This window comes from Chaetodon auriga, chromosome 7 (genome assembly GCF_051107435.1).
Source record: "Chaetodon auriga isolate fChaAug3 chromosome 7, fChaAug3.hap1, whole genome shotgun sequence".
Classification (NCBI taxonomy): domain Eukaryota; kingdom Metazoa; phylum Chordata; class Actinopteri; order Chaetodontiformes; family Chaetodontidae; genus Chaetodon; species Chaetodon auriga.
In genome coordinates this window covers 25,300,103-25,560,397 of record NC_135080.1, presented here as the reverse complement: position 1 = coordinate 25,560,397, position 260,295 = coordinate 25,300,103, and the positions used below count along the sequence as shown (strand labels likewise).

At 41.9% G+C, this 260,295-nt stretch overlaps 11 protein-coding genes across 14 annotated transcripts; 8 read left to right on the top strand and 3 right to left on the bottom strand.

Moving 5' to 3' along the window:
• Positions 1-31,384: 31,384 nt before the first annotated feature.
• Positions 31,385-77,233, bottom strand: brip1 (BRCA1 interacting helicase 1). The gene is made up of 20 exons (XM_076734364.1): positions 77,059-77,233; positions 76,698-76,817; positions 75,572-75,683; positions 74,912-75,133; positions 73,904-74,049; positions 72,615-72,752; positions 62,530-62,808; positions 60,569-60,790; positions 60,223-60,422; positions 60,005-60,137; positions 58,254-58,408; positions 57,969-58,146; positions 57,485-57,625; positions 56,408-56,569; positions 45,060-45,219; positions 44,602-44,723; positions 35,812-35,924; positions 35,643-35,725; positions 35,189-35,506; positions 31,385-32,886 (listed from the first exon to the last, which is right to left on the bottom strand). The coding sequence occupies exons 2-20, from the start codon at positions 76,788-76,790 to the stop codon at positions 32,153-32,155; spliced, it is 3,711 nt and encodes a 1,236-aa protein (XP_076590479.1). The 5' UTR covers positions 76,791-76,817; positions 77,059-77,233; the 3' UTR covers positions 31,385-32,152.
• Positions 77,234-77,947: 714 nt separating this feature from the next.
• LOC143323872 (protein phosphatase 1D-like) lies at positions 77,948-85,120 on the bottom strand. Its single transcript, XM_076736023.1, has 6 exons — positions 84,471-85,120; positions 83,378-83,606; positions 81,779-81,903; positions 81,199-81,380; positions 80,746-80,970; positions 77,948-80,386 (listed from the first exon to the last, which is right to left on the bottom strand). Exons 1-6 carry the CDS (start codon positions 84,994-84,996, stop codon positions 79,997-79,999), a joined length of 1,677 nt encoding a protein of 558 aa, XP_076592138.1. The 5' UTR covers positions 84,997-85,120; the 3' UTR covers positions 77,948-79,996.
• Positions 85,121-91,322: 6,202 nt separating this feature from the next.
• appbp2 (amyloid beta precursor protein (cytoplasmic tail) binding protein 2) lies at positions 91,323-109,455 on the top strand. Its single transcript, XM_076734810.1, has 13 exons — positions 91,323-91,729; positions 96,583-96,671; positions 98,040-98,191; positions 99,141-99,264; positions 100,313-100,481; positions 100,667-100,756; positions 100,913-100,980; positions 101,069-101,174; positions 101,291-101,415; positions 101,804-101,889; positions 103,247-103,437; positions 104,267-104,432; positions 105,456-109,455. Exons 1-13 carry the CDS (start codon positions 91,592-91,594, stop codon positions 105,716-105,718), a joined length of 1,767 nt encoding a protein of 588 aa, XP_076590925.1. The 5' UTR covers positions 91,323-91,591; the 3' UTR covers positions 105,719-109,455.
• A 1,325-nt stretch (positions 109,456-110,780) lies between these two features.
• LOC143323147 (uncharacterized) lies at positions 110,781-113,750 on the bottom strand. Its single transcript, XM_076734811.1, has 6 exons — positions 113,487-113,750; positions 113,009-113,104; positions 112,494-112,606; positions 111,931-112,054; positions 111,666-111,838; positions 110,781-111,550 (listed from the first exon to the last, which is right to left on the bottom strand). Exons 1-6 carry the CDS (start codon positions 113,524-113,526, stop codon positions 111,482-111,484), a joined length of 615 nt encoding a protein of 204 aa, XP_076590926.1. The 5' UTR covers positions 113,527-113,750; the 3' UTR covers positions 110,781-111,481.
• Positions 113,751-114,517: 767 nt separating this feature from the next.
• Positions 114,518-172,949, top strand: usp32 (ubiquitin specific peptidase 32). 3 transcript variants are annotated; one of them, XM_076734854.1, is made up of 34 exons: positions 114,518-114,720; positions 131,225-131,352; positions 139,989-140,094; positions 141,373-141,491; positions 142,433-142,592; positions 149,567-149,698; positions 149,887-149,994; positions 150,302-150,417; positions 150,959-151,021; positions 151,371-151,454; positions 151,569-151,630; positions 151,823-151,925; positions 152,259-152,445; positions 153,025-153,200; positions 154,682-154,822; positions 156,825-156,990; positions 159,716-159,873; positions 160,802-160,883; positions 161,067-161,141; positions 161,844-161,982; positions 162,074-162,179; positions 162,334-162,507; positions 163,335-163,509; positions 163,598-163,749; positions 164,479-164,590; positions 164,696-164,895; positions 165,113-165,297; positions 165,782-165,868; positions 166,076-166,196; positions 167,367-167,558; positions 167,729-167,954; positions 168,154-168,596; positions 168,708-168,800; positions 169,125-172,949. In XM_076734854.1, the coding sequence occupies exons 1-34, from the start codon at positions 114,663-114,665 to the stop codon at positions 169,296-169,298; spliced, it is 4,803 nt and encodes a 1,600-aa protein (XP_076590969.1). In that variant the 5' UTR covers positions 114,518-114,662; the 3' UTR covers positions 169,299-172,949. The 3 variants fall into 3 exon arrangements, with proteins under 3 accessions (XP_076590969.1, XP_076590970.1, XP_076590968.1); XM_076734855.1 differs by having other exon boundaries at positions 152,229-152,445; positions 156,825-156,942; XM_076734853.1 differs by having other exon boundaries at positions 152,229-152,445.
• Positions 172,950-174,659: 1,710 nt separating this feature from the next.
• On the top strand, positions 174,660-182,610 carry LOC143323833 (tyrosine kinase receptor Cad96Ca). The gene is made up of 12 exons (XM_076735945.1): positions 174,660-174,740; positions 174,990-175,102; positions 175,206-175,299; positions 176,295-176,493; positions 176,828-176,966; positions 179,076-179,174; positions 179,346-179,506; positions 179,591-179,728; positions 180,271-180,382; positions 180,791-180,890; positions 181,960-182,059; positions 182,377-182,610. Exons 2-12 carry the CDS (start codon positions 175,066-175,068, stop codon positions 182,482-182,484), a joined length of 1,287 nt encoding a protein of 428 aa, XP_076592060.1. The 5' UTR covers positions 174,660-174,740; positions 174,990-175,065; the 3' UTR covers positions 182,485-182,610.
• Positions 182,611-183,401: 791 nt separating this feature from the next.
• tmem97 (transmembrane protein 97) lies at positions 183,402-185,280 on the top strand. The gene is made up of 3 exons (XM_076735720.1): positions 183,402-183,539; positions 183,699-183,843; positions 184,693-185,280. Exons 1-3 carry the CDS (start codon positions 183,426-183,428, stop codon positions 184,968-184,970), a joined length of 537 nt encoding a protein of 178 aa, XP_076591835.1. The 5' UTR covers positions 183,402-183,425; the 3' UTR covers positions 184,971-185,280.
• Positions 185,281-188,180: 2,900 nt separating this feature from the next.
• Positions 188,181-227,074, top strand: ulk2 (unc-51 like autophagy activating kinase 2). Its single transcript, XM_076734766.1, has 27 exons — positions 188,181-189,355; positions 192,991-193,083; positions 193,297-193,338; positions 204,210-204,242; positions 206,305-206,341; positions 209,085-209,258; positions 210,027-210,100; positions 210,235-210,336; positions 210,423-210,481; positions 211,236-211,318; positions 211,460-211,510; positions 211,610-211,698; positions 212,188-212,356; positions 213,913-213,970; positions 217,296-217,445; positions 219,090-219,235; positions 219,330-219,410; positions 220,180-220,445; positions 220,539-220,717; positions 221,561-221,670; positions 221,950-222,087; positions 222,201-222,442; positions 222,573-222,751; positions 222,912-223,030; positions 223,260-223,417; positions 223,585-223,720; positions 224,313-227,074. The coding sequence occupies exons 1-27, from the start codon at positions 189,266-189,268 to the stop codon at positions 224,375-224,377; spliced, it is 3,123 nt and encodes a 1,040-aa protein (XP_076590881.1). The 5' UTR covers positions 188,181-189,265; the 3' UTR covers positions 224,378-227,074.
• Positions 227,075-227,947: 873 nt separating this feature from the next.
• LOC143323711 (aldehyde dehydrogenase family 3 member A2-like) lies at positions 227,948-235,923 on the top strand. 2 transcript variants are annotated; one of them, XM_076735722.1, is made up of 11 exons: positions 227,948-228,193; positions 228,861-229,022; positions 230,297-230,528; positions 231,853-231,938; positions 232,044-232,252; positions 232,475-232,592; positions 233,244-233,385; positions 233,594-233,760; positions 233,909-234,008; positions 234,102-234,340; positions 235,482-235,923. In XM_076735722.1, the coding sequence occupies exons 2-11, from the start codon at positions 228,861-228,863 to the stop codon at positions 235,494-235,496; spliced, it is 1,470 nt and encodes a 489-aa protein (XP_076591837.1). In that variant the 5' UTR covers positions 227,948-228,193; the 3' UTR covers positions 235,497-235,923. The 2 variants fall into 2 exon arrangements, with proteins under 2 accessions (XP_076591837.1, XP_076591836.1); XM_076735721.1 differs by having other exon boundaries at positions 228,826-229,022.
• A 351-nt stretch (positions 235,924-236,274) lies between these two features.
• LOC143323801 (aldehyde dehydrogenase, dimeric NADP-preferring-like) lies at positions 236,275-243,546 on the top strand. Its single transcript, XM_076735892.1, has 10 exons — positions 236,275-236,414; positions 237,235-237,422; positions 237,506-237,737; positions 240,033-240,118; positions 240,385-240,593; positions 241,534-241,651; positions 241,742-241,883; positions 241,975-242,141; positions 242,229-242,328; positions 242,847-243,546. Exons 2-10 carry the CDS (start codon positions 237,267-237,269, stop codon positions 243,158-243,160), a joined length of 1,524 nt encoding a protein of 507 aa, XP_076592007.1. The 5' UTR covers positions 236,275-236,414; positions 237,235-237,266; the 3' UTR covers positions 243,161-243,546.
• Positions 243,547-252,044: 8,498 nt separating this feature from the next.
• LOC143323446 (zona pellucida sperm-binding protein 3-like) lies at positions 252,045-254,715 on the top strand. The gene is made up of 7 exons (XM_076735291.1): positions 252,045-252,545; positions 252,642-252,760; positions 253,776-253,879; positions 253,960-254,137; positions 254,222-254,327; positions 254,417-254,499; positions 254,568-254,715. The coding sequence occupies exons 1-7, from the start codon at positions 252,045-252,047 to the stop codon at positions 254,713-254,715; spliced, it is 1,239 nt and encodes a 412-aa protein (XP_076591406.1).
• Positions 254,716-260,295: the final 5,580 nt, after the last annotated feature.

The window sequence follows — 260,295 nt, the reverse complement described above, 5'->3', positions numbered from 1 at the left end:
CTTGGGATGCCATTTATTTCAACATTAGTCAGCCCTGACAACATAGGACACAGTATGCAGTTTTACACAGAGGCTGTATTCTAAATATGGCTGTCAGATGTTTTATAAATAATAGCACCAAAATAAGGATTCATACAAAGGCAAAAAAAAAAACAAAAAAAAACCATCTACTGCTGTTACTGACCTCCTCTGGTCTTGTTTAAGGTTCATCTTTAAATATGGATGAGAGAGCAGAAGTGGACTGCTGCTGGGGCCAACCATATCTGTTAAAACACAGAACAAAGTCTGATACATTCCTTATAAAAACATGAAAATATATCTAACTATTCCATTACATGACACACTTCTTGGTGGCTGCTATACCCAAAACAACTGTGAAATTTGAAAGTAAGGTAGTCTTGACATTAAAAGGAAAGCAACATAAGTTCACACCAAAGATCCCTGACTTCAGTTTAATAGTCCAGGTTTTTTAGTCAAAGCCTTAAGAGTGCATTAAAGGGCAGAGTAGGCATATTGAAATTTATGTTATCTAACTTTCCACATAAAACCCCAGTCAATCTCATTATAAAGAAGCCAAGTTTAAGCCCCTTGTGGAGCACAAGTTAACCAAGCCGAGCATGCATCTCCAGTGAGAGAACCTGGGCCTGCAGTCCATCTGGAAGTCATTGAAGGGAGATCTGGCCATTCCCCTCTCCCCTGTGTCGCACTGCCCTTGCCTACTGTCGTCCCATAATCCCATCTAACAGCCGCCTAGGCTGGCCTGGCCCATTCCGACACGCTGACGGGCTTAACTTGGCCGTCTTGTAAAAAAGAAAAAGCCCGCTTTTTCGGCAAGCCACTCCAAAAAGACACTTTAAATATCTGAGGGGGATTTAATATCAAGTCCATTAGGGCTTTTCTCGAGCCCTGTAAATAGTCAATTAGTGGATAATTCTGATTTGAGCCACATGCAGAAAGATTAACCATGGAAAGGACGAGAAGAGCCTGGGGTTTTCTCATTTGGCTCTCCACCAGATTACCATCCATGTGCCACAAGTACAAGGTGACATTGTGCATAAGTAGAAGGAAAGGATAATGAACATGCTAAGGTGTTTCAAGTCTTCTTTCTTTTGCTCCTTCATAAAAATGATTCATTGTGTACAGGAGGCCAGAAGAACACAACACTCACAGATGGATTACCACAGTGGGCACTGCTCAGAGGAGTGGGAGGCTGGAGCACTGGGCCAAAAGGGCACGCTGTGGGTTCAAAGCTCCAGTGGAGGGACATTAAACTGTGTTTGTGTCCCTTGATCAAACATACAGCTGGTTGGCAGCAGTATAAACCAAAGCTAAGTCTGCTGTATAAAACAGGATCCCTGCATTTCAAAATGGCTTTGGATAAAAGCATACGTAAAAACTAACAATCATTACAGTAAGTTGCTGGATTAGACATTTAGAGTAAAAAAAAGGCTCAGATTATTTACTTTTTACATGGGACAAAAGCATTTTACAGTGGAAAGACTCCCATTTTTTGGAGGAGACATACAATGTTAGCCAAGCAGAGAAAGACAAACATTGAGTAAAAAGTGTTGTCTCTGGACCTGTGGCTCTGAAGCTTTATATGAGACAAATTAAAAATACATCACACCCAAACTACTATCAAAATCCACCCAATGGAAGGCATTCTACGCTTTTGTGTGGAAATACAGTGAAACATTGCAGACTGCTAAACAAGAAAAGAGAGCCATGCTCTGCCTCCACCATGCAGGGCTATAAATTATCAGAAGTTTTGGAGCAAAAACTTTCTTAAACTGCTCGTGAAATCAAAAATGAGATTTCTCCTCCTCACCCTTTCCTGCATTTCACCAGGTTTACATTTCAAATATATATGTGTTTTTATCTGTCAGTATTATTCAAGCATGATTGTGAGCGTCAACCCTGTCTGCTATAGCACTTTATGATTTGGTGGAGTTTCTCCTACAAATTGAGGATTTTTGTTTAAACATCAACATGAAGCCGTTGAAGAGATGCTGATTTTACTGTTTGAAAATGAGTGATTGAACACGTGAAATGAACGAACAACTTAAAATACTCAGCAGCTCAGTGGAAATGGACGGCCAGTTGACATCATCCTTCTACAGACCATTACAAGGCCCTCTCACATTTGTAATGACATCCGTAAAAATACCTGCCCCACATTTTCAATCATTGTCGGGGTTAGGCTAATAAAACTCTGCAAGCAGTCAAATAAAACCCTAAGAAAGAAAGTGCTACAGTAATTCACTTGTTTTTCACATGTTTGATGACATCCTCAGTGTGACTTCTTGAGATGGTGTTGGTATGAATCAGTTATCTTTATATAGACATGCAAGATATGACGGTACTTTGTACTAAAGGAGCCATGGGTCTACTGGTTCATAGTAACCAAAATTTGATCAGCAACCTGGCTTGGTCTTCGTGTGTATTTAAGACTTGAATGGATTCAAGCAGAGTCGATATCAGCTCTGATCATTTGTTGTGTCATAATCAAAGCAGGAGAAAAATATGTTTTTTAACATAATCCTTCGGTCTACTCAGGCTAGAACTGATCGTCATCAGATCAAGTTGTCTTTTCTTTTTAAAATTAATAAATTAATTTAAAAAGAAAAGACACTTGATCTGCAGGTCAGGTTGGGGCAGGTTTTCTGTTTTCGATCAGGTCCAGACTTCTCATGTCTGTCTTTTCTGTATTGTCTGTAATTTATCAGCCTTGCTGTACGATGCAGGAAGCGTTCTTTGACTCTGAATGGAAGCCGTGTTTTTTATATGTTGTGTCTTATGTATTTAACATGAAGATATAGAAAACAAGACAGTGGTTCAAGAAGCAGGAAGCTTAAAAATCTGCAACTGTTCCACCCAGAGACTGCACAGTTGGACTTTTTGGTACAATGATAGATACAATGCAGATACAATGCCAAAATAAGAGATTAGGAGCTCTGGAAGGAAGGAGAAGGTTTGATTATACAGAGAGCGAAAAAAAAAATACTTTTGTATTGACTCTGTACATATCACATTTGATTAAATTGGTCAAGAAACAAACCAAAGTGTTGAACAATAACCATAAAGTTTTGATATAGTTTTCTGTTTCACCCTGTCTTCAGGCTTTGCGCTGAAGTTAGGCCATCTGTGACTCTGACTGTAGGTAACATGTCGACATGGAAAAAAAAAAAAACACTTCTGGATCGTGACAATCCTGTCAGTCACGCTGATGAGTCATAATTAATTATGGTGCCTCCACTGATTATGCTATAGATGTAACAGCACCTTTGACCCTGACCTATTTTGGGGAGTGATCATGCAAGCTTCTGACCCATGCACTGTTTCAGCATCAAAACAGGTACACATTCAAACAGTAAGCTAATAGACTCCAGTGCACTGCACAGCACACGCAGACTGCTTGATTTGATTTACTTTCACTTTGTCATACTTGGATATGAATCAAATTTTACCTGAAAATTCTCTTTCAGGAATATACTAAACTCTGCCATGTGCCTATTTGTTAATGTATAGCACATACATTAATAAATAAGGTAATTGGGTTTTTGTTTCATGTCTACACACTGTGCCAGTGCACTGTTGAAGTAGTGTAGCTTACTTTAATTATCCAGCCCACTGAGCCAGATGGTTTTGTGTATCCATTGTAGTTTAAACTCTTTAACATTCAGACTTCCCCTTTGATTCCCATTAAGTAGTTCTGAAGCAAAAGTCATTTAATTCCACTCCGCACTGACAGAAAATGAATTCCAGCATCAGTTTGTTCCACCTCTTCATTGAGGATAAATGATCTTTACACTGAATGTCACTGTCACTGAAGACACTGCACTGGTCAATAATTGTACATATGAGCTACAATTACATATCAGGGTTCATTGGAACTGCACTCTCCTTTAGATTACAATTCTGTGGCTTTGAACAAGGTTTGGCTGGACAACACAGGTTTGTAATGACCCACCATCATTTTAAGGGGTCAGTATCTATCTCTGAAACTTGGAAGTATTGTGAGCACTTATACAACTGTTCAACACTTAAAACTGAGCTATTAATTTGAGGAGTTTTTTGCCTCCTGACCTCCCTGACTGGCTGTGCTTTCTCTTTGGCTGCGCTTTTTATGTACTTGAGGAAACATTGTTCGTGGATCTTGTTCTTTACTGTTTGGCATGTTACAGGCAATTACTTTTATACTGCAATCAACTTCAACATTGGAAGTGAAAGAGTAATAAAAGGCTAAATGTCAATGTCACGTGTCATTGTTGAGAAACAACAATAACTCTTTCTTTTTGTACCGTAATGTAATAAGAAGGGTATCTGTGGAGATTCTCAGTAAACCAGGTCATGGTTATCCAAAGAGGGTTCTTGTGGTGACCCCACAGGGGTTAAATACCAAGGACTCCCCATCAGTCAGTTAGAACTGAAGAAGTCCCTCAGATGAGAGGCGAAACATCTTCAAGTTGCCCATTCAACGCTCCTTGGATAATAAGAGGAGTAAAACAGTTTAAAAATGATTCACTCAGTGATTTTATCTGGTCTTATAACTCTGACTGTTGTATTTATTTTAATTGTTTAACTAATAATTAATAATCCTACATGTGCATCTACTATAAGTGACATTAAGGTTCCAAAGTTGGTGGTAATTGTAATTTCTTCTTCTTAACTATTTTCCATTTATTACCGTCTGCAACTTGTGGCTTAGAAAGTCAAGTCAAGCCCTGCTATTTACAAATGACACACAGGTCTAGCTTGAAGATTGAAACAAGGACCCAAATAGCCAACATGCAACTGAATATGAAGCATTCAATCCTTGTAAAAACTCAAAACGCTACTGTACATAAAAGCGAAGGTAAACTTGGCCGAAAATGTTTTATTTCCTTTAATGTCTTGGCCACATTAGAGTTGCTAGTAAAACACACAAATAGCATATGAAAGACTACTTCCAAAGTAAACACACAAGCTGTTTAACTGTTGTTGGCAAACTGACTCTGAATACACTCAGTAAGACTTCAATTCGCCAAGTGCTTGATTCTGCCTCCTTCTGCTCTCATTTCTGGTCTTAATTGCCACTTTCAATTACAAACAACAAGGTGAAGAATGGGAGCTAACATGCTAAATGCTAATCATGTAAAACTGTTAAAAACAAATTAAATTGTGACTAAGACAAATAATTAGCCTTGACTGAAATGTTTCTCGATAACACGCCTACCTCGCCATCAACCAAGTGAGCTCTGAGGCGCACCCTTTGGATCCCTAATTATTTCCTTTAACCCGCTCAGCCCTCTTTCACTTCTGGCTGGAGCCTATTTGATGTCTGGCTTTCTAGGCAAGCACTATGTCACAAAGACCCAAACCCCTCCACCCCCACCCCAACCAGATTCATCGCGGCTTAGTGGCTCCTTTCAAAGCACATGCCCTTATTCAACAAACTCAACAAAGTAAAGGAAACGTCCTCAGATTTACCCACCCTGAAAGCTATTAGAAAAGTTTTTTAAAGATCTGGTTTTGACGTTCGCCCACAGGCAGGAGATAGATCTCTAAGTTGCGAAGCTCACTCATTTCAACACAGTTAAAGATGACCGAACACCAGCTGATGAACAGAGAAACGGACTGCGTTGCATAATCACATAACGACTCCTGCTGCTCTCTTGGGAAGGTGGTATGACATCAGTATACACACACATGCACGCTGTGCAAACAGACAAACAGGAGGAGATGTAAAATTGCAAGGTAATGGCGCGCAGTAAGACAAAAAGGCTTGGGAGTAAGAGGATCTCCTCTTGGAGTACTTATACCCTCTGCTGGCTGAAATACATTATATCACATGGGGATGAATTTCAATCTGTGAGGTAAAGTGTCTACATTTGTCTTGAGATGTCAAAATATCACACTATATTTATGAAGTGTTATCTGAATAGTAAATAGTAGATTTAATGAACTATTTTTTGTGCATGAATAATCAGTTTGTTCTTAAGTGAGTAATGTGTTTAAAACACAAAATAACCTAGTGGAGTGCTGCCACCACATTTGCACTGTAATAAAATGCATTCTAAATGCATTCATGTGATTAAAAATAGTCTCTGAAAGTTACAACAAAGAGCAGAAACATGTAATGCTCATCAGTCCACTCTGGAAAATTACAGAAGTACCTACATTCTTTGAAATTTTATTTTATTACTTCAGTACTATTTTGGCACTTAGCACTAGTAGTACGTGTCCATGCAAATATTTTTAGTTTTATTTGCTAGTACTGATTGAGATTTCTTAAACCAACCCAGTAAAATGAAGGAATTGGAAAAATGGAGTTTGGTTTGTGGTAGCAAATGTTGCACTTTACAAAACCTTTTCTCATTTGTGGGAATCCAAATCTCTTTTTATGTGAGATATTTAAAAGATGACTGAATCTCTTTTAAAAAATCTATTTTCCCAGCCAGGGCATACACAAAATACTGTATTGTAAGTATTGTTTGTGTTTATAAATGTGCAAGCTTTCCTTACATGAATTTATCACTTTATATTGTTTATGCTCTAAAGGCAGAGGATATGAATTCCCTGTGGGTTCATGAACTTGTTAAACTTGTACAGGATAAATTCTGAGTGGTCTTATTTCATCAATATATTATAAATAAGTCATTATCCTACTTGTGAAAATTTTCAAACTCATATCACTGCATTTTGAAAAGAAAAAAGAAAAAACACACTGGACCTAGGTTGCTTTGTCACAAACCCCTTGAGAAGAGCTAGTTAGGCAACAATCCAGCCGAGTCAAGTGAAGGTGGGATTCACAGGGCAGAGCGGTCACATGTATCGTACTAAGATGTTTGTCCTCTATTAAGTCTGTAATCACAATGCTCTGAGCCAGCCCCTTAGACCTTCATCTTTAGCTGGTGGCCTGGTCCGGATCAAGTATTTAGTTTGATAAGTACGGTTTACTGGGGATCACACGCTGCAGACGGCCAGGTTAGCCAAAGGAGGAACTATCCCCCTGAAGGTGATTAAGTTCCTAAAGAAAGGATTGGTGAGAGGCATAAGACAACTAAGTTTGTCAATTTGCATGCCCTATGTGGATACAGCTCATGATGGGATCAAACAAAAAGATCACAATTGACCCCATCTCTGTTTTCTCTGGTGTCTGAGTGCACAGGCATAACACATAACAATATCTGTGTACTCCAGTTCAGATGAAGGCCAGCTTCTCAGTCTCATTATCATGTCATGACAAAAAAAAGAAGGCCAATTAATTGATCAGACACCTTTCAAATAACTCAAAAAAATCAATCAGATCATACATTTTTCAAATGGAAGTAATTTTACTGTGACAGTGGGATGAGACTTTCCTTAGAGGTTGAGGTTGGGGAGGTACTGAGGTTATGTGAATGGTCAGTGCTGGTCAAAAATCATTTCCAACAATGTTTTCCAAATAAAATCCTGTGAAATGTAAGGTAAAGAATGCAAAGATTAAGATAAACATCTTCCCATATTTTCCATGTTTGAATCTCAAGTCAGAGCTTAAAGAGCAAATCAATCATATAGAGCACCAAGGTGCCAATAGCTCTAGCTAAGCCATGTCATTTAAGCATGTAATTAATCATATTTGTTCTTGCATTTGCTCACTTGTATGCTACATCTTGATTTCCATTAATTTACTAATGAATACAACAAAACCTCTGCCCTTCGGCTAAGCAACTGAGGTGTAAAGACAGGCTTTGCCCTTGCACTGCAATTTCTGTAAATCTGGACACCAGGTGTCCTTACAGCAGGTGTTGGATTACCAGCTGGCCTTTCCAGGACACAACCCTGTGTCCTGCGAAGTGAGCGTACAGTAAGAGGACTAAGCACAGGTAAGAAAGGTAAACTTGGGGATTTATGTCCTCAGCTCTGACTCCAAAGAGTCTTAGCAGGTGATTTGTGGCTCATCCCCTCGAGGCTTAGGCTGTGACGATCTGACAAAGCTTGAGCATCAAATCAGGTGTCTACTTAACGCAGTGCAGCCAGGTTGATCAGGGAGATGGCTGAAGAACAGGTCGCACATCCTGTTAGTGTAGCTGTTTGAAAGGGTATTTAAAGGGTGATCCCATTAAGTTGGATTGAAAACTCCATAATGTGTTCCAAAACAGGTCCAGGAAGGATTCTGACAGCAGCTATTGGCAGGGAACATTTACAGAACATATGCTTACACGTACAAGCTTGTTTTTGTCGTGTAGGTGGGAGGAACCTGCACCTGTGTTGGTGTGAGAGAATGATTAACGGATGTCACGGAAGCCACTTGAGAAGGGATTTTCAAAATGTCTGAATTTCTGTACTGCTCACACTTCAAGACAAGTTGACTGAGATATCCTCATTGATCTTAGATGAGGTGTTCTGATAACAAGATCATTCCAGTTGGAGTCATCTACAGTTAAAGTGAATGATCATCATATTTAACAGAAGAATGTGAAAAGTTTCTGCGTGACTTCTGGTTTGTTCCAGCTTTAAAGTAATGGTCCACTGTCCACTGCCTCCATCCTCCCCGTTTCCTGTTGCCCTCTCATTGGATACTACTCAACTCCGGTCTAAAGCCCAAATTATACTTTGTGCATGTGAGTGGACGTACAGGTTATGTTCCTGACGCTAAACAAAGCAATTAACATCTGTCTGCTGGCAAAAACACTGCAGATAAACAGGCTTATTTGAGTGTTGCGTGGTTGCCAGAAAAGTCATGAAGAAAGAATGCAGGGCCATACAGGAAAAGCAAGTGTGTCTCCAGTGTAATAGCCTTTTTAGAGAATGACTCGTCTCACTTGTGTGAACCAGCCGTCTGTCCTTTATCATCTCAAGTGTTTGTTTAGAGTCTTGTCATGTAGCCCTTGGCCTCTATCATGAGGTAGTGAAGGCAAAACAAGCTGAGTGATTATCATCACCAGGGCCAGGAAGGGTGGGCAAAGGCACTGGGACTTATCACATCCATCTTGCAGTCCCTTTTCGTTGTGACCTAAACTCATTTGCACCTCCTCTTCTCCTGGCCCCAGAGCCTCATGTCTGATGTGAGAGGATGACACCTCCCCTTCCGTTGCCTTCTTCGTTCAGGCCCCACTCCTCATCAAATGAACTCTAAACAAGCACAATTACAGTTAATGGGCTGGATAGGATCTCTGTCCTCTTTCTGCCTTAGGAAAACATCCGTCCACCCTGCAAACACCTTCTCCTGAGGTTTCTGCATAGCGGAAGCAAGGATGTATCAGATTTTAACTGCTTAAACTTCTAGCTTTTCCTAACACCATATGTCTCAATCATTCAACACAAGGAGCTGGATGAGAGGGTGTGCTATGTGAAGAAGCCAGAGCATAGGAAGTGCTGTCTCTGATGGCTTAGATAGCATAAGCATGGAGCCAAGGTTTGCTATCACTGGCACTCATCTCACACAAACACACACAGCCCAAACAATGACTAGCAACATTTCTGATAGCACAAACAACATCCTGATATAATTACACAATCAGGAAATTAACAAGACAGTGTGTCTGCTGCAGCAGGAGCATGTACCCTACTTTGTATGTGAGAGAGAGGAAGACACAGAGGATGGGCGGCAGCGAGAAGGAGAGATTAAACACCACTTTGAGTGCTGGGTCCCTGAGGTGCAGGCCACTCAGTGCATCTACACAGATAACTGTCTGGCTGGGACGCAAATGAACACGGGGACAGTCACGAGTGTTGGAGGAAATATTCAGATCCAGTACTTAAGTTAAATTAGCAATGACGCACTGCTTTGCTTTCACAACAACCTGTTCTGTTTGACTCTCTAAATCCAAACTTCACAGTTCCTTGGGTCTTTTGATTCTTAAACATTTGAATTTTAGCTATATATCACAATGCACCAGTAGCATAGTGTACAGATGGCAATGAAAGTTGGTCTGTCTGTCCAGTAATTCAGTCCAGAGCTGGACATCCCCCAACTACTTGCTGTGAGATCTGGTAGGGGTGCTCATTGTTCCAGGAAGATGCTTCCAGCCTTTTCCTTTAGCTTCATGATCAGGTTGAAAATTATACTTGCACACAATAAATTGACATTGAAGTGTTTAGGCAGGTACTCAAATTGATATTTGAGAGTTTAAAAAAAAAATACAATAATTAACTTTTTGATAAGATGCCTTCAAGTTGTATTTTTTGTAATATGTAATATGCCCTGATGCCCCTATCCCGATAGGGGCATGGGATCATAAAATGTTCTACATGTTCTTCTAAAGGGCTAAAGATGAATGATAACTGAATGTTATCAGACTCCACTGTAATCAAGCAGGATGATTTGTATTTTGTTATCCTGTCTTGTTAAGTATTCAATAACCTTTGTTACATTTATATGAAGTAAGCATTGACTGGGTGGAGGAAGAATTATTAGGACAGTGATTCATGACAGTTCATTTCTCAAAGTCAGTGAATACAAAGGCCTGACTGCAAATTAATGAGTTCTCTCAGATTGCCTCTCCTTCCAAAGCTTATTTTTCCATTAGGACACAGTGCTGCTGAAAGGCCAAAACTGGATCTGGCTTTAGCTGAGAGACAGCTGTCAAGCAGGCTAATAGAGCAAACATTACACTTTTATCCATACCTATGAGCAAACATACACACAGACAGGCAAGCAAACACATGTGTGCGCAAACACAATTCAAAAGGTGAGAGGCAGAGCTCTCCCTGACACCCACAGGTCCTGCTGGCTGAGAATGTTTTGAAGGTTTAAGCTCCACTCCCTCATTTGCTCTACAGCTTATTCGTGTCAAAGTGTTTGCATACCAGGTGAGAGTGTGTGGGGATGTTTTTGTTCAAATGACACAACACTTTATTTTGGGGAATCCCCAAAATAAATTGTCATGTCATGTGTTTGGTTCGTACGACTCAGGAATTGGCACCCTTAGTGACATTACTATCAATGTTTGAATCAGTGAATAGCCACAGGTAGTGCGTTCATCAAAACAAATATGTGTGTTGCTGGGAGAGTTCACACTTGACCTGTTTTTTTTACAGTATACAGTATACAAAAAAGCTATTCAATATAGTATGCTAATGAATTTCTAATGGAACCGCAACACATCAATAGTAAGAGAAAAAAGAATGATCAGACTTACAGAACATTGTATGGGACTCCACTAATGTCTCTGTTTGCTTCAAATGGACAGGATGACATGTCTCACAACCATGTCTAATGTGCCCTGCTTGTTCCCAAATGGCCACACTTGCTTGTGTATGCAGGCTCAAGCCAATGCGTGCTACAAACTGGGATATTGGTGCAAACTTTCGGAGAGTAACCTCGAAGGCATTCAGGGTGTTGCACTTGGTTGTACACAAAAAAAGTGGTGGAAGTAGTGAAAAAGGGAGCTTGGGAGAGTCAACCCCTGCTTTACAGCAACACTTCTGCACACTTTGCCAATCACTACAGAAAACAGGTGTGATTACCAGACTGTTTTGTAAATTTGCTAAAATTATGCTGTTATATATCCAAAAACTGCTTTGTTTGAAGCAAATTGAGGTCTTAAATTGCAACACATTCTGGCAGTGTCTAGAGTGTTGAGTCATTTGATGCCCATAAGTAGTTAAAGGTATAGTAGCCAGAACACACTGATCCAGGAAGTGGATGTGATAGAGTTGTTGCTTCTCTGGAGTGTTGAAGCAGGATAGTGGTGTATCCTGACAAGTTGATGCGCATCAAGACGTCTTCGGTGTGTGGACTTGAAAAGAAAACTATGGGTGCAGGTGGTTTGACGCTTCATGATGCGGCCGGTGTTGCACTTTAGTGTTTGTAGTGGTAAAAGAGAGGAAAGCAGAGCTCTTCACATAAACTGAAGACCTGTAAGTATAAATTTGTTCCACACAGTTAAAAAACACAATCAATTAGCCACAAAAGTAGAATATAGCTGATGCATTATATATTATAGTTATTTAGTGCTAATAGTCCTATTAAATATGATTTACTAGTTTTGCAACTGCACCAAGCTGACAGGTGTCTAATTTACCTCTCAGAATAACACATGACATTTCAGTAGCACCACATGGTCTCCAACATAACCATAAATTTGAATGAGCACCTCTCTAAAACAACTTCAACAAACAAATTAACTGGCGAGTGAATGTAAAAGCATTGTAGCAACAGTTGTAGAAAGAGAATATTACTTAATTACATGATATTACTGTCAAACTGTGCATGAGTGTAAATCAGTGATCCCTTTTGTCAACTAAGCAAAGAGGCATAAGGTCCAGACACTGTAAAATCAAAGCTAAGCAATCGGAACATATGTGTCTTAAAATGGTGCTCTGCTGATGTTACCTCTGTTGGCATTTTTCAAAATAAACATTTCTCCTCACCCGTGAGCGAAACACACTCTTCTGGCCACAATCTATCTGCATGTTTATGCAGTAGGCTAATAATAAAAATAATAGTAGTAGTAAATGGTTCCAGAACAACCTTCGGCTCAGCAGGGGCTCTACCCCATAGATCAGCCACACATGGAGCAGTGACCAATTTTACCCTGCTAACTGGTGTTGCTAATGGTTAATCCCCAGGGATACCACGGTTAGTTCAGGCCCAGAAATGCTCCACTTGTGTCATTATAAATAGTGTCTCCATCCTTGGACCCTTGGCCGTCTCATTAACTTGTTTCGACATTCTTTCATGCACTTAATTTCAGTAACAGTAATTCTGTTTGGACAGATTGGCAAAACAAAAGCGACAAGATGAACTGAATGATGGCAGTGCCTTGTTGTCTTTGAGTAAGCCACTCACTTTAGAGAGGGATAGCAAATGAGCAGAATTAGCTTAAGAAACAGATGTCTCTTTATTGCTGCTGACAGAGTAGACATCATGATAAAACCTAGCAACAAAGCTCAATGGTGAGCCCTTGAAGGCTGGAACACAAACTCTCAGCTTAATCACATGAGTCTCTGCGGCAAAGTAGGGAAACAGTGCCCCACTCCGTCCACAACGAGTAAGACAAATGGGATGACTTCATTCTCTGCAGGGCAGTGTGTCAAGGGCAATAAGGCTTAAAGACTCAAGCAGGAGGTGGGCAAAGGCCAAAACAGCATGTCTGCGACACCTTTGTTTCACAGAAAAAGGATTATTAGGTTGCCCCATGATCAGTATACACGGATGCACGCACACAAAAATACAGGCTGCCCTATTAACTGGAGACATAGCTATTATAAGCACAATAGGGGTGCGTGGGGCTTTGTCCCCCCAAAACTGGGTCATGATTAAAAACCAGAAGAGAGAATAAAGGAAACTGCATACAAATTGGTTGTGGGGGTGGGTCCTCATGCTCTCCAACACTGTCACCTACCCCCTCTTCTTTGCACATGGCTGTGTTTGGTTGAAATTTCACACAGCTGGGATGAGACTACCTTAAACCTCCTTTTGTGTTTCTGTCAATAATCATGTTTGCACTCTCATGATCCTATGGCTTTAGCTCTGCTGCACCTCTACCACCTACATGACTGACTGATGTATGGCTTTTCTGGTACACAGGGATCAACACAGCAGTTACTGACATGTTTTCTTTTTTTTTGGTTTTTTTTTTCCCGTCTTTCATCTCTTCGTTCTGCCTCCCAGTTTTACAGTTCGAGCAAACAATGTCTATAAAAAACAGCATAACGCAGAAACAGTGTGACTAAAAACAAGATGCTTGAAAGTTCACATTAGGGTACATACTGACAACATAAGCACTTTTATATAATAGTCATATGACCTCCATTATAACACAGAATGATGCAGATATTTGGTTTTAGTTGTGCCTCTAACGCTTTAGCATGGCATTTATATGGGTATATGCTCCATTTAACACAAAACACATGTTTCTCATCTATATGGAAATAAATGGGTCACTTTCAAATAATTATATTTCTATTGCACATGAGAACTGAATGGAAGCATTGCTTTTTTTGGTGTTAAAATTAAAATGAAAACAATTTCTCTCTGATGTGACGAGAGGAGAGGATGGGGAATGGTTGTCTATATCAAATAAAACTTTTTCTCCTAGTTAGGATGGCAATTACTTGACTGTTCTTTACTTGGGTCATGTGAGGATTAAGGAGCCGTTTAGTTTATAGAAAGGCAAGTGTTTACCAAACTTCTGAGCAAGATCAGGTTAGCCTCTGCGATGTGGGTATGGGTAAAAACATACTGGCAGTCAGCTGAAAACCAGAGACAGGATGAAATGGAGAGAGATATCTGCATGAGACATGACCTTAAGGTGATATTAATTCATGGCAAAGGTCATGGATGACAAACGATTCATCCAACCAGTCGTTAATCTCTATAAACAAATATCTGCATATGAATGCAGAATCTATTGGCAAGGAACAGAATTTGGAGTCATAAGCATTCTGGTTTTCATTCTATTTGTAGTCCAAGTTGTATTGACTAATAATATTTGTGCACGCTTTGGTTGTATGCAGGTAAACAGTCTGGGGCACAGACCAGACGTTCATGGAGACTTTGTGGTTTTGATAAGAGACTGGGCATTTGGTTGTTCCAGGCAGTCTAACACCAACACTGGAAAGACAATGGAACCGCACCTCATTTCTACTATGAGAAGTTAACAAAGAAGCAAAAATCACGTTCACAGGAAACAGAAGCTGAAATGTTCAGGTAAGGCTTTTTTAACTCCATGTGTAAAACAATGAGTGAAACAAACAGAATGACTGAATTCTCTGCTGCACCAGCTGTCAAGTGCAGTAAGGCTTTAAGAATCAAACAGTGGGTAGGCGAAGACCACAAATCATTCAGACAACGTTCTAACTGACTTTATATCTGAACTATCTGCTGGGCAGCTTCCCAAAGACTGTGAAGCTTGAAGAACCACACAGAGACTCGGAAACGTTTGTGGGGGAAGCGGTCGGCACTGATAACTTGGTAACTTTTTGATGCTAACAAAAGAAGTCGCAAAAGTCAGACATTTTTAAATCTTGTTCATAGGTCCATTATGTTTCTAAGGTGCTTGTGGAAAAACAAAAACATTTGTTGTCTCATGCTTGATGTAATAAACACTTTGCGTATACACTGGCTATCTAACAGCTAATGTTTCATGTGTACTATACACCTGTTACTGCCATCTAAGTCAGATTAGTCTCTTTCTTCAGACCGAAGGCCCTTTCACACACTGCATTCTGAAACCCATCATTTACAATGGCTTGCACCATGCCACCACACAGCAATTATTATTACTAATAATAATTACTTACAGTACGTTCTGGGAACATTGGTCCATGCACTACTTTCTTCTGATCATCATCAGTGTATGGAGTTTCCTCACTTGTGACTGTGAATCTCTAACTGTTCAATGCGGTTGAAAGCTCTGGAAAAAGCTTGAAAGTGGATTTTTTATTTTTATCTATGTATTTGGTCAAACTACTGTTTTCAAGGTGAGCAATGAACTTTCATGCTTGACACTGAAAATCATTTAAATCACGTCTAATTAAATATTTGCCTCACCCACATCACAGTCAGCAAAACAGGGCAAAGACAGAGCAGTGTCATCTCTCACAGGACGACCCTGTGTCCTTTCATAAAAGTAGCAGCACAAACACACGCGCACACACAAATGCGCACTTACTAAGCCATGCTTTCATTTCACCACATAAAATAAAAGGCTGCAGGTTTGTTGTGTACATTTAGAGAAAATCATCCACAAAGTCAGCGAGGAGGGCAAATATAAAAAGAGATGGGCCTTTGGAATTGACCAAACAATGAATAAGAAAAGCTACTTCAAGCGGCACCTGTTATGGAGCAGGAGGACCAGGGTGGAGGACTGGAGAGGACAAAGGCTGAGCATTATGCCGCTGTTATAAAGAGCGGGTAAGCCTGTTTGCTTTAGAGGTGTTGTCCAGTCGCCCCAGTGGCTATGTATAGCGGGGACGCCCATGGCCTTTGTTTTCTGACACGAACAGGGGGTGTTGAGAGCGAGCTGTGGACGCTGATGCGTGACTGAATTTCCATTGGACTGGTAGCACTGGGAGAGTCTCCAGAGGACACCTGAATGTGTGCAATGGAGTTAAACTGACATGGCTTTCTGAGAATGGGATATGATGCTAAAATGTTTGTGGTGAATATGAGTACAATATTTTTGCCTAAAATTTACAAGAACCCTTTTCGAGGAGCTGAGACAACATATTCCTTTAGCAATGTAACGATTATCCCAGTTTATTACAACTTGGCCAAAAGTCAAGTTACTTGATATATTCCCAGATTAGTCAAATTTACATCATAGTTTGTGTTTTATTGCAGCAGCAATATAATTTATGGGTGCAACTAATGATCCTTTTTATTATCGATTAATCTATTTTTTATATTATTTTTTATTAACTGATTTATCATTTAGTCTATAAATCACACTTTCCCTGAGCTCTAGGCAACATCTTTAAATGTCTTATTTTGTCACTAATATTTCAAACCCAGATTTTTCAGTTTCCACTTTACATTTCATATTCATTTCTGTTTAATTCAAAACAAAACATGTCACGTGTGAGTAAATGAACTGAGAGGTATATATTAGTTTCAGCTATTCTCAAAGTTCCCAGAGTACAGACATACTCTAGCAAAAAAAAATAGGCCATAAGTATGACTAATTGACATGGATCATTTCAATCTAAATCTGTGTTGACAGTGCTAAGTTGAGTGTGAGCAACACGCCACCCAAATATACAGTATATGTGGGATAGAAATCATCTACGGGAAAATTCATACAGCCCAGCAGCAAGTTTTATTGATGCCTATCTGTCCACACCTCTGTGTCAACCTGCCAGGTTGGCAACAATAACACAGGATTAATACATACTTCAAACGGAGGGGTTGGTGCATTCGTGTGCACACTTTGGACTTGTATTCAACACTTATTAACCCTTTTTGAAGTCTGAGCTCGTGCATTCAGCCAGTGTTCCATTATCAATCAACGCAGAGCACAGAGAAAGTGGAATCAACCTGTTCAAACAGAGATGGGTTGAGAAGTGTCATTCCCACGGCGAGGTGTGCCAGCGAGCTTTGAAAGTATGATGAGTCAGGGCAAGCTCTCGGGTATGTTGCCACAGAATTAAACACTGAGTGTGTCCTGTTTGATTTTAAGAGCTCCTGTTCTTAAATGGTCTTGTCTGTCAGCACTTACAGATTCCACTAAGAGGCCAGAACAAAGAACTTTCCCGTCATTACCCTGTTGGGATTTTCCTCAGTGCTTCAAATGATTGTGTGTGGTGAGAATAGGTGTGAGATGACTGGAATGGGGAGGATATTACCTGTTGTAAGAAACACAACCAAAGAGGGCCAATGCTCTGTCCAGTGGAACATCTGTCCAGGTGCTGAAGAACCTACAAGTTACATTTTTCAGGGGTTCTGGATTCTGTAGGGAACCTCTCAAGACAATGGCAGGATTTAATGCACAACATCCCAACACTTAGAATATTTAAACAGGTCTGGACCACCAATGGCTTTGTGCTTTCTCTCCTCCCATTTCTCAGACATTACCATGCATATCTGTGCGTCTTAAACTCCAACTTAGTTTTCTGACAAGTACCTTTCTGACAGCTTTTAATACCTCACCTTTCACCCGCACTTTGTCAAAAGAAAGGCAATCCATCATTTCGAGAAAAGAAGAACGAAGCATTTAGCGGGAGATGAGTGAGAAGTAACATGTTTGATCTGCTGAAATATTTGCTGAAGGATTCCCAAATGTAAGAGTGCTTAAGTGTATCTGAGGGAGTTTCCCCACATCTGCCAAGTGTGAGGAGCAACAGACTAGAAAAACCCCACCCTGGAATCACAACTGTACTCCAAACATGCATATTACTTGACTTTATTCAGATCTAAGGCAGCCCTACTGCAAGACAGAATGTTGGATGTCGGATGATTCTGCAAAAACCTGCATCATTGGTCATGGTTAATGTAAATTATGATGATAACTATAATTAAGGGCTAACACACTTGGTTAAGGTTAGAGAAAGATTGTGGTTATTTAAATAAAACAAACAGCATTAAAATCAGATGTACTACATGCCAACTCAACACCCCCAACCTCCACACCTTTACTTCTGCCTCTACATGGAACACTACTTATTACATTTACACTTAATGTAAATTCTATGTATTTCTCGACCTTGACCTGCAGAATCATTCAATATGAATGGAATTCCTATAACTCGGTATTGTCTAATGCATTTAGATTCACACAAGATACTCTGAGATGCCTTCTGGCAATAGTCAGCTTCACAGACATTTCTTTCACCTCGTTCTTCACACCTTATCTCAGAATGTTCACTACTTTCTGCCATACAATTTCAGTCCATGCAGCAAAATGAGTTTGCGGACACTGAGTTGAATCTTCTATGATATCACAACTTTAACTCTTGCTCTTTCTTGGAGTTGTTTTAATGCAGGGCTGTCTTCGGTCTTCATCACTGCTAAGTTTGGGATGAAAGCTCGAGTGTCTATCTACCAGTTAGGACTGTTGCTATCTTCACTGTCAAGCTAGACATTTAGGCATCTGGTAATTTACCATCTAATAGCAAGTGGAAGAAGTCTGTGAAGTATTTTCAATGATTTCCACCTTCTCTGTCCTCAACATGAGACAGTTCTATGACTCAGGAGGACGATAGAGAACCTGTGTGGTAATAATTCAGTACATCCGAGAAGGAGACAGTCCACTTTCTTTTTGCAGCATACCAGGCTAATGGAGTGCTGCTTAAATGAGAGAGGTCATCTCCCTCAACAAAAAACCTCTATTCAACCGTTCCCAAATGAAAACCAAATGTTTGCCTGGACAGATTTATGATGAACCATCATTTAAGGTAATGCAAACTATGCAGCTCAGTAAAACATATGGCAACTAAAAGCAGGTAGGCAATGAAAGGGGGTTTGATGCAATGGCCTTTGAATCAAGCTGTCAGGTTGTAGAGCTGTCCATGATGGTACAATTTTACTGGGAGGATGTCATGGTCTGTTTGACCGTGTATGATTTTTGTTTTAGAGGTCACATTAACAAGTAAGATTGATTGTCTGGTTGACATACAACACACAGTTACATCTTCAAAACAAATGATGACCTCAAGATCCCAATTGATTGATCCCAATTTGAGGAGTCTTTTAATCTAAGGACAGCCATTCTTAATGTCATGCCAGCACTATCTTTGTGAGTGTGTGCCCAGTGCTGTGGTTGGCTAATACCTGTCTGTGGAGATGGGTGTCAGTTGGATACTGGAACTAAACTTAGCTAGGTAGGAAAACTTTTACCAAAGCCTCTCATATAAATTATCTAGTGACCATGAATGTCTGCACCAAATTGTGTGGCAATCCATCTGGTATGTCACAAGATAAGTGAAAACTTTGACCTGCCGGTGGAGCTGGAGGAAAAATTAGCAGCTCACCAAAGTCCTTAAGACTGATTATCTAAATTTCACAGCAAATCATGACATATTTCAATAAAGGGCAAACAATGTCAACCTGCTGGTGGCACTAGAGGAAAAGTCAGGCAATCACAAAAGCACGTAAGGTTCATCCTTCGAGGACCATGAATATCTGTATAAAATTTCCAGACAATCCATCCAATGGACCAGCCAACCAAACAACATTGCCATCCCTCTAGCCACGACACTAGCATGGCTACATAGGCAGAACAAGTGTGAGAAATGTGATACCTCATAATAAGGTCTAAATTAATGCTCTTAGCGTAATTAACTCTTACTTCTGTATGGAGAAGATCGATCAATGCTATTGACTCACTTACAGTGTGTGGCAGAGTGACACATTTGATGACATTCCCAATAAAAGAAGTTCAACTGTATTGATTGAAAAAGGATAATGGCAAAGCTTCTCAAAAATCAATGAGGGAAGAAACAAAATGGAGCTGGATAATTATTTCCTACTTGTTCATATATCAACAGACTGAAAACAGCACAAGGGTGTTGAAACCAATGTAAGTGGTGACTGATAAACTGAAGCACAGATTCATACAAAAAGCATGCTCTCCAAAATGAACACAACTTTACAATATAGATGAACACATTAACGTAGAAAATGATGTTCAACTAGACAACAGCTACAAAAAACTTCAACACCATACTTAACAAAAAAAAGTTAAGTAGTTTAATGGATCAGAGTGTCTTATCTCTGTCAGTGGTCTACCATAAATGAGGGGAATGTTGAATAATGGCTAATTGCCAGTCCTTAATGCTCTCCTGCTGAGACCTTACTACAATATGCACAACTAAAAAGGCATCAGGATTTCAGATGACAAATGGTTGCCACAATCACACTTATAGCATTAACCAGCTTATGGTGTAAGCACACTAAGATGAGCCCAAACAACGGATGTCTATATCAAGATTAGTCAACTTATAAAACCACATAGGCAGATTAGGTGTCTAATTCCACTGACCCTCTGAAACAAATCTGGGTTTATTATCCAAGGAGCTCCAAACTTATGACTCAAGCCAAGTTCTAACAGCTGCTCCACCAGACAGATTACTAAAGACCCTCTGCTACCAGGTGATCCGGTCAAGCAATCCTTATCAGGCTACATACACTTAAAGAAATCAATATCATTAGCTGTTCACTTACAGTAATGCATCACATGGCCAAAACTGTTAAAATAATATGCGAAATAAAGAAAATTCTAACAAAAAAAAACAAATGTTATGCAACAGTTTTCTATGTGGAAAAAAACAATATAAACATTTGTATTATGTGTTTTCCTAATCTTCGTCTAAATCACTACACAACATCCACTTGTATGTTTCATTAAATATTTTCAGCAACTCCTCAACTCATTTTCATCCATTTTAGATTTGATGCAATTCAGCTCAAAAGATCGTAACTGTAGTCTTACTGCATACTGGCCATAATAAGTGTGCAGTGTATTGATAGAGCTGACTCTCCATATAAATGCTTCAATTATTTCACCAGCAGCTGAGTTTCTGGCATTAAAAACTCACTTTCCTGGCCAAGACTTTGTTTTCCTGATACATCCAAATCAACATTTGTTCTTGCTGGAGATTATTTATGATCTGACACAAGAAATCCAAACCTATTAATATGCTTAAAATCATCACAGGCTACTTTCTGTATCACCAGCTTTTACTATTCTAAATCATCCACAACGCCCTATCAAACCATGACAAAAGGTTTTCCAGTTTTCAAGACAACATCATTTCTGTTTTTGTAATGGTACAGTGTAAGAGGCTGAGGGGAACCTGCCTGATAGTATCTATCTGTCTGAATGTGTTTGATGTAGAAGGCTCTACGTATCAGCCATGGTTTACATGGTAACACAACCCTCGATGCAACTGTAGACACTGAAATAATAATATTCATTTTTATGGAAATTAGTCATTGTACAGATATTTGTGAAACACCTTAAATTCAAACATCTGATAAAAAAAAAAAAAAACATATTTCTAAAAAGTTAAAAACTTCCATTTCTATGTTCAAGCAGAAATAAAATAGAATTCATTTTGTGCTACAAATACATCACTCAAATGAAAATAATCACCTTTGATATTCACCGAGGCATGAAGATTGCCTTTTATGAAAGGTCACTATGTTGCTTGCAAGCCTCCATCTGTGCTATAACAAAGCATATTAAAACACACATGGTGTCTACGTGCCCTCCGATTATCTCAAGATTGACAATTATTAAATGTAATGCTTCCTGCTGTAAGTATAGAAGATTATGACAGCAGGTCAGATCGAAAGATTTTAAGGCAGCTGTTAGAGGGATGAGGAGTGATGTGTTTCAGCAGCGATGACAGAGTGATAAATGATAGGGAGGGAGAACTTATGACAATGACAAACTGAGATTAACAGGTCGATATGAGAGCGGCCCATGATGCCAGTAAAGTTGAGTGTGTCATGCCCCACGCAGAGTGTTGGGTGTGTCTGTTAAGTGGCTGCATGTAGACTGGAGTTGGGGTGTCTGGCGACTGTACCCAGACAGACCCCAAAGCTTTACGTGCAATATGGTGTCTGTCAAATTCACAGCTGAACAGCAGGAACTTGAAACGCATCGCGAGCGTCCGAAAAACAGTGAAGGATGGACCAAAGTGTGTCCTAAAACCCCTTGCAGGCAGAGGGGGGCAGAGATGTGTGTTCAGCCAGTTGGCTTAGTCAGATTCACACTGTGATCCAGATGGCCAAAATGTTGAGGCAATTTCACAAACAAGTCCATTATCTCATTATCATGTCAGATGGGAGTATTTACTGAAATCTACATCTGCGGCACAAGACAAATCAAAACGTGACAGGGCAGAAGATTCCTTCCACAAGATCTGGACTTACTGTACAGCAATATTGATTTTCACATTTATTGTCGCATCAAAAAAGAGAAGTGTGCATCCAGAATGAGTAGAGCCATGGCCAGACGTATTTACTGATGTGCATGAGATGCTTATTGTGACGTAACTGGCTGATGATAATTTACTGTTGACAGTCAACCTGATATAAAATACTTCCTTTCAACTTCTTGTAGCTAAATTTGAGGACTTTCATTGCCTACTAAATTTGATTTTTTCCTGATTTGAGATTTGTTTACTTGAATGATCAAAGCTTAACAGGATCATCAAATTGACAGTACATCCCATAATTTTGACAAAAATGTAGATTGATCAAATGAGCAATGATCAAGTCAACTGAAGTGATAAACTCCCACGATAACCACGCTCGTATCTACAATCTACAATCCTGCCATTGTTTACTTTATCAGCCTGGTGAATGTTTCTTCAGGCAATTTGATTTGTCACACCGATTTCTAAAATCCACGAGGACTCTTATTTATTTATCTATTTATTTATTCATAGAAAAAGCAAAATGACTAGATAACTCAGATTTGAAAGTAGCAGAGTTTGGAAAGTTACCGTTAAATCTGAAGTTCCGAGTCAATCAGGGTTAATCTTTTTAATCTGAGGAGTCACAGTGATAATCACATGGAGCTGGAACAAAAGAACCATGCGACAACTGCTGGATTCTTCCAGCAAGTGTAACGGCTTGGATTGGTACGGAAATTACAGTTCAGTGAGATGTTGTGAGTTGTGACAGTTAGCTGAACACTAACAGTAACGGGGGGGGGGGGGGGGGGGGATTAATAATACATTTTTTAAGCAAAGTATTTTATATAACACAAAAATGTGTATTCTTTTTATTTAAAAAATCATTTAAAATGTATAAATCAGCATGTGGACATATAAGGTTTTCAGTCAAAATGAAACTGACAGAGTTCCACAATGTAGAAATCTTAGAATACAGTACTGCTCTCTTGTATGATACCAAATTAATAATTAATTGATTGATTGATTGATTGTCCTTTAGTAAGATTTGGTCTGATGAAAAAAAGATCATGTACATTATATTCATTCATTCAAAATTCAGAAGAAGTCATTCAATCAAAAGCTTTCAGCCATTTTCATTAAGACTGAAACATGCCTTTAATAGATAGAGTGTAGCACAGAGGTATCTCCTGCCTGTCAGCCAAATCATCAGAAAAAGCAGCTTAAGGATTTACAAATCAATAAGGTCAGAAAAAGATATTCCTGGAAGCTGTCAGACTTTGTACCGTGTCTCTCTTCTGTTACCACTGTAAATAGGATTATGGAGGGGTAGGAGTGGTTATTGATTGACATAGGTCTCCTGGCATAGCATGTGTCCACTAAAAGTAACAAATAACAAAAGAAAATAGTACAGTCACTTTGTTCACACTGCTGGATATCTGTGCAATATGAGTGTAACTGGCTACACTTGAATCATTTCTTAATTCATTTGATATGGACCATTGAGGACATGAAGATTATTATGTTGACAGAACTCAGTATGCCACCTCCATCTGTCTGTGGCTCAGCACCTCTCAACACTTCCTTGGAGAATAGAACAAGTCTTGGGTAGAGGCTCGTTTTGTACCTTAACAGCAACTGCAAATCTTCAAAAACATCGGGGGGAAGAGTGCAAAGGACGGCTGGGAACAAGATGAATTATCTACACTCACTGGTGATATTTGGTGATATTCTATATTCTTCTTATGGGGAACAAATCCCATTAAATATACCGTATCTTATTCCTCTGTGCCATAGAGCTTCATTGTTGTCCAGAAACAAACTAAAAACACGTGAATGAGCCACACTGTTGCACTGCGCCATGTTCCTTCAAGACCATAAACACACACACTCTGTAGTTTACTTTGACTCAGTCCCACATCAGTACTCACTGGTGTACCAGAAAAAAGTTAATCCATGGCTAAAAGTAGTCTTCAACACAAAATGTAGTGTTTACTAATTACTGAGCCTTTTTCATGAGGTATTTTTTTAAAGATTTATGGGCTGGACTGAGAGCCAAAGAGGGGAAGAGAAGTGAGGAAGTATTGAGAGATGAACACGTTCTGGTCTGTTCAGGGTTTTTTTTTTTTTTTTTTACAATTAGAGAAAATATCACAAGTCAGTAAGTCTTATATTTTAAGATAATGAAACCTAAACCTAAATCTGCGATGTAATAACTTTTTAAAGGGCTTCTGCAATGAAAATCACGTTTTCTACCTTGTTAACATGTTTTTATATTTTACAAGACATATCATGACGTGATTGAAACACAATTTACTGCCATGCTGTTGGAACCATGTTGAGATAAGAGCTTTGTAACATGATTGAATTATCCAGAAGTGGCTATAAAGAGACAAAGCTTAGGTGTATTGTGGCATTCAAATGGTGTTAATGATGCTCCTCTTTCAGGCAAGATGGCTCCATCAGTGGAGTCATGCTTTTTATGGCAGATTCTAAACTTACTGTTTATATTGTACACCAGAAAACGAGATTCAGTTGGTGGGAAAGATGACTGTTCATACACATACACACTCATACAGATTTCCACATCCTTGAACACAAGTCCATTTTTCAGACCTTGTTTCCTGCCTCATAGATGATGTCTTTTTCTGAAAGTGTCTAAATACAATCCCAGAACATAAGCGGCACCAGCAGCATTCAGAAAACAATTTCAGACTGACACTGTGACATTAGTTTAAGACGTGTTAGCAGGAGCAGTGGTGGGTGGGCACGTTATGTCTCTGCAGCCCTTCTTCCAGCCAGGGATGAACACGGGTTTTGACAATGAACAGGTGGTTCCCTTATAGATGGGAACTTTAATCTATGATATAAACATTCTAACAACGACTGCACCAGAGATTTAAGAGTGACACAAAGCCTGACAAACACGCAGCACTCACTCTTGAGTGCAAAATGACACTCAACTTTGTGGTTTGTTGATGTTGAACAGTAGCTGGAGACTCAAGTTTCTGTCTATATACTAACCTGGGACAACAGTCCCCCATGAAAGGATCAAATGCTGGGTGAACCCATAGCCAGAAGAGCACAGGCCATCTGTGTGACAGTGTAACTGGCTAACCGCAGCTAACCTCATTCTGATGAGGTTGATAGGTTTCTGGTTTCATTTCCCTATTTTGTAAATATTTCAGTGCATTTGCATTTTAAAACAGTGAATAAATAACACTGATCTGATGTAGTTCTGAGTCAGACACAGTGACAGCTTCACTGGAGTAACTCGACAGTTAAACGTCTTGTGGAGGGACAGACTGATCAAAGCTTTCGAGGAAGGAAATAACATCACAGCGACTTCCTGCTGCTGTACAAATTTTCTGCAACCCAGGAAACACAACCAGATGCAAGTTATATTAATTGTATTCCTGGTGATGTGGTGAAGTTGACAAATTAAGCAAGAAAGGAAGAAAAAAAAACATTCACACTCATACAAACACACACACACACACACACACACACACACACACACACACATCTGGAGCAATACAAAGTATTAGGAACTATTTTCCTTTGTGTTGAACAGCGTTCACAAGACACATGGTGGGAGGAACTTTGTTACCTTTAATGTACTCCCTGATTTGAGTTAAAACACAAACCAAATGGCTGATTGGAATGTGACTGTTCACTTTTTAGATGGTTAGAAACCCAGACAGTAATTTAGCACATTCAGCCATGCCTTGAACGTATTGCTCATAACTCGCTTACACACGGTCAGCCTATCTGTCCCAGAGTGGCTGCTTGCTAGAACACACAATAATATCCACAGACAGCACACAGAGCTGCCATTATTCACTTCAATACAATTCCCACAGTTTCCTCCCAGCTCAGTGTTCGACTTCTGAAACTAACCAGAGCACAACTTTCATGAACCACAAGTGTTTTGCAAGTACTTAAGAAGGGGTAGAAGTACTTAAGGTGAAGTATAAAGAAATTGTAACAATTTGGAGATTGTTGTTTGTGCCAAATGGCAAATCAGAATATCTAAATTCTCTATTTATTATATATGCACACTGAGCACATATAGTGTATATTTTCACATTTATTCACCTTCATAAAATGTACCTGATCTTGAGCCATGTCTTGAGGGTACTGGATCTCTGCTGCAATCACAGCTGCAGACAGAGCTGGGCTTTGAGACAAACAGCCTTTGCACTGCAGAAATCTGGTGACAGAGCCCTCCTCAGGGTTCCAGATGGCATTATATGCTGCATGAAGGCGAAACAGTGGGAAAACATGTACTTTGCTGACTTTAGAGGGAAAAAAATGTGCTACAAAAGGATCAAACGGAAAGGTTAACAAGTTCATATGAATGTTGAAGTCTGTTTCTGAAACCACAGGTTTGGGAGAAGAACCACTGGATTCATCTTTTCAACTCATTTCCAATCATTAACAGTGTATTTACTTGTTATTACCAGCTAGTTTCAATGCTGAATGCTCCCTTTATCACAGTGGGTTTTTTTTTTTTTTTTTTTTTTTTTTTTACAGAAAGCATGTAACATGTGTCGCTTGGCAATCTTTATTGTATTACAAGATTTGCCACACTCCTTTAATGCTGCTCTTGTCTAAACAAACCAGCTGCCAACCCACCAGTTAAACTGCTCTCACAGTAGGGTTGCAGAGCAGTCCTTAGGGCCTTCAGCGATGTGAGACTGTGGACTACCAGCAGAGAGCCTGGCTTGTCTGAAACTGATGGCTGATGTGCACAGTGGCAGCAGCCAGTCTTTGCTGCAGGACCAAATCTGTCTTTTCTCAGGAAGGCTAGATGTTGAAATTCACAAACAGCACGTCCTAATGCACCTGAAAAATGAAGTCGTATCAGTGAATGGCAAAATGAAACTTTGAGTAATGATTTGGCACATTTAATTTAACCTTTATTCTTAGATTATTTAGCCATGGTGAACAAATCGAAATGTAACAGCAATGTCTCAGAAATTACCATGTGCTACAGGAAGTAGTTCCATTGCACACACAGAACAGTGGAGTCCCAAAGAGCACGGCCTCTGGTCTTGGACTCTCTGTAAACAGAGCAAAAAACCAGTCCCAAGCTTTTCTGTTCTTTGAATAATTATTGCCTTATCTTAAAACTTTCTTTTTTATCCAAACCGTAATGAATGGTTGTCAAGAAATATCTATTTAAGAGTTATTGAAAACATTTCCAATAAATATCACCAGGATTCAGGCATATTCTTAACACAGACGCTGCCTTCGAAGTGGAAAATCGTTCGTTTCTAAATGCTAATTTTGTCCTTGTGGGTGGGCTAACTTTCAGAGCAAGCTTACAAAAGACTACATGATGAACTTTTTTCGGTTTCGGTGCTGCTCTTGCTCATACACTGCATTGCTTTTCATGGCTATGTCGACATCAGACAGCTTTTTGTCTCTGCCAAACCCTTTGATTTTCACACTGTGGTCACACAGGATGTAGCGTTATGACTCATTGCCATCCACAGTGTTTTCTTTATGTGCTTGTGTGTGCAGCACACAGAGAAAAAGGACTTAATACTAAATCATCACCACAGATGTACGGCAGCACTGATTTGTGTGTCCTACAATGCTTTATGCCTTATGCTGCTTGAAAGGTATTATTTGAATTTAAAGTGAAATATCTATCGATATGTATATACATATAAACATATATATACATACACATACATACATATGTAGACAAAACACACACTTATGAGAGAGAGAGAGATTATCATGATGAGAAATATTGTCTGTTCACTGTGATTTGCTGAAGAAAAACATAAATGTATTAAATTGGCACTTGACACTTACCAATGTTTTTGAAAAGGTCTTGTTAAATCTCCTGTGTTTCTGCTTGTGAGTTCTCTGTATGTTTATAGCTTGATTGAAAAAAAAAAAGGTTCAGTTTGAGTTTACATAAATAATGCAGCTCCTGAAACATCATTGCAGTTTGAAACAAAAAGAAAGATATTTAAGTTGTACAGTATGAACCTGAGCAGACTTCCCTTACCTACTAGGTAAATACATTTTCAGTGCACTTTGACATGGTTTAATGATGAGCCTTATTCAATTTGAATTTATTATTCATTTATATACTACATTATTATATGACATGATATACTGTAATCCAAGATATAAGTAGTAGCTATTGGAATAAATCATCCTGAAATATTGCTGGAGCATCCAGGTAGGAAATCACCTCATCCTGTCAAACTCTTCACCTCTAGAGGGCGTTTGGGTGGGACTCTATTCAGTGTTTTTCAGGGAGCAGACTTTTATGTCAAAAGTCACTGTGGAGCACCTTCACAACCTGTGCTGTATTTACAGTATATGTATGTGGAAGTCTTTACATCATGCCACATTCTGTTAAACAACCTGGTGTCAATAGATGAAAGTTATTTGCTGTGTTGCCCTTGAAAAACAAGCAGAACTGACTGTCACACAGTGAAAAATGAACTGATTGTATAACAGACTTAAGCTGGATTTATGTTCAGTGTTAGGGAGGCTCCAAAGCTCTGACAGAGGTATGCATTTGGGCAATGAGCTTGCATTTCCTAATAAATGTTGATGAAGCTTGTACATGCTGGTTATAAGGGATCTAGAAACTCAAACAAGCTGCATTTAATAGGTTTCTGGGATGTAGTTCAAAATGTCCCTGCTCCCAAGGTAGCACTATGCTGACTGATCAATAGCTTGCCATTGCTGGAACTTATATATCATTCAGACTGAAATCAAACACTGACAGTAGACTGTGGAAGAGGGCCAGATAGGCTCAAGTAGAAATGAGGCTGGAATAAAAAGAACGCTGTGAATCAAGACGTGATTCTGTTCTTTCATCTTTTTCTCTTGTTCTGTCTAATGACGGTAAACATGAGTATTAATGCCATGCTGCCTCTGAGCCAGACTGCTGCGCTAATCAACACCGGCATGTACATGCATTGCCTGTTCACGCCGTATGACTTGTCCTTTCAAGTTCTGTACAGATTACTTTACCTTTCTGGCCGCTGAGTGGACCTCCTGGACAATCCACTGCTGGACTAGTAGGTCTCCCTTCTGCAGCTCCAGCTCCTTGCAGACCCCCCATGTCTTCATTTTTGGGAGTCACAATGTCAAACTCAGTCCTTGTGGAACTAGCCAGTGTGGTACGCCCTCTTTTAAGAACTTTGTGTACTCTGACGGCACTGGATGGTCTGCTCTCCAAATCCAGGATCATTACCTTTAACTCATGATCTACTCTGTCCTTGTCTGTCTTCTTCTGGCTGTTGGTGTCAGTCTGCTGAAGACTCACTCTCCCTACACTCTTCACGTCATAACTTCCACCTGTCAATTAACATCAAGACACATTGTTGGGAAATGGATCAGTTTGGCTGTCATGCTTTTCCTGTTCATGTTCCAAATGTTGTCTTTTTGAATGGAATTTAAATTGGATGTTATTTACCACTACTGTTTAAGTAAAGGTGGATATTATTTGATGCAAGACATAGCAATGTTGGAATCAATGACGGTGAATGATCTTCTTTCATTTTTTCAGCATTCGTTATGGCCTGTCCACAGTTACACCTGCGGCAGACAAAGCACTGAGAAAGTTGTGGAACAAATGAAGGTTTTCACCTCAATCTAATCTTTTGATTAGTCACTGTATGCAGATGTATGCAGATGGAATGCTGATCGTTCCCCATGCCTGAATTTCATTTGGACAAACAGCACAAATCTGTGGAATTTCAATTTGAGTGGATGGGGAGATTTTTTTTTTGTTGTTGTTGTTTTTTTTCATTTCCACTTTGTGATTTTGGCTGAGTCTGGTGTATTTTTTTAAATAAAAATGTTGTCTTGGCATAGCTTTAATGATTCAGGGTTCATGGAAAGGGTGAATTAGTCTAATGGGAAAACACAGTCATTCACTGCCATTACTGAGTCTTTCAGTAATGTGGGGTCCCTATTAAGTGCTTTTAACACACATTCGCTGGCCTCTCCGTGCCATGTGTTTTCATGATGTTAACGAGTGGTCATGCACGATTACGTATACAAGGGTCTTGGGGAGGCAGTTGATGAGCAAAGAAAGGCTTTAATGGAACACTTGTCTACTCTGCTCATCTGAACAAATCACACATTGGTGAAGTTTGAGCTGTAATGAGACAAATCACATCAGTGTAATCATGTTTAATCTCATTTTTCTGTCTCCCTTCAACCTTGCCTGTTTGACGATTGTGCATTTAGCATTGGTTTGATTAAATGACCTCAGTTGGTCAGACAATCACATATAGGCATTAAACTGCTGATTACACATACTGCTGTACTGTTCTTACACAGGTCACACATAGTCACTGTTGTCCTCCACAAATAAAGTTCAAAAGACAAAGTAAAGATCTAAATGTCAGTGAATTATAAAGGAGCGAAATAACCTTGAAGTACTACAAATGGCTGGTGAGAATATCACCTAAATGTTATGTAGCAAGATTCATTACATGTGAGTTATTTAATTGGTGAATATATTTCAACATACTGTAGTAGAGGTAGAGCTTCTAGTTAATTAGGGTGTACCTAACTAAAAATAATGCAGTCTAACACAAGTCCTTGTCAGGTTATGTTGATATGCATTGTGTTGTACTGACAGATGTCTCAAATATTTTAGTCTATCCATTTTATGCTACTTGAACTTTTGTTCTGACATTTGAGAGGAAAATTTTGTATTATTTACTCTATTACATTTACTTGACAGTTACTAGTTTCAGATTAAGATCTATCATATAAAACACATGATCAGTTTATAAAATATAATGCCTTGTTTTAGATTTAACTAGTCAATAGTACACTATACAACAGTCAACTATCAGCTCACAGGTTGGCCACAGTCTAAAACTAAGTTTTTTTTGTTTGTGTTCTGGGATTCATTGGTAGTTGAGCTGTGGGTTTTGAATTGAGCACTGAGGTCTGAGAGCAGTATCTCGATAACATTATGGATTTTCCCTGTGTTCGGCTGATAAAAATGACATTAAAGGCGTAAGAAAGTGAAAATATTAAACAATAATGGGGTAAATAGGTCAAAATAAATGTCATTACAAATGGCTGATGAAAAAAACACAGAAACAAGAATGAGAAATATCAATGAAATGGTAACGTTTAATTAACAGAATTCTAAACAGAATTTATATGGATGTTTGCACTGAACTACGTGTATCCACACACAAATACCATTTGAGTTTATAGCATATAATTACATAATTGGAACTGAAACTGGAAAAAAAAACATAGGTCTTCTTCAGCTTAAATCAGGCATGTCTAAAGTATCTACATTCCTCACCCTTAATCCACAGGCACATCATTAAAACAGGACTAAATCATTACCTACTGTCCCTCCACAGGAAACAAATGAGTTTGTGGTTTCCTATTTTAATGATTTGATAAAATGCACATGCAATGCGCTGCAGATTCAATATTGCTGATTAGTCATGTATTTTAACTGCGAACAGTCTTTAATGGCCTTAATGAGACGTGCTGTCACACTGCATAAGAAGCTGATCTGAGATGGCTGAAGACCCATCATGTACTGTGGGCATAGTAGGAATGTGTAGGCTGAGGCAGAAGTAACATGCTTAAGATACTTCGCAACATAGTGTTTAAGAAATTCTGCAAGACGAACTGTGAAATCGGATGAAATATAAAAGTTATGATTCAATGGCATGAACAGACTATGGTTTATATTGCACGGTAATCTATTTCAATAGCTGTTTGAATATCAGTCTACTGATAATATCCGGTGGGAATACTTTTGCCACCATAATGTGTACTAACCATGTTATTTGCACTTTATTTAAATGCAAGACATTCTGTTTGCTTTACAATATTTCTTGTTCCCAGGCTGTTAATTACCTGTAGGAGTGGAGGGAGCTTTCTGCCTGGACCTGGACAGCCTGTGAAGCCTGCTGTCTGTCTGCCTGCTCTGGTTATCCACCTGCTCTCCCTCACCTTGTTTCTGTTCTGCGATTTCTTCGCTCTGTCCCTGTGACAGGTCTGTGCTCTCCTGGCTGACTGAACTAGCACTCTGTCCATCAGAAACAGTGGCTTGGCCTTGCCCTTCGGCCTGCTCAGAGCCAAAAAGTTCTTCTGACAGCAGAGAAGGGCTCTCCTTCCTGGGAGGTGAATTGATCATTGTCTCTCTCTGTGGGCTGCCTTCATCGCCATCGCCCTCAAAAAGCTCTGGAGTAAAGAAGACAGTCTGGTCATCAGCGCCTTCGTCTTCATCTGGACTGTCTGCTGAGGGTGGCTCGCTTTCACGGCTGGAAGGGGCTGTTACTGTAGAAGGCAAAAGATTATGTGGTTCCACTTTGATTTCACTGGAGCTGTCTGGAGCCACTTGCTTAAGATAAGCCGCCTCAGTCTTCTTTTGTGGAGAGATCTGCTCTTTCTCCTTGTGCTCAGAATGATTAGATGTTTCCAAGTGCTGACTGGAATTACTGGGTGTGCTTTGTTTAAAGATTGGCTTCTTGAAGTATTTGGTGATGGGGCTGGAGGTGAATATGTGGTACAGAGGCTGCACTGTTCTTTTTTGGTTTGACAGGGGCTCTGCGGGGGGGCTCTGCGTCATCTTCAAACGTTCTGCACAAAGAAAACAAAACATACACATATCTATTAACCTAATACGAGCATATACTGTAAATGAAAAGACGACAGAGCAAAGACATTCAGAATCACTAAGACGCTTTTAAGTTTCACCATGAAATGAGACTGGTACGCAGAGTACCATGCATGCCAAGACTGTTTTATAAAAAAGATATAAATGTGGGATTACGCTCAATGTAACCCAAACAAAGGTCAAGGGGATTTAATTAAAAGCAACAGTCCAACATCTGCTCATCAGCTCACTCCAGCACCACTCAGGCACGCATAAGACCTTACAGTAATGAGGCAAGCCACTCAACTGATCGCATGGCCCCACCCCCAACATCCACCCCCAACTAAAGGGGTAGGGGCGTGTGCTGCTGCTCCGCTACCACCCTATCAACCAAGCTGAATTCAACCGGGCTAACAGCTCAACCTTGTCATAACCCCCAAGACAAAAGGTGCTCGCCAAGGCGATGCAGACACATCACCTCAACAGATTTCCTTGCGGTGATGTCATGCTCATACATCTTTGAGCACAAAAATGACATGCACCTTTTGTCTGCTGTCTCTTAAAAACAGCACTGCTTTAAATATTACAATTTATAAAGAAAGAAAAAGGTGATAGACAAGCTCCCAAACTGTGGAAATTCTATTGGCTAAAATCTTCATGTACCTATTGAGCAAAGCTTTTTCCACTTCAGAGAAAAAGGGATATTATTATCAAATCACTATGGTGAATTTAAAAAAATGAAAGCAGATACCAGAATTGACATACTAAAGCAGTATTTTTTGAAGGTGAGGTGTTACTGTCAGCCTGGCTTCTCACATAACTTCATTGTGAGATAGACATTAACCCCCATTTATGCATACTTTCCTTAATGAATGTATACATCTGTTGTTTTCCAAAAACTTTTAGAAACACACCAATGAGGCACACAGTCCCACTCAGTGACTTGTTCCTTGATTACCATGAGCACATACACACTGTGGTTTAGCTCGCCTTAATCACACATATCAAACATCACGTGTATATTAATCCGCTGCAGAAAACAGTCTGCCTTTAATAGTGAGCCTTTGTAAACAGGACACTATATGTGAAAGACCAGGGGTTTCATTTATGAAACAGCGAATAGGATCCATGCCAAAAGTGTGTGTACACTGTAGGGAATGTTCCTTCATAACTCACAGTCCGCCTTTAAATGTGCACAAGTGGATCAGTCTTACACCCCATTCTGTAGACAAACAGCGGTCAATCAAAAGTGCCACATGAATGTCGATGCATATAAATAAGCCTGCTGGTCAATGGTACATTACGGTGCTTGTAAGTGAAGCGATCAGAAAGTACATACGGTTTGGTGGCCACAGCAGCAGGGTCACACAAATGAAAATGAAGCTAGTGGCAACACATTGCTGCTGCAGGTAATGCATGAGTGTGACAGACAGGACAAAAAAAGTGGTCAGATCTGAAGGTGGAGGCAAAAACAAATTCGATTCAAATACAAAAAAATGACTTGCACACCAGAGCTCACACTGCTGGGAACACAAATAGTCTCAATACTCAGGGAAGCTTCGCACTGATAATGAGGATGTGAAGTCTAATGATTGTGTGACTCACTGACTTTATTTCCAGACTTTGCTAATTTACACAGTCCGAACGCAGTGATGGTGAGGAGGTGCTGGAGGAGGTGGATGGAACAGCAGAGTGTGTGTGTGGATGCCACTGCAGTGCCTCCAGTGTTCTCTGTGCACCTGACAGCACAATCATATTCACTGCAGCTATTTTACACACAAAAACCATATGACCACTAACATCACAGTTGGTGACATGCAAAATGTTAGAAGATAATACTAAAAACTACTCATGCTACGATCTGCAACTCTAATGCTGTTTGATGTGAGCTTGGATTTCTACAACTCTGACTTTCACGTTCTCACAAGCATTGAATGCATTGTGAGAACGTGGATCTAGAATTAACGTTTGATATAAAGTGAAATGAAATGTAAGAGGCATCATTATACAATCTATGTTCAGTTCTTGTTTTGGTATTGGTCTTTTCATATGGTTTGACAATTAAAAAAATATAAAATGACTACAGCCTGGTACTTTGCAGCTACCCTATTTCTCTGCAATGTATGAATGACATTATTAACAGAGAGGGTTAACACCAGTTTATAAAATTACAACTATAAAATATAAAAATGCTGTCTTTGTAAGACTTGAAAGCTATATTCACCTTGTAGCAACAAAAAAACTTTTTTTTCAGCACTTTTAGCATTTTAGTACATTTGAGCTCACCTGCTTCTTCATTCTGTTCGGCTTTCAGCTGTGTGGGAGAGAACAAATGGAGGGTGGTGGGGCTTTTGTCTTGCTGGGGTTCAGGTGGTTTGACACATGAGCAGGGTGTCTGGGGTTCTGAGGCCTTTGGTAGACCCTGTCCCTCTACAGTAACTGGCAAGTGACTGTTCGGAGAGGAAGCAGTGGAGCTGGGAATCTGAGTGTCTGCAGGGGCCACATCCGCCTTCTGCTGCGCCTGAGAGAATGCTACCAGAGACTGCATGGCGTTGCTGAAGGTGTCATGATGCTGGACGAGTTGGCGGACCCATTTAGACAGACCTGAGATTAGACAAATGCATTAGAGACCAATGTTACCTTACAGTGGATAACTACTGCCATCTAGTGTTCAAGGTGAGCAGCTGTGCAGCTCGACAAATGAAACCAGTCAGTTCAGACTGTTAACATTATTGAGTACCTGTGATGTATTTATTGGGATTATTCCTGTAACGGTCATCCACTAGAATTAGGGCACCCCAGTCATTTCTGTGGCGGATACACCTGTAAAATGAAGTTTGAAGGTTTAAGTATGAAAATAGACAGGACAAAAATACATTTCCTATAACAGCTGTAGAGGACAGATTTACCTCCCAAGGGCCTGGTTTAGAGCTCTGTAGGCCTGGATCTCATACCAACGATGGCCCGGGAGAAGACCTCTGGACTTGCAGTGCTGGTCATTGTACTTCATTTTCAATTCCACCTGAAACCACAAGCCAGTATATTAAAAGATGATTCAGTGTCTATGGGACAGTGTTTGGACACTGTGCACTGTGATGGACCTGCCTCACTGTGCATGTGTTCTCAAAGTTGGAAATTCAAGTATTTGGGAGCAACAATGAAGAAGAGAATTCACTGGAAAAGATTCTGGAACAGATGAGAAAAATGAAATCAAGACTTTCAGCCATCACAAAAAGCTGTGATACCATTTTGAGCCCTCCAATGAAAATCAACTTTTTAACCTTGTTAACATGTCCATTTGTGTTTTTTTATGCGACAAGACACATCACGAGTGGAAAAAGTCAAGGCCATGGCTGAGCATTTCTGCCTTGGAACTGCAGTGCGACAATGGTTGTGTGAGAAGCTCGGATTCAAACAGCCAGGGTTTCATACGTCACGTACCTCAGAACTCATCCTGTTGCTTGTGGGGTGGGACTTTCTAAGGGGTATGAGAAGAGAAGCCATGCCTAGCTACATAAGTTTTGCTATTTTCAAAACAATGGCAGAGATGTGTTCTGTTTTTTTCCTAAGTCAGTGTCTCTTCAAAAACTAATGGTCGCAAAAATACTTTTTAAAAAACTAAACATATTGAACGAAAAACCTGTTCTAAAAAACAACAGCTTTAACTACAGCAGCACCTGGCAGAGAGGTCCTCATGCACCTCTAATGATGGACAATTAATTGGATTAATCTTGGATATAAAGGAGAAAACCAGGTGGGCGATGGATCTAGGACAAACTAAACCCCAAACAAATGCTGTTGAGGACCTGAAGGGATCGGTTATACCCGCCCTCATAGACAGATGTGTTCTGAAAGGGGAACAGAGGGGCTAAAGAGAGGCCATGACAGAGTAGAGTGGAGGTAGGAGGGGGGAGACAAGGTGGTCGAGGTGACATGAAGCATCCCTGCACAAAAATGCCAGGAAAGCACCCATCCATTTGCATCTGTCGCTACTGATTTTAGCGCTAACCTTTCCGAATTGACAAGTGAAAAGTTCAGCTGGCGTCTGACGGGATGCCATGGAGGGCAGGCTGCTGAACGGGGCTTTAACTGCTTTTGACAGGTACCGTGTGTTTGCCCTGAGCCACCAAACACGGGGCCGTGGCAGGTACAGCCTGTTCCCTCACGCGCATCACGCAATGCCACTGTGGCCTGTCTGGGCCTGTGTACATAAACAAACAAGCAGAGTCACAGGAAATCCTAAATGTCGCCCCAAAGTTGGACTATGACTAATAACACGTCACTTAAGAAGCATGCAAACAACTGAGCAACATCCGCTGCCACGGACAACCTTACAACTGACACTGGAAGACTTGCAGTTTGTATGATGTAGGCCTCGGCTTGTCAGGAGATTTACAATCACAGCTTTTATCTGCGTAAATACAATAGTAGTGCAGGCTGTCAGTGGGAGACAACTCATACAGCCATGTCACAGGAAGTCTTACTAATGCTGCTGGCTTCTTGGTGAGATGTTTGCCAATGTATGAGACACCAGAGCAGTTAAAGAATCTACTTCTAAACCCATAGCTTGAACAAAAATGCCAATAGCCTTGAGCCGGCAGTGTCATCTAAATCCAATCACAGTCTATTTCAGCGTTCGAGCCATCACATCCCTGGTCCGTACCATGTCGCTGTCCAATCTAACATGACAGGTTGCATATGTGAAAAAGCCAATTCTGGCTGCTAGCAAATCTCGCAAATGTGCAAGAAACCACAAGCTAGAAGGGATTAGTTAAAATGTCAAGAGATCACTCGCTTGCTTTGGCCTTGTCCTCTACAGCTACCTGTTCATCCCTAAAAACATACATTTGACCACTAGGCATGATTCGCAGCTCAGCGCATCTGTTTGAGCTACATTTTACACAGGGTGTGTGTGTGTGTGCGCGTCAGTGTCAGTGTGCACGCCCCTGGCAGTCCGGGACATCTTGTGCCTGTCACTGAGATTGCTGAGCGCCTCATCTGCCACATAAGGCTGAGCTGACAGCTGAGTGGCGCGTCTTCAGTGTCTGTGTGTGTGTGTGTGTGTGTGTGTGTGTGTGTGTGTGTGTGTGTGTGTGTACATGCACTCACAAGGGCATCAGACTATCACACTGCTTTCTGACATGCTCATGGATCAGCTCACACCAAGGCTACACGCAGAATCTTTGATAGTTGCCGTCTTATGTTCCACTAAAAAGTCAACCTAATTCAGAGAGTCAAAGAACAGGAAAGTCAAGTTGCAAGATTTTCCTTTATGTGAAGGTTGAGGCTTTCTGTTAGAAAAAGAACACTTTCTGAGTGGTGATGAATAGGGATTGGTATGTAACACTGCTGTAGAACTTAAGTGGTGTCTAAGTCTCAAGAAAAGTTGATGTTTTTTTAAATCTCAAACTTGTCTTTGTCTTGTTTTGAGTCAAACTTGTTTTTGTCTTGTGGATGTTTTGACACCAAGTTGTCTTGTGCAGTTTTTGACAAAAATCTCAGTCTTGTGGGTGTTTAAACTTGGACTTGTCTTGGTATTGTGGGTATTTTGACTCAGACTTACGTGGATGTTCTGAATCGGACTTCTGTCAGTTTTGTGGATATTTTGTCTTAGACTTAGTCTCAGTCTCGTGAGTGTTCTGACTCTGACTTGTCTCTGTTTAACTAACGGGCACTGTGATTTCAACTTGTCTAGGCCTCAGCCAGCAGCCTCATCCAGGTCCAGTCTGCTCAATACACACAGTATTTGATGTGGTCAAACTAAAATATTTTCACCAGGAACAACAGTAAGACAGCAATCTGAGGAACAGTGACTGGGCACAATTTTCTTATCAGCTCTTTGTCTTGAGCCCATTTAGATTGAGCTTTTATTCTGACTTGAAACAAGTTCTCGACCCTGTCTTGACTTCATCTAAAAGCTTCTTGGACTTGTGGATCTTGACAACAGCCCTTGTAACAACCCTCAATGCTTTTCTGGTACCAACTGAAATATATGCAGAGCACCAAGTGTTCAAAGCTGTTAATGACAGGAAGCTGGCACTGAATGCCTGGTTAGATTTATTATTTGACCAGATGGTTCCTAATATAATCTGTGGTTTCTTTTCCAAATGCAAAGCTATAAAAAAACCATCCTCAAACTAAGGTATGATAAGAAGCATTGTTTTGGTGTGGTTCTAAAAACTTTGTATTATATTAGCAGTAGTATGAAAACAAATTAAAACTGTACCCAGCCACAGTAATGAATTGTGTGAAAATGGGGTGGGGGTAAATAAAGGGCAAAGGGTAAATAAGGGGTTGAGCTGCATCAACAAAAAAGAATGTTGACTAAGAGCCTTCTAAAGCTGGCCTGTGGTGCTGACAAGGACAGTACAAGTAGAGATCATGTATTATATAGCTTTCCGTCAGTGGCTGAAGATAAAGCCATATGTACAGTGTCTTGAGTGTGCCTGGAGCATCCATCACGATCTCTTCTTGAAGATTTCCATAAACTCTTCAACATTCCTTCACAATCCCCTTTATCCATGCGTGCCGGCCTTAGAATTAAAATGCTCTCATGGTTGTTTTTAATGAAGGGCAGCAGCAAGAGGTTGGCTGAGCCCTTCATTAAACTAAGAGAGATGCCTTATCAGTTGTAAGTGTCTTTTTATTGCCTGTTAAAGCCACTTATTGTTTGAGCCACTCACGCAGGACGTGACTGTTCACTGTAAAACATGCCATTGGAAAAACTCAACATAAATGTAATACCACCTTTGGCAGGGCTTTCTCTGCAGAGGACTTTTCAAGTTCAACCTTTGATCTCTGTCACAATAACACAACAGGCCAGTAAAATGTCATGCTATGTGCTTAGGCTGTAGCGTCTGAGAGTTAAGCCCGTCTGGGAATGCAGGCCATGTAGGCATGTAAAGTGCCGGAGAAGTTTAAATGGAGAGAAGCTGGGCTTACACCTCTTATCCTAGCAATGGGGGTGCTGCCGTGTGAGTGTGGCATAGAATGAATGAATTAATATGTCTGGGTCCATGTGTGCTCTTAAGAGAATGTGCACATGTTAGCACTAGTGCATGAAAGTGACAATGTTGGAACACGTGTATGTGTGCCTCTGTGCTCTAAGTCAGTGTGAGACATATGGTGTAAATATGATAAGGTGTTAATACGAAGCATTCATGTAGGTAAAATAAACTCCGAGACATTAACACTGCTAAAATAAGAAGAAACACAGCTACTAGTGGTCTGATAAAAAAAAAAACGAAAAAAAAAAACCTGAGAATGCAGGATTTCCCAGAGACGCCCCTTATCAACACCATGTCCGAACTGAACATGACTTGTGCGACTGAGTTCAATGACATAATCCAGTGACATAAGTTCAATTGCATTGTTTTAACTGGCTGTGAGCGGAACCCATTCTGAGCTGAACTTGGCACTGTTTCTATTTATTCCTGTTGCTCCCTTTGAAAGCGATGCATCACACCGCTTCCTAACTGGAAGCAATGCGAACATCAGATCATTTCAGTTTTTCCCGGCAAACATGTCCTGACCTGCTCGGTGCTTCAGCGAACAGGAAAGGCGAGATGTCACTTGTTTGAAAAACCCCTTGCCCTGGTTCTATTTTTGCGATGTTTAATGCACTTGCTGCACCTACAACCTATTTTCATTGGTCGAAATCGACATTGACATCCTTGACATTTTCCGTTCCCCTCAAGTCAGCCATCAACATAGGCAATGAGAGACTAATTTATGGGGCTGACAAGGCAATTATAAAACATATTCATTCTAGCTGAGGAAATGATTTAAACTTAGATTTGAAATTATGTTAGTTATCAGATATTATTGCAGATATCTGATGTTAATCTAGCCAGAGTCCTTTGCTTATTATTAGTCCGCCAACTCAAATAATCTCACAAAATACAAACAAGAAATTGTGAAAGGTTGTGCTAACGTTATGTTCAATAACTTCAAAAGCCACAAACTACGGCAACAGCAACTGTGTCGCAGCCGGGTTCATCACTGATTTGTATCCCCTGAAATTTAATTTGTTGTTGTCGGTGCTACTTTTATAGCTTTGGGAGTACTTTCGTTTGGTTGTGTTGTGAGTATCTGCAGTGCAAATACTGATGAAGATGATCAAACTGATTTCTTACTTTGCTTGTGTGTTGTCTATTTGCATATGTCTTCTTAAGTTGCAGTGCATTGAGCTCAGCCACTGTAAATCAGTGACGTAACATAAAGTCAGCAACAAAGAATACTTTTTTTAATAGTAAGGCAAAGAAGAAAAGTGGCAGCAAAGGGGCTTCATCAGTCACAATTAGTAGGGAGACGTGTGAGACTCACTGTAAAAAAGCAGCAAGGGGAAGTTTTAATGATGATATGACAGTGTTGGTAAGTAAGCAAAATGAGTAGCACTATGTTGTTAAATAAAAAGGTTTGTAGCCATTTCTGCAGCACTTCCACAGTTGCACCAGGAGCCGCAGGTAGCATAGACTAAGGCTGGGTCCTTACTGTAGCGGGCCTGCTTCAATTCTGACCTGTGGCCCTTTGTTGCATGTTGTCCCCGTTCTTGTCCCCCTTCCCACCATCACTTTCCTCTGTCAAAAGAGGCAAAAGGGGGAAAAAAGGACTCTACAAACAAACACACTTGTTTGGAAAAAATCCAGATCCCTGCGTTTCAATATAGAGCCGCACATCACTACTTTACTGCTATATGGTGACCAAAAACAGGTACGTTGAATCCTGATTTCCTCTTCCAGTGATAGTATTCACAGGTAATAGTATTGACTATCCAGTAGTGGATACACCATTACATGCCTTTGACACGTGTCATTAGTGTCAGTGTCCCAGTCCTCTCAGTGGTGTAATGGGGGTTAGCTCAAAGACCTTTACAGGCCCCTAGGACCTCTCTGGGGGCCACACTGTCTCTGCCACTAAAAGAGGAGATAATGGGGAGAAGAAGAAACGAAGAAACAAGCAAAGCTGAGTATTAAGACACAAAGAAGGGATGGAAAAAAAATACGAAATAAACAAAATGTAGAATCTAGGATGTTGCAAACATGGTGTGTTAGGTCTGAACAGGGTGGACACAAGAACGAACGCCTCTACAAAATGACCAAACCCAACACTGCAGTTCAAATGTCATGTTTGCACTCTCTAACTTCCAAACTTGTCTACAAGCTATCTTTCAAATTAATCTCACTCTATTTTCTCTAATCAAGTAGCCAGTCAGTAAATTGTTTAAATGTCATAACATTTAATGAAATTTTCATCTTTGTTCTGGTTGGTAAGCTAAGTTGGGAAAATGCACCTTTACCCCTCCAGATGGAAGTGGCATGACAGGTAAAGCACAAGATATTCTTCTTTCAGTCCAAACTGCTTCATCTGGAAATCCAGAAAATAGCATTTCAATTTCTTCCGTCTGTTTAATTTTCCTATGTATTCATTTATCTAAACGAATTTAATCAAGGATGGAGTTTAACAAAAATGAAAGCTGAAGGTTTTTCTGAGACAAAGTCAAAGTGTGAGCAGTCACATCCATCTGCCTTGGTCACTTGATCCTAAAGCAGCCATAATACCTAACAATATAACAAGACGTGGCAGGAGATGGCAAGCTTTCCGAGGAGCAGAGCGCATGTAGCAAATAAACAAAGGCTGTTGATGTGGAGCACAGAGTACGTCATTAGAAATGCACAGCCTCCTCACGCTTGGTCAGCTCCACCTTGGCCCTAACTAGCTCTGGCTTCCTCAAAGCTCCCCCTGGTGTTCTCCGTTCACTCATCTCCTGTTTTATTCTAGATGATGCACATTATTTTACAAGCTTGTGCAGCAGGGTTACACCACTATCACCACTATCATGATACTGTAAATTGATTTAAAACAACAACATATAATGTTATAATCTAACACTGTAAGCTGCTGCATCACTTGCATCAACACCTAACAGCCTCGACAAAAATTAAACTTCTAAAGACTGGTTATCGTTTCAAATGTCTCGGTACTACAAGGATACAATTCCTGTGTGCCAGTGTGAATACCAAACAAGAACGTTACCTAAATGAACAAATCCTTAAAACTTTCTAACTTCCCTTCCCTCTCTGTGCTACTCAGCCCCAAACCCACTGGTTCCTACTGAAGATGGAAATCTTAACAAAGAGCTACAAATATATAGTTTAACTTTTTGAAAAGGTTCAATAATTTCTCAGCTCTCTCAGCTGACCGTTGTCTTTTCTGAACACGCAACACTCAAGCAAGAGACAATAGTGAATTTGTTGGGAATAAGCTGTATCAGACTTTAGATACACAAACAATACTTGTTAGTAGGATCCATTCATCATTGTTTTGGCCTTTTCATGAGACCTGTCAACTTTAAGAAAAATGTCATACATCCCCACACTTAAATGATATAAGTTGATTAAAGATGCTCTGTGAAATAACACATTTAGGTCAATACTAAATAAGCAATGAACACTGCTACCCAGCCTCAATCAAGTCTTGTACAGCATTTACTGCTTAGCTGCAAAACCTACAAAGTACTTTCTTAGCACATTTTATTTAGTCTGGAGAGCAATTTTATTTTTATTCCATTAGATGTGTTTGGTTAACCTCCTATTGTCAGCTGGATTTTTACTAGTTTCTAGGAATTAGCGAAGGCATTTCAAAATCCAGTGTCAATCCTGTAACTGTTAGTTAACAAACAAAATTATGTTCATGAAATGCTAGACTTTTCATCTAACAAAGAAGAGGTGTCTCATATGGTCAAACCATAATATGACCTTTTTTTCCAGCATGCTTTAGACCATCTGCCTGCACCTAAACAGCAGTGCTAATACAAAATAGGAAATGTGAAAAATAATTTAATCAAAGAAATAAAAATGAAATAGAAGCAATGCCCTGAGAGCTGACAGTGGGGAAACTGACAGCTTTGGCTAAGGTGAAAGGGTCTAGGAAGCCTCAATCACCCACACATCTTGCCACACTGACAGAACAGGTTAGTGAAAGCTTCGTCATGCTCTGACAGGAGGATGTAGAGGAGTAAAGGGGAGGAGAAGTGGGAGGCGGGGAGAGAGTCAAACTTAAAGGTCAACTTTATCTGCTAAGGATGGGGCCGACAGTGCAACATCGCTTTGGGATTTTTTTTTACGGATCACCAAAAAGAGATGCTCTTATTTGGTGTGGGTTTATGTGTATGCGTGAGTATGTCTGTGTGATATATTTTTGTGTTGAAGGTATCCAAAATGTTTAAGCTCGGCCAAAAAACATGAAGCGGACATTAACAGACACTGCATGAACACTAACATTATCATGGTACCAACTTTAACAACACAAAGACGCCATTAACTTGCATATGCACCGCTCTATAGTTTTGTGGGTACTATAATTAAGTCTTCTGTAAATAAGAGTTCAGCTGATATTTCCACCACTCAGATAGAGGCATCTCACAGACTTCATGCACTGCTGCTGGTGGTGACAGTCTGGTTGCACCGTGTACAGGGCTCTACATTAGCAACAGTAAATATCCCTATAGTGTTGTCAGGGGTGTGACAGGGAGATAAAATACTATGTAATAGACAATAAAATACTTATTTAGCTTTTTTTGCCCAATCATATTGTTTTCTTACCCCGTAGCCAATGTTCCATGGTTCAGTGGTTGAGACCTCTGATTCAAACCACTCGCTCAGCATGTACAACTTCAACACCATTGTGATTCTTCGTACCTGGAGGTCTTTGATGTTTGGGAAGGGAATTCCAATGGTGACCACCGCCCTGGCATTGTCATCTGTGAAGTCGAGTCCTTCACTCACTTTACCCCTGCAGACAGCAATCAGCAGTGCTCCGTCTATAATAAAGAAATCACATACAGTACAGAGTACACCAACACTGTAAATGACAAGTAATATGCTATAGAGTTCTGAACAGTTACTAAAACTATTCAATGGAAAATTAAGATGTTGTTAGCATCGGTGCAGCCTTACAAATGACAGCTTAAGTTCAGATGCAGTAGCACTATCACATTTAATTGTGTTACAAATCAACTAATTACTAGATTCACTGTGCAAACACTTGACTAGAACAAATTAGTGTATATTTGCACAAATTTACAGACATCAAGCCACCAATCAAGCTGCTTCATAGTGATGTGGCAAGAGCAGTAACTGGTCCAAATGTGTCTCACCTCTTTCCTCACAGTATTTGATGGCATCGTAGTACGTCTGTAGCAGCTCGTCAAAATCCCCCTTGCCACCACCACGGGGCTCTGTGATCACAGTCTTCTGCTGTTCTAGCTTCTCCCAGAGACCAGTGTTGGTCCATCGGTCACGCAGCTTGTCCAGCATCTTAATCAAATCACAGGACGCATGTTGTAAATAGTTGTTTGCTGAGGTTTTCTTGAAGAAACAGAAACTGGTCACATAGAGTCAGAATCATGAGAGTGAGCCTACAACATGGCTAAGCAAGAGCAGTAAATTTAAGATTGTTCTCAAATACAGGAGGATCTCTGGTGAACACACTTTCACTACTTCAAAAATAGAACTATGTTTTATAACAAGTATAACCGTTAACCTTCAACTACCTGTGTATAATATAGTACCTGAGCTGACAAGTAAGGTATTTGATCACTGCATATCTTCATCTGCTTGACACTTCGCAGATTAAGAATTAGAACCTCAAGCAAGTTGCCTTTGCAAAGCATGTAGAAGTACCATGACCTGGATGAATGGGAATCTTAACAAACGCTTGGAGGAATAAACACAGGTTTCTATTAGCAGGGCTGGCTAAAGGCATAGGCCATATAGGCGGTCGCCAAGCACACCATCTTTTGGTGGGTGCTGGTTGTCCTCGTGAAAAAACTAAAAATAAAATAAATAAATAAATGAAAATTCACTGGTGGGTCTGTCGAGCAGCGTGGCTCTATAGATTGCAATGTCAGCCAAACATCAGCCAAGGTCAACCACTTTGGTCTAGCCTTAAATGTTTTAAGAACTAGTGGATGGATTACCATGAAAAGTCATGGTGTGAAACATCTTTACATAAGTTTGTCAGTACTTTAGTATAATACTTTAGTTTAGCACAACCTCACAGAGCTGCTAGCATGGCTGTAGACTTTTACACTGCGTCTACACAGGAGGCAGTATTGAGTGTAGGTCAGCCATGTTTTAGCAGTGCTCTAGGCCCAATATAGAACCATTGTAGTTTAGCAAGTAAAACTGAAGAAAATAGACTTAAAGCATAAAAATAAGCTCTGAGTCATATTTCCACACTTACACTGAGTGAAACGCCATTACGAAGCCTGTGTAGACAGATGGATTAATTAAAATGCTGTTGAAATGCCTCCTGTGTGGACAATTGATAAGCTTGTGAACTTCAGTATAGCTTTACATGGTCAGGCCCCTCTTTTCATATTACTCTTCAATAAAGTTCCAAATGTTTAAAGATATATAAACAATGTAAATCCCACATCATTGAGAAGGATGTACAGGACAGTTTCACCTGCAATGCAGAAAGTGAAGGTATGTTGCCAAGTGTATTAGATAGATAGATAGATAGATAGATAGATAGATAGATAGATAGATAGATAGAATCCCTCCACACAACACAAGCACTGTATGGTCAGCGAGCATTAATTTGTTAACTGTAAGGCATGAAATTGTAACACGTAACAATGACACTTTCCAATTCTGAAATATAAAGCTTGCAACAAAGAACAGGAAGCATTTAGCTACCCACGTTTGCTCCCATGTCTTGAAACAGCTTAGATTTCTTTGCTTTACTTGTACTTGGCAGAGGGCTGATGTGTTTAAACCACCTCTGTAATAAAATCACTGTTCTGTGCTATTGTTAGTGCCGAAAGCCATCAGCTCTCAGGGGAGACACATTGATCTAAAAGCCCTCATCCTAGCATGGCCCCACTCATGTCTGTCCTGTGCAGATTATATCCTTGAATAAGCATAGCTACACAATCAAAGAGCAGCTTCACTGGATTGGAAATGTGTTAGAAAGGTCAAGTAGAAGTTCTTCTTGTAGTCAGCAGAAAACTTCTCAAAAGGCAAATACTGACAACCTGTGAAGCCTGAGTCTGATGCAGATGGGGCCACCAGATGAGAGGAAGGTGGGGGGTATTCACTGACATCTTGTCCCCAACAGCACACATATTCTGTTTACTTGCAGGAACAGCCAACACAAGTATTCCTCCAAACACCACACGAAACTAAACAGAAATTTACTCTGTGGGTTATGAACAGAACAGAGGAAAACAACAAAGGCAGAAAGGGAAAAGAAACAGCATGGAAGCGATGATAGTTTCTTGCATGCCACTGTGATTGCCTCAAAGTGGTGAAATGAAGCATGGGGAAGATTTTGTCAGGTTGGTGCCTCCTAAAGCAAGTGAGGCCAGGACGTTTGCATCAATAAAACATGGCACATTCACTAAATATGCAGTGTTACATCGACAAGGACCCCCCTTACGTGCGTCTTCAGCTCAGCAACTGTTTGTCCTGCAATTGCTTTCCAGTGCAATCTTGGGCAGGAGATGAATAATTCATGTTATGTACTTGAGGCAGATCTACCGCTAAACAAAACAGCCATTATCTGCCAGGCTGCACTTGGAAAGGAGCTGATTCCACAAGGCAAAGAGTACGGAGGAAAAATGCTCTCACTGATGGAAGTTATGTGACAGGATAAGTGAAGAAAGAATCAAGGATTGTGTCTTGCAGATACCATAATTATATATGCAGTACTTAATCTGACAGTACTACAAGTACATCTATTTGGTTTTTTTTTTTTTATCACTGGCACAATATTTTTACCATTAAATAACAGAAAAATCAAGGAAACTCAACAATTTGGGCTTGTGAAATACCAAAGGCTATTATATAAAGATCAGAGATCATTTTCCAGTGATGTATGATGACGAACAGTTCGTTCAAAAGAGGGGCAATGAAAGGAGGAGCTGTGTATCGTCAGCATATGAATGGTATGAGAAGCCATGTGAGTGGATGACTGCACCAAGTGCCGTGGTGTATATTGAGAGGAGAAGAGGTCCAAGCACTGAATCTTGAGGTACCCCTGTGGACAAGCAGTGGGATTTAGACACTTCTCCCCTCCAAGAAACTGCAAAGGATCTCCATGAGAGGTAGAACTCAAACCAGCGGAGAACACCTTCTGACATGGTTAGTCCCCAGTCAGAATGGTGTCTGGCTTATCAGGTGTGGGTCCACCAGTATTACTTCTGGCCTTTGGCTTATCAGACAGGGAGTTAGCAATATTTTTCCTGACCCTCATCCTAGTAGTCATTTTGGCGCTGTTTCTTGAGTTTTGGCCAGTCTTAATGCTTGTGGTGTGATTAGTTTCCCTGGCATTAACATGGTGTTATCACACCTTTCATTGTTCAGAGTCAGTGGGTCACACCTGTTTCGCAAGGAGAGTTTGGGTAATGAAGTGAGGGCAGGTGCCATGTTCCAAAATTTCTTGCTGGATTTGCCTTTGCGGTAAACAATGTAAGCCTAAGTCCTTGCTGGAGTGGATGCTCTCAGTTTGGCATCAATGCTGTGCCAGTATAAAGCATCATTAAGGCTTTCAAGGCAGCATGTCAGACAAATTTGTGCCACTTTGCAGGTGATGTAATCCCATGCATAAAAGTCTGTCAATTTTCTGCACCCTGTGCAGGTGCTATTCCAGCACCTGCATGCCACTTCCCACTGGGAAATTCTGTGAAAAGGACAGTCCCTGGAGACACTGCTGTGTGTTGAGGCATGCTCAACTATATGTACTTAGTATGGCACTAACCACAGCACCTTTCCACCAGAGAGATTACAGTCCATGGCCCTAGAGTCAGTTTTCTTTGCCAGGGGTTGGCATGGCAAAGCCCACGCCTTTGAATGCCACACAGCTGGAAACACAGTAGATGTGAAGATAATGAAGCAAAACCCAGAACAAGAAGCAGCTTCCAGCGACAATCCCTGGCCCTATCTGGCCTCACTTTTTATACCAATATCTAAAAAAAAGACAACAGTTACATGATAAATTGAGACTGACATCTCCACTTTTAAAATCTCTTCTTCTAAACTCCACAAGCACATTGAAGTAAGTTGCACATACTGTTGGTCAAAATGTAATTAGCCAGCTTTGTTAATTTTTCATGTTTAACATTAATCTTTGATGTTACGATACATCAACTTATCTGGCTGCCTGTGGTTTGTTGGTCTTTTAAACTGGCCTGCTTTACAAAGCAGTTGTTCTAACATAATGCCAAATGCAACATTAACGTTATTTTCAATTACTTTCATTAATGTAAAAAATGGAAGTTAACTTGAGTAACTTATGAACCAGGTGCTTTTTTTCCTACTTTTAATTGAGTAGGTTTCTCAAATGGTAATTTTCACTTTTATTTGAGTCATTTTTTATTAGAGTAATTGTACTTTCACTTGAGTCTAGACTTTTAGTACTCTACTCACCACTGTGTCCCCAAAACCACAGTTTCAAGGATAACAAGGTGCACACAAACTCCATTTTAAATTGCTGATTCTCAAAGGCATTCTTGACTAATTCAACCAGTCAACTGTACTCAGTTCTGATGCTTCTGTGTTGACTAAAGACTTGAAATGTTGGTTTTTCACATAGTCTCTGGCCAATATAGTCCAATCAAGACAAAGTTCAATAGAAGTGGTGCATCAGAGGCGCCATTTTGTTGAACAGTGCTGAATTAGAATGTGTTAATTTGGTGATGGTCATTTGCATGATTATCACCATTCTTCTTTGATCAATCTGATCCAAGTATCATTTGCATTCATAGAATCAGAATCCTAATCCATGACTCATTTTTTAAACATATTTGGTAAAACCTTGAAATGATTTGTTCGAGAACAAAACTACAGTTGTTCAGATGCTGCAACCGACACACCTGACTAATCATCAAATGTTTCACATCACTAGTCACCTGTTTCACGAAATCCAACTTCAATATCAAATACACTTCATTTATGATTATATTTAATGCCCATTCAACCATTCATGTTAGACTATGGCCAAGGGTGGGAGAAAGGTTGCAGAATCAAGTTTGAGAACCCCAAGATGTACAGCCGCAGATCTGACGATACAACTACATCTTTGTTCTTTGGCTTAAACACGTGGTTCTCAAAGTGGATGGCTGGGCATGGATGACCAGGGGAAAATATGGAGTGAAACTATGTTGAATAAGTATGCTTTATTTACTTATTTATTTGGCTTTTTAGAGGAGAGTGACAGTATGGATTTATTGGCAAGCTCCACAGCTTTGGAGTTACAAAGTACGATCAGCTCTGAAAATTCACCTGAGTCAGAGAGAGAAGTAATTGAGCTCGACCCAAACCCAACAGGCATTCTGTTTTTACGTTCGAAACTGAGCCGAGCCCAAGGCATTTAATGCAAGATGAAGCACAGAGTTTGTGTTACGCAATTGTTCAGGCTGCATCCTACACCCTCTGTCCACATTGTTACAAGAGTGAATTCCAAGTCTTCTTGCTGTCATATCTCATCTGCATTCTGGAAACAAGTCCTTTGAACTGATCAAAATAAAATAGGACTTTTTGGCTGCAATGAGCAAAGGTGCGTTTGGAGATAAAAGGGTACAGAATTTCACACAAACGACACCTCCAACCACCGCTCCTCTGTCAGGCATGGAGGTGGATCCATCGTGTTTTGGGCTTGTGTTATAGCCAGTGGCATGGGGAACATTTCACTGGTAGAGGGAAGATGGACCTCAAAAGAGCAGTGCATGCAAGACTGCCCAAGAATCTCAAAGAACTAGAGGTGTTTTGCAAAGAAGAATGGATGAAATTCCCTCAAACAAAAATGTAAAGACTCTTAGCTGGCTACAAAAATGTTTACAAGTTGTGACACTTTCCAAAGGTGGTGTTACAAAGTACTGATAATGCATGGTGCCCAAAATTTTGCCTCTGGCCATTTTCCCTTTTTGTTATTTTGAAATTTTAAAAGACAGAAATAAAAAAGTAATCTTGGTTAAAATATTAAAGAAATGTGTCATCTTCAACCATCTTTATCCCAATGGGTCCAGTCAGGCGCTGGCTGGATTAATCCCTGTCACTGTGTTTGTCTGAGATGGGTATAACTGATACTAGAAACACTGGTCTCTCTGGTTTACCACACAGCATGGCCACAATATACATAAATCCTTAAAAGCAGAATTTGGGTGAAGGTGGTGTGTTTGCAGGGTTGATGGTTTGCAATACATGACAGGTGCTACTTTCATGGCTTCAGTCAAACTGATGGAGACCATGTAGATCACCAGACTGGTCTGATGAACCGCATGGATGTAGGCATGAAGTAGAGCATTTCACTGTGCAGTCAAACAGATCTTCAGCACCTTCAGCAAAGGCTTTCAGCCATATGAGTGTTAGACAACACAGAAATTACAGACATGAGCACCTTCATGAATAATTTAGGTACAACATCTGACAGAGTCCTGGTGTTTAGTTGGCACACTGGGCTGGGCTACGAACTGTCAATCTACATGCTCAACTCCTCAGCTCTTTTGAATTTGAATACTGAATTTTAAGACAAAATGCTCACAAAATCTGAAAATAGCAGGTAGCCATTATTTAAGGCCTGCAAATTTGACACTGAGAACCACCATAAAAGAAAAGGACGGTAAATTTTAAATATGCCCGATAGGTTAAGCATTATAAATTACATTCCACTCTATTTTAGAAATGTGTGCTTTTTGGAAAATATATAATATGTAAGAGAAAGTACCAGTTATGTCACTTACAGTATATAGTGTAGGTACATACAGTATATACAGGGTTTGAGGCCTTTTTATTTTGTATGCAAAGAGCACAAAAGCTTAGTTACTTTTCCTTGCCTAAGATTAAAGGATATTACACTTAGTCATACAGGATTTCAATGCATCTCTAAAGCATAAGCTATTATTGTAGTTGTCTGAAAAAGACAGTTGTAGTTATTTGTTGGCTAGCACTTACGATTTTAACAGGAGATCTGAAAAGGCACACAGTTATGATGACCAGGATACATGAATGAGAATGAGCAGTATTTAGCACATACTGCAGGAGGGCACAAAGAAGTGTGAATAATTTATTTCCCTTTCTAGGCATAGTAGGTGCAATGCTCAGCTTCTGCCAGTGACATGGTGAAGTGGGCCAGGTATTTCTGCCAATTAGGACAGGGTGGTGAAACAACTAGATAGAAGCAGTGAACTGTAGTGTTTCTCGCACTTTTACACTTCCCCTTTCTTACCCCCTGACTATCTCCCCATCTTTCACCTCCTCTGCATCCGGCCTCGCTCTCTCATTCCCCGTGTCCCTGGTGTCATTGAGCTGTGTGGCGACACATTACAGCTCCTCCAGTGCCTGCTGAATTATGGAAGGGGTTTGGAGGCGACGGCATTAATGAAACATGCAGCCAGGAGCCACATTTCGCAGTGGCGAGGGGAGACGTGTTGTTGCGGTGTAAATTATTCAGCCCCAAAATATCACAGCAACCATCACGCCAAGACTGGTGGCAAGGAGCCACCTGCCACCTCTGGCCTGCCACTCTTTCCCTTGTCGGCTGCTCTACACATCCCAGCCACACTGGTGGTGACAACGGAACGCTGCAAAAACACTGGCTGCTGCCCAGAGAAGAAGACTGCCACTGATAAGATTCCTTTTACTTCCTTAAGAAATACATATATATTAAACTGAGATTAATAAAACATTCATTCTTGGGACATTTTCATGTCTCATACCCATTTGATCGGTTATTAGTATATATGGAAGGTTTTCAGATCATTATTATTTATGATCACAAATTTGAACACTTGCCATTTTTCTCTGTTTTATGTCACTGTTAACTGGGTATCTTTAAGTTTTGGACTTAGAGTGCTGCTCAGACACAACAAGCAATTCAGAGACATCATCTTGGACTTTTCACTTTTTTGGGAGAATTCTGAAATGATTAATAACCAAAACATTAATCATCACAGCTGTGCTTTTTTCTTACATCATGTCTGAAAATTCTGCATTACGTTTCATTATATTTCAAATGCAATGGCAGCTATAAACTGTTAAACTGATGTACTGTATTGGAACAAAGAGAACCGACTTGCGATCCTTAAGTCTGAAACTCTGAGCCTCCCAAAAAAGCTCCAGCCTAGTCAAACACCAGTAACCCTGAAGTTTCCACTGTAAAAAACTCATATAAAACATCACCTGAGCACTACAAAAAAATCAGGGGGTATGCTGCACTGGGCAAATTGACCCATGAATGTAACATGCTCCCAAACACAGACAGAAACAGCGTCATTTGAATTAGCAGTATTTCTGGAGCTGTGTGATTGGCACTTCAGATGCCCCTGGGCTGCTGAGGACAGTGCGTGCTGGTGGGTGCTCACCCTTCAGTCCAATTTGACTTTGATTTGACACGCGCTCGGCAGAGCCCAGGCGCCAGCGCTGGGTGCGTCTTCACACAGACAGTGAGGCGACATCACCTAATGGCCCTTATCTCAATCTCCTTTAAAAGCATCTTGTATTCCCTGCCATCTTTTCACCTCTGCAAAACCCTGGTTTTTTTTTTGTTTTGTTTTTTCTAAATAAACCATCAGTCCCCCTCTCCAGTGGAGCACCAGTCCCTTCCTTTGGCGGCTGGGACCAGACAGCAAGGCCTGCTGTGGTTTTAATGGGCATTAACTAGGGGGCTGTTGAGGCTAAAGTGCTACAAAACCACAGCACTGGTGCAGGCTGTCTGGGAAAGTGTGTGAGACCATGATTACAGGCATACTTTGTGTGTCCATGTGTATCTTAAAAGAAAAAAAAAAAACAACTATGTGTTAATGCCAAACATTTTCTGTTTTCTTTGCATTTATTTGACTTGACATGACGTGACAACCTTAGCTACAGTTACAGAAATCCAAAGAAAGCTAATTTGTCAATTCTGGCAAAAAAGACAGCACTGATTTAGATTGGTTTTGTTACTTATTTTACTACTTATGTACTTTTTCTATCTGCATTAAGAAGATAATGCAACTGAACTTAAACAGTGCCGATTCATCTTGCTGCATACTTGTGACATTGTGTGTTTATGTGCGTATGTGAGAGAAGCAAATAGAGACTTCAGGTCCACCTTCTTGACTCTCCACTGAGCTAGCTGTGTATGTGGGGCTGATAGCCATCACCTAGACACACTGAACAGGGATGTCTGGAGATGACCTATCCACACACACACACACACACACACACACACACACACACACACACACACACACACACACACACATCACAGGGCAGACGGGACTCAGCGGCACCAACAAGGCCTCCACGGGCTCCAATTAATACCCCAGCCTTTCATATCTCCTCATCTCCTCATCTTTAAGAGCTGACTGCAGATTAAATATTTATGCATCAGCACAGAGAGAGAGAGATAGAAGTCTCCTACATGGCTATCAATAATAAAAAAACATCCCACAGCTCATACTCACTCCTTGGCTAGCATCACAGACTGACAAAAAAGAAGGTAAAATGAGAAAACAACAAGGCCCGAAGCCTTAGCTCTTCCTCACAGTTTGGATGGCGGTGTCATCAGCTGTTTGAGAATGCAACTGGATAGCAAGCAAACAAGGACTGCAGAGAAATCAAACCAATGATCACTGCATGTGACACGCTGAAATACAAGTCGAACAGGAACCATGTAAATATGCCAAAGGCAAAAACTAAATTTGCCAAGAGCTAATCGCAACTGTGAAGGTCCACTGATTTAATATAGAATGATGTGTCCTCTTAACATGACACTGACTCATCACAGCACAACACAGTAGGTCAGTGACGCCTGGCTTTCATGATACAATGTATTTCCACTTGAAACAGCATGTGAGTGTAGGACATAACAGTGGGAAGGGCAGTTCAAAAGTTCAAAGTGCCTTATAGATAATCGTGAGAAAAGAAAACAAGGTTTTTCACTGTGGTAACGTTTGGCAAAATGTAAGATATTAAATGATAATGGGTGTAAGATATATTTATAGAAAAACTGTGTATGATCCAAAGCTGGCAAAATGTTTCAGCATTTCTATCAGGTGAACATCATTTAGACACAAAGCATTTTTTCAGGTGTGTGGGACAGTATGGCTGTCGACCTCTTCCACACACTACTTCTTTCTTCAGAGCAGCTGTATTTACCTTAAAGCTCATGTGTTGCTCTTACAGCCCTGGTCATTCTAACAAAAGTCCTCAGTGATTAAAAACATAACCTGGGAGGTGGCAGGTTAATCTGTTGGATTGCCAGAGGATTAATAATATTGGAAAAAACAATATAAGCCACATAACCAACATTCAGTTTTTCAACCATATCTCTATTCTGTCTCTTTTCCCTGTCAATTACTGGAAAATGTTACAGTTGGGAACTAGTTGGATTTGGTTCATTGACCAAAATTACTAATCAACCAAAGATACACATAACATGTCCAATGCGGACAAACACAATGATAAATGAAATCCACTTGACCCTTTGGAAGCTAATGAGACAGCTGAGCTATAGTGGACATCAATTATTCATGAACAAAAACGCACAACAAACAAAGGGGGACAAAGTGTCTATGAGAGCACTCCGAAGTGTCCTCATTAACTGAAAGAGGATACAGTTCTGTAAGGATGATGGTATTTAACAAGTACTTGACAAGCACCTCTATTGATTAGTAGTGATCTATTGTAACATATGACACCACTGACAGCTGCCTCATCACAGTGGGATTGTGTTGGAGGGCAGTGTTGGGTTTGGAAACTGTTCCTTGTTTTGTATGGCATAAGTGAACAGAAATACCTTCAAACCACAAGAGCACTGGACACGACTCAAATCCATGGTCTCTAGCTCCTTCCAGTGGTAAAATGTGGAAATGTTCTAACAGCAAACAATCCACCACCACTTCAACACAATGTCATTAATCATTTTGAATGTAAATCAAGCTGAAAAATAGAAACCACCAGTAGCCCTCCAACACAATACCACCTTACTCAGAATGACAAGGGAATACTTTAAGAGTGTTTTGTGTTGCCTGCTGTATGTACATCGTAAACAACGACGAGTGTTGCGAGAAGCCTCCATCAGATGCGGTGTGTTGGAGCTGCATATGGAGGTTTTCCTGCAGAAGAGCTATCTCATAGCGCAAAGTTGTGTTAGAACAAATTTGTTGATATTCATTGAAATTGAAATATTTTCTTGTTGAATTGTTGAAATTGTATTCAGCCATCACCTGATTAGATACTCTTTCTAATGACAAAATGTACTAAAATCAGAAAACAAACTTATCAGAAACATTCAAATCGAAAACACAGAGGTTGTGTGAAGAAGAACTGCTGGGACCAGCACCAGGTCCACTGAAAATGTGAGAATGTTTTAAAACCTGAACTGCACACCACAAACACATAACCAATGTCATTCTGAAGGTGCAAGTACATGACACGTCAAGCTCTTATTCCGTCAGACCAGTAATTCCATAGCCTTTGTTTCCTGTTTTAGTAGGGTGTGTTTTAGTGGGATATTTACCTTGTAAGAAGGCAAAAAGCAGAGCACACCCTTGGTCACAGCCTGGCAGACATGGAGCAGCAGCGCACCCACCTCGTCCTGGAAGGCATATGTTTCAGCATGTTGGAAGGTGGCACAGAGTTTTCTGCCCTGGGGTCCTGCACCAACAGTGCCTACCCAAACCTGATGAGAAGGCATTAGAAATCTGAAGTTCACGTCACCATTGTACTTCATATTATCATTATATTTGCGCATTATCATGTCAGCCCAAAGAATTCGTTTTCAGGAAAGCTTTCAGGAAACTAATACCTCATTCACACCAGGTGTTAAAACGCAAAACATTACCCGGATAATAAAGATCCAATCTTGTCTATGCTGTGTCAGTTTGCCCCGGTGTGCTGCAGTACCAACGTGTACAGATCAGTGACGAGATAAATGATGTGTCTTGTTCACAGCAGATCAGCTGCACAGACGAGTGCAACGTGTCGCACGCACAATTATTTCTTATTGTACATCATTCAATTCCCATCAATGGTGCTTTAATTTGAAGAACACGTCTTTTGGCACTTTGATAGCACAGAATAGATGTGAGGCGTGTCTCTTTCAGCCTTCTCACATTTTCGCTCACTAAATCTGAACAACAGCTTGTATTGGCTAAAAACAAATATCTGTATGTTGTTTAGTCTACATATTCCAGCAACCTAGCTAAGATCCAAACATAATGCGAGCTAGACTATCTCCAGATGTGGTCAGGCAGATCCGATCACATTCCAATCACAGTGTATTTACACCTTATGATAGCATGTGTTTTTCCTTATCCAGATAACGTGTCAGGATACAGATTACATTTTAATATCAAGTGTAAAGGGGGTTTCAGTGATTTCGATAAGGCCTGAGGTCCCTGGAGGGAGGTTTAAATTCATAAATCAGAGTCATGTTATTTTATGGGGATTGTAGATAAAGAAATCAAGCAGTATGACACAGAACATGGCCACAGTATTATATACATTATACAGTAATGCACTTTGTCAGAACAGCAACAAAATGCATAGGTTACAGTGTTCCCAGAGGCTCAGTGAGATGGATAAACCTACTGACCTGGGACTTGTTGATAACATGGTTGGCCTCCAGCTGGATGGAGAATTTCACCCCAAGTTCAGAGGAGAAGGAGCCCATGGGTGACAAGGTTCCTGATGTCAGCACAATGCTGTGCACAGAGCCACTCAAGTCAGAGAAAGCCTGGGAGACACAGACAGATAATGATCCTCCAAGGGGTGTTGTAGCTGTAATTTATGCCATAATGAAAACATTCAATATTAAGGGGCATTAGTGGGACAGTGGAGATAGACGAGCTGGATAAAACCGAAACAGTCTTTCATACTTAACCCTTGGCCAGTAACCTTCATTTCAGACTCAAATAATTCATGATTTGAGTTAGATTTGAGTTCACTTTATTATTATAACATTTTTCTGTATCCCAAAACAAAAGAGTTCCATAGCCTGTTCAGTCGAGCCTGCTTATAGATTTCAGTAAAGATCAGTGTGGCCTACATGGCAGACTGTGCCATGTCTAACCTCTCACCACAGCAGGGTTGAGGCACCAGAAGCTGACTGTTAAGACTTCTGTCTTGACGCGGATGCTCCGGCGTTGTCTGGGTCGTGACCGAACCAAAAAGCCCTGGGCATCAGGGACATCAGGTGGGACCTGGTTTGTCCAAGCATAGCTCTTCTGCAGAGCTACCCGGTAGTCTTCAGCAAACCTATGGACAGACAGAGAATAACTGAGTGATCATTCAATTCTATAGCCTATTCATCAAAGGCACTGGCATGACTGAGGACTGGCAGACATGTTTGGTTTGTCTCTGACCTGCAGTTGTCCCTGTAGAGGAAGTCCAGCACCATGAAGAGGCTTTTGAGGACAGCGGAGGTAGCTGAGCTGATGGTTGAGATCTGCACCGAATCCTCTTTACCATTAATCAAACCGACACGCTCCTCTTTCTCCAATACTGCTGCCAAGTTTTGCTGTTACACAGACAGTGGAAGACATATGTGAAAAAACAGGGACATCTACAACCAAATAAGAACACACAGCTAACATTTAAATATAATAAATCTACATTTTTACAAGTAATATCACATCCTATTACTTTAACCATTATCCGAAAACGACAAACCGAAAAAATAACCTCAAGGACAAACTGTGGTGTTAATGTTGTCCTAAATTAGCAGTATGAGTGCATTAATTTCTGTGTGGCACTTAAAACCTCAGAGTTGCCAAAGTCAAAAATCTTCAAAGAAGGCCTTCATTTCCATATAGGTGTCATACATGCACATCATAATGTAAAATTCCTAAATGGCACCATAAACATGGGACACAGCCTATAAATACTGAGCAAGGACAACACTGTCCATTGTCCCCCTTCACCACTGAATAAACCACCAGATTTACCACTAAATCAGATGGAGGGAACACAACGAGATTTTAGCCTTGAAAACATGTGCTGGGATCGACTGGGCCAAACACTTGGGAACTGAACCAATCAGCAAAGAGTAGTAGAAGCATTAAATATAGGTGCAATACTGAAATGCAGTGAAGCTTGATTTTGCACCTGCACCAGCCACAGGTCCTTTCAGACTCATACAGAACACTCCTGCACGCTGGTCACTGAGGGAATGTCAATCAAAACCTGTGAGGGTTCAATTAAAAGTCCGAACTAAAGTTTGTGTTTTTGTTATATTTTATACATTAGTTTTGGTTTCACGTTGCCAACACATGAATGCGCTTGTGCAAACGCACAAAAGAACTACACATACATGACAAAGCAACATCCTGCCGTCATCAGGAATTGATTGGTTTGTAGACAGGAATGTCCACCATCAACGTGTTGTCATTTCATTTCCTCTCTCTCATCCAGTTTTTTTTCCAACTGACTCTTTATAAAGTTAGCAGACCAAATGTCAGATGAACATTTGGTCTTTTACTCTCCCACATGTGCTATGGCTGATTTTGTTTTGCATTTTCCATTTTCTATAGCCAAAGCATCTGAAAAATGTTTTCACATTGGGAACAATGATTCAATTTAACCTGGACTGAGACCACCTCTTGTCCTCAGACCAAGGTTTGGCCCTTTGGTCCTGATCGTGGTCAAGGGTAGGTTTCATACCTGAAAAGTCTGACAGTGTTACCCAAATGAGTTAGGTGTTTGAAAGGGCCCTTACAGTGGACACTTGACCTGGGCTTGTCTCAGTTATGTAGAACACTTAAGTGAACTTCTAATATTAATAATAATAGCAAAATTCACAGTATTCGGGCAAATTATGAGAAAGTAATGAAACTGTGGATGAATGTGTAATTACAATTAGTCATTTGGCAGACGCTTTTATCCAAAGCGACGTACATTGAATTCACACACCAATGGCACAGCATCGGGGGCAGCTTTTTTGGGGGGGGTTTCAGTATCTTGCCCAAGGATACTTTGGCAGGTGGACTGGCAAGGCCAGGGATCGAACCACTGACCTCCTGATTGGCAGACGACCCCTCTACCTCCTGAGCCACAGCCGCCCCATGTAAGGGTGTGGTAGACCTTAAAAGTGTACAAGCAAAGATCTTTGGTGTACCTTTAGAATCTTAAAGGTGTCAACAGTGATGCCCAGGCTGTCAAAGATGGCCAGTGTATCCTTCCCACTCCAGACTTTACAGGCGCTCTCATATCCCCGTTCAGACATCAGGCTTTGACTGTCTTGGATCCAGCTACAACATGGGCAAAAGACATCCTTTTTAAATATTTACTAAAAATATTAGAACCACAAATGATTAAAGTCATTGACTCACTAACTTGATCAGGCTATAGCAGAAGTTTCTGAGTGGCTCGTGTTTGGCTCGTCTGATGTTGTTGTTGACCATGCCATCAAGCTCATCCCTGCACATCAGCAGACTGTCATGGTTTAAAGTGAAGCTAGCGCTTTCCCTTGCACAGTCCTCAATGTTGTGGGCCTCGTCCAGCACCAAGATCTGGCCTGCCAGGTTGATATCCATCTGGTGAAAATGGAGATTGAAAGCAAAAGAGGAAGAGTAGAGGAGAAGGAGAGGTTAATCCCTAAACTCTACATATGATCTGGTTCATATGTCGCTCCCTTCCCTTTCCCCCAATTCCTCAACCTTCTCTTCCAAACTCTACTCACACTCTCTCTGATCATTGGGTCCAGCAGGTAGTTATATGGGCAGAAAATGATGGAGGCTTCCTGCAGAAGTTCACGGGCAGCAAAGTAAGAGCAGGACCGGAGCCGTTTGCCAAGTGCGACCAGGTCCTCGATGTCCCAGGCTTCATTGAGTCCATGGACCTGCTGTAGTAGGTTCTGGTCCCGCATCCTCTGGACACCATGGTAGTAGCGGCATGACCTGCCCTGTAATGTATTGTTTTAGTAAGATAAATGGCGAAAGAATGGGGTTAGAGCTGGTATCCTCCGTTAGATGGACCAGAGGATTTCTAAGTGGCTGACAGAAATGGAGTTAGAAAACACAAAACAGTAACGGGACAAAAACAAAAATAAAAGGATCACAACACTTATAGCGGAGCAAACTGAATGTGCTGGCCACCGTTTTGGGTCACTAACTGGCCACAGAAGTGTCCTGGATTCAGAGTAAACATGAAAGACAATCAACAATATCAGAGGCACTTCTTCAATTGCTGCCTGTCTCATAAGCGCTGCCTTCACTCACCTACCAAACAGACCAGAAAAATGACAGAGCTGGTTCAGCCATAGTCATATCAAAGGACATACAGTATATCTGACACATCCTGGTTTGCAAAATACAGTGGAAACAAAACAAAGAACCTCGTATCAGAGGCTCATAAGTTCACAAGTTCAGCTGCATTCAATAGTATGTTGAGAGGAGTACGTAGGTGTGAGAAACTTGATTAACTGGACTCATTTTCTGTCAATTGCCAGATTGATTATACATTGCAGCTCTAGATACAGTTTCAAGGACAAGTTTGATGTGATGACGGTCCAAATGATATTTCAAAGTCTTTTCCACTCTGTCAAGAATGTAAAAGTGGGAAAAAACAGAAACTTTTTCATTTTTGGAATTAAAATAGTATGAAAACATGTTAAAAATCAATATAATCTATCAACTAATAGCTGCTTTGACAAAACAGAAAATCTTCCTTTTGTCATGCCTCATCCAGTTTAAAGACTGTAAAATACTTAACACTAGATTTTTTTCTGTCTCTGACATACCTGGCCTGCTGAATTTGACACAGTTTTTCTGAGGCTGTCTATGAGGTCAGGTGTTCTAGCTATTGTAGTGGTTTATGTGTCCTGACACTCACACAGTGAGCGGGGAAGATGTGTAAAGAAGCAGCAGCTCATGTACCAAGGCCAATTACTCTGTCAAAAGAGGTGTCTGCTTTAGATGTCCCCACCCTCTTCCTTATGAATTTAACAGCTTGAGGTGACAATGACACACTGTAGACCACAAACCTCCAGACAAAATCAAAATCCCTGGGTGAAATGATCTATGATGTGCTAAGCTTAGACACTTAGTTGACACTGGACCCTGTCTGCTCAGTGAAAGGGGAGTTGGAGGGATTAACGGCCTTGAAGTCACATTTAGGAAAGTCAGGACAGCTTACAGCATAGTTAAAACAGAGGGCAGGTGTTTTGACTGAAGACGCCACTAGCTGAATGATGTGGGTTTCATATATGAATCTCTATAGGATGGTAACCTGACGCTGACTAGACTAGACCCCAAGGTGATGAAGACTCCAGCGAGGGGTTATGACTGGGCCAACTATTTCACATGACGAAGTGAGACAATTACCAAGGGAGGCAAACACCACCAATGACGCCGTAATTGGCTTCATTACAGTGGGCACCTCAACTTTAGAAAAGAATTAGGGGGTTACAAGTGTCTCATGTCTCTAAAAAAGCTCTTGCTCAATGCTTCTTGAAACTTTAGTATGTCAAAAACAACCTGCTGGATCAATTGCGAGCATAATTGCTGCTCTGAGGCTACATTGCTGGAGTTTTGTCTGATAGTGTTCGTTACCTGTGGGTTTCTGGTGAAGTATTACTTCAAAGTTAAAGCTAAAAATATGTTTAATGTCAATGTGTGTGTGTTTGTCAGTGTTCCTCCTCACATCTTTGTTTTCCAGCAGGTCCTTGCAGCGTTCTTTGCGGTTGGCGTGAGGAGCCACCTCTGGGTTGACACAGGTGTGATCTCTGCTGGATAAGATGGTCATGGGCACACCAGAGTATACAGTACGCTTCAGCTCATGGGTGATCTGAGTTATCTGCTTGTGAGTGCGAGTGCCAAAGAAGATCTTAGGAATCTTCTTTTCCCCATCTTTGTCTTTGTCCTTGTCCTTCACCTTGTCTTTGGCTGAAGCACACAGGCACAGGGAGCAGGGTTCAGGGGACTGGACAGAGAAAAAGAAACAAATACTGAGACATACTTCGCTGCTAGATTTCAATATCTCATTATATACTGCAGTTGGGTCCCAGATCTTGTTCTGTTAATGGTGTAATACCAGTAGCCAATTGTTACTCTATTGCACTTAGAATAGACCACATCACACACCACTACAAGGGCAAACTTAATACTTTGAGGAAATGTGCAGGAAACATGCATAATAGCTAAGAATGTCTATAACTATTGTTATGTAATACTCTTTAATTAGTTCATTCATTCATCTTCTTTACCCGCGCATCCCATTTCGGGGTTGCGGGGGGCTGGAGCCTATCCCAGCTAGCAATGGGCGAGAGGCGGGGTACACCCTGAACCGGTCGCCAGCTGATCGCAGGGCTACATACACACACACAGACAGACAACTCACACACGGACAATTTAGAAACCAATTAACCTAATGAGCATGTTTTTGGTCTGTGGGAGGAAGCCGGAGTGCCCGGAGAGAACCCACGCATGCACGGGAGGAACATGCAAACTTCACACAGAAAGGCCCTGCCCGACCCCGGGTTCGAACCAGCAACCTTCTTGCTGTGAGGCACGCGCACTACCTGCTGCGCCACCGTGCCGCCCCTTGCCATCATTTTTTTTACGAAAACTTTCAGCCATTGAATCCCTGCATGTGATCAGCTGAGACTGTATTTATTAATCACCACATCCTGTGTCATATTGTATATTCCACTTACTCCAATTATTATACATTGTCTTTTTGCACGATCCAAATAGCAGATACAGTTGAAGATGGCACACAGTCCATACACCAAAGATCTAACACTTTGTACTAGTTGTTGCACTTGTGTCAGTAAATCTATGAGCATGCATCTAATATCAACCAGTCTAGCTCTTCAAACTATGGCAGCAACATCATATATGTGCAAATGGTGCATTGTTTCATTAATGATAACGTTGGCTGGCCATCTACTTCTGAGACCTAATCAACAGTTCCACTTATTTATTCATTAAGCCACAGTAAATAGTAAATTAATTATCTTTACTTTTTATGTTAATGTCAAAGTTTCCAATTAATGTTCAATCAATCTTTATGTGTCATGTGCACACACATCACATGTTATCATCTAAGCTGTGTAACATGCGACTCCAACTCATCAGCTCCTGCTCATTATCCACAGCCTGAATAGACTAACTGACAGACTTTCTTGTACACTCTTTTGAAAAAAACATGGGGAAGCACAAAGAATTTGTATCCATACATAACATGTCCTGTCACTCAGCACCAGGTGACCTTTACAGTCTGAAAGATGATAGGCCACCATTGTGGCGGCTGAAAAAAATCTAGTTGCTTCATAATTGGCCATCCAGTGACACGGTGAATCCTCTCTCCACACACCCACACACCCACACACACACACACACACACAGGTGAAGTGTAGCTGGCAACACTTATGAAACTGATCCTGCTTATGTGTTGAGCTCTTTTAAGTGGTGTACTCTTCGACCATTCAGTGGTTTACATACACTATCCAATCACAGGCTTCTCAAAAACAGGATTGGAATTACAATAATAATGAAAATAATATTATCTAAAATGTATCATTATCAGTTTTATCAGTAGTAATTTATCCATTTATCTATATAGTAGTAATATAAAAAGGAGGAGCTCTGGTACCTACAGGTAACCAGCCAGCGGCTTATCTCGTTTAGATTTTGTTCAATATTTTCACTTACTTCTTCACTTACTTTTAAGTCTTTCTATTATGGGAAGCATCTTCTGTGGTACGTTTGTTACAACAGGTCCTCTTTTAGTGTAAACAGCAGTAATCAATGCCTTCTTGCAGAAGGAAACCACACTTTGGATGCACAGACATAAAATCCACAAACTCTGTTTAAATTTATCTGCTCCTTTTAAAATTATGTAAATTCAGTGAAAAAGCTTGTAGAGAACAAAAATATGAAAAGGGCACAAGCCAGACCTTGCTGGCTGTTGTATAAGTCTTAAAAGAAAGAGTCATCAGAAAGAGTGTCTAATCGTGTGATGAGAAAATATTCAAAATGTAATGAATACCGATGATGTCACACAACATTGCACTAATTTTTATCAAACAGATCTTCTGCAGGACAGCCTCCGTACACAGCTCAAACACACCAGGTAAATGCGTCTTACAGAGGCTGCTCTCATGATCAAGCAATGCTCCTCTTTCTTTACAATATCTGATCACGAATAGGCAAAGCGTCATCATTTTTTCCAACAGAATATCTGAAACACAGCAACATGGTTTCTTTCTGTTCATTTGGTGCAGGCAGGGTAAAAATGCTTATAATGGTGGTGGAAAACTAAGGCAATTTCTGCCATATTACACATTTGACAGTTGCTTTCGTTTTTATTGTCAAATTCTGCGATTCCGTGTTTTCTGCATCACAGAAATCATATGTTACATATAAACTTGGTTAAAGGCACTGACATGTTTTGATGATGGAAACTAGAGGCCCTGGAGCAAACCCACACAAGCTAGCTGTTAGGCATCAGCGCCAATCACTGAAGCAACACCCAACCCAGAGACAGAGGATGACATGCAGCAAAACGATCCTGGGACGCTGCGGCAAGGACTCAGCCTACATACATGATACACATTCTATACCAGGTGAGCTATGGGGTCACCAGTAAACATTCAGCACCAATTATATAGTTGCTTTAAATTATACATAGATATATTATGTTCTTTTGGTCTCTAAATATGAATGGGTGTTTCTCGTACTTACAGATAACAGAGTAAGGCTGGGCAATCATAAACAGTTTGTTAATTGATTTTCCAGAAACTATCTGGTATTATCTACATGAACAAGACTGGCCTTGAATCACATCACAGCAGAGCCCTATCTCTTCTTTATCTGTCTCCACTTCAATCACACCATATGTAAAAATGATGGAGAAGACTATCCACTCACTGTCTTTGGATTAAAACAACAGGTTGGTGACTTCCGGAAACTTGGCCACAAAAGGCAGTTTTACTGTGTGTGTTGAATAAACATAATATTGAATAAACACATCTCACAAACTTGGCAAACAAGTTCATCCCTAAATCTTTAACAAATTACCTGAATGATTCCACGTAAGAATGAATGGTATGTGTTGTGACACACTGCACCTTATGATGGGGATCAGAAGGTAGAACTCCTGACGACAGACGAGTAGCTCAAGTTACCCGGCAGCTCAGATTTTCCAAGCATGTTTGCCCATCAAATATTACAATGTGTGATGGAGTGTAGGCCAAAGGGAGCCCTTAGAGAGTCGTCTCTCAGAGTTAAGAGGGATAACGAGCCCTGAGCCCATGTGAAAAATAAACAGAGGTGCTGCAGGGCCCCAACACCAGTTCAAGTTACCTTTCTCCTCTGGAACGGTTACGCTCCACGGCCTGGGCCCTGAGCCCGATCACCTTACCTGCTGCTGCCACATTAAATAGAGCCATCCAAATATCCTGCCCGAAGATGGCCAATAATTACTTATTCATTGGCAGGTGGGGGGAGGAAGGGTGGGTAGGGGCAGTGTAGAAGGGCTTCCTGATGAATAGAAGCCCTTGTCAAATGCTGCAGCAGGAAACAGCTGACACAAGAGTATCCTTTTACGCGCCTGCCTACCGAGATGCCAGGACAACAAGGTTTCAAGCCTGGCCCCACAGCCCAGAGCAGACACCCCCTAGAAAGGAATGCCGATAACTGGCAAAAGGGGCAAATGGGACGCCAGCTCTGCTCACAACAAGAACATACTGCTTCTTTCAGCACAGAACAATTCCACTGGTGTTGCTCCTTGGGTGCCACTCGCGATGAGAATGCCCTCACTTTGTCTGTCAAACAACATGTAACATGAGGGAACTGCTGTCTTCACAAAGCTTTTACAGCTACACTGTACAGAACAGCTGTACTAAGTTTCTTTAGGTTTACTAAGTTTCTTCCGGTATATTAAGTTTGTTCATGTATATTAAGTCTACTTAGTACAAGTACACTAACGTTCCTTGGTACACCTACACCACCAAGGTGTAAGTGTATGCAGCGGCTAAAGCTTTCTTGAATTGACAGAACAGAGGTCAGCGGTGTTACTGAACACCTCAGAATATTCACAGGTAGGCTTCTGTTGCTATACTCCCTGCCAACACCTGAGAGATGGAAATCTCACACTCCAGGGGGCCAGTCAGAGGGCACTGAGGGGCCGCAGGCAGTGGATCACTTAGGTATCACTGGCGCCTCTCACTGGTCGCCAATTTGCTTCTCATTCCACAGCTTTCGAGAGCTTGGAATTCACTCCAATAAGGGTGGGCTTCAACAGCCAATACCTCGGAAGACATGACACCAAACACCCCCTCCTCCCGATATGACCACACTATGCAGGTAGCGGCAGTGGCAAATATCTGCCCTCCAAAGCACCTGTTTATCCCTCGGGCGCAGTAACCAGCGGGTGAACCCCATTCAATATTTATCCCCGTGGCTTTCACAGATCAGCGGCCCAGGCGAGGCAAACCCTCTTAATTAAAACTGGAGCTTGCTTCAAAGGGCCCCATTCAGGCCGTCAGTCAGCGCTCGTGGGACAAAAGAGCCCGGGTCATGTAGCTGCAGGGAAACCAGAGATGGACGCGTCTTTTTTGACTTCACTTTCCCTCCTCCTCTTTTTCCACCTCCCACCATCCACGGATCTAAATCCAAGCCACACACCTGTGGCAAGTTAAGACACAGTTTTGAGAGTTCAACCCTTCCTGTGAGCTGTGCATCAGCATTCTATGGCTCGGCATGTCTAATGATTATGTTTAACCTGTTGGGCTTTGGGACCTGGAGAGAATTGAGGAACATGGATTAAAGATAAATTTCAGAACATGGCGTTACTTTATGCACCTGGTTTGGTTATGTCTAACTGCAGCAATGGGTTCATACAAGAAGCTATATTGTCTTCACCAAAAACGATCAACTTTCTGCTCTCAGCAGAAAGGATTTATCTTAAAGTTTTCTGGACTCACAAATAATTAACATTTGAGTGACTAAAATGTTAATTTCACCCTGATACTACCCCACAAGTAACTTCAAAAAACTCCCAGTTGTCAGTTCATTAGTTTCACACGGATAAATCTAATGCCTAATACAACAGCTGTGCAATAAATCTCCACCTGAAACTAGGGTATTGATTCATTAGTGGTCACACAGGTAATAAATCAGCAACTATTTTGATGATCCTCCTGAGCCACAGCGGGGGTGGCTGTGGCTCAGGAGGTAGAGCGGTCGTCCACCGATCAGGAGGTTGGCAGTTCGATCAGTGGTTCGATCCCTCGGCAGTCCAATCCAGTCGTGGGCAAGATACTGAACCCCGAAACTGCCCCCGATGCTGTGCCATCGGTATGTAAATTCATATGTACGTCGCTTTGGATAAAAGCGTCTGCCAAATGACTAATTGTAGTTGTAGACTGATGGACTCTGACAAGCAGATTTGCTGCGTTTAATTGTTATGATCATACACTGAACTAAACAATCTTCTTGAGATTTGAACTGATGGTGGGATGAGGGGAGGCATGTGAAGATGCTACTTTGAGCTGTAGGAAATTATAATGATGATTTTTCAATACTTTCTGATATTTTACAGACAAAAAGACAAAAACATTAATCCGTTAATCAAGAAAATGACTGTCAGATTGATCAAAAACAAACAAATCCTAAATTTATGAAGATTCTACCGAAGGTCACAATTTCATAATTTATTACATCTTTATAATTTGTCAGATATGTGATGCTGAAGCATGCTAGGATTTCTCTTTCCAGTGACGATTACTCACAACAGACAGGCTGCAGCCTGAAATATCAATATATTTTCAGGACACAAAGATTTAATGCTCCCCTACTGTTACTTTTGAGTGTGAAAGACCTTGCTATGAAGACACCTGTTTGAATATTTGTTTCATGTTAAGCCTGTACACCTTTAAAACAAGGCCTTGGTCAATTTAGTGGAGTATATTGCCACCAAGTGGCGAAAGTGAATGGTGACATTGAACTCATTGCTGATAGTGAAACCATAAAATAAGTGGTCCAAAAATAGCTATAATCTACTCTACAGGCATCATCTATGAGAAGTCTGTGTTCTTACGGGCCATTTATGACACTGATACAACAGACACAACACAGCAGACATGATGACATCTCATAGCAAGACATGTACACATGTCACAAAAAAACAAAAAAGGTGGCTCTGTACCATCAGGCCGTTTTTTCCACAGCACACATTTTGATATGTTATTGCAGGAAAAGCACAAGTGTAATTAATGACATCAATGATGGCTGCATTTCATTAAGGTGTCCAATTTACTTGGATTTTTTTAATTGGCCTTTATGTTGTGCTGGTTCAGGGGAACGGTTTACTGAGACACTTAACAGAACTGAGCCCCGACTGATGGAACTAGTTACACCTGTGCTTCTTCTGCTATGACAAATCAAAACGTCAGACCTGAAAAGGTCTCTACCCATCTCCCAGTCTGTCTGATTAGTTTGATATAAGGCTTCCTCTGCTTTCTTATGGTACAGTTAATGTTAAGCGTATTTTGAGTTTGTTCTCTAATTCAGCAGTTTTCTGATTCGCTGATTTCTTCTTGTATGAAGCACAGGAGCTAATCCTCCCTGTCCCAGAAATTCCCACCAGATGGCAAAGTACGATCCTGCTTTCTATCCATTTCCTTAAAAATGTCTGGTTTCTAATCATCTTGAGGAATGTACTACCTCTTCGTAAGGATGCATTGAAATGCCATGTGCCACTTTCAAGGGTCTGTGAAAACTGACTTTGGCAGAGAAAAACCTAAGCATGATCTGAGATAACTATGTTACCTACTGTACATTGGAGCTAACAGAGTAATCCACTACTGACTGAGGAAAAAAAAATTTAATTAAAAATAAATTCCAGGGTAAACATTATGAGAGGGAGACAAGAATGAGTACTCGCTTCTGTCTGGATGCATCAATCTCTGTATATCTATTAAATCCTAATCAGACGCCAATTGTCTAATGGCAGCAGCTGATCTACTCTCTGCACTACCTCGAGGTATCAATCTGTGTAAATCAGGATTTGATTAAAAACACCTCCCAATATTATCTGAATATTCCCCAGTTCCAAGAGGACTTGGGACAGGTGATGAAAGAACTCTGGGTTATCCAAGTTGGGTGCATATACACTACTCACAAAAAGTAAGGGATATTTGGCTTTCGGGTGAAATTTATGGAAAATGGAAAAAGTTCATGCAACCGTGTTATTATATCATGAAAGTAGGGCTTTTAAGTAGACGCATGCAGTGGTGATTTCCTCATCTCCAACAATTTATTGAAACAAAAGCCAACAACAGTGGTGGATATACCACAACAAAAAATGTCAATGTCTCAATAACTTGTCATGTGCCCTTGAGCATCAATTACAGCTTGACAATGACGTCTCATGCTGTTCACAAGTCGACTTACTGTCTGCTGAGGCATGGCATCCCACTCTTCTTGAAGGGCAGCCCTCATGTCATCGAGATTCTGGAGTACAGAGTTACGAGCCTCTACAAAGTGACCCAGCTGATCCCACAGGGTTTCTATGGGATTCAGGTCTGGAGAAAGTGCGGGCCACTCCATCTGAGGTACCCCAGTCTCCAGCAGCCGTTCCATAATGATGCGACCTCAATGAGCTGGAGCATTGTCATCCATGAAGATGAAATTAGGCCTGTGTTGTTCATGCAGGGGCATAGTGACTGGATTAATGACGTTATTCTGGCAGTACGGGCGTGTCACTGTACCATTCACAAAGTGTAGGGCAGTTCTGTATTGATTAGACACACCTGCCCTCACTGTAACACCACCACCAAAGGCTCGTCTGGTGACAAGGGCTGATGCATAGCACTCTCCTTGACGTCTACAACATCATTGGCGGCCATCATTTCTGCTTAACGTGAATCGACTTTCATCAGAGAACAGTACCGAGGCCAACTGGTCCCTTGTCCAGCGTAAATGCTCCCTGGCCATGCAAGACGATGACACCTATGCCTGGTGGTGTGGTCAGGTACCTTTGCAGGTCATCTAGCACGCAGACCATGCTGATGTAAACGGTTTCGAATGGTCTGACGTGACATTGGATGCCTCTCACCTCCCTTTAATGTGCCTGGAGTTGGGTGGCATTCATCATGCTGTTCCGAAGGGCACTATTCACAATGAAGCGGTCATCAGTGTGGGATGTGGCCAAAGGACGTCCACTTCTATGCCTTTCTGTGCCTCTTCCAGTCTCTCTGTATCTCTGTTGCAAGCTGCTGATGACACCCTGTGACACTCTAAGCTCAGTGGCGACTTCCCTCTGAGAACATCCTGTTTGAAGCCTCGCAATGGCGAGGTACTGTTGATCAATTGTTGGTGTGTCGTCTTGGTCTCATGATGTCACAATGTGAAAAGCATGATGAAGGGGACTGTTTAAATACCAATTCTACGTGAACAAGGAAATGTATTGGTCGATTCACGGATCAAACACCTGTTGTGTATTTTGCCGTTCAGCTCCTGTTAGAGAACAGCAAGTTGTGCAAAAAGTACTGAAACACTAACAGTTGGACATGAGCATTCAAAAGTTTAGAGAAGGTCAAATTAAGTTCACCTGTAAAGGTTATAGTGCATTTTAGGGTCATCCTGAAATTTCACCCGAAAGCCAAATATCACTAACTTTTTGTGAGTAGTGTATATTACAAAAAACAACTGGTGCATCCAATCGCTGCCTGTGCACTATTACATAATAACCATGTGATGTTATCACATCTGTTTCATTAAACCGGACTGTCTTCCAATCAAAATAGAGACACGGCTGCTTTTACCCATCCCTGGGCACACTGTAAGGATTCTGTTTCGTTTAAATGTGTCTCTTGAACAAAAGATATATCCACTTCAAATGATTTTAGATATGTCAAAATGTTCTTTTTTAAAATAACATGGTTAACTCCTTCAAGGTTGCAGCTGGTCAATTTCAAATCAGCTTTGTTGGTCATGACATAACTAAGAGGTCATGCATTGTGACCCGAGTTTCCGGGTACGAGTATGTCGAGTATGTCCGGGTCACTTAATATCTATAATACCTCCGAGTAACACTATCAGGTGGAGAGAAATATGGGCTAAAGGTGGTCTTTGTCAGCCCCTACTGGAAAGCAGCAATTATAACAGTAGGGTCTGTCTCAGGAGTGCCTGGTAAAGTTACTGTGCTTATGCTAGAAAGTGAAAAAAGCATTAAGTAAACTTGTGCCAATACAATTTATCAACATTAAATATCCCCCACCCCCCGAGGGCTGACGTTGTCTTTTTTAATGGTGATGACGTTATAAAATATGATGAAAGACATCAAAAGCTTAATTTGAAAACCTCAAAAGCTTCAACGCAAAAAAACCCCACATTCAGTAGAATGCTAAGAAAAGCACAGATAGAACTGAGCCATCCTTAAATAACAGGAACTAAGGGTGCCCCGATAGCTCACCCGGTAGAGCGCACGCTCCATGTAGTCAGGCTGTGTCCTTACCTTCGCATGTCATCCCCACTCTCATCCTGTTCTGTTCAAGTGCCCCAGTAAGCCATGACAGTGAGACAGTGTGACAGCATTCATAATGACTCTGAAATGAAGCTGCTAGATGGACTTAAGCCATCATCCTTTTCTCTATTTATACATGTGCCTTTCCTACATGTCAAAATGTGTTGAGTGAAACATGTCTGTCTAAACATATGGACGATATTGCCCCCATGTATCAGTCCAGCCATACTACTGGTGTAACTGAGTGCACTCACGCAGCATGATGAGGACATCCCAGCTGCCTGGCTGTCTGGCTCTCTCATCCAACTCTGAGGAACTGATGGCTCATTTTCCAGCTCAGGCTCATCATCTATGAATACCACTCCCTGCTCCAGACGCTGCCTTTTGCGGCTCTGAGGAACAAACACAGACACATAACTACGCTAGGCTGCATATTACTCAACCAGTAATATCCAATTTTTTTACAGAAAAGAATAATGTCACTTCATTTTCGTAACAGGGTGATGAATTAAAAACACACAAACACTGTGTGAGCAATGTAAACAAAAAAATTAAAGATAGCGCATTTGCATTTATATTCTGCATTTTTTAGATACAGTTTCAATTTGGGGTATTATTGGTAGGTTTTTAAATACACAACTGGAGGAGATCACTCAGAATGGGACATTTGCAGTGTCACAACCACTCTGTTGTTGATGTAGTCATGGCAAACACTAAGGAGACTGAGAAAACTTTAGAAAAACAGACAGAGGAGAATACTGACTTATTTTGACTAAAGAGTTAAGACATCTGTTGGAGATCTTTTGTATCATGATGTTTGCTGAGACAATGTTTGACAGACGTCTCTTGCACAGCACACCTCTCATGTCACCTTAACATATAATGGTCTGTCACTGGCATAAATACAGTGTAAATTTCACAATATAAAGACAATATAAATTAACTAGGGAACCAATCTACTGATACACTATGGTGACAAAGAAATACAAAGAAATAAATAAATACTGCAGTTTCACTGCTCTGACTTTTGCATTTTGGCTTGTGAAACAAGGCTTTTGTCCGTTGGATCTGGAATGTGCTGCGATGCCAATTATTTACTCACTGCTGATGAAGCCTCAGCAGCTGACAAAGTCATAGTTGAGTCACTGGTACTGAACTTTACCTCAGAACAGGAAATAATCTGTTTAGCAATATATTATTATTATATTGTTATAATCTTGTCATAATACGAGGTAACCGGTACATCTTGTCTTTTCATCTTCTTTTACAGACATATGTTGTATACTACATGTTGCAGTAATTGTGTATTGCATATTGATTCGCCTGTGTCTCAGTTAATATCATATGATAGCTGTTCTGACACTATGTACTGTCAGTTATCAAATTCAAACTCCAAGCAACTATCTCATCAAACACTGCAGATATTGGCATCCCTTTCTTTTATGTCATGAGGCCAATAAATGTATACAATCACCCTGTGAATTCAACATTCAGTAAATTCAGCAGAAATGTGTAACAGTGAATGCAAAGCATCGACAACTACCGTGTGCTCAGCAACGCGAATGCGTTTCCTGTCTGGCTGGAAGTCGTCGTCTGTCTTGGACTCAGAGCTGAGGGAAGCCTGGAGCTTCTCAGACAGACGAGAGGCTATAGACTGTTTCTTTGGCTGCGACTCCTTTGGTAACGGCACTGAAACACACCAAGTGCAATACATTGAAATGTTAGGATTGCGTATAGTCACAACTTAAGTATAGAAATGGCTTAGTGCTGGCTAGCCTTCAGCTGTCTACACTCAGCTCTAAGGACAGAACATACAAAGCTAAAGAGACAACAGAAAAATCAGTCAATGCAAAGACAAAGATAGAAAATCATTTGTGTAAAGATTCACTGATTGACTGAATAACTCGTCAAACTTGTGAGATCCCCTGCACTGACTCTCAACTTAAAATTACATGTTCAGTCTCTGTCAGTGCTTTTAGAATCAACAAATTTTAATTACTTCATGTGATTCTTTAAAGTTCCTTTCAAAGCCAAACTGCTTTGACAAAGTTGTCAGTTCACTGAGTCACTAAAAGACACAAAGTGAAAAACTGAAAGAGAGAGCAAACAATTCATGCTCATCTTTACCTGCAGCTGGCACAAACACCTTGATATCAAAACTATCAAGATGCTTCATGCTTTCATGCTCCACTTAATGACAGCCCTAAACTGGAACTGGGGCAAACAGGTTTTCTTTTTGTTTTTTTTTACTTTTAAGTTTACACCAGTGTCTATTAACACACACAGCATGTAACAACATCCCCAGTCCAGGCTTTTTGCTCTTCTTTTGGAAGTTTGTGTCACAGCGGGGAATCGCAGTGGATGTAATTAGGATTTAATGTCAAAGCATGAATCTCCACAAACTAATCAAATGTAACTAGAAATACATGAAATAGTAACAATTTTTATTTGATATTAGAAGTACCTTTGATTATATGAAAAGCCTCCTTATTTGAAATATCTGCCATTGTGCTAAGAGGGAGACAGATCCAGGCATGTTTCAGATGCTTACTATGTTCAGGTGCTGGAGGTGGTGGCTGTGACGGCTCTTTGCAGGGTGACATAGTGAGGTCCACAATGGCAGGTTGGGCTGCTGCTGTAGCTGTGGTCCTGTTGGCTCTGCTGTGGCACACACACTGACAGGGGGCAGCGACATCTGACTTCTTATGGTCTCCACAGTTTTTATCTGACTGACTCTTGTCCCCCCCGGGGCTCCCTCCTTCCAGCAGCTTAGCTGTCAGCAGACATGGAAACACAGATGTAACTATCAGTGACACTGACTCTCAGACAGTCACATCAACAAAATCAGAAGAGATTTACAAAGAAGAAAATAGTAATAAAGAAAAATATTTGTGCTGTGAATATGTTTAATAAACAGTTAACTGCTTTGAGACCATATGACATTTCAACAATTCAAGACCTACCTAGTCTCACATCACTCAATAGATAACGTAAAAATATATCAGCCATCTTAAGGTTATAGGTCGTAATTTCTGAAAACCTGAATGAAAAATTGAAAGCATCCATGTGATACCTGCCTGTGTAAAACAGACTTGTGCTCTACTCAATCTGTGCACAGGAGCTTCTCATTTTGTTTGAGGATAGCAGTGGGTCCTCCTTGCCCCTGCACTTGTGTGCTGTTTCTTTCTTCTATCAGTCAGAACTGACTTACCAAACTGAGCCTGCTGCCAGCCCAGAGCCGAGCAGAGCAAGGCCAAACTCTTTCCGCTTCCTGTGGGACTCTCCAGCAAACAGTGCTGCCCAGAGTTCAGCCCTCGTATGATCTGCAGACAACACACACTGTCAGTTAACTGCCTCTGCAGTTACCCTCTATGTAACCTCTAGAAAGTCTGGAAAAAAAGTAAACACTATGATAATTAAAACAGACAGTAGTTGAATTTAACATTACTGCATGTATACTGATATGTTATGTCAGTTTTGCCGTATTTTCTCTCCTGGGAGCAGTGTTGACTGTAAAGTCTGACAGGAGCAGGAAGGAAGGACACATCGCGGGTGAAGCAGCCTGTGACTGAAGGAGCTGCCCAGTGCTGTCAGTGTCCTGCACGGGGTGGGACACATTCTCCATCAGGGATGACAGCATAGCCATCATTCTCCTTTTTCACCCACCACCTCCACTGGGTCGAAGGGCATTATTTGAAGGATAAGTGTGGCACATTTCACAAAAAATAAAAGCCTTTCTGGCAGGTACTCCATCCCTCTCAAGTTCATCCATCTCCTTCTTGTCTTATTTGCAAGTGAATCATTTCTCATCACTAGATGTTACACGGGAGGGGTAAAAAAAAAAGGGTAAAACGTGGGAGAATCACAGGAAAAATGGGAGAGTTGACTGGTCCAAACTTGGTGTTTAACATACTGCATCAATCTGTGCCATTACACAGAGATACATGAGTTTAGATCTACTATGACATTCAATGTGCTACTTGTGTCTGGATGAGACATGCTCGTTAGATGAAATGAAAAATCTAAATTGCCTTAACATGTGCGTTGTATTGTGTTGTTGTGTGTCTGTATTTTTCCACAATGTGATAAACTGGCAGTTTGTAGGATATACTCAGCTTCTAACCCACTGTGAGCTGGAACAAGCTCCAGCATGAGCAGGTAGAGATTCACTGGTTTGTTCATGTGACAAATATACTGCACAAGAAGGCTGAGACATCACCAAAGCTGACACAATTGTTTCCCACAACTATGTAAATGACTTCCTTACTCCATTCTTTCACTGTTACTAATGAGACATCCAAATAACTCCCTATAAATCGTAATAGGATGTCACTCACTGAATTCATCATTGCCAGCTGGGATGGATATGCCTTGCACGGGAAGTTGATCTTCACCCCTCCAATGGTGTATTTCACTGCAGGTGTAGCCATGGTCTTCTGTCCCCGCTGCACGAGGATCTTTTAAAATAACAGAAACACGTGATAGACATCACAGTAGCTAACGTTGTGTATTATACAGACATGTTCAATGCAATGTGAGTAAATCCCATGTCAGTTACTGGAACTCATTAACTCACAAGCCAAGATACTGTAACAGGCGACTAACACCCTTAACTAACACGGTTTACTATTTAATTAGTTTAACAAACGTTATTCTCCACTTGTTTGCTGTCTGTGTTTGTCTAAAGTCGTCACCTACCTGAGACTTCAGTCACTTGTAAGCTATTACTGACCTAGCAAGAACTGACGCTAATGCTACATTTTCCACCTATTCTTTGGTTTACTGTGTTATCCATAACCAATGGTTAAACTGGTAACACTGGTCAAAGAGTATAAGAAACTAATTCGGCGAACACACGCTGTTCACTGTAGCTGCCTTTCCATGATTCTTCCCGCTCTGAAAAATCACAATCAGGAACATGACAGGAAGTTAGCCACATTACACTTTAGAGCTTCCAACAATCGCTTTCAAAATAAAATAATCGCGGAACATCTGTGGATTGGAAACATCATGGAATGCGTTGTAAGTAAAAGCACATTTGCTGTATTTTCTTTCTAAAAATCATTTGGAGCAATATGGTCTTTGTACTGGAAGCTTTTACTGGATATGTAACGATACTAATACTTATGACAAGATAGTGGCAATTTTCACACTTTTATTTATATTTCTTGTGATTTTCCGGTTACATTGGGCAGCAACCATGGTTGCAACTTGACTTTTGACAAGGAGCGCAACGGAAGTGACGTTGTACACATCCGCGTCGGGCCCGGCCTGCGTCCTCTTGATAGGGTAAAGATCTCACTGGATAAATGCACCTTTGCTTTGGGACATAGTGATGGGATGGCGATGAGAAAAGAAAATACATTTAGTACCGGACTGTGCCGAATTAGGATGATGTAAACAAGTGTAGCTGACATGATAACACTATGCTTGTAGTAAAGTATGATTAAAAAAAAAAAAAAAAAAAAAAAAAAAAGCAAAAATGTACCCACGATAAGAAGAATTAAGGAGAAAACAAACTTAGGAGGACACATGACAGATGTAAGAATGCCAAAAAAAAAAAAAAAAAAAAAAAAAAAAAATCATTACTTTACTTCAGAGAGCTTTTTATTTAAATAGGTTAATTTCCAGATAAGTGTTTTTCACATTTACACTGTACACATGCATTTATGCTGTTAGCACAGCAACAGAGTAAATGAGTGGACTACTCAAAAATAGTATATAAAAATCATACAGGGATTCCAAGCCAGGTAATGGACTGTAAAACATGAACATCATCATTCCTCCAACACTGCCAATCAACACTGTGCAATATTTTTGAACCAATCCATAATGCTACAAAATTTCTTGGAGCAATTGCACTTAGCTCAATGAAAATACATCATCATCATGTAACAAGGTTCTTCAGAGACTCAGACATCTATCTCATCTGTGTCATTACTGTCTCACAGAGAATGTTTCTCATCTGAATCATACACTGTCGTGTAACTAAAACATTAGCTGCAAAAGAGGGCACAGCCATGTTCTGCAAACTCTATTCAAATGAATGAAGATTCCCTTCTATTTGATGGAGTTAAAATCATTTTTGTCCTCAAACGTTTTTTTACTTTAGTCGTGTAGGCATCCATTCCTAACTGCATCGTTTTCATTTTCAGGCCAAAACTAAAACTAAAACTCCCTTCTCAAAGACAATTAAGGTCACCATAACAGTGCAAAAATATTGTCTTACAAAGTCCATGCGGAGTGTATTTACTCACAAATGAGCCTTGTGCATACATGAGTAACACAGTAACAATACAGCTGCAGCTGCAGCATGGAGGGACAATGGCTTAGATAAGGGGAAAGTTAAAGAAACCTCTCAATCAGCCTCAATTATTATTGTCTTGTTGTAAACAATATAAAACGAGGATGCAGAGTGGACTGATGATGAAAGACAGTCCCCTGCCTGTAGGGACCAGCATGCTTGTGAGAGAGCATTTTTCTTATTTCATAGATGTATGGCCAGACGTAGACAACATGGCATCACTGATACCTCCAGTGTCACCACAATGGAAGTCTGGCAGCACAAAATGATCATTAATGTTGTTTGTAAACATCAGGTTTTGTGTTGGTCCCTCAGAACCAAAGGAAGTCTTAGTTCTCCAGCTACCTGCACATTCAGCAAACACAGAGGCAGAAATCTATCATTGTACAGACAGACACAACGACCTCTGCAAAAGCTCCTGCACAGCAGAGGGCTGTTGAAAGGCAATTCTCAGGAACACAGAAAGTCATTATCTAATGTATGAATGGGTGGAGCAGGCTCACACAAGTCAAGACACCAAAAAAACTCAACCGTAATGCTTCATCATAAATTACAACAATGTAAGATGATTGAAAGAGTGGATCGATCCCTTAAGATGTATTGTGCAATTAAAACTTTAAAACACCTTTCATAACGTGAAACTTCACTGAGGGCAGATGTGTTATGGCAAATACATACTGTCAAAGAAAAAAATGCTACAGACACTTAGTACACATATTTATATATCGATATACACAATGTAGTAGCTTATGGTTTGTGACTGTAGCAGCACCTTCAGTTTATATTCAAGACAAATCTCCAGTGATAAAGTAAAATGATGAGAATTAAAATACATAAATATTTTTAAACACAGGGTGTGCACACAATGGTATAGTGAGAGTGAGGAGGAGATGACAACTGTGGTGGAACTCTTTTTTTCATCATTGTACAATAAAAGAATGTATAAAAAATATAGATTTATTTTAAATGAACAGTTTGACTTACTTTTCAATATCCCTCTAGAAAATGCATAATATTTACACCGGCATCATTACTTATACTTATTTCTAAACTGTGACCAGGAAGAGCTGAAATAAGATACAAATCAAAAATCTGATTGTGAAGAAGACGGTAATCAGCATTTCAGGGAGGAATTTTGGAAGTCAGAAAAATGACCACTTTTCCAAAAAAGCCTCAAGTTTTCAAAGGAGTACTGTACTGGTGCTGAACAAGAAGACACGTCTTTCCACAACCTCTGGAGCACGGTTGGATTGAATTGTGAGAATGTGCAGGAGAGCCACTAGTGACAAGACTGACAGTGGGAGGCAGCAGGCTGATGTGTCCGTGTGTGTTTCAGCACACACACACTGTGGTCTTATTGTGCTGCTGGAGAATGGGGGAGACGTTACTGGACTCCTTCTGTTTCTTCTCTACATTGTGTTGGGCTAGTGGCAGCCTGTCGGCAGTCCTGCGCCGTGCCTTCTTAGCTGACTGGCCTGACGATGGTGATGATGATCCGTTGATAGTTCTTTTGTTGTTGGGTGCCCTGCTGCCAACTGTCCTGTCAGTGGGACTGGACTGACTGGAAAGCTCAGCACTACTGTTTGGACACAGTGGAGTCAGAGTGAATGGGTCAGACAGATCCATGTGGTATAGGCTGTTGCTTCCCGATAGTCCATCTCGTCGCTCCAAGGCAGGGAGGAGCTCACACATGGCAGAGGGAGAGTCTTCTTCAAGAGGGCGCTGCAAGAGAACATGTTAAAAAAAACTTCAGCACCTACAAATAATTCATCTTTGACTCAAACATTTTGACAGCGTGATTGTGAAATCCCTCACCAACCGTCTGAATTTTCAGAGCCTTCATTATTGGCTCTCTCTATTATTACAGTTGATTTACATAATCTGGTCAAATAATAGTATTATGTTGTCCAGCAAAATGAAACCATGCAAAAGAAAGTGTTGAGGGTTTTTTTTTTGTTACACTCCCCAATAATGCCTCACATCCACATGTGGTTCATTATTTGGGTGCAAAATAAATTATTTTTTACAAAAAGAGTGTGTTGTGTGATTTTTGAGCTGCGTTTGTGTCATCCTGGCCTCACCTGAAGGAGAGGAGTGTCAGCGCGGGATATGGAGGTGGGAGGACACTGGGACACCTTGGCTAAGTCGAGCAGCACCTCCTCATGGTGCAAGGTGTCCTTGGAGGTCCCGGGCTCCAGCAAGGCGATTACAATGGCGCTGGTGTTGTCAGCACGCAACATGCGCTGGCGCCATCGCAACAGAGCATGGCTGACCAGCTGCCGGGCACTTGATACCCCACATGGAGCCTGCAGCATGGAAGGCTGTTATTACACTGGTCTGATATGAGCAGGTATCGTTTTAGACCTTCCTTTTGATCATGTTTGTTGAGCTAACCTTTAGTCAGCCTACAACAGACCTTAAAGCAGGCAGGAGGAAGCCATTCATCTACTGTATAGTGATCCAAAATGATAACTGCTACACAGCTACCCACCCTTTACACAATCAAGTCTTTGCAAATGTAGCGTTCCACTCACCATTGCCTCGTCATTGTTCTGACACATGGAGATAGCCTCTTGAGGTGGCACCATGTTCCACAGACCATCGCTGCCCAAGATGATGTAGCGGTGTTTTCTGGGATCAAGGGTTACCACACTAGTGTCTGGCTCAGGAGAAACCACAAACTCCCCACTATAGAAGTCATAGCTCCACAGATCGCCTGTTGCAGAGAAGACAAACTTAGCTGAAGACGCCAATGTTTTTAGACTCAGACTATCTATGATGACTGGCCGGGACCCAGAAAGCTCTAAGCACACTGTTTGTGAATGCAAAGAGATCAAAAGTCAGCAATGAAGGGGCTATTATACACTCAAGACCTGGGGTAATGCTGGGGACCAAAAACTCTGGAATGATCTACACTCATTTGTCAAAAGATCCTACATCTCTGATAATTGGGAGTTCTTCCTGATGAGCATTATTTTGAGGGTTTTATGGTTGTGTAGTTTGACCATTTTTTTCAAGGTCAGACAAAAATAACTAGATAATTCTAGTAATTCATTTGTGCTACCTTCCTAACAGGTTATTCACTGAGATAACTGTGATTGCTGCTTTTCCTACCTAGAGCTCGGGCTACCGCCAAGAATGGTATCTGGTCAATGACAGTGCTCCGACGGACTGGGCCATTGTGACTCAGCCTCGGTCTCTTCCAGACCACCCGGTTCACTCCAGATTTCTTGATCACACTGTTAACAGATAGAGAAGGGGAGAGAAGAGAGAGGCTGCTACTTACTTCACACAAAGTATGCACAAATTAAAAAAAAAACAGTTTTAGACATAATGGGTGGACTGTATAAACAAAAATTACACATAGAAGACAGGTTATAAAGTACACTGAGCTAAAACTAATGCTGTCTAATCCATCATTCCACCTTCATCCACTGATCCTTTTGATAAAAATGATCTTTTACACAAAGGTTTCCAATTATTGCAGTTTAGTTAAAAACGGGGTTTAAATCAGGGGTGTGGAACCTTTTTCCTATCAAGGGGCATTTAAATTTTCGTCTTTCAAGAGCCAAACTCAGTGGCACCCCCAGAAATTTTTCATAGGGGTGGCACACACAGGGGGGTCACTGGTGATTGTTATTTTGCATATGCGGTGAAGGGATGCCTAAACAGTTATTTGCCACATACGTCACACTAACTTCTGTATTGTCAAGAACTCCTTCTCTATGGTGAGGATGATGTCAGATGGTAGTAGTGATGATGATGATGATGATGATGATGATGATAATCGCAACCACTTATCCAGGTTTGGGTCTGTCAGTATTGAGCAGATCTGAGTCTTTGCAACAGTTAGTTTTGAAAAGAGCTGCTCACAGTGGGAGGTCATTGCTTTGCAGCTCAATCAAAAATCAAATCAAAACTTTATTTATATAGCACTTTTCATGCATAATAAAATGCAACACAAGGTGCTTTACAACAGTTAAAAACATTATAAAGGAAAAACAGAGAAATCCCATCCCTTCTTCGTATGTACACACCCACACACACACACACATTCTCACCACTGACAGTAGGGAGACACGGCATTGAGTAATTTGATTTGATACTAAAACATCTTATCAGTACACATGCCACAGACAGTACAAAGAACATTATCCTTTGAGGCTGATAACATTTTGACCTGCTATTGTACAAAAGAGATGCCCCTTGGTTACAGTTGCTTCTTTGTCATGTATAGGGGGTGGTGGAGGTGCTGAATCTTGAGAATGAATAAGCTGTTACAACAGTTTGATCCAATGTAGGTCCCTGTGGCAGTTAAATCATTACAAGTTCTGACAGGAAATCTTCAACTGAAAAGTTTTCTTTTGTGGAGAGTTACGGTTATGTGTCCTGAGCAACGACGTGCTGGCCATGCTGCAAAAACACCCTTTCCAACGCAATAACTACGTTACATGAAACACAGCATTCTATTCATTACAGTATTACAACTTACTGTTTTTCTTTTTATATTCCTATTCTATTTTATTTAAAGCCTATTTAATTGTACTTCACTGTTATTATTTTTTATTATTCTTATTTGTGTAGTAGCACCATGGAGCAGTGAGGAATGATTTGGTTCAGTTGTGTACTATGTATATGGATTAATGGCAATTAAAATTAATATCACATTTAAATAAAATGCAAAGGTAGGGCATCTTGTAGGTTAGTCCTTACCTCCCTCCCAGACCTTCAATACGCTCCCTCTCTCTGGGTAGTTCTGGTTTGTGATCTTGTGTGACTTCCACAGCTCTGATGAATGGGACTGAGGGGTCATCCTGGACCCCTAGAACCACTGCAGAGTCCCCAACGTGTGCTACATACATGCGGTTTCCTCGGATGACAACTACGCTGGCTGTGGTGCCTGATGTGCTTGGAAGGCCTGTAAGAGTCTTTGGCCATTCAGCTAAGAACATGAAAGAGAGAAAATGAACATATTTTATTAGCTATAATCAGTTGGTGCTAAGGAACTGCTTACTGCATATTCTCCTGGGTCAGGGTTACAGTGCACTGTAGGCAGAAAATAAATGCTCCAACTTGTTGATGTAATGAGCTTGACGAAAACACTACAACATTAAGGGCAGTTCGTCGGACGTAGGTTGTCCTGGAGCGAGTATGTCCAATGTTATCAAAACCAGTCATGCGCTTCACAGACACTGTGTGTAGACACAAGCTGTAAGACAGCTAACATGCCCAGGCATATCCAGGCAGTCACCTGAGCAGACTGCCGGTGTCCACATACATAACACATATTGGCTTTTTAACGATTCAGGAGGTTTTGTGATGGGTAATAACAAAATACTTGGACAGTAGAGTCCAAGAAAATGATAAAATATCATCCGAATTCCACACAGAAAATAACTTGTAAACATACGTCTGAACTGATAAGGTAATGTTGCTGTGTGTCCGCTTTGTTTGGAGTCAACCCGGGAGCTGTTCGCCCTGTTGCGTTTGGTTGCTAACACTATTAGCCCCATAAATGATGTTATATTTAAATAGCAAAACAGTAGCAAATAGTAAACATGGCACCAGTGAATTTAATTTAGGTAGGACAGACAGAAGTTAGCTGTGCGCCACAGTCCACGAAGTAAAAACTTTCAGGGTGGAACGTAAACATTAGGCCACAGACTACAGTCTAATTATGAGGTTTGGCATGATGGTCGTACTAAATGTTACTGTAAAAAGAGGGAGGGACAGACATGTGGTAAATAGTCCCTATTGACAGCTGATAACGTTATGTCATAATTTAGTAACGTGTTGGTATACTTACGGAGCTTTTTCCACATAGCGTGGTGGCAGGCGACAAATCCTTTGCGTATAGCAGAGCAAACATCCCGGTCACAGTCAGACCAGAACCCCCGTTGCTTCTTCATGAACTCCCACAAATAGTCTCGCGCAAACTGCGCAGCCTCGCGACCCCCGTGCCCGTCAAACACAGCGAAAAACGCGACGGAACGGCGGGAACGACTCGCAGTGCTCGGCTCAGCTCGCGGCGGGCTCTGCCCTCCCTTTAAAGATATTTCTACAGATATGCTTTGGTCTTCCGTTCGTACAGGTTCACACGACACATCTAACACATGCGAGGACTCCATGGTTTCTTCAGTGCGGTCTGGATGCATGTCGCCGGCCACAGAACGGACCATACAGTCTCCCCCACTGCTATATTCTGGCTCACCCAGCGTCGGCTCATCTTCTCCCGGCTCGGGCTCCACTATGACCTCGGTCACATCTTCCATGTATTTCCTGCCTCCTTGGTCGGTAAAAACACTCACTCGCATCAATAATGCATTTTCCATGGCTTCAGAAATAAGTTGCCTTCAAATCTTTCGACACTGTCACCATATAAAAATATAGAAGAGTACAGTTAAATGCAGCGCGGCGCCCTGCCTTTGTTTATGTTCGAGCGTAGTAGGCATGCTCAAACGTGTTGACGTCAGAGTCTGTCTTCTTCTAGCACGTGGACGTGGCAGCGCCAATGCAGCTGTTGCCCTCTAGCGGGTTGTATTGAAAATACAAAAAAGGAATTAAAGGAGGGACGTTAGTCCAAAAAAAAAAAATCCTGGGGTTGCAAGTTTCGAAATGGAACCTGGGAAAAGTGAAATTAAATTCACTGCCAAGGCCTTGATGAATAAAATAGGCAAGCTACAGCAGGAACACAAATTCATTGTGATTAAAATGAAAGGGCTCATACCAGAAATAAAAGAATGTATGGAACAAAAGGAACGTTCTTCATATGTGCAATCCCATTTGGAGAGTTTAATTAAACTTTGTGAAAATGCCACCATGTTATGTAATGATTCCTTTACTTCCATAGGGTTAACAAAATAAACAAAATTAATGGTTTGCCAGCATTGTGGAATACAGTAATCATTTAAAGATGATGCTCAACAGTGGTTGAGTAAGTCTGAGGAATTGTTCCACAATGGCAGCCTTAGTCAATCTTATCCTGCTGCAACAGCTGAAGGAGAGCTCTACTTTCTAATAGAGGATGAACTTCAAGTACCCATGCAGGCTGCATTCCTAATCATGACAGATGATATGCAAGATGATGTAAAACCAGGCAACAGTGTGTCAAATGTGGGAAGCAGAGCAACCAGTTCACAAAACTATTGGACAAAAGTCTGCTGCTGCTTCTACAATTTCTTCTGTGCATCTTAAAGCAGAGGCGGACTTGGCAGCATTACTGACAGAAATCATTAAAGGACAAACATGAAATGGAAGAAGAGGAGGAATGACTAAGGTGAAGGAAGGAGCAGCTTCAGTTAGATAAGGAAATTGCAGCACACATGGCACACATGTTATGATCTCAACGCATCCTAAGTGGAAAAAATTCCAGAACAAAGCTTTAAAGATGGAATGAACTCTCATTTGGAAAAAGTAAAATTAAAACCACATGCTCTTAGTGCTAATGCCAAGTCACTTATTCAACAAATGTCAGTGTTACAAAAGGAAATTTAACATAACTACATGGATCCCAGAACAAGGCCTAAGGAGAAGCTATCTTAGCTCATTCATTCTGAGCCAGTGTCACTTGCCATGAACCCAGGCAACATTTCAGGTGTCAGTATGCTAAAGTGAACAAACAAATTCAACATGAAGATGCTTTGAATGCACATTTTGGGTCAGAAAATGAGGATCGAAATATGTTAGGCATTCTGAGAAAGAAAAATGAAATAACTACACTCTTGATAAAACAGCAAAGATCCCAGTTTTTGATGGTGATCCATTACAATATCATATCTTTTTGAAAGCTTTTGAGAAAGGTGTTAAAAGAAACACTGAGAGCTAAAGAGACTATTTTTCCTGGAACAGTACACTAAGGGTCATGAGCATTGTGTGGAAGTTGCCTTACAAACTCAGGGACAAGCGGAGAACTGTAGTCTGTGAACTGCAGGAGACATACAGTCAGAGACCTATATTCATTGACATCACTAGATTCTTTGAGCGACAAGTGAAAATCTTAACATACAGGATGCTCCCTCAGTGACAGTAAATTAAGGTGTAAAACAAACTCAAATCACAGCCTCATCCTGGAATAATGAGAACTACTTTTGCCACCACTGTAGCCCCTGTGGAAAACAAAACTCAACCTGAACCCAAAGAGAAGGAACATATTCAAACAGCAAAGAGGATGTGTCTTTGCAGTGGATGAAGGCACACAACTGATATGTGTCCCCATTCGGATAAAAGGACTCACAAAGAGAAGACAGCCTTCTTGAGAGAAAAGGGTGTCTGTTTTGGCTGTTTGTGTATTGACACATCAGTAAAGGTTGCTGAAAATGGATTTCTTGTGCAAAATGTGGTTTCAAACATCCAAGTATACTTCACATTTCTCCAAAAGAAAGGAAAGAGGAAATCAGAGGTTACAGTGGACAACACTCTGGTGTCCAGTGGTCTTACTGGGCCTGGTGATCATAATTGTAAACTTTCCATAGTTTCTGTGCAACTTAAGTCATAGAAGGGGAGCAAAATTGTTACTGCCTATGTTTTCTTGGACCAAGAATGTACAACAATTTTCTCTATAGAAAATTTGATGCACAAGATTGGTCTCACAGGGAAGAGGGCACATATTTTCTTGGAGACCATGTCCTAGGAGAGAGTTGAAAGTAGCCATATTGTGTCAGGACTGGAGGTAGCCAGTTTAAAACATGATAACTTCTGCAAACTTCTGAAGACTTACCCACAGGAGTGCATGTCTGTCCACTGTGGAAACATTCCAAGGCAAAGGGATCTTCAGGGATGGCCCCATTTGAAACGTGTCCATTTACCTGAGATAGATGTCAGGATTGGGTTGTTGATAGGTACAAATGTTCTTCAGGTCTTGGAACCATTGCAAGTGAATGGCCCCTAACAGATCAGCTTACCACTGAGGACAAATGAGCTTAGCATGCAAAATAACAAGAAAATTGTTGAGAAGCTGAAGCAGAGCCTTGTGGAGATTTATTATTTTATGCAGACTATAATGCCCTCATGAATGATCTTGTTAGCAATGGTTGTGCTGAAAGGGTGTCTGAAGGTGAATTGGAACATAGTGGTGGCAAGGTCTGGCACCATGGTGTTTATCATCCTACCAAAAGTTAGAGTTTTCTTTGACTGTGGGACCAGTTGTGGTTATGGCAGATCTCTAAGGACCAAATCTTACCAGTTCATTGATTGGGGTGGTGACCAGAATTAAGAAAGAGCCAGTAGTGATCATGGCAGATGTGGAATCCATGTTTCACCAGGTAAGGGTACTGAAGATGCTGATTTGTTGAGGTTCCCCTGGTGGCCAGAAGGGGATTTGAAACAAGGCTTCACTTAAGGATGATGGTGCATCTCTTTGGAGCAATGTCACCTCACAGCTGTGCCAATTTTGCTCTCAGGAAATGCAGATAAGATAATAAAGAACAATTTAGCCAGGAAGCAGTGGATAAGGTTCTAAATTTCTTCTATGTTGCTGATTGTATGGTGTCAGTGGCTTCAGAGGAGGAAGCAGTATGTCTTTATTATGACCTTGTTCCCTTCTGTGCTAAAGGTGGCTTTGGGCAGGGATCTGCTACCTGTGGAGAGACTACCTGGTGTGGAATGGTGCATTCAGTCCAGTGCTTGTAAGTTTAAGGTTATGAACACACCACTTACCAGACGAGAAATTCTCTCAACTGTTAGCTCCATTTATGATCCTTTAGGAATCTTTAGTCCCACTGTCTTTAGGGATCTGTGCAGGAGAGCACTCAGCTGGAATGATATCATACCTGAGTCAGTTGCTAAGGTGTGGATAAGTTGACTGCAGGAGCTCTGCCTTTTAGAGAACTTGCCAGAACTGAAACAACTGGACTTTGGGGGAACAACAAACAAACTCACCATTTCTGTGATCAAGTGAAAATGATGAGTGAGAGAGATGATGAGTAGTGACTTACTCGCTCTCACATAATGCACTTTCACAAGTATTCAGTGCCTTTGTCATGGGAAAAGTTAGTGTATCTCCGTGGAAGTCTGCTACCATTCCCCAAATGGTGCTTGTTACTGCCACAATGTCAAGTTACATGGTCTTCTTGTGGAGGAAGGAGTTCCACATGAATGATCAGGATTCTGTGTTTTGGACAGTGTGTCAGTGCTTAAATATATCAGGAGTGAGACTTCCAAATGTTTCACTTGGATTGTTAGGTTTAAGAGTTGGCTCTTATCTTTATGCCAGAAAAGGAGACAACTGAGCATGGCTCTTGCACAGTCTGATTTAGATGTGGAGCAATAAAGCTGTTCATTGAAGAAGGATATGTACACTTTCAAGAGGGGCACCGTTCCAAGTTGTTTGTCAGTGGATGAGATTGAAAAGGCTGAACTGCAGGCTGCAAAATGGCAAAAGTGTGGAGGTTTGTGGTCACATTTATAGACTCTGCCCACTGGTAGAAGATGGTGTCCTGAGACTTGGTGGTTGGCTGAGCAGGTCATCTGTGCCTGCAGAAGCTAAAGTTCCCATAATATTGGCTAAGGATTTCCATATTTCAGACATGCTTCTAAGGCATATCCATCAGGAAGTGGGGCATGGTGGTTGTAACCAATCCCCAAACTGTGGGAGAGGTACTGGATCACTGGCACTGGTGTAGCCATAAGGTCAGTTCTATCTATGTGTGTCTTCTGTGGAAGAATGAATGCTCATCCAGTGTCCCAGCAGATGGCAGACTTATTTTATGAAAGGGTAATTTAAGATTAAGACGCATTTATTCTTGTCAGAGTAGACTATTCGGACCATTTCAAGTGAAGAGCAGAAGAACTGTAGTGAAGAGGCACAGTGTCATTTTTACTTGCCTAGCCAAATGAGCGATCCACATTGAAGTGGCACCTTCACTAGATACTGACTCTTTCAGAAATGCACTCAGATGCGTTTTAGCGAGACATGGTAAAGTTCTGAAACAGCAGTCTGATAATGGGACAAACTTCACAGGATCAGAACGTGAGTTGAAAGCAGCTGTTAAGCATTAAAACAAGGGGCAGCTACCTGAACCGGCCAATAACTAAGATCTGTTAACTACAGGACGCTGAAGCTGGATAAGGAGTGTCTGCTGCACATGGTGACATTTTAACCTCAACCTTGCCTCTGATTTTGACTGACTTGACACAGAATGATGGTCTGACATTCTTACTGAGCCTGGGTGTTTGTAACCTCTGGTCTGGTGACTTATGACTCAGAAAAGAGAAGAAAGAAGATTATGTTAATGTGAATTGTAAAGTTGATGTTTGGACTTAGATTGTTTCATGCCTATCGATTTGAAAATTGTGGGAACCATGAATGAGTTCAGAGAGTAATGCATTTTCAATATTAATAGGGTTTGTGCTGGTTTATATTTTGGTATGATTATTCTTTCGTGTTTGTAATGTTGTTACGTATTATTGTGTGATTGTGGTGATTATGGAGAGAGTTGAGTCACACGGGTTTGGGTGGCGACCCTCATTGTTGATATAAGCACCTGTTCATCTGTGTGCAGGGGGAAAGGCAGTGAGTGAGTCACTATTTTGTGTTGACTGCCACTTTCTTTTGATTGCTGTGATTCTCTGATTATGAGTTTGTGAAGGTTATATTAGATTTACTTTTTTCATTAATTAAAGATATTTAATGTTTTTTCTTGGACCTCAGTGAATCTTTTGGTAGCGTGTCAGACAAATTATACCAGGCCTGACCTCAGCCTTTCTGCAACTGTTTAGTTTGTTTCCCCAAGTTACTACAACAAGCAAGAAGCAACGTGTTTCATAAAGCTTGTTGAGATTCATCAGTGAAATGACAGTACAGTCTACATGTGAAACAAAAAAATGATGGAAAAATGTCAGGAGAGCATTGGCTTATATGTAAATACTACCTTTAAACATTCCTGTGAGAACAGCGATGCACACATTAAAATAAAACACAGTTTGAAATAAAGCAGTTTGTGTATTCTATCATGTTTCATGATTTTAATGTCTTATTTTCTCCGGATTAAAAAAAAAATAACACAGTATAAATGTTATGTTGTATATGAATAAACTTACTTTTAAGCTTTTTATTTTATTTATTGAAAGACAGAACAGTGGAAATACAAAGACAACACTAAATGTGCTTTTTATCAAAAGGTCAGTATTCATCTGTATAATACATTTTCAGTTAATCAGTATCATAATTTGGGTCTAACCCTCCTCATATTAAATTATTCCGACCTCCTAAACATTTTGTCGCATTTTGTCATTTGTGACACAGACTAATTTACATCTTTAATTTGAATATGTTTGCATCTACATTAGATAAACTATATAGGAATTCTGAGTATTTTCACACAGAAACTCCTACTTTTTGGATAACCAAAGTTGTGGACAATGCACATACATAAATCCATAAAGTTGTGTTCAACAGCAAAGTTAAACGTCCTCATTTTGAGTGGACGACTTTCTCCGTTTTATCTGCCAACTGAGCATGTTTAAATTGGAGTTCCGGTGTTTTGAGTGGGTTTACATGGCAGTATTGTTTAACATTATGATAACAGAATAAATACTCTAACAAAGTATTGTCACTTGTCTACGTAAAGTCTGAAGCGTAGCGTACAAAATCTGACTTTCCTTCTTTGAATAGAAAAGTTTTTTTTTTCTAATCGTAGCACAATGACGTCACTGCGTCAGCGCAAGTGAATGTTTGCGTCGGGACGGGGGCACGGAACTGCTACAGGGTCGACGAATAATTGGAGATGAAGGAGAAAAATGGAAGTGAAACAGCGGTTTTAGAATTGTAGTGGTAACGTAGCGGTAGTACGATTATTTGTAGCCCCACTTTGAAGTGAATGTTATATGAGGACTCGCGGAGGAAGTGCTTTAATCGCAGTAAGGTAGCGAATGTAGGGAGAGTTGGGGAGGGCTGTAGCTGCTGGGGTTTTTTTGGAGAGGGAAAACAACATGGCTGCTGTGGAGCTCGAATGGATCCCAGAAACACTGTACAACACCGCTATCTCGGCTGTGGTGGACAACTACAGTCGATCAAGAAGGGATATACGCTCGCTCCCAGAAAATATACAGTTCGATGTCTATTATAAGGTAAGATTCACCAGCCGACAGGGTCAGGCATATCTGTCCGCCACTAGACAGTACGAGTTCGTGTAATCAGCTGCTAACATCGCTGCTAGCGCTAGCTAAATTACGATAACGTTACGCTAGCGATTGAAGACGAAGAACTGCTTTTTCCGAGTCTAGCTAGCTAGGCGTTATCTTACCAAGCCATATATTTTCTTAAAGGTAAGGTAGCTATTATGTCAAGTCTGTGTTCTAAACGTTCGTTGAAAAGAAGCCAGAAACGGCATTGAGGCTGTAGCTAATTACACCAGTGACTGTAAATGAACTGTGTCAGTGTTGTCATGTAAACACACTTTAATAAGGCAGCCTTGTTACATACTTGTTACAACATATCAGAGCATTTTAGAGCAATCAGCTGTCAGTTTGCCTACACAGCAACAAACAGCAAAACAGCAATATGTTAATACAATCTAACATCGAAAACAATTATTGTTGTTTCCTACAACATTTAATGCCACTCTGAAAACAGTGCTGCTTTTCAGCCATAACCAGCATTTTGGAAATACTGAGATATAGCTTGCTTTTCAGATATGGCATCTGTTGCTTCGACCACAGGATGACTGTAATTGCCTATGTAATGTTACATACACTAGAATCTGCCCTCGCGATGGATGCTTACTTATGATTTGTACTGGGAGCTGTGGTTGGACAGGCATCCTCCACCAGACACCAAAACATGCTTCTTTAATTGTTTTCCGTATCAGTTTTAACTGCTCAATTCAAATTTCACTAAATGTCATTGTTACTGTATTGTGAAGTCAGAGGTTTTCCTCTGAGTTTGCTTACAGGCTGGCCTAAATGCTATGTTGTGAGAAAATATTGAAAATCTATAGCCTACATATAGTTAGAAATAAATACAATTATTGTTTTAAACCTAACAATTGTTATTATATTATAAAAACATCATAAATCATCAGCATAAGGAGTCATGAATTTGTGTTAGGACCTGAGTAACACCATGACTGTCAGTCAGAAAGATCCTTCTGCTTTTCTCTAAATGTGTTCCACTGAGTCTCCAGGCTGTAGAAAGCAAGGTTCCTTAATTCTAAGTTTGCTGACTTAAAGTCAGTCATCATCAAGTAGTGTCTGAGATATGGAGATGTTGTGGATGTGATCAGCTGTGGGACAGATTGACCTTGCAGTAAACCAGATAACATCAAATGTTTATGACCCATTGCCATGGGAACTGTACTGTGATGGTGCTATTTACCAAGACTGGAGTTTGGTGGCGATTGTAAAACAAAAAATCGTTTCCAACAGTTGATTAAATCAAATATTGTACCTCTCAGACATCAGACATTCACACGCTACACCACACTTATTTCCGAAGATAAAAAGATTCTTTCTTGATTGTATGTAACTGGGTTCATGAAAGTTCCTCTTCTGGCTTCATCTCTGTTTATCAAAATTGCATATATTTAGACGTTTTTTCCGTGAAAATAAAATCCCCTCATGCCTTAAAATGGCTTAGATGTAACTCTATGCTATTGCCCTATTTAGTAAGCACAAATGATGCATATGCAAACAGTCCCTGCCTCTGTCTCCACCCGCCGCTCCTCCGCTCACCTGCAGTCCGGACATACATGCTCATATTCAACTATTCTCGTCAAGCACACAACCGTTTGTGTTTCCCCAAAAGCCATCATGTAATTCAGCAGCTGAGCTATCTGACAAATTGAGTAATGTTTGTTATTTGTTCATCAACAACCCACAGACATATAAAATGTCCTGTCTGCATCTGACATGAATCATCATGTAGCTTGGCAGGCGAACATGGGTTCACATTATCTAGCACACTGCGAATTTGTTGGACACACTCAACGGATAAAACACATGAAAAATCAACTTACCACCATGTTGGCTCGTACTCGCTGTGCCCATAGGATGTATAGATATATAGAGTTAAGAATTGTGTTATCTTTAACTTTATGCTGTCTGGAAAGTGGATCATCTTTTACTTGTTAGCTACTCACCTCACAGAAATTTTGACCATATATATATGTGAGTATATATGTATAAACACACCTATGTATATGTATATGTACACCTATGTATAGTGAAATGTTGGGCATATTTTCTCAGTGTTTCTCGTGAAACCTCAGGTTTTCATGCGTTCACTTCTAATTTGTAAAAATGAATGTTATTTAAACCATTTTGCTATCTTTTCTGTGTTACATGCACCCAGCCACCCCAGGAAGAGTAGCTGTTGCTAAGACAACAACTAATGGGGATCCTAATAAACAACATGCAGTGTTTTGTTTTTTGGTGCAGGACTGCAGTAGCCAGTTTGTGGCAATATGATGAAGCCTATGATACGCTCTCACTTGGCTAAAATGCCACTGAGCAGATGTTGTTGAGAATAAGCAGGCAGCTTTGAGGTGGTCGGTAGAGTAAGCTACCTTTGCTGAGCCCCTTTCAAACAGGAAACTTGCCAATGATGAGCTCTACTGAAGAGGTTTTTAACCTACATTTCACCTATTCATGTGATCCTGCCATCACTGTTCAGAGAGAACTGAAGTTGAAGTGAAGCGCCATACATGTCACACACAATGTCACATAGGATTACATTACATAAAATAAACACCAACTGAAATTAGGTTTTGTTTAAACTCCTGATTTCACACCTTCACATTTGTAATTACAATGTCAGTAACACTGAGCAGAATTACGCAGTATGACAGTAACTACTTTTTGCCAAAGCCAAGTAGAGTCCAACATGTGTTCCATGTAGGGATGTCAGTTTCAGGTGGTTTTGCTTTTGATTGTCCAATAGCCATGAAGTCCAAACTAACTGGTTAATTTAACGCTTAGGAGCACACTGGACTTCATCTCCCGTGTTCTGGAAGATATCCGTGTCCTGAACAAATGGGAGAAATTCTGGTCAAATTTCATCTGTGTTTATGGACCTGATTCTCTATGTTTTTGTGTCCAAGTGACTAATGGGGGCAATCATTTTTGGTCCAAAATTGAGTGAGGGCTGCAGCCAGCAGCCCCAAAATGGTCTGCAATGTAATTCCACCATGTGTTTATGGAATTATGGCTTGGATGCTACAGAGGTAGAACTTTTTGTTAGATTAACATCATTTTTGTTAAGCCAGAAACAGCTGTAGATGTATGTCACTCTCACTTAAGTCACCAGACTCCCTTTACAGAAAGAGTAATTTATCATCATAAAACAGATTTCATTCAAACCTGACAGAAACAAAAGAAAACTCACCAAAACCATCTTAGTTCGTTAACTCTGTTCCAACCAATCACTACCTGCTTGTTTGAGAGAAACCGTTAATTCACCAAATCTGGAGAAGAGCAAGAAGGTGGACATCAGAGAAGCAGTGGGGCAAAGCAGCGTGTAGAGCTGAATATATTCACATCCAACTCGGGATTTATTTACACTGGATATTATGCTCAGCAACTTACATATGTTGGACTTCAACAGATTTTCCCTGTAAAAACCATAATTACCGGATAAGAAAGCCCTGCTCCCAGTCAGCACTGATGGAGGAGCAGGTAGTTGTGATGTAGTTTTCATTTGTGAGAGCTCTCCAGCAGTCTGTGGTCAGTGTTAGCATGTCTGCCCTGGCTAGCTTGACTTTCAGCTCATTCTTCTTCCCCTCAGAGTTTTTCAGTGTGTTCAGTCACAGCAGTTCTAGATGGCGTGACGTACTCGGACTCCAGGTACCAAAACTAGGTCTTTGAATCTCTCACCCACTACCACAATGACTGACAGCATATGAGTGTCAATCACACGGCACACCAACTGTGTGATGCCTCATGCATCACACTATGTGTGTGTATTTAAATGCTACACACTGACGTGTAACTAGTTAAAGTGTTCTCAGTTAAGTGACTAGTGGTTAACTGTTGACATCCCTAGTTCCTTGCCAGTATGAAAAAAGGATTAGTTTCTGGCAGGCATTGGCTTTAATTACTGTTATTAATGACACAGAACTAAGTTAAACACAAATATCAAATAAGTCTGGAATTTCCCTGAAGCTTCACATTTAATAAAACTACTTTCCAAGATTCTTTTCCTTAAATTAAAAGATAAATTTTCCGAGGTAGAGGTTTTTATTGCGTTTCGAATGTAACTGCACAGGCCCAGCCTGAATCTTTGCTATGAGCATTGACGTCTAAATTTGTGGCCTGTACTTACAGGGTTGTTAAGCATCTCATCAAGAAGCGGTAAATTGCAAAATGTTCAGACTCAATTCATGGGTTGTTATTTCTGCACTAGAAAAATGTGTTTTCCTGTAATGCCACCAGCTCTCGCAGGCAGATGACTACAACACATCTGGCTTGATGACTTAGCTGCTTGTGATCCAGGGGGACATGAGTTTGACTGTGGTTTTGACCAACAAAATTGATTTCTCACATCGCCTCACACCAGTCAGACATTTAGTGAGGTTTCACCCAATAACTGCAGTTGAAGAGACGCGGCCAGTACTGACAGTGTCCCCATTAGACCCCACTGGGAGCCACTGAGTATAACAACTTCCAGCTCAGCGAATTTTGATGACAGGCCAGACATCGGCAAATTTCTTTGGTTCAACTCCGGATTTTTTTAAAGCATCTCTTAAAACTTACCTACCATTGTGGTGGGTAAGTTTGAAGTAAAAACTTAAAGATGGCACATTCTCTACCCTTCAGCTCAGTCATTCTGTCCCATTATGCATCTTATCAATCAGATCACTTGCTCCCCATAGACTCAACATTACGCTGACATCTGTATCTGTATCATCTCTATGGATGAGGTGGCATCTGTATTTTTGCCTCTGAGGCTCCATGCTCACCTTATCCATTCCCTCTGTGTCTTTCAGCTTTACCAGCAGGGCCGGCTCTGCCAGCTGGGAGGAGAGTTTTGTGAGCTGGAGGTGTTTGCTAAAGTACTGCGTGCTTCAGACAAAAGGTAAGAACACAATGGGACTCAGCTGTGCCTGAAACCTCACACTACCCACACTGACCCGTCACTTGTCTCACAAAATGGTTCTAGAGACTGTGGTCCCTTAAACAGATGGATGTCAGAGCAGTTCTGCTGTATATGCTGAAAGCTGTCTTCATGAACAGGGGACACAGCTGGATATCATTTGCTTCATGTAGGGACCTCATCAAAACTTGATCACTCTTACCAAACGTAACCAATGAAGCAATTCTTGTGGTAGTAAAATGTAGTATAGAGCTGCAACAATCAGTCAATTATTCAATCAGTCGATAAGCAGAAAATTAATTGGCAACTATTGTAATAATCAAATAATGGAAGACGTCCTTGTTTTTTCAAGCCTCTCAAATGTCAGGTAACATCATTTCATGGTCTCAGATATGATGCTGTCCTTGTCGTGCATGATGTGGAACTGGATGTCTTCGGGTTTGGACTGTTGGACAGACAAAACTATTTGAAGCGTGTATGTTTGAAGACATCAACCTGTGAGAAATTGTAATGGGCATTTTTCACTATTTTCTGACGTTATAGACAAAATGATTTATCAGCAGATTACTCCAATAATAATGAAAATTGTTATTTGTTCATTAATTGTGGTTTTCCTAGTATATAAATGACAACATGTAGAATATAATTATTTATAAAAATAATAAATTGATAGACATCGACTTGTATAGAGTCAGATTGTTGGCTTTTTTGGCTTTGTTGTTATTTGACCCAGTGTTTCACCCATTTACTGCTTGGACCAATTTGGAATTCACTGTTTTTCTCCAAACTATCAAGTGCTCCTCTCCTGTGACTGATGTGTTTAGTTTTCTTCTGTGTTCCTTCTCCTCCTGCTGGGACCTGTTGAGTCACAGTGTGTCTTCTCCTTCTCAGTTCCATCACTTTAGCAAAGACATTTTAGCTTCCACATCACACTCTACTGCCACATAAACCTCACTTCAGCTGAAAAGGGTGAGTTACAATTAGAGGAGGAGAAGGATTTGTGAAAGAAGACAGACACAACCCTGGGATAAAAGAGCTGGGCTTAAGTTAAAGCCCTGTGCACAGTAAAGTCCCCTTTAGGTTAAGGTACATTATTGACATTCTTTGTGTACCATCTGTGTGCCATATGTTGTTGCTTTCAACCTGTATTGACAGGCTTAATGAGAAAACAAAAATAGTGGTCATCAGCATTGTCATTCACTGATTAGTCAGATGTTTGTGATGTCTGTCGGAACAACTGGTGCATTTTTTCTTAGTAACGGCTTAGATGTAACAAACAACACATTAAACATTACCCAATAGTTATGCCCTCCACTGACATTGTCAATTCCTTTCTCTTTCCCACTGCAGACACCTCTTGCACCACTGCTTTCAGGCCCTTATGGACCATGGTGTGAAAGTGGCCTCAGTTCTGGCAAACTCCTTCAGCCGCCGCTGCTCTTACATCGCTGAGTCTGACGCCCATGTCAAAGAGAAGGCCATCCAGTTCGGCTTTGTGCTGGGTAAATGTTGGGGTAGGGGACGGGGGGTTGCACCCAGATTCTCTAAGATAGTCTGTGTCACAAGAACAGAGGAACTCTAGGTCAATTTATCATTTATCCCTCGCACTGATGTTGTCAATCAAAACCTAGTATACAGCTGGGCCGTCGATGCTCAGTGTGGAGGACTATCTGCCTCTCGCGATACAGTTTTGTTTATGCTCGACGCGGTGTCCCTGGCATAAGAGTGCACACAACAAAAGTGATGTCATCACACCTATTGGATCAAGTGTTAAGGCTCTGAGAGTTTGAATTAGGGAGGCACTAATAATCAGTACCTGCTTCTCAAGGTCAGTACCAGTAAGATAAAACGATAATTATTTGACTTGATTTGTCAAAGACCAGGGTCTTTATGTATGAAAGCTTTAGTACTACTAACTACACACAGTAACTACTGACAACACAGTGCACACACAACAATTACTAAGTACACACACAACTAATAACTAGCTAATAAATCAGAAGAATACAGCGATCAACAATGAATGAAGGAATGATTGAATGACTGAAGTCATGATTGCAACAACATACAGAATTTGTGATGACTGTCAGGCCAGATCAAGCACGATATTTTGGGCATTAACAGACATTATTCTGACAACAGGCTAAAATACACACTTCCTTTGATAGTAAAACTGGTCCATTACTTAAGTTACGTACAACTATTCCTACACAGCTGTCTTCACACCTGTAAAGAAAACGTTAAACAGAGAGCATGTTTACCGTTTACAGAGTTTCTGCGTATATACTGAATAGCAGTATTTACCTGATGAAAACGTGAGGGAAGCCTGTAATCCTGATCTTAAACGTTTGTTTTACCAGCAGAATCAAATAGTTTACAGGATATTCAACAGGTGAGACCTCCCCTCTGATGTAGAAACAGTTGGAGTCATCTCATGTGTTCTGATTCTAGGTGGCTTCTTGTCTGATGCGGGTTGGTATGGAGATGCAGAGAAAGTGTTTCTGTCGTGCCTGCAGCTGTGCACGCTCCACAGTGAGGTCCTCCACTGCTTCCGGGCTGTGGAATGCTGTGTCAGGTCAGTCTCGAAGCCTGTGGCCATTCACTATTTGTTCATTTCAAGTGTAACTACAGCTGCTGCTCTGTGTGCCCTTTTTTTGGGCACAGAAAGGCATCAGATTTTGGTCACCAAAGCTGACAACATGGCCTCCATTTGTGTTGTTATTATCTTAGTCCCGTTACACTATTCAATAGTAATATCAAGGATGACTCTGACGCTGTGTCACACACAGCTTCATATCTCACAGCAGGTGGCTTAGCATCACGTGTGACTCGAAATGATGATTTTCAATGATAGAATAACAACTATATTAAAATTTGACATTTGCAAGTTAATGTAGTTAGAAGGAAGAATTTTGAAGGAGTTGTATCATCATTTTAAGTCTGATCAGAGCTGTAATTGCATTAGGTCAGAACAACTCTGGAGAGTGGAGATGAAACACCTAAGTTAGAGCAGACAGTTCTTAATTTTTAAGGCTGCCATTAGTTGACCTAGTCTGACCTGCCATGCTCATATTACAATCAGTGGCATCAAGCATCTCCTAAACAAGGTAGCATCTGTTCTCGTTCTCTCTGTCTGTAATGCCTGTTCTTGTTTCTCAGTCCAGTGGATCTCAGCAGATATCAAACTACATATTAAGACTCTAATTACTATCAATCAATTGTCACAGCTTAGAGATTTTTCCTCCCACTTCCAAAGAGTAAGTAGAGGGCCAGATTCAGTTTGCCACTATGCAAATTCTAATACTCTACTTTAAGTGCCAGAACAATTAGCCTTTTAACACTGACAGAAAGTGAAGTAATGACAGTTACTGCAGATTAACAACACTATCAACAAATATGTCAGGAAAAAATCTGAATGAAAAAGCCCCAGAGAAGAAGAGTTTAATCATTTTGTTGGTTTGTTGCTGCTTTGATTTTTATAGCACTGTAAATATGACAATGAATAATGGCTGAATGGCTGAGAGAGGCTCCTTCTTTGCTCTCTATTTACGTCTACATCCGGTATTTGAATTGGATAGAGACACCTGAGATTGCTGTTAAGTTTTCCTCTCTTTCACCCTCAGGCTGCTTCATGTCCGCAATGGCAATTGTAAGTACCACCTGGGGGAGGAGACCTTCAAGCTTGCTCAGTCTTACATGGACAAACTAGCCAAACATGGCCACCAGGCCAACAAGGCAGCGCTGTACGGCGAGCTTTGTGCCTTGCTCTTCGCCAAAAGCCACTATGATGAGGTATGTGTGCCTGACAGCCAGTCAATGAGAAGATCAGATCTTTTAGATATTATAAACAATCAAGGCTGGTGTTTTTACTTTTATTTATCAAGTGTTAGTCTGTGTTAGAGCATTGCACAGTTGTTGAAATACTCCAGCCAGACATTGATTGAGTTTAACCCATATCTTTGTCCTGCATTTTCCAGGCATACAGGTGGTGTATAGAGGCTATGAAGGAAATTACTCCAGGGCTGCCCGTTAAAGTAGTGGTTGATGTTCTGCGGCAAGCCTCCAAGGTTCACTGTGTTCATTTATATTACAATATTTTATTAGAGTTGATATTGATTGTCTTTGCAGAGTGTTATCTACAGAACAGCAGTCTCTTGTGCCTCATAAAGAAGTCTCTTGAGCAGCCATGATCGTGTTAAGTTTGACTTGTCTTTCTTCCGCAGGCCTGCGTGGTGAAGAGAGAGTTCAGAAAAGCAGAGCAGCTGATCAAACATGCAGTGTTTCTAGCGAGGTAACCTGCTGTGTCTTACAAGGACTCAGCATTACTTTTATTACTTTTTGTTATTATGAATTCTGATTCGGTGTTTTGTGTCTTGCAGAGAACATTTTGGACATAAGCATCCCAAGTACTCTGACACGCTGCTAGACTATGGATTTTACTTATTAAATGTAGACAACATATGCCAATCAGTTGCTATTTATCAGGTAAGTAGAGTGATTGGCAACAGAAGTGTGTATATGTTCTATGTTCAATGTCCTTGTTTTCATTAAAAACCGAGGTAGTGTGTATGAAAAGTCCTTTGTTTCTGTACAAATTCCAGACAGCACTGGATATCCGACAGTCTGTCTTTGGGGGAAAGAACATCCATGTTGCCACAGCCCATGAAGACCTGGCCTACTCCTCATATGTGCACCAGTACAGCTCTGGGAAATTTGACAATGCTCTGTGAGTACAATGAATCTAACAAACTCAAATCTATTCCTAGACCAGTCAGCTAATTCCATTAGACATGAGCTCCATGATAGCACATGACCATGATTCTTATATTAAAAAGCATTTATCATTTTAGACACAGTCATAGATGCTGGCAAGATGGCAAGGACAGGGAAAAGGGTCTTTTGTATTTATTTCTGATCCAGCGACAGTCCTGTGTTCAAATCCTTAAAGTTGGGTAATGCTCTGGCCTCTGTAACCCTGATCTGAACTTAAAAACAGCTTTCTGCAAGGGAAACATTCAACTTTCTTGGAAGTGTTTATCCCGAGTAGAATACAGCCTCTAGCCAAGTCAGAGTTGCGTGACATGTTTGGCTCATCTGCTGTGTCTGTCCCTCAGATTCCATGCAGAACGTGCCATAGACATCATAACTCACATTCTGCCTGAGGACCATCTGCTACTGGCCTCCTCCAAGAGAGTCAAAGGTAAGGCAAGTTTCCTGGAGATGCTGGGCTTCTGCCCACTGTGTACAGGGTACAGTGGGGAATATCAGGCTTAAAACAATTAATGGAATCTCACTGAGGAACACGCCGTTGTCCTCATGCCTTTTATTTATGTAACTGTCCAGATTCAAGTCTGTCTTCATAGCTGCGGCTGCTTTAGAGTTTCTCTAAGGTGCCCAAATGAAAAAAAGAGTTCTCCTATTAATAAACACCATTTTCTTGGCTGGACAAAAGGATTTGCTGTGCTTATTGATAGGGCTGCTTGATAATGGCAAAAACTTAATCCCAATTATTTTGGTCAGCATTGAGATTATGATTATGTAACATTATAACTAACTGACTTTAAAAATCAGCATTTATTGGACTTTGAAAAACTTCTCTATTAAACAGTGGATGTCGTCGCGCTTTAAATACAGTTCAGCTGGAACAACAGAACATAGATAATATGTACAGCAGCATCATGGCCTTTTACTGTGTCCTTTCATTTGGTTCTATCTGTGTGATGTGTCTGAGCGTTCGCTACCTCATCCAGTATGACATATGCTTGGTGACCAGCAACACCTTGTCAGCTCTGGGCACATTCCCCACATCATCCAGGGCTCCATGCAACCATTAACCATTTAGTCACATTTGTCCAGGAGGCAGGTGCCAAGTTTGAAGTTGGTATCAGTCCATCCTTGAGCTTCAGTTTTAAAGCAAATCCTGCTTTGTACTCACCCTCAAAGCAGAGTGAAATGATTAGCACAGACGTACAGCCTAAGAGTTGCTGTTTCTGGGACATTTCCATCAATTGAATCCACCGCCTCTCCACTTCCTCCGATGTTGGGAGCAGATGAAGATGGTTCTTACAGCCAATAACAGAGAAAGTACCATGCTTACCTTCCACATCTTCATGTTACCAGAGGTCTGCATTACAGTGAGGAAAATAGTAGTTGCTGGGTGTAACTCCAGTTTTTTTTTCTACCTGTCTTGTTGACCAAAGACTCTCTTTTTGTCATCTTGGCTCAAGTTGAAGTAAATATGTGACAGCCTGGCTGTATAATTGTTGGAAGCCAAACTCTTAATTGAAAATACAATTGGATTATTTGCCCACCCTTACATGTTGAGTAAATGTTCACCTAGGTGTGTTGCAGTGATGAGTGCTTTTTAGTGAGACAACAGTCAGTAGCTATCCAGAATGTTTCCTCTTCAGGGGATCAAGAAGGTAACAGTGAAATGATGTTTATATTTTAGAGACTGATTATGAATTTCACATTTGATACCAAAAATTGACATGATGCTGTGGTTCCACTGTTAAACTGTGGGCTTAAGTCTAATATGTACTTTATCCTCCACTCAGCTCTGATTCTGGAGGAAATTGCCATCGACTGCCACAATAAGGAGACAGAAGAGCGCCTTCTGCAGGAAGCTCATGACCTTCACCTCTCTTCACTGCAGCTGGCCAAAAAAGCCTTCGGAGAGTTCAACGTCCAAACAGCCAAACACTACGGCAACCTAGGACGACTCTACCAGTCCATGAGGAAGTTCAAGGTGGATAGATCTGTCCGTCTGTGTGTGTGTTTGCATGTGTGTCTGTCTGTGTGAAGGCATATGCATATTGAAGATGTTTCAGGATGGTCTGTGATCATCCTCATCAACTCTCACATGATTTGTTCTTGTTCTTGACTGGAGTGATGAAGCCTCTTGCCAGTTGTGTCGAAATGCAGAAACTGCTTGAGATGTGTTTTGTTGAAACTGTAGCAAAACAAATATGAATTATAAATAATCTTTTTGCAACCTGGGACACAAAATAACTATAGATTACGGATAAATGTGAGTGTAGCACATAAGGCCCTCATAGGGCAACATTTGCAAATAATATGACAAGAAGGTTAATGTGGAAGTGAAGGTTGATTGAATGTGAGACTGTCTCTGTAATCTTATGCTAATTTCGTCCTACAGCAATCATTTTGTGAAATGAGTCCAGCCAACATCTGATATCTCACAGTTAATTAGAGACTAACTATTTACTACTTACTGCTTTGAATCAGACTTCCATCGAGAGAAATGTATTAGTCATTGAAAATGTTCTGGCAAATAATTAGTTGAAAAAATTTGGAACCCTACGAGCATTCTAACCAGGTTCTTCAGAATCATGGTAAAGCATAACTCATTATGTAAATCCAGTGATTATATGCCTTTGTCCAAAATCACAGTACTATAGAAAAGCACAAGAAACCAAATCAGAATATGTGGTTATTTTGTACCTTGATGTGTCCTTCATATCTCTGTCTTGTCGTGCGTGCGTGCGTGCGTGCGTGCGTGCGTGCGTGCGTCTGTCTGTCTGTGTGTGTGGTTTTATGGGTGTTTGTGTAACCAGGAAGCAGAAGAGATGCACATCAAAGCCATCCAGATCAAGGAGCAGCTTCTGGGCCATGAGGACTATGAGGTGGCTCTCTCTGTGGGTCACCTGGCCTCCCTCTACAACTATGACATGAACCAGTATGAAGACGCGGAGAGGCTCTACCTGCGCTCCATCGCTATCGGTCAGACCCAGGGAGGGGGTGGATGGTTACCCGTGCTGGGATTGACAAATATTACTTAACTCACTTCATTGAAAATGTAGTACTGTCCATGCTGAGGTCCAGGACTGTAGAAGTGATAACTCAGTATTTCCACTCAGCTGCTGAACAAGCAGGGTAGTTACACATTTTGATCTGATGCTGTGAACTGAACCTGCTTCAGAGCAGGTTAGTCACTTAGCAGAAGTTACCACAGTTGGTCAAAACTAAGCCTGATTCTAGATACCAGAGAGCCGGGGTTAAGCACAAACATGTCTGGAAACCCTCTAATGCTGCTGTGTAATACAGGCCTGTGGTCACTCCTGTGGCCTGTGAGGGCTCCAGACCAGCTTTTCCACTGGTACCACTGATGCTATCAACTCTGTCAGTTGGCGGCACCAGCACATTATTTTGTCACATCCTTCTATTTTAGATATACGCACACACCACCATTTTTTTTTTTCCTTTTTTAAACTTTATTAGCAACGCAGTAATATTACAATATACCACCAGTTTTAGACAGTTTATTGAGATGTTTCCAAAGCATGAGACTTACACCTAAATTCACAGTTATCATTCTTATTTCTGCTTCAAAGATACGCTGCAGACATGAAAAGCAAAATGTACAATCATTCTATGTATGAAAAATGTCAAAATACACAATTAAAAAATTTGAGTATAGACGAACATGATGGTCAGCTGATACATTTTTATTTTCTTTGTGTTAAAAATCAGAAAATAGGGAAAATGTCCAGAACTATTTTCTAGAGCACAAGTTGATCTCCAATACCCAAAGACATCAATTTACTGTAATGAAAATCAAAGGAAAGCAGGAAATTCTCACATCTGACAAGTTGGAACAATAAAATAAAACAATAAAAATGGACTTAAATGATTTTTCAATTATCAGAAGAGTTGCCAGTTAGTTTTTGGTTAATGAATCGACTCATCGTTGCAGCTGCGGAGCGATTACAAACATGATATGTTTTGTTGTCTGTGTTCTCACAGGTAAGAAGCTGTTTGGAGAGGGTTACAGCGGACTAGAGTACGACTACCGAGGCCTGATCAAACTCTACAACTCAGTGGGAAACTACGAGAAGGTGTTTGAGTACCACAACGTACTGTCCAACTGGAACCGATTGAGGGACCGACAGTTTGCCGTGGCAGACGCCCTGGAGGACGTCAACACTACACCCCAGCAGACCCAGGAGGTGGTACAAGCTTTCCTATTGGCTCAGAGCCTGGGCCCCACCCGTCCCTGCCTCGGCTGATTTTATGAGGGAAGAGAGGAAACAAAGACACGTGGGCTTTAGCCTGGTGAGGACATATAATAAACCCAGATGTGGTGCTTCAGTCGCACACAGTTAATTAGAAATACACAGTAAATTCAAGCATCACCGGCAGGACAGCTGGCTGTATAGTCACTGCAGCTGCCAGTACACACACACACACACACATACACGCACATTTAGTCATGGATTAAAAAAGTAGTGAAGACACCGTTATCAAACCTCATCAACACTCACAAAGACCACCAAGATGCAACTCCAGACTGGATGCAGCTTCACACCTCAGAGCAGACTGTTGCATTTCTCCAAGAGAAAGAGGACACACAACTGAGGGTGGGGTGGGGTGGGGTGGGGGGGCCGAGGGATAAAAAACAACCTCAAACATCCTGTAAGGATGACAGATGACCTCTCCTCTTGTCTCGCTGGCCTTTTTCATTTCTTTTGGAATCAGAGAACCTTTTTGCTTTTTGTATTTGAACCAGTGTAGCTCTGAATGCCATGAAACTCATCGCAGATCAAACTCATGTTCTCCAGGGCTATGTACATGACAGTGTCTGGAACCCACACACACATCTGTGAAGTACGTGTTTCAACCACATCCATCAACATGATGACTTGGAGGAGCAGAGATGGAAAATGTCAGATATTTTTGACACTTGTACAGTAAAATAATACTGCAGATTGTACACTTAAGTTTCAGTTGAAGGCTTCTTGTTTTTTTTTTTTTCTTTGTAAAGAAATGGAAGTGGACCCTGAGGAAACTCCTTTTTTGAACTGCTTGGTGGAGAGAGATTACAAACAGTGGAATGTGTTGAACCAGTGGGTATATTGTTATACACTCAACAGGCTTCACAGGTCTTGTTTTCAATTTATTTGATCTTTTTCCAGCTTAGTACTGACCTAGAATAATGAAAATGCCAATAATTTATATGCAGAAGTATATGTTATGTAGCCCTTTGTTTATGCTTTTCTTACCGAGTGAGCCGTGAATTCTAAACAAACTGTTCAACACTTTTACTTTCAAACAACGGACATGGATGGAGTGAGGAGAGGAAGATGCTACACGTACAGAGGCTTATGAGCCTCCCTTTAGTTCATCTTAAGGTCGGGCTGCATGTGCGTGTGTGTGTGTCAGTATACACAGATAGAACTCTGGGTGCCCAAGTGCTCCACTGATGATTACCAGCCTTACACCAGCTTGCAGTTATCTGTCTGTAGACGGACCCATAATTCTAAGTGCTAAACACACTATTATACCCTTAAGGGCACTACAATGGGGACCAATATTGTACATTTGTGTGTGAGCGTGTGTGTGTGTGTGTGTGTGTTGACAGCCTGTGTACCTGTGCATCTGGCCTTTCCTCTTCACTCCTTCCTGTCAGATATCCCATTAAAGCAAAGTTCCAGATATTTCTTTTTTTTTTTTTTCACGTTGTTAATCAGCCTCCATCTGACTGACAATCCCATCAGTTGTTTCACTGTAGAGCTCAACTCTGTGTTGTGTTAAGGCCACGATGCTTTGTTATAACTCATGTCAGTGAAAACTGTCTCAAGCCAGATCTGTTGTAGTCGTTCGATGCTTCACTGGTAGCTGCTGGTCGACACGCAGAACCATCAAAGGATCAGATCACTTACCTCCAGTGTAGTGGTTCCCAACTGTGTTTGCTTGTGACTAAAGCCAAACCAGTAATGGATTTAAGGCTGATACCAATATTGACATTTGGGAGTTTCTTTTTCTATGAACACATAACATAAACAAAACAGTACAGGACTGAGATCTGCGCTGAAGCAGAGCCTGTACAGAGCTACACTGTCTAAACGATCTCAAGCATATCTTCAGCATTTCTCTGCTCACATTTCTTGTGATCTCTTGGCCAACATAGACACAGATATACATACAGTTGTGCTCATAAATGTACATGTCCTGGGCAGAATGTGTGAGCCCTGAATGAAATGTGCAGGGCTCTTTCAAGAGCTCAACAATCCATTTACACACAGACACTAACTACAGTCCTTTAATTGACAATTAAACGTGTGTCGACTTGTGTATGTATTATCAGCCCAAACAAGTTTTCTGCCTGGCTAGACATGTTTTCCAAAAAACAGCAGATATTTCAACATTTGCCCGAGGTCTGTAAATTTCTGAGCACAGCTGTGTATCTGTAGCTAGTATGGCTGAAGAGGTAACACCATACAGTATTTCAAAATCATTTTGTGTTGTAGATTTGTGTTTTTTCCCACCTTGGTAATCAACTCACAGCCTCTCGTGGGGTCCGGACCCACAGGTTGGGCACCACTGCTTTGGTATCAAGCTTTGGAGATAGTTTTGGTTCGATCCAAGTTCTGTGACCTGAAAAAATAGTCCCTCCGAAGACAGGAGTGAGGGATACGTGTGGAAGGAAATGTTGCAGTTGCCTCTTTTATCAGTATTAGAAATTTAATTCATCCACTTTCACTTTCAAACCAAAACTGTCTGCATGCCTAAATACCAGTGGAAGTAAGAGAGAATTAACTTAGGTGAAGTGACCCTGATCAGTGCGGAGTGAACAGTTGCTGTGTGCTCATGGGTGACTTGAGACGGGCCTGACATTTGGAGCTCTGTAGAGAAAGAACTGATGAGAGTTTGTTCTGGAATTTTCTGACTGATGGAAAATGTACAAATCGAGTCCGGCTTTAAACTGAATCAGGCATTAATAACATTGCTGAGAATCTGATGCCTTCGATACGTACCCCACTGTTTTTTTCAGGTGAATGAAGAAAACGAGCTTTGCCTTGCTGTTGCTCAGTGCTGTCGGACGTCTCCCTCTCTAGCAGTGATGTGAGTGGCTCAAGCTGAGGAGGTCCAGCCTTAGCCCCCTTAAAAGGACGCTCAGCTACACTCTCTGTGCTTCGGCTTCAACAGGCGCCCCCTCCCTCTGGGAGACAGAGAACGTTTTTCCAGGGCAGGTGTGGAAATGAATGTCACAGTCCTACTTCCGTACAAAGATTCAAATGCAGGAAACAGTTCATTACAGGAGAGGTGGGCTCATGACAGACGGTCTCCACATATCCTCTTGTCGGTTTGCAAACATTTAATGGAAAACTCTGCCCTCAGATATGATGCCTGACACGGTTAGATGTCATCCTAGGATTTATGTTCTCTCCTTCAGCTACACTAGCTGTATTTAATGAAAGGTCACGTCACCTGTTGAACTGCATCCTGGTCTATTAGGGCTACTGTTTTGGAGCCACTTGCAAACGATCGCTGGATCTTATGCAATGGATTTATCTCTGCACCACCCTTGGAAATCTGAGAAAAAGGCTCTTTTTCACTGATTTTGAAGTATTTACTGTCCAAACTCCAGCTGAACTGTCAATATCTTGTCACATTCTGGGTGTTTTTCCTTCAACAATAACCCTGAGAAGCCAGCTGACTGATGGAATGTAGGAGACAAGGGTTGACTTGACAGTCCTGGTCATCATTGTGATCTGCTGATATCTGAAAGGGATTACCGTAGTGTCATTGCTGGAGGGGGGTGGAGGTTCAAAGGGCGCGGGCTTGCTGGGAAATACGGACAAAATTAAAGATGTTCAATAAAGCTGTGATCTCTCCAACAGCCCTGTTTCTCTCTAAGAGTTCGGATGATTGACACCAAATGTGATGAGGGGATGTTTCACCGTTGTCCTGTTACTGCTTCACTGTTAGCTGCAAAAACATTAAAACTTATATCATTGATCACAAACACCGCATGCATGTTTCTGTTGTGTTCACGTCTCAAATTAAGATTTATTCACATCCAAAGTGAAATGAAACGTCCAAACTAATGTTGTAAACATAAAAGAAGCCTCTGAGTTCCCTTCCTGGATGAGGGGATCTTAAGTGAGCCATTCAGAGACCTTATGCTTTACCAACCCCCTCGCATTACGACCTGTTTAAAATACTTCATGATACACTGAACCTCCAGAAATATGTGGACACATATTTCATGAATGCCAATTTTAATCCTGTGTTCAGACAGCGACTGCTTCAATGGTTCGATGGTGGACGAGCACCACACTTCCTGGATCTGTCCGTATTTAATGGCATAACCGTCTCTGCAGTTGTAGAGAAGCAAAGTATTTGCACGGTCTCTCTTGTGTTAATTCTTTCTGGAACTTCAAGGAAAGTCCAGAATGAAATGAAAACCCAGCATACATGCTTTCTGCGAGATATTACAACAAATAAATCACCTTGCAAAGGCCACAAACCTGCAACTGTAGAGAATGTGAGCATTAGCAGAGTTTACTGTCTGTGCCTGTGGAACACTGAGCCGTCACATTAGCCAACACGGTCTCAACAGCACACTGTAGTGTTGCAAGCTACATGGCAGCTCTGCTATATGTGCAGAAGGCCAGCTCCATCAAGAAATGGTTTTACCTAGTTTGGTGTGGAGGAGTTAGAGTGGTCTTCATGGGGCCAACACCTCTGGGATGAGCTGCAATACCAACTGCTGACTAATATAGTGCTTTATATGTACATGACTGTATGCTACCCTTAGTAGAAATATGATGATATTCATGAAATTTTAAAAATATCTTCATGGTCCATTAGCTACAGACAGAATTATTGTTCAAATTTAAAATAAAGCCACAGATTCAATAAAAGCCAAGTGTGTAGGAAGGTGTGGAAGTGGCACATGCTTTGCTCATTACTGGCTGGTGGATGCTTCCCTTTTCTATTGTGTAAATTTGCATCATGTCATGAGCAAATGGTTTTATAAATGTATCAAATACTTCACATACACATCTTTCATTACTGTATGTCATACTGTATTCCCCATCAATTAGACATTAAATATGACTGCCATCACATGGAGGTTTCGTCATTAAACCTCTGATACACAGATATACAGCTTTGTGTTTCATGCTGTATCTTTGCATTTATTGGCATATTTAATGGTTGAACTTAATGGTTGGATTTTGTTTCCTGACCCAGAGTAAGCCTTAAATCAAACAGAATAAACTGGATTTATGAGGTTTCTTAAGTAATACGGTGTTGAAGTTGCTTCAACAAAAACAGTCAACACATTCTCAAACATTTATTTTGTTTTGCAGCAAGTGTAAAATATTTATCAAGTTTTTCTGATGTAGAGTACACTACAGATTTCCACAAGACTGAATCCCTCGGCGATACAAGCTTTTTGTACAGACATCCTGTTCAAATATTGGTGTGCAATAAGTCTCTCCCTTTGGTACAAGTGTCATTTCATGTTCCCCATAAATAACAAAAATAATATCCATGTTCTCTGTAACAATTTGACAAAACAAAGAAGCTTCTTTTCCAAAAGCATTTGAATGCCTCATGTCTGTTGCAACAGTCTTTCAGTAACAGGGTAAGATGAGACACATCTTGTGTCTCAGCAGCCACACACAAGATCAACCATGTTCACTGGTGTAAAAAGAGAAATCCAGATTTCAAGTAAGCGAGGGGTCAAAATGCTGTTCTTGCTGCCGAGCAATTTCCCTGCCGCCTTGCACCTCTGAAACAGCCACAGTTTAATCTGAACATCCACATTCATCCGATATGGCAGCTGATATCAGAAATAAATCAAAAAAATGAAAATATAGCTCATTTTAGCACATTCTCCCACAGAAAGGGCTGAATTGTTTCACCTTTGGAGAAAAGCAAATGCGACCTGAGGCCACTGTTCACATACAGGTGGTGGAATAACGTCAGCATTGTTCCAGGCTGGACAGGATGTATAAATTGACTCTGCTGAGGGACTTTCAGTTCTCTTTCTCTTCCGGCTCCTCGTGAACGGTGAGGTCTTCAATGTGTGTCCATATACACCATATCTGAGAAACAGACGGGATGTTTGGCTGTGAGAGAGCCTTACATGAACAAACATAATGTGAAATAACTTCAACTTCTGTCAACGTGCTATTTATGATTATCACATGTTGTTTCTACCTCAGCTGACAGAGCCAGCAGGCGGCCTGCAGTCAGCAGCATAGTCCCCAGAGCCTGGATCCATGGAGGGAGGTACAGCCAGTGGGCCAGTAAACCCCACTGACACCCATACAGCCATAATGGGAGGCAGTGCAGCCCGCTCACCACCCATGTGCCAAGTGGTGTCCGAAATCCTGACAGCACCAGATACACCAAGTTCACGTGAACTCTTGGAATCTGTGATTTATCTTAAGCTGCACGTTATTTACAGTGACAAGCTTGTTACCGTTTGCCATGATGGCTCGTATGAATCGAGGGCTGCTGGCGAAGCTGTTCTTCCACTGTTCACCTCTGGCGTTGTGGTTACACACAAAAACACACCACTCCAATGCAGACACCAGCCAGCCCCACTGTAATACAATATGTATAAGACATGAGACAAAAACTGTTAACACCATCTTGTTGTACAAGACACCTGCGTGATCCTGATCCACGATTTTCAGGTGGTCATACACTGCTGAAAACAGAATTCTGATTATTATATTCCAATTCTGCCCATAGATCCCCAACACACTTTTTAAAGAGACAGATCCATTATAGAGCAGAAAATGAAACATCCTGACTTTTACTTCCCGTGATGGGTCAAGCTCCATTAACCTACACCTCCCAAAATACAACTTGCTGGCATCTTTACTGATGTTTACGTCATATGCAACACCTTGATCATTCATTCTGATCATACAGTAACACCACAGCCTAAAGTGAGCACTTAGTGTCAGAGTGTGTGTGTGTGTGTGTGTGTGTGTGTATGTGTGTATTGTGAGTGTTGAATGGTGTGCTTCGTCAGACCTCAAACAGCAGGCTCCACAGCATGCCTCTGCCCATGTTGTCCACCACTACGTCCAGCCAGGCCCCAAACCCGGAACTCTGGCCCAGCCTCCTCGCCAGCCAGCCATCCACTCCTGCACAGAAAAACACCTTCACATACTGGACACAGAACACAGTGTCCCAATAAGCCGAGACACAGTGACAGTAAGCCAGCACGAAGAATACCAGGACCCTAAAACTGAAGCAGCTAAGTGGAACGCAGCCATCTTTTCAGCTATTTCTACTGTGATATGCGAGTCAAGTAACAGTGTTTATGATGCTCCAGTGCACATGGCACACCAATTTATTGTTCTGTAGACATGCATTCCAGTAGACAACATTAGTTGTCTACTGGAATGCATTTATGCTCAAAAGAAACAAAAAAAAAACAAACAAAAACAAAACAGATCTACCAGCAGAATTTAAAAACTATCAGCATAAATGCAAAAACTGGCCTCACAGGTCAAACAAGGTAAACGGATAAACGGATACTTTACCATCAAGTGCTATGAAGACAGAGTAAAGCGAGACAAAGACGGCTGGTGTCTCATAGACAGCCCAGGCAGCAAACACAAGGCCAATCCGAATGTATCCTGAAAGACACACAGAGACAGACCTGAGAAGAACAGCTGACTGAGTAGATCCACTCTTCAATTCAGTGACAGGCGTAAGACACATGTCCTTATACTACCCATAGCCACGCTCACTTCAGACGTATTTACTTCACTTTGATCATCACATTTCATCTTTCATCGTCAATGCTCTGCATGTAATCATATTTTAGGGCGCTGTATCTAGCTAATAAGCTACAGATAACCTTACTACAATGTAGTAGCAGTCTAGCTAATGGACGTGAACAGTAATGGCAAAGTTACCCGGTTCGCAGAGGCCATGGCACGGTGAATTGACGTCCCTGCACGTGAATAAAAACAAAACAAACAAAATAAAGCTCCTTAAAAATCAAATGTTTCTCACCAATAATATTAGGCCAGTACAGCAGAACTTCAAGTCCCATCCCTGATCAGTTAGGAATTACACAGCCGAGTCTCATCCCGGAAACAAGGATGATGCAACCTGCCTTTTAAGCCGACCTCTCTAGCTATCAAAACAAACACGCTGCATTTTTAAATATATGCGTTGGTTTATTAATGATTGTGCCACGTATGGCGTCCAGGAGCTGCTAAAGTCAGCTTTGGAGGCTTTAAATGCGCTGTGCTGTGTGCGCTTTTTCTCAGAAACAAGGTGACGTAGGACGGTGACAGCTGTCGCGCGCACAGAGCGTCCAACCAAACTCCATTCTAAAAACTGGACATTTAACGAGAGGGGCGCATTCAAAAACATGTCAAATATCCGGAACGTTGTAGAACACAAAATGTCCGTACATTTTTAACATGTACGATTCATTTTGGTGAACGAAGACAGAGGAAATAGTGAACGATATGCCAAGGTGGTCTTCAGTGATGCTCTGCGAGGAGGGAACTTCATCAGTGAGCCAGCCGAGATTAAACTGGTACATTTTTAAATTGGGCTGAAAGCTTCACCGTGGTCGTGAGAAGGGCACTGAGCCACCATTAGCACAGTATACACCGAAATTAACTGACTGCTCTGTGCATATGAATTGCTGCTGACTGACTAATAAAATAGTATATTGAAAACTTGTGAGCGTTGTACTTTTCTACGTGCCACTGGAGGTCGCTGTGATTGACGTAAATTGGCGTTATTTAGCAGAGTGGCCACAAGGTGGTACTACTCACACTTCTTTACAACACTGCACACACAGACACGCACACACATTGACAGCGTGGTACGACCATAGATACAGAGTATATGGATATGACTGCGCTAGAGTAAAAATGCATTCTTGTAATTTGCCAGAACAGATAGAAAATAATTTATGAAGTTAGTGAGGTAAAAATAAAATGTCTCCGTCCCTCACATCGGTTCTGTTTACAAGCGTTTGCATCTGATCAACTGACCTGTAGAGTCAGATCATGTGACAGAATGGAGGCGTCGCTGAAAACATTCACCCGTTCACCACATACACACACCACCAGGAACCCATTTCACAATAAACGGATAAGGCGACTAACAATTCTGATCAACTCAGTTCATAACGTTCATTTCCTCACATCGCAATGAAATGAGGGGAGCATGGGGGCCAAAGAGTCGAGGATAGGATTCCTGTCGTATGACGAGGCCGTGAAGAGAGGTAAGCCGAAAAGCAACGGGGTAAATCCACCTCGGTGGCGCTAGCCGAGCTAACTGTCAGCCTTTAGGCTAGCCCGGTACAGAGGAGGACGTCCTGACCACTCGTCAAAATGTAGCGGTTTAAGTGGCTTTGATTATTGGAGAAGGTCGACTCATGTAGAGAATGACACACGGCCTCCACATAACCACTGTGATCCCTCCTGTCATTCGGCATAAAAAATGTCGGAAAGCCAGACGGATTTTAATTATATGTGAAGTTTAACAATAGCTAAACCTGCATTTTCTGCAGTCGCCTTCCACGCAGAGTACACTAACATTAAGTTACGTTTGGCTGCAGTATGAAGCGTTTCCCAGCAATTAAAGCTAACAGATTACAGCTGAACGTCGTTGTAGGGATTCTATCCAGCCCGAACTGAAAATTTTTTCCCCTGCAATCTGGAAATAGTGCTGAGTGGTATTTTATGAAGCGTGTGCCTTCGCTTCTAAGCAAGGTCACGTAAAATTGACAGATTTTTTAACTGAACTTGGTGTGACGTTCTCGCCATAGCTACTAAAGCATTGCTTGACGGGCTAGTGTTGGCTAACGAGGAGGGATGGGCTGGCTGACAGTATTAGCTAAATCACTTGTGCAGACAGCCTTGAATGTGTGATAACTGTTGGCTGACACTACAGTGTACCATTTAGCTTAGCTCTTAGCTAGCTAACGTTGAGTAACGTCAATGTATGTGCTGCTACTAGCTTACTCGTCTACTAGCCAGCCAGTTAGTTAGCTGGGTCGCTACAGCTAAGTTCCAAGAGGGAAATGCCTCCAGCCTGTTGGTTTTAGCCGTCGTCTGGCGGATTTCAAGTCTAGCCATGTGATGTGGGCTAACACGTATCGTCAGTGTTTGTACTGGAGGACTGTCAGGTTGCTCCTTAGCTAAACTCTACTGTACTAGTTGGCTAACGTTAGCTGTGTAGTGAGGACATTTGGCGGAACAACAAACAGATGTGCCTTGCGCTGCTGTTACTCAGAATTTAGCCTGTGGGCATTTTTTTTTTAAAACTGGGGGCGTCATTGGTTGAGCTCTCATAAACATTAAACATGTTCTCCTAGGCCTGCTAATTCACCTCCTTTTGGAATCATGTGCCTTTTATGTTGTCAGAGCAGGTTAACCATATATGCAAGAGTAAATATAGAACACGCAAAGCACAAAGCTGGGTACAGCTGTGTTGTATATGCTGCAGTCTGAGGGTTGGTGCACTTAGGTAAGATGTGGGTGAGCAGGAAGTGGATAGATGTTTTCCTTGATGGCCTTCTTGTTGCACTTTGCTCCCTGGGTTGGCAACAGCTGAACTTTGTCAGTCTGGATTCCAGGTAATGAAGGACTGTTACACATTCATCCAGGACAGTGTCATATCTGTTCCAGGGTCCTACAGGGTGATCAGACTGATCCGTCCTTTGTGTTCATATTCATCTCAATGATTGTTGGCTTTTACTGAAGTGTAAGTTATTTTCAGCCATGATTCTTACGGTTACTGTTGCAGGCTTTCATTTGCTGCTACCTCTATTGCCTAAATGGCTTCCTTTCAGTATGAGCTCCTTGTGTGGTGGTTTGGACATTCCTCAAGCTGATTGCTATTCCCACTCTGATGATCACATGTGACCCCAGACACACACACACACACACACACACACACACACAGAGGCGGTGGAATTATCCAGCCATCCCGCCTTATCTGACCAGTCACATGGCAGCCTTCCTAATTCCCACAGCAGGCTCGACTGCAGCAATTATGAGGTCAGTTTTTGTGTCAGCTCACTCTAGTAGGACATCAGAAGGATGATGGTAAGGGAGTATCCTTAGGGAAAGGTTAGGCTTTGATATGTTCTCATAGTAAACCAAGAATCATTCAGACTTCAATCAAGCCTAATTATGCAGGATATATTGGGGGGTTGGGTATCACAATCGTTATTGCAATCACCATCACGTTATGAACCTGAGGAAAGGCTCCTGTCATCATCATCAATGGCCTCCCTATTGCTGGTGCCAGCGGTGTCCTCACCGCCGGCTAATGTGCTTGGCACAGGGTCACACAGATGCATCTCTCTGCTTTTGTGTGTATCCCCACCTTAACATGCAATTGCTCTTAAACATTTGTTTCACAAACTGATGTTGGAATGTTTTCAAGTGAAATACATCCACACTTATGACCGTATAGCTTTAGGCTTTTGAAGTTACCACTCACTAATGGCAGGCTACCTGCTCAGAGAGCGCTGCCATCAGAGCAAGTGTAATGTTAAGTAGTGGTGGCACATGCAGCTTCTGTTGGCTGTAACATTCATGTCAGAGCACCAATGTGCAGCTGTTTCAATAGACAGCCAAGGCATTCAAGTGGCACTGAAATACAGGAACCAAAATCTGTATTGTGAGACGATCTGGTAGATACCAGCCATGTAGGAACCAATGCCATATTGGTATCAGGTTTCAATACCCAACCCATTTTCTGTTCACTTTGTTTACAGTTTCTAACTGCAACAGTGTGTGATTGCTACCATATGTCGAGAGTGAAGTCGTGTTTTTGTTGTTGTTCAGACACAAAGTAGGACACCCAAATGTCTGATGCTCAAATATTTACATCTGCTCTTCAATAGAACAAACTTGGATCAGTACTGCACATGTTCTTGAATTAAAAGTGTGCTGAATTCATTTAAAATAAAGATTCTAAATGGCTTTGAATATGAGAGATTGTTCCCATTTTAAAGTCAGAACATAATCAGTGTGGCTGCTTGCAACATTGAGTATGCTTAGGTCACCAACAAGGTTCAAAATACATTTCAGCCTGTACAGATATACAAATACTTTCAGCACTGACAGGACTCAGCCACAACAAAGAAGAGAAAAGTTACCAATTAGAGCAAAGATTTAGCAGATTGATGTAACAAGCCAGGGCAGGAGGTGGGCACAACAGTCCACTACACCAGAGTGGGGAACTGGGCATCCACATTGTCAGAGGTGAAAGTCCTCTTCCTTTTTCCCAGAGAGTGTGTTAAATGACAGGATGATTGAACATTTACTCAGACGTGCAAGAAACTGCCCCGTTGATCATTGGTGTGCAAATTTAGCACATGTGATGAAATTCATTTGAGAAGAAGTCAAGGGCACAAGACTGCATACATAACTTATAGAGAGGTCATCTGAAGTCCAAATATTGAATCAGCTGGATTGCTTGCAAGGGTAATGGGCAGTGTGGAGTTAGAGGTTGAGCTGTGTCAGACTTACTAAATACATTCAGCAATTTGATAAAGTCCAGTCTTTGATTTTGGATCAGATGTGGTGCAGTGTGTTTTCCTGAATGAATGGCAATGTCTTGAAATGCTAAATGGTTTGATTTTATAGCCCTGCGTGGTCAGGAATGAGGATGGAGCTTTTATAACCTTGTGGTATTGTGAAATCATGAAGAAGGCTCAGTGTTGAGGAACATAAAAGTTAATGTTTATAGTAATCTCCTTTAAATGGCAGTTTACAGTGGAGAAAGAGGACTTGCAGAAGTAGTAGCTGGCTGTATGTACTGTACCTGCAACAGATAACGCTTGATAATGTTCAGTTAACACAAATCCTGTGTGTTCTTGCTGGAGATGTTGACTCACTTTGATGGTAATAATGAAGCCATAGATTGTGGAGCTGTTGCACTGCATTATGTCGCAACAGCTGGCAGTGTTACCATCTCTTCATGTGAACGTGCTCCTGGTTCAAAGCGTCAGTAGACAGGCATCTCTGTGAGACCGTTGTCCTTTTCAGCCAATGTTAACTTTTGTGAAGCAGGATAACTCAAACATAGCCTGACTATGGTGACCTTTACGTCGTCAGACAGGCTCCAGTTGAGAAGTGTTGATCTGTTTCCATAGGCAGGGCTGTGGAATGCTTTTGAAACAGGCTGTATATCCCATGTGTTCAGATGTTTTTATGAATTGAATTCTGCCTCCTAGATTCTCCTAATAAGTCCCTGGAACTCCTTCACAGGTCATTTGGACCTTTGTGGTTTACCACCACATAGTTTAGTAATGCAACAGCCACGGTCATAGCTCTCACTGTCACACAGCCGCACCGTCACCTGAGAACTGCACAGCCTTGCATTTCTGGTTGATGTCAGCAGACCTTATCAGCGGAGGTGATAGACCGCTGCTTTGCATTTTTACCTTGTGCTCCCTGGTTTGTGGATGTAGATTTGCCCACTGCTGCCACAAAGGCTTCCAGTAGGCTGTTTGCTGTGGAAACATGGGCAGGCTGTCTTTTAGATGGTTGCAAATTTGCATGGTAGACTGCTGTCATACAATAGTATAATTGTAGGTTGGCTGTAGATTGCAGGACTGTCTAGGATACATTTCAACACATGCATCCTCCATATACAGTATGTCTACATCTGACATTCGACTGATGGTGGCCGATGGTGCAAGTTCTTAGCGCTGTAAAACACATGTGTGTGCTGTTCTAGCTGACTGCAGTGTTCATGTTTCCTTGATAAATGAGTATCATTTGATCAGTTTAACATTGAATCGTCATTTTGACAGGCTGTTGAACAGGCTCCTTCATCCAAGAGTTACTCAATCATTTTGGTCCTCGACTTCCTCCAACAGGTTTAAATCAATAGCTCATAGCCTTAAGCCTTCAGTATTATAAGATGCACAACAAAGGTGTGTGTTGTGTGCTTTGCTTTTTTCCTCACACAGCAGTGCAGCGTACTAAGCCTTGCAGAATTTTGAGGCTGAGACAACAGTTTTCTAAGTGGCTTCATGACACCTATTGTCTGTGTTCTCATGTCATCAAGCCCTCTGTACGTGCTATGACAAGACTGAGTCCACAGCAATGCAAGTCCTGTTTGACCAAAAACACGGCTTCCTATTAATGCTGAAAGCACTATAACCCATTTCCTTCATCAGTTTTCATGTTTTTTTTAACCCAGATAATAAGGCAAATCTTATAGGTGGTCACATTATTGTAAATGTCTGGTATGACAGACTCAGATATGCAGGGTCATGATGGTAATGTTTGGCCGTGTCACAGTCCACACACGCTGAAAGATGGCAAAAAACATTTTCTTTCAACAAAAATGGGCTTGTTTTCCCAAAGCAATCTGTACAGTAATAAGTAAGCATGGGACTGGCATTCAGTTTAACTGACACTGATTCATTAAACTCGGCCCAGATCTGCCCTGGTACCAAGTCTTAGGATTGACTCACTTATTTCTTTACAATCATGTAAGTCCAATGGGCCCTTTGGACATTCTGACTTATCATAATAGGAAAAGCAGCAGTGTTACTAATAATATTAACAATAGCTCTGTCCTGTTCAAGTGTCCCTGCAATGCCGGGATCAGACTACATTATGATTTTGTCTTTGACGATGGTCACGTGTCAGATCTAATGATCACAGTGCCACAGGCTCTTGCTGTGTCTTGGTCAGGTGACTGGCAAGACTACATGAATGACCCTGACCAATCACAGCACGTCTTATCTCACAATCATGCACAGGTTCATATGTCATCGAGGAGGCGAGTGAAACAACTGTCAGTCAAACTGACAGAAGCATTGTGTGTGATGCTGGTGGTCTTGTGTACCAAAAAAAAAAAGAAAAGAAAGAGAAAAACATCTGTGGATGAGCTCTAATGTTAAAAGCAAATACGAGGTGGTGTAGAGCATTCAGCCATTACTTATTATTATGTACAGCAATTTCACATACAGTAATTTTATTTCCACAGTTATTCATTCTACAAGGGGCAGGCTTAGCTGTGTTGGCTGCATCAAACAGGCTACTTTAACATTTGATCTGGAATTACTGATGATAAGCACATTTCTGCAGTATTTTGTGAATACCCTCGAGGAAACATCAAGTAGGCAGGGACACTGTTGTTTCATGTAGTCTGATCTGGGCATAAGTCATGACAGTGACTCTGAAACTGAAGCAGCTGAAAGGAGCTCAGTCATCATTCATTATATGATTTGCACATGTGCTTTTACTGCTGTGACACATTAAAACGTCCTCTGTGGAGAGACCTGTGATGCTGTAAGTTCAGTCACACGCAGGTGAGCTTCAACACAGCTCCACAGTCCTGTAAAAAATGACACCGGTGTGAATTTTGACTTTGATTTTGATACTTTTAGAATCAAAAAAAGAAGACTGGCCTGGTTGGTTTGATTAACTGAAGAACTGTCACTGGACTTCACAGCCTGCAGCAGAAAACAGAGGGGATTGTAGTGTTTCTAATGATTTGTATGATCAATTCCTAATTGGTTCTGAAAATGAGAAGAAGATATTTTTGTGTCATGCTGTTTTTCCTCTTTCCAATTCCACTGAGCAGCAGTTCCATGCTGAATATTTGGCCCATGCCCACCGGTGAAGTGAGCTTTTTAAGAACAACGCTCTGTGTATGTTCCTGCCTTCAGGCGCTTCTGTTGACACTATGACTAAAAGGTCACCATGGCTCACGTGAGTTCAGTATTTGCATGCTGCTCCAGACGCCTCGGTGCTCCCTGCCAGGGTGTTTCCAGTCTCGCTGGTAGCAGCAGGTCAGCCAGGCCCAGTTTATTTCATAGGACAGCAACCACTGAGTCACAGCAGGACGCCGTGCCGGCTGCTGCTTTGCTGCCACAGTAATTTAGTAAGGTGGTCCAACACTGAAAACCTGCTGTGAATGTGTGTGTGTGCCTGGAATACAGGTGTGTGTACAGTAAGAGAGAGATAGCTAAGGATGCAGTGCTGTGTATCTGTGTCTGGCAATAACTATTGTATGGTATGGTCCAAGACATTGTCTGCTGAAGTGTGCGTGTGCGTGTGCAGGCGTGCGTGCGTGTGTGTGAGCGCGTTGCAGAAATTAGACCCATTGTTTGCCCTGCATTGAATGGTAACAATTGCAGTTAATGCAGCCCAGTGTCCAAGAATACACCCATTGCATCACAGCATCAACAATACACGAAGTGTTCTCCATAATGTGGCTGCTTTGTTTTACGCCCCCATTTGTCCAGTTGTGGTTGTAACAGTTTTGCTATTATCTGGTCGTACTCTTTTGTCATCAGGTTGCCTCAGCCGTACAATAGAACACTTCTTCAGAAACTGGACATTTGCTTGATTTAGTTTTTGGGCTATCAGTAGCAGTGCATTGATATGTTTCTGTCAATCTTGAGTTCAACAAGAGTTTGGCCCTCATGTGCGAGAAGAACTGAGACCCAGCATAGATTGTAGGTGAATTTCATGAATTTAAACTTGTCATGCTGATGATAAGCTGTTGTTTTCAGCACTGATTATTCTTTACATTAATGGTTTAGTCTATACAATGTCAAGAGAAACTAAACACTGATATAAAATGGGGAAAAGCAGTAAATCCTCACATTAGAGAAGCTGGAACAAGAGAACATTTGATATTTTTACTTGATATATGATTTCACCTGCTGTCCTCACCATGGATGGTGATTTGGGAAAGTTTAGTCCCTTTATGTTCTCTTAAAGCTGTCATAATGGTAAATACTGTGTGGTATCATTCAGTGGTTCTCAGTGTGAGGACAGGAAGTTGAAGAATAAATCTGAGGGCTCGTCAGGTCATGATAACAAGATACGAAACCAGAGACAAACATTTTCTATACAAAACTGTGAATTCTTCTGAAAGACTCAAATAAAACAAAGGGACTTGTCATTTTTGGTTGAACGAACCACAAACCAGCAGATCCAGGGACAGTGGGTTGATTTAAGGCAGGGGTCATCAACTACATTTGTCCACTTGCCAGAATTAGATGGTTAAATGAATTTGCATTCTCTTCATTGATCAAGGAGAGTCCACACAGGCACTTTTAAAACAAGGAAAATGCTGATGAGCTACACATGCTGTTGACTTAATACACTGAGCAGATTGTGGAGGCATAAAAACAATGATTCAGCGAGGCAGATGTCACCCTCCCTGCTCTGTCCACCAGTGTAATCAGAGGCAGAAAGACAGAAAATACTGAATCTCAAATCCCTGCCGAACTCTGCCTGAATCTATGGAAGATAGCTAATGGTGAACATCCACCGACTGTGCCTCAAAACGCTGCTCAGGTGTCTTCTGCGTTGAAGGGACATTAAGATGGGGTTACTGCGAAGGCGATTACATGTTCCTCACAAGCTTTTACCCCTCCCCCCCCATCTTTCCTCATATTAAAAGTGATGGTTTGCATTTCATTTGAATAATATGCACTTCAAACAGAGATTTCAGACCAGAAGTTAAATGTAGGAGGGCAGTAGTCGCTATAAATAGGCTGCCTGACTGGTGGGTCTATCCACCGTCTTCCAGTGGAGCCTCACTGATGGACGGCCTGCTCTGGCTGAACTGTCAGCAGACTCTCCATTAACCACCATGTCACTGTGGAGGCTGAGTGAGCGCAGGGTTCACTGGAGTGAACGTGCATCATACAGGCTCGATAATGAGCCTCTGAACCTCGCCACTGGACTCCAGGTTATTTATGATTCGTGTACATTCTGAGATGCATGATCAGAAGGCTGCCACATGACTAAGTGTGCAGTGTGGCTTTCATGTGGATAAACTACAGTCGACCTGCTCATCATCATCATCACGGTGGTGTGTACGTTATTAATACATGTTGATGTGGAAGCTGCACAGTTCCTCTACAAGTCCGGAACTTTCCCACCGGCCCAATCAGAGGGATTCAAATCAACACAGCTAGTTTGAGCCAAAGGAGCTATATGAGATATCAACAGTGATGAATTGGCTAAATAAATGGAAAGCAGACTGTAATGCCAGCAAAGGGATTTGTTTAATGCACTGCACTAAGATCAAACGTGGCGCTAACTGAAAAATATGTAATAATATTAGTGTGCTCTAATGGAGTTTCAGTGGAGACCAAACGTGTATGAGCTGGCTAAACAAGGTACAATAACAGGTGCAATTATGAGTGGGAAGCTGCAGTCCAGGATCACTCACACCTTTGCTCTTTTCTCAGGGTTCGTAATGAATTTGAATTTGGGGCTGGGCATCAAATTTTATTACTTTTATTACTTATACAGACTTTATGGGCATTTTTATGCCTTCACTACAGACAGTAGAGATAGAGGTAGAGATAAGCGAGAGAGATGTAACAAATAAACCAGGAACATTGCTGTTCATTTGCCCAACCCCTAAATTGCTTGATTTGTTCAATCACCAGTCCTAAACCCAAAGAAACTCAGTTTATTCTAACATAAGTCAAACAAAGCCTCACAAAATCCTCACAATTCAGACGTTGGAACAGAAGAATGTTTGCTATTTTATGCTCAGCAAATGAATGAAATGCTTTATTAAAGAAATAAATCAGCTAATTAATTGAGGAGTTGTTTAAGCTCTAATACTCTTTGGTCCAAGAGTTTAAAAAACAAAAAAATCATTGGCACCAGTATCAAAAATGTTCTGCTCATACGCAGTGGTAATTGTAATACAGTGAGCAGTTAAAAGCCTACTCCAGCAGCTACACAATGACTGCACTTTAGCGAAGATTAGTATGTGCTTATGTGTTGTAAATCTGTGAGAATTAAGGTTTTCACTGCTGACGGTGGGCCGTTAGAGAGGGGAAAGGAGAGACGGGCTGCTGATCTGCCTCTGGAGTGTCTCTACAGAAGATTTTCTGCTTCTTGTGAATACCATCAGCACGTACTTTACATGACACAAGGGTGCTCTATTCTCTGTTGCTGGAGCTTGTGCACTCTGCTGATCCCCGTGTATGATTGGCTGCCTGCAGGGCTGCTAAAGCCTGTGATTCAGCTCTTTGACACTAATCAGTTCTATACTCTGATCAGGTGGCTCATACATGAGGTCAACTCAGAATACATATTTGGTATGGTCTTAGCAACACCGTGCTGTGAGAAGGTGGACACCCTGCTGTTCTGGAACACACTGCCCATTGTGTCTCTTTGGCCTGTGTTTCAATATGTAGAACCAGAAGTTCATCTGTTGGCCACTGAGCAGCTCCCCTGCTGCAGTGGGGGTAACAAGGAGTGCTGCTCTTTCTCTCTGCCCACCTGTCAGATTTATCGTCTTTGCTTTTCTAATAAATTGTCCTTATTAATAATGCTGAGAACGTCCACAGGTGAGCTATTAGGCCTGTGGCCCTCAACACTGGGGCCCCTCAGCATTGTGTTCTCTCATCTCTGCTGTACTCACTCTATAAAAATAATTGTGCATCCCCTTCTGAATCTGTGCAGATAACGCAACAGTGGCAGGGATGATTTAGAACAGTGATGAATCAGCTAACAGGGCTGAGGTTGCGGCCCTTGTGGAGTGGTGTCATATCATACAACTCGGTTGTAAACGCCGCAAATGCCTGCATCAGACTACATGATTCTAGCCTGATGTTGAGATGGTTGCCAGTGTTGTAGCCGACTGTGAACGACAGTCCGACGTCCGTACTTGTGTGGTGTGACATGCTAAATAACCTGTTGTGCAACGTGATTGGTCGGGGTCATGTAGTCTTGCCAGTCACCAGACCAAGACATGGGAAGAGTTTCTGGCAATTTCATTGTGAGAACTGACACTGTAGTCTGATCGCAGCTTAAGACAAAATAAATGAGAAATGTTGGTCGGTCCTACCTCCGTTAGTCATTAATTACTGCCAGACCAGCAAGAAGTTAGCTCTGTCAGCTAGAGGCCTCTAGTGTGCATCCTCTAAAGGCCCAAAAACACAAAAGGCCAAAGAAACCTGAGAAATGTTTATGGTGTATGCATCCAATAAGCAACTTGCATTGGAATGAAAGGGGCACCATCTTGGAACATCTTGCTACATCTCTTAATACAGTTTCAGCTCCTCAGTTGTAAAAAGTAGGCGATAAGTAGTTTGGATAGAGTTTAGGCAACCACTCGTCACATCCAGGACACCAATCCTGAACTTCAAATGTAGCTTTAAACCAACATCAGTCATTTAGAAGCACTGTCCTCATGTGAAATTTTGATAAAATAGACAAAGGGGTCTTTTTTTTTTTTTTTTTTCACTCAAAGGAGCTTACATTCTTGGCTGGTGCAAACTGTCAGTGAGCGTATCATTGATTGAGATAGCTAGTTTTTGTTGCCTTTTCCACGATTCAGCTTCTTTCCACTGCGTCAGGAAACGGTTCCTTTGTTTGAAAGGAGTGCAGTGGGGCATTTTTGACAGCTGCTGTACCTCGAGCACAGTGTGTTACAACACAAGGTCTTATATAACCAGTATCTTCCACTTAAAAAGTTTGCCTTATTCCATCCTGATGGCTGCCTTGTGGATTATCTCAGGACATCCCGAGGTGATGCATTGTTATTTTCTGATGACTTTTTCACCTCAGCCCTCTGACCAGACAGGCCAGATGGTTTGTTACACTGAGCCCTCTGGGAAGTCGTCCTTGGAAACTCTTTGGAGAAGGGTAGACAATTGAAAAAAAAAAAAAAACAACTTGGCAGCTGATTGGATAAACCATTTGTCACCACCTATCATGTTTTAATTTCGACCAATCAGATCAACGAGCCATTTGATGTAGTAGGAGAGCAAAACTCTTGCCAAAGTCAATCAGGAGAAGAGCGAAAACGTGTTTTCCATAAAGATAATCCTTCAGCGCAGTACCTGGTGCTACAGCAGCCTCAAAGCTAACCTCTTCGGGGAGCCGCCATTGCTGTTTCTGAACAAACAGTCGCTTCTCTTGCTGTCGTCACACCTAACACACGTGTAGCTGCCAGTAGTTGGATGGAAATGACTGTGGTTCAGCCACAAACGCATAACATGAAGCCTGAAAAGATGGATTCTCATGACCTCATGTGATCTCGCGACTCCAGCTGCCTCACAGGGTACACAACCAGTGGCGTTCTTTTCAGTTTTCAGGGTAGATATTGCTTTTTTTATATCTGCCGCATTGCAAATGTGCCTGCAATAACCAACAGCCTGTCCTCAGCAGAAGGCCTTCCTCTGCTTTTCTTGCTGTAAAACGTTCTTTTGACTTTGACTTTTCTAATTTGTTTTTATGAGTTCTTTTTTCTCCCAGGGAGCCATCTTCAACAGCCATTCTCTGTAATTCAATTCCCTCTCTGTAGCCATGTGAGCAAGACCCTCTTTCCTATTTATGCAGGTGTTAAATAAGCACATAACTGTTGTCATCTGTCTTCATAGAGGCCAAAGCAGAATCATGTTGTTGAGTTGAGCTTTGGAAAGCAAGCTGTTTTTATTACTGACCTCACATGAGCCTATGGAGAAACAAAGGAAAGGGTACAAATCACATCCTCCAACGTGATAACTGATGTGTATGACTGTGGGAATGCGTTCTTTGGTTTTTAACAAATACCAGCTTGTGTCTTGTTTGTTTAATCTGTAAAGAAAACCGAAGTGTAACAGTTACACATGGTTATGTGAGAGGTTATGTGTGGGACTGTTTCCTCACTGGGTGCAATGACTTCCTGGAGTCTTGTTGTCACTGCCAGGTTGCCAAGCAACCAGCGGAAACTCTCGGACTTCAGGAAGTCACTGAAATAGTCCTGTGCATATCCCCATAAAACCGCAACATTGCATCTGTACGCTTCTGTTTTTGTACTTCTGTATCCTGGAAATAAGAGCATTTCCCAAAATGTTGAGCTTTTCCTTTAATGCCGTTCGAGCACACACGTGGCCTGCAGTGGCAGTTACCTCATTAGTCAGGAAATCTTGCAGTGCCTCAGTTCAGTCCTTGCTGATGACGATCAGAGGAAAATAAATCCTGAATCGTGACTTCAGACACATTCAGTCTGCACTTCAGCTTCAGAACCTGCTTTTCCTGAGCCGGTCTTAGAAAACATTGCACAACACACCTAATAAAATGAGGGAATTTAGAAGAATGTCTACAGGTCTGTTGTGAAAATAAGTTTGAAGCAGGTGCAATACCCTGACCAGCAGCTCATCCCCTCATGATGACACCAGCAGTTCCTCATCAATCCCCAGTTGCATCGACTGTGTTTCATTTCTTTGCATCATTGGCCTCTTTCCATCACCTCGTACAGTAGGCAGCACAGAAGGTACAGACGAAGTGTTTGTGGGAGAGAGAAGTGGACCACAGGAGATACGTTTGCTGGATGAAACACAACTCGTGTGTTTGTAATATTTGAATGAGAAGGTGATTCAAAATGAAACCGTTGTGTCTGTGAGAGAAACGACTCGCACAGCTGAACTGTATGAGTGGTTAATGGTCACTGTGGATAGAAAAGGGTCACCAGGCCAACCAAGATGTACTTTTTCAAAGGCCTCGATTAAAGGGGGCAAAGTGTGTGTGTGTGTGTGTGTGGGGGGGGGTGTTTACAGTATATGTATGTATTTTCTGAACAGTTTAACTGTTCCATGCATGCGTTATATACAGTTTTGCTGTTATCTGGATGATGTGAGATAGAGGTGTTTGTGCGTGTCCAGTGACTGATGTCAGCCTTTTCATTTCACCTGTTAACTCGTCAACAGTCATTTCTTTCACTACTCATTCATCATCTCTTATTTACTGTCTCTTGCTTTGTTAAAGTCAGCAGTGCAGAGGAAGGAAAGAGTGTCAGTCCAGTTACATGGACACATGATGTTTTTCCCTCAGTAGTCTAGAACTCATTTTTTGCTGCGTTCTGCACCTTTAAAGCCAAATTATATGGTCTCTGTTTTACAGTAAGTTTGGTCTCTGGATATTTTTTTTAAATTAAGACGGAACCACAGCATGGCCATCCCTGAAACTGAAGCAATGGCAATACTTCATTTTCATAGCTGGATGTGAAATTAATAAGATGATGCTGAAAATCAATAAGAGGTTGTAGAATAATAGAGTGAAGTTCATTTGATATGCACTCTAACAGTTTACCGGGAGTGTTGAGGAGACACCAAGTTAAACTATTATGGGATTTTATTTTCTAAGTCTGTATTAACCATAAAGGAGAAGCAGCACCAGTGTTTTTAAAGGTCAACACTTTGTACTAGAAGAAGTACATTGCTGTGTTGCCGCCCAACATGCGGCACATTACTGTATGTGTGTGTGGGAGTTGTGCATGTCTACCAGCTGGGCAGACTTCAAGTTTAAACCTCTGCCCAGGTGGACTCTATTGCCATCTACAGGCTGGTGTCAAGAGAGTTCACAAGCAGATGGAAGTGACCAAAGCATGGTCTATAGACATGTTTCAAAATAACATGTTACAGTAGGCACAGAACTTTCTGGAGTGGTCGTGATTAATGGATGATCAGCTTTGATTAATCAAGAATGTACAGATTGACAATGTGCAGCATCATTCTAACAGTATTTGCCCTTGCTGTTTTGTTGTTGTACTGTAGAAAGCTTAAAATTGAGAAGGACTGACAGAAATGTTTGTATTGCCGAACACTTCCCTGCGGGTCAGAGTGGAACAGCTTCGTAAACTGTTCGCTACCATGATGTGAGCTGATTGCTGATGGAAAGTTATGGTTGCTTGGGTGAAATTAGAGAGAACAGAAGCGGAGATGATGGTAATGAGCTCAACCTCACAGCAGGCATCATATTACTGCTGTATTGTGGCGATGCTGCCTGGAACCTTTCCAGCGCTACTGATGCAAGTCTTAAAAAGAAATCATGTAAACTGTACTCAGGGATGTTTCTCAGTGAGCACATTGATGTTACAGTGCTACACTCCAGGGAAGGAGGCTGTTACCAAGCTCTGTAACTGTGATGTGGTCTACGCCTTTCATCGCAAACCTTCAGTCCATGTGCTTTAATGTGCAGCGTGTGTGTGATGCGGTACACGTGACTGAAAGACTTCAGCAGATGCTCGTTGATTTGTTTTAACTGGCATCGTGTCTGTAAGGCAGCAGTTAATGTCTAATGTCTAAAATCTCTTTTGGACAGTCATTTAGTCTAAAAAATTTGTTGACATACTAAATTGCTTGTTTTGTCTCATCAATAGTCCAAAATCCCAAAAGGTGTTTTATTCATATTCATATGAAACAGAGCAGTGCAGCTCAGCTGTATTTGTTTTTAGTTAATGAATTAGTTCAATTCTTAATCAGTGGTCAACACTGTCATTTTTGTTCACGTTCAGTCAGTGGACCTATTCACTTCTGAAGTTCTGGTGGTTTCAGCACTGACGTCTCCACACCTCTGCTGGCCCTGCTGGTGATGGTTCAGTTGAGCCAGCAGCACAGTGCACAGTGAGCAGCTGTGTCTGGAAAGCTCCATCACCGTTTGATCTGGATGTACTGACAATATAGCTGAATGTGTTTCATTGCAGCAGCAGAGCAAGCAGGATAATTGTTGCCGTTGGGACTCCATCCTAGTATCTCTTTCACGCACACATGCACACACACACTCACACACTCACACAGTGCAGCAGAGGACAATAGGATGTGTGTGTCATGAAGTGATGCTGCTGATGGTTACAGCTCTGCACTTGCGCAAGTCATCACACGGGAAGACCCTGAAATTTATGTGTGTGTGTGTGTGTGTGTGAGTGAGTGAGCATTTGTGTGTGTGTGTACGTGTGTGCATGTTTACTGATTTTATTGCTGTTGTAGCCAGGGGCAGAACAACACTGAGGTGTTGGACATACTCTCCTTTCTTAAACTGTGTCTTCACACTGAGAGTGTCATATACACATGTACATTACGTTGTACACAGTTTTGATGAGTTAGCAGAATCAAATATCTTAGTCTTCATACTTAGTTTGGTCAACATGACAGTCTTAACAGTGTTAACAGTGAACTCTGACAGACTCCGTGTTGCTGCTCAGGCGCTCTGAGAGCAGAGCCTCCTCTGCCTCGTCTAACTGAATCACTCTTTGCTGTAAACGGTCAATTCTTTGATGCGTTTGTTCTGACTCAAGCATGATTGGATGTTGACGTCTGCTTCGTCAGCTGTTATGGGCTGATCGTCTATCATTATGCATTATTGCTTTGTGATTGTTCAGGTATCAGCTGAGAGTCAGCTGTGCGGGGAATACATGCACTTGTGGGGATCATTTAACTGTGGTGTGGATGCTGATTACTCAGCTGTCACCGCTGGAGTGTTGTGAAGTCGATGGCTTTGAAATTGTTCAGCACAAGGCGGTGGTTTGTGGTAAACCTCTAATTGACGAGCTCGACGGAAGATATTTTTGTGCGTGTAAGCATGTAGTAGTGTAGCATGTGAATATGTGTGTACATGTATGTTTTGACTTGCTTGTCAAACAGATATCCTCATATCCACAAATACCCTGTTTAAAGCAGCCTCTCCATTTGAGACTGTCATTCAGACTATATTAAGCTTGTTTTTTCCAAAACTTAACAACCAAAACAATATTCCCCCTCTCATTATCAATGTTGCATATGTTTTTGGGATTCTTTGCTTGGAATGTGGAGACATCTGTTGCTGACAGTCCCTATGACAATTGAGGTGAACTGGATCTGGTTTGTTGTGCCCAAAGTGTCAAAATGACATTACAAAGCATTACATTTGAACACAACAGCAGCGTCTTTCCAAACACAGTGGCCTGGTTACTCAGGATAATCCGAGTCTACATAGTCACCTCTGTTTTTCTATCTTTCTCTCTAGTCACTGATGTGGAACTGAAGCGGCTGAAAGATGCCTTCAAGAGAACCAGCGGCCTCACCTATTACATGACCCAGCAGTGCTTCTACAGGGAAGTGCTGGGAGATGGAGTTCCCCATAAAGTTGCAGAGGTAAGCCACATTAATCTCACACACCATTTGCATTTGCCATTTTATGGTGAATGCTGTCCAAGTAGTCCAGCCTATGTCCAAACCAGGTTAGGTTAAGTCAGTCTTAGTAGAGCATCCAGCGCCCTCCGAGATAGAAATAGTGATATCTGATTTCTAGTGTTTTCTGTTAGTAAGTAACGCTTAAAGATTCAGGATAGGTATGTATAGGATTTAGTGGCATCTATAGTGGCTGCTAAAAATGCAAAAGGTGCTCTCCAGAGCCAGTGTTTGGTTTGTCCATTCTGGGCCACTGTAGAAACATGGTGGACTCAATTGAACACTCCCTCTGTAGATATAAAGGGCTCATTCTATGGTAACGGAAGCGCAACAGTGGGTCCCCATAAATCCTACAGACTGGACCTTTAACTTCAGACAAATTGGAGAAGACTTAGGTGGTTTTGCTGAATGTGTTGTGGGACACAGGGATCAATATTGACCTGGATAGCATTACAGTCAGGGGTGCCGAGCAGAGACTGTAGTGACAAGGCGATCACTGGACTCACACTTTTTGCCTGGAGCTCTCCTGTGTCATCCAGAGAAGGAATCCAGCTCAGGTACAGCGGGTGGATCCTTCCTAACCTAAAAAGAATTGATAAAACTGCAGTCTTCCTCCCAGCACTAAGTCCAGCTCTGCATACCACTAGAGGACTCAGAGGTCCGATGAAGAGGCATCATTACTTCCTTAGTGTTGTGCGTTTCCTGTTTTAAAGAGCATGATGTTGCCGGACATTAGACAGCAAGGGATCAATCTTAAGTGTAAATGGGCCATCAATTATGGAGAATGGCAGTCGGAATAGTTCCAATATGCCTTGGATAGACATCCGGTCCAGTCCGGTGTATGAGCTTAAGCTGGTTTGATTTAATGTGAACCGACTAAAGTGCATTGTCATTATGTGAGGTTCTGGCAAATTAAACAGTAGCCTACATCAATAAACTGTGGAGACGGCACTAATTCCAACTCACCTTGCATTGGTAATAAGCAATTGAAGCTGTTTACCTCCTCGGGTCAATGAAGTCGCATAAGACATCAAAAATAATATTATATCATAAACGACATTCTAAATATCTGTGGGACACTGCATGCCAGAGACGTCCTTCCTTTGTTACTTAATGTTACCGCTGTGCCTTTCTCGTGAGCGCTCCCGTGCGATCCTGTCCCTCTCATTGTAATCCAATCTTACACTGTCGTTTTGGAGACTTTATAAAAAAAAAAAAAATCCACAATGATAAACCCAACACTGAGTGGATGTCTGAGTGGAGACAGCAAAGAGGGGAGTGACAGGGCTCTACCAGGTGAGCTACTACGGCGCCCCAGATGCTGTGTTTCTGACTGGACATGAGTGTGTGTGTGCTTCATTGCGCTATGGAATAACATATTTACTGAGGCTATTTGTTTAAAGATAACATTTTGATATTTTCTCAAGTTGCAGTTGGCCGAAATACTGTACTTATTTGATGTATTATTTTGTCAAGTGCAACACCTAGTGGTTAAATTTGGTGCGGCCCGGTCCTGCATTTGGCTTGAAGGTCCAATGTGAAGGATTTAGTGGCATCTCGCGGCAAGGGTGCAGACTGAATACGCCACGCCTCACCCCTTCCTTTCCAAGTGCGTAGGAGAATCCACTGTGGCCACGAAACACGTGAAAGGCACTGACTAGAGTCAGTGTTTAGTTTGTCCATTCTGGGCTACTGTAGAAACATGGCAGTGCAACATGGCAGAATCCATGGACGAGGACCCACTCACTCTAGCTATAAATAGCTCATTCTGAGGTGATGACAACAAAACGTCCGTCACTGATGGAAGATAATGAAGCTCTGAATTCACGCACTTGAAAATGCAGCTTCTGACTGACAGACACAGCCTCTGACTTGGTGCAGACCATATTGGCCAAAACAATATGACGATATGTAATATCCTAATCTCCATCGTACATGTGGATGGTCAGCATCCAGTATTCATAGAACTGCAGTTACGTAGATAGCTCTTGTTTCCCTCACACATCTCCAGCTGATTGTAATTGACTGAGCCGTTTGCCATCACTCTTCCCAACGTGAGCTGCTCTCCTTCCTCTGGCTGTTGGCAGATTCAGCAACATTCAGAGGGAAAACAGATTGTTTGAGCTTTTCTGAACTGGGATTTGGAAAGGAAGTCCCAAAGTATTACTTCACAGTTTGATGATTTAAGAGTGTTGGTTTCCATGAAGCACCAAAACTCTGAAATATTGCAGTGTACAGATGCATATTTGTTGAATTTTTATTTCATGAGGATACACTGACAACACATATCATGTCTTTAGAGTGCTGTGTGTTTGTGTGTGTGTGTGTGTGTGTGTGTGTGTGTGTGTGTGTGTGTGTGTGTGAGCGTGAGCGTGAGCGAGTGAGGGTCAGTGAAAGCACTTTGTCCAAAAAGCATTCTATAACTGCAGTCCATTTACCGTTCACTGAACACTACAACATGTGTCTTCTCTCGTTCTCTTTCTGACCATCTCTCCGTCCTCCCCTTTGTCACCATGGCAGCAGTTACTGCGGTGACAGCAGTCTAAGGTTGCTGCCGGTCTCTTCAAACAGAAACATGGCTGGTGTACAGTCTGACAGTTCAAAGAAAGCCTGAGCCTAATCAGCCAGTCAACAAACAGACCTGCTCCGTTGAAAGTGCAGACATCTCCGCAACACTTTAGGAAACAAATGTGTCTTGTGCTTAAACACATTCTTCTTTTGGTTGTTAGTGGTCATGATGATGATATGTAGATGCAGTGATCCTCAACAGAGGAGTACACGTAATGCTTTCATGTATAGGATGAAAATAGAGTCTGTTGGATGTGTCTTTGTAGACTGCACAAGGTCACGCAGACTGTTTGAAGGATGTGCTGTCAGCCAGTGGAGCTCAGTGTCACCTCATATTTTTAGTCATATGTGTTGTGATCATGTAATTCCTGTGAAAGTCCTGTATGCATTAAAAATACACTGACACCTGTGGAATAACATGATGCTGGAAACCCCGTTATCTGAAATAGAAGCATGCTGTAATTCAGTTCCTCTCCTCATCTGAGGAGGTGAATACATTCAGCCATCTGTCACGTCACATGATATCACTTATCAATAGCCCCATACAAAAGATTTTAGCGTAGGAAGGATGCATGCAGATCCGGTGTAGTTGTGATTTTTATCAGTTGTTGCTTTACTTGCTGGAGCATCACTCGCAAACACAAAAAAATACTGTAAATATGGTGAAGAGGAAATACAATGAGGAACAGTAAACGGGAACAGTGTCCACAAGTAGATTTTCTTCAACACTCACTCAACAATACTTACAGTAACTCCACAACATTGCAAAGTACAGACTGGTATAGCGTCAATAGAAACTGAGCTTTGTGAGCTGGGAGTTCCACAAATGCTTTTAAACCCAATTACAAATGACTAAACTTCTCTCTCTTACAATATTATGCCAAGTTTCCCAGAAACTCCAGTCAGGCTCATGTCAAAGCCTCACCACCTGTTTCGGAGAGCAGCTCAGAGAGCCTGCAGTCTAAATTTGCTTCAGTCAGGGAGTTTTTTTGAGGCCTTTGTATGAAAGTTTTTCAGCCCAGGATGTCCCTCGAATGAGACAAGACATACAGATCTCATGACAGTTTCAAAACAGACTGCCATGCTGGGCTTCAGGCTACAGACAGCCGAATAATTGAAGGTAACTAATGAGTTGATTAATATGCAGATGACTCTGTGCTGGGCTTAGGGCTTACTGAGCAGTTTGAGGGAAACAATGTGAATCATGTTCTATGGCCTTCAAAGGAACCAGATCCAAACTAAACACCTACGGGAGATTTTGGAGCAGTGTGTCAGGCGGCTATCTCCACCATCAGCACATGGATCAAAACACCAAATGAGTCCTGTTCACCCCTCCAGGAGAGTTCAGACGCTTGGACAATCTATGACAAGGAGCAGTGAGGCTGCTCTCGAGGCTCAGGGTGGACCAGCATCTCATCAAGACAGTTCATGTTGGTTAGTCCTTTAGTTTGGGGTGGGGGAGGGGTTAGTTTTAAAAACACAGGACCAGTGTTTCCCCTACCATTGTACAGGCGGGGGGTCTCCCTGGCCTGGCGGCCTGCCAGGCCAAAAAAAAAATCAATATGCCAAAAATAAGCCACCTATCCATTCATTCATAAATCAATAATCATTTACATTTAGGAGCGCCTCTGTGCAGCGCAACGTGAGTCAACCTGTTGCCTAGTAACGATGCGAGTACCGCTGCTGAGAGTGCGGGCATATTTTATGGGATGTTAAAGGTTTGTAGCTAGCCAACTATGGCGCCGCAGAAGAAAAAAAAAAATCACGGGCGACAGACAACTTAATATAAAGAAGTTTTTCTGCCAGACTCCGGAGCCAAGAAAAGTAGATTAAGGGAGAGTAACGGAGGCAACTCTAAAAAAAAATGACAGGTGCAGGTGAGACGGAAAAAAGGACGGGTGACCCCGGTCTGGCTGCCAGCCCTGGTCGGACGGGTGACCGCGGGCCCGGTCCGACTGGTAACCCAGTCAAAAAAAATACAGCTAAACACAGAACATCTGGCTGGGATCCCGAATGGCTTACTAACGATAAATACAGCCCTTGGTTGTACCACACTCCCCATGGTAAGTTTCCAATTTGTTCTTTAGCTTATATTTTTGTTCTGATTGAGCTTCTTTTTGTTGGTCAGCAATAATGATGAAAATAACACAGACAATGGGCTGGTTTTCCACTAGAACCACTAAGAACCACTAACTGTGAGTGGGATTTCTTGACCATAAACAGGGTACACACATCTCACACACACACACACACACACACACACACACACACACACACACACACACACACACACTATAAATGATCCTTAAATGTAACAATTTACTAAATAAGCTTTCTGGATAAATATAAAATAATAAATAATAAATGCACCTTATTAAGTCACCCTCTCCTTGTGATCTTGAATACAGTCTGGGTGAACAAAAATTTGAATGCAAATATAATAATTGCAGAACTGCAGACTGCTTGCTGTGCCACCTGACTTAAACCAACTGTGCCAATACACCATCCCACGCGTCTCGTCTGTTTAGGGTTTTTTCGGTGGGTGCCACCGGGCCTGAAAAAAATTCTAGGGGAAACACTGCAGGACTATCCATCTTATTTACCTTACATCTCTTCAGCAGGGTTAAACCATTAAGAACACCATCTGAAGGCAGTGTGTGTAGTCTCTGAACATGATGTCATGCAAACTCAGGGGAATACACTGAACGCTTTAAAAAGACTTCATAATTTGATCTCTTTCAGTTTGACTCTTCAGTTACAGCGATGACCGTAAACGTCCTCGAGCTGCTGGGCGTGGGGACAGACCAGTAGCAGTGACAGTTGACTTCCCCGGGTGTTGCCTTTTCCCAGAATTTTGGGGTGGTTGCCACAGTCAGTTTCAGAATCTTATATATACACATTGTTTGCCAAAGTGGTAACGCAGATTGAACATTGCTCCCTCTCTGATATAGTGTGACATAGACATAGGAGCCTGAGTCATTGTATGAATATCAAATTGTCTGTGAAAACAACTGTTTTCTGTATCTCTGTGCTTTAGACATTGTGACAGATGTCATGCTGCCATCTCACAAGGGAAGTAAACACACTGTCAGGCAGACTGAAGAGAAGTATGGCTTTGTAAACTACATGAGAGGCAGTCTGCTTGTGTCTGAATGTCTGTTTCTCACACACGTCGCCTCACACTGCGTGAATGTGGTTTGAACAAAATGTTTAGTTAAAGAAGCTGCACCTCCGTCAAGTTTGGGAGGCAGCAGAGGCCCTCGCCGCCGGCACAGGGTCTAAGTTTAATAAAGGTGTTGTCTTCAAGACCATCTTCCCCTGATGACATCACCAGGCATTGTTCTCTCCCGCGTGACGGAGAAAATGGAACTTTCCGTGACAACTAAATTGACCTTTATGTTTTAGTTCAGTGTAGTTCCCCTAATCTCAACCACTGCCTCATACCTGTTTTGCATACCTGATCTTTTGGCTGTGTCACACCACTCCGTATACTCCAAAAAAAAAAAGGTTTTTAAATCAGAGTAGAAATGTCCATGTTACAGTACAGATAATTACCATGTTTATCTGTAGAATACCAGATTATGCTGTATTGTGATGCGTGATGTGATTGAACAGGGCTGAAGTCAGTGCAGTCATCAGTGCTGTAGTGTCTGACAGGAAAGATGTCTGAGTGTGATGAATGAATCATCTAACGCTGCAGGTTTACTACATTCATTCAGCACTGTCTTAACAGTGAATGAAGGGGACTATTTTGATGCAGCGTTTCACGCATATGGTTTTATTTGAATTCATAGATCAATGGAGAATCCATGCATGTGCCCATAATCTGCACTATATGAAGAAGTGTAAAGAGGAAGAAGTTTAAGCAGAGTGTTATTTGAACCACTGGGCAGAAGACAAGATAAGCCTTTGTTGATAGCCAGAGGGGTCATTTGGTTGTTGCAAAAATGATAGGAGGTATATATAAATCTAAAGTAAGAATGCAAAGCTGGCGGGTCCGAGTGATGTCACGGTCTGTGGTCTCCACTGCTCTGTGGTCTGATGGGGCTCCGTTTTGCATCAGGGTGGAATGATCTGCTGCCTGAGTGAGCAGCTCGTCGAGATGGTGAGGCTGCAGCAGTCAGGGGAAGTCTGGTGGTGGTTTCAGAACTTTGCATGGTGTGACACACTCTCTATTTTTTGAAACCACAAGTGAAGCTCCTCTGCTGTGTGTGACCCACTGACACAGACACACGTCATTCTTTCACTGACAGCACACTCACCTCTCCATGCCTCATCTAGATATGTACAAGACAACATACACTGCTCTGTAGTTCTGTCCTTCATGCTCTGAGTGCAGCTCTGCTAAATGACAATAGCGCCCCCTGGCCTGGACCTCGAACTCTCTAGAAAGCTGAGCTGATTTGGACTTTTGAAGGCTGTTAGAGACAGATTTGTATCCATGATGATGAACATATTTTTGTCCAGATATTTTGTATTGCTTAATTAACTCACGCAGTATTACACACTGTGACCCCAGAAGCAACCTCTAGTAAGGTCAGCCCAGAAACAGATTAGTCTCATCGTAAATTTTTACCTGAAAGAAATTCATTGTTTCTACGTGAGTAGACATCAGTGAAAGCTGCAATGAATTGTTTGAGTATGGAAGACCACTCTTGACCCTGGGGGCAGTGGGTCTGACACATCTCAACTTACAAGAGTTTTCAACTGCATCTCATCCTTTTTTATGAGCAAATGGACCGTGCACAGTAATTAAACAACTTTGCATTAAACTGCAGACCCTCATAGGTTTGCATTCCAGTGACATTGTCTAAATGAGGACAGAGGGAGAGGGGAAATTACAGCACATGGAACAAAGTTGAGAACTGAACTGAACCGGGGACAGTGTGATCTCAGTATGTGATATGTGTCATAACCAGTAGACCACCATGACACCTCGGCGCCTGTCATTTTCTCCAGGGACATTGTGGGCCTTTCATTTAGGTTCATTTCTTTCCACCTTGTTGTCTGTTGTTGGCCCCAGAAAATCCAAACCTAGCCTCCAGAGTGATGCCTGGGTAGAGCTGAGGTGGGACCAGCAAGTAGCAGCCAGCGTGGATGAGCGATGCAAACAGAGTCCTCTACTGCCTCAATGACCTCTTAAAAAAATCTGTCATTTTCATCCAATAATTCCCATGTAACTGAAGCAACTGCATCTTAATATACTCGTACGCGTCTCCATAACAGACAGGACTGGTTCCCCCTGAGCGACAGACATGTGTTCAGTGTACAGATGTTTGGGGCATCCTGGTGGTGAAGGACCTTTGTTACATGTCCTCCTTCTGTCTCTCTCATCTTTTCTGTGTGCTTCTTCCCTAAATGCTGCTGAATAACAGCTTACATGCTCCAAAACAAATCATAAAGAGTGATCCCAGAAACCTGAGCGTACCCACTGTCTGAGCATTCCAAAGAGCTTGATCTGCTGCTGTTTTTAATTTAGTCGATAACCACTTTGACAGTACTTTGAGTCCTTTGTTTTTTGCCCGCCCACTGTCTCCTGCACTTCCTCTGTCTCTATCTTTCATTCTCTCCCTCCTCTTTCTGTCTTTCTTAAAATTCCCCATCTCTAATTTCAGCCTCTGTAGGTCGCAGATGTTTCAGTGTGTGTGGGTTGGGAAGAGATTATGCTCAAACCAAAACACAATTTCTTGTCAAGCACGTGCACCCACAGACACAGTGATAAAGTCGTGTCATCACTCATCTGCCAGCGTGCTCACTGTTCTGCTGCTGAAGTGTAAATGATGTTTGGGAAATGGGATTCTTTCAAACTGGGCTTCACGTTACTTCTGCACAAAGGTTGTCTTAACTGATGGCTGCTTTATTGGATTGTCATATTTTTGGCAGGTGTAAATGACATTGGATCAACCCATTTTATTGTCTGAAAGTGGAAAAGACAAAATGTCAGGTTCACTGGGGACGGCTGATGATTCTGGTGAAATCCGTGGTGAGACGACGGCTTGTCGCTCAACGCCTCTGTGTTTTGTGTGTTTCAGGTGATCTACACCTCATTTGGAGGCTCGTCTAAAGGGCTGCACTTCAACAATCTGATCGTGGGTCTGGTGCTGCTGACCCGGGGACGCGATGAGGAGAAGGCCAAGTGTAAGTTGTTTCCGATGAGTGGACAGGGACTCTGTGTTGACGCTGTTCTGCTGCTTTTCTGTTGTTCTCAAGTGTGTTTCCAACCAACATGAAAGCGTGAAACGTCTTAAAAAGAGAACGTGACTTGAACACAATCAGTTAAGTGTCTAAAAAAAAACACAACAAACCATAAGCTGCAGCAAATAGTCTTCGTCGGTGTCGGCTGACGTGCTGTCAGCCCTGCTGCATGCTTTTATCTAAAGATCTGATGACCACGTGCCACGACAGAGAGTTGAAACCTCATAATCAAAAATTCCAACTACAATACAACTGCAACAGAAGCTGTGGTTACATTAAGTGATTTGAATGTTTGATATTTGCATGTCTGCATGACAGCAACTTAGAGTAACTGCTTTAGTGCAGTGTCAGGGAAATGTCCTGCTCTGTGTCTGACTTTCACTCTCCTTTAAAAGTGCAAACAACAGAATTTTAAGCTCCATGATTAGATGTTTTGTGCAAGTTGAGTTTACTTCTCTACTTGTGTTTTCATACCCACATGCATCTTATCGCTGCACCAGATACAGCACGGCTGCCAGTCTTTTGTGCTGATGATTCAAACAGCCTTGAAAACGCTCCAGCTGTCAGTCACCCCACAGTGTCCTTGTACAAAATGAACAGGACTTGGACTTCCAGAACCCTCGATGCCCCAAATAACTCTCACAACCTTACAGTCAGAGCTGACTGTATCAAGTCATATTGGAAGGGGCTCTTTCTGTTTGTCTGACTTAGACCTTGTTGTGGGACATAATACAAAATTTCCATTCCAGGGAATTACTTATTTCATCCTCTTACAACCATAACGGTATTAAAGTGTTTCTCATGCCCACATTTCTTTCCTGTTCTTCATCCCTACCTGTCAGTCTCTCTCTCTCTCTCTCTCTCTCTCTCTCTCTCTCTCTCTCTCTCTCTCTCTCTCTCTCTCTTTCTCTCTCTCTCTCTCTCTCTCTCTCTCTCTCTTTCTCTCTCTCTCTCTTTCGCTCTCTCTTTCGCTCTCTCTCTCTCTCTATCTCTCTCTCTCTCTCTCTGTCTTCATCATTCTTCTCCTGATAGTTCTGGTTGACGTTTTGCAGGCAGTCTAATCCATCAGGACGGTATTGACATTGTAGCTTCAGTCGTCCTTACTGTCAGTTGCGTAAAAGAGGCCTGCCTTCTGTGATAAAGCTGAACTCTCTTCTGTCACTCTGTGTGTGTGTGTGTGTGTGTGTGTGTGTGTGTGTGTGTGTGTGTGTGTGTACACAGACCTCTTCAGCCTGTTTGCCAGTGATCTGGGTGGATATGCTGCAAGGGAAGATATAGAAGCAGTTCTGCAGGTCCTGGATGGAGAAGTCCCGACCTCCCTCAAAAAGTGCTTCAGTGAGGTCAGAATGCACCACAGCTTGTTATGATGATCTTAATTGTGGACTGACCTTCTGCTTGGCATTGGATGTATGGACTCTATTCAGCCAGGGACATGTATTTAATCACACAATAGATTACAACTAGTGAGTAGAATAGTGATGCGCCATCAATTCAGCTCACTCACAAGCAAGTGACTCTGGTTACGTCAACACTAAAAGGTTTCCATGTTAAAACAGTGTGTCTCCGTTGAGACGAGCATCTTTTCTTAGCACCATTTCGGACTGTCTCACACATGCATTGCAAGATGGATCGTATGGAGGCTGCCGCGGTCACTTCATTCATCGCACCGCTTTCTTTGTAGCACGTGTGACATATATGTCCCACCGCACGGCCCTGGACTTGATAATAACAAAAGCAAGTGAGCTACAGAAGGATAACACCCACACTCTTTCCTTGGCTCATGTCATGGAGTTTGCTTCCATCATTACACAAGTGTTGGTCACATGCTCATGAAACACCTATTGTTTTGCACATGGAGCCACCGAGATAAGACCAAGTTTGCCATCACAGAGACTTATTGTACTGCTTATCAGAATACAAAAGAGCCTTTCAAATCACAGGCCACCGCAAAAAACTTTGGAAAACGCACTCAGTGAAGTGAAAATCCCCCCTGGGGTGCTCCCACACTGAGATAACATTAATGTTAAGGAAGTTCCAATCAAGGTTTTCTGTCCTCCATCATGGTCCTTCAGTGTTGGATGAAGGTCCTGCTTCAAGACTAAAAAGCTGAAGGAATTGCTCTGATAGGAGTGTTTTCTAGAGTCCATTGTGATGCTCACAGCAGTCATACACTCATGACAGACGTAGGCCGTCTCCTGCGTTTCACAGACTAACTGTGTGTGTGTGTGTGTGTGTGTGTGTGTGTGTGTGTGTGTGTGTGTGTGTGTGTGTGTTGTGGCAGGGTGACAAGGTGAACTATGAGCGCTTCAGGAACTGGCTGCTGCAGAACAAGGAGGCCTTCACTTTGTCCAGATGGCTCCTGTCTGGGGGAGTGTGTGTCACGCTCACTGATGACAGTGACACACCCACCTTCTATCAGACCCTGGCTGGCGTCACACACTGTAAGTCCCCAAAACACTCTGAATCAAGGTGTTTGTGATATATTGTGTGTCCACATAGGTAAGTGTGTTAACTTGTGGATGTTCATACTCATAGGTGGTGGCCATTTAGTCTCTTGTTAAATGTTTTTATGGTATACCTTTAAGGCCATACTACAGATAATGGCCAGTTACTAATATATGCTTGGCATACCCGCAATGAATGTCTCACATGGTAGAAACAGCATAATGTACATTTTTACAGCTCTAATTCCATCAGTACAACAACAGAGACATGCCATACGCACCAATCTTCTCTGACTTGCACAAGTTACTGTTTTCATCCACTAATTAGTTCCAGTGGCTTCTTCTTCTGCCATGTTTTGGATCGATGTTGTGCTCTTGTCAATGTCACTCACATGTTTCCCATCAAAAGCCAAAAACCAGAAAAGGGAGAGGGTATATGTCCTTGCAGCAGAGTGGTGAGCATGACGCGGCTGTCATGCTGATAGAACGAGCGCTGTGGAAATGTGCAAACACAGTCAACAGCATTTTCAATATTGGCCCTAAATCCAGCACAAGGTCTTGAAAATGACATTTGGCTTCCCCAGGGACCCGCAGATACTCTGCAGTCCAAGCGTGTGCTTCTTTCTGCCATGTCTTTGTGATGTGAAGCAGATAGTTCCCCAGCTGCGTCTTCCTCCCTCTTCTGCCTCACTGGTAGAGTGCAGATGTCTCAGGAAACACCTCGAATGGCTCACAACAGTTGTTAAAGTTCGGATGAAGTCATTGCATTACATCGCTGGTTTTCCCCCCCATCAGTGGCACTGAGTGCCCTGGGAAATGACTGACAGGCTCGATTTATCACCCTCAGTCATTCACTCTCCTCCTTTCACTCAATTTGACTTTTTCATCATTCTGTCTCTCCTTCACCAAGGTCTCTCTCCTCCCACTGCTGCCTTCTGTATCCATTTCCTCACTGTCACACTCAGCCCTGCTCCATGTAGCCGGCACTCGTTCATGTTTGTTTTATTTAAAGTACCGATGGCTTAAGTAACTGAAGAATGGCTTGTGCTATTCATGCATAATGTTAATGATGAATGTGTGAAATGAAAGCTCTAAGCTGCTCAACCATCTAATTGACTTTGAAATCAATTCAAGTTTTTTGCTTTTTTATTTTTTTCCCCAACAGTGCTTTCTTTGTTCTGTTAAGATTACGGCAAATCAGGCTACAACTAGTGAATCAGAAAGTCTACAATTTTCACAGATTTTATATTCCTTTGTTAACCTTCCTGTTAGTTGATACTGGATTGCGGCAGAGCTCTGGACAGTTTTAATAGTTCCTCTAGTGGGCAAACTGTTGGAGGTAATGAGATAAACATGGCGCCTGTGTCCTGACGGTGCAGCTGTTGGATTGTGCTGCTCAATCTGTTTAAAGCTGTGCTGAAATCATTTTTGTTATTTTATGCAGCTCGCTGCTGTTGCACAGTGTACTGGTACTGAAAAGGTTCTCTTGTAGGTTTTAAACACAGATGACTCAACAAACCCTGTAAAAAGATGCAGCTATAGCATTCTTTTTAACTGTCCTTGCAGTTGGCAGTAAATATATGGTTGAGCAATACTTTCTCCAAGTTAAATGAGGACAAAGCTGAAATTCTACTTGGCCCTCAAACGAAAAGAGAAATGCTGTTTAATAATCTGGGGGAATGAACTCTCTGGATTTAAATCTGAGGTTACAAGTAGTGGTGTTCTCCAAGATTCAGATCTAAGTCCCACATCATCAAGGTGAAGAAAACCTTAGACCTTCACTTCAGAAACAGTGAAAATACAGCCACCTGCAGCCTTTGTCAGCGATGCCCCAGAGCTCTGGAACACAGATGTCAAGGAAGGTAGATCACTAAATATTTTTAAAGGAAAGCTGAAAATGTATGTCGTCACTCCAGCCTTTAACTAGCGATGGCTTTCCTGCTGCAGACCTGAGACTTTTGTGCTTTGCCTCACACTCATGCACTGTGCCTTTTCTTTTGAAACTGTTTGATTTTGCTTGGTTTTATGTGTTCTGTGGACTCTTATTTTAACCTTAATTTTATTACTGTTATTCAGTGGATTTTTTTTTCCATCTTTATTGTCCATCTTTTCATGTATCATATATTTTCTTCAGTTTGGTTCATAACAATTCCTTCCATTATTAAAATTACTTACAAGTTTCGATATTGCACACCTGACACCACATCATACCCTCTGAAATGTGCACAGCTCATGCTGCCTACCAGCTGATTTGGCCTTAGAATGTAAATTCTAATTTTGGGTTGTCCTATGAGTTAAACACTGTGTGTTCATGTAATTTACAGAAAAATGCACAAATCTGAGAAGTTCGCCAAAAAATGAGTGAGAGGTTTATCTCTTCTTATCCCTCAGAGGTAAAATATATAAATCATTACAGTTGAATAAGTGGGGCTGTTATCAAGCCTCGTTCTTTTTGTTACCAACCACAATGCATTATATCCATAATCACACAGTTTCGACAGCTGTCAAGCACTGACAAGTTGGCATCAAACGTGTTTAGGTTTGTAATCCTGTCTCACAGTGTTATTCACTGAGCACCGAGTTACTGATTTAAATGACAATTTTGGCAATTTTAGCCAATTTTGTTCAATTTAGCCAAAGTTATTGTACAGCTGCTTGTGTTAGGATGACATTTAACTAGTTTGAAAGCTATCGAAAGGAGTCAGTCCTCAAGTTGTGCAATGCTTGAGGACTGACACAGATCTTATTTAGCAGATCAGGTATGGGCCACAACATGACCGATCCATGTTGGAAATAAAAATCCAAAAGATTCCAGTGAGTTCCACACAGTGAGGAACACAGATGTAATTTGGGGTCCATACAGCACCGTTTCAGAGTCTTTTTGCTTGACTGACTCTCTGCGACTTTACAATTGAACATTTGTAAATCCAAGAGAAATTGTGTCGTGATACACGTATATACGTATTTTAAAAACAGCACACGGAAAATAAAAAGAATAGAGTTCCTTAAAATTGGAAGCCAAGTAAATTTAGCCAGGCTTTATTTTGCCAATTAAGGACAGAGGGCTGGAAAGAACGTGTCTTGTCAAGAGAACGTGGACGTTGCCTTTAATCTGCCTGCTCCCAGCTTATCCTCTTAACTTTGTGTGTGTGTGTGTGTGTTGTGTGTGTGTGTGTGTGTGTGTGTGTGTGTGTGTGTGTGTGTGTGTGCGTGCGCGTGTGTGTGTGTGTGTTGGAGAGAGAGAGTGACTGACACACTCCTGGTTCATTACTCTTTCCAGAACAAGAACGTAAAGCTTGACTCATGGCAAAGCTTAGTACAGTGAATCCTCTGCTAACTTGCTAGCCTCCGAGACTGTCACAATATTTTGAGTAGAAATCTGTGGGAATAACAGCCCTGCGGACACAATGACGTAGTTTGTGTGAGCGGTTATCACGGGGGAGTTTGCTATGGTACATGCTGGCTATAGCAGCACCTCTCTAAGGATGTTCCCTGGATAATGGTATGGTATCTCTGCTGCCACTCGGACAGAGTTGCACCTCTAGGTGGGTATCAGGCCAGACGAGGCACCTGCCATAGAGACAGATGCAGGGAATTGACATTGATCATTAGTGGCCACTGGTCAGTTCTGTTTATTATGCCAGATATTTGTGATTGCCATTCATGATAACGTCTGGTGCAGCCAGGTTTGTTTGAGGTCTTGTTTGGTTCTTTGAGCATTTAAATGGTATTAGTAGAAGAGGGCACTTCATCGTTGCTGGTTTAAAAAGAAGTTAATAGGAATTTATATTTGTCATTGTTAGACTTATGAACTTTTTAAGCAGCTGTTTGTGTTGAGACACTATTAGAGAACTTTCTGTTTGGTATCCGCACTGTATCATATCGGCACTAGTGTTGAACATAGATGCCCAGCCGTACCTGTAAGACAATTTGTGCTTCAGCAGAAATCCATATTAGCAGTGTTTGCTTGCAAACCTGTGGCTGGAGACTCAAACAGACCCTGATGTTTGCTGCTCTTCTATATCTCAAGGGTGCCAGAAGTGAAAGTCTGTCTGTTCTTTTACCACTGATGCATTTAAGATCCTTCAGTATTTGACGGAGTAGACTGCCGGACTCAAAGTCCTTCAAAGTCTGCCATAATTACAACGACTTGAAATCAAACAAAGAACGACACTGATGTTGTGTGTGGAAGCATGAAGCGACCCTGAGATGGATGGGAGATGTGCAGGAGGCGATCCATAGCCGGGGTAATGAGTTTTATAGATTAGCAGTCAGATGGCAGCACAGCTGTCATGAGGAATGTTCAGCATGATGAACACAAGTGTTTATTTTCTATCTTGTGGACCAGGACTAATCATTGATGCATATAGAATGCTATAGTGTTGTTTCCCTACCTGCTTTTAGACTTGATGTTGTTGTTTAGGGTGAGCGTGTGCTGGTTTTCTGATTACTGCACAGAAAGCATTCTTCCCTGGTTTTTGTTGAGTTAGCAGTGTCTAACTGAGCTTTGAGACGGAACGGTAGTCATGAGTCTGAGTCTCACTCCCTGCCTTAGTCCATAATCCTTAATAATTTAGCATTTTCATGTTATTTCCTCCATGCCTTCTCCATATAATTCCCTTCCCATGCTAAATCATTGATTTCATACTCAGCCAGTGGCAGTAAAAAGGTGATTGAGTGCTTCCCAGTCAGGCCAAGGTCAGCAGTCCTGATGCTCACCTCTGGACTGCAGGGAGTCCGAACCTGGATGAGAGAGGAACACCCCTCTCACAGTCCATCCTCCAGTGTGCTGCTTCACCAGCAGTTGACCACAACCATCATCATCCCATCTGACTGGAAGCTGTGACCAGTCGCTGCTATAAACACGCTTTCAGGAAGCTTCTTTTAATAGCCCGACTGGGAAGCCACCATCGACTATCTGCCAGGAACGGACTGCCATTTGATTTGTGTGTCTGTGTTTTGACACCTGTCATATGTTTTGGCTCCACGCCAAAGGCTAGCCGGCTAGCGGCTCAATCCTATTACTGTACCTTAAGCTGTGGATTAGCATGTTGAAAGGGGGAGGCTGGTTCATTGACCCTGGCAGAGGTACATATGCTATATTGGTCTGATCCGTATCACTCCGTTACAAGTTGAGTCAAATACCATTCCACCCAGTGGCTGTTACGTGATGCCAGCTTGGTTTTGCTGTCGTATCCTGACCGTTGTCCTTTTCACTCTTCCTCTCACACGGTCTCAACCTGTACATGCTCCAATTAACAGTAGAGATAGGTTACTTTATTTCCTTCTTTGTTCTATCGTTTAACTTTCCACAAATTATGATTTTCCTTATTTCCTACTTTGTTTAAGCTGTTCTCAATTGCTGTTGGCCATCTTCAGACTGCTTGTTTTGTCCAATCAACAGTCCAAACCCCAAAATAGTCAGTTAGCTATGATATCATAAAAAAGAGCAAAAATCTTGACATTCGGAGAACCTGAAACTGGAGAGTGTTTCACATTTTAGCTCGACAGAAAAGCTTAAACATTTAATCAGAATGGTTGATTTTCTGGCAGTTAACTAATTGATTAAAGGACTAATCCTTTCAGCTCTAAAACACCACAGGGTTTACATGGACAGAGTCAAATAGATTCATTAAAACAATGAGAGAAATTACAAATACCACCTTAAGAGGAAAGCATTGATGAAATGCTCCATAAATTCTGTGGGTTTGTTCCATCATACTTGAATAGATTTGTGGAAAGGTAGTTGATGGATTCAGTGAATTTTTCAAAACCTGGAGAAGTTATGAAGATGGACGGTGCCATCAGGCTCAACGTGCTGGCAGATAAGACTGAGGTGATTGACTGTGGAGAGACGAATGCTGACCCAAGCTGTTGCTTATCATGAGCGACACCTTCCACCCCTCCCACCACACTCTGGCCCAGAACACAGGCTGATTCCCTGAGGGTGCTCTGCTGAGAGCCACAGGACGTCTTTTGTATTGCGTGATGAAGAGTGAATCTCAGTGTGGGGTGGTTTTACTGTTGTTCTCCCTGCTCCCACACTGCCATAACAGCTCTCCACCCACCAGTCACCAGCACCTGTCTTTGATGAATACAGGCCCTGTTGCTCACGTGTTTCCTCGCTGCTCTGCACTTTAGCACCTTATTCATTATTCATCATACCTTGTACTTTATACTTTCCTCCATTTCTGTGTGTTAGGCAGTGTTTCAGTTCAAAGTATTACATTAAACATTATTCCTTAAGGTTATTGCATCATACTATATACAGCATGAATCATAAATTCATACAGTCTTTACTGATTTATAATCTGTTCTACATGCGACTCCCTCTATCTGTAGACCTTTAAGTGCTGCCAAGAGCTGGTAGGACCTGGACCACAGAGCCCCCCCTTTGTGACAAAAGACCTGGAACAAGGACAAATTAGTCAAATGACAAGAAAATGAATCTTAAAAACAAGGACACATTTTCATTATGTATTAATTGTCTATTAGTTGATTTCTATTGCTATTTGTGTCAGTTTTGTATCATGCGGGTTTTGTTATATTCATTTATCACCTGACCTCCGTAGCTTGTATTAACCTTGATATGATATTGTTTACATGTACTTTATTCTGCTACCCTACACTTTACAATACACTACCTACCTGCTAGCTGTATGTATTTATTATTAATATCCACACTGTTTACAGTGTATTTGTTCTTGCTACTAGAACTCTTGCACCTAGTATATTTTTGGAAAGTCTAGAAAAACAACTTTGTGTTCTTGTGTCAGTATGAACACACAATAATACCAGTTGGCCACATTCAGTTGCAGCACAAGCCTAAAGCGACAGCATAGCTTTAAGCTGAAGTAATGATTCCAGAAGTTTAACTTTCACCTGTTTGTCCATTTCTGAACAACGCTACACAGCTGGTGATTGGGAGTGATTCCTCTGAACAGTGTTGCTCTTCCTCTGTTTTCCTGCAGTGGAGGAGTCAGACATTATAGACTTGGAGAAGCGCTACTGGTTGCTGAAAGCCCAATCCAGAACTGGCCGTTTTGACTTGGAAACCTTTGTCCCTCTGGTCTCTCCTCCCATCCATGCCTCACTGAGTGAAGGTAAGATTGTATGTTACTGTATTTTTCATATGTCATGGGGATGCAGAGTGCATGTATCTATAAATTGGATCATCATGGCCCTATGTGGGTCTTCAGGCTCTTTAAATTCAAGCCCTCACCAGTGATGAAACCCTCTCGGAAGACTTGCTCTTTGTTTAAATATTGCCTGCTTCAATATTGTTTTCCAGGCTTGTTTCACGCCTTCGATGAGAATCGGGACAATCACATCGACTTTAAAGAGATCTCTTGTGGACTCTCTGCGTGCTGCAGGGGGCCCATTGCTGAAAGGCAGAAATGTAAGCCATGCTGTGGTTTCAAATCATTACAGATAAATAAATCCCAGAGGCTTCACATAGACATACCAAGCCTTTTTATCGCAAGAAGCTCTTCTTTGTAGCTGTTATCTGGTCTTTAAATGGAAGTTGGAGAGTGAAAATAATTGGAGATTGTTGATTGGTCATTCGTGCACAGTCTAAAACATATTGGATTTTCTGCTGACAGTCTAAGCAGTGTGGTGTTGGTTTTCTAGCTGGTGAAAACTGGTGTTGTGCGTCATAACCATATTTTGTATTTCACCTCTGCACATCTTCCTTTCACTGCCAGTTTGCTTCAAAGTGTTTGATGTGGACCGTGATGGCGTTCTGTCTCGAGATGAACTCCATGAAATGGTGGTGGCCTTGCTGGAGGTGTGGAAGGACAATCGCACAGACACACTCCCTGTAAGTCCACACACGCTCAGCGTAGATGCAGACCTGTTAAGGCCTGTGTTTTAGCTCTTAGTGGCCATGTTTTCCAATCTTGGCCGTAGCTAGGTTAGCTGTTTCCCCCTTCTCTTCTTTGTAGCTGTAGTCATTGTGCTAAGCAAGGTGAACAACGACCCGGCTCTGTGTACACACAGACTTGGAATTGATATCAATTTTCTCATCTTATTCTTGGAATAAAAGTATTTCTTAAAATGGTGACAATTAGTTTAAAGAAGATCAGGCATACTTATGGTTATGTTTATTTAAAGGTAATTCTGGCTGATGATGTTGTTGTTGTGCAGTCTGAAATGGCCAGACAGAGCAGGGGTTGCCGCAGGAACTGTAACTAAAAATATTCTATTGTTATGTTATTTATGGCACCGAAGCAGACAGATACTGATGATCTTCCCAGAATCTGTTGAATCTGAGCACCGCTGTGATCTTGTTCACAGCAGTAGCTGAGGATACGGTGCTTGGTGTTTGCTACTGGAGGCTAATACATTTTGTTTCCTTGCAGGAGCTGCACAGTAGCGTGTCAGACATAGTAGAGGGCATTCTGAAGATGCACGATACAACCAAGGTGAGACACGACTCTTGGTGACAGAATCATTATTGAGGCGTTGTCAGGAAGTTAATCCTTTGACTTCAGTCCCATAATACAATTTGATTTCATAACCTTGATTCAGAGAAAGTCACACCACTGTACTCTCAGCTCCAGCTTCAACCTGCTTTCGTCATCTTGTCATTGGGAGCTTCCCAGTACACCTCCAGCAGTCTTCTTGTCTTACGTCTGAGCTATTTTCACTCACAATAACAAAAGCAGATGAATAGATTTTCTTCCACTGTTTTCAAGGTCTCAAAGGCAGTGTATATTTTGAGAAAAGTGAATCTGAGTATGCTGACTGTCGTGTCTTTTGACTTCTCACCAGCTGGGTCACCTGACCCTGGAGGACTACCAGATCTGGAGTGTGAAGAGTGCTTTGGCCAATGAGTTCTTAAACCTGCTTTTCCAGGTCAGCTCACCCCCATACTGTAGATGTAGAAGTTGTATTGATGTTGAAAACAGTGTTTATTCATCATCATTTTCCATACGTTCTGTATATCTTTGTGTATTTGTCTTGGTGAAGGTCTGCCACATAGTCCTGGGACTCAGGCCTGGTACTCCTGAGGAGGAGGGACAGATCATAAGGTACAAACCGGTCCTCTTTATCTGTCATGTCACTGTATACAACTGTGAAGAACATACTGTTAGACCTAGTGAATGTTTTCCAATTGATTTGTGGGTTGTGTTTCTATTTTGTTTGTTTGTGTGTGTGTGTGTGTGTGTGTGTGTGTGTGTGTGTGTGTGTGTGTGTGTGTGTGTGTGTGTGTGTGTGTGTAGGGGTTGGTTGGAGAGGGAGAGCAGACATGGGCTGCAGCAAGGTCAGAACTGGTTCCTCATCTCCATGCTGTGGTGGCAGCAGTGGAAGGACTACGTCAAATACGTAAGTCAAGTGAAAGAAGGCAAAATGTGTGAACATAGATGTAAACTGATGTTAACACCTTTTAATTTCACATGCACCAGTGGGTTAACTTTTGTATTTCTTTCATAAGGTCCTACATCATTTTATATGAATTCAAGATGAATCATTTTTCATACAGAACATTAATGTGACCTGTTTTGTAACTACAGCTTGGTTACTGTAGATTGACACTCCAAATCATAGCTCACGTGTAAAAGGTTTAGAAGCTGTGGCTGTTCTGAAAGCAAACACATTAACCTCAGATATCACTTTCAACAATGACAGGGCAGTCCCTGCTGTTATCTTCCTGTCCAGGAGCATAAGGGCATCGTGGTGGAGCAGCCGTCCATCCTGAGCTCATTGCGAGCTCCGATGGGCACAGCCACTGTAGAGCCCACCCCACCAGACAGACTGGGAGGACTGGGGGCCTTCAGCCCGGTCAGCCCCACGGAGGAAAGGTCACCTGATGCTGTGTCCAGCGCCTCAGAGGCTACAGAGACTGGTCAGTCAACACATTTCTCATAACAGTAAATAGCAAAATGTGAGTATAGCTATACCACACCCCCGCCAGCCTTTATTAGTGATCAGCCATTATTTGACTGCTGCTTTTTATAGTGTTTACCTGAACGTTTTTACTTCATGTGTGTGGTTGCCGCTCACTTTATTTTGTTTATATCAATGACCAGCTTTTATTTGTTCATGCCAGCTATTATTTAGGACTGCACCTTCAGTTGAATACCAGCTGTTATTTCAGACTTTACAGCTTAATGATCCCCTATTGAAAGAGATAAGAGGTCTCTCTCCCAATAGTCAGGATCAGCAAGCTGTCAACTCTTAGGATGACCATTTTATATTTAGCGGACATTCTGATACAATATTTTGTTTTAGTTTTAAATTGGTCATCTATTCAGTATTTATACTGGCATCTTTACAGTGTCCAGACTCACAGACAGCACCCGAGAATAAAACATCATGAGTTAACAGTGGAGTGAATTTGAGCACTTTTTGTTTATCAGTCCTGTACGTGTGGCTAGGTTGCTCCCTCTCATCCATTCTCTCCATTTCTTTCCTGTCCCAGCAGCTCTGAGCCCCCAGGTAGCTCCCTCTGCTACAGAGAGCTGTTTTGCCCGTCAGCACAATGTATCGGACAACAACAATCAGTGTTTTTCTGGAGCCAACGGCCACCTCCCTTCCCAGCTGGCACAAAGACCTGGAGCAATTGACAACCAGCCTCTGGTCACCACCGACCCCATGAAGGCAAGGACATGTGTGCGTGCGTGCGTGCGTGCGTGCGTCTGTGCATGTATGATAGCTGTTGAGTTTATTTTGTTTTTGAGCTGCACAAAGTTAGTTGTTACATGTAAAGTTTGTCTGAAAGTGCAGTAAAAACCAGAATGGCCCTCAAAGACTGTCCTGTTTATTTACAGTAAATGTGTTTACAATGAGAAACATTTTAAACCCCAGACTCATTTTGGTCATGGTTAGATCTGCCTTTGATGAAGCTCTCAAAATCAGTCCATGTGATTGAAAACAATATATCAATATAAAAATTTTGAAACTTTATGAATTAAATGGCCTCAAATTTAGGGACTTCAAAATATATCACTATCTATTCTATATGAGAAAATGAACGAAGTGCAGAGCTTTAGTCGAGATGTGGTTAGCCTAGCTTAGCTAAACTAGTCTGGCTTTGTTAAATATTTGGCTTACCTAACAGTACCTCTTAAGTGCACTAGTTACTGTATGTTAACTAGTTAGTTTAACCCCTACAAGAAAATCCGCTATTTCAACAAGTTAGAGTAACACAGAACTGCACATTGTGTAAATAAGACAGCTTTAGGGTTGGTGATAGGTGTAGTTTTTACCTGTGAACAGAGCCTTTGTGCTAAGCTAAGATAGCCATAGCTCCAGCTCCAATCATTTGAACAAATAAAAGTATATAATCATGTATAGTGTTTTGGCGTTAGTCAAATATTTTTTGACTATTAGTTCTTGTGCCAAATACATGATGTATTGTAAGAGTGTCTTCAGTCTGCACCTTCTCAGTCTGTGAAAGAGAACCTTTTGTGTTGTGTTTGGAGCAACTTGTGCCATCATTTGCGACCGTAAGAGTTCAATTCTAGTTTTGATCACCTCGTGGTTACATCAGAAAAACCACATCCCACAGTCAGGAGGTGATCGTGGAGCATGGATCACACACCAATGCTCAGCGTTCTGCTTTGGAATATGTTTGATATATGAGAACAGTGAAGCTCCTCCGTCTCACAGAAGAATCACAACGTTCCCTCTGGCTTTGCTTTGTGAACCAAGCTCATCTGTTCACTGAATCCAAATGTTTGTTGTACAAAGCCAAGCGTTTAAAAGATCCAGGCCTTTGAAAGAAAATTAAGTTCACAGCTTGTACATCTATACAGAATTTGCAATCTTTAGCACATATTAAACAAGACAACAGTGTGTTAGATGAAAATTTTTGCCAGCTTCTTCGTTGGTTTGACAGAAGAAATTATCTGAGATTCCCAATTAGGAAGCACTCCTCCTCTACTGGCAATGGCTCTCAGAGACCAGATGGTGCTTCCTTTTTCCTTTGTCTTATCTCTACAATTTGCTGTAATGATAGCGGCTGCCAGCCTGTGCATAGCATTAGGATGCTGTCTCTGTCTATTATCTGTAATTCAAGTAGGCGGATGGTGTCTTTTGTGCACGTATTAAATGCTGATGTCTGTGCTGTGCCCCTGCAGGCCCCTACGCTAACCATGGAGGGTGGCAGGCTGAAGCGCTCCTTGCAGCTGGCGCCTGGTAGAGACTTTGAGACGGTGCCAGAGCCGGTGTGGCGGGCGCTCTACCACTGGTACGGTGCCAACCTCAGCCTGCCGCGACCGGTGAGTTAAGACAGCACACCCCCTCAACGGCTCACTATCACTGTGGTGCAGGACTGGGCGGTATTAACATCAGGATGCTCTTCAGAGCAGCAAGTCAGGATAAATGTGGTCTTATTTTTGAAGAATGTTTCAAACAAAATCCAATAGGATAAGAAAAGTGGCCAGGCAATCAGACGGGTTTAACACAAGCCAGCATGTTATCGAGACAATCTAAACAGCTTTATTTGGAACTAAAACCGAAGGTCAGAGCACCTGAAATATCAGTAATAAATACCTCATTGCACAGATAAACTGTGTGCACATGAACAGGAAGTACAATAGGTTTGTATGTTGTGATGAATGTGTACAACAGATAGTTTGGATAATAAGTTTACAGTTTGCCCTTGATTTCTCTTCTAAATGAGTTTTACTGACCTGGAGGTTTGTTTACAACCTGAATGTTCGTGTTTGCCACACACTGTGAATATTTAAATAAAAGGCCTGTGCATTAGTAAGCTAGTAAAAATGGTCATGGTCAGCATTCAGAACCCTGAAAGACTTGACTTGGACTTGGTAAAATGGTTGCAATCCAAGGTCTCTAATCTGCCAGAGATGATTGACTCAAGTCTGAATTTTAGCTAAATGCGGTGCTTTGAATGTGTTCACAGTCAGATGTCAGGATTTGTGTTTCTCACAGACTGTCACAGAGTGATTCAGTAACACAGTAAGTGATGAATAGTGAGTGGCTCGACCAGTTATTTTTCTGTGGAGAGAGAAATGGCATCTCACCAAGGCACGCCACTCCAGTTGTTGACTTTAGGCTACTGAGGATAACAAGTCTACTCATGTCTCAGAAATTGGCTAAATGGCACTAAATGCTCGTGTTTGGATGCATCTGTTCAGACCAGCTCTTATTTAAACTCTGACGCAGACTGAACAACTGCACACAGTCTACTTGAATAGTGGAATATTGTGGGGTAACCATGGCAACACATGCACCATAATTGAACCATAAAGCCTGGTTTAGGCTTCTGCGTCGCGTCAACGCCGTACCTACGCCGTCGACGCAGACCCCTACGCGGACCCTACGCCGTAGCCTGACGCGCACCTCCAAAAAATCCTGACTACGTGTCGCGTCGACGCGTAGTGACGTGAACTTCGAGGACTGTGATTGGTCCGTTCAGAACGTAATTTTCGGTTCAGTCGCAGCCCTATGGTCGCAGCACAACAACACTGCCATTTTCAAAGTTTCTGTGGTGAGAGCTACAAGAAAAACTGGACCAAGCCGAAGAAAGAATTATCGAGGAGGTACGCAAGTACGACCACCTCTACAACTCCTCTTCGCGGCGGCAAGAGCCCCCCCAAAACCATACAAAGACACAGCCGCACCCCCCTAGCGGCTTGGCGGTGAATTGCGGAGCAACGCGTTCCCTTGACGCAGAACTACGAATGCTCAGTGACGCCGTAGGGTGTACGCCGTAGGTACGGCGTCGCCGCGACGCCGAAGCCTAAACCAAGCTTAACTTGTAACTAATGCCGGGATCAGACTACATTATGTTTTTGTCTTTGACGATGGTCACGTGTCAGATCTAATGATCACAGTGCCACAAACTCTTGCTGTGTCTTGGTCAGGTGACTGGCAAGACTACATGTATGACCCCAACCAATCACAGCATGTCTTATCTCACGATCATGCATGAGTTCAGGTGTCATTGGGGAGGTGGGTGAAGCTAGTGTCAATCACATTAGAACATTAAAAGCAAACACTAGAGGGTACTGGGTAGCATCCAGATAACAATTAGGACAGGTACGAGTTTCACATGGGCTAATTTTATTTCCACAGTTATTTATTCTACAAGGAGCAGGCTTGACTGTGTTGGTTACTTTAACGTTTGATCTGGGACTACACTACAAGAGTGAGAGCAACCTAAAAGACAAAATCCTCATGACAGCTGTCCAGACAGATCAGTGCACTCAAAACTCGACTTGCAGAGACTTGAAACTTTCCCTTCCACCCCTGCAGGTTATCCTGGAGAGCAAGACAGGCCAAGCAGAGCTGGAGCTCTTCCCTCGCCACCTCCTCTTCCTCCGCCAGCAGCCGGCCACGCGCTCCCCCCAGTCCAACATCTGGGTTAATATGGGTATGACCAGCCTGCGAATGTTCCCACCATATTTACCCCCATCAAGAGGTAATGTAAGCCTGCAGCAAGACCAGAGCAAGCCGTCGATAAATGCTTCATTGAGCTATCCTGCATCCTCCCCCTTTAATCCTCCTAGAGTGGACTGATCCAGCCCTGGCGGTGCTCTGGAGTAGGAAGTGGAATCATTCAAACCTTTTCAATCTCCACTGACCTTGCTGTTCAAGTATTAGTTTTACGATATTTGTTCTGGTGCTCTACACTCGTCTGCATTATTAGTGAGAAACAGTCATGATAATAATGTTAGACATGTCTGTCTCTCTCTCCCTCACTCCACTCAAACTCACTCCTTTTGCTTTTGAACAGCTATAATTGGACCAAATTTGAATCCGTCTTAGTCTGTTTCTCCACTCTGATCCCTGTGATTTGTCAGATAATGACAACACGCAAAAATGACATTTGGGAAAAGAAATCATCATAATTGACAAAGCAAACAAAGTGAAAGTCCGGTGACTATCCTTTTTTACACCTGCTTTCAAATGCATCACCATGAGAAGCTGCAAGACAAACCGCTTTCACTGCAGGTATGGATGTCAGGTGGTGACATCATTGTGGACACAAATAGGATCAGCATGGTCCTCTACCACAACGATAAGCTTTATTAAGTTCAGGGTGACAGTGCTGGTCTAGTCAAAGTTTAACAGTTGCTATAGAAATGCACCAAAATATATCAACATTACATATAACAGCCATTATATAATAGCCATCATGTATGTCACTCGCCCTTCAGAGAAGCAGAGAACAGGAAGCATTACTAATGTAAGAATTCCACCAAAGTGGATTGTTTATTCATTGTATAAAGTAGAAATGTCCCGAGCCAGTCCTGAGGATCAGTAGCGGGGCCATTCTCAGCATTTTTTTTTCATATAGTAGTCGTATAATTACAGTAATAGAATAACAATTTAAGATTACAAATTCAAGATTTTTGAACCAGGACTTCAAGAAGCTTGTGAAAACAAGATGTACGAATGTAGTGGATAACCCTTTGTCTTAGTGTATGGGTGATATGTTGTGTAATATTTAAAGTGTTAATATTACCTGAAGCACAGGGGGAAAAGTTTTTCTCCATCACCACCTGAAAACATGATAAACATGCTCACAATTTGCGCTGTTGTAATTCAACGGCTTCGCTGGGTGATGTTACCAATGTATGGCTGAGCAGGTTTGCACATATAATGCTTTTTCCATCATCTGTTCTCTTTTTCTAGGATGTGTTCTCTTCAGTTGCAGTGTGTTGAGCTCTCTCAGCCACCGTAGTTCTGGGTCAGACCATAAGTATCAATGTTAGGTCTGATGTTTGACCACAGGCTTGTCTGAGCTTGTGGTGTTCCAGTCAACAGCAAGCTGACTAGTTTGAATACCTCCGCCTGTTTGGCCTTTGCCATCTGCTTCTGTCCAGAGCTGAGTTGTTGGTCATTACTCAGGCTGCTTGAGTCCAGCTAAGCGACAGAGGACCTTTGGAAACATGTCAGTGCTTCCAAAATGTGTTAAATGATGGAAGATTCTGGCATAATGCAACCTCTGGCTGTGCAGTAACATCACCTGCTGTCTCAGTAATCACTGTCACCTACACATAAAAATGACATGCAGTAGAATGCAATACACATGCAGTATTGCAGAGCACTTAGTTGGTATCAATCTAGTGAGGGCAGACACCCAGCATAGTGGGTATAAATTAGGATTCCTTTCCTGCCAATTTGTTTTATTCAGGGTGATGATTGTAAGCTGTAAGACGGGGAGTCATTTTATTTCCGTCACTTCCTCTCCAGTCAGTTCAGGTCTAATGTACTCACAAAGGTAACCATATATAGACCCTCTCACTCACACAATAATTGAAGCTGCATTTCACCCTTTGCGTTATGTCTAAATGGATATAATGTACAATTATAAACTGCCTCACTGCCAAAAGAAAGTGGATGACAAAGCACGTCATGTGTGGAGCTGTACACAGTTGCTCCACTGTAATCAGGCTGGGGCATCAGCACTCAGCGCTGGTCCAAAACTACTCAAAATATCAGGTTTCACATCACAGCGCAGACCTTAGTCCCCCATGGAGCTGTGGCTTCCATCATGACGCATCCTCTGTCTGAGCAGCAGCTTGTTAATAAGACTCTATCTCAGGCATGCGGCCAGACATCGAAAACGGATCTAATTATGTGTCATTGTCCGCATAATGAGGCAATAGTAGAGCACTTGAACAGGTGTAGAAGGTGGTCTGTTTTGTGCTGTGATCGAATAGTAAAGCTGTGCAGATAGAAAAATAACGACATTTGAAAATCAGATGTAGTTTTATGAATCATTTTGAACTAAATATCAGTGAAGTGAAGCTTTTGAATTTCTTTAACAGGACTAATGTTGATTGGTTTGTATTTGATTAATCCAATCTGAGTCCACTAAATCCACTAAGTTGATTGACCAATCAAGTTTGCGCTGATTGATTTAAAAGAAAGCCCTTTCTTGCTGCTTCCTTACAACTAATCCTCAGTCACCAGAATGCTGTTGTTGGTATCGATTAGTTGATTGCATCTGTGAGCTTGTGCAGAAGCTGAAAGATGAAACTTCAGCTGAGTTTTCAAACTCTCACAGACTTTTAGATCACACCTGAAGTCCTTCCAACTGAGGAAAAAGTCAAATGAACACACACAAAACTCAGAGTGTGTTCAGATTGTGTGTTAGGGTCACTTTGTGAGCGTTCTGTCCTCTTTGTGTGCTGCAGCAGGTAACGTGCCATCCCCCAACGCTCCTCTGAAGAGGGTGTTGGCCTACACAGGCTGCTTCAGCCGCATGGGCACCATCAAGGACATCCACCTCTACCTGTCCCAGAGACTCCGCATCAAGGAGGAGGACATGAGACTCTGGCTCTACAACAGTGAGGTGGGTTGCAAAGCTGTCCAAAGAGTCCCCTTTACTTTGATGTATTTGTCTTTTATGAAATATCAGATATTTATCAGGCAGTACATGACACAGCAGGCAGGAAGTTCACAACAACACTGAAACCTTTCAGAATATTTTCATCGAGTTACATATTCACATTTATTTTCCATCTGCTTCAGCAGTGTCTGTCACTATCTAAACATGGTGAGAACAATATAAACCAGGTAATTGAGGTGTAAAAACTAGACTTTGACATGGGGTCCCTCTATAAGACAGGACCAAAAGATTACACAGTAACGACCATTCTGATAATGTACTTTTGTGGTGCAAATTCCAGTACAAATATGCAGTTAATCAAATTACCAAAAAGCAGTTTCCATGCTGTGAAGCTGGGACTTTGGGGGGTCTCTGCAGCGCTGGGGCCGTGAGACAGATTTCTGCTTTAATGATACCTGTCAGGAAAGGTTACAGATTTAGAGATCAATCAGCTCTTGGCAACTGGCAACATTTATTTGGGAATACATAACACCAAAACACAATAGCAGCTGGGGCCTTCAGGTGGGTGTTTCTTACCTAATGTTGGGGCCCTGTCTAAACAAAAGGGTCTAGATTTGTGTAAAAATCTAGTTCTAAGGCATTTATAATTTCAGCTTTGTACTTACATGTTCCTACATTGATCTTGCAAACCAGAGGCCAGCACAGGAAAGGTTTACACATTTCAGACAAAGTGTGGGAGGACTGGGGTGTTGACAGGGGCCCAGCAGCTTATTTTTTCCTTTCGGCCCCCGACCAAATTAATGTGATAGAGCTAATGGCACTTTTAAATTGAAGTGAAGCAGATGAAAGAACTACAGAAGAGTGAAAAAGTCCCAATAAATGAAAATTTTCAAGCAGTCTCAGCATGTGTTCTCCTCCTGTCGTCCTGCAGAACTACCTCACCCTCCTGGACGATGAAGATCACACACTGGAAAGCCTGAAGATCCAGGATGAGCAGCAGCTAGTTATTGAAGGTATAAAACACCTCCCTTTTTCTATTACACTTGTCTCCAGAATGAACAAAACTCTCTGCAGGCTCATACACTGACAGATGCTCAAATATTTATGTACAATATAATAACTGATCTTTTGGAATAATGGCACATGAAAGTGGGAGCAAAATGATTTCATCGCTCTCTCTGTCTCTTCCTCCACAGTCAGGAACAAAGACATGAGCTGGCCTGAGGAAATGTCTTTCATTGCCAACAGTAGTAAGATGGACAGACACAAAGGTAAGCTGGAAGACACCCGATGAGCTTATTGTGTATTTGTGCAGGCTTTGTCTTGAGAAAACATTGGTGGATAGTAACTACGCTCTATGACAGACAAACATCAGCTCTGAAGGAAAGTCGTTAATGTCCACTCATCATAGCATGTAGTGTGACTGTCAAACAAAATACAGTGATTTCAGTGTGTTATGGGGAAAGTAATCTCACTAATAGTTTTTTGTCAGTGATGGGGAGACGGATACAGTCACACCTGTGTTTCTGAGCCTGATAATACATAGTTAATACAGATAATAACACTCTACAGTGCTAATGTGCTGCCCACTAACACATTGGATGTGCTATTTTCTGCCATGTTTGCAGTTTTTATGTCATTCTCAAACATTTTATAGCAGCTGTTTGCCACTGAATTCTACAAGTCCCATTTCAAAGCTGATGCAGGGAGTGATCACCTATTAAGGATACACAAGGATATTTATGTTCAAAACAAATGAGTCTGTGGTAGATGTAAAAAATGTTGAAGCATGTTGAGAGTAATTGGTTTAAGCCAGCGTTCAGCTGTCACACTGCAGCAGTGATGTTGACAGTGTGTCATATGTGCAGCAGTAAAAGATATTAAGGCCATGAGTGGTCAGTAACAAAAGCTTGTGATGCTCATTTAGTGTTTGTCCTTCAGCTAAGTGTTCATGTCATTGTTTTCTATTCCAGTTCCTACAGAGAAGGGAGCCACTGGCCTCAGTAACCTTGGCAACACCTGCTTCATGAACTCGAGCATCCAGTGTGTGAGCAACACCAAGCCTCTCTCAGACTACTTCATCTCAGGGAGACATCTCTATGAACTCAACAGGTATCGTTGAAGTGGAATTACTTTGGTGTAACTCTGGCCACCATTGTTGTGAACGTTTAATTCTGACTGGCCTGTGTTGGTGCATTCACAGAACCAACCCCATCGGGATGCGAGGTCACATGGCCAAGTGTTACGGTGACTTAGTGATGGAGCTGTGGAGTGGAACGCAGAAGAACGTGGCTCCGCTCAAACTCAGAGTAAGCAGTTTTGATCCATAACTCTCCACCTTGTGAGCTGAATCACTGTCTTTGTGTCTAAATGTGTTGCTCCAGGAGCACTTTTACAGAATGCCTCTAAGAATTCTTTTAAAAGTTGTATAGAAAAAAAGTTTATGATGTCATTCTCCTCCAGTGGACAATAGCAAAGTACGCCCCGCGCTTTAATGGCTTCCAGCAGCAGGACTCCCAGGAGCTGCTAGCCTTCCTGCTGGATGGTCTCCATGAAGATCTAAACAGAGTCCATGAGAAACCCTATGTGGAGCTGAAGGACAGCGATGGCCGGCCTGACTGGGAGGTGGCCTCTGAGGTCAGAGATCACACTGCAGATCAAATACTGTTACCTCCAAATGAACTGACAGCTGTATGCCTCACCCTGTTTGGGACAGAGATCTGCTGTGGGGCAGATACGGGGAGGGAATTTGTCATAACTTTGTCAAATGTGAACACACAGACACAATGCACATACTTTTAAATACAGTTCCTGAGGATATCATTATCTCCAAAGTCTATCGCAAGTAAGCATTTATAATTCTGCTTAGAAACTATGAAAATGCTGCTCCTTAACGGCCCACAGCTAACTGTCTGACTCCATGACAACATTATCCTTTGTGCCCCCCAAAGGCCCCAAATTATGGGAACTGTATTTCGCTTAGAGCACGATTATCCCCCAAATCAAAGTAAGACAAAGAATAGCAATTCCTTCACTGCTGTGCTGTGACGTTGGTCAAATCACTCTTTTGTGATTCCAAAATTGTTGGACAAAGTAAGCATAAATAGGATTAACACCTGTCATCAGTTATATTGACATTTAAAATGAATCATCATAGAGTAAACTGCCCTTAATTTTACTGCAACACAGTCCCTTATTTTGACTGATCAGGTTAACATCATCATTTAATAAAATTATGACCTGTCTGAACCCGTCTTGGCACGGTCCATTCTGAGAGGATGAGGAGAAGAGAGCCGTCAGCAGCAGTCAGTCCATCAGCTAAGCTATGCTTTAAACACTAATGTTGCTGTATTGATGTTCTGTTTGTCTTCTGTACATCCTGAGGGGAAGGATTTGCAGGATTAGCGGTGTGTGAACTCACCACTGTGTTTGTTTGTGCGTGTCCATGCTCCTCCACCCTGAAGGCATGGGAGAACCACCTGAGGAGAAACCGCTCCATTGTGGTGGATCTGTTCCATGGTCAGCTCAAGTCCCAGGTGAAGTGTAAGACGTGCGGACACATCAGCGCTCGCTTCGACCCCTTCAACTTCCTGTCGCTGCCCCTGCCCATGGACAGCTCCATGCACCTGGAGATCACTGGTGAGGAGGCAGGAGGAACCATTCTGGCAATGACTTCCTTTATTTAAGCAACAGAACCTGAATCATGTTTAACGTGCTGTGTTTGTAGTCATTAAACTGGATGGCTCCACACCTGTTCGCTATGGCCTGAGGTTGAATATGGACGAGAAGTACACCGGCCTGAAGAAACAGCTGAGTGAGCTGTGCAGTCTGAAGCCTGAGCAGATCCTGCTGGCTGAGGTCCATACTTCCAACATCAAGGTACTGAGACTCTTCAGCACACTGCAGGCCAGGACAGAAGAAGCTTTGCTTGATTTCATTGTCCACAGTGCAGGAAAACATATAACAAAGATTTTGTCCACATGTTCCATTTATGGCATACATCTGTTTATAGTGACAAGACAAAATGAAACTCTCAGGCAGCTATTTAACACAGAATGAAAGTGTGTCTGGGCCTCACTCACTGCAGGTCTGTTGCCAAGAACAGGAGCTGATTGGATTAGTCTAAATGTCATTGATCCAATTGCTGTTGCTCTGCAGAAAAGCATATCCTTTCTATTTGTGGTTCGGTGCCTTTGTTGAAGCAGCAGAAAATTGAACAGCTTGTACAGTTTCAGTTTAGTAAAGGGAACATCTGATGTGCTGTGCAGTGATCTCTTCACACACTCGTGTCTGGCTGACAGGGACTAACTTAACCCCTGCTGCAGTGATAGTGACATTAAAAAGTTATCTTCAGGGAAATTGAATTTTCTCTAAACATGTCAGACTGAGCGTGCTGCTCTCTATGTTTAGTGGGGTAATGCTGCTTGAGCTTGTACTCCTAGAAAAGGGCAAGTCCTATTAAACTCCATGAAAACAGTGATACTCCGCTTTTGGAACTTCCCTTCATAACGTGTTTTCACCCACAGAAACATTCTGCATGCAGTGCTGTCTGTCTGTCTGTGCTCCTGTGAAGTGCTGCAGTCTGATGTCCAAATCCTTTGTGTCTAGAACTTTCCTCAGGACAACCAGAAAGTCCGGCTGTCTGTTAACGGCTTCCTGTGTGCATTTGAGATCCCGGTGCCAGGTTCGCCAACATCACTGAGCTCGCCCACACTGACAGGTGAGCCTCTTCAGTCACACTTTGTCTTTGCACTCTTTTCACCCTGAATCTGTCTTCATGCACAGTTACCGATTTCCTCATTTCCTCCCTCCCCACCTTCATTAGACATCACCCCGATAGCCAACGGCTCCACCGCTAATGGAAACCTGGACAACAAGCCGGTCCTCATCCCCAACGGTGGGCCCAACACCATGGTGCCCTGCAGCCCTGAGACACCCCTGGCCAATGGGGTCGCCAATGGACACATCACACCAGTGCAGGAGAGCCCCTTCATTGGCTACATCATCGCCATGCACAGAAAGATGGTGAGAACTCAACAAATGCAACATGCTGTATTGCACAGTACAACATGTGCATACATACACACACACACCCATATATATATATATAGTCAGAAATTTTACAGTTGAATGGATGAGTACAATTATGTACTGCATAATTACTGCATCATGTAATCTGTCCAGTGGCTTTAATGCACTTTCTCTGTAGGTGCTGTAACTTGCACATTTGTCGCCCTTTCAGATGCGTACGGAGCTGTACTTCCTGTCATCTCAGAAGAACCGGCCCAGTCTGTTCGGCATGCCGCTCATAGTTCCCTGCACTGTCCACACCAGTAAGAAGGATCTGTACGATGCCGTCTGGATCCAAGTGTCCCGACTGGCCAGCCCACTGCCCCCACAGGAGGCCAGCAACCACGCCCAGGACTGGTACGCTGACCTCTGCTTTCACCCAGTGTTTTTTCGTGGATTCTTGTGCTTTTGACTGAGCTACTCGTGGGTTATCAATTTCCCTCTACTTCCTGTCTTTGTGCTAATGTAGGCTAAAGCCATCGCAATGCTATGCTAGTATCTTATGAGAGGAGAGAGAAACAATATAATTTGTAGAGGTCAAAGTCCTCTCACTTACTGTTACTTAATATTATTGAAGAAGATTAGGAATGGTGTGAGCTGATCTGCACAATCAGGAATCAGAACTGATCAGTATCAGTGATCTAAAGCCTGTCCCATTTCTGCTCCTCCATTAAATGTCACTTAGACCAGGTTCACTCAACTGTGCCCCATTGGAAGAATAAAAAACATGGAAGTTGTTTTCTAACATGAAGCATTGTGAACAAGTTGACTGGGAAGTGATGATATCCACCGACAGTGTGCATGAGGAACATGAATGATGTTTTTCTTCTTTACCCTGCAGTGATGACAGCATGGGCTACCAGTACCCCTTCACTTTACGGGTTGTGGGTAAAGATGGCAACTCTTGTGCCTGGTGTCCCTGGTACAGGTAAGACAGTGTTTTGTATGACATGTTTGATGAAGAGAAAAGCCAACGAATCCAGAGGAAATCTCTTGCTGTGCTGCATCAGAACGATCAAATTAACCTTGGAAACAAATGAACAAAGACCAAAAATTAGATGCAGACTGATGCATTTGTTTTTGATTTTTAACTGTGAATGTTAATTTTCTGGGTTGTACCTGTGTGTGTTTCTAGGTTCTGTCGAGGCTGCACAATAGAGTGTACAGAGGACAGAGCCTCTGTGGGAAATGCTTATATAGCTGTGGACTGGGACCCCACTGCCCTGCACCTCCGCTACCAGACCTCCCAGGAGAGGGTAAAGCACGCACACACACACACACACACACACACACACACACACACTGGGAGTACCAAATTAGCTCCAAACAAAGTTCAATGTCGAGCAATAGAGGAATTTCTGTGCAAAATTTAGTTTGTATGTATATTTTCTTTATTTTGTATAAATTCTGTCAGTGTTACAGTTACCTCCAGATACCAGCCATGAATGTGTCGCTATAGATTACACTGTGTTAATTATCAGCCATCCCCGCCCTGTTTAGCTGATCATAGAGAGAAGTGCAATGGTTCCATTGGTGAAACGATATCTTTCTTGACACAGTTCTTCTCTGTGTGCTCTAATGTCTCTGACACTCACTGCCCTTGGAGGTTATACAGTATATGCCCCCTCTACTGCCGTTGATTATTGTAGACAAACAAAAAAAAACGTCTTTGAAAATACTTGAGCCTAGAAAGTGAGATGTGGGTGTTAATATGGAAGAAGTAAGAGCGAGCCTTTCACTGCAGCCTGCTTCAGGTGAGCTGCGAGTGACACTGCTGCTGTCCCTCTGCCCTGTGTCCTACTGACATTGAGCCTGATTTCTTTTCTGGACTTTTCTCACACAGAGTATGCTCATGACTTTATGACTGTGGTTCACCTGGTGCTTGTATCATTGTGCAAATGTTGAGATAAGAGCGAAGTGAGATAAGCAAACTCACTAAACTGCTGTAGTTCTGAGTTTGACCACACAGAGTTAGCAGTGAGCCGCTTAATGCCAGTTCAGCTACAGCATGCGATCCAATAAAGACTCGAGGATCTGGGACCTGCAAGCTGTGCCCTTAATGTTACTGTACCTGGTTTGTTTACTCAGGTAAAGATTCGTGCTGTGAGTACATGTCACTGTGGGTGTTTCTCAGTCGATTTATTCTGCACTTATTTTACATTGCTTTTTCAGCTAAAAATGCTGCTTTACCTGCAACTTTATGCTGAACAAAACTACAAATACTGCTTAATAACAGTGCTCACATTTAACTACAACAAGACAAGTGGCACAGACTGTAGAACACAGCCTGCTGTTTGGAGGAAAGCTGTCCCTCTGCTAGCCTGTTCCTGGTTGTGAAGAAGACACTGTCAGTTAGACAGAAAGCCAGATAGTGTGGAATTATCCTCACCTTGTTCGGTGTCATGACCATCACGGTCTCCCTGCAGATTGTGGAGGAGCACTGCAGTGTGGAGCAGTCCCGTCGGGCCCAGGCTGAGCCCATCAGCCTGGACAGCTGTCTGAAGGCCTTCACCAGTGAAGAAGAGCTGGGTGAGGATGAGCTCTACTACTGCTCCAAGTGCAAGACACACCGGCTAGCAACGAAGAAGCTGGACCTCTGGAGGCTGCCGCCCATTCTGGTCAGTGGCACACTTCTGAGTCTGTGTGAGGCCTGAGCTCTGGCCTCACAGGCTTAGCTTCTTCTTGTGTCGAGCTCCACGTGTGGTTTTCAGTAGTATTTATTGTTTGCATTGAAAGTAGTCATAGGACAGACAGCACAGCATGTGTGAGCATTGGCTCTCTTCCTCAGATTGTCCACCTGAAGCGCTTCCAGTTTGTGAACGGCCGTTGGATCAAGTCCCAGAAGATTGTCAAGTTCCCGCGGGAAAATTTTGACCCCAGTGCCTTCCTGGCACCCAGAGACCTGGAGCAGCACTGCCAGCACTCCCGCAGTGAGAGCGAGGATCTGCTGAGGGTTGGAGAAGACAACCTGTCCTCTATCTCTGCCCCCGCTGGCTTCTGCAACCTACCCAAAGGTATCACATGTTGCCTGACATTCAGACTTTTACCACATTCTCAAAGAGACGGATGCATTTGCTTCTTTTTTTCCATTTCGTGTTTGATGAGTAAGAGCATGACAGCACGTGAAATGAAAGAGAACGAGGCATTATTGAGCAGAGCAGCTAATGGCCCAGCGGCAGAGGAAGTGTCTCTAACCTTGTGGTTTCCCAACAGCCTCTCCTGCCTCTAGCAGGAAGTCAGCGCCTTCTCTCAGCCGGACCAGCAGCCCCTCCAGCAGCCCGAAAACTGGCAGCGGAGGCCGCAGGCCAGGCCGGCTACGCCTGCCCCAGCTGGGCAGCAGACACCGCCTCTCCAACAGCAAGGAGAACCTGGACGGAGCTGCTAATCCTGAGGCCGAGCCACGGGACGGCGCACCGCAGGCAGACACAGAAGGGAGCTCAGCGGGGGCCGCTGGATCGGGAGAGGCCATGGCGTCAGAATCGTCGTGCAGCACTGAGGCGTCCAGCAGCCACTGTGACGTGGTACTGGTGAATGGTGACAGCAACGGGCTGAGCTCAGACTGCAGCACAGAGAGCAGCATGGACCCTGACAATTCACTGCTACAGCACAGAGACAACATGTGTCTGGACGCCATCTACAACCTCTATGCAATATCAGTAAGCAGGACGCATCAAAGTCACACATACAGGAGGGTTTGATAGGCTCTCTCTTTGGGCTTTTTCTGCCTTGAAACATGCCTAAAAGATTTGTCTGCTTTATCTCCTCAGTGCCATTCAGGAATCATGGGAGGAGGCCACTATGTGACGTATGCCAAAAACCCCAATGAGAAATGGTACTGTTACAATGACAGCAGCTGCAAGGTAAGACACTTCATCACTTCATGTGCTGCTTCTTTGTTTACTAAACCTCACCACCTGACAGTGACTGGCATGATCATAGCTTAATAACTGCAGCTAGGCATTGCAGGGCCTGCTCAGATCAGTTGATGATGGAGTTGACTTGTTGCTTGAGACCTTCAGCCTCTGTCTGTTCTGCATCAGTACACAAGTATCAGGTTTTTAGCCAACAAATGCGTATTAAGATCCTTTTTTTCAGATTTCTGTAACAACACACAGCAGCTTCACTTGCATTTTCCTTCACAAGATCAGTTGCATCAGTTCTTCATTTTTTCCCATTTTCTCCAGGAAGTGCAATCTGAGGAGATCGACACCGACTCAGCCTACATCCTCTTCTACGAGCAGCAGGGAGTCGACTACTCCCAGTTCCTCCCAAAGATCGATGGCAAGAAGATGGCCGACACCAGTAGCATGGATGAAGACTTTGAGTCTGACTACAAGAAATACTGTGTCCTCCAGTGATGGCACCCCGTCTTCCATCAGCGAGCACTACACCTGCTCTCTGCTCCCTCCTGCCGCTCTGAGCAGGAAGCACTAGATGTTCAGATCATTCTGAAGAATTTTCACAAACTGCTAATGACTAGAGTCAGACCGTGGTCTATGTCTTGCGTCGCAGCACTTTCTGCACTTGATCGCAAACATGGATTCGTGCAAAGGTTTGCCAAGACAACAATGAAGCCGTGGTGAAAGCACTAAACTGGTGCACTTTGCTGAGCCCAACAAAACAACCCCCCCCTCTCCTCCCCTCATGTGAACAACCCTCGCCAGAACATACATGTAACATATACTTGCATACTAACGCATCTCCGAATGTATGCCAACATGGCCAAGTCATGAAGTGATGTTGCTTTGTTATTAGTGCATTTATCACTTGTGATGCCAGAGTGAAAACAACATTTACAGCTGGAGTTATCATGTGATCTAACCCTGGATATCTCACCTGCAGAAGGGAAATAATGAGACCACAGAATGAATTCCAGGTGTAAATGCAAGGCCAATGATTGGATACAGGTAGTTTGAAATGCCAAGTATTAACAGAGCCCATTCGTTAAAGAACCTGTGTGTGATGCCACAGGTCAACATGATGTTCAAATTTGGTATCTAGTATATTGGATCTAGTGACAAACTTTTTAAAAAATGGTTGTCTAGCGATTTTATTAGTGATAGTATCACTAGGGAGAACATAAGTCATATGCTACCTCATCGCTTCATGCAGTCTGTCAGCCAACTGTACCCTAAAAGTCTGTGACAGTATTAATAATGATAATTAAAATGCTTCCTTCTGGTGTAGGAGTCATGGTACACACATTTCAGAAGCCTGATCCCCAAAAAGTCTCTCTCCTGTTTAGGACACACACACAGGTCCTAATGTGGACATGAGATTAGGCGTTTTTGCCCCACCTGTTTCATTGGACAGCTGCCAAATATCAGTGGTGATTTGTGTGATGTTGACCTGTGTGTACCTAGAACTTGTCAGAAACTCTAAAAGCTTCAGTGTGAGTCTTGGTTTGTTTAGGACAGGTGCCATGATTTCAAAAGAGAGACGCTTACAGAATAATATACAGTATATGTTTAATACTTTTTTTTAATTCTGCAGATGTGTTGTTTTATAAAAGATTTATTTTATTGTTGTGATTTTTTTTTTTTTTTTAAGGCAGGCTTCTGGAGCCACTTCAGGTCATGAATGAATATTTACTGTATGTCGAAACAACACGGAGCTTATCTTCACAGCACTGTCGCACCTTTCACCTACTGCAGTTCTCAACTTAAAGTTCAGACTCCTCTCTCATACCAATGTTCATACCCTCCAATAAGAAGCCAGAAAAAGTTGGGCCAATGGGGTCACAGCGATTTTTACCTGTCATTTTAACATTATATCAGTCAAGAGAAGTCCACCGATTTAGCATTGCACTTTTAGAACGCTGTCGGACACATGATCGACAGAAAACAGCATCGAACTTGATGCAGCAGAGATGTGGTCTTTGTTATTCCACACATTGGTCTACCTGTCAAATCCTGGCATCTGCATTACCCACAGTGCAACTCGGCAGCTCCTACAAGTGACATGACTTGAGGTGATTTATCAGACTTCACGCAGCTCCCCCTGGAAGCACAAATAGCTTTATGCAGCAGTTTGCTTCAGCACCTAGAAACACATTGTGATGCATCAAATCAGTGCATTTCTCCTTTAGCACCAGGCTGAAAAGCAGAGTTTCTGTAATTGACAGCTAGAAGTCTGTTTCATGTGCTGAGTCGCACCTTTGATCACACTGCAGCAGTGATGTCACAGTGTCCTGGAGTACACCTGTACATCACTGCAGCAAGGTGAGAAGAACCATTGAAAGTCAGCAAAGTCTCTCAACATTACCATCAAAGAAGCACTCAGATGCAGCTGGTGGTGAATTTGATTTTCAAGATGGCGCCCTGCTAAATATCTGTGGACGCTTCAGTAACACTTGACTTTAAGGGTCTCAAAGATGGATTACCAACAGGGCAGAGTGGGCAGATCCCTCTGGGGTGGTAGTAGTAGTAGTAGGTAGGGGCCTGCAGCCTGGTTTGCCCCCTAGTGGGTTAGTGTGGCCATGATGGGCCCCATAGACCCTTTCTAGAAAGAATTCATCCAGGTAATTCAACACGCACGCTGATGTTTCAAAATGTGTGGTCGGTAAAATTTCCAATATTGTTAGTACATAAGTATGTGTGTAATATTTCATTTAATTGTGGGTTGCTTTAAGAAAAAGCAACAAATGGTGAAAAATTTCAGCCCCGTGTAACATTACCAAACCACCTGTCCCCACAAACAGACCCTGTGATATCAGACGGCCTCTGGCCTGTCGAGAGCTACAGTATGTGTCTGGACTGTTGTCAGATCTGTAAAAGCTTCACTGCATCACTCGATCCAACATCGAGATGACGATTTGTTTTCTGTGTGCTCAGTCTAATCATTGGTTTCATGTAAATTCTGAATCCTGGTCCTGGTTTCATCTGAAGGTTCGGCTCCTTGCTGCGACCGTCGCGGTGCGTCTGAAATGAACGAACCCTCGTGTCGCTGCGTGGAGTGCAGCGGCAGAGGTTTGTGTTTGGTGTGTAGCAGCATGTGTGGAGCTCTTCCTGTGCGAGGCTCGGTCTTACCACTGTGAACAGACAGCAGCTGCCCCCCGACGACTGCCCACTTTGTCTTCTGGATCACAGGAGACCGATCTGTGCTCTCCCCTTTCTGCTGCTCTATTTATTAGGAGAAGGTGTCGTTATGGATGTGTCTGGAGAGATATCTGTCACTGAAAGTGTGTTTCCTTTGCAGAGTACATTTGTTGAGCAAATGGAAATGTGCAGATGAGGCTATTTAAGTTTGCTTGCTCAGCTGTCTTTCCTCCACCCTCCTGCCTTTGCACCGAGCTGTAGACGACGTCCAGTTTTGTGTCCGTGTTCGAAACATCATCACATGGCTCAAAGGGAAAACTTGTCTCTTGAGAACCTAGTTCGTAATGTTTGCTTCATTAAAGGTGCAATAGCTGTCTACTTTTTTTTTTTTTTGTTTTGGCTGTGAATGTTCCCTCAAACGACTACTTGTGTGATGCTAAGTGTACCGCACCCGTAGCTTAAAGTGTATGAGCAAAAATACAATTTAAAGTTGGGGTTAATTTCAGCACAGTTTTCATAATCCAGGAACAAAGATTTTGTGCCCAGAAGAGTGGAACTTTGATGTTGGGCAAACACATCCTGTGAACCACAGGGGACCCCCCCCCCACACACACACCCCCCAACAGAAGCCCGGCCCCCAGCGTAGTGCGAAGAGTCCGCAGGCAGTGCAATCTACTACTGAGCTGTCTGTCAGTCTGTAGCCTCTTTTATTTAAGTTCATTTTTGTTGGATCTGAACCAGACTTGTTAATTTAAAGAACTTTTTTGTAACGTGTTGTTGAAAGAAAGTGACATTGCACTGACATGAAAACATGTACATAAAAAAATGTGTTTTGTAAATAAGCCAATGAAAACAATGTATTTGAATATGAACTGTACAAAATCCTGTACTTGTAGTTGTATATGGAGTGATACTGTTGATCTGTAACAAAATACCCAAGCAACAAATTAAATTCTGCAGAGGAAATGATGACACCAGACTGAAATGTGTCTTTTCTTTGTGCCTTAAACCTGCATGTTTTCGAATGAGCATCAGGCGACTCCACTGGTTTTAAAAAGACATACATCTATGAGAAATGACTCTCATCTGATTTATTACCTCAGTCAACAGTTTCTTAATGAGTCTCTGGTATCAGCCAAGTCTTCATCAATACACATTGCTCATTTTGTAAATTATGGTCCCTTTTAGGTTAAGATAGATGATAAATCAGCGTTTGCTTGGGGATGTGGATACCTTGTGATGAACAAGTGTTTACCATGGTGAGTGTCTGTGTGTTCTCAGCATGGTTCTCAGTCAGAACTCAAGATGGTAACGGCCACAAACCAATGGATGACATCATGGTGGCTGAGTCCACTTCTATTATCCAGTCTATGGTCTGGACTCGTCTGCACCATTTTATCATTTAATTTGTAGACTCTTATTCTGGTTTAGGATAGTTTTATTCTTCATCTTCCTTCCTTACTGTAAAGAAATACACTGCTGCTGCAGGAAGTCTGTCTGCAGATGAAAGCGGTAACCACATGCAGGGTCTCTGCAGAAACTTCCCCCCGAAGTAAAGTCTGCAACTGAAACACAGATATTTCTGTCCTGTAACCCTCCTCTCACCCACACTGACATGTTAGCACAGTTTAGGCCTTCGAGCAGCAAGCATCAGACCTCAGAGACTGACTAGCTGAACTCAAGACTATCCTCAGGTCTACCCAGTGACTAAGTACTTTTACTAAAGTACTGCACCTAAGTACATTTTGAGGTACATATGCTTTACTGGAGGATTTCAATTTTATACCAATTTGTACTTTCTACATTTTAAAAATCCTAAAGGAGAGTATACATTTTATGCATTGTTATACAGTGCATTACACAACCCAGCAGTATATAAAGCAGGTAAAAATTAGCTCCACCTCAACCAGCTATGACATCAAAATGCTGCTGACACATAATAATAAATCAATAATAATAATCCAGTATCAAAATATATCAATTTAATAATGACATAGGTACCTCTTCTATACTTCAAGTTTTAGCTGATAATACTTCACTCATACTCAATGAGTATTTTTACATAATTTTACTGCTATTTTTACTACCTTGTACCTTGACTTGATCTAAATACTTCCATAATAATCCAGTTGATGGAGTGCTGAATCAAAAGAAGGGTTTAAAATACACTTACTTCACAATTTCTCATAAAAATACAATATATTTCCAGAGGCCCTGCTTTTTTTGATTTATGGTTGAAATAATTCAGCTGAAACAAACGTTAATGAACTGATGTAGATGGTTTGGATTCAACAACAATACCTGGTGGGTTTCTCATATGCCTCATTTTACATTTTAGTTTCATGTAAAACCCCAGATAACCTAATGAGTGATCAGCCATTGCTTCATTATGTCCCTAGTCACTACTGTTCACGCGAAGTTTGATGTGTGTAAGGGCTGATATGACCACAGTTCAGTGTTCAGCGTATTGACACGCGTGCAGAGCGTCGGGTAGAGTGTGAATCAGAGTGTCATGCAGCTCAAACCACCTGCTGCTTCTGTTCATTTCCTCTGCTTATGTTGTGGTTGACAGAGCTCCTGCCAGAGACAACACAACCCATGGTTGATTTCTTTCAGGGTTACAGCATTTCAGGTAGCTCCAAACAGAGTAAAGAGCCCAGAGCCACGCAGACCGCCTCAGCCTAACTGCTCCAGCTGCTTTCTGATCGCCATCAGTCAGTGAAGGATGGACTTTATCGCGCTAGAGTTCCTCAGGAAACACAGGTAAGGCTGTTTCACACTGTAATAGATCATTTATCGTGAATGTTTGAGCGTAATGTGTCTCTTCCTGTGTGATCTTGTTATTATGGGTTACACAGGATGAAACAGCAGTAGCAGTAGTAGTGGTGTATCTTACACCAAACTGAGAAAACATCACTATTTTGCCTCCTTATGTAATTAATTTCATCAATTTAAAATAAGTCTGATTCGTTTGATTTGTGATAAAACATCTTTAATATCCGTCCTGCTCAGCTTTTTTTTTGGATCACTGATGTAAGTTCAGCGGCTTCCAGACTGAGGTGATGTTCTTTGTTGAGCTGATGACACAATGCACGCTAATGAGACCAGAGGAACTATGTGTTCAGGTGAGCTCAGCTCTCACAGATAAAGTTCACGTCCAGTTATGTTCACTGACACATTGTGACAGCATGTTGCAGCTGACTCATTTGGTTCTGTTGGCTCTTTCAGGTCGGCCCCTGGACCTACTTGCTTGCATCCTCATAGGAGCCCTCTCCCTCACCGTCCTGGTGTTTGCGTTGCTGGGGGCCGTGTGTCTGAAAAAGTAAGAGAGGCTGAAGCGTCATTTGATTTGTTTAAACTGCAGATTTTTATAGAAAATGTGAGGTTTTCCAGATGAAGGGTAGCATATTCAAGACTAAATCAGCAGCTTTGAATGAATACTTCCAGACATCTCCTCACCAGTGTCAGTCAATGGGAACACTGAGGGCTTTAGTTTTCACAGGAATGGACCAGGCCAACAGGTATCAGCACAGGTGCATCTAACAACATTATAAGTGTCTCCTTTCCATTTAAGTGACCTAATTAGCCATGTCAATGGTAAATACCCGCTAATGGAACACAGCTGTTCTGAATATTTTTAGTTAAACCTGTGTTTTTCCTGCCATGTCAAAATGTCTGCTGTGAAAATGGCATACACCATGAATTTCCACAGAAATGTGCCACAGGCGAACCAAATGCCACTTACATTTGTCTTGAGACCGAACTTTGTCACACTCGTGGTGCGGCTCTGAGAAAAGCAAAGGTGTCTTGTCATCCATCCAACAACAATGAGCATCACACGTTTCTGCTCAGTGCTTTCTTATCACATTTGTTCTGTATTTTAATTCTATAGTTTACCTGTTTTGTAAGTTGAATGCTACATTTTGTGTTTTGCTCCAGATCATTTTCCGCTCTGGTGGAAAGTGAAATTGTGTTCTGTTCTATTCACTTTTAGTCTCGTTGCCAAATGAAGCTGTCAACTCAAAGTTTAGATTACAGTCTCCTTCTGGGTTTCAGTTACTGAAATATTGAATTATTGGAAGGACTGCCATGTTTCTAAATTTCTTATGAAACAAGTTCTTGAGCCTTCATTCTGCTCCCACAGACACATCACCTGTTCCAACTTGTTTTTCATCCCACATATATGTTTTTCTGTTTCATCTTTCCAGCAAGCAGCACCCCCCTGACACAGCTGCCTTGAGCTTCTGCTGGACTTTTTTTCCCTCAAGCCTTGTACAGTGTAACACGTCTTACAGCTTCCACCACTTTTTCTTGCAGATATTGTTCTTTGGTCCAGACCATTCGAGAGCTGCGTGGAAAGCTGTTAGGGGGTATTGCCCCTCGTCTGGAAGCTCCTATCATGCATGCTCGGGCAGTCCCAGCAGTGGAGGAACGTGAGACTCCTCCCCAAACTCCCCTGCAGCAGAGCAGCACAGTCAGGTCCTCCTCCAGGAAGCTGTGGAAAGGCCTGCAGCAGGTACCCCTGATACACCACGGTCTGCATGAAATATTCATGCTGTCGCATATTTGACCTATTTTACGGGTGCCATCAGTAGTCAGCTGAAGACACAGCAGAGGAAATGTCACATGCAAGATAGGCTAATCTGAATGTTAACTGTATGTGTGACACGTGCTCTATCTGTGTCATCTCACCGGTGTGGGTTTACACTGTTAGTAGTGTTGATCATGTATCTTTTGTGCCAAATAAATGACCACTAATTATCAGAAAAGATGAGCCTCACAGACTCGTGACCTAACCCACTGTGCTCTGCTTGATGCAACTAAGTCACCTCTTATGGCATTTGTTTAAGGCTCCTCGTTTTACCAAGTCAGACCTGAACCTGCTGCAGCTGATCAAAGCAGGGAAGGAGGGCGTCTTCTACCAGGCCAGGATGACCAGAGGGACGTGTAAGGGCCACAGCATGTTCACCTGCAAGATCAGCAAGGAAGGTACATACTCATTAGAGGTTTGGACCTTCAAGCAGTTCTTTGAGACAGATCTGCCCTGCAGGCACAACTAATCTGACAGTTGTTGATGTAAAGTCAATGTGCAGATGCATTTATCATTTATCTATAATTTATGTGGCTTTCAGTGAACTCAAACCAAATGGTAAGAGAAGTGTGAACAGATTAATGGCATACTTTGTGTTGCATACTTTCTTAGAGACAAATTCCATTACAAATGAATGGAAATGTTACACTGGACTGGTCCAAATGGTCCAACACACATGTTGCATGCTCCTATTCTTCCATTCCCTTTTTAGCCCTCCTGATACTCAGAAATGATTAAGGCTAATTGTACTGTTGTACTACTTGTACCTCTATTTGTCTACTGTGCATAATTTTCATAAAGAGTCGTTTAATTTTAACCAGCATCAGTGCGACCAGCAATCACATGCATTTTACACAGGAAGCACCTGTCTAGTTTACATTTCAGTTCAGTTTTAGAGAAGGTTCTTTCTCGAAGTGGCTGTAATTACGTGTACAGTGAAAGGTATTGCTTGTAGCGATGAACCCACAGACTATTGTTGCCTGACCCTGCAGTTCCCATCAGCTCTGAGAAGCTTTTTAGCAAGCTTAAGGTCAGTGTTTTGGTTTTCCGGCCTGCAGCTATACTGTTTTTTTTTTTTTTTGTCACTGCTATCATCAGCAGCAGGAAGCTCTTAACCTCAATGTACACTACCTGCCCAGCATGAGACACGCTGGGGAACAGAGAGCATTTAGCTGTTAGGTGCTGATGGAGACCAAAGCAGATCTAAAAGCGAGCAGTGCACTGTGTAATATGAATGTGTCAATAAAAATGCGCATCACATCTTATGTCTGCTGCTATAATGTTAGGGTTAACCTGAAACCTGACTGACCCTGACACACAAGATACAATTTAAGCTGTTTACATCATGGTGAATTACAGAGGCAAATGACATAAAAATGCCATTATTTTAGGATGTGATGCTGTGGTAAGAATGTGTGAAGGAAGCTATGAAGCTGAAGCACCCTGCCCACCTCTTCGACACTGAGCTAGTGCTGTGGCTTTTTTACCTTCCACCACATAGGATGTCAGAAATGTGCTCAGTATTGCCATGATCATCACCTTACAGTCATGTTCATTTATATACTCTGCAGTGTCAATGCCCTCAAATTACAAATGAACATATTTGGTCACTCAGTCTTATTTTATGAGCTCAGGATATGAGAAAAAATCCACCTCTGACACATGCCAGCAGTACAATATAATGGAAATGAGTTTAATTTGTTGCACTCACAGCATTAAACATGGATATTTCAAAATTTAAAAAGCAACACCTCTATCCAGAAACAGTGTCAACAATCACACTGTAAACAGTTTTTCTAAGGACTACTTCTTTTTCAGCATCTAAGATATCTATCTCTGAAGAAGACTCTTCAGAGATAGATATCTCATAACTTGGGTACATAAAACCACCCACATGGGTACATACCACTAAATAGCTAGATACCAGTTTTTTTTGTAGCCCTTTGACTTTCTGTTGTTATGGCCTGCATGGTGATGTCAACATTTGTATTTAACAGGTGTCAATGAAGTATCTCTAAAGTCTTTTTGTATATCAAAATGCACAAGTGCATATACAGCACATGATATAACAGTAAAATTGAATCTACATGTAGACTCAACCCAAAGCAAGCTGCACTGTTTATGCAGGAACATGAGTGGACATGTACTCTACATTAATCCAAGTAGAAAAAGAGACCTGGTTTGTCAGGTTAACAGACACGTTAACGTTTCAGACCCTTCTGACAGTGTGGTGACGTGCTGAAGCAGCTACATGTGGCTAAAATATAATTCATATAAAACTATTATTGTCATTTAAACTGAAGTTTGTCTCAGTTTGTGGTTTTGATTATTTCCTGTTCATACTGTTATTATTACTCACATTCAAAATGTCAAGCTGAAAGCACCTTCACGTTGCAGATTTCAGTTGTGATGAACTGGGGTTGCATAACTTTTGAGTCTTCGTAGATTCAGATGTAGAGTTCAGTTGCAAAGCCACACTCTCATTTTTCTCTCTTTGTTTTCTTGAGGTGTCCGTCCCAAGCATGTGGACACAGAGGTTGCCATCATGAGGAAACTGATGCACCACAAGAGCATCCTCCAGTTACTGGACTGGAACACCACTGAGGGTGAGAGACGCGCAGACTGCTACTCCTCCGCAAGAATGAAACTGTCTTAAAACAACTGTCCTGCTCTCGAGGGCTCCAGGCTGAAAGATAGTAAGAGGAAGATAGTTGAAACCTGAGATATGAACCACTTTGTAAGTCCTCCATCCTCCCTCTGTGCTCTCATTTGTGCAGAGCCTTACATTCTGATCATGGAATATGTGAGCTGTGGCACTCTGAGGACCTTCCTGCAGACCAACAGAGTCCAACTGAGCGCAGACCCTGAGCTGCAGAGCCTCCTCACCATCACCTCCTACCACATCGCCCTGGCTATGCAGCACCTGCGCTCCAAAATGGTAAAAACATGACAGTCTTTAACACAGACACACACACACACAAATGCATAGCAGACGCATGCTGAGCGGTGGTCTTCCATGCAGATTGTGCACTGTGACTTGGCTCTGAGGAACATCATGGTCAATAAGTTTCCCTGGGAGGTGAAAGTGGCGGAGTTCGGCCTGGCCCGAGACTTAACACGCATGACGAGCCGCCGCAGCAGCCGCTGGAGGAACCCACGGGTAAGACAGTGACAGTGAGCGTTCATATAGTTAAATGTGCTCCTGTATGGATCAACAAAAAACATCAACTTTTTACTGTGAAACGACTGACACGGTTGTCAGTCATTAGCAGACATTTGCTGCAGACAGGCGATGCAAGTCCACATGCAGCTCAATCAAAATGTTTCTGTGACACACACAACTTTCCACACTGACCACACTGACATTATGTGTGTGTGTGGTTGCATATATTGAGGGGGAATTATGAACATCCTCTGCAACAGGAAACATTTGCAGAGATGTTGCCTTGACTGAAAGACCAGCAGTAACAGCATCATTTATATGACAAAAAGGTTACTAATGATTTCTACCATGAGCTCAGCAGTTTATTAAAATCCTACCAATATATTACAGCTACCAGCGACACTATACATTTATGTGACAGGTCGATTTAAACATTTTATTTGTTGGTCTGTGGTGTGTTTCAGTTGTCATGAGCTGGTTTTCACAGGTCACATTTCTGAGTGGAAAATCACTTTTTCCATTGTGTGTAACTTGTACAGCAGCGAGTGCCGCTGCGCTGGTACCCACCCGAATACTTCAAGAACAACTATTACAGCTTCAAGGGAGACGTGTGGGCGTTTGGCATCGTGCTGTGGGAGATGCAGACATTTGGTGAGTTGGTGGCTCAGGTAGTGACTTATAAGATGTGTGGCATAAAATGATTAAACATATGAGTTTAGCCTAAAATACAAGGGCAGTGTGTCTTTTTGATGGAAATAAAAACAGTATCACATTCCCTAGCACCGTAAAACAATGTTATTAGTTTGGGAAAATGTGAGACTGGTCAAATTAAAAAAGCACAGAATACTGGTCTAAGAAACTCATGGTCATGATGATGCCCACAGTATGGTGATGCGTAGTTTTACAAAACAATTAAAAGCATGAAATAAACATGTTAAAAGACAGCAGATGACTAAAGAAAAAGATATGTTAGATTGATTCAAAATGTCACGTGGGTTTGTTTCTCTTTGGAACGTATATCCTGTGTAACATCTATCTTGAAAAACGTTCCATTTTCAGGTATGCTGCCATATCCAAACCTGGAGACATCAGAGACAGTGGTTTACCACATCTGCATTGGCCATAAGAACACAAACCCTGAAGGCTGCCGACCAGAGATGTAAGTGAAAACTGACAATTACACTAAACATGTTTGTCCACGTTTCAAAAGCTGCATTAGACAAGCAGTTTTGGCAGCTGTCGTATAATCAATATACACCAAAAGCATTACTGAATGACGCCGGATGAGTAGCAACAAGCAGTAGTGGTCTGCAATAAATGTGCTTAATTTGCACTAAATCTTGACTGCACTGCTTAGCAGCACCATTCCTGTGGTCTGATGCATTCAGTGAACAGATACATCTTTTTATTTGCTCTAACTGTTGTGATCAATGTCTCACGTCTTTTTGTATGTTGTATTTGTGTTTTTTCCTTCTACTTTAAATCAAATTTTCCTTCAAGACACAACAAAGATCTGAACTGAACTGAGTTGAACTGATCTGAACAAATGTATACATGATTGTTTAATGGATTGGATTTTGAGCGTCACATTTTCTGCACAATATGCAGCATCATAAATAGATTCTTTATGTGACCAAGAAGTCAAAGAAACATGCAGTAACTTGAAAATGTTGCTTTTCCTGAAGGACATGAATGAGAGCGCTGGGCAGATTAAGACATGGGATAACTCAATGTTGCACATTTTCTTGCACAGCAGGCATTTGAACTGGCAATGTTTAACCAGTGAGGAGCACACTGCATCACAGCAGCTAATGTCTGACACAGAGATGCACGCCTGGAGCGAATTATTTTCATTGTCCATTCATCTGCTGATTATATTCTCTATTAACAGTTTAATGTGCAAGATATGACAAAGTTTTGAAAAATTGCCCATCACAATTGAACAGAGCCCAAGATAAAATCTTCTAATTGATTAATATTACACCTTCAAAAATCAGATCAGTGTTATCAGGAACATCTGTGACACTCTGAGTGGGGATCGAACCTCCAGCCTTCTGACTGAGAGACTGCTGTCTGGCTTTTGCGGGCTTTCACCCAGCCCTCACACAGAAAGCAATTTCCCACTGTATTTCATTGTTGCTGGGCGGAGAGTCCTTTTGTACCATGAAATGACAGTAAAAATCAACTTTCATAACATGATGAATCCCTTGAATGTCTAAACCCCTCAGACTTCATATCATGCAAGACTGCTGGCTGGATCCGTACACTCTGAGACCCTCATTCAAAGACATTGTCTGCATGCTGGAAAACATCATTGAAGACGATGCGGTAAGAACCAGCTGGCGACACCAACTTTTTTTAAATGTTTTATATGATTAACTATTGATTTTTTGAAGGTTATGTTATTGATACTTCATCCTGTCTATCCTTTCCTTCTTGTGATTAAAATAAACAAACCTTCATGGTGGAAAATACTGTCACAACTTTAAATTAGGCTAAAGCAGGATTGAAGCCATATGACTTAAATCTAGAAAGTGAAGTGCTCATCACAGTTGTATTGCCACCTTGTGCTTGTTTTATTACTGCCTTGTGCTTATATATATTTATATATAGACATATATGCTCTTCTGTGCTCTTTTTTGCAGGATTATGTAGATGTTGAGAGTTCGCAGCTTTTGGTAAAAGATGAGGCTGAATATCATGAAGCTAAATGTCTACGAGGAGCCACTGTCACCTTGGAAGACCCCATCTGAATGAATTTACTGTTTAATTTTGTTAACTGTTATGTGTATTTAAAACAATACACACATTTTTAGGCTACATTTATCTGCACTGGGGCAGCCTGTCAAGCACTGTTTCAAACAAAGAAACTGTGAGATGATCACGCATCACACCCAACTCAACAGAGAGATGAAGCAAATACAGCTGGAAAGTAAAGTGATATCACATGGGTGGTCACAATTATGTACAAACTACTTATATTTTCTTATTTGTCACTGTAGATTAGTACATTAGTCATATTTTAAGTTTCAACTTTAGTTTTCGTTATTTTTTATTTATCATATTTTTTGATATCTCAGTTAAAACATCAGTTTTATATGTGATGTGCATCATCTGCTGTTCCCCTATCCTGCTGTAGATCAAAAACTCTGTACATGTTTTCCAAAACCAATTTTGTGTGTTTATTATTTATTATTAGCAGTTATTTTTTTATTCACCTCTATATTTAAATTATACCTTGTTTTAGTATTGCTTTCAAATTGTATATTGGCAGCTTATTATCTTTTTAGAAATGTATTGATTTAATTTAATGTAATGTAATGTAATGTAATATACAGCAGAACAGAAATTACAGTTCAAGATCATCTAAAAGAGTATGCATACCAATAAACAGATTAAGTTGAGAAGAAAAAAGAATAACTGACTAAATACCACAAAAAAAAAAAAAAAAAAACCTATTACACACTATCACATCTTCGCAAAAAAATTTCTTCGAATAATTCCGACATTTTCGAGGAGCACCTAAAGTAGCATGTCCAGGACCTTTCCTACGTGATTGAACAATGCCATCGAGAACGCCCCCATCTCCCTCTGCGAGCCAATGGGATTCATCCTGAGAACACGCGTTTCTACACGCTATTCAGAGTCCGTCCTTCCTCCTGTCATATGTGTCGTTGGCGCTGGGAAAGAGATCATGGCTATCCGTGTGTTAGAGCTGATTTTTTTCTTCTATTTTGCCTCTCATATTCCCGTCACATTGTTTATTGACTTACAAGCCCTGCTTCCTGGATATGTGTTTCCTCAGCCGGTAAGTGTCAGTGCCGGAAGAAAACAGAAACAAAGTTACAGTACACGATGGGCACACTGCATAGACTGTATCAAACAAGCATACTACTAGTTACAAAGTTAGAATCTCCTGTTTTGCGGCTATAAATCATTTCACTCATTGAACATTTCTTTCCACCAGCTGAGGGATCTTCTGAGGTGGTATGCACAGGAGTTCAAAGACCCTATGATGATGGATCCTCCACAGTGGTTCAAGTCTTTCATTTACTGCGAAGCCTTGTTTCAAATGCCTTTCTTTCCCATAGCGGCTTATGCGTTCCTTAAAGGTCAGTGAACGCACCATGCTCGTGTTAAATCTGTTAAGGTTGCCGCTTGTGGAGGTGGTATCGTGCCGGACTGTGTTTAAACATCTGTCTCTTTGATGATGCACTGCTAAATGACACAGAAAAACACTCACATTAACATGAATGAATGTTTTTTTTTTTATTTATAACGACCTATAATTGAATTCGTCCTACATTTTCTGTATCTAATTACATAACATATCCACATAGAAATTCTTATTTTATTCTGTGACATCTGTACAATCATGGTTAGACCTGTGGGACTAAAAGTGATTTGCTCATTAGAAGGGACATTAATATGAAATGTTTTGACGTAGCCTACTTTCACCGCTGAACGAGCCCGAATTAAATGATAAGTTTTTCTAATGGAGTTCGGTGTGTCGCTTCCATGCACTGGTTATCATCGGCCAGGACAAAAGGTAGCTCAAAGCTGACCTCTGTTGGCTTTTTGCTGTCGTAACACTACAAAACAGCAGGCGTGGGGCACGGAGAAGATAACCAAAAGGACAATTCAGTGTGGATATGTATAATTAACATTATACTTTGACCAGGATTTTCTCATTTATGCCTTCTTCTTATATGTAGCTTTGGTTTTGATATGTAGTCTTGATTTTTTTTCGCCCCCCCAAATCAAGGTACATGAATTTTCGTTTGTGGTGCTTACAGCATTTGAAAAATTATATTCAAAAATTAAACAGCAAGTGCTCTTGTGTCCTATCTGTGGTGTCCTTGTTATTCTGGATAATCCACAGACTTCATGGCCTGCAGTTATCACAATAACCTGCAGTCTGGAGCCTCTCTTGACCACTCAGTGTGGTTCTGGTCTTTCAGGTGGCTGTAAGTGGATCAGGACTCCTGCCATCGTGTATTCCGCACACGTGGCCACCACTCTGCTCCCGATCCTAGGTCACATCCTTTTCTATCAGTTTCCCGTGGAGCCCCACCCTGGTCCCCAGACCCAGCAGGAGCGCTGGCTGCTGGTCTCCATATATGCTCCATACCTGCTGGTGCCTTTGCTGCTGCTCTTCACCATGCTGCTGTCCTCCACATACAACTCTGCCTCCACCAAGTATGGACACACATCAGCCAGCACCAAGAAGAAGAACTGACTCAACCAGATCACAACTGTCTCTCTGAATAAACCTTTGTATGTGATATACACACAGTGTATGTGAGAGACTGTGTGAGTCTGACTGCGTAGCAATATCATTCAAGGAAATTGCCATTGTTAAACCAGCCAGAATGAACACTTTTAATGTCACTCCCTAAAAGTAAATGCTTGTTTTTTGAACATGTTTTGTATTTTTATCAGGGACATTGCAGTTATATGCAGTATTCAGCATTTTAAACCTCTAGGCCACAACAACGCCCTCATTGTAATTATTTTGATTTTGAAATACAGTTGTAATTAATAGCATTAATAACGGCTGCATTTCATTTTGTTGATGACATGAACATCCTGCTATGCAGGTGTCTCTATTACAAGGCTTATAGGTACATACACTCCAATTGTAGATATTATCAATGTTAATGGAATTAACATTTATTTAACACGATTGGAATGCATATACTTTGAAAACACAGGACATTTTCAACCTTTTATTTTTAAAAGCTAGAGAAAGATCATCAGCAAGCAAAGAAAAGCCAACAAATAAACAACAAGTACAAACCTGGGAATAGGCACAATCCTAATGATAGAGCACACATAATAAAAGCAATGAAGTAGTGGGCAACATATTGGTAGTGTTAATATTCTAGAGGGTCTTAACTAATGACTCATTGTTTGTGACTGCTGGGTCGCATATTGCAGCAGGACACTGGATTCTCATTCAGTCAGGAGCGGATGGAGCTTACATCACAGTGCACCGCCACCAGTATGGAATCCATGACTGTATAACTAAACACAGCATCAACACATTTTAAAAGTCTTCTAATGGCAGCAGCGTAAGTGATCTTTGACAGATATGAGTCATCTCATAGACAGGAGGGAGGACAACCTGTGGTTTTGATGTTCTGACAGCAAGCTGTTCCTGAATGTCAACAAAACAGAAGAACACACTGTTCACTTCAGAACACAGTCTGAAACACTCCCTTAAATAAGTTCAAGCCTAGATAACAATCCCCAATGATGTCATCAGGGCTATTTTCTCAGACTTAAATTGTTGGAAGAGCAGTTTTTGTAAAACCAACAAAGCACTGGTTCACCACACTACTACCAGACTTAGATATCTGTCACTTTTTTTTTTTTTACAATAAGGGCATGCAGTGTAATAAAAGACTTACACACACCACTGCATCAGGGCCACCAACAGTGTTTTCCATTAGCCTTTGAGATCATGAACTACTTTCACACATCTAATTTGCCTTTGTTCTTTGCACATTATTATACTTGTTCCTCCTTCTATACGCAGTACAATACACTGAGGTACCAGCTCTTGGTACACCTCAGCAATCTAATATAACTCAATAGAACAATTCTGCAGAAAATCATAGTGAAGTTTATGCTGAAACAAAATACATTTCAATACAAGGCAAAGTGCAACCGCAAAGTGCAACACATCCAGGTGAACTTTACACATGATGTTACTGGAGTGCTGCAAAATCTAACATGATAGAACCCAGAGCTCTGATTCATCAGTTTCTCTGCTCTCATTCTTATCTATAGACTAATGTCTATGCATGCCCTCACAAAATAATAAAATAATTTTTATTTGGCCTTTAGTGGGTCTCCAATGGAGGGCTGCACAGAGAGGACAGCTAGAGTGATGGACCTCTGTGCAAATTCAGTGTTTGGTGGCTGCTCATCTGACCTTTTGTGCCGCTCAGACTAGCAGCACAAAGTATCTGAAGCACAACCCGAGGAGAAAATACTGGTGCACCTGTGGATGATGTGGTGCTGCCTCAAGCTCCTTTTTAACAGCTGATCAATAACTGGTCAAACTGAGTCTACTTTCTTCATCATTCAATCATTATTATTATTTTTTTTTAAATGCCACCTTTCCTGGTTCATTGATGGAGGTTTAGGATATTGATATACCTCAGAACAAGCAAATCCTTGTCCCTGTATAGAAAACATACTTCTTATCTTGCAGATTTCTACTTGTAAAATTAGCAGTTTTTGAAGTTTTTTTATAGAAAGTTTTTTATTTTTATTCTTTTTTATCCCAGCCTGCCACCCCACCTGCCAAAAATACATTTTATTTATGGTGAGAGATGCATTGAACAGTGTGGTATGTTTTGCTCAATTATAAAAAGGGCCAAAACATGTATTCCATATACACACTCTAAGAGATTAGACTATATCAAACCCTTGTTTTTTGTTGGCTTAAAAGTAATCAAATATGTAAGTTTGTATCTGAACATACTGGAATCAGCCTGTAACATACCCACCTTAACAAATTTAATTGAAGAATGTACCTCGCCCAGGCTCCTAAATCCCACAGATCATAGAAAAACCACAGGCATGTAGGTTTATGAAGCCTGTTGTGTGTCTTACAGCTCAGGTGTTGTCAGGTGTCAGGTGTCTCCAAGACAAAAGATTACTACTGGTTCTGTTTTCAGCCACCAGAGGGTGTCAAATCTAAACAAAGGGTGTACAATGTAGCCAACAGTAAGCAATAAACTTGTTCAATGTTTCCCTGGTTCCCCTGGTCTCTTTTATTTATATATAATATGTGTCTATTTTTTCAAGAAAGTTGAATTTCACTGCTTGACAAAATATGCTATGTTGTCATGACTGAGCCTCAGCGTGAGTGTGCTGAACTGTGTGTGATTTGTCAGGCTACTTTTTTGTTTCATGTATTATTCAGTCATGTCACATCAAAATATATGTCGAAAAAATTTGATGAAATATATTATCCGTTCACAGTGAGATCCTCCTATTTTCTCCCAGTTCTATTTGTTACAAAACAATGTAATCATGCAACAGTAAATATCTGAAAAATAAAGATATATAACTCAAATATTCCAAGATTATTCATCTAATCCAAAAAGTCACTCCAAAGTCAGTCCAACTTAATTTTAATAATATCTCATGTTTTGAACTATAACCTCTCATCAGCTCCTGTCGATCCCACGAAGGCCCTCAGTACACATCCACTTAACCGACCAAAAATACATATAAATACAAACAATGCTTTTAATGCAATATAGATAGCCAGGTTAGTTTATTTACAAAACATAATAAAATAAAAAAAAACTTTTTTCATGGCGTCCTGAGTGTCTTAGATGACGGACTAACCCTCGCAGCGGATGGAAAGGTGTAAAGCAGTCCTCCGCGGACGGATCGCTTATAAAGTAGGAACATGGCTCTAGCTTCCAGTATTGTTTCAGCTGATGGCAGAGTGAAGGAGTCTGCTGTCTGTTGTGATGTGACAGACCTGAACAGTGATTAAAAACTGTACAGTCTATGTTAGCTAGCTAACGTACAGTAACTGAACTTGGAAGAAAATTAAATCTAAGGCAACAGTTGCGCCTCATGCTAACGTTAGCTGTCCTGTCAGACTTGACGACGAAGGAAACGACGAAGTGTCATACGGATGAAATTAACGTCCACTGGGGAAACATCAGTGTTTTCGAGAGGAGAGAAATGTGACTTGTGGACTTGGACACCTTGTCGAAGAAGACACACAAAAAGGACTAACGCCTTCAGAAAAACAACAGTTCTGTATTGACATTTGTGTTGCATCCTGAGGTTTTCATGCTAACACGGACCGTGGACTAGCTCGCTGATGTTGGCTAGTTTTATAGATTGCTAGGACGAGTATATTTTAGATAGAAGCAGGTAAAATCATTCAGTCTCACCAAACAAGGTAACGTTATTTCCATATTATCGTTAACATGTTTGCAGAGACCTGCTATGGGCAGCAGCTATGACGTTAGGTGTAGCCACAGGGTTATGTCACTGTCAGGCTAACAGATAGCTCGGTGTCTGCAGCTGCCTCCACTCTTTGCATGGTCATGTCCAGCAGGGTTGGCATCATGTAGACTGCCCCTCTCAATAGGTTAGGTGACCGCGGACACACAGTGTGTTAGTGAGCCTCCTTGGAGAGTAATGCAAAGCTGGATTGCAGCTATCCAACTGGGTCAAAGACTGACAGCTGGCACTGATACAGTTTAGCTCAGGATTGTTGCTAGCCATGCTCAGAGCCGTCTGTTTTGTGTGATATGACAAACATCTCAACCTACTTAAAGGGCATGTGAGTGCATGATGTCCTGACTGCATCGCTCATTTATGCAATAAGGCAAATCAGAGCAGCCTGTCATGAAATAAATCCGCAGTGCAAGAAGCAGCATCACCAGGACTGAGTGGATCGTTTGCTCCAGGATTATTTTCAGAAGAGGAGAGCAACATTCAAGGCTGTCCATCAGTGCCCAGCATCAGCTGGACCGCCAGCCCATCGCAATGGAGACTGTGGGAGATTTTGAGTACAGCAGAAAAGACCTGGTTGGACATGGAGCCTTTGCTGTGGTGTTCAAAGGAAGGCACAGGAAGGTAAATAGCTTGCCTGCAATGTTTTCTTCCCCTCTTCTCCCTCTTCGCGTGGTACGAAAAGGGGGACAGTAGGCAGCTTCATTAGAGAATCTGGGTCAGTCTGTAGCGTTGGTGAATGCAGTTGTGCAGCAGCATATGTGGGCTGTCACCTTTTTTTTTTAGGTGGTAATATGTGCACGGTTTTTATGACTAAACATGTAGATCAGGTCTGATGCACTGTGCAGTCATGCTGTGACAGGTGATTTCAGTGTTGTTTCATCAGCCACACAGTTGGATAAGTGTATTTATGTCGTTTGGTTCATTCATGAAATGGATGAGTCAGGCAGCAGTGAATGACTTGCTGACGTACTGAGGGAGGATGGGGTGCAGTGATTTTCCCTTTGCCTTTTTAAGGATACAGGCCTCCCTTATGTAAGAGCTGCACAGGGTTCATTCACACTGAAACATATTAGATTGCTAACTTAATGCTCAGAAATCGAGTTCACTCATCATTTGACTGGGGTGTGGTTTTCTATCACAGGAGGACACAGGAGTCGATATGTTTGTATTTGTAGGTGTAAGAGATGCAGGAGATGACATCATGTTGCCACCATTGCTACTGGTTTGAAACAGATGGTCCTGAATTCCTCAGTGAAAGCCGCATTAGAGCATCCCCACACTCCCTGCCGTAGTCTGGGCAGAGACTGTTAATTTTGAATTGATAACTACCTCACAGCCTGGAAACTGAGCTCAGTGTAGGCCTGCAAACAATCACACGGTCATCACTGGAAGCTGTGCATGTGTGGGCACATCCGTCCACTGCTCACATGCCTCCCTGTCGTGATAGAACGGCCTTGGCATGTGATCAGTGTATTTACTGTGTAAGTCCTATCATCTCCATGCCATTCAGCCTATTTATAGGATTATTTCCACACCAGATGAACAGGAAGGTTAGAGCCACCTGCATGCAGTAGACATGATGGATTGTTTCATTGGTCAGGCAGTGTTGGATGTTACGTACGGGCTCCTGTTACACTGTAATACCAAGAAATTGTACAAAGGCAAAGAGATAAGGCAGCACGATCAACAAATTGCATTGACAACTGTGTTTTTGACTGTTAGTAATTCCCCAGTACACCAATTTAACAACAAATACACATAAAACAAACCCAAAGCTTTTTAAAGATGGAATTTTATGTGAGTACAAGGTCAAATTGTCAGCTCTCTTATTTTTTATTCCAACACCTTTAGAAATCTCTGAACTTACTCTCCTTAACGGCAATAAAACGAAAGTGCTGGAAGAGGATTCTCTTCTCTAAATGCCACACAGATTATTACACTACCCAAAAGTTCAGCTTGTTTGGCGTTTTTCAGGTGTGTAATCTCTGTGTGTTAAATGTTGGTCAGCTGAAGCCACCCTCTCATATGCACTCTGCCCTGAATTACATGGTTTTTACTTTTTTGAGGGTTACATTGGCTAAAAATATCAATTTCTTTAATTAGCCAAGTAAGATATAAAATAATGTTGACATTCCTTCAGTGTCAGTCTTCTCCTGTCAGTCCATGCGCGGTCTATCATAACACCTTGGGCCAACGTCTGCTTGCAGTGTTGCTGATGCTAATCTCTTTGTTGCTCACACCTCTGTAATCGGCTGTGATTCATAAATGAGATCATGCATTATTTTGGAAAATGAAAACGTGCTTCTGTATTTGCAGAATGACTCTGAGCAGAGGGAGAACTGCTTACTCTGCACTCCTTAACTGTCCATTATGTGGTGCACTACCAAGCCATTAGTTTAGTTTGTGTGTCTCTCCCCCCCCCCCATGCCCACACCTCCTCACCCTCCAGCATTACATGATGGGCCAGCGGGGTTACGTTTTTTGTCTTTGGGTGTAGTGGCGGCAGCTCAGTCGCACTTGACTGAGCAGGCTGTCAGTGAGTTGGAGATGGATGCAGCTCAGTTGGCAGTGTGTTACACATACACACACACACACAGCATCATGTCCCTCACAGGCAGTCTCACTCATGTGTTGGATTCTATGCCAGGCTGTAGGCTCTAGAGTGCACTGGCAGAGCAGGAACATCTCCTTTTAGCCTAGTTTCATTTGGAAAGCGTGTCTGTTTATTCATAGAGTTCCTTCCATAGCTTCCTGTTTGTCTGTACTGTTTTTGTGTTTGTATCATGGGCATGTATGCATGGGCTGCCTCTCCTGGGTTTATTTCTGTGTCTTCAGCAGGGTGTTTGCGTGTGCAGCACATGTCCTGAGAGCCTTTGAGCTCACGTGATCTCCCAAAGTCTTTTTATACCTGCTCCAGCAGCTCATCTGGAAACATTATCTCAGCCCAGGGAAAAAAATAGGCCCCTCTCCTCTCACTGAGCTTTTAGTGTAAGTAGGCTGGGTAGCTGTCATCCGAGTGCCTCGTCATTCAGCATGTCATTCAGTGCAATAGGCTGGCTGAACTGTCAGAAACCCAAGTGACCCAGTGTTATTGGGACGGATAAAATTTCCTCCGTCATTCCAGCCAGCTCTCACACAGCCATAGTGACAATGTAATTTAGGCCAGGCTTGACTTTTAGCACACACATACAGTTACATAAAATGCCATACAAAACATTTCAAGTGTGGGTGTGGCAAACATTTATTTCTATTTATTTTACTAGCCACTTTTAATGTCACACATCTTTGTTTAGTTGTAAGTGTCAGTGGCAGGGAACAAGAGCTGAAACAATAAATCATTTAATGGATTAGTTGGTTGAAAGAACATTTGTCAGCAATTATTTTTATAATCTATTATTGGAGTTATTTTTCAAACAGAAATGCCAAACCCTCTCTGGTTTGAACACCTCTGATGTGAACATTAGCTGCTTTGCTTTGTCTGACATGGTAGTAAAAGGGTTTTGGACTGTTGGTCAGACAAAACAACCAACGTGTCACCTTGGGTTCTGTGAAGCTGTCATAGGCAGTTTTCACTAGTTAGACATTTATGGTAAAAAATATGTGTAAATAATAGATAATTTCAACCCTTTGTCCTGCAGTGTTGAAGAGTGGAGCTGTTCCACCTTGTCTGACACAAATACCACCTCTGCTAGAGATATTGCACGTTTATTAAATTAAACATTAACTTGAGAGAAAATAAGCCAATGTGTTCTCTCACTCAGTAACTATTTAAAGAGTGTAACTATGGGCTGTCTGCTAATACGTACATCTCACAGACTGAAACAGGCTGGATCCACGGGGCTTTAGTCATCTCGTCTAAACGGTATCCTGGGGGAAAAGCATGACCGAGCTGTATTTACAAACCTGTATGCTCTCCTCTAAGTGACAGCAACAAGTTCATGCACTTTCCTCCCTGTTTGTTGAATGTCAAATTGGAAAATGTAGGAATTTGCCAGCTTAAGAAGAAATCAGCAGGTGGCTGTAGCATAGACTAGGCGTACTGAGTCAAAACGTGCATGTCAGACTGAATTTCTTAAAGAATGGTTTAGGAGGAATACATTTGCAAAGTGAACATGAGTCGCATCATCAAATAACGTGACAAAGACTTATCTTTGATAAGAGTTAGGGGGACATTTTCCAGGACCATTGGACCATGTTGTTGTCTAAGTTGTTCTAAATCTTTCTTTCCTCTCCATCCTGCTCTCTGTGTTCCGTAGAAGACAGATTGGGAGGTGGCCATCAAGAGCATTAATAAGAAGAACCTGTCCAAGTCCCAGATCCTCCTTGGCAAGGAAATCAAAATCCTGAAGGTGAGTGTGACACTTAATTGCCTCTGACTTATCTCTTCAGTGTACTTAAAGAATGATGTGACATTGACCTCTTGTGAGTCTGCACCTTTGGCAGACGGGGGCCTGGACCTCCCTGACAGAAACATCAGTGAAAGTGACTCCATTAGCTGCTGTGCTGTGGCATAGTTAATCTTCTTGCTGAAGCATCTGGTTTTTCATTTCTGTTTTGTCCAGGAGCTGCAGCATGAAAACATTGTGGCACTTTACGATGTTCAGGTACGTTTTTTTATCTTTTCTGAATCACATGGATATAAGCTTAATAGAAAATCACTAACTTTTAGTATTGCTGGTCTCTAGTGAGTGTTTTTGCGCTGTGAGTCTTTCAGTGGCAGACAGGCAGGTATGTCTGAGACCTTGTCTATCTTTGGAGCAAGTGATGAAAACTTGAATCGAGTCAAATGAATCTACATCCACAAATCTCTTATGGTTGTCAAGAGGATCAATGTTGCTATTGGCTGGTCCTTGGTGCTGAGTAAGACTACCCCCTGTCTCTCTCTCGACACAGATGGCTGATTCAGGGTCATACTATTGCAGTGGTTCAATCCCATCAGTTCGGCTGCCAGGGTTCCGCTGTGTAGCCTCCCCAAAGTCGGTCTAAGCTTCTTCTACAAACCTGACAATGCAGACTTTGAGCCAGAAAGCAGCATAATGACAGCTGACCCTGTTACAACATGACATGTCTCATCAATATAACCTGCCTGCAACTACTTACACCCCATGAAGTCAAGGGCAGAATCAGTGACGTTAGCAGGCATTTTCAGATATTCTAAGATTTCTAAACCTATTTCCTGAATTAGACAAAGCACAAAACTGAACTGCTGGCTTTTATGCAGTAAGCATACATTGCAACCTGTATTTGTACATGCAGTGAAAGATACAGAAATATCCCTGTGTATTGTTTTGGTATTTTAAAGTTAGACAAGATAAAGTCGTTTGAATGTCAATCAGCTTTAGCTTTCCAGCACAGTAAGTTGTAGTTAAACAGCGACTGAGTCCTGCCCAGCTAATGCTAGCAGATCATTACATCAGTATCTTAATTCTGGTGTTTTTAAACGTGGGTCCTGGTTTTACATATTTTCACGTATAAGTGGCTAATAGGTACACAAAGTTCTGGAATTGGTCCAGTAGGTCGCCTCAGCTGGTCGACATGAAAGGGGCTGCAGTGGCTGCAGTGTAATCCTTGGGGCTAAATGCACCCGCCAAAGTATGCTCATTAATGTGCTTGTTTTTGCTGCTGCCAGACTCAGCTTGTTATTCTCCATAATGACAACATTATGGAGAGGATCTCTACAGAAATAGACCTTTTTGTGACTTTGGTGTTTTAATATGCTTTGACGGAGGATTATGTTGCAGCTGTTGCAGCCTGTTTCGTGTCTGAGGCAGCGATCTACTGGACCAACGCTAAAACTACCCTTTACTCCCTTCATTCAGGATCTCTGGACCTTCAGGGCTGAGCAGCAGCTTGTCCTCTCAGTCTGTGAAGTTATAACATTAGCTAGTGAAATGTTATCCTAGTGAAGGGGAGGCTGAGAGCCAGATTACATCTGATATCTTCTGCTTCACATGTTTAATTGAGGTGACTTACCAGCAGTTTGTCATTATTACCATGATTACCATCGCTACTAAATGTAATTCCACCTTCAAATGTAATGATTAGAACAATGCAATTTTAATTAAGTAATTTTAAGTCTCATAGTAATGGACTTATTTTCTCTAAATGTGAGCTGTTATAAATTTGTCTGGTTTTCTATGTACAGATGAACGTTCAAGTTGTCTGAAGTTGATTTCAAGTGAAGATATTTGTCATTACCTCAACCCTGGTGAACAGATCTGCTGTGTTTGTATCCATCTGCAGGCATCTGCACAATTGCTAAAGTCTTTCAATCTGAGATGGATAATTTACATGTACAGATAAACATGCTCTCTGAGAAAAGGGCACCTGCAGAGTACAGCATTGCATGTAAGCTCATGTGACTGCTTAGCAACACTTGTTCAGTCGATATGTCCGTCATCATGAGACATGGCTTCTCAAAACATGCACCCATCAAACAACCTTTCCACGGCTCTTATGCACATTGGGAATGCAGAGAGCTGGATGTGAAGCTGCAATTTCATGCCTTTCTAAGAATAGATTTTTCAAGACTACATCACCCAAACAAACCACTTTGAATGCTTTTGGTATGGAGTACGAAGCATGATTCAGTGGCAAAGAGCACATTTTACTCAATCTGAAAGGTCATACTGTCAGTCAGATGTCGTCACAATACCAAAATTTTAAACTTCAATACAATGCTAATAGGAAAAAGTGATATTTGTTACTTCTTTAGATACAACCCAAAAATGAGAAAAAATTCTTAGGTACACATAATGCGATTTTATTTTATTACAACCTTCACACAGTGCTGGTACAGAAACATATGCTGAACACATTTGTAATAATATTAATAGTAATAGCCATTATTATTACCGTTTTTAAATGTTTTCCCCACCTTGTAGGCCTACACAGTCTTTATGTTGTAGAGCTGTTTTTTATAGCTTTAGTACTTTTAATACTGTCAAATGCACAAAGGATCATACTTCAATACTTCTGTCACATTTAAGGTACTCTGGTTGATGTCCATCTGAGGCCCATGTTCATTTGTTAAATGAGCACAAACACAGCTCAAATGCCCTTTGTCCTCTGGTCCTTGGCATCTAGCAGAGTCCCATATCACATATTCCTGCCACATCTGTCTTCAGACCCTGGTGGATTAAAAAAAAAGTGTTATGAAAATCCTCATTGTTGGAGGCAAAATATTAAAAGATATTTTTCAAAGCTTGCTTCCTCTGGCATTTATCACTGGTCCTGGTGTTTATACAGTTGCAGTGCATTAGCAGTTATTAAGTGCTCTACACACAGAGATGGGTTGCTTGTTCCTGTGTGATGGTGGGTGTTGTGAGAGGCTGTGATTGGCTTTTCGCAGCTGAAGCTAAAGCAGATGTTTGTTTTTGTGGATTTTCAAATAAAATTTGAAGAGAGCAGGGACTCTGTGAATGCAGCAATCAACATGGAATTACTGTATTTACACTAACTTTTTAATCATGTTTCTCACTGCGTGAACACACAATTACAAAGGCTATGGTTTCGTTGAGTTTTGAAAAATCTTAACATGTTCCCTCTTCAAACCGATGTCCTGTTTATATTTTCTGTCTGAAACGTCAGATAAAGTAGAAATGACGTGTTTGTTGTAATGCCCTGAATTGGCAGTAAAAAAATCTCTTACATCTGAGTGTACCAAAAGGGAGTGAGGCAGAAACGGTTGAAGTGATGATGAAGCACTTCCCACATAGTAATGGTACTTCCTGTGTTTGTGTAAGCCTCTCTCAGTCCAACCACCTTTCTACTCCTCCACCCATCTCCTCAGCCCCCCATCACTTCTGCTGATGTAATAACCTCTTCCAGAGGCAGATGGCTGAGGAGCCCAGTCATAACTCAGCGGGCAGGATACAGTCGAAGAGATGGCTTCAATCAGTGACGAGACTTAAACACACACAGTGTCCTTTTAGAAACTGGTTCTTGATTGTCATATTCAACACAATCAGCTGTGTTGGTTGCTTTGTAATTATTTCTCAAGCAATCACACAAGTTAATTAGCTCTATAAGAAAACTTGAGTGACTCCATTAAGAGACAGCTTATGTATTTCTTTACAGGGAGAAGCAGAATGGACATAAAAGGTTCAGCCATTCAACCAGTGGAGACATACTGTTTTGTTACCTTTGGACAGAGTAGCTTCAAGTTGAAAAGACAAACAGGAGAGTGCTATTGACCTGTTGATGCACTCGTATTCCATAAACACATCAAAATAAAGTATTGGCTGATTATATGACAAATAAAAGTCTTACAATCAGGGGTGTATTATTTGTATTTTGGTTATGTTTGACTAATATTGTATTTATTGACTTGAATCCTTCAGGAAAACAATATTTATGTCACCGAGTTTAGATAACAAACTACCCAAAAAGCAGAAACACAGTGGAACACCTTGGTCCAGACAGATGCTGAGATACTGCTGCTGTTGGTGCATTCACAGTCTCTCAAAGCCCACTTTGTCAGTTCTGTGCTTTGAATTAGTTTGATCATGCATTTCCTTTCTTTGTGTCTTGATTTTGTTTGCCTGCTTGCTGAAACCTCTCCCTCTGCTGCCAAAAGCATCCACTGGGCTGGTCCAGCAAAGCTTCATGCACAGTGTCTCACTGTCTCTTTTTCATACGAGCTGGCTTTTCTTTCTTCTGTCCCCTGCAGTATTGGTCTCTCTGTTGGTAGCCAGTGTAATGGTGTCCATTTCCTCTCGTGGTGACTATCAATAGAGCTTGGTGTGTTGCAGCCCTTTGGTAACCAAGACCAACTGGCAGCTGCCACTTCTCTTTCCTTCTTTTTAGTCTTTCCATTCCGTGTTTATTTAGTATGTTTTGCTCACTTTTTCCATTTTTTCTTTTCCCATGTTGCCATTTATCATCAGTTCTTGCATCCCCAGCTGCCTTCTTTCCCAGACTCATCAGCTGTTGTTGTTAAAACCACGTGCTGCATGACTGGGTTTACTCAACAGAACAGGAAATGCAACAAGAGTTGGTTTGTGCAACTGTCTAGCTTCATGCCCAGCATCTATATTAGATTACAAAAAGCATAGATCTTGTTACTGTCTTTTTAAGACTTTTCTTGGACTTTTTTAGGCGCTGTTAAAATTAAAAAGGTAGATATATTAAGGTGTATTTGAAAGAGTTTAAGTTCAAGAGTAGAGTACCTGACACCTGCAAACCAGCTGAAATGTTGACCCAGATGTAACAAAAGTCTGCTGAGGTTCTTGTCTTTGCCCACAAGATATGGGTTATCTATTTAAAGTCTGATAATAATGACCTGTAAGCCAAGCCCTCTGTCCTGTCTGTTGTATACAGTTTGTGTAGTTACTCAGAGGCCTCCTGACAGTTGATGGCTGCTGGGAAAGGGCAAGTCTTTGCGTCAGTAGGAGCCTCATAAAGGGTAACGATGGTGAGAGTCTTTGACCTTTTGGTAAGCATCATGCTGTTAATGCAGTGGTTCAACTGTAGTTCAGGGTTACGGGCACTGACACGCGTGTCAGCTGTCAGGTTGAGGCCAAGGAAATAGAGTTCAAGCTAATTCTAAGACTGTGCAGTGAGTCTAATTTTAAGGCCAAGTCCAAACAGGGGTCAGGGTCAGTTGGTTGGTCGTTCCACCACTTTGGTCCAGACTGAAATGTCCCAACAACCAGTTGATGGATTGCCTTGAAATTCTGTACAGACATTCAGGGTTCCCAGAGGATGAATCCTCCTCTGTCCTCCTGCCCTTTCCTCTACATCCTCCATGAGAGTTACTTTTGTGGCTCTGAATGAACTATTTCAACAATTGCAGATAATTCTATTCATCACAGTAATGTAATGACTTTGGTGATGCTCTGACTTTTGCGCCATGATCAGGTCAAAATTTCAGTTGAGTGCCTCGTCTTGCCTTTGCCTTTTGACTGGATACCTGTAAAATGAATGACAAATGTAACGTAGCAAATGTAAACATTGTAACAAAACTATACACGTGGCAGTGAACATGCTAATCATTATACCCTTTAAGCATCTGCGTGTTAGCATTGTCTTTGTGAGCATGTTAGCATGCTAATATTAGCGTTTGCCTGAAAGCATCATTGTGCTCACACAGACTCACAGAGCTGCCAGCGTGGCTGTAGTATCAGTTGTAGCAGGATGCCAGCAAGCTTTTGACAGATGGCAGTATGCAGGAGGAGGAGTTCAACCCAAACAAGCCCTGAATCGGTAGATTATTACAATAAAGGAAATAATGTGAAATATGATCTTCAAAGCCATTAGATATCTATCTCTTTTGTCGTGCTTTTCAGTGTTGGTTCTATCAGCATCTGTTCCAGGGAGCACAGTTAGCTTCGGACATGGAACACTTTTTCAGATCTAGTTTATTGTTTTATTTAATCTTAAATCCAATCCTAAATTATAATCTTGATTCTATAATATTGCCTCTAAACCCACTCAAACTCGCACCATAGCCAGCTATGTTTCTACTCACACTGCTATTGCTACTGTGTATTCCAGCACCATATAGACTAGACTCCATTGTGTTGGTCAGAACACTGAATAAACACTGAGTAGAACTGCTTATGTTCTTTTCTATGTTTGATTTAGTTTCACAATGGAGTGGTGTTCATTCACTCAACATCACATTGTGACATAATACGTTAACACCCCACCGTACTACCTCAGCACTTTGTGTGTTCTTTGCTGAATGCACAAAAGAAAACAATCACAGTTCTTTCTCAGGACTTTGTAGCCCTGCAGATTTTCAATGATCAAAGACTTAAAGGGATAATTAGAGTTAGATGGAAAATGTAAGGCGCGCTGATTTTGCAAATGCTACTCAGTTTTATCAGAAAATATGACGGGTAGGTTAAAGCATTGAAAAGGTTTAAAGATGTCTGACATGTTGCTTTATACATTTTAACTTGTATGGACTCTTCCAGTTTCTGTGAATGCAGTAAGCCTCAGGCTGCTTATGTGAGAGTGAGTAAAGAAGTACCAACCACCTGCCTGCCTCTCTGAATAGTGGCGCATTAACAAAAGACTGCAGGGCTGGATGTGGCACTATGTGCAGCCATGACAGATTGCGGGTCCTTCTTCCCGCAGTAGTTGAGAGGAGCTCTGCTCGTTAGCTGCTTTTAATGACAGTCTTAAACACACAGCTGAGCGGTTCCCTGTCCTCCTTCATGGAGCTGCTAATGTTAAGCAAGCTGCCGCAGTGTGAGGTAGACAGGTCTAATTATAAGGTGCCCTGTGTCTCTCCTCTGTCTCACTCATGCTGCACACTACAGCTTTGTTGTTTGGATTTTTCAAGAAAACATAAGAATCATTAACCTGGATTCATCTGACATGATTGGCTTATTTGGTTTTGTATCTGCATGAGATCAAAATGAGTGTAGTGTGCTCAGCTGGCGTGGAGGCCACTGTGTCACTCTGTCAGCTTATTAGCTTTTTCCACATCTTTCAGCCACACCTCATGGTTGTCCTCAGCAGATACGAGTAGTCTCCTCCTGAGTAAGCTCCATCCACTGAGGAAGACTGTGAGATGAAGTTGAAAGCACCAGAAAAAGCTGGGAAGTGAGCTTTGAGTAGCTAAGATTATTTTGCCAAACTACTATTTTTAAGGTCAGGAATGGACTTCCTGAATGAATATATGAACCTTCCATTTAAATTTTAAATGAGGCGGCACATTGTAGGTGATGTAATGTACATAATGGTTTTGCCTTCTTTCATTCATTCACTCATTCATTCATCCAGCCTTTATTTAAATGTCAAATGATGTCGAGAGTACAGTTAAAACAGTAATTACGAAGTAGTTAAAGAGAAAACAACAGAACTTTTAAATTAAAAACAGTCACATTTAAGAGCGGAGTAGTTTGTAATCATGGTTGTAAATTGACTTGCAGGCACAATTGAGTTAAGTTTTAGTGTGTGTTGTAAAATGTTCTGTTTGTACAGCATCAAAACTAAAAGCAGTTTACCCAAATTCAAGTGTTTGCATGAGGGTCTTCATCAGATGAACGGGTAAAATAATGACTGTGGGACCTGTTTAACTGCTGCTCATTGGCTCTGTGATTGACACAAACAGAAGCATAAAGAAGTTGTGGAGATAAAAGTTTGTGCCGGTGTAAACAGGAAGAGGAGGGTGGAGCTTTGTTCATGAAATGTTTTGATTTGTCAGCCAATCCTCACAAGAGCTGATGTCGCTCCTGAGGAACATTGTGTTCTAGTCTGGACAGGGGCCCCAGCCACGTGTGTGTGCGTGCGTGTGCATGTGTGTGTGTCTTAATTACACAAGGTATTGAGGGCTGACGTGAAGGGGTCTGAAAAGAAGAAAGGGGCCGTACACGATCTTGGATACTTTCAGGGTTTTTTTTTTTTTGGAGCTCAGTGAGTTTTCCTAGAAAACCTGCAGTATGAACCTCCCTGGCGTCCGTCCACATTCCTTTACAGAACTTTGCTTTCCAGACATTTAACTGACAGGGACAGAAAGTCAGGTAAAGACAGTTGCTGCTCACTGAGGCACTGACAGACAAACCACACATCATCCCCCATGAACATGTGCTCAGTCTGGAACATGTTTGATCAGCACATTAAAATACATGCAAACACAGTCACATGAGTCATGTGAAAATGCAGCAGTGCTGTGTCTCATTACATGGCCTGACGTCTGGCAGGCAGGTGCACCTTTATGGGATGTCCTGTTCTTTTGCATGCTTGACTGAATCAGCAGTGTGTTTACTGTGTGTGGCCACGCACAGCATATCTGTAATAACAAATTGTACACCTACAAAATAATAAACAACCTCCCCACATTACCCAACAAGCAATCCCGACCTTTTGTCCTCATCATATAATTAGTGTTTTCCTGCTGCTGTCGCTGGCAGTCAGCTGTCATTTTGTGCTGTTATGTCAAAGCACAGACTTTACTCCCAAATGACACCAGTTTACTCAGAATACCCCGGATTACGCTTGTTGCTTGCGTGACAAAAGCACGCCAGATCTCCACAAATGCTTAACCTCCCCCCTCCCCAGTACACACACACACACACACACACACACACACACACAACCACACACTCACAAACCCTCCTCCCCACCTCCACCCTCCACAGTTTGGCCATATCCCATCCCCCATATTGTTACATAACCTTGTACTCCTGGAGTTGGAGTGTGACGCAATAACTGAAGGACTAACCAGACACAGTGTTGATTTGGCTCACATTGACTCTTCGCAGTCCGGAGTGTTTTTGTGCTTGTGCCACTTACTTTTCAGCGCTTGTGTATTGGGTTGTCAGTTTTCGTATCTGAAGATAATAAAATCCTCTCATCCTCCCATCCAGCCTCCAGATGGGGTTGCTTGTGAAGCAGCTTCTAACCAGTGTGACAAGGTTATGATGACGGAGGGGCTATTTATATCATAGCTAGTTGGAAATATGTTGTGTTGCAAGGGAGCATTTTGGAGCCCAGTCATCAATGTTCAAAGTCCTCTGATTTTTATTTCAGATGCGGCCAATGTGTGAACAGTACCTTCTAGAAAACATTTGTTCTTGTAAACGGTTCGAGCGGCTGCCACATTCATAACTGTGAGCTGCTACTTCCTCTAAGTCCTCACAAACAAAGGCTGCCCTATGTGCTGCTGTCACCACCTGCCTCTTGAAATTCATCTCACTTCTTAGCAATTAGGAAACAAGCTAAAGTGAGGCAGCTGCAGCTGCCAGAGACGACATGTGAAAGTGCAAAAACACACACTGAATAAAACACAATATTTCTCCAGGCAGCAGGTTTTCTTAGAAGTGCTCACTCTGCTGTTTGTCGATCGTTTGCTCTGACGTTGGGGAGTGGACTCTCAAATTTGTGATTGAGTAAGAATGTTGTTCAGTGATGATGGTCAGTCATCACGAGCATCTACGTCTGTGTGTTTTATGATGAGGCAGTGACATATCCATTACCCTTATCCTCTGCCCCGTGATGACCCAAAGTTTACCCCCATCCCCCCTCCTCCAGATTGACTGGCAGAATACATCCTTATGTAATCCCCCATAGCCCACCCCTCAACACACAGACACACACACATATTCTCACACACATACAGTCAGAATGGATACTGGTGGCCCATCCCCCACCACCACCTGCTCCAGTTGGAGAAATCACTGTAGGACTGGAAAAGACTGAGCTACTTTACCAACCAAACAAACAAGCCTGTTAGCCTGGGGTCACATGTCAGGTGACTCGCATGGTCAAACCACGGTCACCCAGTACTTGTTTATGTGTGGAAGGATTTGAAGGCTGTGAAAAATACTGGACTGTTTTTCTTCTTTTGTGTTCTGCTAGCTAGAAATGCTCCTAGGTGCTGAAGTTGCTATTAGGAATTTTCTATTTTCTTAGTTTGTAGATAAATATGAAAAATTGTGGAAAATTATCCCAGAGTCCAAGGGGAAATCTCATAATTCCTAAATTCAGTTTACTGTCACTATATGACAGTTAAAGGCAGCAAATCCTCTTATTTGACAAACATGGAAAGATTTAGCAGCTAAATGCTTCAGCCCTGAAGGATGTCACATTTCATTGTATTTGTTTAGCGGAAGCTTTTGCAACAATACAGCTTCCATTAAGACAGTTAATAGATAGTTGGCTCATTTGCACTGTGGGGATTTTTTAAGAGCCTATGAACCTTTAGGGAACTCTAGCACCTTACCTGGCTTTAACCACAGTAAAAAGGGTCTAGATTTATGTTATCTGTCATAGTTTCTGACCCCCCAAAAAATCCCTGCACAGGGTGTAGCACTTTCCAATAGTCCAGAAACTATTGGGGAATGTTGCTGATTGGTTGGATACAATCTTAAGGGCTGCTATGACTTGTGCACACTTTCATTTACACAGTAAGCAAGCGCTGGGAGCCACTGCTGTCACTCGTCTAAAAAAAACAACGTACAGCAACGGATCATGCATGTTAAATAAGTTTTCCCACAAAGCAATGTGCTGGTACCCATTTCACCACTTCCTTTGGCATTGTCCCTTCAGCATTAAACGCTCAACAGTTAACTGCCATTTTCATAAAGACCTTTCCACTTCTTGGAAAATGTAGTTTCATTAACATAATAACAGTTTTTGCCTAAAGCGTATTTCCTCAAATGCCACACGCATGTTTACATGTCAGCTGATTTTCAGCTCAGTTTATTGACTAAAGCGAGTCCCATTATGCTTCTTTTGCCAGTGTGTTTGATGTCTATACAGTGCTTTATGTTGACTGGGGTCATTTTTCTATGACTTGTGCCTGTGCAACATATAGAACTATTACCTGTGCCATATGCATTGAGAAGTATTTTCATGACACAAAAATACATGTTCAGGTATAGCATGCTTGTCAAAAATAGCAGGAGGTGGTGTTATGTACTTTTTCACAGGGCTGTTTTCTAATGGCTGTGTGGATGAGCTGACAGCTGCTTCAGGATAAATGACTTCTGTAACTGATTCTGTGTCTCATCTCTTCCAGGAAACACCCAACTCTGTTTTCCTGGTCATGGAGGTAAGCACACAAACGTGACTGTCTGGACATTTCATGAGTCAGAACTTGTATCCTCCTCTCATGTGTTGCCACTCGTGTTTGAGAGTTTGTTTACTATGTTTGTTTATGTACTTGACAGAACTTTAATTTATTAAAAGTAACATACTGTAAGTGATGACATAAATCATTATGAACGAGCTTCAAAACAGTACTCTCAGCATTCATTGGTTTACCCCCAGCACTGGCGGTCAGTGTGTGTTTTTCCCCTCTTGGCAGGCTTCACTGCTGTCATTCCACCTCCCTGTCAATCTTCTCTCATCTATTTTCCTCTTGTTTTCCTTCATATTGTGTCTCTTAGCTTGCTGACAAACCTCACTCTCGGCATCCTCCCCAACTTTCTCCACTCATTTCGCAACACTCTCAGTTGGCTGCAGGGTTGAAAACAAATCATGACAGCGAGTTGCTGACTGAAAATATACCCCCCTGTTTTCTAGGAATCGTGTTCCCCGAAAGCCTTTGCTTAAAATCTTGTTGTGGCCTATTTTTAGACAGCTCTACAGTCTACTCCATTAATAATCCTTTGGAATTTTGTTTGGATCAAGTGTTGTATGACCAGGTTACATTAAGTTGAGGGTATCTACATTACACTGTTTCTTTTTTTCATCATGTTTCCAGAGCTTCCACAGATTGAAGACAATTTGTTTCAGAGAAATGGCTTTTCGTGGTTAGGTCATATTTTTAGTTTTCAGCCATCAAACGGTTTAAGGAATATTGCGAGGGTAATGCCCTTGCTACACTTTGAAGTGTGAATGTCAGTCTGACTGAATCAATGCTGATACCTCATGTTTTGCTTAGCAGGAGAAAGCTTGTCTTACTCAAACATTGTTGGAAGTATCAGATGAAAGTGTTATGAAGAGATGAATGCCCTGAGCCAGGTATAATCCAAATGAAAAGAATACGGTGCCCCTTGAACACTCAGTCTGGAGGGTAAAAACCACAATTCATTCCTTGCAACAATGTTTGAAGGGAAGGGAGATGTGTGTCTTGGAACATTTAGTCCAGCATCCTGCCAGCATACAGTAACAGGCATAGTTTTAACTGGGCTTGGTTATCTTCCATGTAAATTGTAAGGGAATACAATTGTACAATTGTACAGTTCTTCACATGAAGGTGAAGTCGACCAGTGGTTTGGATGCAGATCAGCAAAAGCCAGAATTAATTTCAGCTTCATCACAAGCAAGCAACAGTGGTTTGTGTATTTTCTTGGTGGTGTGATTGATAAAGGGAGGAATGTTGTGTTTTGTGCCTTCTAGCTTCTTGTTTAAGTAGAAACTACAGTAATTTTATGTTTAGGTATCTTTTTCCCAGTGATGTCTAGCAACGCTTTCAAAGTGTTATGTTGTGTCACGCTGCACTTTCACAGCTTCTGTAAATGTGTCCATCACTAGCAGAAAGGTTACAAATGAGTAGATGGTTGGCAAATTAAAGAAAAAAACCTGAATAAATGAGTGTAGAAACATAAAGAATGCAGATTCTTCAGTAGAGGAAGCAAGGACTCAGTCAATGGTTTGGAGATTTGAAAATGATGTAAATACGCTGTGGTAGTCACCAGATTTCAGCCAGATTGAGTTTCAGAGACTAGGAGAGTTTATATCAAGGAGCACTGAATCTCATGATAGATCCATCTGTACATGAAGTTCACCTTAGGAGCTGGGACCTGGGTGAAGCAAGCAGGGGGTTTCCCCATGCAGTGGAAGTGGGCTATGATTCAATTCAGTGTTTGTCTGCACTCATCCAATCAGCAGCTTAGTTTCCTTGAAGCTACCACACCAGCCTCATCTGTCTTCTCTTGCTGTCCCTCTTGAGAACTAACTGCAGTCAGCACAGATGAAGCTGCAGTCATTCAGCAGTTACTTGATCACCCTTTGATAATCTGGGCAAGGATTTGAACAAACCCTTGTGCACATACACACAGACGCTCTCAAACACGCACACACAAGACCAAAATGTGCTTCACAGCTTGTCATTGTTGAAACTGTATTTAATTGTTACTGATAGTGATTGTCTGTCTCCCTGCATACAGTACTGTAACGGAGGTGATCTTGCGGACTATCTGCAAGGTAAGCATCACACTAATCTGTCTGACACACACACACACACACACACACACACGTGTACACACAGAGATTGTTCATCAAAACAGTAAAACACTCGCTAATACAGCAGGAGAGGGAATGCCATGTGACTGCAGCTCTGATGAGTGTAGGTGTGGGAATATGTGCACGTGATTGTGCATTTATTTTCTATGAGTGATGGATGGATTGTGGAATAATGCAAGTCTGTATGTGCGTGGGAACCTCTACAGCTTTGTACGAAGGGTTTGCTCTCTAGTTCAGAGCCAGTCAGCACAGTGTTTAAGCCACTGTGATAGTTTATAACAAACGTTAGCATTTGTAGTTGTAGAGAAAGAAGTTAGCTTAAGTTGAAATGATACATAATGGACAGTGAAAGTGATCTTTAGAGTTTCTGTTTTACTTGGATCAGAACCCCCAAATACCAAGAAATAATAATGAAGAACATAAAACAATCCAAATGTGTACATACTAGTGTGTCCCTCACATGTGATCCAGTCTTCTGTTTGGGCTTGAATTTTGAAATATATAGATTTCCCACCACTGGTTTTGCATAGGAACTGGGTTATCGCCATCTTTATGTTGTCAGAGACATCATGGCCTCAGGGTGGCTCACTCTGACAGATAGGGCGTAAAGTTGCAAGTGAGAAAACCAGAATGTCAAGTTTCGTACTTATGTTTTAACAGTCTGGAGGGTTATTAAATCCATAACCCTTGTAATCCTGGGAGTGAAAGACTTTCCTCTCTTGTCAGTCATTATATAAAACACAGATGAAGCACAAGACAGTTTGCTTAAGAAAGATGTGTTTCGTTACCATAATGAGTTAAATACTTGCTGTTTACAGATTATATGTGCTTGTGGTTCAGTGATAACATGCCATCTGTTTTTGGTAAACACCTATTGCACTTAGTTATATTCATAATTGAGCTTGAAGGTTTATTCTTGACCTTGGACATAGAGTTTGACTTTGACTAAAAATCAGAACTTTTAGCTCTAGTCCTTTTCAGTCACATCACATGTGGTGATTTGGATGAAAGCTCTAGAATATATCCGGTCAATCTGGTCATCTGGTCAAATCTTTGTCATTGATGTACAATAGCTATTCCACATAGAGTAGCTTAACATACATCATCAAAATGTCCTTGTTTGTCAGTGCACATCCTCCATATGCATAAAGCACTTTCCGAATGGTCATCTCACCACATTTGACGCAGATGTTGAGTGTCCAAAGAGAGTCAAAAACTCACTGAGCACTCTAATGTGTTGTTATAGTTACTGTTTCACAGTGTTGAAATCAGGCCAGCTACTGGATTCTCAAATCTCTCCAAATGACTGACACGTTTGCCAATACATCAGTTAGATAACCGCAGGTGTTAGCACCTCTGTTCCATAAAAGCACTGATTGTGTGACTGGAACAGCTCCCTTATCGCTGTACTTTTGCATAGTGTACCTGCCCCACATGTCCACATTTGCAGTTTCCAGAATGGGTCATGGTCAGCCCCATCGGTGACAGGGTGGTCCAGGCGTGGTTGTGAAAGGAAACCTGTGGAGTCATAGTGGTTTAGTGTTCAGAGTGTTACTCTGTTCTGTCCCGACTGGCTGCCCATCTTGATCTCATTAGTCATTTTGACTGTGGGGGGCTGTGTTCACTTCAAGGCTGTGAACACTGCGTAGGTAGCAATCATCTTATATAAGTGGATGTGACTAGTGAATGATTCTACTACTTACACAACTTTTCTAAGTTAGAAATTGATCTACTGAGGGGGGCAGAGAGCAACTAACCCCTTCATTATCAATCGTAGACTAATGTTGATAAGCCTTGGTTTGATCTGTGCCTGCACTGTAATCACAATGGTTTGATAAAGAGAAGAAGAAGGAGAGAGGAATCCTCTTAGTCTCACATCGGATTAGACTTATTTAACTACCACCAGGGAAAAGGACCTTCACTTCCTCAATTTACTCTGTTTACTGCAGGATTATTATTGTAATATGCTAATTGTTGGCTTTAATCAAGTGAGGCTGATTAGCACTTTTTCTGGCTGTAAGAGCAGCCGCAGTGCAAAATTATGCTAATGAGTTTATGCATGTTTTTTTTAATTGTTTTTAAATCTTCTCTGTTCAGATCAAGTAAAACTAGTCATTAATGTACTTCATTAGGCAGCAGGAAGCGCTTGATTAAGATCAATAAGCCAGCCTTAAGACTGTTATCCAGGAGAAAGAGAAAGAGAAGCAAGAAGGTGCATCTTAATGAGCTGATTTCTTTAAAGATGCCCTGTGGAGGTTCCTTGTTAACAAAAAAAAAGTTATTTTACATTTCTAATTTTACAAGTTCTTCTTTCCTCAGAAAACATTTGCGAAGCTGATTGTTCTTCAAATCGTACATTATTTACATCCTTGCTGGCAAGCAGGCACTTTTCTTCGTTGCCTTTGTTGGCACATAGCTACATGTCATGGAGCATCACTACAACCTATCAGTCCACAGAATGGTATGAAACCAGTGGCTGGATTGATCATGCAAATCAGGGACCCACAATAAAAAATACAGTCAGCACTACTAAAAGTCAAAACCTCCACAGAATACTTTAAAGAAGGCAGGTCTGTCACTCCAGAGGAAAGCCATTTTAAGAGTCCTCAGCTGTTTTTACTTCAGCATCAACTAATGTGCACTGACAAATGGCAACAGTCTGATTTTCAAACCTTGGTTACTTTCATTTTTATCTCCTCTTTAGCTAAGGGGACGCTGAGGGAAGACACACTGAGAGTTTTCCTCCAGCAAATTGCTGCAGCCATGCGCATCCTCAACAGCAAAGGAATCATCCACCGTGACCTGAAACCCCAGAACATCCTGCTGTCGTATGTGGGTCGCAAGAAGTCCAACATCAGCGGCATCCGCATCAAAATAGGTGACAGAATTAGATGCAAAAAGTTCTTCATTGGCCTATCGTTCACGTTGAAAGGAATCTACAGTTAGTGGCTGGTGACTTCTGAGTGCTACAGGCTTTCTGAAACTTTACTGCTAATGTAATACCTGCACACCATTTTTTGACATGATGCTAGATTTAATATCAATATAATTATTTATCTCATGTCTTGTAGCAACTCATATGTAGTGTATTACCCACCTCTCAGCTGTTGATCAAGCCGTTACTGTGTCAGAGGGCTGGAACAAGAACACGTGGAGCATCTATTGAATCCAGATTTATGGCTACGGTCCATTTGAAACTGATTAAGCAGCTTCTTAAAAGCCATGCTTTGTTTAGCTGGTGGTACTTTTGAATTCAGAAGCAAAATAATATGCCTTGCAGTGAGTTACTCTTGGTCAGAGGTAGGATGATGGACAAAAATGCTCTGGGCATGGAGGAGATCATTTTATTTGCCATTCTCTGTGTAAATAACCTTGACTATAAAGGAAATAGCTACTTTGCTGTCCACACTCAAAACATCTTATTGTGGAGTTTGAGTTTTGTAATTAATGTGTTTCTGACAACACTGGTGGCGTTTTCCATCACTGGCTTAGCTCTGTTTTGAATGCAAGACTGTTTTCTGCATGTGTTACTGTCTCCAGTGTTTGCCTCCCAGGCATCCTCCAGAGTTCAACAATGGTGGTTTGTGTTATTAGTAATAATAACGCATGTGTACTGACTGGTTTGTCTCATGCTACTGTCCTGCAGCTGACTTTGGCTTTGCACGGTACCTCCAGAGCAACATGATGGCAGCCACACTATGTGGGTCACCTATGTACATGGTCAGTGTGTTTCACTGGATATGTTTTGTGTCTAGAATATCAGCTTAGGTCAGTCATTTTAAAGCAGCCTTTCAGCCTTCTCAGCAGTATGTTGTGTAACTCTCTCTGTTCTGGATCGACCTTTCCTCCTTCAGGCCCCAGAGGTCATCATGTCCCAGAACTACGATGCCAAGGCTGACCTGTGGAGCATAGGGACGGTCATCTACCAGTGTCTGGTTGGCAAGCCACCATTCCAGGTTAATGCTGTGCACAACACACTGGTAACAAATGTGTTTGCAGATGTGTGTGTCTCTGCATCTAATTTCTGTATTAATATCTTTAGGCCAATAGTCCCCAAGACCTGAGGATGTTCTATGAGAAGAACAAGAATCTACAACCTATGTAAGACATCCAACCTCTTGTCTTTTGTTTTCAGGCTCTTTTTAGAGTGTGTGATTTTGGCTGTCCCAGATAAGAGGCAACAATTGTGAAAGAAATTATGATAAAATCTTTGGCACCAGTGCAGAAGGACGATGCTAGTTGATGACACAGCAGACATTCATGGCTCCCAGACAGTGTATCTGCTGACTTTGGTGATGCTTTGTCTCTTCTTCTCGTTCCACCAGCAGGTGGATGTTTTTGTTTTTTAGTCAAATGTCTCAACTTTCAGATGAATTGTCATATTTGGCACACACAGCCCTGTTCCCCTCAGGATGAACTGTAATCACTTTGGTGACTCACCTTGCACCATCATCAGGCTAATACTTAGGCTTATGACCAAATACCTGCAAGACTAATGACATTCCCATCAGCCTCCACTGTATGTGTGCTCACTGCTGATTAGCAACTGCTCAACTAACTTGGGGAACATGGCAAGGTCAGCATTTAGCATTGAGTACAGTCTCACAGAGCCACTGGCATGGCTGTAGACTGCTAGTCTTGTTTCAGTTTACATCATCATGCAACAGTTAACCAGGCATTCTGACATGCCTCAACATTCATGTCTTACAGTCTGACACAGACTGCAACCAAGACCTTATTTGATCCATCTTGCACAATGTTACATGCAACAATCTAGTAAGATTGTTGTTTTTGACCGCCTATAGGCACCCTATGAGAAACAAGGTATTAATGTTTCTATGTTCTTGTTTCCCAGCATCCCAAGGGAGACATCCCCACAACTTAGCGATCTTCTGCTTGGCCTGTTGCAGAGGAATCAGAAAGACAGGATGGACTTTGGTGAGTTGTGACATAATAGTGATATATTGAATATATGTATGTGAACGGTAAATGTATTGTTCAGGTTTGGATTTACGTACTCTGGGGTCTTGACATTACCTTCTCTAATCTGTTCTGTCCCTCTGACCCCTCATTCTGCAGACACATTTTTCAGCCATCCTTTCCTGGAGCCGTCATCCACCATTAAAAAATGTAAGCACAATGACCACATTCCCAGGCAGAATTTACTGTACTACACTTTGACTTCATCCGACTTGAAAACATGCTTAATCGTGTATTTACTGCCCTCAGCGTGTCCAGTGCCGGTCCCCAGCACCTCCAATGCAGTGACGGACAGTTCCTGTGGCAGCTCCCCATGCATCCGCTACAACTCCCCTCCTGTGAGTTTGATCTTACTTTAGAAATCCTCATTCAGAGGGGATTACACTCGCATTGTAAAAGTAATAAATTGTCAACCATGCCACCCTGTTGTGCTCCTGTTGTGCCTGTTTAAACGTGGTGTCCAGAGAGGGAAAACAAACAGACCCTTCGTAAAAATGTATATTTTCATTTTACCAGCAGAATTACCAACACCCGTTTTGCCCCTTTTATTTCGATTCTACTAGTGGAAGCCGAACACTACTGACAATAATAAGTGCACTGCTAGTTATAACAGTGTTTGCACAGTGGCACATCTCATTTCACAGCCGCAGTGGGAATGCTGGGCAAGTCAATTTCCCAGGATGTCAGTGTTCTCTGAAGCAATGTGATTACATTTGTTTGACAGTCAGCACGGCCCTGCCTGGAAGCCTTAATAACGTCATTGAGGAGGCACACTACAACTTAATCTTTTATTCTCCTCTTCCTCCGCTCTGTCTGTGAACACACAGTCTCTCCCGGACATGCAGACGCTAGCAGAAGACGGCCTGTCATCCCCTCCGCTCGGTCCGCCCAACTTCCTGCAGCTGTCCAAAGAGTCTGCAGGGAGCACCAGCAGTAAGAACTCGTCCTGTGATACTGACGACTTTGTCCTGGTGCCTCACATCTCTACTGACAGCTGTAAGTGCCAATACATTTACTATACATATGCATACAGAAATCCCCTAAATTCACTCAGATGTAACTCACTTGATTATGGTGGCAGGTTGGGAATTTGGGTTCTTTATAGTTCACCTGCCATCACTTCTTTTATGGAGAATGCAGTGTTATTACCTGCATGGCTGGACAACATGGCAGAAAATAATCACAGTATGAATTAAGTTACAATACCTGATCAATTTTAAGAACTCAAAATTCCCTAGCAGCACATTCCATGTTTTAAAAATGACCAGGAATTGAAAGAATCATTCATCGTTTGTTTCCAGTCATTTTTATTTCATCAGGAGATAAAGTTATATTTAGCTGAGGGAACACTCATGCCTCCCATGTAACTTAATCAACTTTTGATACCAAAACAATAGCATGTGGTGTGTTCAGCTAACTTGACCAATGCCGCTGTACCTATTTTGTGGGGAGTGGGCTGTCCACTCTTAAAAGACTTTCATATGACTTATTAGAAATTGTTTCTGTGATTCAGTTGGTTGTTAGTGCTTTGGCAGTATATTGAAGTTTCAGATTGTCTTAACAAGCACATTTTCTATCACAATCAGTGTTTATATTGTTTATATTGCCCAGCTCTACGTGGGGCTTTATTACACACACTATATTACACACTGTACATTCAGACAGACGGTTTACACACTGAATGTCAGACGGTCTGGAAGCAGCTATGTAATCCAATAAATGAAGAACCTAAAGCAGTTATCCTTTTCAGAGGGAGCTTTGTTTCTTTTTATCGAGAAGACACTGCCCCACAAAGCCTTACAGGCTACTTTTGTGCAAAATGTCTTTTACTTCAAAGAGACAAGGTTTGCTAATGTCTGGCTGAATGTGGCTGAAATGATCTCTCAATGCATGGTGCAATACTTATTAGTTAGTCAGAGTAAACATGTAGAGAGATAGCAGAAACAGGAGGAACTAATAGTCCAATGAGTACTCATATTGTAATATATAAATAACCTTGAGCCAGCGCATACATGCTGCCTCTTCACATACTTCTTTGTACAGACAATGTGTGTTACACGTGGCCTATGGACACTGAAATAAACACGTTGACATCTGTTCTGTGCAATCCCACACATTCTGCACTCCTTAATAGACACACCATGACTGCAGTACACATGTAGTCAAGTCACATTTACTATCTGACAATGATAACCACAGCACACATGCTCACACACACTCACGCATAGCACATGTCACCAAATCCACAGCCGGTAAATTAGACAGCCCCGAACCATTTCATGCTGTAATTGTATCCATGAGTCCACAAACAGCAGGCACGCACACTTGACCCTCCTGACTGGTAAACTGAACCCTCATGCTCTGCGCCTGATGCAGCACACACAAACACACACCTGCATTTGTTCGTCCTCCACTCAGACAATGAACAAAGTGCAGCATTGGGAGTGTCACCTGGCATTTTGAGTGGCATTTACTCACCTAATTACTGCTGACGTATACATCACTAAATCCTTCTGCACCTTCATCATTCTTTTCTGTCCTTTCCTCCTCAGATGACCAACCAATGGGAGTGGGACGCCGGCCATCCAGTGAGTTCCTCATGTGTGGAGGGTGAGTATGATGCTATTGACGCCTTTGTAACAAACTTTGTATGATCATGAGAAACTAAAAGCCTCTACTGAACCTCAGAAAACAGTTTTAACTCACCTAATAGTTGTTGTGGTAGATTAGCAGCACTTAAATGCAAACAGATAAAAGACAAAAATACAAGAGTTTTGTAAACACCCATGTCATCTCACGTGCTGTTCTTGACAGTCATCAGCGTAACTCAAAATAAACCCTTGCTGGTAGCTATAAATAAAGACAATAAGTTCTAGACAGAGAAATTAAAACTCTACAGGAATCCTGATTCAATCAGCAAAATAGCTGTGGGAGGCATTGTTGCGTGCACAATAAATGAACAAAGTTACAGGTGTAGTTTAAAAACTTGGTGAAATAAAATTAGTAGCTTTCTTGCTGAGAATTAATCGGTTAGTTTATCTTACTGGCTTTTTATTATCTATTATTTGCTTAGAAAATTCCAAAGGGCATGAAAAGGGCCTGTAAAGCCTCTCTGAATGCTGCAGATACTGTATCATAATTGAAATGTAGCCCAGTGTGGCTAATTTATCAGGCGCGGTTCATCGAGTATGAACTGGATGTTGACAAGAGTCAGAGAAAAAAATAGCCTGACTATGCGATGGAAGTGTGACATGATGCTGTGAGTCAGATTCCATTTCACACACAGCCTTGAGTTCACATGTGTGTATGTGTGGAAGGTCATGTCATCAGTTCTTTGTGTGCTTTTAACGAGGCTTCCTTTGTTTCTTTGTTTCACGGCTTCTGGCTCTCTGACCACCAGCAAAACAACCTCCTCTCAGATTTACACCAGATGTCACACAAACTCACCGTCCATTTGTCATGAGTGAATTCTTCTTCACTCCTCCAAAATCTACATGATTAGCGAGTTATGAATCACAAGTTGAGCCAAACAACAAGGTGGTTCTGTGCTAAATAAAGCACCCGACCCACCGAGGCCTGTGGGATAAGAATAGATTCGCACACTCGCCAGAACTCGCCTGCAACTGTTACTGTGCCTCAGCTGTGTATTAAAAGATCAAAACATCCTCACATGTACTGCGACCATGTTGTTTTAACACTGCAGCATTTACTGACCTCTTTAGTAGAATGAGGTAGAATTAGTAGAATATGTTGCTGATGAGACAAATAGATGCTGAGGTTTTGTGTCACTCGAAGCAGGAGGAAATGTTACTGGAACAGGAGGAAATGGGGGAATGTTGGGAACACTCATTGGGTGCTGCAGTGAGTAGGACGGTATATGTGGGATTGAGTCAAAATGAGCTATAGTGTGTGTGCGTGTGTTTATGAAAATGAAACACCCAGCTCAGCCAGTGCAACAATGGGTCATTGATGTGTTTTTAATAGTCTAACAACCGTGGAGCTGTATGGCACAGAGGATATATCAGGCCTTGGATACAGACCCAGTACTTGGTAGTGGGACATATTCATTGTTGCTCTTTTCGTAGGATTTGTTGACAATAGGATCACTATTGAATGATGTTGGATTTGTGTATTAAATGCTGCTTAGTATATTTTTAAATGCAACAATAGTTGTCATACCTACTGCACAACTGGACGTCATGTCCACCAGTTATTTTCCTGCAGTATATAGTCTCAGAAGTCTTACTAGCTTGTGTGAAAACTTCACAGTCTGCTAGTAAGACTGCTAGTAAAACTTCATCAGTCTGTTTTTGTTCTTTCTCCCTCTCCCTTAATTAATGACCTACAGCCAGATGCTGCTTTCCTCTTCTTCTATCTCCCTGCTTTCCCGTTTGCATGTGTAAACAGCCTGAAGCCAAACGGCTCTCTCCCCTCTCTGTTCCCCTTTCTGTGACACTCACTCTGTTTTGTCTTTGTTGGTGTTCTGCCTCATCCTCCTCTAACCGTTCATGCTCCAAGCTCTACTCCCTCCCTCTGCTGTCCTTTTAATGGCTTTCTCTGTAGCAATAACTCTTTCCTGCTTACATAAATTAGTTAACCATTGACACAGGAGGAACCAATTTTTTCTTCATTACAGGAGTTGTCCCTTGCAATTTAGGAACACCAGCCAGCTCCTAGAGCTCCTAAATCACAGCCTTGTTTATCCTTTGCACCCTGTGTGTCTTAAATTGAGTGGATTCAAGGAAGGAGATAGAGGGTGGGAGAGGAACAGAGTGTGGGCTTGGGGAGATGGGGAGAGGAGCAGGATGTCTGGAGAGACATGATCATCATAATGAAAGCGGAAGATTAGGGGAAAAAAAGAAACACGATGTAAGCAAATGGAGGAGATGAATGTGGAGAAACAGAAGTGACAAATCACAAAAAAGAAAAGGCCTGAGTTGTTTGATCCCATCCCCCTTTCCTGTGCTGCTCGGAATAACCAGGTCAGTGGAGAAGCAAGTGGCTTTCAGATTCAGTGTCTCTCTTCTTTCCACTCTTTAAAAAGCAGCTGTTCACTGACCTACAAACTCCATGTCTTTTTAACAAGGGGACAATGGCACTCAACATTCTACTCCATATTAAGCCTCGGCTGGGATCAATAAAGCTTTTTGCAAGCTGGAGAAAGCCTCCGTCATGGATTACTGTATCAAATCTCCTCTCGACCGGTGCTCAGTCTATAGAGAGGGATAGCATGTGGTCGGGTTTATATGTCAGAATTGCCGAAATCCAACAAAGCAACTGCTCTCTGGTTCTTTGTCTGGACTAGTCTTCGCCTCACGTGTCCTCCTCTCTCCCTTGCAGACCCTCCCAAGCATCAGATCATTACATAATACTGGTTTCCAACTGGTGCTGCTCTCTAACGGCCATTTCCTGCACTCTGCTTTTTTTCTCTGCATTCCATATGTAAACAAAGACCCTCTGTGCATGATTCAGTCATGGCTTTATGTTTGAGAACATTTTGTCTCCTCTAGAATAACAAAAGAATGCAAATGAGCTATATCTTTGCACTTCCCCTGCTGTGTCTGCTGAACACAGAGGATGTGTCTGGCACGTGCCATTGGCCAGCCCTGCCCTCAGCCGAACGAGCTTAAAGCTGATTGGTGCTGCTTTTGTGTTTACATGGAAGCCCGGCCCCCTTTTTTTCACCCACTGACTCTGCTCTCATGATCAGCAAAGCTAAACTTAAGTTCCTCGACCTGCCTCCACACCGAAGTAAAGAAAGAACTCAAAGCTGTCGAAACAAAGTCCCTACAAGTTCTACTCAGAACGATATTGGTAGAACTTTGGAGATTTAAGGTATTATGGCGATTGACACCCCTGATGGTGTCGTGGAGAGATAGCGGGAGCCTCGAGCAGACTGGCTAACCGCTCTCGTCTCCCGGATCTTCCCCGCCAGGCAGCCGCAGCCCACTTCAGGACAGCTTCCCATGGTGTCCCCACGGGCCGAGACCACCCCCATCCCTGTTCCCACCCAGATCCGAAACTACCAGCGCATCAAGCAAAACCTGTCCAGCAGCCCGACAACCACGCTGTACAGCTCCCCCAGGTAAGAGCCACCTCTGCCGTGTCTGAGGGTGAAGGAAGTGCCCTTACTGGTCCTGACAACGCAGTGCAATTTGTGTCTTTTAAGTGATTAGTAATGCAACACCTGGAACGGGCACCTGTTTGTTGATGTTAACCTGTGACTAAGGGTTTACTCACCATGTGGGAGTGAACCTTTAGGCTAGGTGTTGAAAACCCGGCCTGCTTTTTCGTCAGCCATTAGGTTTCACTGAAATTACATCAGCCAAGTGCCAGTTTGAGTTTGTGGCCTCCCAACATGTTGCTGGGAGGGTTTGTTTGAGGCTTTATGTGGAGATAAAGCAGATGGGAGGGCAGAGGAAGAAAGAAGAGTGGCACCTAGTTTCACAGGGAGATTAGTTGTGTTGTTCCTATTGACAGCCTGCTGTCTGAGAAGGAGAACAGGAGAGGTACTGTAAGCTAATCAGCTGCATTCTATTGCTAATGTGTTTATTATTTAACAGTTGTATTGTTTTGGATTCTGTGTGGGCTTGTGTTCATCTGGTGCTCTGCTGGCATTGCCATTAAATTCCTCCTGTGGCGACTGTAGCTCTGAAGATAAGGATTTGCTTAACGTTTCTTGTTCGGGTGACCTCTTTGCACCCATGGGAGTTAGATCCAGGAGAACAGGTAGCGTCCCTCTCACCATCTGCCCTAGCTGTGCTTCTTTGTTCAGCTGTCCCACTGTCCAGCTGACAGCTGTCTGTCCCTTTGACCTGCCAGAAGCCCTTCTTAATGTCTCTGTATTGTTATTCTCACTTTAAGGAACAAGAATGTGACAGGAACTTGATGGATCTTAATTTTGCTCTGTTGCACAGATAACGCCAGATTCTAAGATAAGGCTGGAAACCAGAAAGAGGAAGAAGGGTAATTCGTGTTGAGCTTTTCATATGAGCTCTTAATATTAGCCAGCATTTACAGAGAGATTACTAGTAAGATATGTACCTGTCACTTGTTTTGTTTAATGGCTGCCCTTTTTTTTTCTTTCAACATCTTGCACACACATGATAATGTGGGCAACATTACATGCATTCCTGCTGCTGGTTTCAGCTGCTAACCCTGATTGACAGGCAACAGACCTAGCAAGCAAACATAGCAATGTTCACACAAACAAACAAAAATACATTCAGCAAATTTGTTCGACCTCAGGGATAAACACTTCTTGTAAACAAATACTGGGCACCTTTAGTGAAATCTATTTCTTCAGAGCAATTGATTGAATTTTTCCAATTGTGATTCACAGACCTCAGATGATGTAGTGAATCTCATAAGGTCCCACTGGATATTGTAACTGTACTAAATATTTTGTGTGATAGATTTGAGATGAGTACAGCACATGCTCTCACACATGCTTTGTTTCTGTGTGATTTAGAACTGCATTGAGGTGTTGTACAGTTCTTGCAGTCGTCTGCAGTTGTCTGGAATTGTCTCAGCAGCCAAACAAGTATTTATTAACTGGCAAAACTGGTTGAAGTCAGCCAAAGGGAGAAGAAATGAGAGACTTGGGAGGGGGTAGTTGAATAACTGTATCTGGAGAATTGTCATTTATTGTTCGTTACTTAACTCTTACATCAACTCGAATAGTGTTCTCGTGGTTCTGTAAACTGAGTGACTTTTACTTGTACTTTAGGTCTGGCACAGTGAGACGCTCCAACACCAGTCCGATGGGGTTTCCCAAGGTGGGCTCGGGGTCCCCCAGCTCTGGAGACGTCCCTCAGACAGTAGGCAGGCGTCTCTCCACTGGCAGCTCCCGGCCCTACTCCCCCTCACCTCTTGGTAAGGACATGTCTAGACAGCTTTTTAATATCACCTTCCAGACATGAGTCGAACCAGAAGCTCACAGTGAAGATAATTGTGTTTGTGTTTGCAGTGGGCACCATCCCTGAGCAGCTCGGTCACTGCTGCTGTCACCTGCAGAGCCACGAACCTCGCAGCCGCAGCTCCTCAGGAGGTCAGTCCACCAGCAAAACCAGCTGCCCTCTGTAAAGCCTGGTCACTGGGTTAACCCACATCTGACTGTGCCAACCTGTTCACTTAGATAAGATTCGCCTTTAATGGTTCTGTCGTTGTTGAAACAGCAAACTACTTCGTCAGTTTATGTTAAAGAAAATGGAGAATACGTGGTAATTTAGCAAATGCGGGGTGTGAAAGCAGCCACAGACAGCAGCCAGGTAGGATGAAAGAAATTGTAGGATGACAGAACACTGACTCAAATATATGCAGCCCTGTTTAGAATAGGCAGTATTAGCATTATCTGCAGTTAGTAGTTGTTGTTTTGATGTTCTGCTGTGTGTCATAGCTTTATTATTGACAAGGTGCATGAGTCACCGTGAATCATGGTCTTTTTAAAAGCCTCTGATGCTGCTGTCCTATTAACACTGCAGACGTCTTACAACTTCTCTGTTTGTGTCAAGAGGTTTGCTGTCATGGTGACCACTCTTCTAAAAGAGGGAAGCACTGTCTGAAATGAGGCTTCAGTCAGACATAGAACAGGACTTTGTCCCCTTTTTGGAAAGCCACACAAACAAGCAGATTTAATGACCAACACAGAGTCTCTGTGAAAAGTGTCAGAGCTATCTTACTTTCACTCGTCAGTAGAAACAGTGTGACTTAGCAAAGCTTAAGGTGTCACTAGTAGCATTACTCCCTGCTATTTTTTTTGCCCCTGTGTAAAGTTTAGAGCTGAACCACTTCTAACTCAGTCCCTCTGTCTTCTCTAGGTTCCCCTGTCCCATCTTCTCAGCTTCTGGGGGCTCGGCTGCAGAGCGCCCCCACACTAACAGAGGTCTACCAGACCAGGCAGAAACTTCACAAGCAGTTATCAGACCCTGTTCAGCCTTCCTCCTCTTCCTGTAGCCACTCCCCTCAGCTCGGCCGACCGGCCAACCTCGGCTCCTCCCCAACCAAGCTCCTTGGCTCTTCCCCGCGCACATCCGACTGGCTGCAGAAGTCCCCGCTGCCCACCATCATTGGCTCCCCAACTAAGGTCAGTGCAGGTGTTAAATTTACAGATAGTCAATACCAAATCATCTAAAATATCAGCTGTTAATGTTTCCCTGTTTCATCTTTTTTCTTTCAGACTATTTCAGCACCATTTAAGATCCCCAAAACGCAGGCATCCTGTAACTTGATGGCACTGGCTGATAGCCCCGTGCCCACCAAGACATTGGCAGATGCCCGGGATATCTGTGTTCACCACTACAGCCCGTACCTCACGGGACGCCCAGCCGCTCCTGAGGCCAGCAGGACTTTTGGCAGGTAGGATTGACTGAAAGAAGCACATCCTCTATCCGTCTCCTTCTCTTGCCTACAGTCTCCATCACTTTTCTTCATCCATCTCAGCTTCCATTTTATTATATGTTAGACTGATAAATTAATGTCCATGTATGGCTCTGGTCTGGTCATTGGGGTTCATCTCTCATAAGATGGACATGATGCTGTCACAGTTTTTTTACATGCAGTATTTATAGCCCTTAACCGTAATGAAATGTGATGTGACACTTTGGACTGGATGTAATTTTTATTGACTTACTTCTTTGTTTGCTTGCATGTCTCATTACTTCTGCTACTGTCTGTGGTGAGAATGTGTGTGTGTGTGTGTGTGTTTGTTTCTGTGTGTGTGTATGCATGTGGTTGAGGGTGTGTGTTAGTACACATGGGGGGTGGGAGGGTTGGGTTTTTCATGTTATTCTGTTTTTATTTATATTGTTTTTAACTCTTGTAAAGCACTTTGTGTTGCACTATGTATGAAAAGTGCTATATAAATAAAGTTTGATTTGATTTGATTTGATTTATTTTGCTGGGTTTAAATTGAATTTTCTACTTTCACGCTGACTACATTCCCTTCTTTTCATTTCCATGCAAGCAAAACACATTTTTGGGTCTAACATTGAGTGCTTCTAAACAGACCTTTGACTATCTCATTTATGTCATGTGTATTACATGACATGCCAGTTTTTAGAGGAAAGGTCACTGGCTCGGTGCAGCAGCCTCTTCGAACGTCATTCTAAAGATGATGTAATGATGAAAGTCCTCCTGTGTCTTTACTCTTTACAGTGTGACTTCACTTTGTCCACTGTTTGACATGTGATTTTCCTGCAGATCGGTTAGCACGGGTCGTCTGGCTGAGCAGCCAATCAGAATCACTCTGGGTGGGCAGGCCTATCAGGGCAGCACTGACAGCTTGAACACAGAGCGACCCATGGACACAGGTATGGGCACATTGATACACACACGATGAACAGTGTTTACCACCGGTTGCCCGTGGTCATTTAGTCAATATGTGGACTTACTAATGTCTGTATGCTTCCATATAAAAAGTTCTGTATAAACATAATATCAAAGTGATTCTGGTTCTTCATACAGTGTACTGAATGCAGCTTTTTCTATAGCTATGAAGTGTAATTTAAACTGAAGTGAAATTTAAGCTTGATTCAAACATCAACTTTGTATGAGAGAGAAATAAACAGGTAAATTTCCTCTTCCCAAAGCCCCTGCAGGTCCCAGCGGGCTGGCTCAGGGTGGCTCAGCAAGTCCCCGTACTGTCCTTTTCACTGTGGGTTCACCGCCCAACAGCTGCACTCCTCCTACCTGCAGCCATCTGGGCTCGCGACCACGAACCACCTCAGGTGAGGACCCTCACATAAGATGAACCAGTATGCAGTCCGGTGGTCTTTTTGAAGGTATTGCTCGGTCATATTTATCTCTCGATCCTCTGCTCTCCCCCCCGTCCTTCTCTCAGTGGGCTCCAACAGTTCGGCCGGCTCCCTGTGCTCCACCAGTGGTCGGGTCTATGTTGGATCTCCTCCAGCCATGGCCATGGGCTCCTCCCCTCCAGGAGGCTTTGTGGGTGGGCAGATTGTCCCCCACCCTGAGGGGGCACCCAGCAGCCTGCGCTACGTCCCCTATGGGACCTCCCCTCCCAGCTTGGAGGGATTCATCACATTCGAAGCCCCTGAACTGCCGGAGGAGACCCTCATGGAGGTGAGGGGGTGTGAGGTTTCTTGTTTTGTGTCTGATTCACATCTTTTAGAAAGAATATTGATGAATCGGACAACATCATTAATAATCTTCCTGTGTGTTTTATCTTTAATCTTTATAATTCATGGTACAGCGCGAGCATACAGACACCCTAATGCACCTACGGATGATGCTTTCATTCACCGACTGTGTCCTGGAGATGGCGGCAGTTCGAGCTGGAGGGACGGAGCTTGGTGTGTCTGCGGCCTCCCTCTACCCTCCCCAGGACAGTGTGGTTGTGGACCAGATCAGCCAGCTCAGCAAAGAGTGGGGGTAAAGAATCAAGAATACTCAAATCTCCTCTGACCTTATGATAATCTCACCCAATTAATAATAGCATGTGGTCTGAGGAGGCTCTTTGTTCACTGGTGTTGCTGCAGTGTTTAATCTTTTCCATCTGTCTCATATACTATGATTGTGCTGCCCCCTACAGGCAGGTGGAGCAGTTGGTACTCTACATGAAGGCAGCTCAGCTCCTGGCTTCCTCCCTCCATCTGGCCAAGGCTCAGATTAAATCAGCCAAACTCAATCCTTCCACTGCTGTCAAACAGGGTAAGGACATTTCGGATGTCGTCTCTCATTAGTTGAATTAAACTCTGGTCAGTGCATTATACTGGAAACTGTGGTTGACTAGCAGGAGGAATGTTGCTCTAAAACTTACCTGTGTCTATTTACTTAATATTTACTGCATATTCACTTAATAGTGAGACAAACATGTCATTTTGAAATACATGTATCTACTCCTGCAAGGAAGAACTAATCCCTCTCCCTGTCCTCTCAGTGGTGAAGAATCTGAACGAGCGTTACAAAAGCTGCATCTCCCTCTGCCGGCAGCTGACTGACAAACTCAACCACTTCTTCTCTGATAAGCAGCGCTTTGTGGACGAGATCAACAGCGTCACAGCAGAGAAGCTCATCTACAATCATGCTGTGGAGATGGTGAGTCTCAGATACACAGTCCAGGGCTTAAAGAGACAAAGGGAGTTTAGTGTTGTGTTGATTCTCATCATTTCCACCAGGTTTTTCAAATGATCTGTTCAGTAAAGTGCAGCTGGAATCTATACTGGCCTGCCTAATGTCATGTTGTGTGTTTATGTGTGTGTCAGGTTCAGTCAGCAGCTCTGGATGAGATGTTCAAGCAGACAGAAGACATAGCGTACCGCTACAGCAAGGCTGCCATGCTGCTAGACGGCCTGTCCAAGATCCTGCAGGACCCCACTGACATTGAGAACGTTGTCAAGTGTGAGTACCAACGCTGAGAGGCACCCACACACTCACAGTATTACACATCATTCACCATTTCTCTCATGCTCAGAAAACATGGGGAAAACACTGTTTGGTTTAAGGATGGGAATGCCACCATCTGAATGAATGCGGTGTGTAAATATGTTCCAGAAATCAAGCCAGATATTTGCTGATTTCTTATAGCAGGACTTGAAGCTCTGCAGTTTGAAAGTCATCTGTGTGCCCTCAGGGCCATTTTTTGTGAATGAAACTTGTCCATAAAAATAGAGCAGACTGTAGTTGTTTATAGCAATTTGGATGTGGGTGTTCACGCTAATGATCAAACCTCATTAACACACACCTCCTCATGAATAGGTGGCATTCATTGACCTGAAATGAGTGATCTACAAAAATGTTGTGAAGAAAGTTTGCTGAATCTGACTTAACACTCTTGTGTGAGAGTAGGACAGGATTATATGGAAGGTTGTTGCATCAGACCAATTGTCTCGAGCAGACCTGTTGTCTGTGTAGATACTGAATTTTGCTTATGTAAGTGTTTGCTTTAACAACTTCTGTTAATACCTTCTTGTTTTGTGTATTTTCCCTGCAGACAAGGCGAGCGTGGACCGCAGGATCTCAGCCCTCTGCTACTGCACTGTCACGCTGTATGAGTAGCAGCCCTCGCATAAACACACACACAGAGGGACCACGTCCTGAGACTGTTTGACTACCATCCTCACAAAGCCGCTGTTCCTCCTGTAGCAGTTTGAGCACTTTTCATTTGATAGGTTTCATCTGTTTTTATCATCAGTTAGTTTTACTGGCTGCATCATGGACTGAACTGTGACAAGCGACTGATGCACAAATCTACAACCAAAGATGACATTGGATCCAGAAACAAAAGGCTGAAACCGGATGTGGACATAGTGGATGCACTTTGAAGTGCATTGTTTTCATACACTATAATGGTGATCCTGTTGAACCTGATCAACTTCTATATATATATATATATATGTCCATCTTTAAGGATATCATTTTTTTACCAGAAGAAAAAGAGGATGGACAGGGCTATGAGACTGTGGACTTCAAGAGACTCGAGCTCCCCATGAAGCAGTTCATCTTTTTAAAATCCTGCGTACTACTACGAGATAACTGGTTATTTACTCTGTGTTTAAGTTGTTATTGTTCTTATTTATTGGTTCAGAAGAACATGGATGTTTGAGTCTCCTGCCTATCTTGAACACCTCAAGTATTGGAGTGGAAGGAAATGGAAGAAATTAGCAAAAGGCTTAAGGCCGATCACTGTAACAGATCCAACTCACAAACATTGTAGACTTTTACATAAAAACACAAACTCCTGTTACAAAAACTAGACAGCCGTGTGAGCAAAGGAACCTGTAGATTTGTAATTGCTTTGTTTTTATTTTTCTTGTGTTGCTAGCTCAAGCACTTTACTGTGGATTGAGAGGAGGAGACGTCTATCTGTACAAGTTCTGAGGGTAGAAATGTGAAGCCAGGGGAAGGGTTTTCTAATCACTCCTGCCCCCATCCTAAAAACTCACCTGCTCTGTGTGCATGATCAACAAGTCTTCAGAAGGCAGAGCAACCAGGGAAACTCAGGACAGCCAAGACAAATTGGCTTCAGCTCAACTTTGCAGGGCCCCGACTATTAAAGATCAACTGGACGTTTGACAGAACCACTTTTCTCTTGGATTGAATTCACAGATGCAGTTGTTCTCAAACATCAAAGCGACATAATTTATAAAAGTACAAGACAAGACAAATCACAGAAAAATACAGAGCTGGCATGGTGACTTGTTGATTATGTTGAGGAGGGGTTAAGGTGGGGTGACAGTGGCTCACTCTGCTCACATTGTCATAAGGCGTGTAGGCTCAGATGTTCAGAAGAAAAGCAGAACTTGAGATCCTCTGCAGTGGCGACAGGCCCTTCTGTCCCCACTGCAGTGCTGAACAACCAATCAGGTGTCCACTTTCAACCCTGATGGAGTTAATTGTGAAACTGAATGGTCATATTACTTGACACATTACCTTAATAATAAGTTTCGTTTTACTAAAATACTACAGCTTTTTATGTTCTGTCAGTATCTGTAGCTAATTTTTTTTTAACAAAACTTGATGTTTGCAAACTTGTATATGTATGTGGTGCATGTGGTGATTCCTTTCCCCTCTTTTTGGGAGGGGAGTGTGTGTGTGTGTGTGTGTGTGTGTGTGTGTGTGTGTGTGTGTGTGTGTGTGTGTGAGATCACAGTTTGCGTTTTCAGGGCATCGATGATACCATCAGACGCCCTGCCTGTCAGTCAAAGAGCACAAATCTTTATATGTACATAGATGAATTTGATACATTTTATTCATGTCTGCCAAGGGTTTGATAAGGAAACCTACTTTGGCACAATAGGGGTGTGCCAAAGAAGAAATTAAAACTTGTGGCAGCTCCAGAACTTTCCAGAGAACTCTTTCTACCAGGACTGTTCATTGTCGAGGTCAAGATACACATTTGTTCAGTGGCTCTCATGAAATTTTCTGAAATGAGCGTGATGTCTTCAGATTTCATACTCATTTTCCCAAATTTTGTGATACTTCGGTTTCTCACAATCTGCACTGCCTAGCATCCACTCAGTCTGCCTCCCCTCAAGTCGTCTGCTGTGCTCCCAACAGTGTATGTACTGTATGTATATATGAGTGTATATATACACACGTGTACTTGCCAGGTGTGCATTAAGGCCAGTAGTATACAGTTACCGATGGAAAAGGAGGTGCCTTCTTCTTGTGAAAGCAGGCGTGGGCCTACTCCTCTGTACATGTGTGAATAAATTCTTTTTCTGTGTAAAAATGTGTATAAATGCATTCACAGGCACCCAGCAGTCTCTGGGCCTGTTCCTCTGATGTACTGTTCTTATTCCTAGACATATCTGGGTTTCAGTTTCCGTCATCCTCATCATGAGCACTCTGAACCACATGAAGCCTTTTATTGCACGCAGTGTGAAGAGGGGCAAATGAAAGCTGATGGAAACCCACCTGAATCTTTACTCTGTACCATTTGGACTGTAACTGAAGTTGGACTGTTTTAGATAAAGCATGGGTACCAAGTCTGCATTTTACCCCATAGAACCTCTAGAATCTTGAATGTATGTACCCTGTTACCCGTACCCTTTTGCGCCTCTCCAGCTTGATCTGAATGCATTTTGAAGAACCCCGCTGTCAGTCATGACCCTGAAAATGCAACACTTTCCAAGCACCGATTTTTCAAAGAGAAATGTTAAAGTTATACTTGTGTCTCTCACCAAGGAGTGTCTCTCTTTGTTCTTTATGGAACACAAATACAGTCTTTGTTATTAAAAAGAGAAAACAGAAGATGTCTTGCCTTGTTTTTTTCCCTCTTACCTTGGTTCTGTCGATTTCCCACATGTTGAGAGTTTGGATGACAAGGTTTGACCTTAATATATGACTTACTTTAAACAATACTTTGAATGTTTTGCGCATTTTTATTGTGACACCTTGAACACACTCATTTGAAGCCTTAGTTATCTTCTCACTCATAAGATAGAAAATTAAAGCTTGACTGACATCAAAAGGGTTGAAGTGAAAAAAACCCTCTATAATTCTATATAGGCTGTATAAACAAGTGAAGTTCTTGTTTCTGTATATTTGACTCTTATTATGACAGATGATTTGAGAAAAAGGCATACATCATACACCTATTGATTATTCTAGCCAAATTCTATAAACATAAGTCTAAGTGTACAAACCTAAGGCCTCTGTTTACTGGGTGTGTAAAATGTGATCTCAGCTGTTCTGGGCACAGTTTGTGTGTGTTTTCCAGTGTTCTGAAGGAAGTCTCTTTGGACTGACATTCATTAAATATTGAGAGTGCTCTGCCAGACAAAACGCTGACACTGAAAAAAACTGAATGAAGAAAACACCTGAAGATAATCTTCAAATAGCTCTTAATGCCTGTGTTTACCTGACACTTATCCGAGCGAATACTTCTTTAAATGCCCATGTAACTTCTTCCGACAGTTTCAGCGTTTCCTTTTTCAGTTCAGATTTTGTTTTCAGTGCAAAGTTCGACTTTCAGTGCAGTAATTCAGAGTCACTGCCCTGTCTCCATATACACAAGGAACAGCCTCAGCGAAAAAAAAAGTGGCAAAACTGTCAATCTGGCAAATAAGAACGCGACGAAGATCCCTTTCAGTCCTGTTCAGACACGTTCCACAACCCTGCGCCAGTTGAGAATCCGCAGCCTCCGGCTGGGTTAGCAGCCATGCTTATTGTTGTCATTGCTACGGAGGGAGGGGCTCATTTGGTTGCGTTTGGTAGCTGATTGCTTATTTCCCTGATTGACAAACCCACAGACCAATAGCTGGCGCCGTTTTCCCATCGTTAGCTAACCATAGGGCGTTATAACTTTGTAACTAGTTAGCTACTAACGTTTACATAAAACTGGAAAGACCGGACGAGTGCGCCCGAAAGGTAAAATGTTAAGGTTAATTTGCTGTAGCTGGTCCTCGTGTATCTCGTACATAGCTTTTGCTTAATTTGTCCGTGCATTTGCTATAGCTAGCTATTGAACAACAGTTTGCAATGCTATTAGCAACGAAGCTAAGCCAACCTAGAATTCCAGGAGGAGGGTTCTTCCAAAGATTATAACGTTAACGTTAGCAATATATTGACTCTGGGATGAACAAGCGATATTATGAACTTACTGTGAGGTGGTCATAAGGATATTGTCATGGTTTCCATCACAGTCAGTATTTGCTAAAAGATTAAGGCAACACAGTCATGCACAGTAACTTTACCGTCACAAACGCTGCAGTTCAGGGCATATTGACGCTCGCTCAAAGTTCCGCCAAACAAGGTCTGACAAATTATTAATTTCAGGGTTTTATTGCTTATCAGCTAGGGAAATTTATCTGAACAGTATGTGAGCACTGTCATTCCCAAAACACACTCCTCTGTTTGCGGTTATAACACTGACCTATCGTTAGCTAACGGTGTGTCAGCTGATAACATGGCAGTCAGTGTTTGATAAGCGTTTGGCAGTTCACTGTTCGCTGACAGGAACCAGCTTCACTATTGATTAAGAATTTAATTAAATCCACCAGAAAGTGAGAGTTGGCCCTCATACTGTCTATTGAAGATGTCTCGAGAGCAGCTGGCTGTACAACGGGCCAGGAAGTCCTTCCAGACCGGGAAAACCAAACCTCTGGAGTACAGGATCCACCAGCTGAAGAGCCTGCTGCGCTTCATCTCAGAGAGACGGGGGGACATCGCAGATGCTGTCAAAGCGGACCTGGGCAAGGTGGGGTAGTCAAACCTCTGTAGGAGTCCAGTAGGTCGTAGAAATCCAGGAAAATGTCGAAATTTCTTGAGTGTCAGGAAACTGGATCCATTCCCTGGGGAGTCTGGGAACTGTACAAGTCACTTGGCAGGACTATATTTCATAATATATTTCATTTATTATATTTATTTCATTATTATTATTTTTTATATCATACATGTTCTACTCTGCTTGTCTGCAGTTTTTGTAGTTGAACTGAACTGTTAGGTTTTTTACCAGGCTGGAAACATGTTAATTTCTGCTGTTGGGCCTTTTACATACGGATGTGTGGGGATTGACGCACTTTTTGACTGCTCTTCCTTGTTGGCCTCATTTTTGTTTGCTGGGTCATAGAGCATCTATGTCACCATGTTGCGCCACCATGTCTCTGCAATAGTGCAGAGTGAGCAAACCGAACGCTGGCTCCAGAGAAGGCCTGTGGTGTTTGTAGATTGACCTATGTGCTTGGAAGAGGAGGGTGAGGCGGGGGCTGTTCAGTTAGTTATAATCTGCAACCTCACTGCTAGATGCCACTAAATCCGACACACTGGATCTGTGAAGAGTAATGCACACTTTCAAGCAAGCATAACTCGTATGTTGGGTCAATTTCCAGCTCTGTACAGCACAATAGTAGAGCTGGACTACGTTGGTTAAAAATAGCGCCTCAGTGATTTCAGCTGTAAGGAACTCACTTAAAAATGAGTTCAGTCATGCACCTCAACATTTGTAGAATTGTTCTGATATTCTCTCATTCCAAAATCAGTACACACTGACATTAACTACCACTTACGTTACATAAATGTGACTTTGCGTTTAAGTCAAGAAAATTTGACAAAGATTAAATAATTTTTTGTTCAAAAATATCTAAATGGCCATTACTAAAATAAGCTATACATACAGTATGTGTGTGTGTGTGTGTGTGTGTGTGTGTGTATATATATGTATAGAGAGAGTGAGAGGGAGAGATAGAATACAATTGGCCCATCTGTAGATGGTGTCACATAAATAGTGAATACTGAATATGAAAGCAGCAGTAGATGAACTAAATTATATCCAACGTGTTACAACACTGTTTACTCTGTGCTGTAGAGATCATCTAACCACTGGCCAGAGACTGCAGTTGATGATTTGACTTTCAGGCTAAATCTTGCTCTACTGAACATGTCACTAATGTGAATGTAAATTAACAAATGAATGAAATGAATGAACAAACAAACGGGCGATGAGCACTGAGTTGTCCCTCCTCCTGCTTTCAGAGTGAACATGGGACTGAGCTCTTTGAGACACTGGGACTGGAGGGAGAGATCATCGTGGCTATAGAGAGGCTGGCAGAGTGGGCAGCTCCACGGCCGGTGGAGAAGAACCTGCTCACCATATCAGATGAGGTGTATGTGCAGCCGGAGCCTCTGGGAGTCGTGCTCATCATCGGGGCCTGGAACTACCCCTGGGCTGTCACCCTCCAGCCGCTGGTTGGAGCCATTGCTGCTGGTACCAAATATACCCACACACCCATGTGTATTTGTAGATAGGTGTACAAGTGTTATTATTGGTGCATAGCCTGCAGCGTAGCTAAAGAAGCTACATCCAGAAGACTCAGTAGACCAGAATGCAATGCAGCTACAAGACATGTAGACTCTTAAGTGAGTAGTGTGGCTACAATGGCAGGCATAGCCCAGTTTTCACAATTGAGTTAGCTAGCTACAAGGAGAGGACAAATTTTGTGAAAACTAAAGCTAAGCATTCAGTACAATAACAAAAGCTGCCTTTGTGAAGCACATGCTGTTCATAACGTTCATCTTTTGATACGCTGTGTCAGAGAGCTGTTATTTTAATTGCATGTATGTTGTTCTTAAGGATGGGGCACATGATAGATATAACACCAGTAATGTAAAAGCAAATCTTATCCTCAGAAATGACTCTGAGCCCTTTTCAGACATGTCTTGTTATTTAAAGATAGCAGCAGTTTAACATGAGGGTCATGTGTCTGAGAAATTGCCAGAGTCACATGTATGCATAAATCACAACGGCAGTCCTTACTGTCATCAGATCGATGACATTTCTCTGAGTCAGATTTATGCCTGGATCAGACTACATAATTCTAGCCTGATTTTGAGATGATTTTGTCGTGGCCAAGGAATTACCAGTGTCATGTTCAATCGTGAACAACAATCAGGCGTCTATACCCGTGCAGTGTGACATACTAAATGACCAGGTGCTCTCTACAGAGTGCAACCAGACAAACGTGATGAATAGGAGGAGGAGGAGGGATGCTGAGGTTGCTGCTGTCAGGTGGGACAGTGAAAGAGAGGAAGAGGTCACTGAGCTGCACCAACCGTACCCCTGCCTATTTGACGTGTCCTTGAGGGAATACAATGACCGAGTCAAAAAAATGACAAATGTTGGCGAGAAATAGCGAAAGCTCTTCATCAGCCAGGCGAGGAGCTGCTGTGCTGTCATAACATTATCCCCAGTTGGATTGACAGTTGTTTCACCCGCCTCCCCGATGACATCTGAACTCGTGCATAAGATGTGCTGTGATTGGTCGGGGTCATACATGTAGTCTTGCCAGTCACCTGGCCAAGACACAGCAAGACTTAATGACGCTGTGATCATTAGATCTGACACAGTGACCATCGTCAAAGACAAAAATAGTGTGTAATCTGATCCCGGCATTAGGTGGTAAAGGGTACACCTTAAACAAATTTAAAGCATTTCACTCATTAAAATCACAAAATAATGAATGACCATCACAGATTGACATCTGACATATTTAGAAAAGCAAAAGTTTATTTTTCTCTTATTCAACTTTCAGGAAATGCAGCAGTGATAAAGCCATCTGAGGTTAGCTCTCACTCTGCCAAGGTCATGGAGGAACTTCTCCCTCAGTATCTAGACAGAGTGAGTCTCCTGCTTTGTTCTGTATGATACGTAACCCTTCTCACCTTTATCTACATTTCATGTGACTATAGAGGGAGATTTAATAATGTCATCAACTCTCCAAAGGATCTGTACCCAGTGGTGACAGGTGGCGTGTCAGAGACCCAGGAGCTGCTGAAGCAAAGATTTGATCACATCTTCTACACTGGCAGCAGCACAGTGGGTAAACTGGTGATGGAGGCTGCAGCTCGCCACCTCACCCCAGTGACCCTGGAGCTGGGCGGGAAGAGCCCCTGCTACATCGACAAGAACTGTGACATCACCGTGGCATGTCGGTCAGTCTGAACTGTAAAATGCAACACAAAACTGCTGCCATTAGTTGAACTTCATTAAATAACCACCAAACAGCAGTTATTCTCCAAACTAACCTAGTTCCAGGTTCAGTTTGAAAATATCAGCAGTGTGCTGGACAGAAGGGGTATTTGGGGTGCTGAGACAGTGTAGAAGTGCATCTTAAAAGTTGGAAACTTTTGCATTATTATTTTCTCTCAATACAGTCGCATCACATGGGGAAAGTTTGTCAACTGTGGCCAGACGTGCATCGCTCCTGACTATATCCTGTGCGAACCCGCCATCCAGAGCCGAGTCGTAGAAGAGATTAAAAAGAGCATCAAGGTTGGTCTAAAATGAAGATTTGAAAGTATGTTTTTTTTAAGATGGGACTCTGATAGATCTTTGAAGGGATTTCAGGAGGTCAAAGGTAAAATGAGAAAGTGGTAATCTTGATTAGAGACTGTAATACATGAGAATTTTAACCCTGGCTATCTGGATCAGCTGTTGTTTACCCGTGTGCTGAAAAATTGAGACAGTCACACAGTACAGTTACAAATATCCCTCTGACACGAGGCTTCCCAGGACAAAAAGCTGCTTTGTGACCATAATGTGTATCTCTTCATCGTGTCGTGTCATCGGGGCCCCATGACACAAACATGTTTTAGAACAGCTGCTGTATGCAACACAGGCTTTGCAGCTAATGTTTTTGTAGTTATCCCTCCTACATGACTTTATCTGCTGTGGTAAAGAATCAAGAGCACAATATTACTGCTTTCATGATACAAACAAGACAAATATGTATTTATTTTATTTATATTTGAACAATAGCAACCATACATTCAAAGGATTTATTGCTGACCACAACATGAAGTAAAAAACGGCGTTAGAAGAGAGAAGTATCTCAGTTTTCCCTTTAATAATCCACTGGTTGTCTTTAATTGTGGGATCACAAGCAATCTGAACTTCATTTGTCTTTTATTTCACATATTGCAGGAGTTTTACACAGATAATCCAAAAACCTTTGAGGACTACGGACGCATTATTAACCAGCGGCACTTTAAAAGGGTCATGTCTCTCATGGAGGGTAGCACAGTTGCTATTGGTGGAGACAGTGACGAATCCCAGTGCTACATAGGTACGTTGTGTGTTCGAGCAATTGGTCGCTAAAAAGCATTTTTTTTTGTATTTGTCAGGCTGCTCTACTGGCAAGAATCTGAAGTTGTGTGAACTGAGTTGATTGTGGCAAGCTGATGACTTTATATTTCAAAGGTGGTAGCCCTGTACTTACAGGATATAAAGCAGTATCAGTACATCTTGACCCTCTTCTTCCTGCCTCCCTGCAGCCCCCACTGTGCTGAAGGATGTGATGAGGGATTCCAAAGTGATGAAGGAGGAGATCTTTGGGCCATTGCTGCCCATCATCACAGTGAGCGGTGTAGATGAGGCCATCCAGTTTATTAATGACAGAGAAAAACCTCTGGTCATATATGTCTTCTCCCATGACAACAAGGTAAACAAGATGTGCTTGTTTCCCATTATTTAGGTCAAATTGAGACATTTATGTGGCTGTGGTTGTAAAATGCAATGATGTTGATGAGGTTATACCCACAGTGCTGTGTTTGACTGTCTTGCCCTGACTCTTCCTGACTAATAAACAGCTGATCAAAAGAGTGATCGCTGAGACGTCCAGTGGAGCTCTGCTGGCTAATGACTGTCTGGTACACTTTACTGTCAGCGCTCTGCCCTTTGGAGGAGTTGGTGAGTGTATTATAGTAAAGCCACTCCTATTTATTTGAAGGAATAAAGCTGACACACATTAAAAGCTGACTTACCTTCCCACCTCTTGCTCAGGTAACAGTGGTATGGGCTGTTACCACGGCCGACACAGCTTTGACCAGCTCAGCCACCTGCGCAGCTGTCTGATCAAGCAGCTGAAGATGGAGGGAGTCAACAGCATGCGTTACCCCCCTCACACCGCCAAGAAGATGGGCTGGGCTCGACTGCTTCTGCTCAAGCAGATCGATGTGCGCAGGCTGCAGCGCTTGGCATTGCTGACCATGTTGGTTGGCTTGGCAGCGTTTGTGGTGCAGGTAAAGAGACTGAAATACACCAGTCCAATCCAAATAGGAATAATTGGTTTTGATACCAGTGATGCTGTATTTTACAGCTCTGTAGTTTCCTTTGAAGAGCGTTAACTTTATCCCAGTGCATTTGTCCTCGCAGCACTGTCAGGTTACATGACTCAAACTGTCATGATGCTTGAGATTAGCCTTTTTCATCATTGTGAGCTCATCCCCACAAACACACAATACCAGGTACACTGGCTTTCCTTTTACTGCAACGAGAAAATAATTGTTTGTCCATCTCTCTCAGAAAGCCCGACGTTCTGCATGTGCTTTAGTCGACAGTCGCCATGATGCATGTTGGCGTGACATCAGTGTGACTGCACCACAGGATGTGTTCATCTGCTATTTTGTGTTATTTTGTCATAGAAAGAAAAGTAATCGCCGTCCAGAGATTTTTTTTATGTTTCTGAATTGCCTCGTGGACACCTTAACAGCACATGAGCCACGTGTTGCCTGACAACCATTAGATGTCACTGATGTCTTACAGAACAAGATGTTCTTCACCTCTAACTGCTGTTGACACACTATGTTGTCTCATTGTCTCATCAAGTATTTACTGAATTGTCAGTTCAGTATTAATCAGTACGTCAGGAGAATGACTGAAGGCACCATTTTCACTGTAATAGCAGGAAGCGTTTTATTTGATCCAGCAGCTCTGCTTTATAGAAAATCAGAAAAGAACGATTAGCTTTAGAAGAGAGATGCGTGTTTTTAACAGTGGGGTATTTGTGTGACGACTGTTTACAGCCTTTTAAATAATGACAAATCCAGTTTCCCAACATAACCAGATATGAAAACTCCCAAACATGCCCACGCTCCTACAGGCCTGTAGCCCCATACAACAATGGCCTTGTCTCCAGCAGACAATGTGTGGTGTTGTCCAGGAAATCTAACCACACAATGGCCCCTCATCTACCCTCACTTTAATTACCCAGCATGCTTCACTCGCTTCTACTAAATGGCCCCTTTTGTTTTGGTCCACCCCACCACCTTTGTTGACATCCACACTTGTTGTGCTTCTGTGAACAGTTAAACTATGTGTTTGTTTTTGAGTCAGTTTGGACGAGTCTCTTTAGGCTGAGTTTGTGTGTTGTGTTTCTTGCAGAGATTCCTGCGGTGAGCCTGAGGAGCACAGACTGCTGGCCTGAGTTAAACCCTGTACAGCTGCAGGTGGACTCCTGCGCTAGAGTGTAATACAGCACTCTCGTCATTTACTGGTCCATATCATTTCTTTTATTTATGTCCTTGAAAAAATAGTGGTTTGTGCATTTCCTTTCTGTACACTTGAAGATGATATTGTAGTTTTTATTGTTTTACGTCAATTTTAGAGAGACATGATCTGTAATACTTGAATTTAGCCTGGTAAATGAAGATTTTACATAGATATTTTCAAATAGTCTGTCACTGCAGTGATGTACTGATTCATTTTACTACACAGTGAAAATCAACGCGCACACGCACATTACCTTGAACATCATGTCTGCATTGAATGGTGTCAGTTTTGTGGTCCACACTTTCTGCAATTAAACATCGTCAGTATGATTCAATGTCTTGTTGTTGACTTTCTGTTAATTGTTTTACACTATGTGCAAAGGAATTGAAATTTATGACTGTTATTAAGATACATTGACCTCCAGGGTTAAAAATTAGCTCAGCTAAAGGCTGTAAAAGAAGACACACAAGCACGTGCGCCTCAACCTAAGGGACAATTATTTCATTATTATTTCATTAAATTCATGGTACTCTGAATGCGTGTGTGTGTGTGTGTGTGTGTGTGGGGGGGGGGGGTGTCTGATGATATCAAGGGTCTCTATGTTTGAGGCGGTGTGACTGCAGCTGCTGGTTACGGTGAGCACGCTGCCCGGTAAGCTGATCCTGGAGCAGCCTGACTTTTGAACAGTGCACAATGAGAGTCAGTCAGTCAGTGCGGCTGCAGCGTGTCGGACATCTGAACCGCTTTCAGATCAGATCAGTGACGGATCATTAAATTGATAATTTTTATTGAATTCACTGGATGCGTCCTGTGACCTGAGCCCAGGTGAGTCAATATTTTCTCCTTTTTCAGGTTTTCCAATCAAACGATGCGATCAAATGATATTGGATGAAGCCTCGATCGTTGATGCACTTTAGAAACAAGAAGTAACGCGCTGGGGAAAAGAAACATACAGTCACTTATTTATTAATGCGTGAATTCCACTCTGTCACGGCTGCTCAGACGTTTGTGTGAACGAAGAACAAACGCTGAAACGGTGAAGGCTCGCTGTGAACAGATCATGCCTGTCAACACGGACAGAAGCAGGATTCTAAAGCTCTGCTGTAAATAACATCAGATGTTTCGCTCTAACGTCAATCATTGAGCAGCAAAAACACAGGAGACTTCTAGACCAGAAAATAACACGTTCATAGCTGATGTTTAATAGCTTCTACTATAGAAATAATTCATTTAAAAACCAAAAAGTGTCATGAATATGGATTTGAGCATTTTGTGAAGGATCATGGAACACTGTAAATTTAATAATTGATGTATTAATATTATATAATGAGATTATAGATTTTTTACATCCATATTTGCATCCAATCAAAAAATGAAAGGTCAGCGGAGGTTTTAGCATTTTTAAATTCATGTGATCGGACTAAGGAGCGAAAAATGTGGCCTTAATAAGAAATAACATTATACTGTTTGTTGTTTTATGGCAAAAAAAAAAAATGACCTGGCTGTAAAGTCTTGACGGTTGGTTTGTTGTGTAACTGTCCATGCTGTGCCACTTGAGTACTGGTTTTGGCTCCTTGTCACTGCTGGTGTTACTGTATAGTCCAAACAGCCAAGGCTGCTGCCATATATGTGTGGGTGTCCACAGTTCCAGAGACCTTTGCTGTCTTCAAGCTGTCCATGGAGAGACAGGCGCAGCAGCGGGCCAGGGAGGCCTTCCTGAGCGGCCGCACCCGGCCTGTGGAGTTCAGACTGCAGCAGCTTCACGCCCTGCAGAGGATGATCACCGAGAAGGAGACAGAGATTTGCACTGCTCTCAAACAGGACATCAGCAGGGTGAGTGGAGACACAGCACCCTGCTGCAGGTCACATGTACTGTCTGTGTGTGTGATGTGTTGAGTGTGCTGGGTTTCCTACAGAGCCAGTACGACACACCACTCCTGGAGCTGATTGGCATCGAGAATGAGATCAAGCTGGCTGTAGAGAAGCTGGCAGAGTGGGCGGCTCCACGGCCGGTGGAGAAGAACATCCTCACCATATCAGATGAGGCTTATATCAAGCCGGAGCCTCTGGGAGTGGTGCTCATCATCGGGGCCTGGAACTACCCCTGGGCCCTCATCCTCCAGCCACTGGTTGGAGCCATCGCTGCTGGTAGGGAACCTCTGTCTCCAGTCCCCCAATACCTCCTCATAGCTGACTTACATTTAAGTAACCCTCCATTGCCAGTGTGCAGAATTCTCCTGCATTCACCATCTTTTCTGGCTGTGCTGCCAGTCTGAAACAAGCATCTAACTGACAGAAATAGATTTTGATGGTCATGCACATCCACCAATGTGTTTTCAGTCATTGCTGATTAGCTCCAGCTGATGATGGGTTGAGCTATACTGTGATAATGCCAAGTCACCAAAGTCCATGCCCTAAAATACATCATAAAGATGTAACTGTCACGTTTGCCTGTGCAACAAGAAGGGATTGTAAAGAAATAATTTTTTATAACCCCACTTTATATGACAGCTTTCCTTGCAGGAATAATTCAATAGAGGGGAAAAAAAAATCAAAGGTCCTTTGCTCCATCACCGTCTTCTTCATTCTAACAAAAAGAAAAAAAAAAGGTGAAATGTATCATATAAACTCATCTATAGTATGTTTTCCATTGATTAGGAACTTGCTAATTCCACTACTATTTGTGCATTCGTGCATTTGTGCTATTGTGAAAATGATTATTTTATAGATATATTAAGGTTTAAATTAGACCATCTTAAATTCTTCATGCTTTTGCCTTTTATAATAGTTGCACCAATCCGGCACTATATTTTGTCATTAATGAGGGAGGGCGTTGTAGTTTTTCGCCTAAGTCAAAGGCAAAGTCCAAATAAAATATAACGTGTTTGTTTTCACGTGAGTGACAATAGTGACATGGCATCTGTTTTGCTATTTACACCTGTCACCAGGTGACGTGGTATAAAGAGCAGCAAAGTCCACATAGGGAGGAGGTCATGGTGGATGCAAATAGTATTGTTGGTTATTGACCCCTGGGTGCCCATAGCATCTACCAATTAAATATTAATAATGTTGTCAAGGGTCTGTAAGCCCCATCCCCACCTCAGTAATTTTCCTACAGTCCCTAACAGGAGAGTGAGAGAAATGATCCAATCACAGTCTGTACACATTCCTGACAAGAGCTCTCAGACAGGTGAGTGAAAACACCTGTGTGGGTGGTCCCTTTAAATTCTAGTGGAGATCCCAGAGGTTTTTTTTTTTTTTTTTTTTTCTTTTTTCCTGTTTTTGATGAAATGGGGCACAAATAATAACAATTTGGCTTGAATTTTTCACTCCATGTAGCATCTTGAAGTTTCAATAAAGTACTGGAAGGAGCAGGCAGAAAATATGGATAAACTATGTCACGTTGGGAAAAGGTTTGTAAAATTTAACTGTAACAAGAGAAATTAAGGTGTCACAAAGCCATGGAAAATGATCACCAGCTCTTCAGTTCCCCTCAGCTCTACGAAGCATTTTAGCATCTTCACAGCTGGTTGTTTTTATTTTAGGGTCTACAACCTTCCTGTTTCGGCTCTGCCCCTCATCAGAGCAGAAATGCTCTGATAAACCCACCGTTCGCTCCCTGCTCAGCTCCAAACAGCAGACACAGTTAGAGACTTGCTGGTAAGCTGTTGGCGGAGACCAAAACAGACTAAAAGAGAGAGAATATTGGAGTTTTACTGATCAGGTGACACAAACATGACTCCTGATGAATGATAATGCTGCTCTGTGTCTGCTGAATGTGGAAAGAAGGAGCTGTTGATTAGTTAGTACGAAGTCGTTGAGAAGTTAAAACAATGTCAATGTTGTGCTAGCTGCTTGTCCCACTGCCCAGTTGGTCAAAAGAAAGCAATTTATGCAGCTTAAAGCTTCTAGAAGTAGTTTTGTGTTCCATATATGTTCCTGCTCTCAAACTGCAGAATTTCATCACAGATTATTTGAAAAGCGTTAACTTCAGGCTGGTCTGTGAACAGATGACTGGCTTCCAAAAGATGTACTTTCCCATAAGAATAGAATAAACTGTGGTTAATGTGTTTCTTTTTTTACACTATTAAGCTTTACGGAGTAAAACAAGGAAAATTGATTCTATAGCTCTGAGTTGATTAAGGGGTTTGATTCCTGAGTGAGCTTAAGATTTTTAGTCAGATCATCAAGGGCCAATGATCAGATATTGAGATATCAGTCATGTCCCTCTAATAAAAAATATTATTTAATTGCTTTAAATATGCATGTTCGTCAAACTTAGATTTTGCAGCACAATTTTGATGAAACGGGGGGAGAAATATCCCGGAGTGAACTTCAGATGGACAGCATCCTCAGTCCTGCATTCTCAGCCTCCTACTTGTCCGCTCTCTGTCACTCAGTGATCTCATTCCATTCATAGAAACTCGTGTTCTCTCCCTGCAGGCAACGCAGCTGTGGTGAAGCCGTCGGAGCTCAGCGAGTACTCGGCCCTCCTCCTCCGGGCTCTGCTGCCTCGCTATCTGGACAAGGTCTGAACACCAGCTGCTATTGTTGATGGAATAATGTTCCGCCTTGTACCAACGCAGCACAGTACATCACAGACATGTTTGACTCCAAAGCCAAGTGGCCTCTGTATGAGGGAACTCCCTCCATCAGCACTGACTCAGTCCTCCCAAGTACTAACGTCGTCTTAGATGTGTCATGAACGTGTCAGTGATTTTCCAACTTGCTTGATGTGTTGGTCGGTTACTTTGTATAGATTTTTTTTTACTGGATCTTTGCTGTTTATTTTCAGGAACTGTACCCAGTGGTGACAGGTGGAGTGTCAGAGACCCAGGAGCTGCTGAGGCTCAAGTTTGATCACGTCTTCTACACTGGCAGCAGCCCAGTGGGTAAACTGGTGATGGAGGCCGCAGCTCGCCACCTCACCCCAGTGACCCTGGAGCTGGGCGGGAAGAGCCCCTGCTACATCGACAAGAACTGTGACATCAGGGTCGCCTGCCGGTAACTCACCGCTCATCCGAGTAGCCTGTAACACTGGCAGCCATACACAGAGCTGAATGAATTGTACAGGGCTCCAATGACAACATGACATCACTTGTTCTTCTTCTTGTTTTTTTTTTTTTCAACTGCAATGAAAATGTTGAAGGACATCACAGTAGATAAACTGAGGGCATCTGAGTGTGTTGGAGCTGTGCTTCGCTTGCAGGTGCCTCCTCAACTTTGATTCAGAACTCTTCACAGCTGACAGACACTTATCACCCAGCCACAATTTGCATTTCACTATGATGCTCTTTTCCCTTTCACCCACAAATTCAAAATAATTCAAATGCTTCCGTGATATTAAGGCTGCCCTCTCTGCCATGTGGCTGAGCTACACAAGCACACTGTAGGACTGGATACCTCCACTAGCATGCAGCAACACCCAAGAAATAAGAAAGAAAGAGAAACATTTTCACAGTAATGGATTGCTTATAGCATTGGATGCTAACATGTTAGCTGAAAGAGTGCTGCCACTGACCACAGTGCATGTACATGTTAGCATGGTGTGTATTATCATGGAACTGCAGTGCTCATGATCAAGTGTTATTATGTGAATGCTGAAATGACTGATCCATTGGGGACACGTAGATGATTGTGGTATCAATAGTTCTCAGCACTTATAGGACCATGCTGATGCTTTTGGCATATTTTAGTCAATTAATTACAAAGTTCTGTATATCACTTTACATCACGCAGTTTTCCAAAGTACACCAAGTCCAACCTTATCTGCAGGCATCCGTTTGCATACAACATACACATGGCGTGACCCTTCAGCATTGGATGGATTAACTTCAGAGTTTGTTATAAATTGGTTTATTCTTTTTGAACAGCTGCATGTGCATAAACCTGAATGTGACTTCCTCAAAGCCTTTAAACACTGAAATACTTGGTCTGTGTGCAGCCGAATCACATGGGGAAAGTTTATGAACTGCGGCCAGACGTGCATCGCCCCGGACTTCATCCTCTGTGAACCCTGCATCCAGGGCCGAGTGGTGGAGTGCATCCGACAGACTCTATTGGTACCACCCTGCTCACCTGTCTGAGCTAACATCTTAATGTGCATGAAACTGCAGTCTGGAGTGTCATCAAGACCTTTTTATCCTTCCCAGGAATTTTATGGCGCCGATCCCAAGTGCTCACCAGACTTCGGCCGAATCATCAACCGGCGTCATTTCGACAGAATCATGGGGCTGATGGAGGGATACACTCCTGTGGTGGGAGGACAGAGTGATGCCACACAGCGCTACATTGGTAGGAAGATACAGTGAGGGAGTGAGTAAGTCAGAGTATTGTGTTGAAATCTACATCTCTGTTCAATGAACACTGATGTTTGCACATGCAGCCCCAACAGTGCTGAAGGACGTGCCTCCTCACTCCAGGCTGATGCAGGAGGAGATCTTCGGGCCCCTGCTGCCCATAATGACTGTCAGTGACATGGATGATGCCATCCGCTTCATCAATGAGCGAGAGAAACCTCTGGCCCTCTACATCTTCTGCTCTGATAAGAAGGTGAGGAAAAAAAAACAGGAGCGAGATTTCAAACATGTTTAAATGTTCAAATCTCCTCTTCATCCTTCTTCTTCTGCTGTCTTGAAGGCAATCCAAAGGATGATTGAAGAGACCACAAGTGGAGGAGTGACGGTCAATGACGTTATGATGCACTACACACTCTGCTCTCTCCCGTTTGGCGGTGTTGGTAAGACTCAAAGTGCATTATTGTTTGTGTGTTTGCTTAGATGGACTTCATCATAAGGGGCAAACATTTTGCCTGTAGTACTCCTGATTAGGCCAATGAGGTGCAACCCAGGTCAAAACAAGGTGATGTTAAAGAAAGAGTCCAGTTCTTTTTAAAATACATTTTCAATTCGACAGAACTGAAATTAGTTAACAGCCCTTCTGATAACCACTTCATCATTTAAGTCATTTATCAAGCGAAAATGCAGACATTCGCTGGTTCTAGCTTTAAAAAAGGAACTGACAGATTAAGCAATAATAACAATTAGTTTAACCCTATTGAAGTCCAACATATTGGTATGCAGCACCTCACACTGATAGGGCTATGGTGCTGTGTGAAGTGCACCGGCACCCACCTCTGTAGGACTTAAGAATACTGAACATCACATAGTTTTCATAGTTACCTCATGTAGTTGAACTTTAAATTGCAGTTTTTAATGTCCAAAGACACGACTACAGACTTGTTTGTGACCCCTCCAGGTCAGAGTGGTATGGGCCGGTACCACGGTAAACACACCTTTGACCAGCTGAGCCACCAGAAGGCGTGTCTGGTCCGCTCTCTGGGCATGGAGCGGGTCAACCTGGCCCGGTACCCTCCTCAGGACCGCCGGCGGGCACGCAGGGCACGGATGGCCCTCAGGACACCCCTGATCGACATGTCCAAGAGGACGCTGGCCTGGGCCATCGCTGCCACCATCATCGGCTTAGGCCTGTTCGTCACGCTGCTGGTCATCCTGCTCATAGCTTCAGGCCTCAACTGCACCTGCTGGTACTGGAGAGGCTTTTATAACTAGAGACACTTCAGTTCTCTTTGTAAAATCTATCCAAATGAGAAAAAGTTCCTGCTGTAACGACTGAACACATCAGAAAACACTTTGAATCCTGTTTTGTACTCAGATATTTTAATGATGAGAAGCAGCATAACCCTTTAATCTAACTTTTATTTTTTGTGTATATATTTTATATGAGATGTCCCTCAACTATGAGACAGAGTTAGATACTGACCAAAGACACACCGGGGTGCTGTCCTGCATCCCTCATTATTGGAGGTATATATTCACCTTTTAATCAAATATCAGTATAAACACAAAGTTGATGATGAAACGAGAAACCCTCAGTCTGCTCACAGGATTCCACAGATTAAACATGTATGGATTTCAGAATAAAAGATTTGTACACATGTTATCATCTTCAATTTTTATTTAGCACCATTTCTAAGTCTCTAATTCTGACCTTTTCCTAACCCACTGATGCTGCAGGAGGTATTGTCAGATTTATCCCATAATACTCTGAAATCAACAACATATCTCTAGTAAAGTTATTTGTCACAAAAGTAACAGAAATAACTTCAGCTGATATAACAATAACAATAGTCTTCAAAAACCAGCAGAGTCATTCCTACAGTGACCACAACAGATAACTATCTGTATTTCATTTAGTTCAGAGAAAACAAAGTGAGTGGCAGGTATGAGAGAAAACAATCACTTCAGCATTGCTGTTGTCATTTCTCTGGGTTTACATATTTGCTGAACAATAATGTGTTTGCAGGGCAATATATGTCACACCTGTTACAGTCTCTCTGAGTTAATGCTGCAAGAGGATGCAGCTGTCCCTAAATGGTACAGTATGATACACACTAACAACAATGTATCAGAGCAGCTGCATGTCCATCCAGGCAGTTAGAAAGGAGACATACCGTGTGCGGCTACCAGGTGGCAGCAGAGAGCAAAAGAGGAGCTTCAAGGGAACAAATAAACAGATCAAGGTGAGGAAGGAGCCAACACGAGGAACACATTAGCTTTTCTGGTAAGTTATAAAAGGGAATGTAAAGGGAAAATCTCATCAATACTTCATTACACTGAGAGGTTTGTTTGCTGCTGTGCATACAAAGACAAGTGCAGATTTTGGTTTATTAGTGTAAAAGATTTGTGACGATAAAAAGACAAATTTTCAGCAAGTCACTATACAAACTATAACATCCCAAATCCTAAACAGTTCTAACACATCATGGCAAATATAATGGTTTCCAGTTAATCCCATTGTAATTTGGGCAAAGAGCACTCAAGCCCTTTTGAGTCATTTAAGTGCGCACCCCATTAGCATCAGGCTCTCCCTGGTCCTCTGAGATACTCTGCTAAGCTCTAAACGGACAGCTTTATCACTTAATAGGTCTGTGGATATCCAGGCAGTAGGAAACAGCTGCCATCTCAGCACCCCAACGGGCTCACTTCAGTTCTACTGAGTTCCTGTAAGCCTAACCAGAGACTGTTGACTTGACCTGGACTTTAAATCAGTCAGACATCAGTCCATGACTTCCACAGGAAAACAATGGACTGTCCAATCAGTCAGTGGTCCAGTCAGCAAAGGTTTATACTGCCTGGTAGCACAAACTGACTGTGATAAATCAGATGGGGTTAATAGATAAGATAATCACTTGTTAACAGATCACCTGACAAGCACCAGTGGTGCATCGCATTTCAGCTGTGAGGCTTAAAGATCCTTGTTTTTACACCAAGGTCTGCAAAGTAGGTCTGTCACATCAGTGGACACATTACTTCACCTTCACTCATTTCTGACTGGACCTGCTCTAATTGACCAGCTGTGTGAATGGCACTTCATTTGTGTCAATTATGGGCCTCTATAGCTCAGGGCAGACTGGCGCTGCCTGTGCTGCTGCATTCCTACAGGTTGCTGAAGGTCAGGAAAAGGCCACAGATCTCTGAACGTTCCGTTAATGGACACTCTTGGGTGGGAGTCTCCTGTGCTTTCAGACTCAGGTCTTGGAGGCATCAGTTAAGCTGAACATGTTACAGAGAGATTTCGGTTCTCGTGCAGACTCCATAGCACCATGTGGCCCCTGCACATTTTTCTGCCACATGTTCATGCTGTTTATTTCTTGTTAGTGGTGGAACATCACGTAGTACATTCACTTAAGTGCTGTATTTAAGTACACACACACACACACACACACACACACACACACACATATATATATAATATGATTTTATATAATACAGCACTCTGTAAAACCAGTGTTTTACCAGTATGTCTCATCTTCCCATTGTGCACTCTGCTAACATAATGTTGCTGTTTGCATACATGTGTCTTTCCTGTCAGTTTATGTATGTGTCTGGCTGATGAGTCAGCAGAAACCAGGCCAATTCTGTTGCTGTATCAATGAAAAGGTGTGTTTTTTTTTAACCGGCCACTGAATGTACAAGAGTTTTTTCAGGATGTCGGAGCACAGCCACCTAAATCTGCCTTTTCATACCTGGAGATACAGTTTCACATCCCACTAAAACTAAAAATAGAAAGTTTATTGATGCTTTTCTGTGTTTGGTCTCGACTTTAGTCCTGAAAGACTTTGGTCCTGAAATACTGAATGTTTGAAAAGTGGGGCAGCTGATCTAAAAATGGACAGCTGATGTTAAAATACAGTAAAGCTCATTGTTACTAAAGTTAAGTTCTGGGCCATGTTTAGCAGCTGATGTCCAATCATTGTGCTGGATGTGAAGATTTGTGTGTCAATCTTGATGAGTGAACACCTGCTAATGACACAATGATTATGATATAAGAATGATGATGGTGATGAAGATAACTGCTGCAATTATTACAAGCACTATGAGTCTTCGAGGGGCTAAAATGAAAGATACACCACACTAATTTGGAGCTGCACATGGATGTTGTGCACTGGGTGCAAACTTGACTGATATACGTGAAACATTCCTTTGGCATGTCCCTTTAGATGAAAAAAAGTGAGGGTAGTAATGTCCTAATATGATGTTGTTGAACACTGTAATCTCCCATATCCTGGTTTACTAAATCATCATCATCATCATCAAAGCAGAATATTCGTCACTGGAAAAATTTGCTACAATGAAGGGAAAAAAATGTGTTATTGTAGTAAGAACAGGAGCATGAGTCTACAGCCATGCCAGCAGCTCTGTGAAGCCCTACTTCATGCTTTGAGTTAATGCTAACATAAGCATGTGAACATGTTCACAATACCAATGCTATCATGCTGACATTAAGCAGGTGTAATCATTACCATTTTCACTATCTTTGTTAGCATGTATGTATTTGCTATGTTGGTGCAATTCAACACATTTATTAAGAGAGATGACAACTGAGACTTATGGGAGGATGAGACAGGTGAGGGTCAAAAGTAAGAGTCCAAATAAAATCCAAACAAAAGGAGCTGAGAATGAGAAAATGAACAAAGTGCATAGAAAACAAAGCAGAGTTCAAAATCACAGGGGAAACACTCACACTGACAGGAATGCTTGACACATCCTGGCAGACTGAGGGGAACACACAGACTTAAATACACTGGGGAGGGAGAGCTAATCAGACACACAACACAGGAAAACACAGGAAATAAAGCAAAATGTGACACATAAGGTAAACTTTTCCACATAAAACAGGATATGACAAAACTAACACTCAGAACCATGACACACAGTCTGAAAGTTTTTTTTAAACTAGACCATTTGTCTTTTAAATCACCTCGGTTTAGGAATTTCAGACACAAGTTCTTCTGTCACATGCACCAACACCACGTGCCATCTACTTTTCAGACCTGTTTAATTGCTTGAGCTGAGATAAACTGAATATCTATACTTCAAGATAAATCACTTTGAAGTATGTTTTTTAATGCAAATGGAGAAAGAAAATGTGTACATATGATCTAGTACAATTTGATGTTCACAGGTGAACGTGGTTGATTTCGATGTCTCCAACAGCAGGTTTGACAGGTCTCCAACTCTCTGACCTCCTGCTGTGATATGTTCCATTTGCAGATGACTCATACATTGCAGGGGATGCTTGAGAACACTGTACTGTAGTTTCAGGCCTTTGTTGCTGCTGGACTGCAAAATTTACTTTTGCAGAGATTCACCCTCATTTGTCCTCTATGCATAAACCACAGTCTGCCAAAGATCTTTCAGCCCAGCAGCTGCCTGACTGCACTCTGCTGGCAGTGAGCCTCACACACACACACACACACACACACACACACACACACACACACACACACACACACACACACACACACACACACACACACAGACATCAACACTGCTGCTTTACAAAGAAGGATATCCCCTCACACACACATATTTCATTCTACAAAGCATTTGGCTTTAAGTTAATACATGTGAGATACAGTATTTATCATGTCTCCTGTCTCATCTCACTCCTGTCTTATTGCTGACAGCTCATGAATAATGCAGCATTTAGATTTTGGAAGCGAACACCTTTGAAGATGGAAGTTTGACATCTTCACATCGACTGAAGAACAAGTGTGAAGGTGAACATATGTTTGTATGCATTTAGAATGGGAATGGGTGTATGTGTGGTCAGGTCGCCCTCCAACTGGTTTGGAAGTCATTCTGCTGTATATTTGACTGGAGGGTGATTTTTTTTCCCCACATTTACACAGTATCTGACCAATGTGTCAAAGCAGAGCGCACAAGAAGTCACCAGCTCCATTAGTCACTCTGATCTTTTCTTTAAACAAGTTTATTTTTGCATGTAATGTGGCTGAAAATGGACAGGACCTGATTTAGTTTGGTCACTGACTGGAATGGCCTCTGCTGTCTAGTTTCTTGTTGCCCTGGTGACCCCGATGCCCTCTGTTCATCAATAGCTCAGTGGCTCACTCAGGGACAGGCCTGACAAACGCCCGGGGCAGCGGTGTAAATGTAGGCTACATACTGTAATGCAACTGTTAGGCAGATGTGGTGGCAGAGTCGTGCTTGGTTCCCTCCCCCCTCCAGCTGATGACTGATCATCTACAATGTGGCCAAAACTGAAAAATCATTTAGGGTAGAAAATGTGTGCAATTACTGTAACTACTGATGCTGGTTGGCAGAAGTTTACAATCAAATGAAAAATGACCTTAATGAGGACTTGAAAACTGCACTGGTTTTAACGCATTATGGTATGTAACCAGTAAACTGTACTAATAGTCATAACGTCCTTATGTCCTGTGTGCAATACTGACCATTCAGAAATCTTGTATCTAGTATGTACTGTGTAGAGGAGCTGAGATATAAAGGTAATGCATGTCAGTGTGCTTGTTTTTAAACATAACAATCCAAAAAGTTCAACAGTTGTCAATAAAAAGTGATAAAAGCACCTTTTTGGTATGGTGCACTATTTGACATGTATTGTTCTGGTAGAATTAAAGGCGCAGGAGCAAATACAAAAAAAATGTCTTTAAAGCTGCTGTAATGATTATTATTCAATTAAAATAGATAACATGACTACTTGTATGTGAAAAGGGTCGATCTCACAGACAATTTTCACCCAACTCTGTAGTTTCCTCCAGTGTTACAGAGCTTTTTAGCGTCTTTCAGCTGTCGTTGTAGTCTTTGGGGCTGCATCCTCATTGTTTTCACTCTAACCACAGAGTTGTTTCCAGCAGCAGCAGGCAGCTGTTTTCAGTTGAAAAAGCTCCAGAAACCCACTTTGCACACCAAATGACAAAGTTAGCGACCATCTGGTGAACGCAGTGGAGTGTTTAGCAGATTAAGAGCCAGACAGTTTTGCATTCATCAGGTGGATGGAAACACCACTCTGATAAAGTGCTAATGTTGCTCTGGCAACTGATTGCTAACAAGTTACCCATATCCACCTTTTGATGAGACAATGTGTCAGTCGTGTGTTTAGAGTTTTCCACTGTCTGCAAGTAAAGTAGAAATTAGTGATTGCACTATTCTTCAGGAATATCTAATTAAATTTGCATATCTATGTACATTTTTATAAAAATCCAGGATCTGTCTAAAATATGCAAAGATCAATATATGAACGGTACATGTAGAATAATAAACGTAAACAGTTTTAAAGAACTGTGACAACTCGAGTGACAAGAAAAGCCTGTTTTGTCATATTTTATATGATGGCTGACGGGTGAGCGGGTGGGGATTGGTAACAACAGCTCTGTAATTCATTCATTCATTCATTCATCTTCTTTACCCGCGCATCCCATTTCAGGGTTGCGGGGGGCTGGAGCCTATCCCAGCTAGCAATGGGCGAGAGGCGGGGTACACCCTGAACCGGTCGCCAGCCGATCGCAGGGCAACATACACAGACACACAGACAACAACTCACACACTCACACTCACACCTACGGACAATTTAGAGACCAATTAACCTAATGAGCATGTTTTTGGTCTGTGGGAGGAAGCCGGAGTGCCCGGAGAGAACCCACGCATGCACGGGTTCATGCACGGGAAGAACATGCAAACTTCACACAGAAAGGCCCTGCCCGGTACCCCTCACGCAGTACATCACACAGAAAGGCCCTGCCCGACCCCGGGGTCGAACCAGCAACCTTCTTGCTTCTTGCTGTGAGGCACGCGCACTACCTGCTGCGCCACCGTGCCGCCCAGCTCTGTAATTATTTTGTGAAATAAAAACACAGAAAAGGTCTTTATTTGTATATTACTCATTTTATAATGCTTCATTTGCTCCATATAGACAGGTTTAAACTGAGCAGGTTCACGCTGTAGGTGAGCAGATGAACTCAGTGCTTATACTCTAACAACAAACTAACTGGGAGTGTATAAGATTGATTTATGTAATAAAAGAGAGAATTATGAAAATCTAATGAAAAAGCAGTGACTCTTGCTATTTTCACATGATGCATTTCACCCTCCAGTAAATTGCAGCATCCTGCAGCAATCTGTGACTGACAGACATTTTTCATTACTTAGGTACTGTTACCATGGTAACTCCCCCCAAACCTTGAGATGTAATGTTATTTCAGGTGTCCCACACAAATATGCCATTTATAAAGATAAATTATTAAAAGAAAACAGGCAACCTGCCTTATGCTCTTTATGGTGTGAACAGAGACTCAGCAGCAGGATCCACCCTGACACCATGAAATGATGAACGAGCCGACAATAGACATCGTTATAATGAGACTTAATGTTGGTTATCTAACTTTTTTTTTTTTAGTTATTGTATCCGTCTTTCCAAATTTTCCACCTCTCTCCACCAAAACAATACATATTCCCTTACGAAAAAGAAGTATACTTCAACTTCATTTTATTACGTTTACTTAAGTAAAGCTTAAGTATATTTTTTACAAGTATACTTTATGCAGCAAGTATACTAATATCAATGTACTAGTAATATACTTCTAAGTGTACTTTTTCAATACTTCTTGGGACTAAATTGGAACAATTTTAGTTTATTAAAAGTATACTTTAAGTTTAAGAGAAGTAAACCTTGAGTACACAATTAGTTTACATTTTAGTTTTATTTTGTACTGCAAGTATACTAGTATATTACTTAGTTTATGAAAGTATACTATAGGTATACATAGGTATAATTAGTTTAGTTTAATAGTTTTTATACTGCAAGTATACTTTAAAGTTTTCTTTAAGTGAAATTAACATCATACTTAAAGTTTACTATTTCTATATTATTTTTACACTTTAAAATATACTACTAGATTACTGTTTAGGTATACTTAACATGTAATGGCTCATAATAGCAGCCAGTATGTATCAAGTCTGTCACAATACTGAGACCTGGGAAGAAATTTCAATGTTTTTCTCAAATAAAATCAGACAAATGTTTATCTGTTTCTGTGTGGGTTAATAACACTACATAAAAGATGAAGTTCAGTTCCACCCATGTACTATTTACTCTAAGCTATTCCACCGCAAAGCTGACTTGTTACTGCAAATTTACTTGTGGAATATGTAAGTTCATGAGTTAGTATACTGCAGTGTACTTCAAAGAAGCCAATGTGTATGGGAAAAATATTTTACTAGGCTACTATCAAAAGAATAAGCACAACTGCAATCCAAGTATAGCTGAACATTATTATACTTTTCCTAAGTATAGCTCGATCAAAAGTTCAAGTATTAGCCAAGTATACTTAGACTTTTCTGTATACTTTTCAGTATAAGCCAAGCATATTTAAGTATAACTTTGTTTAGTATATCTCTGATAAGTACATCAAAAGTAAACTGAAAGTATACTCCCTTATTTTTAGTTTAAAAGGGGTATACTAATAGCTGTTTTCTACTTCTCCAATGCGAGGATCTGCTGTTTCTGCTGATTGTTGGTCAAACAAAATGAGATGTCATGTCATCTTTTCGTGATTTGTAAGAGACCAAACTATTAACTGATTAAGAAGATGAAATGCTGCACAGAAGCAGGTCACAAATACTTAAGTACAGCACTCGAATAAATGTACTAAGTTACTTTCACCTGTGGATGATTACTCTGCTCACTGCATAAAATATTGTGTTATTTTATCTTTTTTTTTTCTTTGTTTTAACCTCAGTGCGCAAGCATATACAAACACCACCTGAAAAAATCAGAGTGGGTTTTTACTAAATAAATAGGGGCTTGCTTGAATGAACATCCATTAAACATCAAGCCATATGCTTGTACAAAAACCACAGTTTGCTCCCCAGATTCTTCCAAAGCACCCTTTGAAACTGCAACATGTGGAGCACCTGAGGATTCTGCTGGATGGTTGAGTTTTTCTTTTAACAGCAAATAGACTGACCAATCAGTGAGGGAGGTGCAGCTGTGAGATCCACAAGTGTGGAAAGGGATCCAACTAATTAGGCCAAGGGAGGAGTCTCTCCCTTTGTGTGCTTCAGAGGTCATGCTTAAGAAAGCTGCATAGAAAATTGTGTACTTGCAACAATGGGGTCCAGGAATCTTATCATGTGCGGCTTTGTGCTTATGTGTGTCAGGCTTTGTGGCGCTCGATTCCTTGGTATGAAAGAGCCAATCTACTGGGGGGTCGAGACGCGAAAGCCTTCAGGGGTGGAAGCCGAGCCAGCAGCAGGACCTGAGAGAGAGCACTCCAGGGAGTCTGCTCAACAAGCTGGAAGGCTCCATGCAAAGCACATCCAGCCAGCAGCTGAACCGCTCTCCTGGAAGTTTCCAGAAGATCCAGTGGATCCACCAAGTAAGCTTCCTGTCAAGTTTGAACCGCGGCAGCCAAGGACGACCAACCGTGCTGCTGTGAGGTGTGGGGAAAGTAGGGTCCAGGTGGAAGTGAGCCAGGACCTGTTTGGCCTTGGCAAGCTGATAAAGCCAGAGGAAATCACACTCGGTGGTTGTTCAGCCACTGAGATCGATACCTTGGCTCATGTGCTAGTCTTTGAATGTGAGCTGCACAGCTGTGGCAGCACACTCATGGTATGAGGTTTCTATTGCTACGTATACTGCATTGATACTACACTTTTCGAGGAGTAATGTCAATCAGATTTTAAACTCTAGTTTTCTTTTCCTTAGATGACAGAGGATGCTTTCGTTTATGTCTTCAAACTGGTCTACAACCCCAAACGGTCTGGCAGAAGTCCCATCATAAGGAGCCAGAGTGCTGTCATCGGAGTGGAGTGCCACTATCCAAGGTGACTTGAACTCTGCGTCAGCCTGCAAAGACCCTCTTTAGTTTACTTTGGGACAGTGAAGAAAGCAGTTTGTAAAATTAAACCATAATAAAGAATTTTAAAATCTCAACACACTGGTTCTATATCAATGTAGGCCCTAACTGCAAGGAGGAAACTTTGACACAAACCTGACACAATTAGACGACTGTACATATCAGGCCATGTCATACTTTAATTTCTGCTCCAAGGTAACTACATTTTTTGTGTGTATTTTGTAACATAGAGAACCACGGGAAAGTTCGCTTTGTGTAGTTAACTACTAGAAATTGGTCATTAATGGATGAAATGGCTTTAACTAGATTATAAAATATTCCTGGCATTAAGGTCATTGAGTTAAGAACACTACACTTGTAGTGTTTTCATTCACAACAATCTCCACCGACATCTGAAATTTGTAGGAGAAATCTCATGCAGCACACCCACTCTGTCCCAAACCATATGATATACTGATTGTGAGAAGATGGTGTGTTCACGCCAGGAACGTCACAAAAGTCTATTAACACCAGACGGTATGCATATTAAATACAGCTGATTCTTAAGCTTGCCCTTGATGCACACTTTTCTCCCACAATGCAGTGTGCAAAGCAAATGGGAGGAGCTGCTCAAAGTTTGGAAAGAAGTTAACAGAGTGTGGGTGGTGGTGAAACAGCTCCAGAGAGATCTGGGAAAACAGAACATTGAGCTGCTTATTAGTTTAGTTGGCAGTGATGCTCCAATTATATCCTTTATAAAATGGTTAAATATGTTTATTTTTTTGCAATGGTGCTTGGGCAGCATATCAGAGGCTTATTATGCAGAATGAGCTTGGGGTCAGTTGGAGGAATAGTAATTGTATTAGGCTGGCCATGGCTCCCCTGCTGATGGGGGTGAGGAAGAATAACTATCCCATGTGCAGTTCTTTGCTGTATTTGACTCTTCTCTGAAAGTCTGCTCTGCACAGACGCTGGTGCATCAACAGTACTCATTTGACTTTCAGGAGGCACAGAGTGAGCAGTGGTCTTCTGAATCCTGCCTGGATGCCCTACAGAGACACTGAGGTGGCTGAGGAGCAGCTGTACTTCTCACTGCAGCTCATGAGTGGTGGGTCATAGCAGCACACTACAGAATATATCTGGAAAATGTGATTGTGCAAAACATGAATTCAGTTTATTTTGCTTTAGATGACTGGAAGTTTGAGAGAACCTCCAGCAAGTACGGCATCAGAGACACTGTCAACATGCAGGTATCCCTCACGCAGTACATTCATGCACCCCTCAGAGTGTTGGTGGACAGCTGTGTTGCTACCATGAGGCCAGACCCCACTTCTGAACCAAGTCATGCTTTCATAAAGAACCATGGGTAGGTTTTGGATACAGACACGTATGAAGAGAAGTGCTCTTTCTATTTCTCTTTCATGTTAATGGTTGACATTTTCATTCACAGGTGTCTGGGGGATGGACACAGTTCCAGGTCCAGGTTCATGCCTCAGTCTCAGCCTGATAAGATCCAGTTTCAGGTGGAGGCCCTCAGCTTTCATCTGCTGAAGACGGTATGTTGAAAAAACAAAAACACATCTGCTGACATATAAAGTGTCACCTCTGATTCTCATATTACACATTATTTTTTTAATTTTAACAGATTTATATCACTTGCCAGTTGAAGGCTGTCCCAGCTTCATCCCCAGCGACCATTGAGCACAAGGCCTGCTCCTTCAACAAGCAGTACGAGAGCACGTTGACCTCCTCATTGATTTTCAACCTGTCTTCTCTGACACTAAGCTCTTCTTCAGTAGGTGGAGGGCACTTGGAGGTGAGGACCATTTCTGTGCCTGTTGTGAATCTACTTGTGGAATGAGGAAGGTTCGAGACCTGGATAGAGAAACAGGTACTGTACGTCAGCAGTCAGTCAGTTTATTCTTCATCACTGGAGCCAACTGACGATGTCTGTTCCTTAGGGGAGCAGTGGCAAGCTGAAGTGACCCTGGGCCCCATTGTTGTTGACTAAGAATGGTTACATTTATTTGTTTGATAATAAAAGTGTTTTTTTAAAAAGAAAGGTGCTCTGGTGGGTAAAATGGTATGTTGAAGTAAAATAACATCCAATGGGATTTTTCTTTTTTATGCACTCACACCCAAAAGCAAATGTGTGACGGTTTCTCTTTGGTAATCAGTAAGTCTGATGGGGAAACACTTGTGGAAGAAATGATGTTGCAAGAATTGCTTTTCTCAGAAACACTCAACAACTGATTGGTGTCGTACGCCTGCATGAGTGCTAATGTTGATGGTCCAAGGTTGGAAATCCTGAAATAGTTTCCTGACCCGCACTGTGGAGACACTCTGCAGGAGGTGAGCAACATTTATATAAAAGGTTTTTGTGCTAAATGTGTTGGAACATACTAATCCAGGATCTCAAAGACACTTCCAGGTTACAAAGAGATTAGTTCTGCCTTTTTGAGTGTCACAACAATGTTCCACTCTTGCACGTATATGGTGTTAAGTATAAGTGAAACATCAAAATACGTGAAAGGGGAAATGACTGCATGTTGCATATCATGTGAAACGACTGCCTGGTTTAGGCTTTCAGGCTAGTTTGATTCAAAATGAAACACTAATTTTAAGATGAAAGGTGTGGAGGCCTGCCTTTAGGAATTATCACCTAATGTTGTGTTTCATCTTTTTATCAACTCAAATTATGCAAAATACACACGTAGAGCACCATTTTACAAAGTTAAAGAGAGAAGTTCCAAATCTTACAGAATATTAACAAAATCCAACTTTAGAACTCACATACAGGATCTTCTCTCAAGATCACATACATACAGCACATCCACTGTCAGGTTCATAGGCCAGGTGACCGTATCTATCCAGTAAAACTGCACACGCTTGATGAGGCTGAACTAACTAGTAGCCTGAGTTAAGCTAGCCTTCTTGAAGTTAGCGACTAACAGTAGCATGAACAGAAACCTGAAGGTCCAGTTACTCATTCTGATCAGTCCATCTGTGGAAGAGCTTGACAAAGCAGGAACACTAAGCGACATTTTCACCTTCTCAGGTGCTTTTTCGTGCTCAGGAAGCAGTGGGAGATAAACCTGGAACACTGACCCCTGCTGGTCTTTCAAAATAACAGCATGAGGGAGGCAGTCTGCTGACATTAGAATAAAACAACCATTATTCTTAAAACTATTCAATTATTTAAATAATAAAAATGCACCATGAGACTAAGTGAAATCACTTTAACTCACATGCAATTATTAATTATTAGTTATTAATGAAGCTCATAAAAAAATCATAAAAACCTACAACATGAAATCACTGAGCTGCAAAGCAACGACCTGCTTAAAGCTACAAACAATTGCACTGACGTTTGCATCTCTGTTTGAATGACCTACGAATGGCAGCAGCTGTGCTCAACACTGACAGCCAACGCTGGAAACCCAGCTGTGTGTAGCATCATCATCATCGCCAAAGAGAAGCGGTTCAGCCATCGCTGAGGTTAGCGTGTTCAATAATTTAGGATTGCCCTTGATAGGAAAAAGGTTCTTCACCCCGGCTGCATGATGGCAGAAGTAAGAGACCTCTAAACCATCTGTGACCAAACTGCAGCTGCAGCAACCAGAAAAAGTCCCATTTTTAAAAAATTTGGTGTTTTTATCCTTCATTTGTCAGAAAAAAACCAAACATTTTCAACACAAGCGTCACCTGAACTCACAAAAGAATCAAAGTTTATCTATAAATTCATAAATGATCATTTTAGAAAGGCCCCTGGAGGCCGAGGGCCGACTGTCCTCGGCAGCATGAACATGTGGTCATTTCCTCAGATGCGTCTTCTTCCCTTTTGAAGTTCTGCATCTATTTTCTATAAAAGGTTTCTTGGTGTATCTGCAGCTCAAGTCGCTGGTTCTGCCCTGTGCTTCCCTTCAGTGCCTTTATCGTTCAGGAAGATGAAGATTTGATCTGTTTGATTTTTCTGTTGTGTTGCCCTGTTTGATCAAGTCTTAACTTAAGTTTCCTGCACTGCGGCTTCTTTTTTACCGCCTTCAGCGTGTGACCGTGTTCACTCAGTTCAAAAGTGTTTGTCCAAAACCAAATAATTCTCCGGCTGATTGGGTTTCATCCCGGCTCAGCTCTAATCCAGTTCAGGAAAAGGAGTTTTCAGTTGATTCAGTGTTTGAAACACTCGACCAGGTGAAACGTCACAGAGAGCTTCATGTTTTTCATCACTATCACTAATCTTTCTATCATGTTTCTCATTTTGGAATTAAACTCTGTATTTCCATCCTGACACCAGTTTGAGTCCTGATCTGACAGATGTGAACGCGATGCAGGTTCACACTATTTTTAGTCTGCAGATTCTATTGTTGCATTTGATCTTTGGTTAAAATGAGGATCCATTTCTGTCTGATTGTTTGTGTGAAATTAACTGAAATAAAAATGATGAAATAAAATAGCATCTCTGCTGCTCTTTGGTTCTCTGCCTGGAGTGTAAAACGCTCTACGTGATGTGTTCATGGTCATGGCGGAGACTCACACTTCACAAACATCCTTCACATATGCAGAGTGACAGTTGTGTCAGCAGCTAACCAGGCTTACAAGCCACCCTGCATTAATGGCCTCAACCCCACCTTTTTACTCTGTCAAGTAATCACAATACATATGTTTATTTTCAAGCAAAGCAAACACCAGCTTTGAAAAGCAGATCAAGGCGTTGGAGATGGAGCTCATTTCAGAAAAGCAGTTCCGTGCAGCGACTGAAGACAAACTTGAAATGTGCACTTTGAGGCTGAAGAAGCAGCTTTCAGACATAGACCCTGCACAGTTTGAGGCTGATGATCTCGATCAGCTGACCAAGGCCCTCTCAATCAAACTGGAGCACACAAGGGAAGCTAAGGACAGTCTTGAAAATGAGCTCAAGGCAGTGAAGGTGGAGCTCGTTTTCAAGGCTGTCCTTTGCTTCCCTTGTGTGCTCCAGTTTGATTGAGAGGGCCTTGGTCAGCTGATCGAGATCATCAGCCTCAAGCTGTGCAATGTCTTGGTCTGAAAGCTGCGCCTTCAGACTCTGAGTGCTTGTCTGAAGTTTGTCTTCAGCCGCTGCACGGGACTGCTTTTCGGCAAGGAGCTCCACCTTTGCTGCCTTGAGCTCGTTTTCAAGGTTGGTGTTGGCTTCCCTTGTGTGCTCCAGTTTGAATGAAAGGTCCCTGGCCTGGTCAGTCAGCGAATTGATATTTGCTCGATTTTGCATTTTGCTGTCTTTCAGCTGGCATCTCAGCCTCTTGATTTCCCAGTGTGCAGCGAAGTCATCTGGAATTGGGGCCTCTTCCAGCTGGGCTTTCAGGCTGCTGATCTCCCTCTGCATCACCTCTTTCTCATGGCTCCAGTTGCTCACTGTCTGTTCACAGAGGTCATGGAGGAAAATATCCAGCAAGTCCTCCTGAACATCTATCAGGACTCTGCATGAATCGGTACTTTGGATGAGGGTCGCCTCACTGTCCTTCAGCTTGACCCTCACCTCTTCCTCCAGGTAGCTGTGATAGAAATTGAGTTGTCGTTGAGGATCCATTGCCCAGAGTTCTGTGTCTTCCATGTGTAAATCGGTTGCCATTTCTCTTGTGTCTTCAGCCGCTGCACAGGACTGCTTTTTGGCAAAGAGGTCCACTGGCAACTGCGACTGCAGCTTCCGTGTTAACTGCGTACACAGTGATGTATATGGATACATCACTCATCACTGATGGGTTAGTTGATTAAAAAAAAACAAAGAAAAATAACCCACTGACTGACAGGAAGACAATGTAAGTCTGAATGAATTAAATGATGCATAATAACAATTCAGTCTGATGATCAGGGTAAAAGCATCAACTCATATGTGTAGAATCTGAGATGGTGAGCGACGCTGGCAGCTCCTGGTGGTAATATCAAAACACAGTGACAGCTTTCAATGATTTGCTGCTTTTTCTACAAGAACTGATATGACCACACAAAAGTCTTGTACATAGCAGCTTTAAATGTCTATCTGAAGTCTGAAATCTGTGCCATAGTTAAAGTGTGTAACCAGGCCCAGTAGGCTGAGTTTAAACATTGACCTCTTTTCTGTTTCTCATCATCTCTCTCTGATGCTTGTCCAGATTAGATGTCTATCTCCTGTAGGTGTGGACAATCCCACAGTCAGCCCTGGCTCCAGACATGAATGGAAATCCCTCTCCCTGCAGAGGACAGTACTGAGATCCAGCCAGAACAAATGGTAACAATGGTGGTTTTTCTTCTAAGTGGGCCGAGCTGTGATGGTAGTTTCTCCTGTACTTATCCTTCTCAATCCTTCCTGGAACATTCCCAGCTCTCTGCCTGCTGATGATTTATCAGCCTAGAGGTTCAGACATTTTCAAACCATTTTATGATATCTGGAAAATCTCATTCATACTGAAGCCCTTGTTGTTGATAAAACTTGTCACAACAACATATTTTTACTCTGTGTTGTGTATGAGTTTTTCCTGGAAACCCTGAACTGTAAATCATCAGGCAGCTGTTTTGTTTCATGCCGGTTCATGCTCAGAATATCACTTTTGCCTCAGTGATAATACTGCATAGCTTTGCTGTTATTTGACTCTGTTTTTGGAGCTGCAGCTCCTTCCAGTGACCTCACTATAACATCGCCCATCAGCACTTTCCTCCCGGTGGTTTACCATGTGCTGTAGTTTTCCAGCTGACGTGAATATGTTGATTTTAAACACAGACAATGGGTTTTCATTTAATGATAATACAACATGCATTCACTGTGTGTATAGTAACATCTGCAGAGTGTTTGTTTGTGTGCTGTTTCTTTCATCTCACCCACAGGTCCTCATCCCCCTCCTCCTCCTCACTGCTGGAGAGGCTTGTTCGCAGCAGCACAATGACCTGCTCTCATAGTTCTGACATCTGGACCTCTTTTATGCATGTGCAGATTTCACAGAAAAGCCTGTCAGATATACACTCTGCATGTGTTTATTGTTGCAGCTTATCACCACAGAGACACAGAATTTTTTTACCTTTGTTGCTGATTGATTTGAATTAATATGAACATTAATAATCACTCTTGGAATAATATTTGCCTTTGAACTACCAGCTGCACTTTACATTTTTTGGTCTTATCAAGTGCTCTAAAATCTATACAAAGAGAGGTTTGAGTTCATGGTTGATATCCTCATCTGAGTCAGCGCTAGAACATGTAAGCTAACAGACACGGGTGGAGTTTGGAATCATTTGCATGGCTTCTTGCTTTTATACTTGAGCTTTGGTGTAACAATAACATTTCAAACCCACCTTCCAACAGCAACTTGGATGAGCCATTTGGCTTGTTTGGCGTACAGGGCTGCACAAAGTGTGGTTGAGATTTTGGAGACGTGCATGTTGATACCTCTTCAAGCATCTGTGACCTACACTTACCCATAACATCCATGTCTGCTTACAGATGTTGCTGTGTGTCTTCGCAGAAGGATAATCTCGTCTTTAGGTCCCATAGGCTTCTTCAAAGGTTGCTGCAGGTCA

What these genes read in the sequence shown, in the direction of transcription:
- LOC143323872 (XM_076736023.1), bottom strand. Translation starts at nt 84,996, where the DNA reads ATGGAAAATGCATTATTGATGCGAGTGAGTGTTTTTACCGACCAAGGA. An exon ending in CGCTATGTGGAAAAAGCTCC is followed by an intron (nt 83,607 to 84,470) that starts GTAAGTATACCA and finishes TCATGTTCTTAG; the next exon opens with CTGAATGGCCAAAGACTCTT. An exon ending in CTGACACTCCTCTCCTTCAG is followed by an intron (nt 80,387 to 80,745) that starts GTGAGGCCAGGA and finishes GTTCTCTTGCAG; the next exon opens with CGCCCTCTTGAAGAAGACTC.
- LOC143323147 (XM_076734811.1), bottom strand. Translation starts at nt 113,526, where the DNA reads ATGGGACTTGAAGTTCTGCTGTACTGGCCTAATATTATTG. An exon ending in TGTCTTCATAGCACTTGATG is followed by an intron (nt 112,607 to 113,008) that starts GTAAAGTATCCG and finishes TTTTCTGTGCAG; the next exon opens with GAGTGGATGGCTGGCTGGCG. An exon ending in ACGAGCCATCATGGCAAACG is followed by an intron (nt 111,839 to 111,930) that starts GTAACAAGCTTG and finishes TGGTGCTGTCAG; the next exon opens with GATTTCGGACACCACTTGGC.
- brip1 (XM_076734364.1), bottom strand. Translation starts at nt 76,790, where the DNA reads ATGGCTACACCTGCAGTGAAATACACCATTGGAGGGGTGAAGATCAAC. An exon ending in CTGGCAGCAGGCTCAGTTTG is followed by an intron (nt 75,134 to 75,571) that starts GTAAGTCAGTTC and finishes GTCTGCTGACAG; the next exon opens with CTAAGCTGCTGGAAGGAGGG. An exon ending in ATGTTATCAACAAGTCCCAG is followed by an intron (nt 56,570 to 57,484) that starts GTCAGTAGGTTT and finishes CCTTCTCATCAG; the next exon opens with GTTTGGGTAGGCACTGTTGG.
- LOC143323446 (XM_076735291.1), top strand. Translation starts at nt 252,045, where the DNA reads ATGGGGTCCAGGAATCTTATCATGTGCGGCTTTGTGCTTATGTGTGTC. An exon ending in GCTTTCATAAAGAACCATGG is followed by an intron (nt 254,138 to 254,221) that starts GTAGGTTTTGGA and finishes TTTCATTCACAG; the next exon opens with GTGTCTGGGGGATGGACACA. An exon ending in GCTTTCATCTGCTGAAGACG is followed by an intron (nt 254,328 to 254,416) that starts GTATGTTGAAAA and finishes TAATTTTAACAG; the next exon opens with ATTTATATCACTTGCCAGTT.
- usp32 (XM_076734853.1), top strand. Translation starts at nt 114,663, where the DNA reads ATGGGGGCCAAAGAGTCGAGGATAGGATTCCTGTCGTATGACGAGGCC. An exon ending in TCACCACCGACCCCATGAAG is followed by an intron (nt 153,201 to 154,681) that starts GCAAGGACATGT and finishes GTGCCCCTGCAG; the next exon opens with GCCCCTACGCTAACCATGGA. An exon ending in ACCAGACCTCCCAGGAGAGG is followed by an intron (nt 166,197 to 167,366) that starts GTAAAGCACGCA and finishes GTCTCCCTGCAG; the next exon opens with ATTGTGGAGGAGCACTGCAG.
- appbp2 (XM_076734810.1), top strand. Translation starts at nt 91,592, where the DNA reads ATGGCTGCTGTGGAGCTCGAATGGATCCCAGAAACACTGTACAACACC. An exon ending in CTGCGTGCTTCAGACAAAAG is followed by an intron (nt 96,672 to 98,039) that starts GTAAGAACACAA and finishes TTCCCACTGCAG; the next exon opens with ACACCTCTTGCACCACTGCT. An exon ending in AATCAGTTGCTATTTATCAG is followed by an intron (nt 101,175 to 101,290) that starts GTAAGTAGAGTG and finishes TACAAATTCCAG; the next exon opens with ACAGCACTGGATATCCGACA.
- tmem97 (XM_076735720.1), top strand. Translation starts at nt 183,426, where the DNA reads ATGGCTATCCGTGTGTTAGAGCTGATTTTTTTCTTCTATTTTGCCTCT. An exon ending in GATATGTGTTTCCTCAGCCG is followed by an intron (nt 183,540 to 183,698) that starts GTAAGTGTCAGT and finishes TCTTTCCACCAG; the next exon opens with CTGAGGGATCTTCTGAGGTG. An exon ending in GGCTTATGCGTTCCTTAAAG is followed by an intron (nt 183,844 to 184,692) that starts GTCAGTGAACGC and finishes CTGGTCTTTCAG; the next exon opens with GTGGCTGTAAGTGGATCAGG.
- LOC143323833 (XM_076735945.1), top strand. Translation starts at nt 175,066, where the DNA reads ATGCACGCTAATGAGACCAGAGGAACTATGTGTTCAG. An exon ending in GGGGCCGTGTGTCTGAAAAA is followed by an intron (nt 175,300 to 176,294) that starts GTAAGAGAGGCT and finishes TTTTTCTTGCAG; the next exon opens with ATATTGTTCTTTGGTCCAGA. An exon ending in GGACTGGAACACCACTGAGG is followed by an intron (nt 179,175 to 179,345) that starts GTGAGAGACGCG and finishes TCATTTGTGCAG; the next exon opens with AGCCTTACATTCTGATCATG.
- LOC143323801 (XM_076735892.1), top strand. Translation starts at nt 237,267, where the DNA reads ATGGAGAGACAGGCGCAGCAGCGGGCCAGGGAGGCCTTCCTGAGCGGC. An exon ending in GCATCCGACAGACTCTATTG is followed by an intron (nt 241,652 to 241,741) that starts GTACCACCCTGC and finishes TATCCTTCCCAG; the next exon opens with GAATTTTATGGCGCCGATCC. An exon ending in TCTCCCGTTTGGCGGTGTTG is followed by an intron (nt 242,329 to 242,846) that starts GTAAGACTCAAA and finishes TGACCCCTCCAG; the next exon opens with GTCAGAGTGGTATGGGCCGG.
- ulk2 (XM_076734766.1), top strand. Translation starts at nt 189,266, where the DNA reads ATGGAGACTGTGGGAGATTTTGAGTACAGCAGAAAAGACCTGGTTGGA. An exon ending in AGGAAATCAAAATCCTGAAG is followed by an intron (nt 193,084 to 193,296) that starts GTGAGTGTGACA and finishes TGTTTTGTCCAG; the next exon opens with GAGCTGCAGCATGAAAACAT. An exon ending in TCATTGGCTCCCCAACTAAG is followed by an intron (nt 220,446 to 220,538) that starts GTCAGTGCAGGT and finishes TTTTTCTTTCAG; the next exon opens with ACTATTTCAGCACCATTTAA.
- LOC143323711 (XM_076735722.1), top strand. Translation starts at nt 228,861, where the DNA reads ATGTCTCGAGAGCAGCTGGCTGTACAACGGGCCAGGAAGTCCTTCCAG. An exon ending in TCAAAGCGGACCTGGGCAAG is followed by an intron (nt 229,023 to 230,296) that starts GTGGGGTAGTCA and finishes TCCTGCTTTCAG; the next exon opens with AGTGAACATGGGACTGAGCT. An exon ending in TCTGCCCTTTGGAGGAGTTG is followed by an intron (nt 234,009 to 234,101) that starts GTGAGTGTATTA and finishes CCTCTTGCTCAG; the next exon opens with GTAACAGTGGTATGGGCTGT.